At 42.4% G+C, this 284,379-nt stretch overlaps 2 protein-coding genes across 6 annotated transcripts; one reads left to right on the plus strand and one right to left on the minus strand.

Annotated features, from left to right (window-relative positions):
- Nucleotides 1-9,682: 9,682 nt before the first annotated feature.
- Nucleotides 9,683-28,659, minus strand: SYS1 (SYS1 golgi trafficking protein). Its single transcript, XM_069234252.1, has 2 exons — nt 28,522-28,659; nt 9,683-11,205 (listed from the first exon to the last, which is right to left on the minus strand). The coding sequence occupies exon 2, from the start codon at nt 11,147-11,149 to the stop codon at nt 10,679-10,681; it is 471 nt and encodes a 156-aa protein (XP_069090353.1). The 5' UTR covers nt 11,150-11,205; nt 28,522-28,659; the 3' UTR covers nt 9,683-10,678.
- Nucleotides 28,660-28,970: 311 nt separating this feature from the next.
- Nucleotides 28,971-235,095, plus strand: AFTPH (aftiphilin). 5 transcript variants are annotated; one of them, XM_069234247.1, is made up of 11 exons: nt 29,086-29,269; nt 49,640-49,741; nt 73,178-75,081; nt 108,952-109,115; nt 122,032-122,158; nt 149,988-150,044; nt 153,642-153,758; nt 183,322-183,382; nt 184,856-184,939; nt 191,054-191,177; nt 233,974-235,095. In XM_069234247.1, exons 3-11 carry the CDS (start codon nt 73,210-73,212, stop codon nt 234,116-234,118), a joined length of 2,751 nt encoding a protein of 916 aa, XP_069090348.1. In that variant the 5' UTR covers nt 29,086-29,269; nt 49,640-49,741; nt 73,178-73,209; the 3' UTR covers nt 234,119-235,095. The 5 variants fall into 5 exon arrangements, with proteins under 5 accessions (XP_069090351.1, XP_069090352.1, XP_069090348.1 ...); XM_069234250.1 differs by lacking the exon at nt 184,856-184,939 and having other exon boundaries at nt 28,971-29,269; XM_069234248.1 differs by lacking the exon at nt 49,640-49,741 and having other exon boundaries at nt 29,133-29,269.
- The last annotated feature ends 49,284 nt before the right edge of the window (nt 235,096-284,379 follow it).

Here is a 284,379-nt window from a genome sequence, read left to right on the forward strand (position 1 = left end):
ACAGGGCTCCTGGAGTGTGTGGCACAATCAGTGCTGGAGGCCCACTAGTCACATTTAGTTTACAGGCCCTGGGTATATGGTATACCACTCTACAATGGACTTGCAGATAAATTAAATAAGCCAATTGTGGATACACCAACCTTATCATGTTTTTAGGGGAGAAGCACATGCATTTTAGCACTGATTAGCAGAAGTAAAGTGCTCACAGTCCTAAGACCAACAAAAAGATGCACCAACAAAACAGGAGGTAAAGGCAAAATATCTGGGGTAAGGCCACCCTAAGGATGCCAGGTCTAACTGATTCTCATGGACAGCTGACTATTAAAGAGAGTCTAGTGAAGCAATTTGGCTCCTGGGACCAGTAACGCCATACTGTTTAGGACCAGTGGCTTGATTTTCAGCAAATAGCCAAGCATGTTCCCACTGTTAGGAAAATGCAATCTTGCCAGATAGTGCTTGCAGCACTGTGAAGTCCGAAAGTAGATCCCTCAAGCAGTAAGGAAGCCAAGAGACTCCATTACAGTGAAGAAACAACTAGGGCAATGGTTCTTAACCTGTGGTCCAGGGACCCCTGTGAGTGACTGCTTAGAAAATTAAATAATATTTACAGATTAGTATAGTGTATATAAATAAAGAAGCAAAATGTGCAACTGAATATTTTAAAACTTGCTGTAAATGAAGGCTAAAAACGAAGTTAGTATCTTCAGATTGATTCATGGGCGCAGTGTAAGTGTATCAAACAAAATATAGTATACAGTATGGACAACGAGTGGCCTCAATGGAATTTAGAAAAGCTCCAACAGTCCCATTAAGGTTAAAATTTAGATTTTCTTTTTTACTTTTTGTAAATGACATTAAATATTTCATAATTTGTATTTTGTTTGATGAATGTTTGTTTCAGTATTTTTAAGTATTGTTTTGTGGTTCAATTTATTGCAAATGCTTAGGAGTCTCCTGCTTCCAGTAATTACAATGCAGGGATTGGGGGGGGATGGGGTGGGGGGCAGTCCAATAATGGTCAAATGGGGGTCCCTGGGTTGCAGGGATGATTACGTGGGGAGGGAGAGGGGTCCGCATAATTAAAAAAAAGAACCAGTGAAGTAGGGGATCTATTGACCAGAAAATTCATGTTGAAATCGAGGTAGGAACGAACATTTCTCTGTTTAAAGTGGCTATGCAGATTTTGAGTTCAAGCGTCTTCCAAAGGAGGCTCACGGGACTCGTTGGTGGCACCTGCTTTCCTTTATAACATGAGGCATAAACTAAATAGTTTGGCTTCCTGTAAAACTTTGAAAAGATTCCCGACGTTTAAAAGAGAACAGCAATGAATGTAACATGCATGGTACCTCGTTATCGTATGCATTTGTAGTACCAATCAGGGGTAAAAGTTCCAGAATCCATTTGGTGTTTAGATTTAAAGCTGACATAGGCGAGGCTGTCCCATTAAACAATGTAAAAAGGGTGTGTACAGGCACGTGCAGCTGTCCTATGCAGATTACATTCCAGAACACATCTTGCACTTTTACTACGTCTATACAACAACACATGCCAGCCCACAGTATATTAGGCATAACTAAATGAAGAATTAAATCAAACTGTTTCGTCATTCTTCGTGTCTCAGCAGGCTTTGACCATCTGAAGGAAATGCATTTATCGTTCTGAACACAAACGGCACATATGTTACTGACATGTTGGCCGTCCTTTCACTTTATAGATCTATGGATATAAACTCAATACGATTTTTCCATGAAAAGGAGTTTCTGACCAGAAGAACTGCGCGGACTCGGATAACCACAGTACTCTGTAAAAGAACATGTCTCTTTTTGATCAGAATATATATTTTTTTTTCATGTGCCAGCGGTAGCATCATAAAAGATGCAGCAAACTGGAAACTGTAGAGGGGCTAACGTTACCGCTGTTGGGTCTGTACATAATTGACTTTCCGGTCATTTTCGCTTTGAAAATTACAACAACAAAAAAATCAAATACAAAAAAAGTTTAATGTAGTTACATACTCTTAAAAAACAAACAAAACTGGAAAGTTCGCTTATGGGTGCAAAGCGAAGGAATAATTCCACTCAACATTGCTGAGAAGTGTATTATTCACTAAATTGCACAGGTATCTGACCCACCTGCACATGATTGCACTGTATGGACTTGTGTGACCACCAATTATAAACCAAAGCAAACATGTATACAGTTCCTTCACTGGGGGTGGCAATTTACATAACTTTCAGTAGAGTCTCAAATTTCAAATCCTCAAAGCACTGCTCAGATACACTTCCACTGCACAGTTTTTTAAGACAAGGTCACCAACAGAAATAACCGTCAACAAAAGATAGTAACTAGTTTCATGTTAATATAAACATAAGCATGAAAACGTTCATTACAAACTTCAAGCATAAGCATGAACCTTGAATAGGTGTTCATATAACAGTAACAAAGGCAATCAAGACACCTTCCTTACGGCTGGTCTTTCTGTATACTCTGAACTTTTTTGTCGCTTGACCCGGCTCTTAAGTGAAACTAGGAATTATTGATAGTTGTTTAAAAGCCTTTCATGGCAGTTAAACCTTCATGGTTATGTACTTCAAAGCTTTTTACAATAAAAGAAAGCCCAGGACATGCCTCGTCCCACCCTTCCCAAAACGCTGTTGCAAGGGGGACTTAACCCAATTCTGCACTACTTGATGAAAGCCGTAATTTGTTTTCAGATCAGAAGAGGAACTGTTTGGCTTTGTTTCAATCAATATGGAAAAGGGGCAACAATGCAATGTGGTGTGAGGATATCCATCTGAGTCCTACAGGCTACTAGGCTCTTCTCCTAGATGATCCTCAGCATACCTGTTGATGGTTTGTCCTCGGGGGCCATTACATCTGCGCACTGTTGTTTGGTATCCAGGATGATGGTGCCCGAGCAGATCAGGCATGCATCAGTGGCTGCAGTTCTAACTTTTTCCTCTCATTTCTGCTTTTTCTTTACACAAACTGTACATTTCTGAGAATCCCCATAAATGTACCAGATTTTGTAAAGCTGCTCTCTATAAGATACCCGATTAACACAGCTGACATACCATAAGCTAACTGGCAACAGTGTTGTATACTTTCACTATTTTTAAGCTAATACTATAACAAAAAACAATGTGTAATTTAAAACTATTTTCACTGTGCATGGAAAATTGCCCCTCTTTCCAATATCTGGTGTGTGCTTCTTGAACAGAGTCAAATGTTACGTGTAATGTCATTTTCTATCTCAAAGAAGTGGAAAGAGGTCCTAAAGAACGATTCTTCATACGTCCCTATTAAAATTTTCCACACCCAACAAATAAAGAACAGGGCTAATCGTATCTGAAAACACCATTTAGGGGCAGATATTCCATTTGAAATGAAAGGCCCTCACTCACATCATCGTAGCATGCTTCATCATTGGACATTCCCACACTTGAGTTCCAATGGACTACTACCACCTTAAGTGGGAGAGAGGATTTTTTTTATGATGACTTAGAGATATTAATAATTGGTGGTGAAATTTAGGAGGCAGCAATTGCAGCGCTGGCCTACCCTTTAAGAATATGTGACTACAGGGTGATAACCCCTCCTTGCCCAAGGGTTTAGAACAACTAGCCTAACCGTGTATGAACAACCACTGAAAAAATCCATGCCTTCTGAGCAGCAATGTCTTTAGTTTAAGGACACCTGGCATGTTATTTAGGGTAATCACATGATAAAATAGGCTTTACACACTGAGCTCTTTTAAAACAGCTGAAACATGTAGACCAATTGAAATGGAAGGGTTCGAATAGCCCAAATCCATCATCAATAACAACTTCAGTGTTATCCCCCATTTTAATCGTCACAGTAGCCATAAAGAACTGAATTACTGTACTGCCATTTGTTAAATTTTGTTTTGACCAATGACTTTGTGTTTCACCACTGCGCATATTAGTTGCTCAATGTTCACCAGTAGCACATGGTATGTTTTGTTCAGTTTAGCCGCCTATGGGCTTTGACATGGCATTAGCCATTACTTTCTGTATTCAGTTGAGCCGCCTATGGGCTTTGACATTGCATTAGCCATTACATTCTGTATTCTGCCTATTGGCTTTGACATGCTGTATCCAGTCTAGCCGCCTATTGGCTTTGACATTGCATTCCTATTGGCTTTGACATGATGTATTCAATTTAGCTGCCTATTGACTTTGACATGCTATTAGATATTCTGCCTATGGGCTTTGACATGATATTATATATTGCATTTTGTATTCAGCTTAACTGCCTATTGGCTTTGACATGATATTATACATTACATTTTGTATTCAGCTCCGCTGCCTATTGGCTTTGACATGATATTATACATTGCATTTTATATTCAGCTCAGCTGCCTATTGGCTTTGACATGATATTATACATTGCATTTTGTATTCAGCTCAGCTGCCTATGGGCTTTGACATGACACTAGACATTGCATTTGATATTTAGGTTAGCTGCCCATTGCCTTTAACATGGAGTTAGACATTGCAGTTGAGAATCCAAGCTGTATTTTTCCAAGCTGTGTTTTTGCACCAGAGAACCAAGATGTTTTTCTCACAGTAGACTAGACCTGATAAGAGAGGGTACATGGGTGTTGTTTTTCTTCGCTTGAGCTTGGGAACAGGAGTAGTCTTGGAGACCTGGCCAGTCTCCAAAAGGCTTGCTCAGTTTCCCAGGTCTGAGAGGAGGGGGCACACCGTTGTAACAAATGTAACAGGCTGCAGAGAGTCAGATTCGAATCTGCCGGACCTCGTGCTGGAGCTTGGCGCCAGCTGCCAGCAATCCCGTGTGGGTAGATGAATCTCTTTCTCGCGGCTGACGGGGTCATCAGCTTGCAGACCTTAGAAAGATGAAGCTGTAAATAGTTTCCCACACGGTGAAGTATTTGTTTTGCTTTGCATTCAATATCTTATAAATATAACCTGCTGTGTATATTGCAAACTGATATATTTTGTTTGATTAACGCGGGCTTGAAAGCTACTAATTCGTCATTCATAAATATTGTGGTTGGGGAAGAATTAACAACAATAAAAGTCTTCTTTGACCTCAGAAGTGCATTTCTGTTGTGTTATGTTAGTGCTTAGAAACTAGATAAGAGGAAAGCACTACAATTACTTAGGACTCAACTTTTTTCTCTGGCACAGGGAGACACTTCTCTTCCTAAATAATAACAAAAAAAAACCCTCTCATTCCCACAAAAGGTGGTAGTAGCCCACTTGAACTCACGTGATCAAGTGTGGGAATGCCCAATGATGAAACATTCTATGAATATGTGGGTGGGGGCCTTGTAATTTCCAGTGGTATATCTGTCCCTAATTGGTGTTTATAGATAGGATTAGCCCTGTTCCTCTTCTGCTGAGTGTAAAGAATCATGTAAAGCCACACCAGCAATTAACCAATACTGGCTTTTTTTCTTTTATAAAAGTGACTTGCATTGCAATGTATATGTAGAAAAAAACTTTGGGGGGTGTATTTTGCTGCATTACAAAAATGGACCAGGGCAGGGTAGAAAGTTGTCATGGGATTTTTCCCAAAATGTACAAGTTTTATTTGTATAGCACAAACCTAGCCAAAAGGTAGCAAAGCACTGTAGAAAGTTATAGTTAAGTATATAGTTACAGTGATTGGAGTGGTAGCTATTTTCTGGAAGCAGACGTGTACTATTACTACATTATGATTTAATGTTCATTAAAGAAGTGTTCCCTAAACTGGAGCAGGGTTGGGGAGGTTCTGACGCATACAGGGATGGTGTTATAGATCCTGGATTCATAGACGGAAAAGGTCTTTTGTTGCCTTTACTCTTGTTTTTTACATTTCGTTGTCTGCACTCTGATGTGGAGTTCTGGCTGTGAATGTGACAGCCAACAGAGATGGTGAAACTGTCAGCCAGATATGTTGGAATTCTAATAGAGATGGCTTTGTAAATGATGCAACTAGTTTTGAAGACTGTGTGGGGTTATAATGGGAGCTACTGGAGTTCCATCAGGTTTGGGGTAATGTGATCATATCTCTTTAGGGTGTGGAAAAGATGTCTTAGAAGTGTAACAGGCAATGTAGGATCTGGGGGTAACAGAGGAGGGTGTTTCCACCATTTCAGATGCAAGACTCGGAGGACTTCAACAGTAGTTCAGAAGTTGCTCTCCAAAAGAGACATTTTCACGTTATTTAGTACAGAGAGAGCTGGTTCCAGGTTGTCTTTATTTTCTTGGTGTTCCTAGAAGGTGTGTTGTGCCCAGGATAAATCGAAGTGGCTGGCAATTGTGTGAAAGTTGGGGTTTGAAGCCGTTGAGGTTGGTAAATGAACCAGCTTTGGATGATATCTTGCTTGTTTTACTAGGCAAATGTTACAAATTCTGTCTTGGTGGGATTGAGCTTCAGGTAGTACTGAAGGCGTTTGGAATGATGTTGGCATCAGAGGTGGAATTGGCAGAGTGACAGATGAGTTTGAGCTTTAGGTTATCAATAGAGACATTTTTGAAGAACTGACAGTATGGTGTTCTCTTTTCGGTCAACACAAAAAAAAAAATGATTTGATTGTCAGCCTCGTAGTCAAAGGTTTTTGGCTGATCAGTAGGATTGTAGCCAAAATAATTTACACGACTCAGTAATATGAAGGAAAAAATGTAAGGCTAGAAGTAGTGTTCTCAAATGTGATTTAACCAATACTGTGCATTATTTGATGCTAGTAATTGGATGATAATGGATTCCCCGCAAACTATGATCTACACAATTATTTTTTGTATTTAAAATTAGGTGTGATGAGTTTCTGAAAAATAAATATTATATGCTGTAGAAGAAGACTGTTACATGATTGTAGAAGAAGATTCACAAATCTGTTTTCCACCACCTACGCTACTGCAGCTGGGGAAAAAAAAGTCAAATTTCTCAAATGTGCCAGTTAAGGAGTTTCCATGTGCAAATTTGCATTTAAAAGAGCTGTGCAATATTACGAGACAAAATGTGTGCTTGACAGCAAGCATGAGAGTTTGGCAGGTACATAGGTTGCTATTTCACACAGTCACAGAGGGATCAGAGGAGATATGTGCTAGACAGCCCCAATTCCATACAATAATGTCTGGACCATGACTGCCACAGAGGAATGCAGAGTGTTGACAGGAACCGGTCTCCTATAAGAATAACAGGTCTTACATAATCTACTGTTCATGAAAACCCTGAGCATTGAAGTACAGAATTACATTTCTAATCCTGCCTACAGGTAGTAGTGGAATTCAACGTAGTGACAGGTACAAGTCCACCCGACCTGTACATGTCAATGCACTCTAATGAGTGACAGGGGGGGGGGGGGGGGGGGGAGGAGCGCGAGCCTGCTAACAAAAGCCATCCTTGTACCTCCTCATACATGGCTGATAGAAGTCAATGCATACAAGATAGGCCGCACAACATTCACTGCCCTAACATACATTGAAGACCACCCTGAACGTGAGCCTGCAGCACCTCTGACGGTGGGCTGATTCTTTGCAGCATGAAGGTCACCAGCTGTGCAGCAAAATGCAGCCGTCCATTGCAAGGGGGCACTGTGCGAGTCCCAAATATCATGGTATATCTATTTTACACAGCGACAGACAATACTGTGAAGTTCTCGTTCAGCTGCGCTTTTCAGTGAAAAGCATTTCTGATTTACATATAACGTTTGACCTCATGAACAGCTCTCCACCAAATATGATAGTAGTGTGTATATATATATATATATATAGATAAAGAGGAGTCTGTTACAATCCCTGAAAGCATTTGGCCACATTGACCGATCACAGTCAATGACAGTAAAACAACTATCATCTTAAACTTCTGCTGTAGTTTGGAAGTAACATCATTAACTGATTGCTAACAATTTCAAGAATACAGTCGGCAATTCAGCCTGTGACATAGTTTTGCTATGAGGACAGTCAACTTTACGAAAACCTAGGCAGAAAAACGTACGGACTCCTTTCTAAAAATGAGCAGAAACTCCTAATCTGAACCTTACTGCACACTTCTTGCCATGTGCAGAAACTTTCTTATGAGCTAACTGTTCCTTAGTTTAAACCACCCCCCAGAAAAAAAACACAAGAAAATGAAAACATTAAGCATGAATAAACAAGAAAAGTTCTAAGACTTTTGTCAAGTGCCCACCAGTGCAAGCATCAGCTCTAGAAATCCATGCCCAGTTTTTGTCCCTTCCTTTTGCAAAGCAAATCAACTTCAACTCAAATCCTCTGTAAATCTTTGTTTTGGTGTCACTCTTCTCTGGATCTCTTCTGTTTTTTTCTGGAAAGAGGTGCTTTAAGGGAGGGTAAATGGGCATGGGCCACAGTACGCATAAGATGCAGTTATTAGCTTCGGCAGATGGCTTTTATTTCTTTTAGCTTAGTGTAAAGCGGAACCTTCAACATACCCTTACATCTCTGCTCCATCATTCTTTTGTCTCGGTCTACATCCCTGCTTGATGTGTAATCACACTCGACAGTGTAGAAGGGAAAAGATTCAGATGCTTGGTGCCTGTGCCAGTAAGATCGCACACCAGGAAGAAGTTGTAGTCCAAAACCAGCTTGAAACAAAATGACCAATCAAAAAGTCTGAATGAAATGTGCTCCATGGAATAGGCAAAATATAACTGCTGATAGTACATTTCAAAAACAGTACTCTGAAAGAATTAAAACATCAAGTAATGCCACAACTAGTGCGACAGGTCAGAGACATTTAAGTCATTCCTAGATAAGGAGTTTAATTTACATCACTTACTTTGCAGTCAGAAGGGGGTACAATCCCTCTCCTAACTTTTCACATTTGTTTTAAAATAGACGCGTTCATGCACTTTACAACTCAATACAGGTTTCATGTGAATAATAGCACATTAAGGTAAAAAGGCCCTGTCCTGACATTTCCCGGCACACACACCCAAGGGTATAGACCCCCCTCAACAGTTTTAAAAAAAAAAAGAGTTTGGAAAAAATATGAATACACTTTCCAAGCATATTTTCAACTGCCCTGGGAATACCAACCAAAACATATTACATTAACATGGAAGGAAAGGACAGAGTTACTGAGTCACTTGCATAAGCAAAAATAAAGTGCCAGTATGACAGTGCAGCACACAATGGTTGTCAAACTGTTTTACCAGCAGATGTATTTTAGACCCAAGCTATTGAAGACAAAATGGGAGCTTTTAGTTTTAAATTCCGGGGTACAGGTTTTAAGTTATCTGGTATTTTACCTCATTGAGGACAAAAAAACAAATCGAAAAAGTGAGCTTACTACCTTCAACGAATTTTCTTCCGAAAAAAAAAAAACACTTGTGCCCATTTTGCTGCCACGCGTTATATGCGTGAGTAGGGAGTCTTCAGCAACGTTTTGGAAATGCATTCCTTTCAACAGAAATACTATTTGTTCTCATTGTGATACACCTGAAGAATGTTTTAGCTGGTTACAAAGTGACCAGGGCACTGCTCCGTCCTAAACAACAATCTATAAACCGTTCACAGATCTAGGTTGGAGAAAGATAGAAACATTCGGGTCAGAGCTCCAACGCTACATAACACATTTATGGGAAAACTGCAATCACCGTAGTTTTAATTAGTGGCAGAAGCAGTTTGAAGCAATGTCCCCACAAAAAAATGTGTGATATATCATTAAATTGCCAACTTTAGTACTTCAATTCATTACCTAATTCAGCTTCAAGTTTATTTTATGCATGGCGTGTATTTTTCATCGTTACAGGGCGCCACCAAAACATGCTTTGTCTACACACCTACTTTAACGGTATTATTTCCAAAGCATGCACATTTATTGAAATGTCCCAGGTGGATAATTTCTTTCAAATAAAATAAAATGAGAACTACATTTCCGAGAACAGTCAATTTTAAGAAAGTTGCATCTTTTGAAGGACAGCGCTGCCAATTACAACAGGAAATGTAAAGCCCACAACTTCTCAGTAAAAGCCCATCAACACAATTTCTATAACTTACATTTGTCTCTTTACCATACAACAACATGTAGGTACCGCCCAGCTGTTATTACAAACACAGAAAAATGCATCATTTATTGTTGCTTTTATAAAGAATTCACAGAGCAATGCACTTGGGCGAAGAGTGTCAATATTTGTGGGCAGATTAACAGCTCGTTTCCGATGGCCAATCCCTTCAATGTTCTGCATAAACAAAGAGAGAAGAAAATGCGACTGGAATAAAATAAACGATGCCCTTAACAGGATTACTTTGGTGTGGTCCAATACCAAGTCTATTCTTCACTCTGGTTGAAGTCAGTGTACAAAATCATCTGCCAAAAAACACACCATTTTCCACTGCTTCAAGATTCTCTACACAGACAGGTATACAACTCAATGGTTTAGCCTACATATGACATGATACCACTTTTGTATTCCAAAGGGTAATACATGCACAACAATGAAAAGCAATTTCACCAAATTGAGCACATTTTTCAGAGTGGCCTGCTTAGCAGAGATAGGATCTCCTTTGTTGCACATGGTTAGAAAGCAAATTGAAGGTGGCTCCTTTGCCAGGTATAAAAATTAACTGAATTCGGTAAGAGTTATTTTTTTAAAATGTCACAGAGAAGACTCCAGTTCAAACACAAGGTTTGAGGTATTGTAAGGAGAATGCTGTAGTGCTGGTAGTTGCGCGTTCAGTCAAGTCTATACATTTGATTTGGGTGCCGAACTCAGAGGAATCTCATTAAGTTCTGTCCGCATGCAGAGATATTCCCCAATCACTGCCATAAGAGCAATACAGACGATATTGACGAGCCACCATGTTAACGTAGCAGGAAAGTGAGCGTTATAAATGCAGCATCCAAACAGGTGAAAAATGTGCATGGTTACTGTAAAGTCTAAACACTGCTTTCCCCGCCGTATAAAGTACAATAGGCCAATGGCACAAGTTAATGCATTGAGGATAAAAGCCATGATAGACAGCCTCCCAGACAGTGAGGAGAAGCCCAAAATGTCATAGCTAAACATCTGGTCCAGGGAGGGACTGTTCTGTACGAGGCTGTCCACCAATGCGATCCAGAGCCCAAGAGAGCTGTAGTATACCGCCTGCATGAGGATGATCTGGGATATGATGAGGACAGGATCCCAAATATAACTCCTGAACTGTCCCACCATGGTCACTGCAGTTCCGGAGGATGCTGGACTCGGAAGGAACTATCTGTGTGTCCTTGCTTCACAGAAAGAAGAAAAATACATTTAAAGTAAGTAAACAGAATGAACTGTATCACTGTACGTGTGCTCAACATATTTGAAAAGAACCCCAACCCGTTTGCCAACCCGAACCAACTGTGCATGTCAAAATGCTATACGTTATAATTGCATTTTCGAAATCTTAGTGACACTGAGAAAAATAAGTGTGTGGTTCAAACTACACAATGCATCCCACAAAAAAGTTAACATTCCATGATATTTGTTCTGCTTGGTTTTAATATGAACAGAACAACTGAACATCATTATCAACATGTGGGGCTGGCTGCTAGCAAATTGAGCAAACCTTTTAACTCATCGCGTGGGGTTGAACACACATAAGACAATTGTAGCTCCCTGTACTGCTTACCTTTCCTAACACACACACACACACATATATATATATATATATATATATATATATATATATATATATATATATATATATAGAGAGAGAGAGAGAGAGAGAGAGAGATATATAATAAGCACATACACACCAAACTTTTTATGGAAATAATATCTTGCAAAACAAAACAAGCATTTGCAATGCAATAAGGTCTCTCATTTTCTTGAGTTAGAACCTTTAGCATTGTGAATTAATAACTGTACTTATTGCCACGTAAATTGGTCCACCCTGCCTCATAATTTCATCTTCTCCTGCCATATAATACCAGTGGTCCAGCATTTAACTAAAGCACTTCCATTTACCTTCTACCTCTATCTTAAAACATATACAATTATCATATAAACCCTTATCAGAAATAAACTTTTGACATTAGAGTGTAATGCTAAAAAAAACATAACAAAAATATAATTTGGGAAAGATTGGAGGGTGAAAGGAAAAAGGGAGACTGGAGTAAAGATGGAGAGGACAAGTGGTGTAGTAACAGTGTGACGGGCCCTGGAGTAAGAAAGGAAAATGGTTGACTGCAATTTTGGCAGGAAAATACAGCAGTAATTAGAGTTGAGTGAGGTCCATAGGTTTTTGGGACCCAGTGCCACTGCACCTGTTGCTCCATTGATAACTAGGCCTCAGGAGAGAAAGCGAATGGGGTAGAATTATAGAAATGAAAGGAATACAACAGACAAAAGGAAGAAAGAGAAGGGGTCGTACGGAAATAAAAGAAAGAAGGGAAAGAAATAATGAGAAAATAAAACACAACTAAGAAGAAATAGAGCAAACGTGAGAGAAAAGCAAAAAAGGAAGGAAGCTAGTGAACAAAAGATAAAGAGTAATAATAATGAAAAGAAAGAGAAAAGTGCACACTAGAGAAAAAAAAGATGGTAATAGAAACAAGCAGCAAAAAAACCATGGCATGTATGTACTGACACTTCCCACAGACACAGAATGGGAAAACCGCTTTGACACTTTGTGCCCTGACAAGTAACTTGTAGCTTTCACATACAGACGGGAAAAAGAGGGATTTATAGTAAAACATGAATTGACAGATAAAGATAAGAAAAACACCTGAGATAGGAAGTAAGAAAGATCTTTAAAAAAAAAAAAAAAGGAAAAAAAAGTGAAAGGTCACTTTGTGAGTCAAAGGAAAGAGCAAACACAAAAAAAAGAAACAATTAAGGCAAGAGAAAACAAAAATTGTGAAAGAATGAACACCCGATGAAGAAAAAAAAAAAAAAAAGAGGAACAAAACAAGGAAAGAAATAACCAAGTTTTTGCGAGTTTGAAAGAAGAGGTAGCAAGAGGGAAATAAAAAAAGGGAGAGGAGTAGAAATAAACAGTTGAACGAAAGAACAAAACTGTTAATGTGTGGATTTTAAGAGCTGGAGAAAGAAAAGAGGACAGAAAACATTCAGACAGTAAACAGAGTTAAGGAAAGAACAGATTTAGATAGGCGAAACAGACCCTCCCAAATAAAGATGGCAGCTAAGAATAGATTTAATTGTCTCCCCCACGTCCTCAAACAGAAGTCAGAGTGTGGAACAGCAGGGGGCACTGCATAACAGCAGGAGGTGCAGTAGCAGAGTTGTATGTGAACCCCAATACAGCAATATTGGGGTGCTTCAGATCAGGATTGGGGGAATAGACAGAGCCTTGTCCCAGCCAAGTGCTGGAATAAGAGAAAGGCAGCGGGTGAGGAATGAGAAACGGAGCGCTATGTTATTCCTGGTATTGGAATAAGAGGCGCTGCAGGTTAGGGTTGAGGTGCACCAACAGAGTTGTATGTGGTTGCAGTACTGGAATAGTAACAGGCACACAAGGTCAGAAGTGAGATATGTTTATAGAGCCATGTGTGGAACCTAGTTTTGAAGCTAGTGTTGCTGAGTGTTATTCCTGGAGGTTCCCTGGGGAGCTGCGAGTGGGGACCAGTGTGGGAGTGGCACTGCCTCTGAACCACAGAAGCAGGAGTCCTGAAGGGCGTGTGGGTGAGACTATGGCCCTCATTACAACCTTGGCGGGCGGCCAAGGTTGAACTGCCAAGCGGCTGCAATCCCTCCAGCTGCATTACAACATCCCCGCTGGGATAGTGGGCCGAGATGTCGGCCGTAACATTGCAGCCCGCTCTGATGGAGCCGGCGGTGTTGCGGCCGTGCGTCGGGTGCAGCTGCACCCGTCGCACTTTTCACTGTCTGCTGTGCAGACAGTGAAAAGCAGGGTGGGGCTGTGCCTGGGGGCCCCGCAACTCCCTTTCCCGCCAGCCTTTCCATGGCGGTCTCTACGGCCATGGACAGGCTGGCGGGAAGGGGTGTCATAATCCCCAGGGCAGCGCTGCCCCTGGTGGATTAAAACCGCCGGGACAACAATGGCAGGAAACCGCCTGTCCGGCGGTGTCAAAATATTGCGATTTGCACCGCCAGCCTGTTGGCGGTATGAACGCCAAAACAGACCTAAGGGCCTGAGAAGAAATGTGGACTGAATGTTAGAATTTTCCATCACAGAAATGAATGGAAATGTGTGATTTCAGGCAAAGTTTGGGGTTTGCAGGGCACTGTAGGAAAATAAATCCTAATGGAATTGATGAAAGTCACTCCATGCTGGATTTACAGGTGTCTAGTTTTCCAAAATGCACAGATTTGCTATGAGCTACAGCCCAAAATCCACAGTTAGATACATTGCAAAAAAATTGGTACATTTTGAGTGGAAAAATGTGATGTGTACACATTGTGTTTTGGGGCTTTTCTTGTCGTGGGCACTTGGCGTACCCACACAATTGAGGTACCATTTTTATCAGAAGACTTAGAGAAATCCAGGGTGGAAGAAGGGTTGTGGCTCCCTGTAGATTGCAGGGATTTCCATCACAGAAATGTGAGGAGAATGTGTTTTTTTTTTGGGGTCAAAGTTTTAGGTTTGCAAGTGATTCTGGGTATTAAAACTTGGTGAGCGCCACACAAGTCATCCGATCCTGGGTTCCCCGATTCCCTTAAGTGTCTAGTTTTCAGACATGTACGGACTTGCTGGGTTTCCCTAGGTGCCAGCTGAGCTAGGGCCTAAAATCCACTGCTACGCACTTTGAAGAAAAAAAAAAAAGGGTCAGTTTTGAGTGGAAAAATGGGATGTGTCCATGTTGCATTCTCGGCCGTTTCCTGTCCCGGGCACTTCGCCTACCCACAAGAGTGAGGTACTATTTTTATCAGAAGACTTAGCGGAATGCTGGGTGGAAGGAAGTTTGTGCCTCCCTGCAGGTTCCAAACCTTCCCATCACAGAATATTAATACCAACTGTATTTCTCTGCATTTGCACCTTTCAAATGTAAGACAGTGTGTAAGAAATAAGTCAGTTGAGAAATGCCCTAATTGACATGCTAGTATGGGTACAAACAAATTCAGAGACATGCAAATATCCCCCTGCTTCTAAACTCCATATACTGTGCCCATTTCGGAAATACATAGGTTTACTTGATACACATTTCTCTCTATTTATATTTTACCATATGAATTGCTCTATACACAGTAGACAAAGAAGAACCATTGCAAGATGCAGCTCAGTTATTGGCACTTGGTACCTAGAGTTCTTGGAAAAACCACAAATCCGATATATCCCCACAGCAAGAAGGGTCTAGCAGATGTAACGGTATACTGCTTTTGTAAATCAGCCACAGCGATGAAGATACAAATGAAAACGTTGTCACCAGTCTCCTTTTTATCCTACTAAATTTTCTATTTTTTTTTTTTTTTCACTGTTTAGTCTTTTGGGAAAACCCTCGAAGAATCTACACAAATGACTCCTTACCGAAACCAGAATTTTGCCTAGTTTTCAGAAATGTATATCCTTCCGGGATCCACAATGGGTTCCCACCACAAACTGAAACAAGGTTGAAAGCACAAAAAATAGCAACAAGCATAGGCAAAGCCAACAGGTTTCGCCTGTGCAATACTAATTGGTTTGATCAATCGGTGCAGTTTCAGGCTCTAAGACCAATGAAGAAAAGACGACTGGCTGCTGGAAGTGTCTTAAAAGCAGTCCTTTGCAATGACCAGTCTTGAACAATCACATGGAGGAAGACGACCGCAATTGCTGTTTTCTTTAAACTTATCATTTATGAATTTGGAGTGGGGGAGGGATGATACATGGAAACCTGAGTGTATTTGGTAATTTAGGCACTTTTGCCTTTCAAACCTTACCTTTTTTAGGGTTGATTACGCAAGTGCTCTGGCCTGTTGTAATCTCTCTGTGGGGTTTTAACCACGCCCACTCTTGCTATTTATTCTTTGTTGTACTTGTATTAAATGCTTCATTATTATTGGTGAATTTTGTGAAATGTCCTTCCTTTGTGAGCTTAGTTCCCTCCCAGGCGATTTCACTAAGTGAACATTTTTGTTGGCCATCACACTACAGCGTGAGTTAAAATAGTAACAACGGGGGAAAGGAAGCAAGGGAGGGGGATGAGGGTGGGGTCCAAGCAATGATGGTTGGGTGCAAGTAATGACCCGTCAGGGGATGGCGGGTGCAAGCAAAGATCGGGCTTGGTGTGGATTTAAGCAACGCTGGGAAATGAGGGAAGAATGGTCTATAAAAACATGGACGTGTATGGAGTGCTACAGATTAAATGATTAAAAAAAGTACTTTCAGAAAAGAGGTGACCAGAGGAAGGACACTGACCAGGACAGGAAACTGTACTTGGTCCATGTGCCACACAGAACGGTGAACAAAGGAAGAGAAGAGAAAGCAGGGGACGCTCACCACCCACAAGCAAGAATATTAGAGTGAACTTCAAAGGCAACCAACGTTAAGTAGTGGGTGGTCTCAAAGTCCTTTTCAAGTTTTTTTTTTTTTAAATTTACAAGAGATTTCACAAGCACAGCGCAAGCTCTGTGCAGGCGAAACCTAAAAAAAAACCAAAAAAAAAAAACCCACTATTTCCCAGTAAAATATCAAAACTGTGGGGGAAAAAAGTGGTTTTCTGAATCACGCCTGCCTGTTCCCGATACTTGGGAAGATGGTGGTTTTAGCACTGCTAAACATTTGACATTTGCAGAAGAAAAAAAAAAATATATAAAAAAAAAAAAACATGCACACATTTTCTTCTGCAGCACTCCTCACTCCCCCATTCCCCCCCCCCAATATGCTATATTTTGCATTATTTCTTAGTACTCTCCAGTTTCCAGGGGAATCCACAAACCCAGGGTAGCAGTAGAATCCCAAGGATGTTGTATAAAAAAAATAAAAAAAAGGATGATGCAGATTTGGGATGAATAGTGAATACAATTTTATGGACGCCTAAGCATCAACTACTACAAAATAGCCAAAAAAGGGCTCAACCTTACCTGGGGGAGGCAGAGTAGGAGGTGAGGCCCAAAACACCAGAACCATAACCAAGACCTTGCAATAGATTTGGTGAAGCACAATGTTTACATATCTATGGAACAATGACAGCCGTTTCAGAAAAGAATGTTCTTTTTGATGCACCCCAGACAAGTTTCAGAGCAGGCCAAAGCACAGTCTTGTGCCATCAGTGCTGGATGATTCATGAAAACTGGATGACGGCAGTAGTGTCGGAGTTATAATTTCAATAGATCTTTAATGGGCCTTTGATACTGATCACTCAATTTTTACTGGCAGGCTGGACAGGGCAGGTTTTTGTGGATTTGTCTTAAATTTGGCAAGGATGTTTCCGGGGCGTAGATCCCAGACTACCAGTGTGCCTCCTTTTGCAGCTCATCCCAAATGCTCAGCTGCAGCGTCCTGCAGGTATCAATATAATCTCCTTTATTGCTACACATTCTGGAGGTCCTGGTGCAAGCCCTCCGATCAGCCATGGCTAAATTACAGGCCTCGAAAAATCTACCCGCTCACTCCCTATGGTGAGCGTATTTTATTAGGTCGAGCAATTTTAGGACCTACACGCCCCTTCTGGCAAGTTCACAAAGAACAAGTGCTTGGTTCAGTCAGAAAGTGAAGGAGCAGTAAAGATGCCTTTAAACCTTCTTATCTTGTTACATTTGCTCTGTGCTCAGAGACAGAGGTCAAAAGTCAGTTTGTCTTTTTTCCTTCAGGCTGCACAGTTCCAGGATTGGGTAAAGTGAACTATCTGCCCTGCTGTAAAAGTTGTGGGAAAAAAAAGGCTGTAGGGTGTCAGGTCTTTCCTAACACACAATATCTAAATAACTAAGTCAAGTGTACAAACATTTGAAAATATATCAGTAGTTGCGTTGGCCTATTTTTGTATTTCTGTGCAATGAAAAAATCAGAACACTTTGCTTGATGATGTGCAAATGATAAATATGTTTTCTGAAACCCAATGTTCACAGATTGTTAATACACTATATTGTTTTATCAGTAAAGCTGCAAGTTAGTGGGAAGGTTTATGGACATTTATTGGAAATTTACTGTTTGTAAATGACAGTGTGCTACCACATCATGCTTCAATAATATATATTTTTTAAGTGAGTGTTTAAACAAACTGAGACAAAATCCTGTCCTGATGGCAATGCTATAAGTAAACAAAGAGACAAGTCATGAACCATGTGTACTTTATATGATATGTGGCTAGATTCTTATTGTACATGGAATAAACATTTAGCCTATTTAATCAAACAACAGGTTTTTTTTGTACAGCAGAAATGCTAAACTGACATATTTAAAGGTGCCCTAATATATGTGATAATAATGAAGAAAAAGGTGACTCTGTAAAATACAATATTTGCCTAGGACCAAACAATTTGAGAAATGTTTACGGGTCAAGTACAGTTAAGTTGAGTTGATTATTCAAGTTACTCGATCAGCAGGTCTAGTAACATTTTAATGATTTTTCGAGGCCTGATAAACAAGAAAGAAAGGAACATGACTAATAATAATAGTAAGAACTATAATGCATACACAAATTAAATGTTGGATGTGTTATGATAAACTGCTAAGCATTTAAGAAGAATAAATGAGTCAAACATATGATCACTGAACTAAGTGGACACACCGTGCTAGTGATATTGGTGGCTTGAAAAAGTAATGACACTTATAAAGAAAAACTGCAACAGACTATATACAGCTTAATGTGTAGCACGGTCGTAGAGGATAAAGTTCATAGAAATGCTCCTCTATAAAGAAGTTACGAAAAATGTCAGAACTGACATTTTCGACTAAGTGGAAAAACATTTCGTCATTGGACCAAAAACAATTTTGCTTACCGCAGGCAGTAATAATCAATGTCAAGTTTGGCTAGGCCATGGATATGCAGAACCTACAAGCAGTAATGAATCTGCAGTTGAGTTTTAGGAGCTGAAAATGGTGAAGATCAGTTCCACCTACTTGGGGCCTACAAGCAAAAAATAATTTATTCAGGAACCAGGAGGACCCATGAGAAGTAGAGCTACTAGTAGAATTGATATAAGACACACGAGGTGTGCTCACTTCGGAAAGTGAGGAGACGGACGCCTGTGAGCCCTCAAACATGTTTATGTGGAAGAGTGGGGTAAGAGATGCAGGCCACTAAGACAAGCATTGGCAAAGCCAATAGGTCTTGCCTATCCGGGAATTATTGACTTTTGCCAATGTATTTAAGTTATGTTGTAAAACACGTCTTGAAGAGACAGTGCATGCACTGTCTATGCAAGACCGAAAAAGGGTGAAAAAAGATAAGATGAAGGACAAGCTAAAAAATACTATATTTTAATATGCAGTCCACAAGAACCAATCCCAGTACAAATATAAAATTTCAGGCGATGAGACCACCTAAAGTAATAAAGATGGAGCCTCCTCCACATCCTTGGAGAGGCCTCAGGACTGAAGAAATAGAGGACAAATACATAGACTGACAGGTAAGCAATTTAGAAAAATAAAAATGGAATATACTTTCAGGACAAACACTGCTTTCTTGTGTGCTCTCCTATGAAAAACACAGCAGGCCCTGGCACCACACAAGGGGTCTCCAACCTTTTCTGTAATAAGAGCTTCTTATATCTAATGAATATCATGCTGAGCTACTAATATTAGTGTGGCAATAGTGACCATGTCCGATCAATCAATCAATACGGATTTGTATGATGCTGCTTATCACCCCCGATTACATAAGTGGCCATCACCATTCAAAATTACTAACAGTGTTCACCTCACTCCATCATACACTGTTTCCAGCAGTTACGTTAAAATGGATTTAGCAAACTGGAATGCCTCAAAAAGATTACTAAATGACAGGTATAGCTGCAATGCCCTTGGCATTAAGGTAATATTAGTAATAAGTCTCAACAAAGCATTGTGACTTATGACTCAAATATCTGCTTTAAATATATTTTGGAAATCCAACCATTTTTCTCCAAAGATCGGCATATGAGTTCTGAAAAGACACAGTCCCGTCTGGAACAGATGATTTACATCTCTGGGTTACATACAGTAATTCAACCAAGCAAAAACTTCAAATTTATTATGCTGACATTCTCACATGAGAGCAACTTGCAGGTAGCTGGAGAGCTACCAGTCGCTCATGAACTACTTGTTGGAGAATCTTGCACTACACTCGGCCTGGAGCATCCCTTTTCAGTCGAAAACAAATCACATGCCAAAGCACAACAGCATCAAAAGGCCTATCCATACGGCCATGGCCCGTCAGCAGGACATGATGACCAGGAGCCTCGGAAGAAAGTTATGAACCTGTCTCCAGGCTATGTTAAAGAATGATAAAAAGAAGGACAGATTCACAGATTCACTGCCGTCTTACCAAAGCCACAGGAGATGACCACAAGCCTTGGGAGAACAATAAAGATCTTGGGTGGTTGCAGGAAAAGTAAACACATGGCAGAGTTCAGATGGCACATGAGTACACTCAAGCTTTGTCCCGGGAAAACAAGAACCAGGGACGAGTGGAAGGGCGAAGAAGAAACAGGTACAAGGTCCAGGGGCTAAGAGAGGTAACAAAATGCAGCGCAGCTTGACAATGTGTTCTGGTTGTAACCCGTAAAGTAAGCCATAACAGTTTTACTGTGGGTTTTCTTCTTAATGGCTATTTCTAAGTAGAGGTCAGTTTGTAAAAAATAACCAATAAGCTATCAGTGACTCTGGCTCTCTGCACTCCACTCACTTGCTGCCATTGCCATTCGGATCCGGCTCTTAGAGTGCATTTTGTTTCATTTCCAGCGCTATTCTCCTCATGCAATGTAATTACATCATTAGTAAATTATATTGTGCAGGTTATATTTTGCGTTCATATCAACGACACCTTGAAATTCCAATAAACTGGGACCACAAAAACTTTATTGTCATTTCAAATATGATGCATTTGTACTTTTGCTCACTGAAAATGTACTGGTTGCAGGAAAGGTGGTCCCATAGCCTGCATTTAAACACCGTGAAAGCCAGAGTGGCATCACAGCATGCAGCACTTCAAAAACTATCGATGAATCGTCAAAGTCCAACCTGGAGGCTGCTCCTCACAGTGATCAGAGCAAAGTTCCTTCCCTCCCTGACATACGGCTTAGAAAGTTATCCCAGCAAGTTTAATGATTTCTTGAACATCGCTCAGGGTAAAGTTTTCCGACTTCTCTTCAGCCTACCACATAGCTCCTCACCAGCACAAATCAGACAGGAACTCGGGTTACAAGACCAAGCCCTGGTACAGAATGGAGCTATCCTCAAATATGCCTCTCTATTAAGACCATTGCCCCCAAGCACACTAAAAGCACTAATTAGGGAGGAATCAGGCCTTATCTCACATGGGGACTCAAATTCATGGTCCGACAAAATTGCCTTAGCAATTGAGCAACTTCAGGGAGAAAATATGTGGCAAAAGTCCGTACCACATAAAACATTTAAAAAGCTAATAAATAAACAAATCAAACAGCTATCGTGGAGTAATGACAAAGACAAATTCAGGTCTCAGTCCCACTCATGGATGACTATAAACACGTACAAGACACAGACCGCACAGGCATACCTGGGATAAACTCTAAACAACTTCCTAAAAGAAAGGTGCTGCACGCCAGGTTGGGTCTTCTCCCCTTACTGGACATAGTCCCAAAATGGAGCAATCCCTCACAAAACGGGAAATGCAGGCTATGTGCATATCATCAGGAAGACTTTCTACACCTTCTATGCATATGCCCTACACTGACACCATGGCGCAAACTGTTCCTCAAAAACACGTTCAATGCTAATACCATTCGGTCAGGCAGACTAGCATCTTATTTTGTCTCAAAGGATTGACACCTCAGCACAACATATGTAGCAAAATTTATATTAAAAGCAGAACTCCTTTTAAAGCATGTGTTAAACTCTGGAAACTGAGGGAGATATTCAACTCAAGATAAAATAACCTCCTACTCTCTCGCTCAGGCTATTTGCAGAACATTACAGACAGCACGGAATGCGTGAGACAGGTAATCATCACCCATGATGAAACTGCCATCCTTTTAAGTGGACTTCCAACACCTTGGCTAGGGTCCACTGTTCTTATTCTGTGTGAGCTAGAAATACCTTTGGTTGCTTCCGGCCTACCAAGTTTACCGGTTATGTAAATTGCTGCCTGCAGCGATTGTTAATTATTATCCATGTGCCCCAGGACCAGAGTGCATCCAGAATATATGAGGCAGGTGAAAACGAAGAAAGAAGCAAGAGAGGGTTTCCCTATCACGCAAAACGGGATTAAATCCCAAGGCCACTGAGCAATTGATTTGTCCTTCCTGTCAAGATGTATGTCCAATAGAAGCCTGGTGTATGCATGCAGTGTAGAGCATCAAGCTGTGCCATTGTCCCTTAAAATAAAGTACAAAAAGGTATTGACAGTGTTTGTTCTTACTGTGTTTAGTTCAAACCTTACGTTCCAATGACATTCAGTTAAGCCACACTACGATTTCTTCTACTACTTTTTTTTAACCTTAGGTAGAATGCGTTTATGTATTGCAAAGATAGGTATTCACCTTGCAGCACAAGAAAAGTAACATTTGTAGTCATTATATTGTCAGAGGTCATATTACCACCTATGCAATTGCAGTGGGTTCACTGAGGTGCACTATTGGAACTTTATGGCAAAACCTGAAACTATACTTATCTCAGAACCCAGCTATCCCTCTAGTCACTTGCTGATTGCATCTTTGCCTTTAACTACAGGGAGTGCAGAATTATTAGGCAAATGAGTATTTTGACCACATCATCCTCTTTATGCATGTTGTCTTACTCCAAGCTGTATAGGCTCGAAAGCCTATTACCAATTAAGCATATTAGGTGATGTGCATCTCTGTAATGAGAAGGGGTGTGGTCTAATGACATCAACACCCTATATCAGGTGTGCATAATTATTAGGCAACTTCCTTTCCTTTGGCAAAATGGGTCAAAAGAAGGACTTGACAGGCTCAGAAAAGTCAAAAATAGTGAGATATCTTGCAGAGGGATGCAGCACTCTTAAAATTGCAAAGCTTCTGAAGCGTGATCATCGAACAATCAAGCGTTTCATTCAAAATAGTCAACAGGGTCGCAAGAAGCGTGTGGAAAAACCAAGGCGCAAAATAACTGCCCATGAACTGAGAAAAGTCAAGCGTGCAGCTGCCACGATGCCACTTGCCACCAGTTTGGCCATATTTCAGAGCTGCAACATCACTGGAGTGCCCAAAAGCACAAGGTGTGCAATACTCAGAGACATGGCCAAGGTAAGAAAGGCTGAAAGACGACCACCACTGAACAAGACACACAAGCTGAAACGTCAAGACTGGGCCAAGAAATATCTCAAGACTGATTTTTCTAAGGTTTTATGGACTGATGAAATGAGAGTGAGTCTTGATGGGCCAGATGGATGGGCCCGTGGCTGGATTGGTAAAGGGCAGAGAGCTCCAGTCCGACTCAGACGCCAGCAAGGTGGAGGTGGAGTACTGGTTTGGGCTGGTATCATCAAAGATGAGCTTGGGGGCCTTTTCGGGTTGAGGATGGAGTCAAGCTCAACTCCCAGTCCTACTGCCAGTTCCTGGAAGACACCTTCTTCAAGCAGTGGTACAGGAAGAAGTCTGCATCCTTCAAGAAAAACATGATTTTCATGCAGGACAATGCTCCATCACACGCGTCCAAGTACTCCACAGCGTGGCTGGCAAGAAAGGGTATAAAAGAAGGAAATCTAATGACATGGCCTCCTTGTTCACCTGATCTGAACCCCATTGAGAACCTGTGGTCCATCATCAAATGTGAGATTTACAAGGAGGGAAAACAGTACACCTCTCTGAACAGTGTCTGGGAGGCTGTGGTTGCTGCTGCACGCAATGTTGATGGTGAACAGATCAAAACACTGACAGAATCCATGGATGGCAGGCTTTTAAGTGTCCTTGCAAAGAAAGGTGGCTATATTGGTCACTGATTTGTTTTTGTTTTGTTTTTGAATGTCAGAAATGTATATTTGTGAATGTTGAGATGTTATATTGGTTTCACTGGTAATAATAAATAATTGAAATGCGTATATATTTTTTTTTGTTAATTTGCCTAATAATTATGCACAGTAATAGTCACCTGCACACACAGATATCCCCCTAACATAGCTAAAACTAAAAACAAACTAAAAACTACTTCCAAAAATATTCAGCTTTGATATTAATGAGTTTTTTGGGTTCATTGAGAACATGGTTGTTGTTCAATAATAAAATTAATCCTCAAAAATACAACTTGCCTAATAATTCTGCACTCCCTGTATATACAGCATGTGTTTTCTTTCAGCTGGGCTTGTATTATGCTGCTCATCCCACACTCTCCCCTAATCCCCACCTGCCTAATTCAGTCTGGCTTGGACTAACAGGTGTAGAAAAGGGAATATGCACTCACGTTTTCCTTTTCATCCTTAGGATATATCAAAGAGAACTTTGCTTGATTGATAGAAATGTGTTGCCATGTCACTTCAATTTAAAAGTTTTGGATTTCAATGGAGAGACAGAAAACCAAGACAATAGATGATCTGCACAAATCAAATATTGTTTTAATGCTAATAACAGTTTTGCATTTTGCAGTGCATTTCAAATAATTTGAACTCAGCCTCCTTCCAGACGAGATACCTGCTGCTGTCCAATGTGAATCATGCGTAACCCACCCTGAGCAACTCATTGCATTGTGGTGTCTGTAATTCTGTACTTAAAACATGAAAACCCAGCTACACAAGCCACAGAATGTAAAGAAAAATAACAGAACTGAGGAGCTCATTCATCCAAAGACCACATTGAGGGAGCTAGTTTATTACCTGAGGATTACTACATATGCATGCAGTCATAAACTACACCATGCAAAACAATGCTGCTCCAACCATCCTTAAGAAAAATTACCTTGGTTCAGTTCATTTCCCTGAAGTTATATGGGTGGTTGGGGAGGAAGGGCATGAAACTGCATCCTATGTTTATGTTTATTATGTAGGAAGTTTATTATGGCATTGCCGACACAGTCCACACCACAACACCATCAATCAATCAGTCAATCACGTAATTTATAAAGCGCGTGACTCACCCGTCAGGGTCTCAAGGTGCCGGAGGGGGGGGGGGGGGGGGGGGGGGAAGGAGCAGGGGAGCTACTGGTTGAATAGCCATGTTTTGAGGCGTTTCCTAAAAGTCAGGAAGTCCTGGGTCTGGTGTAGGTGGAGCAGTAGGGAGTTCCAGGTCTTGGCGGCGAGGTGAGAGAAGGATCTTCCTCTGGCGGTGGTGCAGCGAATCCGGGGGACAGAGGCGGAGCTGGCGGGAGTGTGGAAGGTGAGTCTGTCATTGAGGTAGGCCGGACCTGTGTTGTGGAGGGCTTTGTGTGCGTGGGTGAGTAGTTTGAAGGTAATCCTCTTCAAAACAGGTAGCCAGTGTAGGTCTCTGAGGTGGGCAGAGATGTGGTCGCGGCGTGGGACGTCGAGGACGAGTCGGGCGGAGGCGTTTTGGATACGTTGCATTTTCGTTTGTAGTTTGGCCGTGGTTCTGACATAGAGTGCGTTGCCGTAGTCGTCGGCTGCTGACCAGGGCGTGGGTGACTGTCTTTCTGGTTTCGACGTGAATCCACTTGAAAATCTTGCGGAGCATGCGAAGGGTGCTGTAGCAGGAAGAGGAGAATGTGTTGACCTGCTGAGTCATGCTGAGTGCTGAGTTTAAGATGATTCCCAGGTTTCGTACTTGGGTGGTGGGTGTGGGTGCGGCTCCTAGGGAGGTAGGCCACCAGGAGTCGTTCCAAGCAGAGGGGTTGCTGTCGAAGATGAGGATCTCTGTTTTGTCTGTGTTTAACTTGAGGCGGCTTGATTCCATCTAGTTGGTGATGGCGTGAAGTCCGTTGTGGAGGATGTTTCTTGCGGTTGTAGGGTTCGTGAGGGAGAAGATCAGCTGGGTGTCATCTGCGTAGGATACTGTGTCAATGTGGTGGGATTGTGCGATGTTGGCGAGAGGAGCTATGTAAACACTGAAAAGTGTTGGGCTGAGGGAGGATCCCTGGGGGACGCCACAGATGGTTTTGGAGGATTCGGACAGGTAAGGCGGGAGGCGGACTTTCTGGGTTCTGCCGGAGAGGAATGAAGAGATCCAGTCGAGGGCCTTGCTGCGGATCCCGACGTTGTGGAGGAGTGTTCGAAGGGTGTGGTGACAAACGGTGTTGAAGGCTGCAGAGAGCTCCAGGAGGATGAGCGCTGCGGTTTCACCTTCGTCGAGCATGGTCCTGATGTCATCTGTAGCAGCAATGAGTGCGGTCTCAGTGTTGTGGTTCTTGCGAAATCCGGATTGGGAGGTATTGAGCGCTTTGCTGTCTTCCAGGAAGCAGGATAGTTGGCTGTTCACGATTTTCTCAATGACCTTTGCTAGGAAGGGGAGGAGGGAGATGGGCCAGTAGTTACTGGGGTCATCTGGGCCCGCCTTGGGTTTCTTCAACACGGCATTGACATTGGCATGTTTCCAGCTCTCCGGGAAGGTGGCTGTCTCAAAGGAGCTGTTGATGATGGTGCAGAGGTGGGGGGCGATGATGTTGCTGGCTTTGTTGAAGATCTGGTGTGGGCATGGGTCCGAGGGGGAGCCAGAGTGGATGGAGGCCATGGTGTTGATGGTGTCTTCATTGTTATTTGCTTCATTGCTTCGCGTCAACAATCAACTATTGCATGAAACCCCTGCTGGATCCTCCTATTCCTTGCTCCACAGGAAATTGCAGTGCCATCAATCTCTTCTTCAGTGAAAAAATACAGAACAGCACATCAATACTGAGTATATTTTATCTCCTACGTCCTCCCATTCTTGCAGACCCTGCAATGGTCAGTCGTCAAGGACTTATATCTCCTTGATCACCCATCATCAAAGCTCTCTCTGGGGATGCTCTCTTACCCCTAATTAGCATAATGCCTTCCTCACTCAAAGCATCTTCCCCGACGCTCTCAACACTGACCAGATCCTCCCATTCCTAAAGAAACCTACATTTGACCCAGACGACCTCGCCAGCTACTGGATCGTCACTCACCTCCCATTCACCTGCAAGATCATTGAAAACTCACTCTATGTTTAACTCCAAGATCACATCAAGGCTAACCATCTCCTGCACAACTACTAGTTTGGCTTCAGACCACACTGTAGCATGGAAACTGCCACCTTACATGTCGTAAACTATGCCCCCCTTGACCACAGATTAAGATGACCCCTAGCTCCTGATATTGCAGGACCTCTCAGCTGCTTCAACAAAGTCAAGCATCCCACTGCATATGCACCTTCGAGACACAAATGGGACGCTTCTAGAAAGCCTTTTGATTCAGAAATCCAAGGTCTCAAGTATGGCTTGTACATCACACACACCTAGGTGCCCAGCACCCAGATGAAACTCACCCCAACCAAGGCAGTGTCCTGTTATTTGCAAGAACGAAAACACAGTACAAACCTGCTCAATGATATGAACATTGACAGCTTCACACCCCCAACGCTCACTGAATGCAAAATCACTTGGGTTCACCTTGAACACCAATCTTACCCTCAAGGAACACACTGCCAAAAACAAAGGCAGTCTGGCACCAGCTCTCTCTACTACACAGTCAAACTGTTTCTTTCAGAATGACACTTCGACACATGACACTTAGCTGCACCCTACACGCAGAAGGACAACTCAACCAGTGTCTGAAGAAATATGATCACATTATCCCAGATCTTGGCGGAACTTCACTTACTCCTCTTGCCAGCATGCACCACCTTCAAAAGCATCTGCATCATTTACAAAACCATTACGACCAGCACAGCTGCATATCTTGCAGATAAGCTCACGATCTCTTGCGATTGTCGCCAAAGCCGCGGTCAGGCCACCATCACAATGCAGACTAAGAAGTGTAAAAATGAAGACAAGCCTTTATCATCTATGCACCTCGGATCTGAAATAACATCCACGTATCCATCATGACCGTTTTAATGCTGCTTCAATTTAGTAAATGCTTTATACTCATTACATCATAATGACAACCAGCCATGTCGCAGCTTCCTCTCCTGTTGCTTGTTGATTTTGAACGTGCCAAAGTGCATGTACAGTGCTGGACTGGTTTGGCTACAGAAATACCAAATACATATATACAACCCCAGCCGCGCCAACTCGACTTACTTAGTAAAGAGGTGCTCACTTTAACTGCAGTTGCCGTGGCAGCACCACTCTGATCTCAACAACCTTTACTCTCAACACTCAGACTGTGGCATAATAGACGATTGCTCTGAGCAAGCAGGTTCGCCCTTAGGCACTACTAAAAACGGACCTGCAGAATTCTACGACTCTGTTAATAGCCGTCCATTCCCGTTGTTTCCCCTTCACCCCAACCACTGCAATAGCTAGGCACCCGCTTGCTTTCCTTCTGGCCCGGGCCGCGGCGTCATTTGTTGCAACCCTTAACACAGAATATCCTCTCTATGCTGGGGCATTGTATCCGTGAGTGCTCTCTCCCTTCCTAGTTGTCTGTCCTCTCCGGAAGCTGCGCAACACTTACCGGGTTCAGACCTGGGTCCTCGCGGGCTGCAGGCTCTGTCGCACTCACGCCAAACTCCCCATTTTCGGGCGGACAAACTCCTCTCCGTACCGGTGCGTACAGCTCAGTGAAAATTATTCCAGTAAAGCCACAGTCAACGTCCACTTGCCGCAGGATATGACGCACATGACATAACAACACACACGTACACTACACCATGTTAGCCTGGAAGTGACGCTTCTCCAAGCTCCAATCAAACGTAAGACGGATTCTGAAACCAAAGCCTCTTGGGAAACAGTGGAAAAGTGTCACAAGCTACAGCTTCACAGCACCACGTTACGATCAGGCGTTAACTCGCTTTGTGGTTTAAAAAGCGTGAGACAAAGTTCGATTGCGCATGCCCACGACAGTTCGTAAGACATATTGGGTTCAGGCAATGGCCACTGGCAAGATAGGACCATATCCTGCCTGACTTTGATGTGGCTGTCTTATGGACCAGACCGTATGCGCCGTTTGGTGTGAAGTGTTGACTTTCTACGCAGTACCGGAAGTGACGCTATACAGGTGACAGCTGCCGCGGCGCACGATGGGAGAGGCGGGTTAGGGTTACTGGAGGAGCAACTGGAAGGTGCCGGGAGCGATGACTCTGTCTTCACGCGACTTTAGGCTCAGCCGGTGATCAGGACTGTGCCCGGATAAAGCGCTAGACCCCAAACAGAAGGGCCCGCCATGCGCGCCCGGAGCAGCGGTGGAGACTTGCTCGGTTCAGGTAAGAGCTGGTGGAAGGAGCGATCTAGTGTCCACCACAAAAAGAGGCTGAAGACACCCCGGAAGTGTGATTCCTCGTCATATGGCAACTACTTCTGAATGGGTACTGTCCGTGGTAGAACATCTGGTTTGTATTTCCCTTCTTGCCACTGTTATGGCAGTTTGCAGCTCCCCTTCCTCCACTGGCCACAGAAGGGCTCGTGTTCCCCTCTGTGTCTCATCAGGTTGCTGATTCGAAGCTCCCACGGCTTCTAGGTAACGCCCTGACAAGTTTGTTTGTTGGTGTCGATGGGCGAGTTACAGCCAGTGACACACATTTACTCTTATATTCACCCCACCTATCCTGGCTGGCTAAGCCGGAAGTCGCCCGACAGTTTGCGATCTTGAGTAGAAACAGTAATGCTGTCGAGTACAAAACTCACTGCATTTCCCACAGGCCTGTCTGGTGGTGAAAGGTGTCACTGGTCACAGAGATGCATGTGATCCCGGTTTCTTGGCTCTCTAAAACACACTTACACAAATATGTCAAATGTCAACAAGGTCGTTCTTTCTGTTGCTCACAATGTTTGCCATGTTATTTTTTGGCTTACTGACAAAAACAGCAGAGTGCCATAGTAATACCTGAGTTTAATCGTGGCTTCTGTAGGAACCCTCATGATTGAAATTTGGACACTGTACCACAAGGACATAGGCTTCAAGTGACAAAACTGTTAGCGTGATATTGATGAGCCCCGAGGTAACATAGGCAAACACATTCATTTATTAAAACATAAAATAAAAAGTTATTTTGGTTCCTATTCTCAACGTTCACTTTACAAACGATGTTTACTTCCAATGGGGATAAGGCAGCACGAGCTCCCTCTGATAACGTACCTATGAAAGCCATGGGAAATATATTAGGATTTGTGATGCCTATAGCAAGGTTACCATATGGGATTAGACATTGTGATCAAGTTTTGTTTAGATAAATGTAAACGTCTTCTAAGCTATAGTTGAGAAATTTAAACTCAGTTTTAACTCCTTTTTATTAGACAGTGGGACCTCATAAACACATATATAGTAGATAACAAAACTAATAACGTATGTCATTGTGCATGACGCCTTTCGTAAGCAAGTGCTGTACCATTCAGAAAACATACATGTCAATTATAAAATGAAAATGTGAATAACATTCAGTAATCTCAGTTGAACATTTTGTAATTTTTTACTGATCCGTAAACTCCACCCCACCAAGTTTCAGAGTGCTGCAGAGTAGGTGTGAAATATGACATAAATGTTGACTGTGGGAGCATAACAAAAATATATCAGCATTGTACCCGATTGGTTATAATAGGTGAAGAGGTAAGTACAACTGCATTAGATACTTACGGTGACTGAGAGAGAGGTCATCTTCTTAGAAAAGAAGCACATTGCTATTATAAAGCAATAAACAAAAATACAAGTAAAATTGGAATAGGCAGAATATAACCTTAAAGACGAATGAAAAATGTAGTAACAAAATGGGGGAACAAATGACATGGATGTAAAGCGACAAGGATGTTAAAATGGGCAACACAATTGGACAAAGACTCAGCCATAAAAGAGAAAAATATAAAAGTTATACTTATTGCCAAGTGCAAATGCAAGGAGACGAAATTAGGTATAATTGATTAGGGGAGCATCCATAGAAACACCAATTTGGTCTTAGAGAAAGGGAACAAACAGCATGTGAGGAATAGATTGGACTGCGAGAGCAGGCAATCAAAAACACCCATAAGGCAAAAAACTGTAGAAAGTAATAGCATTACTAGACACATATTTACAGTACATGTAATAATCATGAATGTTATGCCGGGATCGGGTATGGGTTTTGTTTTAAGGACCAGCTGATGTGTTTGTTAGTCTTTCGGTTTGGTGGAAAGGAGGTGTATTTGGTTTTGAAGATTGTTTGGATAGAATGATTTCTTTGAAATTAGGTATCCTTTGTGAAAAGGAGGTTAAGAGTGGAATTTATTTTAGAGTAAGTGGTGATTGTACTTGATTACAATGTTTGTGAGAAATGTGATTTATAAGAATGGCAGAATCTAGTGATCCAAAAGAGTCGCCATTATAGGCTACAAAAATGTTCTTATGACTTTGATGACAGAATAGAGAAAAAAAATGGAGGCAGTGTTTCAGGCCAGGAGGATAATGGAGGAGGAGAAATGTTATTTTGCTGGTGAAGAATAACAGGGTAGTAGGAAAGGTGGAAAAGTGAACCGGTAAAGAAAACCTATTGATTCAGATCTGACACAAACAAACAGAAAGAAATCTGCGGAGGCAGATACTAGAGTTTGTGCAGATACAAAACATGGCAGGGTCGAGGACATGCATGGGAACCAACAGAAGGGCCCAGAAAAATGTAGGAAAAATGTTAAAAGTGCTAAAAAACATTTGGTAGTTCATTGTAATGACTCTTCTCGCAGCGCAGAAGTGGAATTAAGCTGTTATTCTGAATTTAATTCAGATAATGAGGACAGGGATTTGGTCCAGAGATCAAAACAGTTAAAGAGCACACGAAGCGGAGAAATGAGGGTTCTGACAGACCCTTTGGGGGATTTGAGTGTGATCCCATGTTGTGAAAACATCCACTTTCACTAGAATGGTCCCCAGCAGCACTTGTTGCTGAATACGTACAAACATGGCTGAGGAAACACATTTCTAAGGATGTAGGGTTACTTCTGAGATCCGAGTGTCCAAGGCGAAATTTGGCTTATAAGGTAGTTATGACGCCTGATTTTGATGCAAGGATTCTTTCATTTATTGGCAACAGGGGATAAGATCCCAGGAAGGGATTGGATAAAAGCCTGAGAATTTGTCAGGATAGGCTGTTAGTTCTCACGGGTCCAATGACTAAAATTTGTGATATGGCTGAAGAGGCTTATGTGAGTAACTATAATTTGGATGTAGAGGAATTTAGAGACTGGATTCAGAGGGCAGTTTGCCTTCTAGGAAATGCAAATACAGGCATTTCAGTTGAGCACAGGTACATATATATAAATATTTTTTTTTAAGATTGACCCAAAATTGGTGGAATTGGCCAATAATGAAGCAGGTCAAGCTGCTAATGGGTTGTTTTTGGTGATGAATGTATTGAAGAGATGTCAAAGTATGTGGGGACATTTCATTCTCTACAAGTCTCAACATCAGATTAAAAAAGTATTTGAGAGGCTTGTTTTTGGTTGGGCTGGGCGAACAAGACGTTGGCTCCCCAGCCGTGTTCTGGACACCGCATCACAAGAGCCTTGTTTTCACGAGGTTTTAGACCCAATCAATACCAGACCTCATATCAAGCGGGGGAGGGAGGGTTACCATCAGAAATAAATACCCAGAGTGAGAGGAAATCGTGGAGACCACTGCTCCCGGGATCAGGTAAGAATAGACCCTATTGTTATCCCCATTAAAATTTGGGCGGCAGACTTGCTCAGTTTTTCAACAACTGGACTCTGTGAACAGGGGGTCCTTGGGTGCTAGAAACAGTACAGGGTTATCACATAGGTTTTGTAAAAAAGAAAAACAGTACCTCTGTATCTCCCAGAAATGATAGTGTTCAGCTTGGAACTAGCAGAATTGGTAAGCAGAAAGGATCAGGATTTGGTGACAAAAGGAGCAGTTGTAGAAGTCAGAAGATTTAAAAGGGTTTGTAAGCATTATATATCTGGTTGATAGAAAGGATATAGGTATAAGACCCATGATAAACCTAAGAAACCTGAACGATTGGGTGGGGTACCACCATTTCAAGATGTAAAATATGCAGTTTTTGAGGGATGTATTGCAGAAAAGGGACTGGTTGGCCCGATTGGATTTGAAAGATGCCTATTTGACAATACCAGTTTAGGAGCTCCTTCAGATATTTTTGCAGTTTAGGTGGGGTGGAAGAATGTGGACATTTGTTTTTTCTGCCATTAGATCTGTATTCTGCCCTTTGGTATTTCATAAAGGTGCTTTGGCTGTTCTAAGAGAACGTGATGTGCATCTTATAGCTGGACGACATACTGTTTATGGATCAGTAGAGATCAAATATAGTGAAATATACAGAAGTTGTGTCTTGTTCTGAGTCAGTAGACAATTTTTAGCATTAATGATAAATACAGTAGAAGGGCAATTGAAATTGACGAAGGAACGTTGAAAAAGATACAGAAGGAAATAAGGAAGGTGTTGTGTTTAGAAAGAATTTCTTTGAGAATGTTGGCGATAGTGGTAGGTCTGTTATCTTCAGCGACTCAAGCTATTTTTCAGGGGCCTCGGAATTATTAAGCACTTCAGAGATTGAAAGTGAAACATTTGAGAGATGGGTTGAAATATTCAGAATAGATTGTGCTTTTGGAGGAAACCAAGGAGGAACTTAGTTGGTACTTAAATAATATTGCGGCCTGGAATAAAAAAGATATTTTTAGAGATAAACCAGAGATAATTATAGAATCAGATGCAAGTTTAGCAGGTTGAGGAGCTTGTTGCGGTGCAGTTTCATCAGAAGGAATATGGTCGTAAGGAGACAGCAGTTTACACATAACCTGTTTGGAACTATTGGAGTAAGGAGTTTTAAAAACATGTCGCTCTGCCCCCAACCATGCCCCATGCTTTGCCAAAGGCTCTGTGCAGCTTTGAGTTTGCCGCCGGTGAGGGGTTGGGTGCTGAGCACGGCCATAGGCCATGTGTGGAGGAAGATGACCCTCCTTAAATCCACAACGGCTGTGTGCGGCAGGGAGTTGCGGAATGTAATAAGATCTTACTTTGCATTAAAAACCATAGAAATTTAAGTGAGTTTATAGTTAGGCATGGTAATATCTCACTTTACATTGCAAAACTAGAACTTGTGCCCTCACGTGCTCTGCTTAGACCTCATAGGTTGTATCACTCATGATATATTCAGTGACATCATTGATGACCTCACAACATATCAAATGAGATTATTGATGGCAACACTGGGTATGGTGGGGTCGCAAGTTCTAGTTAGCTCAGTATACTATAACAGCTGTATTTCAGTAGTGTTTTTGAGTTTGATGGTTCATGTTTTAACTGACATTTTCACCTAACTATAGCGTCACTTTAACCTCTGTATTTTCTGTGAAAAAAAAATAACAAAAAAAAAATATATATATATATATATGTGTGTGTATTGGAAGGAAAATAAAGGTTAAAGTGATGTTATAGTTTCGTATGGTAATAAAGTCTGAGCTCATGCTAAAATTGTTTTTTTTTAATTATTTCAACTTCTTGGGTGAAAGTGGGTGAGGTCCCTCTGCTGATGGTCAGGCCCCTTATACCATTAAAACAAATTCTGGGCACTGGCACGGAGTCCTGTAATGGTGGCCTCAACATTTTCTTTTTGAGTTGCAGCCAGTCAATCAGATCGCTCTGTTTCCGCTGGACCAGGACCAGTCCTGCAGCACCGAAATGGTTGTAGGGGGGTAAAAAAGCAAGCTTCATCTCCCTGTAAGAAGGCTCTGTTTTTTAATTTTTGGTATCACAGGACTCCAGCAGGGTCAACCATCCAGATAAATCTAACTTTGTAACCTCTTCAAACCCAAACTCTTCTTTAAACGATAATTTCACCAAAATGAACGAAGTTACACCAGATCACAAAAGCCATGCTTTTTCTGCAAAGTTCTAACTTTCTGTCAATGTTCAGCCAATTTTTTCTGTGTCGAAATGCAAACTTTTAATGGAAATTAACATTGAAAATCAGCGTTTTGGGACTTCCTGTATTTCTTTGCCTGCTTGACTTATTGGTGCAAAACCTTCCTTGAAGGCACCGAGGTTGATGAAAGTTTTGTGCAGATTGATTAAACCACGCCAAAGTTGCTAGCAAAACCAAACAGAGCTCTTACTATGGAATATTTGACCTAACTATAAAAACACAGTTGCAACTACTACTGTGTAATAGAAAAAAATGTATAAACTATGTGTGTGTTTACTCCATAAAAAGACTGAAGATAGGGGAAAGTTCATGTTGACAGTGTCACAAAAACTAAAGAGGTGAAAATACAAAATGATGGTACTACATGACCTCCCATCTTCACCATCAAGTGTGAGAGACGAATAATGAGATGTAAGCGAGTTAAAATGAGTATGTTGGTAAGTGCAAGAGTTAGCATGATTCCCTCAGTAGAGAGATTTCAAACACAATTGTTTACTGATGTCTGTTTTTTTTTTAATTCAAAGCATCTCCCATTGAGGACGCACTTCGTATTGTTTTTATGGTCATTAGGTATTTACTCCACATAAGATATTCCTTCCATGCTGTGGTGTGGTTATTGTAGCGAAGGGCAAATCGAGCACAGCTTCCTGAATCTCTCCTCGCTACCTCATGGAGACTGTCCAAGTGAACCTGGATCTCAACAAGAGGACCCACGGGGACTGAGAATGTGTCTGCGGGATGGGCAGACTGTTCCAGCCTGAATTGTTTTGAGAGTGATGGGCAGTAAATGTGATTTATACCTGCCGATTTCTTGAAAATAAGATCGCTGTAATCTAACCAGTATTGCGCAACAGGGAAAGCGGGATATGCACTACATAAAAAAAAAAAATCTTTGAGTTCCTTGCGTTTGGGTGCATTATTGAGGTTTTTTCTAAGTTGATAACTTTGTTCTGTATGCCAGGAGGTTTTTGAAGCCGTATGAGAAGTGGCATGTAGGCTGTGGACGTGCCTGCAACCTAATCCGTGTTTGGATACTTTCTGTAACTTATTTATGGTACTGTCTGTTTATACCCTTTTTAGCGACTGTGTATTAATGTGTCTGAGGGATGGATATATATGTTTACTGGGTAGATTTATGTACGAAGGCGGGAAAGAGATAACAGTCTACTGAAGGACATTGGTTCCTCTCCTCTTCCTCTGGGACCTGGGCTCTAGACTATGGGTGTGTGAGGACACCATGTTGACAGCTTCAGTTTGTTACAATGCTTGAATATATATTCTCATGCGTGCCTAAAGCTAGCGTGTCTTACTACAGGACACACACTTCTTGTAATTTGAAATTGTACTTTTTTAATTGTAATGGAAATATTCTCCTTTTTTACTAAAACTTCGAATTCTTAAAATGTTCATTTTTTTTTGTGGTGTGCATTTCGTTAGGATTGCATGTATTGCATGTATCCGAAGCTTGGTTTGTACACATTTAAAAAGGTGGGTTGTGTGCACTACGCAGCATATTAAAATATAGCAGGCAAAAATGCATAAATCCCATTTTTTTCTGCCTAAAAGTTGTAATTTTCTTGTATTCTTACAAATCATTGTTTTATTTTTTTAATTTATCCGAGTGGGGAAATTGGAATCTCTCTAGTCAGTCCCTGTCTGAACGTTGGGACACATTTATGGTGCTTTTGTACAAATTGTTAATCTTTAAACTCTTTAGGGTATTATTGTATGGTCTAGTCCATTCCAGGCAGATTCATGGTAAAGCTTGAATGAAGGGAAATAAGAATTCATGCCAAATTTCTACCTTACTATTTATAGGAAGATACAGTCTCTAATTGGTTAAAACACAGATGGCTTACAACTTCTACCTAGATAAGGCTACTCTTTGTTTCTGGTGATATCTGCAAGTATGTGGTCAATGTGTTATTTCTATGGCATATTGTCATTGAGCTCTTCTGGGGCCGTGCTCCTTGCTTCCTAGCTACTCCTGATATTACCAAGTTGTTCTCAAGGACAGCAAGTGTGTTTCCCACCACTCCATACTATACTAGATCCACAAAGGTGTGGGTAGATACAGCATTTGACTTGTTCAATCTTAATTTGTTTTTTACTGAACGAGCACCCATGGAACCATTAAAGTTCTGCCTGGCTCCATTCCAAAAGACAGTCATGATTGAAAAATAATTGATGTAGTGCATTTTGTTCTAATCTGTCCTGTAGCCTGCCCAGCTAACCAGCAGCAATACGTAATTTGCTTAAATAATTGTATATGAGTGGTATGAAGAGCTGTGCTCCGTTCTTTTGTGCCCCGGTGATTTTAGTTGTTTACAAGGTGTGGTCAGTTTGCCTTCCTCATACAGGGTAGTCGTGGGATTTATTTTAGCAAGAGTTATGTAAATAATTTCTGAATCGGTGATTTCCTTACTGTCTAAGGAGATGCTCTTCAGAAAATGGTCTGCAGAAGAAAGGATAACGTTTCAAGTCTATGCTGTCACTTTGTTTTGCTTAGTCGTTTACAAACATTAGTCTGGCGTTCATAGAAAAAAAAAACACGGTTTCGCCTGCCTAGAAGGCAATTCATGTAATAACGAGCAGATGGCCTTGCTTTCAGAAGAAATGCACACCTCGACCATTAGATTTCAATCGCCTAATGCCTAACTCTTTTTCTTTCATTATTTACAGATAGGCGTGGCTGCTGAGGCTGTACCAGGCAGGGTTAGTTAGTTCTTGGGAGTAAAGAGCGTTAGCGGCCTCAAATAGCCGTGCTGTGTGTGATGCATTATATCTTGTTAAAAATATGTCTACAAGTCGCTTCTACATTTGTAGCAGTCAGAAATACAAAATGCCATCGGCACTCGTCTTCTCATTAATTCACATTCACTTCAGATCTCATAATATGTTGTCGTTTGCTTGGCTGTTATGCTCTTAAGCACTATTGTAGTGAATCCATTTTATCAAGTACACCAGTCACATTGTGTCCTTTTTCTTTAAAAGCAAGTTGACCTTTATCAAGAGTTTTCGTTCAGCTATAATTCAATCTTATTAATTTTTATGAGCGAGCAAAATTGTAGCAGATGTTGCCAGTTGTTTGTGCTTAGTGAATGCATGAATTTGAGTGTACTTACATTGATGACATACTATATTTAGTTTTTTAAGCTATGTACTCTGAAGCTATCTATAGAAAGCATGAAGCTCTACAGTTTAGGATATTGAAACTGCTGCTCATCTTCATTGATCACCTGCCTCTTGCCACAGTTGTTTCTGCCCAGACTCCTGCACCAGTATCAACGAGCAGAGTTATTTGATGTTTGATGCTGACTTAATGGAAAGTATATTTCTATGCTGAAAGCAGATTCAAGATCTAAGCGCTACATGTGCTGCTTATTGGGGAGCGAGGCCAAAGTGGGAGGACTTGTCTTACTATTGTGGTAAAATGCATATTTCTCTGTGACTGAAGAGAGACGTTGGCTCCTTGAGAAGCGCTGGGTGTTGTGAGCTTTCAGATATTTGGAGGTCACTCAAAGTCTGCGCTTTGCCTGCTGGCATGTCCAAAAGGTTTGAATTGTGAACATGCCTTGGTAGGATATTCCTCATCATGCTTCACAGAATCTGCAGTGTCCAAGCAGGTAGAGAGGTGAAGTATAAACAAGGAATACATAGGTGACTTGCACTCGGAAATTCTGTTGACCACTAGAGCTTTTTACCATTAAAGACACTATTTGTCAGGCTCATCGTTGGCTCTATAATGTATTTGTTTTATGCAATGTGGAGAATGCACAGCTGGTCTGGACAGGTTCTTGGGTCAAAACTGTAGTTAGGGTCATGTGGTTACCTATGTCCATCTTGTGCCTCTATTAGAGAAATCCTGTCCTTCACATATTGAGGGGGCAGGCTAAGTAATGTCATGAAGTAAGCATAAGACTCCTTAAAAAGATTCCGCACCAGGATGTTCATGAAAACTCACTGCTGGCTTAGTCCCTTATGTGTGGACTTAAGCATTCCAACGTTTGGGGCTAATAACCCCTCACTCTTGTTTGAGTGATTATGTTGACATTTTCTGAGTTTCTACTGTGGACTGAGACGTTGTGGGGTTTAATTGTTAGCCACTAGTTTGTGAATTCATTGGAGCTTCTACTTTTTTCTACAGTGCCCTGTCAATGTGTTGCAGTTATGCAGCCAAGCAAGCACAGGGCTCTGAAATAAATGCACCATTTGCAGCATCCTGATATTGATGTTATGACCAGTGCATAATTTATTTAAAAAAAAAAAAAAGTGCCAGGGCCCAAATATTTCTCAAGCAGCCACTACAGCATGAACCTCCCACTGCCCCTACCAGTGCTGCACAATACTAGTACAAACACTACCTACTAACCATCACATGATAAACATGTTACAATGTAAACTATTACTGATCACCTAAAGAGCTAAGAATGGCATGGGACGCATTGGTTTTATATCCTGTGGTAAGCTGTTCTAAATGAGTGCCGAGGTTAAGGATTAAGGACCAGTGCCCAGGTTAAGGATTACGGGTCACTACCGAGCACCGACAAACACCATCGCAAATTAATCAGTGAATATGACTGGCATGATTTAGTGCCCACAAGAGCTCTCAGGCAAAGGTCTTTTTGACTTTGTGGTTTACTTTTGTGTGTGCGCGCGTGTTTTCTTCTCTTTCGCGTTCTCTACATGGCAGTATGCAGGCCGACTCAGTCTTACCCTGTCTTCTTTTTTACAAAATTATGTTGCACCTGTCCAGGTGGCATAGGTTAAAAGCTTGTAGGAGATTGAATAAGGAAGAAATAAAGTTAAGGTGCACTGTGTGGTTGTGTACAATACCTTAAAGGTGTCTTCAACTATACCTATGATAAAACACATTTTTACAGAGATTTAGGCTCTTGGTGACAGATGTTTTTTATGGCATTGCTAATGAGACCGACTGCTGGATGTTGGACTTTGCCCACAGGGTTTGATGCTGAGCACCTTGAGATTGTGCTTTTGTTTGGGACGGTAGGTACAATACTTTGGTGAAAGTTTTGGACTACGAACTGTGGAAATAAGGAGCCCATGGTTACGCAGTGTCAGTGTTGACAAAGACCTTCCAATCTCGTAGTTGGGAGCATATTTGTCACTGATAAGCAATAATACCCTTTCAGCTTGATTACTGAAAGAATCTATAACGAGTAACTTAATATTTCATGATGAGTATTTTATCACAAGTATCTTCGATGGTTTATATATACACAGGTGGTGATCATTTTAATAAAAACATACTATTTTATTATAGATTTGCCGTAGTTCTTAATAAATAGGCCCTGTTTCCTGCCTGACTAAATATTACATCTTGATACCTTTTGTACTCCCTTGTTTTACCTTCAGTGCCACTGTTCTACAATGGCCTTGTAGGACTTAATAAAGACTCGAATAAATCATTGTATGTCACTAACATCGTTTATTTAGAAAGTGAGCTTTGATTCTAATAAAGGCAGGACTAATTCCTACCAATATATTCTACAATTATTCTGATTACTTTTTTAAGTCTGGGCTAGACAGAGCATTCGTTTGTCAGTGGGCTTGGAGGCCGCCCTTTACCTACCATTGAATGATGTCAAAGCCATTCTCAGTTGATTGCTTCCTGCTGGCCAGCTCTGCAGTGGCTATTTCCCTCTTCTTGCATGTGTCCCTTTCCTGGAGCATGGCCCAAGTAGGTGGCTTTACACTGCTTCTGCTTTTGAAAGCAGTTTTTTATTTTTGTTGAGCCACTCTAAAGAGTGCATCTTTTGTAGCTGGCTCTCTTGTCAGCTCCTTCCCTCCTGTTGTCTGTGTTTGCTTGTTCCCCCTCCCTCCCATTCCTGTGCTCCCACACAGAACAATAAATGTGCCTGGGGGGCCAGGTGCCTTTGTCCCGTCCTCAGAATTGTGTTTTTGTTGCAGCTTTTATATAGCCCAAACTCAACCCCAGGTGTTGGTGCGCTTTACACAAACAAAAATTCATTTTTCCTAGGCACAGGAAAATTGCCAGATTTGCCCAGAATCACATGATGTTGAGCTGGTGCCGAGACTCGAACTTTGTTACCCAGTTAGCTGTCAAACCACTGCCTTTATTTTATTTTTTATTGTTGCTTATTGCGCTCTTCCAGAAGCAGAGAACAATTTAACTGGCAGTACTTTTAACCATAACAACATTGGAAAGAAGGTCAGAACTTTGCCATGCTTTCAGGAGCACCAGTCAAAGATGTGGAATTGGCAGGGGCATTGCTGACGTTATTTATTTTTGCACTGGGAAGCGTGCATTTGAATCCATCCGCTTCTGCCCCATCACATCTCCTTCTTCTTCCACCTGCCCCGTCCCTGTCCACTCCACGCTATTCCCTTGCATTCCACACAGTGCCACTCAACATAATTCAACCCCACTGCATGCCACATAATTACATACCACACAGTTCTGTGCCACACAATTACATCCACAAATCCACACTACATAATTCCACTCCACACAACACATTTCAACATCTCACAATTCCACACCACACAATTGAACTTCACATCATTCCACTCCACGTCAAGTAATTACAATCTTAACAAATTTCACTTCACAGATTTCCACTCTGCTCAATGACACATAATTCCACTTCACATAATACCTCTCCATGCAACATATTTCCACCCCACTCCAATCCACATAATTCCACTGCATGCCACATAATTACACTCCACATATGTCACCTCAGCTCTCAAACACAGAACTCCACACCAGGCCACACATTTACACTCCACACAATTCCACTTGCTCCTTGACACATATTTACACTACGCATATGTGGTGTTGAAATATGTTCACTCTACTACATAACCCAGTATTCCACTACCCTCCATACCACATAATTCAACTCCACACAATGCCACATAATTCCTATGCATATAATTCTACTCCACAAAATTCAACTCTGCTCCGTGCCACACAATTCCACTCAACATAATTCCACTCAGTGCCACACAATTCAGTGCCATGCACAGGTGGCGACAGCGGGCCTTTCACAACGCTTAGCTCTCCTGGCCCCTCGCTGCTGGGCATTGCACCGCTCCTGTTGAAGACCCAGACAGCGACCTCATGCTAAATTTGAGACATTGAGGGGGCGGCCGCGATGACACTCCCACACCAGTGACAGGAGCAGCACACGCCTCCCGAGTTGAGGGTAAGTGGATGCAGGGCCTGCTCAGGGCTATGACCGACAAGACCTGCTGCCCCAGGGTGAACTGCCACAGCAGGCAGCTGACACACTCCCTGATCCACCTGAGCATGACGCTCAGCCCACAGGTACTGCAGCAATTACACAAATCAGCTGGCCCCCTCAGTGGGAAGCAGCTGGAGCCAGGTGGCTTCCCCTAGGACCAGACTCGCGTTGGAGGACCCCACTGCTCCCCCTGACTTCCACTCGACCTCGCCCATCCGCATTACAGTCCTTGTGTTGGAATCTAGGGCCCCATTTCAAACCGAGCAGGTCCCCCACCACACAGAGACCCAGCCGCACGGAGGTGGGTGAGGGGCTTCTCCCTTCGGCCCGGGAAGCCTGACAGTGACCATATAGCTCTACTTGAGGTGGTGCTGGGCGAACAAACCAGCCCTGTATGGCATAACTCCTAACTGGCTGTGGTTCCCCCTCTCCCCAATTGGGATGAACTGAAAATCTGACCGTAAGAGTACCAATTCAAGGATGCGGGGCCCGGGCCACAGGGTGCACAACTCACCAGCGGCATTGGTGCATAGCAGGGAGGCGCTAGGCTGTTTACTCTCAAGACGCTGCCAAAATCTCCATGAACTCACAATGCGCTGTCCCCCTGCTAGCACCGACCTTTGAGGGGCTAATCGCGGTGGTATAGCCCTCCCGTCAGCACTGAACTCTGTGGGGATAAACGCAGTACAAGCGCCACAGCTGGAAAACAGCATGGTTCCAACTTGGAAGACCAAGACTGAGCACCACGATGGCAGGGGCGAAAAACAAGAAAGACCGCACACTTAAAGACATGCTATTGAGGCCGGCTAAGAACCAGGCTGGGGGCTGGTACTCTTGCTCCAGGGCTAGGGGATGAAGGAGCAGATGGCCCCGTTACCCTCTCCTTTTTGGAAGCGCTCTTCACATCTCTCAAAGAAGATCTCAAGAATGTCAAAAGAGATCTCTCCCAAGATATGAAAGCAATGCGTAAGGACCTTTCTGAAATGGGGGATAGAGTGTCGACTTTGAAAGACAGAGAGACAACCAGGGATGAAGAAACCGAACAACTCCAATAAGAAGTCCTCAGTCTTCAGGAGCAACACATTGAACTGCAGGCCTGTACAGAGGATCTGGAGAACAGATCCAGACCCAACAATATCAGAATAAGGGGACTCTGATCAGATCGGAGGATAGGGACATGGAGTCTTACGTACAGGCCCTCTTTGCCCAGATCCTGGAGTCCTCTGGTGATAAGCAGAGTCAGATAGACATAGTGCATGGAGTTGGTCTTGCTCCTCCCCTCCCTCCCCCCCTTCAGTCTGGGTCTGCGAGGCCCGCCGACATTCTGGTCTGCGTCCACGACTTCCTCTTAAAGGAGCAAATATTGCGCAAGGTAAGAAATCAACACTCACTGAAGTTTGTAGGTCACTCCTTGACTTTATACCAGGATCTGTCTGCCCTCACCCTGCAGAAACGCAGAGACTTTCAGCCAGTGACTTCCTTCCTTCCGGAAACTAGGCGTCTCATACTCCTGGGGGCACCCTTTCCAAGTCATTTTTTACTTGGGAAGAGACACTTTGTCAATTGTGCTCACTAAAGGCAGCATGTACTCCGTTGGAACTATACCCGGAGCTTGCTGAGCCGGCATTCTTGAACTCACAGACCCGAAGATCCAAGGCGGAAACAGGATGGCTGAGGCAGAAAACCACACCTGGCTACATGTGCCTGGACCCAAACACTATATAGCCCAGGACAGGGCTCGAAAAATTTACTTGACCACTCGCTATGGCCAGTTTTATTTTATGATGTCTAGCTATTTTTAGATCCTACTCGCCCCTTCTGGCGAGTGGGCAAAGAGCAGGTGTTCTGTTTAGTCGTAAACTGAATTAGCAATTAAGATGCCATTAACTCTTATTCTTGTCACATTTGCTATGTGTCCAGAGACAAGGTCAAAAGTCGGTTTGTCTTCTTGCTGTGCATATAATTTTCCTTGTGACTGCAGAGTTCCAGGATTTTGTAAGGTGAACTGTTTGACCTTTGTGAAATAAAAGGTTTTTGGTATCTGTTTTTTCCTAACACACAATCTTTATATTACCAAGTCAACTTTAGAAACATTTAAAAATATATTTCAGTAGCTGTGAAACGCCATTTTTGTACTTCTGTGTTATGACAAAAATATTTTAATGGGATAAAAAAAAGTCAGAACACTGTACTTAGTGTTGTGTAAATGATAAATGTTTTCTGAAACCCAATTTTCACAGATTATTGTTAATAGACTATATAGTTTATCAATAAAGCTGCAAGTTCGTGAGTAGGTTTTTGGACATTTCTTGGAACTTTACTGTCTGTAAATGACAGTGTGCTACCACATCATGCTTTAGTAATATATTTATTAAAAGTGAGTGTTTAAACATAAACTGAGAAAAACTCCTGCCCTGATGGCAAAGCTATTAGTAAACTAAGAGGCAAGTAATGCATGGATACTGTGTACCCTATATGTGAGCTAGATTTCTTATACATGGAGCAAATGTTTAGTGTATTTAATCAAACGAGAGGATTTTTTTTACAGCAGAAATGCTGAACTCACATATTTGAAGGTGCACTTGTATGTGAGAATGAAGAAAAAAGGCGACTGTAAAATACAATATTTGCCTAGTATCACACAATTTGAGACCTGTTTCTGGGTCAAGTATATTACATTTAGGTCGAGTAGATTATTCAAGGTACTCGACCTAAAGGGCTAGTAACGTTTTTATGATTTCTCGAGGCCTGCAGGAGCGGAAAGCAATCTTGGAAACTTTGTAGAGAGACTCAGACAACTAACCATAACCGAAACATCCCTAGATCCCTAGACACAGCAAGACACAGCATTGTTTGAGGGGTGGGGGTGAGTGACTGGACCTCAGTATAATCATCCGGATGATGTTAGTCCGGACCAGCCTTCTAGAGTCTTCTCTGGATCACCTGTCACTCCTTTTTGAGTGATGGATTTACCAGGGATAGTTGTTTGGTTTGTTGTTGTTCTGTTTCTAGGGGGTTATTTTTATTCTTGGGAGTACTCTATTAGGGCCGGCTGTCCTCAGCGATGTAACTCAGTCCTTTGTAGCATAGCAGCACTTTATGATCCACCACACACACCATAACCCCCACAAGTGGTACTGTCCCCTATCTTAACACTACCTCATGTCATCCACAAAGGATAGCTTACATGGCCTATCTATGACCGTGAAAGGGCTGAACAATTCTGTTGAGAGGTGGGCTGTGCTCTCATTCCTAATGAGATCCAGGGCCAACATATGTCTCTGGTGACACACATTCGATGCCCGGGGACTGGCACCACATGCTCTTTAAATTCTGTCAGCAATTCCATTCCTTGACTCCAAGTAAAAATGCAGAGGTGCCTATCTTAGTAGCTCGCTCCTTTCAAGGGTAGATCGGGCATAAATTAGTGTAAATAAAAGGGTCACCTACTGACATACCGAAGAGATTAGGGAAGATCATCACATAGCTGAACAGTTTCACAACTTCTATGCAGATCTGTATTTGGCCCAGTCTCTTCCACCAGTGCAGTCCGGTGGGTACCCACAGGACTTCAACCTTACCAAACTCACAGCAGAACAAATTCATGGCTTTGATGCACCCATTTGCATGGATGGAGTTATAGCATCCGTTTCAAGACAGAAGGCCCACAAGTCACCAGGCCCGGATGGGCACCTGGCTTCTTTTTACAAGACTTTTTGCATGATCCTAGCTCCAATACTCCCTAGACTCTTTAATTCCTTTACCGGCCCCGGCAGGCCCCCCCCCCCCACCCATGATGGAAGCTTCAATCAGAGTCATCGCTAAACCAGGGAAAGATAGGCACCTTTGTGGGTCATACCGCCTTATCTCTCTTTTAAGCAACAATGCTAAACTCTTTATGAGTATCCTAGTGGCCCACCTTAACCCATTGATGCCAGGGCTCATTTGCCCCACCCAGGCTGGTTTTATACCAGCCAAGCAATGCATTGACAATACCAAACGGCTGCTCCATATCATTGACAAGGCCTCCCGATCGACGAGGCAAACTTGCTTCTCTCTGCTGACACCAAAAAAAGGGTTTGACCGGGTACACTGACCCTACCTAGAACTGGTACTGACCTGCTTCAGCTTTGGAGAGCGTTTCCGCTCCTGACTCCTAAGCAATTGTGGCCAACCCAGGGTGACAGTCCACATCAATGACAAAACATCAGCCCCGTTTACCCATCTGTAGGGGGAACTATACAAGGCTGTCCTCTCTCACCCATATTGTTTGCATTGTATATAGAGCCTTTTGCGCAACCGGTTTATGACAACTCCGGCATCACAGGGGCTAGCTTCGGTGAGGAGGAACATTTAATTATCTTATATGCGGACGATGTCTTTGTAGCTCTTGATAATCCACTATTAGCCTTGCTGGCGTTCCTTGAAGAAATAGAGAGATTCGGGGCAGCATCTGACTTTTCTGTGAATGTTGGTAAGTCACATGCCCTCAACCTTATGGTGCCGCCAGTCACGCAGCTGCACCTGACCAAGAGCTTTCCAATTCAGTAAGCAAGAGTCTATTGCAAACTTTGGCATTCAATTAACCACCGCGGCAAGGACCACTGCAGTCCTTAACTACACAAGAGTACTCCAACAGGTCGCTAAGGACATGGCCATGTGGCGACTGTATCAGGTTTCCTGGTTGGGCAGAATTGCTGCTGTCAAGATGACGATACTCCTGAAGATACTCTATCTGTTTCAGATGCTCCTAATTGAACCTACATCAGGGATCCTGAAGTCGCTGCAGTCTGCCATCCATTTCTTCATATGGGCCTGAACACGCCCTTGAATGAGCAGGGATAGGAACTAGTGCTCTGCTCCCCGCAGAGGGAGGATTGGGAATCCCTCATCTGCAGAGCTACTTCCAAGTGGCTAAACTCCGCTACCTGATAGAGTGATCCCAACATGAATCAGGAAAACCCTGGCTCTTTATGGATCGGGTCATAGTGGGCGCCCATTTATGGAAAATCCAGTTTCTTAAATGATCACAGCGCGCATGTGGATTATACTCCTCCCGATCACAAGAGCGACATTGAAGGTGTGGGACTCACTGTTCGTAAGCCGCTGACGTCCTTCCCGTCACCCTTGAATCTACTTCTGGGGGACTCCGACTTTACCCCAGGCCTCACCTAGGACACATTCTGCCATTGGCAGAGGGCTGAATGTCGCTTTATCTGGCTTCTTTTGAATGAAGATGGCCCTATGCTGTTTTATCAACTGAAGCTCATATACAGGTTCCCAAAGACGGAAAAACTCTGTTATCTCCAAGTTAGACATTGGCGCTTCCACCGCCCCTCTAGGGAAAGAGGAAGCCATCCTCTGACGGTGTTCGAGAAATGGCCTGTGACTAAAACTGACGACTGCCACTCGATATCTGAACTCTACCATTTCCTATTACCGACCCTCCCCGGGGCAAGGCCCCTTGCCTACTGCATTGGGTGCGTGAGCTGTGCAGACCATTCTCCTTGGAAGAATGGGGTGAGATTTACTTCAGAGCTAAACATGCAACCACTAACACTGCAGTATTGAAACAACCACGAAACTCGTCGCTTACTGGTACCTGACACCACCTAGACTCCTTAGAGGCAACCCAGCCCGTTGTGGTGGTGACACTGTAACCAGAAAGGGACGCTGCTCCACTTACTATGGGACTGCCCCAAAGTAACCTTGTTTTGGACGGCAGTCCTAAATGACATAGATGATTGCTTAAATACGACCCTCCCTTGATTTCCAGTGCGGACACTCTTGGGCCTCCCTAATCAGCTTACTTTCCCACTCAAATCCCACAAAGGCCAGCATAGGACTCTCACTAGGAGCTGCTCATCAGGCAATCCCCAGGCACTGGGGCACAGATAAGCTTCCAACACATCAAGTATATCTTTATAATTTGTGGCATTACTAGGAATGGAGAAACTCACCTTAGTACTAACAGCGTGAAGTGATGCTTACAGGGAATCGTGGGAGCCGTTTATAGCCTTACTCTCCAAAGAATTTCGGGAACTAACCTGCCCTAAATACTTGCACACACTGCCTCATAGAGCCACCATCTTCCCCTTAAACAGCTGCACTACTTTATATGATAGACACCTCGTACGGGTTGAGTACATAATTAGACCAATGCCAGAGTGCTCCTGAAGGGGGAGAGGGGTGGGAGATGGACGATTTGGGGATCATGTAATTGGTTGACGTTTCGGATGTACAGACTCAGCTTCTCAAATTCCCCACTGGCCGTTGGTTGTAGGTGGGTGTATGTGTTAACCGAAACCTTAATAAACAGAGTTGGACCATAAAAACAATGCACAAACTGTTATGTTCATTTTTCTATATAGTACTTGGCCACTCTAATATGCCTTCAAAGCGCTGAAGGGGCACAATTAAATATAATATTAGAATTTCCCTTTTATGGCTTTGAGCTACGTAAGGACTGTTGGACAAAGTGATGCGCAAAATGGTATGTTTTACACTGTGTTAAGGACTGCTTGTATAACTCATTTCATGTCGACGAGTGAGTACATAGGAGCAGGGACCCCCCTGGCAGAGAATTTAACTGAGAGCCGTATGGTGCTGAAGAAAGAGTCGGCGGTGGGCTTGAGTTTAGAATGGGTAAATGACATGTGGAAATGCCTCATTTTGGGTAATAGAAACTGAATATTTCCTTCAGAAAAAGCAAGTTGTTCCTCACTTATTGTTGGTTATTTGTGTGATGCGTCAGCCGCCATATGTTTGTGCTTAAGTTCATTCTAGGTAGGATGTAATTGACAGACACCAGGGCTATCGTTTTACACTCCCATTGGCACACAACAGTGTAATGAAAAATGCATTGCGATGGGCAAGCTCTCTCCTTTCGTTTACTTCAGTGTCATGCTGCTTCATGCAGATACCAGTTGCATTTCTACTCAATGCCTTAACTTCTATCTTTTAGTTTAAAAGAACATTTTGTGAATTTGCAAGTCTCTGCCTAAAGATCAAACTGATACCCCTGCTAATTTTTTTCTGAAACGTTGCTGTGTAGCATCTCATCGCAACATGGGAGCAAGACTCCTCCTCTGAGTGGGTGAAGAGATCTAGGAAGTAGATTCCTTTTCCGGATGACAAACCAGAATTTTTACTGTCCAATTACAATGGTCCCGTGTTCTTGTTTTGTATGAGGGATCAAGTCCACTGTCTAGCCTGTTTCAGCAAACAGTTCAGGATTTAGTCTGCAGTTCATTTCTTCATTTTTAAGCATTTTGACTTTTGTTCCCATTCAAAGAGTTTTTGCATTGTCTCTGAGACATCATCTAAGTTTGGTTTTCTCCATCGGATGTTTTAAACATATTTAAAATGACTCCATTCATTAGAAGCTACATTGATTTTCCTGTCGCTGGACATACCGATTTTTGTTTTAATTTTTTTTTTTTTAAGTGTGACGACCAGTTGAATTTGTTTTCATCCATAGGCTCTTCCAGTGCTGCTTCCTGAAATATGCAGGGAGAAGAATATCGGCTGCTGTTCGGAAGCTGTGCATTTGCAATGGCTTGCCGTCGGTACTATACATCAGGTAAGGACATACATATGTTTTGAACTGTCCTGGGGGAGACTTTGTAACCCAGCCCGGAGGTTTAATTAAGCATACCTTTTAGATTTATTTGGACCTTCCAGCCCTGCCCTTGGTAACTTTAATTCACGAAGCTGCGGATTTCTTAAAACCTCGATAAAAGATGTTAACATTTGAGAATGAGGTTTGTGCTGGGCAGTGGGGCAAATGAATTAATACGGAAAGGGCGATGCACTGAGCATGGACAGTGAGCAATTACTTCACCCTGTAGAGATATCTATACAATTATAATTAAATAAATGGTCAAACCTTTTAATGCTGTGCCCCCTCCTTGTGTAGTTATGCTCAGTTATCCTTTTAAAAATGCAATCAACTGATTGCCAATACCCTAGTGTCAGTGCGGACCCCTTAAAATGTAGTATCCACAATATGATCCTTTTTCAGAAATTTGAAGGTTTTTGGAGTTATTTGGATGCCACCCCTCCTGCCTCTTTCCTCCAGGTAGGTACAAAAATCCTACAGGCCAGTCTGATCTTCTGCTGTGACACCAGGACATTGCTCATCTTTCTCCATCAACTCTGGAGGTCAGCCAGTTTTGTTGGGCTTGCCGACTCGTATTTACGTCAGTGGACCCAAACCCCTGTAGGATAAAATGTTAAAAAAAGGTATATATAAATGTTGACTGTTTAAGACCACCTCTGAGCCCTGAATCTGATCTGCTGTGTCAGTGTCGATTTTTCTTATGCACCAAAAATACAAAATTAAACCGTGATCTTTGATGCAAAACAGGACAGTGAGAGAGAGGTGGCCTTTGATGTAAAACAGGACAGAGATAGAGAGAGACAGCCATACATCAGATGGGTGGATTTCAAAATGTGAAACCAGATAATCTTGAAATCATACTGGCTTCCTTGCTAGTCCAATTGTGTGATGTTAGGCAAACATTTTATTTCACTGAGCCTCTTTTTTTCTTTATTATCACTTACTTATGAGAGACTTTTTAAATACTCGAGTTCAGGATATGCGCTTTACAAACCCCTGTAATGTTTGATTTGATACACTATTACATTGCTCCGTCTATAATAAGAATCTAGGCCATGCTTGGGGTTTACTTTAGTACTGAAATGCCACTGAGTTCCCTAGTGGCATTGTCATTTGATGGGGGGGCGAGCTATTAATGTTTAAAAACTACCACTTTTAATGTCTGCCTGTTCAGTGATATAATCTGATGTACTAAGATGATGAAGAAATGCACTTTTTTTAATTCTGGAGCGACTCTACTATATTTTTACATTAGGTATTTTTAATAATATGCCGGACTAAGGAGTTCATAGCTTGGCTCATGCATGGATTCTCCGAGCCAAGCCAGACCCTTAGCTCTGCTCTGGCTCTGCTCACCCTATTGATTTGCTAGCCTATCCACTTCTATTGCATCCTGAGCTTAGTACACGGGGCAGTGAATCACTTAATAAAATGCTTTGTAAAAGGTGAAGCCTGGAAACATGGAACCATAGCTGCATGCACTAATTTGACAACAGTACCTTCAAGTCTTCTCGTGGCAGAAATGAGTGCATGCAGCAAAAATGCATTTAAAATAAGTGATTCCAGGGCTGGGACTCCAGGCTGTCATCTTGTACGTGACCATAGTCATGAGTTCCATGGGAGAAGGCAGGGTGGGACAGGCAGGGGTGGAGCGTTATGGTGGATGTTTGGTATGTGATACACCTCAAATGCATTCTTGGCATTGCACCTGGGACTCCGGACCCTGAGTTGGGTCTGCTATGTCTGTGTTGGATTTTCTCGTCCTCATTTCTCTAAGAGCTTTTAACTTGCTCATTTTTTTTTTAGCTGAAACCTAAATGTATATTGTGACAGATTTACTAAAAAAAAATAGGAACTCTGAACTCATAGAATTGTTTCTTGAAAGGGTGTAAGTTTACTACTTTTTGGAATTCACAAACGTTGACAGTAGTAGGCTTGGAAAGCTGTGCCAATCTCGGCACAGTCACTCTGGGTAGAATTTCAGCCCATCATATTCCTCCCACTGTGCCGCTGTGGACAGGGGCCAACCTAATTCAAATAATTGCTGACCCTGTTCCTCATGGAAACAGTTAATTCCTAAACGTGGTCATATTACCCTCCACCCTGCAGCCCTTTCTGCTTTTGTGCGTGTAGGTGGGTTTGGATTTTACTACCAATCTCCCTAGACTAAGGGGACAGAAATACCACTAGACACAAAGGATTCAGATATCAAATTAAGATTCTGATTCCTGTCTGTACTGGAATTAGGCCAGCCCCTCCTCCAACACCTCAACCAGTTATTCTCCCACACTAGGGGGGAGCAGGTAGATGGGTTTACTCCAATATCTACCCACCCTAGGTGGGCAGAAAAGCCCACCAGACACAAGCAATAACATTACAAGACAATAGGTTATGGATCAGGCCCATCCTGCATCACACTCCACCACCCCACCATTGCATGGGTTAGTCTTTCGCACTGTTTGAAGATAGATTAGTGGAAATGACCATCAAACATTAAAACCACGCCTAAGAAAAATTATTTCTTCTCAGTTTCTATGGGGAATCAATGCATTGCTTGTGCCTGGGAGTCAGCTGCCACCCAGGGAATACTGAAAAAATCAGAGACAAAGGGCACTTTAAGGTGGGGGGGCTTGTGCGAATCCCAGCACATTTTCTTATGCCAAGAGCCTTGCAAACTTCAAACTGTGGTTTAAAGTAATAGAATTTGATTACATTTATATGCCACAACACTCCAAAAACTTCAGCCAGTGGAAAAAGATTTACCTCCTAGCATCCCTTAATTAAACCTAATAAAAAGGATACCCTGCATGTGTTGGGTGGGCCTATGGCATGAAACAGGACTTGTCCAAAACGATGACCAAAATAACACATTATCGATTTCACATGATAAGTTTTGGCCCATTCATCTGCAATGTGATAGGTTTAGTGCGGGAACGCAAGATAGTACGTCTTTTACGGTTAGCTGGGGGTTCTGGAGCTTTCTATCTCATACAAATGAGGGATATTGTTTTTCTCCCATTCTCTGAAGTTTCAGGGCCTGGGTGAAAGAAATGAGGGTAGGATCCATGCAAGCCACCCCACCCATGACTATTCCTCTGTGTCTAATTTCCAGAATTGTCTAGGGTTGATGTGTTTTCTTGCGTGCCACAGAAATGTGTAGAATTGATATGCTTTCCTTTGTGCGGGCTAACTGTGGGCCTAAATGTGGCAGCTGGCCATAATTCAGAGCTACTTTTGAGGGCATTCCAAGGTCTTTTTTATTTTATTTTTATTTATATTTTATTTTTTTAGCCTTTTCTGCGTTGGTCTTTTGGCTCACCCACATATGTGTGATACCGTATTTTTATCAGAAGTAGTGATCAGAAGTAGTGTGGGAGTGCTCCATGGTTGGCCTTTATGTTTCCTAAATTTTCTGTCACAGAAGTTCGATGAAATGCTATTATTTTTGCTAAAGTTTGACATTTGTAGGGCCGGTTTTTCTGGATGACGTCTGAAACTGAACATTTATGAAATCATAAAAAGGGGAATGTGGAGTAGTGTGGCATCCATTGGCCTGAGGGTGTTGTCTTACCAATCCTATCATTCAAACATCAAATCTAAGCTTAAAAAAATGGCGGTGAGGGGAGTGGATGCTGTATTTGAGCCAGGGCTCATCTGGCATCCAGAGAAACTCAAAATTGTCTTAAAATACGTTTCCCTCACGCTTCTGGCATGGAAAGTTCTGGAATCTGAGGGGAGCCACAAACTTCATTCCACCCAGCATTCACCCTGGGTGGCAGATCGGCCTATTTTTGGCAAGCCCATCTGCTCCCAAGGGGGGGGGCAGAAAGACCCCCAGAGACCAGGGAAGATTATTTTTTTCAAAATAAGAGGGTGGGGGTATGGCCATACCCCCACCCCAAATAAATGGGGCCAAAGCTTTTCTGCCCACCAGTGGACAGATGGGGCAATTACCCCCGATCCACACCCGGGATGGGGGTGCGGGAGAAAGTCTACTAGATGCCAGGAAATTAAAAACAAATAGTGTGTTGGTGACTACCAACCAGTATGGGCCTGGTTGTGCCCCCCCCACCGAACTAAAGAGGGTAACAGTCTTTCAGCTCTCCCCCCACACACTAAAACATCTTATCCCACGGCAAGCAAGAGGACAGTTGATTATTTTGGGTTTTTGTTTTACATTTGAGCCATGAGAGCTTGGCTAACTCTCAAAGTCGTCCCACCACTTGGAATGGAAAGGGCTGCACTTTTTGGACTTTGGGACGCTGCCATGTAGAAAAATCCACAAGACCTAGACATATCTGAAAACGAAACATCTGGGTGAGTCCAGGGTGGTGTGCTTCATGTGCACCCAGCACCATTTCCTTACCCACAATGCCCTGCAAACCTCTAACTTTGCTGTAAAGCACACATTTGCTCCATATTTTTGTGATGGAACCTTCCGGAATCTGTAGGAATCCACCAAATTCCTACCACCCAGCATTGTCTCATCTGTACTGATAAAAATTTTGCCTCACTTGTCAGCCTAAAAATGTTTTTTTTCAAACTGCCCTTTTGGACCCGCTTTGGTGACCCCTCAATTTTGACATGTTTCTGGCTTTTCCCTGTCACAGGCACTTGGCCCACCTACACAAGTGAGGTATAATTTTTACCCGGAGACTGAGGGGAACGTTGGGTGGTAGGAAATTTGTCCTGGTGCGGTGATCCCACAAAGAAATGTGGGGAAAAAAGGGATTTGTTCTCTAAATTTGAGGTTTGCTGAGGATTCTGGGTAACACAATTTTGGGGGATCCACACAAGTCACACCTCCCTGGATTCCCTCGGGTGTCTAGTTTTCAGAAATGTTCTGGGTTTGGTAGGTTTCCCTACATGCCTGCTGAGCCCAGGACCAAAAACACAGGCCCCGCAAAAACAGGTAGTATAGTATTTAATAATTTTGATGTGTCCACATAGTGTTTTGGGGCATTTCCTTTTGCGGGCACTAGGCCTACCCACACAAGTGAGGTAGCATTTTTATCGGGAGGCTTGGGGGAACGCTGGGTGGAAGGACATTTGTGGCTCCACCCTGATTCCAGAACTTTCTGTCACCAAAATGTGAGGGAAAAGATTTTTTTTTCTTCTTTTTTTTAGCCAAATTTTGAAGTTAGCAAAGGATTCTAGTTAACAGAACCTGGTGAGATCCCCACCAGTCACCCCATCTTGGATTCCCCTAGGTGTCTAGTTTTCAAAAATGCGCAGGTTTGGTAGGTTTCCCTAGGTGCCGACTGAGCTAGAGGCCAACATCCACAGCTAGGCACTTTGCAGAAAACAGGTCCGTTTTCCTTGGGCAAATGTGATGTGTCCACGTTGTGTTTTGTGGCATTTCCTGTCACGTGCTAGGCCTACCCACACAAGTGAGGTACCATTTTTATCAGGAGACTTGGGGGAACGCTGGGTGGAAGGAAATTAGTGGCTTCTCTCAGATTCCAGGACTTTCTGTCATCGGAATGTGTGGAAAAAGTGGTTTTGTTTTTTTTGGGGGCCGAATTTTGAGGTTTGCAAAGGATTCTGGGTAACATAACCTGGCAAGAGCCCCACAAGTCACCCCATCTTGGATTCCCCTAGTTGTCTAGTTTTCAAAACTGTGCAGGTTTGGTAGGTTTCCCTAGGTGCCGGCTGAGCTAGAGGCCAAAATCTACAGCTAGGCACTTTGCATAATACACATCAGATTTCAGTGTAAAAATGTGATGTGTCCATGTTGCGTTTCCTGTCGCGAGCATTAAGCCTACCCACGCAAGTGAGGTACCATTTTTATCGGGAGACTTGGGGAACACAGAATAGCAAAACAAGTGTTATTGCCCCTTGTCTTTCTCTACATTTTTTCCTTCCATATGCAAGACAGTGTGTAAAAAAGATGTCTATTTGAGAAATGCCCTGTAATTCACATGCTAGTATGGGCTCCCCGGAATTCAGAGATGTGCAAATAACCACTGCACCTTATGTTGTGCCCATTTTGGAAATACAAAGGTTTTCTTGATAGCTATTTTTCACTGTTTATAGTTTAGCAAATGAATTGCTGTATACCCGGTATAGAATGAAAACCCATTGCAAGGTGCAGTTCCTTTATTGGCACTGGGTTCCTAGGGTTCTTGATGAACCTACAAGCCCTATATATCCCCTCAACCTGAAGAGTCTAGCAGACATAACGGTATATTGCTTTCCAAAATTTGACATTGCAGGAAAAAGTTACAGAGTAAAATGTGGAGAAACATTGCTGTTTTTTTTCACCTCAATTTCAAAAATCTTTTATTTCAGCTGTTATTTTCCGTAGGAAAAGCTTGTAGGATCTACACAAATTACCTGAATGCTGAATTCAAAATTTTGTTTATTTTTCACAAATGTTTAGCTTTCTGGGATCCAGCATTGGTTTTGCATCCATTTCTGTCACTAACTGGAAGGAGGCTGAAAGCGCAAAAAATATTAATAATGGGGTATGTCCCAGTAAAATGCCAGAATGGTGTTGAAAGATGTGGTTTTCTGATTCAAGTCTGCCTGTTCCTCAAAGCTGGGAATATGGTGATTTTAGCACTGCAAACCCTTTGTTGATGCCATTTTCAGGGGAAAAACACAAGCCTTCTTCTGCAGCCCTTTTTCCCCATTTTTTTGAAAAAAACTAAAAGTGTGCTATATTTTGGCTCATCTCTTGGTCTCCTCCTTCATGGGAACCCACAAACTCTGGGTACCATTAGAATCCCTAGGAGGCTGGGGGAAGAAAGCCCCAAATTTGGGGTGGATAGATTATGTGAACAAAATGTTATGAGGGCTTAAGCACGAACTGCTCCAAATCACCAAAAAAAGGCTCAGCATAGGAGGGGAAAAGGCCTGGAAGCGAAGGGGTTAATAGTATGTTCACAGAACTGTATCGAATTTGTATTGTATGTTTATAGCTATGTTTATTTTACAGTGATAAAAATTTGCATCAGACAAAACTGGAAGTTAAAAAATACGATAACAAATATTGCTTTAAACAAAAATACTTGTATGTTGCAATGGGGTTTTTAGTGGTTTCACATGCTGAAAAGACAGTAGCAAACATATGGGTTGAAAGTAAAATTACATTTTGTTCTGAAAATTGGAAAGTTTCACAATATTTGCAGCAAAATTAAAGGAAATATGCTGCGGAGTATTTTGCATGGAATAATTCCTTCCCTGCTTTACTTTCTTGCTTTTCTACAGCACATTCCTAAAGCATTCGCTCGCCTTACCCACCAACACAGTCCATTATTTATAAGCAGTGAACAGACCCGGATGCTGCGGAGGTAATTCAATCGCTCATACAGCATGGAAAATTAAGGTGTGTTCGTTTATTTTCCATGTAGTTGAGTGATTGAATTACTGCAGCTGGCTTTTGAACTCCCCATGGTCAGAACAGCGACCCTTAGGGAGTGTTAACATTCTCAGTACACATCTGACCAACAACGTTTTAAATTATTTTTTGTCTTTCAAATTGCGCATAATTGTCATAAAAACTACCACATACATTTATTTGAGTGCACTATAAAATACATGACCCTTCCCCCAGCGACTAGAAGTTGAAAATGCATGCCTGCCCATGAATAGGTTGAAAAGTAACTTTAGCAAGGGAACACATGCTCAGTTTTCTTCATGCATACATGTTATAATTGCTGATTAACTCCCGAATAATTCTTACCTTACACCTGCTGCAGAGTTACCCAATTGCCATGGTGTCTTGTTGACAAACATATTGTGCGTGCTTAACAGCTTGTCTTAACTGTAACGTGTTGTTACCTTGGACTTGTAATAGCACATTTCCTGTTCTCTATAATAGTCTTGATTCTGAGAATACCAAGTGCCCTTCTCAGAAAAGTTAGGACTTTCTAAAGTTATCTAGCACATCATGCGGCCATTTTCCAGCTAAAATACCAGACCTATCTGTAGTTTCTTAACTTACGATATAAAATGGAAAGGGTCCTTCTTTTCTTGTTCGTTGCCCCCCCCCGCCTCTAAAAAATGTCATAATTTCACAAGCAGTATATACTGAGTCAATCAAACATTGCAGCATTCTTCATACTTGAAGTGCCCATGAATTTGCGAGACCGCATCTGCTGAAATACGTAATGTGTTAAAGCTCCCCCTCACCTGCAAATAGAATTAGGTGTGAACATATAGACATTTAGATGGGTAACTGAGTGACGTCAAATAGACGAGATCAAAACTCGAGTTGCCTGAGATGTTATTCAGAACCCCGAGGTGAAAAACCTCTCTGTAATTCACTTTTTACCTATCTAATTTTATGTTACGTATAATACCCCAAAACCATCTGCCTCTGCCTTTACTGCACAGGGACAGTGGCTGATGGGAGAGCTATACATAGCATGCGCTCTCCTCCATGACGCAAATGTGAAAAATAAATATCTTACCCGATATCCTTAACCAAAACCCACTACTTTCACTGCCTTCCTTCCCTCTCCTGCAGCTATGCTTTCAGTCAAAGCAGACAAGCAGAGCTGAACTGACAGGCTCTCACAATGCCTTTATGACATAACAAGGTTTTTAAAAATATTTTTTTATTGAGAATTTCTGTATGACAACAAAGCAGTTTCCTTACATTCATATCATTATATTAAGGCACATATCACCTACAACAGAATGCAACTCGTCGTCCCGTTATGAAGACTAGAGTTCAGGCCCTTTTGTTGTCATATCTTCTACTGTTGCATTCTCAGTTAATGTACTGTAATAAACCCTCACCGACTGAAAATATTTGGTATCGCGCAATTGCACTAATCCCACAATACTGCTTCCAATTTACACTCACACCTCGTCTACAGACTCCTCTCCCAAGAGCGATTCTTTGTCTCCTCGTCTCGTGCTCCATGACTGTTGCAGCATCTTCCCTCCTTGCACCGTCTGCTGGTGGTTTTGTCTGAAGGCTGCCCCAGGGTATTCATGCCCTGTCCTCAGCCCTTCAGTCATGTCTGTTTCCCTCCCCTCCAGTAAATGTTGTTAATACCTTCATCCATAAGTCCACTATCAGCTTCTGGCATATTCTGCTCATCTCCTCAGCGCTGAGCCCAGCGCCATCCACTAGCATCCAACTCTCTACTGTTCTTTTCCACCTGTGGTGGTCTGCCCATTGTTCTCCAATGCAGCCATTTGTCTCTGCGGGCCCCTGCAACCACTAGATCTAAAAATCTATTCCCCACTTTCTTCTCTGGCTTGCGGGGCTATAAGCCGAGCAGGCATTTTTCCAGTTTCAATAAGTCTTACCTAGCAAGTGCACATTCCATATCTTGGGCCACTTTGGTTCAGAGGATAAAATCAGTGTCTGTGAGCATGCAGCGTGGGCATTGCATAGTGTCAATTTGCATCACGACATTGAGCCTGTGTGGGGTGAGATACATTACATGGAGTTAATTTAATTGGGTAAACTTAAGTCTGGAGTTCCAAGACACATTGCAAACCTGTTCCTATGATGTGTTCCCATTCCTTACCCCATAATTCCTGCCAAGTGAGCCTTCCAACCTAGACATGAGCACATGAGGTCAATAAAAGTTATTATCAAAAAAGTCTAATAGATCCAGGTGAACAGTTGGTGCCCTCCACTAAAGATAAGGAGAGTCTGAAGTAGGTCATGCGTTCATAGCCCCACAGAATGTGATCCCTATACTTGGGTGAGCACTCTGTAGTGCTATGTATGTCAGGAACTGTGTCCTAGGCAAACAATCCTCCTCCCTTATCTCCTCTAGTGTGCAAAGATGTCCTTCATAGGAGTCCCCCACTGTCTCTGTCCTGCTTTACTCTCGCAGCCTTGCGTCTATTAAGTAGCCCTGTCTAGTAGTTGGCAGCCCCATGAAGGGAAGTGTCGGTGTGTATAGTTGATGATGTTTTGTGTTAGTGACTGCTGACCTCCATCACAAAGCGCCACCGCCAGGAGGGCAGGTGTCCTAACCAAAGTCACCTTCACCCCATCATAGTGCCGTAATGGCCCCTTTTTGGGACGGCAGTCCAACACCTCCTATCACTTCCACCGGAGTTCCACCAACCACTGTAGTTGCTCCAATAAGAAATGCATCTGGAACTCCTAGGACCCTTTGAGTCATCGGTCACCTTAGTATGTCCAAGGAGGTCTGGTGCTTACCGCTGTCCCACATCAGCTCCCTACACCAAGCCTGCAGAACCCATATTGGTAGATTTGTGAAATAATAAAGAACTCCGGGCTACATCACTACCCTTGATGGTGTGATTTTCACCATTATGAGGAGTTTCAGTGACCACCAGAAGTACACACTACCCTTCAGGGCTGTCAGTGCTTCCCCCAGCTTTCCCTCACTTTTGTCTGACTTAGTGTGATATACTTTAATTCCCAGATATTGCAGCACTCTGGGCTCCCACCTGATGCTGGTTTGTGTCACTACTTGTGGAGTGTCTTGCATGTCAGTACTCACTGAAAAGACACAGGTTTTGCTGCCGTTAGTGTAGAGTCCCACCATTCATCCCAGGTCCTCCAGCATCTTAATGTTCTATGGTATCCCACCCTCACAGGAGCACATCATCAGCATACAGCAACACCACATGCTCCCTGTCTCCCAGGTGAATTTCTCTCCCCACTCCTACCATCCAACCTTGCAGGCCCACGGCTCAATCCCCAACTCAATGAGCATTCGTGACAGTGAGAAGCTCAGCTGTGTGCTGCAGTGCTCTCCAAATGCGTCAGATTTGCACTGCCCCACACGGACCCTTATTGTGGCCCCCTTGTATAATAGTGAACCATTTGTTCCACCACTGCCCTAGGTTTGTACGTTCCATAACAGCTCTGAAGTAGTCCCAGGGGGTGGTGTCAAAAACGTTCTTTATATCGACCAAAGGACCATGGTCGCACCACGGAGGTGCTAATGAATTTCATCCTTTCGTCCATCACCCTAAACATTAATCTTATGTTTTTGTGAGGAGTTACATTGAGGAATGAAACCACATTGGTCTTTATGAATCAGTGTTGGTTAGTGTGGTTTTAACAGATTTGCCAGTTAGTTACTAAGGATCTTATAGTACAAATTGAGCCTGGCCAGGGGTCTGTATGCTGACACCCCCAAAGCATTCCCTCAGGGTTTCGGGATGGAGATTATTAGGGCTTTCTTGGTGGAATCTGCCAGCACCTCTGTCTCCATGGCCTTCCTGTACTTCTCAACCAAATGTGATGCCAGACTGTTTTGGTATGCCTGGTAGAATTTCACAGGCAGCCTATCTATCCCCGGCATTTTGCCTTTCGCTAATTCTAAGATGGCTTCCTTGATTTCAGCCTCCATAATGGGCACTTCTGACTCTGGTTGTCCAGCCATAGCAGTAGGGCTTGTTCCAGGAAAATTTCTGTCTCTTCTGCCGGATGTTCGCTGTACTGTTCTCAATAATATTGTACAGATACTTAAAGTATGTCATTTTGTGACCGCATCAATTCACCTGCGGAGTTCCTGACATGGGTAATAGGGCTTTTATCCCCAGACTGTACCTACCATGCCAAGAGACAGCCAACTGTCCCTCCCTCAACATGGTTAGTGTCAGACATTCTCAGGACTTCAGAGCTCTTCATTACCCCTGTCTTGTGGTGTGGTTTGCTTTCACTGCCATCCACCTGGGGCTCATCGAGGGATGCATGGGAGGCGCTCTTTCTAACTCCCGATAGTGCCCGTCGGCTTCTGTAGCTTGGAATCAGGAGTTTTTTTGGATTCCAATTGTCTGGCCCATATAAAAATCCAGCCCCACCAGTTTAAATGCCTCCAATCCAGTGTGTGCTTGCCGTGCCCTCATTAACTTGAAAGTATTCTGCAATGGCATATCCCAGCGGGGTGCAGAATGTCTGTTTGTTCAGATGTGAAGGCCAAAACCTCCTTATAGGGATATCGGTCCTGCAACTTCCCCACTAGAAGCGGGTTGTGGTCTGTGAGCATACAGCAGAGGTATTCTGTCCGGACTATGTGTGCAGAGGCCCTCTGTACAGAGTAATTTGTCTAGGTAGATGTGCAAATCATGCACCGGGGAGTAGAATTAGTATTCCTGGTTGAGTTTCTAGTTCTCCAAGCGTCCATCAGCCCCCACCTCCCCATCTGCCCATCCAGCCTCTCGCTTCCTTAATCATAGGAGCACCTGCTAATCAGGGAAGTGATCTATCAGTGCCTACATCCACTGCACAGTTGTAGTCTCCAGCTAAAATCATATGGGTTTTACGTAGCTCGATCACAATAGTTTTTTTGGTTGTCAATTTTCTGCACACTTGCGCTAGGTTTTACATAGCGCAATCATTTTTTTTCTTTCAATTTATGTGGCAAGAAAAGTCCGGTTAAGAGTTAACAGCGCTAATAGCTCTAACTCGAGCAAATGCGAGACCCGTTGCGTAGCAAATGCTTGATGATTTTGTAAAACATTTTTTTACCCTGCATTCTATTTTGCTTATCCAGTGCCATAGGCAGTTGAATGGTCTGTGTATATTTTCCATCTTATTTTTCTGAAGGGGTTCTCCACCCTCTGCCCCTGCATATGTCAAAACCGGGGAATAACAGAAGCAAATGCATGTGCGCAAATGCATGTGCGCCCACTTCACAGAACGCCTCAACAACAACGCCCACGACTGCAAAGAACTCTTCGGCATCTCCAACCCTAACGCCAACGTCAACGACGTCCCTCCCTCCCAGAAACTCTGCGACGATCTCTCCACCTTCTTCCACCAGAAAATCGCAGCCATCCACGACAGCTTCAACACCGCACCTCCGCCAGACCCCACCCCCGACGACTCCTCCCACGCCTGCCACCTCACCACCTGGACCCAAGTAGACGACACCGAAACCCTAACAACCATGAATTCCATCCACTCAGGCTCTCCCACGGACCCGTGCCCACATCACGTATTCAACAAAGCCGACGCCACCATCGCCCCCAAACTCCGCAAGATCATCAACCTCTCCTTCAACACCGCCACCTTCCCGGACAGCTGGAAGCACGCAGAAATCCAACCCCTCCTCAAGAAACCCAAGGCTGACCCCAACGATCTCAAAAACTTCTGACCGATCTCTCTCCTCCCTTTTCCAGCGAAAGTCATCGAGAAGATCGTCAACGCACAGCTCGCCCACTTCCTAGAAGACAACTCCATCCTAGACCCCTCACAATCTGGATTCAGACGAAACCACAGCACTGAGACCGCACTCCTCGCTGCCACAGATGACATCAGACAACAAATGGACAACGGCGAAACCTCAGCCCTCATCCTCCTCGACCTATCTGCCGCTTTCGACATAGTCTGCCACCGCACCCTGCTAACCCGTCTCCACGAAGCCGGCATCCAAGACAAAGCCCTCAACTGGATCTCATCCTTCCTCTCCGACAGAACCCAGAGAGTCCAACTCTCACCCTTCCGCTCCAAAGCCACCAACCTCTTCTGCGGCGTCCCCCAAGGCTCCTCTCTTAGCCCAACGTTGTTCAACGTCTACATGGCCCCCCTCGCACAACTGGCCCGTCAACACAACCTTAGCATCATCTCCTACGCCGACGACACCCAGCTCGTCCTCTCCCTGACCAAAGATCCGCTCACCGTCAAAACCAACCTCCACGAGGGACTAAAATCCATCGACGAGTGGATGAGCAACAGCCGCCTGAAGCTCAACTCCGACAAGACGGAAGTCCTCATCCTCGGACGCTCCCCCTCGGCCTGGAACGACTCCTGGTGGCCCACCGCCCTCGGACCCCCACCCACCCCAGCCAGCCACGTACGAAACCTCGGCTTCGTCCTCGTCTCTGCTCTCACCATGTCCAAACAGATCAACGCCGTCTCCTCTGCTTGTTTCAACACCCTCCGCATGCTCCACAGGATCTTCAAGTGGATTCCAACAGGAACCAGGAAGACGGTGACTCAAGCCCTCGTCAGTAGCAGACTTGACTACGGCAACGCACTCTACACAGGCATCCCAACGAAAGACATCAAACGACTCCAACGCATCCAGAACGCATCCGCCCGCCTGATCCTCGACATACCCCGCCGATGTCACATCTCCCCCCACCTGAAGGACCTCCACTGGCTCCCTGTGGAAAAAAGGATCACCTTCAAACTCCTCACCCACGCACACAAGGCACTACACAACACCGGACCCACCTACCTGAACACCAGACTCAACTTCTACGTCCCCACACGTCAACTCCGCTCTGCCAACCTCGCCCTCACCTTCGTCTCCCGAATCCAGCGCAAGACCTCTGGCGGCAGATCCTTCTCCTTCCTCGCCGCCAAGACCTGGAACTCTCTCCCCACCTCTCTACGCCAGACCCAGGACCTCCTCACCTTCAGGAGACTCCTCAAGACATGGCTCTTCGAACGCTAGCAGCATCTCCCCCTTCCCCAGCGCCTCGAAACCCTGTCGGGTATATAGCGCGCTTGATAAATTCACTGATTGATTGATTGAAAGGCCATGGGCAAGCGTGGTTTTTGAATCCCTTTAAGGCTCAGATACTCTCCTACACTTTAAGCACAGAGTGGACCGGGTCTGCAAGGACAGAGGTATCCATTATGACCTGATTAAAACCCTGCTGTAAACTAATCTGGGGTTGAAACTTCGACAGATGCTGAGTTTTGGGCTGCTTTTCTAAAATAAAAGTAATGTAGCTAGGCAGCTAAGTTCAATGAAAGCTTGGTACCAATAACTTTGATAACAAGGGTTGTTTTATGTTTTCACTGGCCACTTAATCACAACTCCCATTCAATGCGCGCTTCTCACTGTGTTCTGGAGCACCTTTTAAATTGATTTGAAATTCTTCATGTAAATATCCGGTCTTTGCATATGTATGTGCAACTGAGAGTTTTTTCTTGTTTGAGCATCTTATTGAAAATAAATTTGAGAATCCCAAGATTAATGTTTAAGGTTATATTGAATAACTCTGAATCAAACGTTGTCTTCTCTGTGTGATGCGCATAGGTTCTTAGGAACGTACCTTTACATATACACATGAATAAAATACAGCATTACCTGTGGCTGTTGGTAATAGAAGATCATCATGTCTGAGGGCACTGTCATGTTCCAACATCTATGTTGATTTCTGGATTAATGAACTGGTATCTGTTCGTGTTATTCCTCCCCGTGCAGTTGTTGTTAAGTCTGGCTTTATTTAATCCCCGTGTGCCCCCATGACTGGCCAATTTCTGCTAATTTTCATTTTCATTCCATTCCCTGCTGTAGAAATCTGATACAGCCCATCGCCCAACGACTGCTAGTTGAACCCCATATTATATCTTGATGTATTGCATGGCTCACCTATCAGACTGTGCATAATGGAACTCCATCATATCTGGCAACCTAGGTAAGCAGTTCCTAAGGTTAGTAGAGCAGGTAGCAGTTGCAGATGAAGGTCGGGGTCTGTAAAACCTCCAACTACTCCGTTTTAGGAGCTGTAACTGCCTCAAGTCCTCTTCTCCTTTCGTGCAAATCATGGTTGTGGTCTCTTTTCGACCTCAAATGTAAAAATTTAGTCTTTTGATTTTTTTGTTTTATTATTGTCATGTATTATGTCAAAGTTTTTTTTTTTTAATCTAACTTTTGAAATGTCTTTTGTAAAGCGCTCTGATTCAATTTGTCATTTTTTCTGTTATGTGAAAAAAAAAGAGTAATAGTTGTATACAAGTAAAATTGTCCAAAACATGCTAGGAGATAGGCTTCTTCTTCTAAAAACAACATAGCCTTCTTGCTGTGGGCTCTTTTTGTGAAAATGGAAGTAACCTGTAATTTCAGTATGGATTCCTCACGCTATGCTTTACTTGTTGTTGTGTTCTGTTTCTCACTTCCTGTTCCTTCTTCATGGCTGAATCCTGTGTCCCCCTACAAATGTAGCATCAAAATGGTTCAGTGATTGTGGCGGTTGGTTTCCTCTTCCTGGTTATCTTCTTATTTCCTGTTTTTCCATGCCCTTACAACATTGGTTTTCTTAAGGAAATTTCTTCAGCTACATCATTGGTATCCTGCTCGTCAGACCCCCTCTTCATCTACGTGTAAATTCCAGGCTCCTCCACTGTTCTGCACTGTGCCTGCATTCCTTGATGTTTTTTATGTTGCTTGGCTTTTTCCTCCAGCTAGTTGGCCTTTAGTAGTTTTCATATAAACATCTTTCAAGCAGCTCCATGCGTACAGGAAGGAGTTGCCCTTTGTGCAGCCTCAAGAGAAAAATGCATGGCTGTTGCATCCAGCACTTGACATCTTTTCTCTTCTTACATCATTTCCTCACAACCAGTGATTAGTGTGTACCATTGGTTGCAGATGGGGCCTACCAGCACTACTTCACATCATCAAACCTTGACCCAGAAAAGAGAGACAAATGCAGAGAAGGAGGGATAGAAGGGTCCTCGCAGAAAAACGATACCAAAGTGAGAAAGCCAAGGTGAAAAAGTACCTGCAAGAGTGAGCTAAAGGTGTAGATTGTAAGTTGTTGTAGATTTGAGACATGGGGTATAATGAAGTCTAGACAACCTTAGTATTTGGTCTTGCTGATGTGCAGCAGTGCGAGTGGAGTGGTCCTGACAAAAACTTTGAGCCTCAGCACTTGCTTTTCAAATTAAGCACTGGGCACTGCCCTTTCAGTCTGCTAAGACAGATGTTTGACAGGATGCTCTCAAGAGGTGAGAATGCCCGTGATGCTGCTTTGCTGTCTGCTTTACTTTGTTGTAGGTTGTCTCTGTTCTTAAAAATGCATCTTGATGAGGAATTGATTTTGAGAAGAAAATGTGTGGGCATCGTTGGGCTTTATTTCAGGGAATTCTTCTGTTCTTAAACAAAGATTAAACAGTAAATTAGTTTGGACAGGGGGCTTTTGGGAAATGCCCCTTCCCTAGTCCTTTGCTACCCTTCCCCTCGACACCTCCCACTGGTCCATCAAGGACACGGTTTAGTCATTGGTTTAGTCATTGTTACTTTAGCTGCCATTAGAGCATTGGTTTTGAGGATACCTCACTAACAAATGCTCCTCTGTGTTGACAACTCCGCAGATGTGCCTCAGCAGTTTGAGATTACCCAGCGCAAGACGACTGTTTTATTAATGTACTTCAAAGAGCAACAGTTATTTCACCATAATAACACTGAGCTCATAGGGTCTTTTCTGAGAAAACCCTTTTGACTTTGAGCCCCACCCGTTCTTGAAACCTGAGTTCTTCTAAAGCAGAGTTCTCCATCCTTTCCTGTAACTAGAGCTACAAATGTTCAGTGAAAAGCATCGCAAGCTACTAATATTAGTATTGTAATCATGACCATATAAGACAAGCTTACGTTAGTGGCCACCCGGTGCAAAATTGTTAGCAGTGATCACGTCAGTGCATCAGACAGAGCTGCCAGCAGTAATGTAAAAAAATCCTTTATCAGTTTGGAATGTTCTTACATATTTAATACATAACAGCCGTAGCAGCTGTGCCACTGTCATCAAGGTGATAATATGAGTAATAGGCCTCCCTGACATGACATAATTTATCACTCAAATATCAGCTTTTAATATTTTTTCCAAATTCAGCCGTTTATCTCCAAACACCAGCTTATGTGTACTGAAAATACAAACATTCTCATCTCAAATCCACCTTTTTAAGGTGTTGATGTACATATATTATTTTTAACAAGAAAAGTCTTCTAATTTAGTTGCCTGCGCTGCACATAGGAGAGGTACTTGCAGGTACCTGGAGAGCTCCCAGTACCTCATGATCTACTCATTGGAGAAGCCTGATCTAAAGAAAGGATCGTATCCATTGTCTAGTTTACTTCAGATGATTGCTATTCTGTAATGGAGAGAACTTTAGAGTGGAAAGAAGCTTTATTGCGCAGCTCCTATGGCATGGAACATAAATATACTATGCTTTTTAACCCCTTTGCTGCCAGGCTTTCCCCCCCCCTCAGATGCCAAGCCCTTTTTTGGCTGGTTGGGGCCGTTTGCGCTTAGGCCCTCATAACGTTTTGTCCACATACGCTACCCACGCCAAATTTGCGTCCTTTTTATCAACATCCTAGGGATTCTAGAGGTACCCAGACTTTGTGGGTTCCCCTGAAGGAGACAAAGAAATTAGCCAAAATACAGCAAAACTTTCGTTTTTAAAAAAAAAAGAAATTAAAAAAGGGCTGCAGAAGAAGGCTTGTGTTTTTTCCCCTGAAAATGGCATCAACAAAGGGTTTGTGGTGATAAAATCACCATCTTCCCAGCTTTCAGGAACAGGCAGACTTGAATCAGAAAAACCTATTTTTCAACACAATTTTCCCATTTTACTGGGACATACCCCATTTTTACTATTTTTTTGTGCTTTCAGTCTCATTTCAGTTAGTGACAGAAATGGGTGTGAAACCAATGCTAGATCCCAGAAAGCTAAACATTTCTGAAAAGTAGCCAAAATTCCGAATTCAGCAAACGGCAATTTGTAGATCCTACAAGGGTTTCCTACAGAAAATAACAGCTGAAATAAAAAATATTGAAATTGGGGTGAGAAAAACAGCAATTTTTCTCTACGTTTTACTCTGTAACTTTTCCCTGCGATGTCAGATTTTTGAAAGCAATATACCGTTACGTCTGCTGGACTTTTCTGGTTGTGGGGATATATAGGGCTTGTAGGTTCATCAAGAACCCTAGGTACCCAGAGCCAATAAATGAGCAGGACCTTGCCATGGGTTTTCATTCTATTCCTGGTACACTGCAATTCATTTGCTGAGATATAAAGAGTTAAAAATAGGTATCCAGAAAACCTTTGTATTTCTAAAATGGGCACAAGATAAGGTGTTGAGAAGCAGTTGTTATTTGCACATCTCTGAATTCTGGGGTGCCCATACTAGGTTGTGAATTACAGGGCATTTCTCAAATAGACGTCTTTTTTTACTACCTTACATTTGGAAGATAAAAATGTAGAGAAGACAAGGGCAATAACACTGGTTTTGCTATTCTGTGTTCCTCCAAGTCTCCCGATAACAATGGTACCTCACTTGCGTGGGTAGGCCTAATACTCGTGACAGGAAACGCAACATGGACACATCACATTTTTACATTGAAATCTGACGTGTTTTTTGCAAAGTGCCTAGCTGTAGATTTTGTCCTCTAGCTCAGTCGGCACGTAGGGAAACCTACCAAACCTGCACATTTTTTTAAAACTAGACACCTAGGTGAATCCAAGATGGGGTGACTTGTAGGGCTCTCACCACGTTCTGTTACCCAGAATCCTTTGCAAACCTCAAAATTTGGCCCAAAAAACACTTTTTCTTCACATTTTGGTGACAGAAAGTTTTAGAATCTGAGAGGAGCCACAAATTTGCTTCCACCCAGTGTCCCCACAAGTCTTCCGATGAAAATGGTACCTCACTTGTGTGGGCAGGCCTAGCGCTCGTGACAGGAAATGCCCCAAAACCCAATGTGGACACATCACATTTTCCCAAAGAAAACAGACCTGTTTTTTGTAAAGTGCCTAGCTGTTGATTTTGGCCTCTAGCTCAGCCGGCACCCATGGAAACCTACCAACCCTGCGTATTTTTGAAAACTAGACACCTGGGGAATCCAAGATGGGGTGACTTGTGGGGCTCTCACCAGGTTCTGTTACCCAGAATCCTTTGCAAACCTTAAAATGTGGCCCAAAAAAACACTTTTTCCTCAAATTTCGGTGAGAGAAAGTTCTGGAACCTAAGAGGAGTCACAAATTTCCTTTTTTCCAGCGTTCCCCCAAGTCTCCTGATTAAAAATGGTACCTCACTTGTGTGCGTGGGCCTAGTGCTTGCAACAGAAAATTCCCCAAAACACTATCTGGACACATCAAAATTATCAAATACAAAACTACCCGTTTTTGCGGGGGGTGGGGGGTGGTGTACCTGCGTTTTTGGTCCTGGGCTCAGCAGCCATCTAGGGAATCCCACCAAACCGAGAAATCTCTGAAAACTAAACACCAGAAGGAGTCAAGGGAGGTGTCTCGCGTGGGTCTGCCAATGTTTTCTTACCCAGAATCCTCAGCAAACCTCAAATTTAGCTAAAAATCACATTTCCCCCACATTTCTGTGTGGGATCACTGCACCAGGACAAATTTGCTACCACCCAACGTTCCCCTCAGTCTCACAGTAAAAATGATACCTCACTTGTGTAGGTGGGCCAAGTACCTGTGACAGGGAAGAGCCAAAAACATGTTGAAATTGCGGGGGAACCAAAGCGGGTCCAAAAGGGCAGTTTGAAAAAAAACATTTTTAGGCTCACAAGTGCCGCAGAATTGTTATTGGTATAGATGAGACAATACTGGGTTGTAGGAATTTTGTGGATTCCTGCAGATTCCGGAAGGTTCCATCACAAAAATTTGGGAAAAATGTGTGATTTCCAGAAAAGTTGAAGGTTTGCAGGGCATTGTGGATAAGAAAATGGTGTGGGGTACATGTGAGGCACACCACCCTGGACTCCCCAGATGTTTAGTTTTCAGATGTGTCTAGGTCTTGTGGATTTTTCTACATGGCAGCTTCCCAAAGTCCAAAAAGTGCAGCCCTCCCCATTCCAAGTGGGACGATTTTGAGAGTTAGCTAGGCTCTCATGGCCCAGATGTAAAACCAAAACCCCAAATAATCAAATGTCCTCTTGCTTGCCGTGGGATAAGATGTTTTAGTGTGCGGGGGGAGAGGTGAATGACTGTTACCCCCTTCAGTTGGGGTGGGGGGCATAACCAGGCCCATACTGGTTGGCAGCCACCACCCCACTATGTTTCTTTTTTTTTTAATTCCCTGTCATCTAGTAGACTTTCTGACCCCCCCCCGGGGTGTGGATCGCAGGTAATTGCCCCATCTGCCCACTGGCAGAACAGCTTTGGCCCCATTTATTTCGGGTGGGGGTATGGCCATACCCCCACCCTCTTATTTTGAAAAAAAATCTTCTCTGGTGGGCTTTCTGTAGATGGCACACGTGTTTCGTCCTGTGAGAGAGTTGCTACCAAAGACTTCATCAGGGCTGTAAAGATTCAAGTTATGACCAATATTAAAGTCAATATTTACAATATTGTTCCTTCACAAAGGATATCCCATAATCCAAACCACGTGACTTCTGTGCCAAACCCTAATTTTATATGTTTTAGTTTGTGAGAAATTAGAAAAAAACAAAATTTAAAGATATTTTTAAAAATTCACAATTTAAAATTTAAAATTGTAAGAAACAAACGGTGAGCAGTCTAGAATTATGATGAGACTTGGAGCCACTGATATATATGCTGCTCTAGAGATGATAACCAAAATTCCTATAACTGTTATTTAGTCATTGTATTGAGAGATTGAGTAATAATCTCATGTGATGGCCTAGAGCATTATGTAAGTCATGACACCCGCGTGTATGGGCCAAATGAAAATCAGAAAAGTTGGAAATATCCCAGTTAGTCTGAAAAGCAGCCGTGTGATATTAGAAATATAATACGAAGGGAGATGTCGATACCCTAAAGTGAATTATAATATCCCTGTAAATACCTAAGATAACATCCTACATACCTTTCATATCAAATAACCAAGTAGAGCGATTTCATAAATGTTTAAATCCCTCTCCTGAGAGTCCAACATTAATTCCATCTAGGAATAAAAATATATATAAGGTGATGCAACTCAATCTCGACACTACTACTACTAATCAACAAAACACCACGTACATAAATTGTGCTAGTGAACCTAAAGGATAATACTGTGCAATAGTTTTAAACACGTACCCCAAAGAGTCAGTCCAAGTGTTCATGCATGTGCCCTTATCGGTATGTGGACACATACTTATCTGGAATAAGAATAAACCGTAGAAGCGGTTCGTTAAGTACTATCCACGAAACACGTGTTGGCTGTTGTTGTAATGGACATTATACTTCAAGAATAAAATAACAACTCTGCCCTTTATCCTGGTCGGATGTATAGTTGATTATTGCGAATAAGACACCAGGACGAAAAATCATGAACGCTGAACTTTCAACTCACGAGTGCCTTGACATCTGTTTGTGGTTACTGTCTTTCTAGTAGAAACTTGGGAGGTGTGGGGGGATCCTCCTGTCAAGAGCACCGTGTGTAATTTATTCGATATACTTCTACTTGGTGAATTACTGTGAGCGCTAATTCCTATGATTATCCTCCTTTTTGTCGTTTTTTTCTTATTTATTTAGCATCCTCTAAATAACAACCATCAGGGGAGCTGCCGATAAACAGTTTTCTACTAGCAGCTGAAAGGAAATGGATGTAGGCTATTCCAACTTCTGCACTAATGGGAGGAACTGACTTTGTGCATTATATTCTAACAAAATACTGGCTGCCATTTGTGACCAGTATTTTTGTGACCAGTGAGGATTTTAAATAATTGACCTATGTACTAATAGATCAGTTATTAAAAATCCTAATTGTAATGTGTCGGAATCCAACTAACCTCTTGCATATTAATGAGGTAGGTTTCAAATTCTGACTCGCTATGATTTGTTGCCATCACAGAGATGGTGGCCTGTTGTGGTCAGTAAACCACCATACCTGTGATTGTTTTTAAATAAAGCAATCCTTTTTTTCCAGGGGAGCTTGGTTTCCTTAAAGGAAAACGGGATGTGTTTAAGAAAATCAAAAAGTTTCACAATTGTTTTTAGGGAGTTCTCCTAAAAATGTTTTTTTAGCATTCACAAAGGGGAAGGGTTTCTGTGGTTCCCCTTCCTGTTTGCGAATGGGTTACTGCTACTATTGTGTAGTCTGTAAATTAATTTTTTGTGTCCAGATTTCTGTTGCAGGATATTACTACATACCATAAACCATAGGTATTTGGACGGAATATCCTCACAACACCCCTTCAAAATAGTGATTTGATATGGTTTCCTAAACCCTTTTAACAATTCAGAAAACCTTTTCTGAATGGTTAATTGGCCTTAGTATATTTGAAGATGGGTTTTAGGGTTTGCAAACCCTCTCATTTAACAAATCAGAGGGATTGCGGATGCTAAAACTCTTTGTGCCACTGACCCATAGCCTTTTGCACTCTGTGCGACTCCTTGCATCTGATGCTGCCCATGCTCCTATTCTGATGAAGGTTCGCATAGGATGAGATGGTAAGTAGAGTAAACAAATTTGAAGACCTGAGCTTAAAAGTTAAAGCTATTTCAGCAGGGAAGGGCTCAAAGTCCTACATGGGACTTGTGTATTCTGGATAGTCACTGTAATGTGTAAGTACATTCTAACCTTTCACTGATGTGCTAATTATTAAAAGTACAATGTAGTTTGCTTATGTGTACTTGAACTAGAACGCTTTTTAAGTAATCTTATTAGTGTCACCTAAGTCTGTTTAAAAAGGCATGTGTGTAGTATAAACAAAATAGTTTGGATAATCCTATTTAAATTCTCTATGTAATTGTTGGCAATTGTACCCTTTTAAGCCTCACTGTAATGTGTTTATTTTTTGTAGGCATAAACTAATGTGTGGTAACAAGTATCAGGATGGAACCAGATATTATTCGAATGTACTCATCTTCCCCTCCCCCACTGGATAATGGAGCTGAAGACGAGGACGAAGATGAATTTGGGGAATTTGGTGGATTTTCTGAAGTGGAAGGCTCGTGTGTTGGATTTGCTGATTTTGATGCAGCAGATTATTCTAATTCAAAGGAGGATTTTATTCCCCCTAACCATTTCATGCCCATTCAGGATTACTCAGATGTTAATAACTTTTCTTCCACCCAAGTCAATGAAGACTGCTTTGCAAAGTTGTCTGGTTCTCCTATGGGACAGTCTAATGTATTAGAAACTGATACTTGCAATGAAGCTATCCAGTCAAGAACTTCAAATTCCCCATGTCGGGGAAAAACAAGTCCTGAATATGTTAGAAAAAAAGTGCAAGAAAAAGAACAATTTGTTAAACAAGAGCGTATCTCCCCAGAAGTTATTAGACCACAGGTGAGCCAGGAAATAAGTAACTGTAATGGTAATAAACTACCTTGTCCAGAGTTTCTTACAAATGGTTTTGCAGTTGTAGATTCTGTGAATCCTCAGGGAACAGAGGCTCTGGACATGGACAGTAACACAAAGGGATTAAATACTATTAGCTCTCATAGTACAGAGCTGAATTTGGACTCAATAGCTCAACCGTCTAAGGTGTCTGGTGATTTTACCACTTTTTCAAGTAAAAACACTGAAGAAACAGAACAGCAAGCACATTTGGAGTTGGGTGATACAGTATTGCCAAAGAGTCAAGATAACTGTGTCATAAACAGAGTGAATGAAGGAAGCCGTGGAAAAATTGTGTTGAATTCCAGCACTTCTAAAGATCAGCCTGAGCTGGAAGCTGCCCAGTTTTTCTTTTCTGATGCAAATGCAGCATGTCTAAAAGTGGAGCATCAGGAGGAACTGAAACCTGCACCCTTGCAGTATGAGACTGTTGTCAGCTCTAGTACACTGCCTTCAAGATTAGAATCGGACACCGATCAATGCTTAGAAGATATTGGAAACTCTGAACAGGGTGATGCAGGACACAAAGTAAGTGAAGCTATGAATGTAGATGTTTCTAGGACTTGTAGTTCTAGAGAAATGGTAAATTATTCTAATGAAATAATCCACGAAGAACATAGACTTGAAAAGAATGAAGCCAGAGGCAGTGTTTGTACAAAAAAAGACAATTTAGATGACGTTGGTGTTTTGACGAACAATGACCACAGCAATGAGCTTGCAACTTTACCAGTCAGCAACAAAAATGATTTTCACCAAGTCACTGCAACTCCCCCTTCTCTCATTTGTGATATTCCAGAGCATAATGGATTTATATTTTTGGAAAGCACTCCAGAACAGTTTCCACAATTTACTAAAACTGTTCAGGAATTTGGGGAGTTTGGTAATGTTAGCAGTACTTCGAAGCCTGCTTTTACAGCCTTTGATCTCTCTAAAGAAACAAAGGTTGATGCATTGTCAGACCTAGATGAAACACAAGGCAAGCTTTATGATTTTCCAGCTAGGCCCTCTGCAGAGGTGGATAAAGATGATCTGGAATTTGGGGATTATGATTCTGTGCCAAAAAAACAAGAAGGGAAAGATGCCGGTCAAGATTTTGATGATTTTGCAGATTTTAGCTCAGCCACCTGTAACCAACCTGAAGAGTGGAATGCTTTTGAAGATGAAGAAAAAGAGAGCACTTGGAAAGCTTTTGGCGATGAGCAGGCCGTGGATTCTTTTATTAATGAGGAGGAGCCACATCAGCCCCATAGGACGGAGGTGACTATTGAGAGCGAGTCTGGCCAAGCTAATAAGGGCACAGTTTTGTCCAGTTCCCATAAAACAGAACCTACTGGGCACGGTCAAGAAGCAGCAGCTGCATTTCAGGTGATGTTTGTTTTTTTGTAAGTTATAACATTTCTTCCAAACTTGTTGAGTTGCATAGTTATTGCTGAATACACCTACCTGGGTGATGTGCAGTTTTCTTCCTGGGTCAGTATAAATTTTAACCTTACACAGGTTTTCAAGTCACCTATTACTGCATATGTTGTTAATTAGTTGTACTTTTTATTTGTGAGTATATTCTAACAGTAGCATAAAAATGTAGTCTTATTCAGCATGAACTATATCCTTGTTTCACAAATGTTTTATAATGGAAAAGCCTCAGTAGCTTGCTAAACCTTTTTTCCTGACCTGCATTATTAGTTTGTGGCACATTACTGAGTGGGATAACTCTTCATAGTGTTTTAAGACTCCTCAAACTTGTGGAAGCTTGTTTAAGAGCTCAGCCTACAAGGCATTTTAAGATCATTGTGCTGACCCCCTAGGTAACTAGCTAGAACACATACTTAAGTGTTAGCCAGACTGTTGTCTGCTTAGTATGAAAGGGAATGGGATACATAACTTAGACATATCAATCTAACCTCCATCAACGGTCAGGGCTTCCCATTTACCAGAACCAGCCTTGCCCTCCTCCACCCTCTCCGAAGAACCAACCACTTGCATTAGACAGTCCATCACATAAGCACAATGAGCTATTGTCAGCTGTCTCGCTCTAATGCAAAATGTCTCCATGCTGTGTCTATGTAGGTGGTGAGAGAAGCTGCCCATGCTACCATTGGGCTGCTTGGATAATTCTGAGCTATGCTAATAAGCGCTAATGGGACCTAAACAGCACGTCCTAAAAGCATGGCTGCTATATTTTTAATGGTGTGCTCTAACAGTATTATAATTAAATGTTCAATTTAAGTTTGAAGTCACCTTATCGGACCCCATTAAACCTTCTGTTACTTCTTGTAGTTTGCTGGTAGATAAGAAATGCTGCAGTTTCTTATTTATTACTGAGAGTTAAATATTGGTTATCAAAAGGACTTGGTCAGAAACCCCTATGTGTTGAAATAGGCCTGGTGAATTTGTGTAATTTCCTTTGCAGAAATTAAGCAGCATGCTCAAAAGATTACGCTCAGTTCTAGCTTCAACATTTTGCACTACTTTTTAATTTGATATGCGTCCTCATCTAGAACACGTTTCGTACTAAAAAGTAGTGCAGCATTGATTGACCCTGGCAGCTTCTTACGGCAAGTTTGTTTGCAGTTTTTCCTTGCTCCAGCAATAGAATTTGTATCCAAACGTCTCACTCACACAGCGTGGCATATTTGCATAATCTCATTCATTTCACGTAACAGAAAATGCTGGGAATTAGACTAGGTTACACCAACGTAAATGTAATTACCCAGCCTATCTGTTACATCCTGGATCTCATAAGGCTATATTCACAAGCTTATAACTCTTATTTCAGTTTCCTCTGCTGCCAGAGATGCGGGCAAGGATTTTCAATGTGATGTTACCAGGTGTGACACAGAGTACTGAGGAATCAGAACCTCTACCTGTCAGACCAGATAATGCCTCCCTTTGCCATTAAGGTACTAAGGGAGAGGGACTCAAGGTTAGGTACTAGAGGAGAAACAGCACCAAGGTAGTGAATCTGATGTCTGGATTTGATTGTATTGTCTAATTTGCATATGCACTGTGAATGGAAGAGTATCTACACGTATAATAATGGGTGTTATACTTTTAGTTAGACAGTGCAGACTCTTATAAACAAAGCTATTGTACTATAAATGGGACTTACCCAGCACTTCTCAGCTTGATCAGCCAGTCCTGGCAGTTATTGCATCATCTGTTTCACATCTAAAAAGCAACACCAGCAATTATAGTGTACTATCTTTGAAGGCTTCTTTACCTGAGCTGCTCAGCTTGGACAAAAGCAACACATTTCTATTTTTCCATAACAATATTGCCATTTTTACCTCCCTGTCTCAGTGTGTGGTCATGCCAGCTTCTCCATTGCCCTACATGTCTACAACTGCCTCTGTGCTGTGTCAGTTTTGTATGTGAAATATGCTCAGACCTGTGCTTAACATGCTCCCTGTCTGAGAGAATACAGCACAGTTATTTTAAGAGTTGTGCATTTGTGTGTGTATGTGAGGTTTAAGCTTGCTCTCATGATACCTGGACTGTGCCTGTTTGTTTAAATGAAAGTTACATGGTTGCTCTCTGTGCCTGTGCTTTACTTGTTCCTGTGAGTAAGGAAGCTTACATATTTGCTGGATGTGCTGTGTATTTGTTCTTGGTTCAAGGGAAGCTAATGAAAACTTTCGTAGCTAGAGTAGTGGAAAGTTTCAATTCTATTAAGGCTAATGAGGCAAGTATTAGGCTTAACCTTCTCCACTTTATTCTCAACAGCAGCTTTTACATTTATGCAAAAATCAACTAAACTACATTTCCCATGAGTCTTATGGGCAAAAAAGAAGAAACAGATCCTCCAATCAGAATGCTGTGTGGTCATATAACAACCCCTGAAGACTGTCTAGCCTCTTCTGTCTTCGTGGGAACAGCTGCTGTCACCAAGATCACTCCTATTTGTTGGAATCTGTGCCTGAAGAAACAAATCATAATGTAAACCATCTGTGTTTCAGTAGTTAAGATTCAACATCATTCTACAATACAAAGTATTATTTCCTAATTAATCATATACCATAACAACAACTTTCATATGTACAGTTACATACATGAAGTAATGCAACACAACGTAATTATCTGATTTCACCAAGTGGGTACAATAACTTTGTTAACAGAAAGAGTGGGCTAATCCTCACCTCCATGTCCTTAATAGAATTTAAACTTTCTGATATGCTAGCCAGGAAATCTTCATTCTATGTCGGGACCCAAAGCGAGGATTGTTAGTTTGAAGCTTATCCACCACCAGAGTTGCCAGATTTATGATTGGTTTGAAATGAATCCTTTTAAAATTTGAATCAGAAGACCAGTCTGCTGCATTGAGAATGCCTTCTAATCTAGCACCCAGAGAAGATGCCTTGAAGGCCATGGCTCCCCTCACCGAATGAGCTCCGAATCGAGAAATATCAGTGCCAGCCTGTTGCATGGCCTCCCTGGCGATGGTAGGGGAAGATACCGCTTTGTTTGGTTTTGTTAGAGCAATCAATAACTGTCTTTCTTCTGGAGGGCAAAGCTCCTCTGTCATGGCCTCATACGCTTTGACTGCCTTAACTACACACAACTTTGGTACATCTGACAATGTTGGATTTGAAAGAACTTTAGAATTAGTCATAGTACGATGCAAACAGTGAAAAGTAACCCCTTACGGGGTAAATACCCTACCTGTTAAACCCAGAGCTCTCACATCCAAAACTCTTCGACAGGAAACGAGACGCAACACGGTAGCTAGTTTAAATGTCATTTGTTTCCTCAATATATATTTATTGGAGGGCTATGGTCTGAACAGGTTTTGTCAAACACTAACCTGTACACCACCTGATGGTTTTTCCCAGGAAGGTGTCCGCTGACACCAAAATCTGATTTGCCACACTATTTCCAGAATGTTCGGGTCAAGTCCAAAAGGGTTTTTGACCTTGTCCCGAACCCCACCCCCTGAGATGGTTGACATATCGAACCGCTCCCACAGTGTCCATATTGAGGAGGACACAACACAGAGCCTTGCCCTTGGCCCAACATTTTACAACGAAGGAACCTACCATTAGTTCTAAGCAGTTTATGTGAAATGCCTGTTCTGCAGAGGACCGTTTTCCTCCTGTAGAATATTCCTGCAACGTGCTCCCCAACCCAAATTGATCTATCACTATATGGAGTTGGTAGCCAAAAATTGCCCAGCCATTGCAGACTTCCATGTGTGAAATCCACCATTGAAGTTCCTCTCTTGCTTCTGCGGAGAGAGGCATGTACTTGGAGTAGGTAAGACCCCGTTGAAGGTGGGAAATCTTCAGATGTTGTAACTCCCGATAGTGGAGGGGACCAGGAAAATGGCTTGTATGGAGGATTAGAGAAGCCCAACGATTCGTGCTAGATGATGCAAGGAGATTTGTGGTTTGGACACGGCTCTCCTCAACTCGTGATGTATCTTTGTCATTTTGTGTGAAGGAAGACTGAGGTTAGCTTTTACAGAGTCTATTATGAACCCCAGCAATTTCAGGGACTGGCAGGGGAGAAGGGAGGATTTCATCTTGTTGACCACAAATACAAGGGATTCCAGCAGGGAGATAGTGCACTGCAGGTGTTGGGTCAAGCGAAGCGACATTGGATCACCAATGAGAGGTAATCCTTGAGTCCTTAAGTGTTCGACCGCCGGTTTCAGCATTTTGGTGAAATGCCATGGGGCAGAAGATAGGGTATAAGGAAGGGACGTCAGTTTGAATATCCGAGACCTCCACTGGAACTGTAAAAACCACCTGTGAGAGGGAAAGATGTGAATCGTTAGATAGGCGTTCTTCATATCCAGGGGGACCCATCCATTCGGTTACCTGTGAAAGATTCCTGAGAAGGTGAATTCCCTCTATCTTGAAGTGGCAGACAAACAAGCCACTTGTTGAATTCCCTTAGAATAATCTCCCATTGAGATCTTGCACGTTGCTTAACACTTAAGTGGGAGAAAGAATTTGATCCTGCATGTAATACTAGTATTTCACTGATCACATGTAATTGCAGTAATGTTAATGTAAGTGGTGCCACTCTGCAAAGCCTTTTCCTACTAGTGTGAGTGTTGGCTGTCGTAGCTTCAAGTCCCCCAGCTAAGATTTAGTCCTTTATTACAGTGGACATACAAAGACTAGTACCTTTTGGAGGGGACTCATTCAGCTACAAGAGTGTGGCTGAGCAAACTGAAGCTAATTTCCCTTTCAACATGATTCACATAGTTGATGCCGTCCAGAAAGTAGTCTATGCTTGCCAACCACATCCTGCTAGTTAATCAGACCTTAGACAAATTGAAGTCTAGCTCTTTTAAGGTTATAACTGATCATCAAACCCATCTTTTCTTGCAGCCATTAGTTTTTTGACGAATTCCTCAAGGATTCGCTCTCTTCTTGTACGGCCCTTAAATCACACATGGACCAATAGGGAGTAGAGACTAAGGCATAACCGAATTACCTGCTCCTGGCCTTATTTCTGAAATTGGCTAAGCCCTGTAATACACCAAAAAACATGTAATCAGTAAATGGCTGCCAAAGAGCACAGCAGTGATGTAGGCACCTGTCTTAGATGCTTTCTGTGGTATGAAGACCCAGTTGATGCCAGCCATTATATTTTTCATTTTAGTTTACCCATTTCTGAGTGAGTTCCAACTACAGCAGCTTAATTACTTAGTAGCGAACACACCTGAAATGTAGGGCTATTTGATATCTACAGCCCAGGCTCAAGCTCTTGTGCCTCTTCTTGCTTGTTACCAAGTACTCCTCTAGCACAAGTCCTTCTGGATTTATTTCACAATTGTTCTCATCAGGGTTGGTGGACCATTCATTGAGAGAGTCAGGGTGATCTCTTATCTGCTGTACAGGTGAGAGGAGGAACTGTTTGTGAAGAGGGGTCTTCGTAGTTGACTTCACATATACTGACTAATTGCTGACAATTTTCTTTTCTAATTGATACTTCTAACTGCGCATTCATCATCTTAGAATATCTGTGCTGGTTCTGTATCTCCCCAGACAGGTTTGTGTGGAGTCACATATAAGTGCCACCCATGCACACTGACATCAATTTCTTGCTTATCTCTTTCCCCGCCTTCATATCTGGGACATGAATAATTGTTGGTACTGTTGTACAGATTTCTAACTTGGGACCTTTTTAGATGTTAAAAAGAGGCCGTTCCTCAGAAAAGGCAGGTGGCAGGGCAGTGAGAACTCTGTGGTTTGAGTGTCCCCCCAGAAAGAGTGTTACCGAAGCTTAGTAACTTGTTATTAGGGCTCCCGGTATTATGGTATTTATGTTTTTTAACATTTCCATCTCTAGTTATCCATATTTATTGTTTGGCCAACTTATTGGTATTTATCCATATTTTCTTTGTGTTGTGAGAATAAATGGCGTCATAAAATTACCTATTTGCAATTCCTATTCACATGTACATTGCATTTCCTAAAAGCTAATTGGGCATTTAGGCAAATGCAATCACCATCAACTCCAAGTTGATGGCAACCATGTGCAATTGAAAAGAAGCACCCAAAGATTCTTCTTTTTTAAAGTGCAATAGAGCACACACATCTAGGGCATATGTGTGTTCTGCAAGAGCACCACTATTTTTGGAGTGCATCACGGGCTTTGTGCCCATAGTCATCCATGGTTTAGCATTTCCTACTAGGAAATCATTATTTTGGAAATGCTAAAGTGGCCCATTGGAACAAATGCCATGGGATTTCCTGATTATGGTTTCCTAATAGCGATTCTTACACTGTATGAATCGCTATTAGGAAATCAATAACTTCGTACATATCTTTTTGCATTTCCTAAATAGTGATTTCTATGAAGTTGCTATTTAGGAAATGCAAAATTACATTTTGATACATCTTACAGATTGTTCTGAATTTTATAAAATAGTTTGATTGCCGTTTATGAAAGTTGTCAATACCTAGTAAAGATAATTTTGGTTGAGATTGCTGAGGATCAATACAAATGTTTTTCCCTTTGACTTATTGTTAAAATCTAAACTTCCACTATGCGGATGCTTAATTATAAACACAAGAACAACAGATATAACTTCGATCGCAAACAATAGCCAATTATACTCCAACCACAATATTTAGAATCTCATAAATATTTAGTACAATATTTGGTAAAATACACATCAAATAATAGTGACATTTGTTAACCGTTTGTGGTGCTAATGTGCGCCAGACAGCTCCCGGCGCTACAAGCACATGGCACTGGAAATCCCTCAGGTGCGGGCACCAGATCTATTTCACTACTATATTTTCAGCTTTGGTTGCTAGGGAAGAGCTTTCCCAGCAACCAAGGTTGAAAATATCCCCTCCTTGTAATGACAGTTGACGCGCCATGCACGCCAACGTCATTACAGGGGAAATTAAAGTAAAATGATCTAGCATGGCAATGCCCCCACCCCCTCCTAAAAAACAGGCCCTGTTTAATGAGGGTTGGGGGCTGCCCACCATGGGCATGACCATGCCCTCATCCCACATAAATGAGGACCAAAGTCTTACTGCCCTCCAGTAATTACCCACAATCTGCCCCCCGAAAGCCCACTAGGCACCAAGTATTATTATTATTTACACCTAAGTCTAGGTGTCGGGGCTGGCCAGAATGTGCGTGGTTGTGATCCTTCCCCCCCCCCCCCCCCCCCCCAAAAAAAATAGGCACAGACTTTCTACCTCCCCAGGGGCAAAACGCCCACTAGATACAAGGGATTTAAAAAAAAATGTTTGTTAAAGAGGGGTGAGGGCTGCTCATGTAACCACCCCACATAGATGGGGAGGATTGAAAGCCCACTAGATGCCAGGGAATATATATATATATTTTTAACAAAGAGTGGTGGGGGCTGCCCACCATGGGCATGGCCATGCCTTTACCTCCAAAGTAATGGGGACACAGTCTTTCTGCCCCACTGGGGGGGCCAGATGGAGGTAATTACCCCAGATCAGGCCCCCAGGGGGGCAGACAGCCCACTAGTCACCAGGGAATTAAAAATAGAGGGCGGGGTGCTGCCTATCACCATGGGTATGGCTTTGACCACGCTTAACTGAAGAGGGCTACAGTCTTTCTAACCCTCCCCCCCCCCACAAAGCATCTCATCCCAGTGCCAAGCAAGAGGACATTTGACTCTTTTTGGTTTTGATTTTACATTTGGACCAAGGGAGCGTGGCCATCTCTCAATATTGTCCTTCTTGCAATGGTGAGTGGCTCCACTTTTTGGAGTTGGGTACGCTGCCACCTGGAAAAACCTACCAGACCCAGACACTTCTGAAAACTAAACGTCTGGGGGAGTCCAAGGTGTTGTGCTTCACATGCAGCCCACACCTTGTTCTTATCCATAAAGCCCTGCAAACCTCCAACTTTGACTGAAATCATGCATTTTCCCTACATTTCTATGATGGAAACTTACGGAATCCACAGCAATCCACAAAATTCCTACCACCCAGCATTACACTATCTGTACTGATAAAAGCTCTGGCCCACTTGTGTTGGCTGCACCTAGTGCCAGCGACAGGAACAGATTCAACCGTGGTCAGTGGGAGTCTCCACACAAAGACTCTCTTTGTCCTTGGTTTGATCCGTTACTGACCCTTCGTCTGCCATTACTCCACACCAGTTCTTTCAGGAGAGTGTTTAATGATGTGAAAAAGTGGGTCGGGATCAACACTGGTAAATTTACAAAATAATAAAGTAGGCACGGCAGCATGACCAATTTGCGGTGCGCCAGTCGGCCCACCACTGACAGTGGTAGTGTAATCCAAAAGTTAATTTGTGTCCTAAGTGATGTAATTGCTTTGTGAAGATTCCCCTCTATTAGGTCTATAGACTCTCTTTTCCAGATCTGAATTTCCAGGTATCGGAAAGGGACAGATGCGATCTGTATAGTCGCATCCCAAATAGTAAAGATGGTTCGCAATTTCAGAAAAAGTCTGTGTCACTGCGGACAGGTTCATACAAATATCTCTGGAGTACAGTATCATGTCATCTGCGTATAATTATATGGCACGAGTCATGGGACCTACAGGTAACCCCCCCCCCCATCCTGCGTGTCCTGTCTGAGCCGCTGCGCTAATGGCTACAATGCTACTGTAATTGTAATAGGGACAAAGTACAGCCTTGCCTAGTGCCACAGAGAACTGGGTAGGGGTCTGAGATGTGTGCGCCAGACTTTGCCTTCGCTTTATGAGTGGTATACAGCAGTTTCACTAAACATATAGAAGTAGGAGGGATCCCAAAGGGTTGAGGGCAACAAACATATAGTCCCATCCCAGTGTGTCAAAAGCTTGGTGAAGGTCCAAGGAGAGACACCCAGCCCATGGATAGTGACCGCGAGCGGTGTCAATGATGTGGTGTAATCTGTTTATTAAGGGAAGTGTTGCAATTTGGAACAAAGCTGCATTGGTCTGTATGTATAATTTTATGGAGCAAGGGAAGGACCCTACGTGCAAGGGTCTCACTCAGGGTATTGTACTTTGTACTAAGTAACGATGATGGCATAAAAGAGGACATGTCTGATGGGGATTTACCGGTTTTCAGTATGGAGGTCACTAAAGCCTGTCTAGTAGTAGGGGGCAGCATGCTCTCTTCTAAGGAGGTCTTGTATAACTTTTCCAGTTGAGGAATTAAGCAACCAGCAAGGGTGGCATAAAGTTTCACAGGAATTCCATCTTTTCCCAGGGATTTATCATGAGCGGGATCGCTTACTGCCTCTTGAATTTCACCATTGATCAACGGGCCCCCAGAGCCTCTGCATCAGTGGCTAGTATCCAAGGTAGTGTCAGTCATGGTGGCGTGGGTCATCTGGGGATGATGATTGTAAGAATAGAAGTGCATGGGGTGGTCTCTTTAATCATCTAAGCATAAACCGTACCAAATTTATCTGCTTTGGAATGTTATTTCCACACATAGGCTCCGTAGTCTATGAACCTTGGCTTTTCGAGGTGTTCTGCACAGTTGATTCTGTCTGCCTAAAGCTGAGAGGTACACAACGGCTCCTCTGCAACTGCTTTTTCTAAAGGGCCCAACCTAGTCAACTCGATCAAACCCACGGAGGACCGCCTGCCAGGTTCCCACTGTCGAGCCTATGGATGTCTCCCCATATCACCACCCTGAAGGCTTCCTCCGCGTTAACGGAGAGGAGGCCGTATTGGAAATTTTGGTAAACTAAGTATCTATTGTGGCTGCTAGAGTATCATAAAATACTCTATCTTCCAGGAGACGTGTTTGTAGGAGCCATGTGGGCGCAAGGGTCACTACATGGTCCTGTGACAATGTCACTTCCAGGGGAATATGATCGGATAGGGTTTTCCCCAGATACATTGCGTGTGTAATGTGGGATTGTAGTGAGGTGGTGCATGGTATTCAATCAAGTCGTGCACATGCCTGCATTGGGGTTATGCCAGACATCAGATAGCGTCTATCCCTGCATCCAGTGCTGCAGTTCCTTGGCTTGTCAGATCGATCCTGTGCCCAGCAAAGGGGGATGTGAGCTGATCAGGTCTATGTCAAGCACAGCATTAAAGTCCCCACCCAAGATCCAAGGATATTGCATCCAGTTCGCCAGGACCATTTACAGGGGTGCTAAAAATGCGTCCTGCTCCAAATTCGGGACAGAAATGCTCCACTGGCAACTCATCTAGGGTACACTGGAGGATGGTATGTCTTCCATGCACATCAGGTTCCGTGTCATGAAGCATAAAGGGGACCCCAGGGCAAATCCATATCGCCATTCCTCGTGCAAAAGCTGAGTAAGTATGTGAAAGGTTTGAACCCTCCATTTCTTGCACAATTCGAGGGCTTTAGGAGCGGTAAGATGAGTTTCTTTTAGGCATATATGTGAATCCCGGTGATGGAGATGAGCAAGTATCCCTTGTCGTTTATGTATGGATCCCATACCCCAGACATTCCAGGTGATTATGTTATAGTGGTGTATGACAGACATTTGACAGTTATAGTGGTGTATGACATACATTTGCACTCAACGTTTGGAAGCATATGAGAACATAAATGTACAAATAGGTAGGAACATAAGAAACATATAGCATTCGGGCTGATGTCACATAAACATAACCATTATTAACCCCAAATACAAAATCCCTTGATTGAAACTTGTTTGACCAAACCTGTGAAAGAAACTGTGTAAACAACGTAACAATTTGTGCGATCGCCCATGTGGGGGTTAAGCATGAAGTCTGCTAACATTTTGAGAACAGGTTACGTGGGCTCTTTAGGAGTTGCTATCCGACCAGGGCCGAGACCCGATATCCAGATACCACTGATTATATCACAATAAATGGGGGATGGGGTGGAATGGTATAGAGTTCACAGCATGTGACTACCAATGTTATTAATCAGTACTGTTATATTGCTGTAAAGAGACTGTAATTGATGCGTGTATTTGTCTCTCTTCATTGAGAGCATCTCTTCAGTTTCCTCTGTGAGTATCATCTAAGCAAGTCACCATGGTTATCGATCTCCTGAGGAGATAAAACGTCCCACCCACTTTCCGCAGACAACCACCATGGTGACAGTACTTACACAGTCCTCATCCCAGTAGTTTGTTTGCTGTCTGCGGAGTATGCTGCTCTCCAAGTCAGAATTTGACATGTCGCTCGATGTGGAACTGGCACTGGAAGGTGGCTGGGTGTCTCTGATGGAGGCTGCCAAGAACTCGGCTTTCTGACTTTCCGGGACCTGTTTTGGTGATGGAGCCATGTTCCTCTTCGCTCGCTGGTCTGACCATCTCCGTCTCCTCCGTGGCAGACGCTGTCACTTGGGTGGAATGGATTGCAGGTGGTCATATCTAACATTCCTCCAGTCCCACGCTGATTCTGGAGAATTGAAGAAATTACTCCTCTTTTTGTGGATTGCTATAAGTTTAGCCGGAAACATCAAGGCATAGGAGAGGCCCACTGTACTTAATTGTCTTTTCATTGCCTGGAAGGAGGCCCTTTAGTGCTGAACAGAGATTGTGTAGTCTAGAAACACCAAAATTCGGAAATTGTCCATCAGGATAGGTGCCATTGCTCATGCACTGCAGAGCAGAACTTAGCGATCCCTGTAATTCAGGATACATGCCGCCACTGGTTGCGGTGCACCCCCAGAGGCGGTTTCTTAGCTGGGACTCAATGCGCTCTTTCAAACATGAACAGATCTGAGTGACCGATCAGTGCCACTGTAATTTGTGAACAGTCTTCCACATATTGTGTGGCATTTGGGCCCTCAGTTCCCTCCAGTAGTCTGAAAATCCTAACATTGTTCTGGTGTGTTCATCCCTCAGCATCCTTCTTACGCTCCTCCAATATGTTAACTTGTCGTTGGAGCTATGTGATGGCAGTAGTTTGTTCTGTTTGCCAGGGCGTGAGGGCTGCAAGGGTTGCCTTGTTGTCTTTAATTCTGTCCACCAAATTTTTATGATTGTGTCTGAGGAGGCTGAATTCAATGGTGATTGTTCCCAGGCACTGTTCTGGGACCATTCTGGCTTCGCATAGCTCTTTCAGGATAATGTCCAGTTTGTCCTATGGGGAACCAACAGTTGTGGGGGTATGCAATCTCCAACGCCAGTATGGAGGAGCTTTCTGAGGGGGCTGACTGGGATCAGTCTCGAGTAGTAGTGACTGTACTACTTTTGCGACCCATATCAATGGAGAATCAGTGGTCTTAAATACAATGCTGTGGAGTGTTTTATGTGATCCTGACTGGTAAATTCAGTTTGGTCTAGTTAGTTCCTTTAGAGATGTAGGCACGGGTCAGTGTCTGAACAGGGAGGGGAGCGGCCTGAGAGCACAGCAGTCCTGCAGAGGAGATGCCACAGGATGAATCTACAAAGGTGCTCTCAGACAAGACCCACTTTTTCATTTCCAGCTGCTCAATGTGCCCATCTACGCAGGTAGGAAGAAACCAATTGGATACTCCATCCACTGCAAAATTGTGTCACAGAGGGCATTTCCCATAAGCAAAGAAGGAGGTCCTTGTGCAGGGCGTTTCCCCAGTTCGTGCCATAAAGTTAATTATTGATCAGGAGAGGCAATGGAGCTGAGCTTTACAGACCTTTCAAGTGACCGCAGCACAGGTATTCCTTCCCCCACCACCCCGTCCATTCTGCATCTCTAATCTCGGGGAAGGCACCAACAAATTGTACAGTCTCAACAAGATAATTCCCCATGGATATTGGTCTTTGCGAAGGAGTGGTCCTGCAGACCACAGGAGACTGTCCTTCCAAACCTTGTGCTCACATGGCCATGATATCCAACACAGAGGCGTAGTTCGAGCTCTGTGATGTCATGCATTCTCCAGGGTCTCCACCCGTGTCCGAAAGGAACCCCGGCGCTGCTCCATTAAAACGCAACGAGGCCCAGCAGAGCTGCCCATGTCATGTAGGAAACCTCAAGTGTGTCTTTCGACCATTGCTTGTTGAATTAACCACATAGCCTCCACATTACAATTGCTTCCCAAGCTTGATGGGCCTTTTGTCCTCCCAGCTGCTGCTCTACCTCTTCTCCCCCACCTCCTCGGCCGCCTCATCCCACCTTGTCAGTGGAAGCCTCAAGTGTATCTCCCAACTGTCAATCATTTAATTCACTGCCTCCGTATTCCACATTTCTCCCAGGCATGATGTGCCCTTCATCCTTCCTGCTGCAGCTCTATGTCGTCTTCTCCGCCTCCTCGGCCGCCTAATTCCACCTTAGGAGTTTAGGTGAGATGTCGCATGCTGTTCCTTCCAGCTGTGTACAGGTCGTGCAGGACTCTATGTTGCTTGTCGCCGCCGGCCGCCTTAAATAGTGTCATAATTCTTCGGTAGTGGTTAGGTCTGTGCTTAATGTAGGCCCATTTCAAAGCCGCGGCAACCATTTTCTTCCGCCAACTGCTCCATGATGGACACACCACCACTGACCCTCACGGGGCTCCCCAACAGCAAGTTTAGAGTCTGGCACGGGCATTAGTGACTGGGACCGGCACGAGGATGCTGCAGTCACGCAGGGCCTCAGTGCCACCGCCAGGCTGGTGTTCTTATGTCCGGACGGTGTGCAGGCAGGGCCAGCGGAATAGCGTCCCCTCAGAGGGTATTCAGGGGATTATTAATATCAGTATCCCCCTCTCCATAGATATGTCATCACGTGGGGCACATCACTACTGATCGCTTTCTCCCCTCAAGGGCAGATAAATGTGGATAATCGGTCCCCTAGGCTTGTAGATTATGCAGCTGCCATCTTCAGTGGTTGGCCACGCCCCTTGTTTGAGATTCAAGTTACAGCTGTTGTTATTGTGTGGATAATAAAACATCCACATAAAGAAAGTTTAGATTTTGAATAAGTCCAGGGGTAAAAATGTTTTTATTGGTTTGGCTGGACCATAATCCCTGTGCCTTTATAAAAGGGGCTACTCTCTAAATTGTTGATGAGATTGCTGGTCACCACTTCTTTTCTAGCTGCTACTGCCTATACTGACTGACTAAATGCAGTAAACTGCTTTCCTTAGTTAATCTTTGGATTTTTTTTAACTTATCTATTTTGCTTTGCTTGCTGGTTTAATAAGGTTTGTCTCTTTAATTATTTCTCATATTGGTTATCTAAGCACTTCTTTCTGTGCAGCGTCAGGCATCTTTTATCTGTAATACCTCTAGTAATAATCTAAACCTGTGGTGATAACTTACTTTTTGCTTCCAATTGACATTTTCTTCAGCACATTGCATTAGTGCAATATTTCCGCCCTTTAGGTTGAGCTGCCTCTTTCCAGGAGCTGTTGTAGTATGCTGCCCGCAAGATGGTTACCCAGTTCAGTTTTCTTCTCTGGGCCAGCACAGTTGTGGACCACCTGCTGTGGCACTCCAGAAAATCACTTTTAAGCTGCTTGCTTAATTCACATTAGCTCCCATCTTATCTGCTGGTAAATACTACTCCAGAATCTTGTTTGGAGTAAATGGAGTGGAATCTGCCAGAGACACATTTCAAGTCAGTATACCTCTTATTTTAAAAGGATCAACCCTGGGTGCCTAGCTTGTCTAGTCCTCATTTTTTATTTACAGTCTGGTACCAGTGGTCCAGAGATTGGAGTTAAGGAATGGTGAATCTCCAAAATGAGGCATCATAAAGTTTCAGTGAATTTCTGATGATGTGTTTGCACATGGTAGCTGGGGAGCGTGGATGAAGAAAGTGAGTCCTGTTTCGAGCGTGTGCGTTTTATCCGATGGTTGTCACTGTTTTGTGGACTTTTGAGGCTTGCAAGTGAAGTACCAAGTAGGTTTGTGACATTGTTAAATGGCCTTAAAGAGAGCCAAAAGTCTGTCGTTGGTGTTCCTGTGCAGCAATGCGGTTCAGCCATTCAGCTCTGGACATGCTTGCACCATAAGTCCAGAGGTGGTGTGCATCTGTAGCACATTGCTGATTCCAAGGCAGTGTGTAGTATTGCAAGGGTTGGAGAGAGAAAATGTTAAATTGGGTTGACCAGTTTGTAGCACCAACTGTTTTCATGAGGAAATGTTGTGGATATCCCACACATGATGTGCACATCACTTACTTCTTCTCTAGAAAAACTATTGACCAGGGGTGTACGTCATTCTGAAAGTTATCACCATCAGGTAAACGCTTGAATGCTTCTATCCATCTTTTGCTTCTTTTTCATGTTCCCAAATCCCAAACTTGACTTGAATTAGCAGGTGTCAACATTTGTGCAATTCCTAAATGTGCTAAGTGTAAGGTATATGTGTTTTGATTTGGATGCCATCAGGACATATTTTGAAGCATACTTTGATTTTATAAAGAATCTATAAGGCAACATTTTTGACAGTGTTTATTTCTAGCAATGACTATACTATGGTTTACAGTTTCCGGTGTATGAGACTTTTTTTATTTCTTCGTTTTAATATTCTCATTGCTAGTTTTCTTTTATTCTTCAGTGATTTGTAATAATATCCCTAAATACAGCAGGCACCCATAAGTCTATAAAGGTAGCTTCATCTATTTTAATTACCTGCTCAGTGAGCCATGCATCTGTGTTTGTTATTGAGAATGTTGAAGATTGTTAGAAGAAAACATGTTCCCATTGATTATTTTCCTTAAACTTACCTGTGGTTTTAAATTCCCTTTCCGATTACCAAATCCTACTGTGTGTATCATATTTCCAATTAAAATCACAGAAGTGTTCCTTTGGAGTAAACAGAACTTGTTCCAATATCCACAGAGACTAAACCTATTGTCCCCTTGAAACACACTATTGTAAAAACCCTCAGTTCAGTCTTTGTTTGTGGTCGGCTATTTGGAAGGTTAGCTGTTTCCACAAGGTACCCATGGGATTTGTGTGGCTTCTTTAATATGGAGAGATCAACAGTGTACAGTATTCAGTATTATTGGACGTGAATTAACCATACTTAAAAAGAAATATTTTTAAACTCAAAGAAATTGCATTATTTTGTTTCAACATTTGCTTTGGGCCATTTTTATAAAATATTGCTTTTAATCAGTTTGGCAAAACTGCAACACACAAATGAAGCACAAAGAAATACACCATTCCAGTATTCACATAATAGTCAGTTACTTGGCCAAACACAAGCTGAGGCAGACCATCCAGTAGGTTTACTCTGGTCAACATGTAAGTGCACATGCATATCCCCAAAACAATGTTTGTTAATCTACAGATCTCAGTACACCTGTTTTACTTTTCAGTTTAACAGTTCGAATCAATATCAGTTTGGGCCTGAAATGTTTAGGTTGGTCGAGTATCTGGTGTGTTGATGATGAGCTAAAGCATTTCAGCTCAATCAATTAGGTTATCTGCTAACTTCTCGTCCGTACATGTGCTTTTCACATGGATCCCTTCTGCTAGCACCCATTCCAGTAAATCTTTTTTTCCAGGCTGCATAAATGCTGTTCTGCTTTATGCCTGCACTGTCCTGAGAGATTTTTTTAAAAGTTCATTTTGTTTGTTTTTGGTACACTCAACAAGCATTTTTTCATAGTTTTATCTATTACATTGCCCACAGCAGTATTAAGTGTAATTAAGATAATGTCCCAAAACTCTGATATAGTAGGACTTGACCAAACCATATGATTAAAATCCCTCTGTTCTTCACATTTACCAGATCTAGCATCAGTTCAGTACCAGGGTATATTTTTGCTAATTTCAAGGGTCTACTGTAGGTTCTTCGCACATAATGAAATTGTAATTGAGAAACAATAATTTCACCACCTCTAGACTCCATTTGTTATTTGCTCTTAAGTGGTTTCCACCGACATTTGCGGCACAGGTTCCTCCATTTCCTTTCTGTCTAACATCAAAGCCTTATAGAGATAGGTAATAAGCTTTTTCCTCACTGCAGCACTGTTTGAGGTATTTGCATAGATTCTAAAACATCTGGAAAAGTTGTCCATGGGTCCCTTGCTAATTTGGCATTCGTTGAATTCCTTCAAGTTGCCGGACTCTGGCCCATCCCTCTTTTCTACAGTGAAGAGATTGCTTAAAAATCCCCAGGGATGGGGTTTGGGGGTGTCCTCTCTATTGCCCCTTTCACTAACAAGTCCGATACCTCCATGTCCACTAGAGCAGCAGGAGCAGGAGAAAAAAGACCAGGGGAATTGGTGTTCTTTCTTGGTAAGGGGAGCCGTACAACTCTGTATGGGACCTTCTCACAATTTGAAGGACCCAGGCATCAGATGTGAGGGCCTGTCACTTGTAGAAAAAAATTCCACAAGACGCTGCTGAGGAAGGGACTGGACTCTCATCTGCGTTGTTTCCTTGGGTGAAACTGCTGCTTTTTCCTCCTCTTGCACCGCGGTGGCAGCAGTACCCCCAAGTGGGATAAAAGTTTCCAAACTTGGAGGCGACCCGGTACCTCCCCTTCCTGTTGTCTTGTCCTCTGTGAAGGCTGGGTTGGGAGCATGGCCAGCCGAATGCCCCCTACCTCGGTCAGCCCCAGTGAAAACCGGAGGCATAAAGATGCCCTCTATGGAAACCTGCGCCTTATCCAGGGAGTTGAAGATCTGAACAAATTTGCCCTGTTCCCGTATAAATGGGTACCCAAATAACCCCACTTGAGCAATGGGACCTGCCTCCGACGGGGCTAGGTATCCCAACTTAGGGTCGATGATTATGAGGAGTGAACAGTGCCTCTGTAGAGATGGCGCAATCCTCGCTCCCCAGGAGGATGATGGCTGTTGGGCCCAACCTGAGGGGACATGAGGAGAATGAGGCTCCCTGATGCTTTGTCATCTTCTGCCATGTCCAGGATACACATTAGGGGACTTGTTAGGTCTAAAAGCTTGTCCTGACAAGCATGGCCGGACTGATCTATCCCCTTCTTGGGGTCTTGTATGTATTTACCCAGGAAGGTGGCCATGCGCTCATCAATGTCTGGCGTGAGCACTACCTTGTCCCCTAGGTTTGGACTGTGGACATTCCATTCACAGGCTGTTGCGGATCTCCTTTCCAGAGGCTTACGAAGCTACTCCGCGATATGTGCCACAATCTTGTTCGTGGGTACTCATTCCAAGGAACGGGGATGCAGGAGGCTCTCTGGTTCTAGCATATCCGATGTGTCTTGGATGGCAGTGGTCACCTGCTCTTCTTGTGCATGGCGTGGTGAGGGGCACCAAGGGCAGGAGTCTGACTTCTGGTCTCCCTCTGAGCCCAAGGGTGAGAGAGGGGGCCTGAGAAGGTGAGGGGTGGGTCAGGGATGCAAGGGCATTCCACGGTGGCAACCCTGAAGGACCAAATGTTGGGGAGTCCTGGGGCGGAGACTGTTCTCGGGTGATAAAGGCCCTCTGCAGTTTGTCATATGCATCTGAATTGATGCTAGACACAGGACCTGTCTTTTTTAAAGAGAGGTGGGTGTGGACAGAGCTTCCTGGAGGTAAGAGGGGCGTAGGCGCTAGATTGACTTCCCTCCCGAGGAGGGGTTTGAAGCAGCGCTCTACATACTGCAAAAGAGACTTCTCCAGGGGGGCTACCACCAGTGCCACTGCCTTCGAGATGGAGGCAACCATATTTTTGCAAAAGAGATCATTGATGGGGAGGTGGGTAGTAGTATGCGGAGGTAAGCCTCCTCAGTGTCACTTACAGTAGTCAGCTTACTGTCAGGCACCAAGGGTGTTCCCAGCCTGGGGGCTGGGAGGAGGGGACCAGGGGGGGGTCACAGGTCAGGAGACAGAAGCGACTACGCTGGGGACCCAGCCGATTCTATGCGGGTATGTAGAGGGGGTAACCCCCCAACAAGTATTGCAGCCCAAGGGGCTAATCACCGGGCCAGACCCTGCAGGACACCACTCGCCCACTTACTACTCAGGACCAGACTCACCTAGGGCGGTGTCCTTGATCACCTCTAGTCCAAAAGCATTACGCGCTGACTAATACGGACCCTCTGGGGTGCATAGAGGCTCCAGGCACGAGGGGGCTCACTGTACTTGCATAACTTAGCTGGCCGCACTGATAGAATGAATTTGAAATAGTGCGCCGGCCCGGGTGAATGAGACATACAGAGCATAGTCTGAGTGCGGCTCCCCCAGGTGACCAGAGGCCAACCCCCCAGGCACTGTAGCGTATCAAGGAAAATTGACAGCGGCTGTGGAGGAGCGTCAAGTGTTCCCGTGGCCGCGCACTGAAACTACATAAGCCATTAAACAAATAACATTAGGCGATTTAAGCATACAGTCAAAATACAGCAAAAAAACATAAGATGACATCAATTAAAGAGGCCAGGTGGCAGGAGGCACTTACCTTTGCTGTTGAACAGCACAGAAAGAGGAGGCAGCAACAGCATCATAGGGTTATGGAGGGATCCCGGCGGCATCTAATTGGACGTTAATTGGTTAAACTGTGGGTTTTTCCTTCCTAGGTTGATGGGAAATGACGTCTGTTAAATGTTAAGATAATGACTGCTTTTTAAATAAAAGAAGAAAGGCAAGCGTAACCCTCGCCACTGGCCCTGCCATAGTCATGTTTCCCACCATTAATGTGTCTTGTAGATATGTGCTCTCCAGCAATATCTTTTCCCAGTTATTTTGTTAGTCAAACCAGTGAGTGCATTGTTGCAGCTACACCACTACATATAGTACAATATATATATATGGATGATGCAACCCACCCTGCTTCTCAGGTAACTTCAGTGTCTCTACTTCTGCCTCCTGCCCATACCACTGTGCGCATGAGTACCTACAACTCTTTGAATACACTCATGAGTACCTACAGCTCTTTGAATACACTCATGAGTACCTACAACTCTTTGGATACACTCCTTGGGATTGGGCACATTGTGTTTACCTACATATCTAGATAGAAATGCCATTTTAATCCGAGCTATCCGCCCCATTATAGACATTGGGAGTTCTGCTAAAAAAGTTCATGGAATTTTGGAGGCCCATTTTATAATTCTGTTTGTGAGCCGGGTTTTGGACACCCATGTTCCAAGGTATCTAAAGCTGGTTAGTCCCATTGTATACAGTGTGTCGGTGTCCGTCTGAGTTCTATACCTTGCAGGGAGCCCAGAGGAGACTATGTTGACTTTTCCCACTTTCTATGTAGTTCTGATACCACCTTGAACCGGTATAATGTCACTAAAATAGGAATTTTCCCTTGTGGATTTTGAACATGTACATGGCATCCGTGTACAGACACACCAAATATGTATGGCACCTCAATGTTATACCCCAGTGTGTCTTCTGCTGTCTCAAGTGAAGTCCCAATAGCTTCTTTCTCTAAGCAAGAGCAATGGTGATGGTGCACAACCCTGTCTTGTCCCGATCTCCAAAATCCACTTAGATGTTACCAGGCCAACACTGCCAGCACCAGGGATCTATCAGCCTTTTCATTAGTGAACAGTGTGTGGTTACATTTTCATATGTTGTGCGTCGTGTTTCTACCTGGTACAATCTCTGGCTGACCTGGATGTAATAGTTCAGGTACAAATTGGTACCAGTCAATTAGCCAGTGTTTTGCTCAGTATTTTGGCATCAGTGTTTAGCATAGTTCAGCAGCCTATATGAGGTTATACACTCAGGGTCTCAGCCTGGTTTCAGTATCATTACCACTATTGCCTCTCACATTTTCTCGGGCTAAGAACCACAGCCGTACGCTTCTTGATATACCTCCAAGCATTTATTAACAACATACCAAACATTACTTGGTATATTTTACTGAGTAGCCACCTCCTCACCCCTGGCTGTTTTACTTTTCTTCATGTCACTTAGCACTTTTTGCACCTCCCTTTTATCTGTTGGAACATCTAGCCACTCTTTCTGTTCCTCACATATTGTTGGGATCATTATCCCTTCAAGATAAGTTGTTATTCGAGCGCTCTGTGGATTCAGGGTTTGTCTGGACATTGACTCTGACTGTTATGGAAGGGCATCTAGTATATTGTTCTAATCCGTTACGGCCACATCAGGCTGCACATGTAGTTTTATTATATGTGTGTGCTGCTGTTCTCTGTTTAGGAGCCAAGCTAGTAGTTTCCCCAAAAGTGTTCCCCCTGATATGCACGCAGGTATGTTTTATGTTTTTCTATTATTGTTCAGGTATCCTCTATTGGTCTTTTATGCTCTACTATCTGTTCGTTTATGAGGCTCTTATTTTCTGTTTGTCGAGTTTATGCAGTGCCTTATTCTTATCTCAGAATGGGTAAAATAGTTGTGCTTATGACACATGTACCCACCATACATGCTCTTCTGAGGGAGACTTTGATTGCCTCCCACTCCTAGTTACGTTAAAAACATCCATTTAAAAAAGTGTGTATATGGTTGGCGAAAACATCATCTGTAGCACGTGTGTTCATAGTCTCCAGATTGGTAGTCTGGTTCTTGGTCACGCCAATTCAGTTTCACAGCACCTTGTGTCTTCTCTGGGGAGTTAAATAGTCTATTCTTGTGTATGTTATGTATATTGGACACATACGAGTAAGTTCTAGCCCTGCCATGCTTAAATCTCCAAACATCTATAAGCTCCTACTCCTGTATTATATCTAATAATGTTTGCCCATGTTTGGCTTTTAGTGGTGATCTATATGGCAGTCTATATAGGTGTCCATCCTGCATGAAGTTGAAATGTCCGCCACATATTGGAACACTCAACAAGTTATAAGTGAGACTCGCGGGATTTCCCAGGAAGAAGTCTAAATAATTTATGTTGGGGAACAACACCTGTAACCCATCAAGTCTTTCCCGTACCATCACATATCGTCCCACCAGGTCCTCTATTGTCTCTTTTTCCTGCTTTGGACTATTTAACTAAGTTATATCATTATTTTGATACTAAAATGTATTTGTCCTTTTATTAAATGTGCTACTGCTGCTTCCTTTCAGTATCTTTTTTGAACAATTTCCCCAGTACTGGTTTTGTATTTTAATGAATGTCAATTACCAACCCCAGACTTATAACAGAGGAAGAGTGGGATAATTAACGGTTGTTATTACCCTCCAGTTGGGGTAGTAAGCCTATTAGCATATCCCCAAAACACATTGAGAATTGGGAGCGCTCCAGTTCCATGAACAGCCTCTCACTTGAAAGTTTGAATAGTTCTGTGGCAAAAACAGTTTTATCCCACTGCAATGCTCCTTCAATCTCTTCTAATGGAGCTACCTTCCCAAAGACGCCTGTCTGGGCCCAGTCAGCCAGAGAAAAGAAAAAAGAGGTTTCTTTACACTGTTCCACTTTTTGTTTGATGATTGGCTTCCTTCACACCAAAAGCAATTGGAAGAGCCTGGACAGCCAGCTGTCTGTTTGACAGTGGATAAAAAGTAGAGGGGATGCTGTAGGAAGATGAGGGATTTTTGTCACCCAGACAGACATTAATGTCAGAGGCTGCTTATTCTCCTATTATTCTCATAATTTGGTATTTTTTGCTTCTTTATGGTTTGTACAGCTAGGTTTGAGTCTATTTTCCTTTGTTCTGGGTAAATACAGCTCATTAATAAACCCTCTGTTCACCACAAAGTTTCTTACTTTGAGTGGAACACAGTAGTTTGATGAATTCATAGTTCATATCTCTATTTTGAGGTAAAAAAGCTCAGATTTTAAACATTTCTAATTGCCAGGTGTTATAGCTCCGTGAGTGTGGGAGGTTATTCTAAAGAGTAGGACCAAAAGGGCCTTTATTTCTTCCCATTTCAAATGGAAATGAGAATCTTGGAAGAGGGTTTGTTTGGTTGAGTGTAGCATTTGTGTAATAACGCAAAATGTGAATGCCTGTTTCCGGAAAATTGCCAAGCAGACAACCTTAAATTGGACAGTGCATAATTGAACAGTAGAGATGAGACACCTAGTCACATCTTTGAATTTCTCTGAGAAGACTGAGTTTTGAAGCAGTTGAATCTCGTTTAATAAATACGTGGGCATGTCTATGTTAAGGTTGTTTCCAAGATCAAGTTAAGAGTGTTTTGTTGACATCAACTTGTAGTCATTCAAAGGCTGTAAAAATAATATTTTCTTCATAATGTGAGGATGAATCAAGAACATTACTGTGGTATTCTTTTGCCGCATTGGGTCAATGGTGTTGTGCAACGTTCAGAACATGGTCTCAGTCCCTGTGATTCAGGTGGCATGTGATGATGGTATGCGGAGGGGCCCCAAAGGGGGTATGTACGAGTGCGTTATGGACCTGTTCCACAGAAAAGAAACCAAATAGGCCTTTCAGGAAAACCCTTTGGAAAACTAATCCGTGAGGGACACTTAAATACTGAGGCATTTTGCCTGTTCTGGTATGCCCACCATGCTCATTTGTTAGCCCAGAGAGTGACCTTCATCACCTCCCCTCACCCCCTGGGTTTCAAGGAAGGTCCAACACATCTTCCATGTACTGTTTTGAGAAATGCATGCATTGTACCTTGGCCACCAGCATAAACCTCTGTTTAGATATTTGCTACTTATTTCTGCCTAACGAGTTAATGTCAGTAGCTGCCATCTCTATTTTGGCCTCCAGTGCAATGCATGCTTTTTGTACAGCTTTAATGATACCTGAAATGATTATGGCCATTGTGGTGAGCCATTGCATGAAGTAGGATATATTTAGCAATGGCAAAAGGTTCAGGGATGAATATGGAGGATGGGCTTAGCCTGCTAACTGAAGGGATCACATAAATGCCATTGGTTGAGCATGGATTAACACCTGCGACATCCCCTCCTCAAGAATTTTGTACATAATGTACCAAGGGCAGCATACACCAAAATATTTCAGCTCCAGAGGTTGCCTGTTCAGGGCCAGTGGGATAAACGTGTCCACATGGCTTGGGTGCAAAGCAGCGTGGCTCAGTCAGGCAGCTCCCTGTCCTGCTGTGTCTTAGTATTGCCCAGTCCTGGTACATAATCTTCATGCACATCATGTTGGTCGATCACTGCTGTACACCCACTGCCAGGGTTGTGGATAAGCCAGCACAAACATTGGCAAAGTTTTCATTCACACCAAACCCACTAACACCTTCAGGGGAACACAGAGGGCCTTCCTGCTGACTTTAAAGCGTGCTTCCAGCTGAAGCCCTGAACATATGGGTTGTCAAAGACTCAGATCACATTGGAGTAGAGTTCATTGCGATATAGTTGAGTGTCATGGGGTGGCATAGAGTGGAGTAGAGTATCGTGGAGTGGCGTAGAGGGTGTTCTATAGAGTAGACTGTCATAGAGTGGAGTCATGTAGGAGAGTGGAATGGCAAGATGAAGTAAAGTGTTTTAGAGTGGAGTGGCATCCTTTGGAGTACTGGAGTGGAGTAGAGTGGAGTAGTGTGTTGTAGAATAGAATGGCATGTAGTGGCTTTAAGGATTTGTGTAGAGAGTCATAGAGTGGAGTAGAATGTTGTGGAGTAGAGTGTCATTGAGTGGAGTAGAATTTAATGGAGTAAAGCTTCAGAGTAGAATATCGTGGTGGGCCCTAGAGTGGAGTAGAATGGCCTAGAGTGAAGTGAGGTAAAGTACAGTGGTGCAGAGTAAACTGGCATAGAGTGCCTTGGCAGTGACGTAGAGTAGAGTGCAATAATCTATGCTACTGCATTCTACTCTGCACAGAGTAGAGTGAAGTGGCGAGGAGTGGAGTGGTTCAGGGTAGAGTGCAGAGGTGTAGAGTACAGTGGCATTGAGTAGAGTGGTGTAGAGTACAGTGGCTTGCAGTGGTGCAGAATAGATTAGAGTAGCGTGGAGTGATGCAGAGTGTAGAAGTGTGAAGTGCAGTAGAGTGGCATAGACTTGATGGTGTAGAGTAGAGTGCATTGGGTCACAATAGAGTGGTGCAGATTAGAGTGGCGTAGAGTACAGTGGTGCAGAGTAGAATAGAGTGACGTAGAGTGCAGTGACTCAGAGCGCAGTGGTGTAGAGTGCCATAGCCTGCATTGGCTTAGTGATGTGGTACTTAGTAGAGACAAGTTAAGATCAGTGGCAGAGAGTGCAGCCTTGCAGAGTAGATCAGATTGGCTCATAGTAGAGTGGTGCAGAGTAGAATCAAGAGACTTAGAGTGCATTGACTTAGTGCAATGGTGTAAAGTGGCGTAGCGTGCAGCAGTGTGGAGTCCAGTGGCGCAGAGTTGAGTGACGCCGAGTTTAGTGGCGGAGAGTGCCGTCTTACAGAGTAGAGAATCAGAGTGCAGTGGCACAGAGTAGAGGTACGCACCATGCAGTGGTGTAGTGTGGGTTGGTGTAGAGTGTTGGAGTAGAGTATAGTAGCATAGAATGCAGTGGTGCAGTGTAGTTGGTGTAGAGTAAAGTGGTTTAGAGTAAAGTGGTATAGAGGGCAGTGGCATAGAGTAGGGAGTGCATAAAGTGGCGCAGTGTACAATACAGTGGAGCAGAGTGAAATAGTGGCACAAAGTAGATTGCTTTAGAGTAGGGCAAAGTGGTGTAGAGTGGAGTGGTGCAGGGTAGAGTGCAGTGGCATAGAGTAGTGGTGTAGAGTGCAATGGTGTAGAGTAGCTTGTTTCAGAGTAGTGAAGTGGCTTAGAGTGCAGTGCCATAGAGTAGAGGCTTAGAGTGCTTTGGCAAAGAGTGCAGTGGTGCATAGTAGAGTGCACTGGCATAGAGTAGAGGGAAATAGAGTAGAGCAGCGCAGAGTGAAGTGGCGTAGAAGTGCAGTGTCATATAATGCTATGGTTCACAGTAGATGAGAGTGACATAGTGCTTTGACGTAGAGTACAGGAGAGTTGTAGAGTAAAGTGCAGTGGCATGGCGTGCAGTGGTGCTGAGTACAGTGGTGTAGAATGCAGTGGCATAGAGTGGTGCAGAGTACAGTGGTGTAGAGTGAAATGGTGTAGAGTGCAGTGGCATAGAGTATAGTGGCATACAGTGCAGAGGTGCAAACTAGGTTGGTGTAGAATGTAATGGTTTTGCGTAAAGTGGTGTAGAGTGCATTAGCATAGAGTGCAGTGCCGTAGAGTGCAGCAGCATAGAATAGAGTGATGTAAAGTAGTGCAGTGTAGATTGCAGTGTCATAGAGTGCAGAGGTGTAGAGCAGATTAGAGTGGGTGTGAGTAGATTGGCATAGAGTGCAGTGATGAACATTGAATTAGAGTGCAGTGGTGTAGAGTGGAGCTATGTAGAATACTGGCCTACAGTACATTGGAATGTAGTGTAGTAGCGTGACTTAGAGTTGAATGGTGCAGAGTAGAGTGCAGTGGCACCTAGCAGAGTGGTGCAGAGTGGAGTGGCACAGAGTAGATTAGTGCAAAATAGAGAGTGGCATAGAGTGTTGCAGCTTTTAGGATTACAGCATGTAGGGGTGCAGAGTGTAGGGGCAGAGAGTGAGTGTTGCAGAGTAGACTGGTAGAGTGTGGTGGTGTATAGTAGAGGGGTGTACAGTGCATTGGCATGGAGTGTAGTTGTGCAGAGTAGAATGGCATAGAGAGCAGTGGCCTGTGGTACAGGGGTGCAGAGCAGAATAGAGAGGCATAGAGTGCAGTGATGTAGAGTACGATGGCATAGAGTACGGTGGCATAAAGTGTTGCAGAGTAGATTGGCATAGAGTGCAGTGATATTGAGTAAAGTGGTGAAGAGTGCATTGGCGTACAATGCAGAGTAGACTGCAGTGGCACAGAGTAGAGTGAAGTGGCACATAGATTGTTTCAGAGTGGAATGGTACACGGCAGAGTACTGTGGCATAGCGTGCACGGGAGATTAGAGTGTCAGAGAGTGGATTGGCAAAGAGCACACTGGCCTAGAGTGCAGTGGCAAAGAGTGGAATGGCACAGAGTGCAGCGGCGCATAGTAGAGTATTGTGGGGTAGAGTGCATTAACATAGGATAGATTGGTGTGGAGTAGTGCAGAGTAGAGTGTAGTGGCAGAGTGTGGGGTGGTGCATAGTAGAGTGGAGAGGGGGTAAAGAGGAGTATGCATTGATGAGAGTATACAGCACACAAACAATATTGTGTGGAATTTATGTAAACTATGTGACAATTAAGACGGACAGGCCAACATTAGCCATAATAAATGTTTAGTCATGTTTAGCACCGCTCAAAGTTAATTTAAGTTTTTCTCCTGGTGCCAGTTGTCATATTTCCCACAGCATAAGCCTTGGCTAGTGTCGTAATTGGGAGCCTCTAAACATTTGTACAGAACAAGCACAAAAAAAGATCAATTGGTAAGCAATAAAGAAAAAAAGCAACACAAGGTGCCCTAAGCCTCTGATTGCTCATAGACATCGCCCATCACTAAAATAGGAAGCAGGCGCAGTTCAGAGTTTCAAAACGCATCTCTTCATGACTTGCACTCTGGTGGCTGAGCCCCATTTAACGTTTGACTTTGAGAAACAAGACGTTCTCTCTAGGTGAAGCAAAAGTAGAATATCACCTGGAAAAATCACATAACTTTTTCCACAGCATTTCAGATGCTTTGAGCAAACACGCCAATTGTGTGAGGAGAACAGAGTCTGTAGTGCTGTACTGCAGGCCTGTGTAAATAAGCATGCCATGTCTGCATGCAGTGTGGTGTCCGAGTAACCTCCATGAATAAAGTAATCAGCATTCCTCTTTCCTGTAAATGCTTTAAACTTTGAAGTCAGCGTAAGCAAAGAATACACCAAACTCCCTGGAAAATACAGCATGATACCTCTGTATTTTAATGCCCAGCAAATGTGACAACAGCGAGATAAGAAATAAGGTTTAAAGGCCTGTTTACAGAAAACAAGTTCCTAGAAGGATTCAGTAAACACTATGTTGGCAAAGGGAGGGAGAAACTGAACCTGGAGAGACCAAAGTAAATCAGGCCAGCAAATGGAAACCAAGAAAATGTGAGTTACAAACCACAAAGCCAATAGCAGTGGGTGGAATGCATTTGTTGGTCAGCTTTCTGAAAGTCCTCAAGATGTCTTTAGCAAACCAAGAAGCTGCGCTGTCTGGTAGGCTGCGACTTAAAAGGAGCCTTCCGGGGCTCGAAAAATCATAAAAATGTTACTAGACCTTAAATAATCTACTCGACCTAACTATAATGTACTTGACCCGTAAACGGGTCTCAAATTGTGTGATCCTAGGCAAATAGTTTAAAGCGTCGCCTTTTTCTTAATTCTTGCATATGATTGCACCTTCAAATATGTGACCTCAGCATTTCTGCAGGACAAAAAAACCTTTTTTTTTTATTAAGTAGACTAAAGTTTGCTGCATGCATCACAAGAATCTAGCCCACACACCCATGAGGTCTAGCCCACATAACCTAGGACTTATTTTAATTTACTAACAAAATTGCCATCAGGGCAGGAGTGTTTCTCAGTTTGTTTAAACACTCAATATTAATAAATATGTTACTAAACCGTGATGTGGTAACATATTGTCATCTACACAAAGTAACTTTCCAAGAAATGTCCAAGAGCCTCTCCACTAACTTACAGCTTTACTGATAGATCTATATAGTGTACTAGCAATCTGTGAAAATTGGTTTTCAGAACACATATCCATTTGCACATCAACATGTAAAGTATTCTGATTTGTTTTCATCCTATTAAAATATTTTTTCATCACGCAGAAATTTAAAAAAGGGCTTTCACAACTACTGAAATATATTTTGAAAGGTTTGCACAGTTGACTTAGTCATTTATATGTTGTGTGTTAGGAAAAACCTGACACCCTATATTCTTTTATTTCACATTCTAAGCAGCAGGTCACACAGTTCATCTTACAAAGTCCCGGTAGTACTCTGCAGTTGGAAGGAAAATTAATTGTAAGAAAAACTGACTTTTGACCTCTGTCTGTGAACACAAGGCAAATGTGACAAGAACAAGATTAAAATCTTTTATTGCCCCTCCACTTTTCAACTAAACAGAACACCTGTTCAGTGTCAAGTAAGTATTAAAAATAGCTCTAGCTCGACCTGATCAAATAAGACTGGCCAGTGTGAGTGGTTGAGTGGATTTTTCCAGCCCTCCTGCTTGCCAGGGTGGGGCTACCTCAAGCAAATATAAATGTTGTTAATCTATGAATGTAAAGGCTTCTTGAACACATATAGGTGTTAATTGATAGTTATCACTTTAAACTGCTTGAAGTGAAAGATTTCTTCTTTTTGAGAGGTATTGTTAGGTTGTTCCGAGCTGAGCTGTGAAGTGTGCACTAGATGTTAACCTGGCGTATTACTAAAAACGACACTTTGAAAGCACTTTTTATCTTTGACCTAAACTTATTTGACTTGCACATTCACGGAGCGCTCCTGGAGGGTCAGGGACCTCTTAGCACTAAAAATATACAAGTCACTATTCCCTGCTAACCAAACAAGATTCAATTCTGTGTGCTTCTAGTTGCCCACACATACAGCTGCAGTGATTACATTATTCAACAGGGGGTTCCATATAAAGTAGTGTATTTCCCACTAACTTTTATTTATTTTTCATTTAAGGTGTGATTTATTTTATATAAATTACCTGATGGTGAAAGATCAGCAAAATAGTCATGGAATATTTTGTTCTTTTTAGCCAAACCTATTATTCCACCTCCACGCTCACTGACCCTGTCCCAGTTCCATTCAGGATCACAGTATCCATACTTTCTTTTAATGTACTTCGACCGCTGCGTTAACTAGCTATGTAAAGTTTGAGAAAGCCAGTGATGTCAGCGTATCGTTTCTCGTAGCTCCTCACCTACACCGTGAACCTTTTTTTATATATATATATATATATATATATATATATATATATATATATATATTGTGCAAATTAACCTGTCATCTGTATTTACTTAACACAGTTTACTATTCATCAAAATTTTACTAAGCCACTGTCCTCTGGTGCTAAAGGAGATTGAGAAAAAGAAAGTTATCTAGTTAGTTGCTTAAATACACTGTGTGACTAGGAAACCTGGGTTCAAATCCTGGCTCACCTATATGACTAAATTGTGCCATCTAAGTCAAATTAACTTGCTCCATTCAAGACCACTTTAAAGTAATTCAGTTCAAGATGACTACTATAAAAAATAAATCTCACTTGTACGTGCTTTAATGGTCTGTAATGAACCACCAGCCATAAAAATATTATTGGACACCAGACAATGGGTTCACTTTGTTCAGGCATGGCTTTTTCAGAAGGGAGGGTTAATAAATGTTTTAAAGTTCATGTTTAGAAACTTTCACTACAAATAAATATCACTACAATGTTGTGATCTAATATGCTAAATTGAAATACTTCCATGTGTTAAAGAAACACTTTCTACATTTTAAAGTCTTTATCATGTTCTTATATTTTATTTGTTATGTAATTTGCATCCCAAATATTCTGAGAATTCTATATGTTCTTTGGCACTAATGGATGAGCCAGACCATTGGTTTGGGGTTGGCCCAAATGCAGAACAATCTCAAAACATGGTCAGAGTGCATAATAGCTTAGGGCTCAACTTTCCAAGGGACTCAGGGCCTGCCCTCTAGAACAACAACCGATGGACCATTATACCGGCAGAGTTTGCCCGGGTTAGTGGGTGCTGCTTATTCTACCACTCAGCAGTGCTTCTTCTGTTTCTGGCCGCCATGCTGAGACTACTCTCTATGTATGCAGTCTGCAATCCTTTCTGAAACTCATGGAGGGCCCATCTGATTTTATGAATTGCCCTGTCTAGTTCTTCTCTCCCTTTTTGTCCAGTTCTTAGCAATGACCATTTGAATCGGTTGCTGTGGATCTCCAGTCCGATCTTGATTTCATCCTGCTCTTTAATTCTCTGCATGGTGATCGGGCTCTCATTTCTGAGATAAATGTAGAGTCCCTGACGCACACTCTAATGTATCAGTTGGGTGGTCTTGTGCTATGATAGTAAAGACAAGTTGACTGTACCTCACATCCTAACATTAGGTGTGAGACCATCACCCACACCATCTGCTCTACCTCATTAATTTAAGTTTGATGTCTAATGGAGGGTGAGGTGAGCAAAATGTGAAAAAAGTCACCTAGGTTGATGTTTACAAAATTGTTTGCCCTAGGTATTGAAATACATAATGAAAATATTGCTGTTGCTTTCTTTTCAAGAAATATTGGGTAGGGATGATGCCCTTGACACCATGCTAAAGGGCATCAATTTACTGTCGAACAATGACATAACGCACCATCTGAGTGTAGCATTTTTAAAGACAATCTCATGTAGCACAGTGCATAAAAGTAGTAAATAAGTGCAATATAAAAAATAGTAAATAAATGCATTGATAGAGTAGTATGGTATGGCCACACCTCTGATGTGTCCGTAAAATTGACCCTTTGTCCTGAATTTGTGTCCTGAATTTTGACCCTTTGTCCTGAATTATTTACAGTCCTGTCCTGAATTTGCCTCCATGACAGGTGGTCAACCTAGTCTCATCGGATGACTAGAAATTAGGAGATGGCATGGGGTGCTTCCTCAGGTATGAAAGCTGTTCTACTTGTCAGATGGATTACCCATCACTCTGTATCTAGTTTGGTATCCTGTGAGTGGGAAGGATTGCCATAGAGTTAGCTTTGAGAATTATGTGGTGCTGGGGAAGAAGGTAGACTTGTGCTGAGATGTAGAACACTTTTCAAGGCATATATGAGATCTCACTTTGAGGCTGTATTTCTTTCTTGAAGGATATACATTTGTGGTTTGCTTTGTGAGGTTATCCAGTTTCACTGGTATTCCTGAATTCCCTTTTTGTAGAGATCCGTTCTCTGTGCGTGGATGCTGGTTGTCTTTGTGTGGTTATGCATTTGTGGTCCACTTTGTTCGAATTGATATCCATTCCTCTTGAGTACATACCTGTTCCTCATTTGCTTTTATGCTGGCACCATTAGAGTTAAAGAAGTTCCTGTTGATATTTAATAGGTCACCGTTTTGCCTTTTTGCCAGTGTTGTCCTCTGGCTGACAGTGTTTGCAAAGAGCTAGATTTAAAGTGAGGGTTTGATCAGGCATATTTGAATACAGTTTAATGCTGTGGCTCTCAATTCAACGATTGGGGCTGACCCTGCTTATCTGGGGGTTAGGTAGAAATTGTAGGTCGTATTTTTTCTGCATAAGACATAAGATCCCTGTGAAGTACAGTTGTTAATTTGGATCATAAAATTGGGTTAATGTGTAGCTTGGGGGCAGGAGCAGCCTCGTTACCTCTAATTATGGTTGTGCACTTCTCCTGGAGGCCAAGACAAATGTACATTTCTGGGGGCATAAGAAACTGTGTTCTGGTGAGCACTTCTGTCTTGTAAAGTATTCATGAAATTTTCTTGCCGCCTTTGCTCATCTTTTGGAAGTTGAGAGGTTGGCTTCTGTTAAGTGAGATAGAAATACTGACTCGTTTATGGCTTGGGCACATGGGAGGCTTTTTGACCTTTGCCTTAGAAAGTTGCTGCTTTTTGAAGACTGGGATTTTGTTCTTCCCAGACTAGCACTTCCTGCTCACATTCTCTAATAAGAGTACATCTTTTCGTTTTTGTCTTAGTGGGTCCATTTGCCGTTTTTGGTTGATTTTGTTTGAATTTGAGTGGTTCACTTTGGAAATAATTGATACTTTCAAGCTTCCTTTTCTGGTCTTACACTAGAGGTAGCTGGGGAATGGGGAGGATGAGATATTTGGGATTGTGTTTAACATGCAGCCCAGTTTTTTCGGGGAGTGTTTTAGGTATTTGTTGAGGTGGTGATATTGAGAGTGGAGGTGACTGCCTAATATTGCTGCGGCCTCCTAACTAACCAGATTGACTAAATAGGTGAAGCACGGTCTTGGATAACATAGGGGATTGTAAGGTGTAGTTGACGTCTTTCAGGTTTTGATCATTTATTTTGCTCCTCAATGTGCTGAGTGAGAAGGACTTACAAAGGCTTTCTGCCATGCTTGATTTTCTGACATTTAGTCATTGCCTTTTCCTTGCTTCGGCGTGGCCAATGGTGAGAATTTCTGGGTGTAGAATCTGTTTCAAATGTTGAGACTTATTGTAGTGGATCAACAGCAAGGATTAATTGTAAATACTCCAAGTGATTCAGTTATGGTTGACGTTTGCAATATCTTGGTAATGGGTGATGATGGGACAGCCTTCCGTTCTCCAACTATTTTGATATCTACATGTCCTTTGCATGGTTATCTTTATTTTAAACTGTGACACATATAGGGATAGTAAGTGATTGAGTCTGTGATCTGTTGAATGCAAAACATTTTTTCTTCTTTTTTTAACTTTGTGACCTGGTCTGCATACAATCTAGCTGGGACTCCTATATCAGATATAGGTAGTTAGGTTACTATATAGAGTCTATTGGATTGTAAATCACACTTGTGGAAAGTCAAATTAATTACTGGAGCTCACTGCATATCTATACGTGACATGCAGATCCCAAGTGTGAAACCCTGCACTGCTTCTCAGACTTTTTCCATCCTTTAAAAGTTAATACATTGTATACCATTAAGTCGTTTAATAGCTGTACCTGCTACAGTGTTTCAAAATGGCAAACTAGTATTAAAAACAAGTTTATTTGAGTTATTTTCTAGTACACAGTAGCAATGCTGTCCATTGCAGTGTGCAGTCGTCAGTAGTAGAACCAAGAGCATATTGTGTGTGGCTGTATTTTGACAATGGGTCTCTTCTGCATGGCAGAACTGGCTAAAATCTGATGTATTTTCTCATAAAATTTCAGTAGTAACGTGTTAGTAAAGACACTCAGTTTGGTCTCATCATTGGTTACCCAGTTCCTCAAAATCTTTTCATCGCTAGTCCAGTGCAAACCTCTATGCTCATCACAACAAATGTATAACTAGTTGAAGACATTGCTAAACTTATGCACACTTTAACTATTTGTTCAACGTGATTACATTTCTTCTCTTGTGTTTCAAGGGGGAATTGAAGATTTTTTTAAAATCTGATTAATTTTGAGGATTTTTTTTGTCTGTCATAGGCTGCCTTAATTGGTCGCTTGGAGCGAATATTCCACATCTGTTTTCCTTCCATCCCTGTCCTAGAAGAACAGGAAACAGTCGCCACACTAGAGGTTTTTTTGGAAGCTAAAGAAAAACAAGCAAAGCAGCAAGAAAAATCAGGAGGCGGCACTGTAGAGAACAGGTAAGTAAGGTGTCCAATTAGGAAACTAGTTGAACTATACATTGTCTGTTCTAGCTACATTGTCAGGATGCATCTTGTTCTTTTAAAGTAACTGTCAATGTTTTCTACTTTTTTTCAATCATAGAAGTCCTGAATATTTGGAAACACAGCCACACATTGTTACTGGCCCCAGACATGCTTCTGCCCCTTTTCTGCTACACCTGGTTAGAGTATTTACAACTTTTCCCCCGCATTTAAATGAAATCCGCCAAAGCAGTGGGGTTGAATTCCATATAACATTTTAAAAGTTCAAGTTTAGAAACTGCCTTTAAAAAGTTTTCCAAACATGTGACTTTGACTCTTTCTAGGGTATTCAAACCCAATATCTAAATGTTCTATTTAATTGCACTGAATATGTTAGAGATTGACTGTTTAAGTTAATGACGTCTGGCATGTTTGACAGAGAGTTGGCGGGCACTAGAGTTCCTGGTTGTGTTTCCAATCAGGAACTATATTTAGTTTTCACAGGATTCTTCTCTCTACCATTCATAAGCAATAGAATGTCTGTACACGATAAAGGATCCTCTGAACATTGTTTAGACTTTTTGTAGTTGAAAAATAAAGAAAGCATGTTGTGGCAGTATTTTCATATATTTTAAATAAAATGCTGCCATTAAGCCAGATGACTAATACAGTGCATTTAACTAAAATACAACGGATTTTACCATTGTTAAACGGAAAATCACTAGTGAATGAGAGCCTCTATCTTACTCAGTAAACAGAGTCAAAAGCTGGTAATGCTCATTCTAGAATTACTGAAACTGGACCTTCCTGTCATTCAAATAGATTGCTTGGTTGGTAAGCATTCAGTTTGTAAGATAGGTACCTTTAGTCCGTTTTTGTGTCAACTTCTCTCTTCCTGTTGACCAGTTACCATGCTGGCAATATTTGAAGAATGGCCTTCTTGTGGCAGGGCCACCTGGAAGGATGAGCATGATGTTTGCCTCTTCTGCCTTCCAGGTTCACAATCTATGAGGAAATGTTTGACTGGAGATGCCTTACAGGAGGCTTCAGGGCAAGTATGGAGTTCCACACCTTAGGGGGAGGAAGGGCAAGCAGGGTTTGCACCTTGAGTATCCACAATCTTTAGGGGGGTGGTGAAGCAAACAAACATGTAGTCAGCCATAGATGTGAACTTACCCAAACCCTCTCATCTATATTCCTTTTCCTGGTGTACATCGAGACATTTGATGTTGATAAACTAAACATTGAGGGTTTAAATTCAAGGCTGTCGGATGCTAACAACTTGACTCCAAGGTCTCTGCACACTTGAGATCTTTCTTAATGTTAAGACCCACAGTATCCCATGGGTGTTCTTCTTTAGCACTTTTGGCTTTGAGGGTTCATACCTTTGAAACCCAAGCTGCCGTTCTTGGAAGAGTATTAGGACAATCCTGTCTGCTGCAGACGCAAGAGAAACTTTGACTGACAAGCATCCATCATTACAAGCAGCAGCAGAACAACCCATAGATGCCATGGCATCCACAAGGTCTGTCCACCGCAGAAGAAGTACAACCTTTGGTGATACGCCTGCTTATGTGCTGGCATTGCCAAATCCTCCTCCACTATCAACAGACAAAAGAGACGGATCCAGTCATTGGCTCAAAAGGCATTGAAGTACCATTTTGAAAGATCCTCCCAGGAGAAAGAAAATGAAGGAACTCCTCACTTGGCATCACAAAAGGTAATGAGAATTTCATAGAAACATGAGAGAAAGAATTGCACTATAGGACAACTTTGGAAGCTCCATGACCTTAAACATTCTAAGACTGAAACCTGCACTGGATGACATTTCTTCTTCCAGAGACGTTACACCCGTACCGTCAGTGCCACTGTTGATGACTACACAGACTCAGTTTTTTGTCAAACTGGTGAAAAGAGTAATGAGGAAAAAGTAAGAATAGGATTCCTTCTTCGTCTGACACACGCCAGCAGCACAATAGAGAATATTGCTATAAAGCACAAGTCTCAGTTTCTGCTTTTCCAGGATTAAAAGAATGCAGAGTTGGACTCCATCACGAACAACATTTGCCAAAGTGCAGCAACTTCAGATGAAACTGTTCCTCAGCTCTCTTTGGAACGTACACCAAATAACTGGTAAATTGCTTGGAGAAACCTGTTGATTTCTTTCCAACAAAAATATAATAGTCTTCAAGTAAACAGTGAAGATGGGGTGTTTATCTGTAATAAGTCCATCTGTGTTGCAAAAGATTAGGTGGACTAGAGTTCTACTTTGAAATTTTACTAAAACGATACTTCTGGCTAAAATTATTAAGACTCCTGAACCACAACATGGCCCTTCCTTTCTCCAGCTTTTGAATCTTCAGATCACAGACAGATGATGACATTCAATACATAAAAAAGAGACTGATGTGTTCAAGTTGGTCAGGTTTGTGAAAAAGAAAAAACAATCCAATTTAATGGCTATGCCAAGACCAATAAAAGCTCTGCATCCCTTACTGAAAAATGCATTAAAGCAATGTTAGGAGTCCCTTTTCTGTAACGGCAAGAAACAACAAAAGGGCATTGCCAGCTGCATCATTTGGTGGCCAAAGGTATGTTTTGTACCCCTGAAAAAAATCTCCCTCATCCTGCCACTTGTGATGAGCTGACTGCTTAGGGGGTGCGGATGAGGAGCAATACCTCTATCCAGTTCCCCTTGTTGCAGAAGATAACAAGAGATAGTTAGGTATGTGACATTGTAAACAATTGATACAAACACAGTGTAGTATTACCTCTAACGACTTGAAGATCTATTATCATGGACCAGTGATGCACAAGATTCAATACCATTTCTTAAAAAACCTATTAGAGGAGCTGCTTCGATAATATTGGAAGGAATTCTGCATTAGATTCCTGTAAATGAACCTGAGAACTTGAAAAGAAATTATGGTACTGCCTTATCTGGCCAAATCACCCCTTTTGTTCTCTTCTACTAAAGTCTACTTATCTCCCTTTATTTATTCCATTTAGGTCTTGATTACGGAATACCTTGTAAAATAACAGCACTTTTGCAAACCACGTTTCGCACAGGTGTCGGAATTGTAAGTTTACTGGATTTTAGGAGCATTCAGATTTTTCACCCTATAAATTTCAACAGGCCAAGCCTGCCAAAATTTTCCAGTTGAAAAAGGTCCAATAAACACAAGGACATGCTGATGTTGGTGCTGTAAGCACCTAAATGCGCCTGTGAAGCCTTATTTTTCAGGACAAAACTTGTAATTGACGTTATTTATCGTATCAGATAAATAATGATCCTCAAAATATCATTATGTTCGATGGCATCTGTCGCTGTAGATACACATGGTATGCATGAGCTCGCCATCTGGTGTTGGGTCGGAGTGTTACAAGTTGTTTTTCTTCGAAGAAGTGTTTTCGAGTCACGGGACCGAGTGACTCCTCCTTCTGTGCTCATTGCGCATGGGCGTCGACTCCATCTTCGATTGTTTTCTTTCCGCCATCGGGTTCGGACGTGTTCCTGTCGCTCCGAGTTTCGGAACGGAAAGATAGCTGAAAACGGAAGATTTTCGACGGTATCGTTGCGATCCGGTTCGAGATAGACACATACGACGACGCGTTGAACATCGAAGCGCTTCGGTGCCCTTTGGGGTAGATTTCGGCACCCCGTCGGGGCCTAGTCGGCCCGACCGCGTGGAGAACAACGCCGATGGAACGGACCCCGTTTCGATTCTGCCCCGAATGCCACAACAAATATCCTTATACGGACCTACACTCGGTCTGTAACCTGTGCCTGTCACCCGAGCACAGCGAAGAATCCTGTGAGGCCTGTCGGGCGTTCCGGTCCCGAAAAACTCTGCGCGACCGTCGAGCGAGAAGACTGCAGATGGCGTCCACGCCAAAAGAGCGTCGACAGTTCGAGACAGAAGAGGAACAGGAGGAATCCTTTTCCATCCAGGATTCAGACTCCGACGAGCTAGACTCTACAAAAACTGTGAGTAAGACGTCGAGATCAGACCTTAAAAAAGGAAAGAAGGCCCAGGGGACGCCACTGCCAACCGGCCATGGCTCCACCCAAATTCTCGGTGACCAACAATCGGCACCGAAAAAGGCCCATTCAGTGTCGAGATCGTCCGACTCCGGTCGAGACACCGGCACGCAGCCTCCTCGGGACCGAGAGAGTGCTAAACAGAAGCATCGACACCGAGAGTTCGGTGTCGACACGGATCGACGCCGAGACAGTGGCGCCGAAGACCATAGAGGCCAAGAATTTTCGGCACAGAAAAAGAGGAAGGTTACCTCGGAGCCGAAAAAACAATCAACAGGGTTTTCGGAGCCGAAAAAAGCGACATCAGACCCTGTTTCTGGCTCCTATACTGAAGAGCATTCTATGTCTTCTCAAATGAAGAAACATAGATTTGAACAAGAACTGCAATCCACTGACGTGGATCACACGCAAAAGCGTATCTTTATTCAGCAGGGGACTGGGAAGATCAGTACCCTTCCACCTGTCAAACGAAAGAGAACGCTTCAGTTTACTTCTCAGCAACAAACAGCACAAAAGGTAACACCTCCTCCCTCACCTCCACCTGTAACTCCGGCTTCGCCAACTTACACCCCGTCACATTCGCCAGCTCACACCGCCATGAGCCACGATGACCAAGATCAGGATGCGTGGGACTTGTACGACGCACCAGTGTCTGATAACAGCCCAGACACATACCCAACTAGGCCATCACCACCGGAAGACAGCACAGCCTACTCACAAGTGGTGGCTAGAGCAGCACTATTCCATAATGTGGAACTCCACTCGGAACAAGTAGAGGATGATTTTTTATTTAACACCCTCTCTTCAACCCACAGCTCCTACCAAAGCCTGCCGATGCTCCCAGGCATGCTACGCCATGCAAAGGACATTTTCAAGGAGCCAGTTAAAAGTAGGGCAGTGACACCTAGGGTGGACAAAAAGTATAAGGCGCCTCCTACGGACCCTGTATTCATCACCTCTCAGCTGCCACCAGATTCTGTGGTGGTAGGGGCTGCCAGAAAACGGGCAAATTCACACACTTCTGGGGATGCACCTCCCCCAGATAAAGAAAGCAGGAAGTTCGATGCAGCCGGGAAGAGGGTTGCTGTCCAAGCAGCAAACCAGTGGCGCATCGCAAATTCACAAGCGCTGCTAGCGCGATACGACAGAGCCCACTGGGATGAGATGCAGCATCTCATTGAACATCTCCCAAAAGATCTGCAAAAAAGAGCAAAACAGGTTGTTGAGGAGGGTCAAAACATTTCCAACAATCAAATACGCTCCTCCATGGATGCAGCAGACACAGCCGCGAGGACCATTAATACGTCGGTTACCATCCGTAGGCACGCATGGCTCAGAACGTCTGGATTCAAGCCAGAAATTCAGCAGGCAGTGCTTAACATGCCAGTCAACGAAAAACTTCTGTTCGGTCCGGAGGTCGACACAGCCATAGAAAAGCTCAAGAAGGACTCAGACACTGCCAAGGCCATGGGCGCACTCTACTCCCCGCAGAGCAGAGGATCTTATAACACCTTCCGCAAAACACCTTTTAGAGGAGGGTTTCGGGGTCAGGCCACACAAGCTAGCACCTCGCAGTCCGCACCGCCCACCTACCAGGGACAGTACAGGGGAGGTTTTCGGGGCCAGTATAGAGGGGGGCAATTCCCTAGGAATAGAGGAAGATTTCAAAGCCCCAAAACCACTACCAACAAGCAGTGACTCACACGTCACTCACCCCTCCCACACAACACCAGTGGGGGGGAGGATACGTCAATATTACGAAGCATGGGACAAAATAACTACAGACACATGGGTCCTAGCAATTATCCAACATGGTTATTGCATAGAATTCCTGCAATTCCCCCCAGACATACCACCAAAATCACAAAATTTATCAAAATACCATTCACAGCTTCTAGAGATAGAAGTTCAAGCACTACTGCAAAAAAATGCAATAGAATTAGTACCAAGCACACAAATAAACACAGGAGTTTATTCACTGTACTTCTTGATACCAAAAAAGGACGAAACACTGAGACCAATTCTAGACCTCAGAGTAGTAAACACATTCATCAAATCAGACCACTTTCACATGGTCACACTACAAGAAGTGTTACCATTGCTCAAAAAACACAACTACATGACAACCCTAGACCTCAAGGACGCATATTTCCATATACCAATACATCAATCACACAGGAAATATCTAAGGTTTGTATTCAAAGGAATACATTACCAATTCAAAGTATTGCCTTTTGGTTTAACAACCGCTCCAAGAGTATTCACAAAATGCCTAGCAGTAGTCGCTGCACACATCAGAAGGCAGCAAATACATGTGTTCCCGTATCTAGACGACTGGCTAATCAAAACCAGTTCGCTCACACAATGCTCAAACCACACAAATCAAGTCATACAAACCCTCTACAAACTAGGGTTCACCGTCAACTTTGCAAAATCAAACATTCTGCCAAGCAAAGTACAGCAATATCTAGGAGCCATAATAGACACGACAAAAGGAGTAGCAACGCCAACCCCACAAAGGATCCACAATTTCAACAGAGTCATTCAACACATGTCTCCAAACCAAACAATACAAGCAAGAACAATACTACAGCTCCTAGGCATGATGTCCTCATGCATAGCCATTGTCCCAAACGCAAGACTGCACATGAGGCCCTTACAACAGTGCCTAGCCTCACAGTGGTCTCAAGCACAGGGTCACCTTCTAGATCTGGTGTTGCTAGACCGCCAAACTTACTTCTCGCTTCTATGGTGGAACAGTATAAATTTAAACATAGGGCGGCCTTTCCAAGACCCAGTGCCACAGTACGTAATAACAACAGATGCTTCCATGACAGGGTGGGGAGCACATCTCAATCAACACAACATAAGAGGACAATGGAACATACATCAAACAAAACTGCATATAAATCATCTAGAATTATTAGCAGTTTTTCAAGCACTAAAAGCTTTCCAACCAATCATAACCCACAAATACATCCTTGTCAAAACAGACAACATGACAACGATGTATTATCTCAACAAACAAGGAGGAACACATTCAACGCAGTTAAGCTTGTTAGCTCAAAAAATATGGAAGTGGGCAATCCACCATCAAATTGGTCTAATAGCACAGTTTATTCCGGGGATCCAGAATCAGCTGGCAGACAGTCTCTCTCGAGATCACCAGCAAGTCCACGAATGGGAAATCCACCCACAGATTCTGAACACCTACTTCACACTCTGGGGAACACCACAAATAGACTTATTTGCAACAAAAGAGAACGCAAAATGCCAAAACTTCGCGTCCAGATACCCACACAAGCAATCCCAAGGCAATGCCCTATGGATGAACTGGTCAGGAATATTTGCTTACGCTTTTCCTCCTCTCCCTCTCCTTCCTTACCTAGTAAACAAATTGAGTCAAAACAAACTCAAACTCATTTTAATAGCACCAACGTGGGCAAGACAACCCTGGTACACAACACTGCTAGATCTGTCTGTAGTACCACACATCAAACTACCCAACAAACCAGATCTGTTAACGCAACACAACCAACAGATCAGACACCCAGACCCAGCATCGCTGAATCTAGCAATCTGGCTCCTGAAATCCTAGAATTCGGACACTTACAACTTAGCCAAGAGTGTATGGAAGTCATAAAGCAGGCCAGAAGGCCATCCACTAGACACTGCTACGCAAGTAAGTGGAAAAGATTTGTTTGGTACTGCCATCATAATCGGATACAACCACTAGATGCAACTCCAAAACATATAGTAAATTACTTGCTCCATTTACAAAAAGCAAAGCTAGCCTTCTCTTCTATTAAAATACACCTTGCAGCAATATCTGCATACCTGCAAACTACCTATTCAACTTCCTTGTATAGGATACCAGTTATCAAAGCATTTATAGAAGGGCTTAAAAGAATTATACCACCAAGAACACCACCTGTTCCTTCATGGAACCTAAACGTGGTTCTAACAAGACTCATGGGCCCACCTTTCGAACCCATGCACTCTTGCGGAATACAATTCCTAACCTGGAAAGTTGCCTTTCTCATCGCCATTACATCTCTAAGAAGAGTAAGTGAAATTCAAGCGTTCACAACACAAGAGCCTTTTATACAAATACATAAAAATAAGGTCGTCCTACGACCTAATCCAAAATTTTTACCAAAAGTTATTTCACCATTCCATCTAAATCAAACGGTAGAACTACCAGTATTTTTCCCACAGCCAGATTCTGTGGCTGAAAGAGCACTACATACATTAGATGTCAAAAGAGCATTAATGTACTACATTGACAGAACAAAGAACATCAGAAAAACTAAACAGCTATTTATTGCATTCCAAAAACCTCATGCAGGTAACCCAATATCAAAACAAGGTATAGCCAGATGGATAGTTAAATGCATCCAAATCTGCTACCTTAAAGCAAAAAGACAACTGCCCATTACTCCCAGGGCACATTCAACAAGGAAAAAAGGTGCTTCAATGGCCTTTTTAGGAAACATCCCAATGCAGGAAATATGTAAGGCAGCCACTTGGTCTACGCCTCACACATTCACCAAACACTACTGTATAGATGTGCTATCCGCACAACAAGCTACAGTAGGTCAAGCTGTATTAAGAACTCTATTTCAGACAACTTCTACTCCTACAGGCTAAACCACCGCTTATGGGGAACTAACTGCTTACTAGTCTATGCATACCATGTGTATCTACAGCGACAGATGCCATCGAACTGAAAATGTCACTTACCCAGTGTACATCTGTTCGTGGCATCAGTCGCTGAGATTCACATGGACCCACCCACCTCCCCGGAAGCCTGTAGCAGTTCAGAAGTTACCTTCAATTTTGTACATTTGTATATATATTACTTAATCCTTTAATAGGTACATACTTACATTTTTCATTGCGCGGGCACTATTACTATAGTACAACTCCTACCTCACCCTCTGCGGGGAAAACAATCGAAGATGGAGTCAACGCCCATGCGCAATGAGCACAGAAGGAGGAGTCACTCGGTCCCGTGACTCGAAAACACTTCTTCGAAGAAAAACAACTTGTAACACTCCGACCCAACACCAGATGGCGAGCTCATGCATACCATGTGAATCTCAGCGACTGATGCCACGAACAGATGTACACTGGGTAAGTGACATTTTCATTATTGGGTTTGATGAATAATGGTGCAGACACCCAGGACTCGTAATTGATGCCAACATGTCAGTCAGAGGTATTATTTTTAACTGCCCTGTGAACGTTTTTACTAACAGTCAGAAAGCCTTAGTCTTTTTTTCAGCTTTTAAAGATGTCATATAAAAAGGAATGGCCCTTAAATTTGTATAGCCCAAATTTCTGATATGTCTTAGGTTGGTTTGTAGAGGGCGCTTACCACCCGAGGGGTATCCAGGCACTGGGTAGGTGAGTAAGCCTATCGGTCTCATAGTTGAATAACCTTATCTTCAGTTTCTTGCAGAATTCGAGAAGGGATGGGGAGGTCCTGATGTGGCATGGAAGGTTGTTCCCTGTATTTTGGGACAATGTAGAAAAAGGGGAGTCCTACTAACTTGCTGCTGCGGAGATGGAGTGATGCTGATAGTAGTTTCCGGGTGGGTTGGTGGAAGTTGAGGCGGTGGTTGAGGTAGGCAGGTCTGACTTTGTGGCGGGCTTTGTATGCATGGGTGAGCAGTTTGAATTGGCATCTCTTCTGGGTTGGTAGCCAGTGTAACTTTGAGGCAGGCGTGATGCGAATGTTGTGGGGTGTGTTGAGGATGAGTCTGGTGGCAGTGTTCTGGGTGGTCTGGTGTTGTTGTGCGAGTTGATTTGTGATGCTGGCATAGAGTGCGCTGCTGGTTACAAGGACCTGAGTGACTGTTCGTCTGGTGTCGGTGGAGGGGCCAATGGAATATCTTGCTGCGCATACGAAGGATGAAGAAGCAGGAGGGGGCGACAGTGTTCACTTGTAAGCCCATCATTAGTCTGTTGATGATGCCTAGATTTTTGACATGGTCGGTGGGATGGGGCTGGGTCCCAGGTCTGTTGGCTCCCAGGTGGAGTCCCATGGAAAGCTCTGGTGGATCAGGACTTCTGTTTTATCTGTTCTGAGCTTTAGGCAGTTCTGTTTCATTCAGTTTGCTACGTTAGACGTGCAGGTGTTGAAGTTGGTCCAGGTGGTGTGTTTGTTTGTGAGGGAGAGATGAGCTGGGTGTCGTCTGTGTAGTATACAGTGTTGATTGTGGGTGATCTTATGTTCTGTAGACGTTGAAGACATATGGCTCAGCGATGATCCTTGGGGAAATCCTCAAATGAGGTTCAGAGGTGTAGGACCGGGACCCTGATTCGCTGTGTCGTGTTGGAGATGAAGGAGGCCAGCCAACGGAGGTCGAGGCTATTGATTCCGTAGTTGTTCAATCTTGTGATGAGTGTGCTATGGGAGACCGTGTTGAAGGCTGCTGAGAGATCAAGTAGTAGAAGTGCTGCAATTTCCCCTTTGCCCATGTTGGTCCAGATGTCATCAGTTGCTGCAATAAGAGCGGTTTCCATGCTATGAATACTACAGAATCTAAACTACGAGAGGTTGGAGAGTTGCTTTTTGATAGCTCTTTCCACCACTTTGGATGGGAAGAGCAGATTGAGATGGGTCTGTAGTGGCTATGCTCTTTTGGGTCCTGCTGTGGGCTTTTTTCAGGAGAGCTGTGTTTTCTACATGTTTCCAGTTGTCCAGGAAGGTTCCACGTTGGAGGGCGGTGTTGATGGTGGTGATGATGATGGTGTTGATGATTATGGTGGTGGCGAGGGAGCTGATCAGAGTTCCTCATTGGTTGAAGATATGGTGGGAGCAGGAGTTAGTGGGGATACTTGAATGGATTGTTCTCATAATTTCGGTGTTGTCTTCTGGGGTAAGTTTTCCAGGTTGTGATCTGGTGGTCCTATTTGGCAGTGGTGGGAAGCTGGTTAATGAGTTCTTGTGTCTTGAGTTGGGGGTCGAAATTGCTGTAGATGTTGAAGATTATGTTGTGGAAGAAATTGAAAAGGTTGTTGCAGAGGTCTTGTGAAGGGGTGATAGTGGCGGCTGTGGGGTTGGAGAACTCTTTGACGATGTTAAAGAGCTCTTTGCAGTTGTTGGAGCTGTCTTCCAGCCTGAGACCTAGGGCTGTTTTTGTTGCGTCGTTGAGTTGGCAGTAGTATTTTGTGGACACAGATTTGTAAGTGTTTCTAGCAGTGGTATCCCGACTGCTTCTCCATTTTCTCTCCAGCTGTTTGCATAGTCATTTGGAGTTTCTGAGGTCTTCGGTGTACCAGCTGGCTCAGGAGTTGGTTCTTGAGTGTCTGACGTTCTTCAGGGGAGCTACAGTGGGCTTTAGGTGTGCCACGCAAAAGTCTTGAAAAGTGTCCTTCCTGGTATCCATTACGTCTTCCAGAGGGTTTCAAGTTCTCTTCCCAGGTGAACCTTAAAGTGGTTTCATAACACGAAGTTATAGTTTCAATCTCACCTTTGTTCCCTTTCTGACTAATCTCCAGTTTTCACCTAAATCATTTTTTGGGGCAGAAATGGCCCTTCATGCACCAGATTTTAAAAGGGTGGATCTGGAAAAGGCAAGCAATTTGCAACAAACCAGACTACTGTTTGTCAGTTAAAGTGCTTTTACCACAGGCATAGTTTCCACATAGCAGACTATTGCTAGGTGTACAGAATCCTGTATCATAGCATACTATCAAAAAACGAACAGCCTTTGCCTGGTAAACTTAAAGCCCATTCTAGTAGAGGCAAACCAGCCCTATGTCCCTATTCAAGGCATTTGTCGGAAAGTTTCTTGTAGATTAGATCCTATATTTGCTGTGCACTATTCTGTTTCTTATGACTCTGGGGCTGGTACATTGATGTTTTGTTTCTTTCAGAACTTAGCTTCCTTACTGATTGTGCAGGACATAATAGGAAGGCCCTGCCTCAGGAATTAGTAAGATGCTACATCCATTTTTCAATCTGGTTACTGCCTTTTTAGAGGCTCACATTCCTTTTTGTTTCACAGTTGACAAAACCGTGGCGTTTCTAGTTAAGTTTACGCTAGATGATTTGGCTTATTGGCTATTTTTAAAACACAAAAAATGTAGAAAAAGGTTGCCTTTTAGAGGTGCGTTTCATTTATTTTAATGAATTTCGAATTAAAAATATATTGTACAAAAGTACTTGAGGGATTCCCTTCATGTATAGAGATATTTGATGTTTATGGATTTAGATAGAATACCCCTGCCGAAAAAGAAGCATAACATGTAAGGAACAATTCCTACTACTTTTACATAAAACCCAAATGTCTTTTAAAGTGTCATGTCTGTCACTTCCCCACTGGCTAGAAAGACAGAGCAGTAGATTAGAGATTACATTGAGCACTATACATGATTTTCAATATAAAGCACGCTTTAAATGTGCAGTCACTCATTTTACAACGTGTTTGATCTCATACCTTCGAAACATTGATTGCCCAACTTGTAGATTTTGGCCATACCTTTTATTTTAAAAAGTATTCTTTGATAAACAGTTTTTTCTTCCGCTAAACATACATATATATCTTCAAAGGTGTATCATCTCTGAAAAGTAATTCCTGCCTTGGTGAGTTTAACTAGCATCATTATTATGACCCACGTTTACTTTAGATTTCTATATTAATTAGGAAGTTCATAAATACTCTTAGATAGTATTGCCCTCAGTTACAATAACTATATTTGGGATACACCAACAATTTTGAATCTCCATAGTACCCATTGTTTAGGCACTGTCTAATTAGAATGCATACTATGCTAGTCATGTCAAAGTTTTACACTGTCATTGAGTGTGTGGAGTCATATGCTATTTGGTGATTATTTCATTTGTGATGGCATATACAGGAAACTGCTGAACATGTGGATGGAGCTGCAAAATATCCATGACGGCTATGGGTTGAGGTACCAGTGGGGTGGCTCCCATAGCAACAAAATGCTTTTGTGCTCCCTTGGAATCGACACCAGGAATATTGTAAGTGTACTAAATAAACACCATAGCTAACACTTCACCCCCATTTGCAGTTTCCTGGCTGATCTCTTTTGAAAAAACACTGAAAGTCCACTGAAACCGAACATTCGGTTTGAAACCCTTTTGCTCTCTTTAGGATACAGAGTTTCTATTATCTTTCAGGAAAAGGGCATTGTTTTGTATAAGTAGAATTATGAAAATAAGCCTTCGAGCTGTTAATCTGGTGATGTTCATTAAGTTCATGCACAACGAATCTGCAACCATGTGTATCAACCTGAAAGCACTTTATTGAAGATACAAGTTCACTGTCAAAAGAAATATGGAAGTATTTTAACATTACTTTTCTACAGTCATTGTCTATGTTTTTTGTAGAGTCTGAATAAAATGTTTATAGGCAATGAATGATCAGTTGGATTAAAGAAGCTTTCTTAAACTCTCCTGTTTAAAAAGTAAAGAGGAATCCTGTCTGGAAATGCAGATGCCTCTTCAAAGAGGCATGTAATGCTAAAAGCTGTCCTAGCAGTGCAGAGTGTAGTCCTCTGACAGTTCACCATAGTTTTATTTTCATTTGTGGATTTTGGATTTACGATCCCATTTACTGTGCTTTTGATCTTCCATATATTTTTGTGTATTAAGTGTTTTTGATAAACCAATTATTATCTTCACTTGATTAATTCTCTGCATTAATAGCAGAGATGCATATTTTAAGATAATTTTCTGCCTACCCTCATTTTTCTAGCATCATCTGAAGGTCTTTTTAGGTCTGGCTTGACAGTGCAGCAGTTGCTCGACTTTTGATAATCAGTAGAAAAGGAAGAAGCACTACTGAGAAGTGGGGCTTTGGCTCCACCCATGCATTGGTTTGCTTAAGTCCAGCATTTGAGTGGGCAGATGGTGTGTGCTTCTACCAAAAAGAGTGCTCGGATTGCATTTTTCATCTTGGGTGAAGCTTAGACTCAAAACAGAAAGATTGAATTAGTTATGGTGCCAGTCCATTGATCAAGACTAGAGGCCTCATCTGTTTATTATGCCAGAAAGTAGGCATATTTATTCTGAAATGTATATTTTATAGCCAGTTGGCATTTAAGCATGGATTATTAATACACTGTGTTAAAGCCCATAGACCTACATCGTGTTAGTTAGAATCTTACACATTTCTGTAGCAGTAAAGGAATTTGATGTTGGCAGATAAGTCTTTCTGCCATCTGGTGGGTAAACCAAACATTTTGAGTCGTATGAATGACCTTGTCCTAGGCGCAATCTACAACCACCATATCTCTGCGATGGGAAGAATCTGACTGAAGTAGTGGTGTATTAATGCTTTTTTCGTTCTTTCTGTCACCATTCTATAATTGTAGTAATTAGTTCCTTTGTGAAAACCTTGAGCAGTCTACATCAGTGACCCCTTGCTGAATTGAAAATGTTTTGCAGTCTCCAGAAATAGGTAGCTTTCTGGATTCACTAGTACAGGGTCAAACCTCCTTCCTACACACCAGGTAGAAACTGCAAAAATAGGAAATTTGGACTGCCACTTAAAACATTACAAGAACTTGGGTCAAAAGATGATTTTTCAGCTGCCTGTTTTTTAAAGCTATGAAGAGAGCAATCATAGCTTAGGAAACCTTTTGATGATGCAATTTCGAAAAAAATTAAAAGCACACACTTCCTTGCACATCGTTTTTCTCCTATTTTGTAAAAACAATAAATATTTCAACTGTTTTCTTGGGCCCACCAGGGTAAATCACAAACCCTGTGTGCCACCACCTCCAAATCTGATCCCTTTCCCACTTGCTGAGGGTTGTACACCTTAACAACCCTCAGCATGTGGGAGATAGGATCAGATTTGACCTCAATATAATTAGTAGAAAACTTTTATGAAAGCTCAATGTTGAACTGCCTTTAATGTCAAAAATAGCTCAGCATTTGTGGGAAGACCCTCAGCACTTAAGGGATATAATCTCTTCCCAGTTAATACAGGCAAAACTCATAATAAAGAAACCATCTTCATTTATTTGAAACACTGTACTTCTCTAAACTACAACTGAATGGGACCTTGCTTGATACTTCTTTTTGGACTGCACATATGTTTTGCAGATATTGCATTTCTTCAACCCTCTGTGGTGTGCCCAAGGCTCTCTAGATGCTTACATTTCACTGGGATAATGAGGAAAACATTTAGTTACGCACAAGCCACATTGTTGCTTAATATATATGCATGAAGGTGAAGTCAGGAATTGCTGCAGGTTTTCTTAACAAAAGAAACAACACTTCAGTATAGGTAATTCTAAAAGAGGTGGTATTATAGCTTCCTTGAACAAAGCATACAAGAGCACTCCTTCAAAGCTGTATAAAATTGGTAAGCATGCATTTCTGACATTATAGCTATCTTCATTGAGCTCAAATGGGTACATCATCTGTCAAGTAGTGTGACAATATATTTGTCCTTAATTGTTCTTGAAGTAAAAATAATCCTTGTAACAACAACAAGATGACCATTCTTATTCTTTGTTTTTAGGCCATTCTCCTATTTGAGAACTTTTTGATATATTTGCTCTCAGTCAGCAGCTATTTTAGATTGTGCTACTGACAGGATGTTTTGGTTAGCCTGACATAGGTATGTAAAGTTTATTCTTAGCCAATGTTTTCCTTTCCCGGAATCCTGATGATAGGAATTCTGAAGCTCCCATCCAGCATATGAGGTACATTGTTTACACCACCCTCACCTTCAGGGAACACATTACCAAAAAACACAGACAACTTGGTACTGTTGGCTACTCTTGCCAGCCCGCACCATCTTCAAAAAAAGCTGCATCATTTAGAAAGCCATCAGTTCTGCTTATCTTGCAGACAAACTCACCACCTGGTGGTTCTTGGCACACTAGTATCCAGGACACCATCAGATTGCAGACATACAGTCTAAAAAATGAAAATAAAAGATAACAGGCTTTTACCATCTAAGCACCCAGGATCTGGAACAGCATCCCCATATCTATAAAGATATCCCAGATACTGCCCCAGTTTAGGAAAGAGTTGAAGAAGAAACATCTCTTTAAAGGATACTACATCACACATTGAAAGAAGTGTTTCAGGGATTTCACAGTAGCTTGGAATTTTTCACTGTTAAGATTTTATACTGCATGAGTGTAAATTTTGAATGTATTCTTCTCAGTTTGTCACTCAATCAGTGAAATTTCTTTGTCAAAGGAGATGTTCTTCTCAAACGACAGATAGTCCCAGTATACGACTCTTATTGTGTCCCACTTACTTTTCCTACCTTCACTTTGTCCTCTGTTCCTTCCCTGTAATCCTTACAATAATGCCTATTTATTTTTAATATAATTCAAGTGCATTGCATTTCTAAAAACTAACCATTACTCTATCCCTGAATTGACAATGTCCACCACCAAACCTTTCTACAGACACTCAGAAGAGCTTAACATATGTGCAGAAATACAATAAACTAGATCTCTTCCTAGTTCAAGGATAGACAAGGTTTTGATTCCAGCAATATTCCATGGTTATGCCTTTTATGGAAAGGTGTTACTTGATCTCCTCTGTACTTCAAGGGTCCTTTCTCGCAGAGGGCTTGATAATTTAATAACAATACATTTTTCGAAATATTCAGGCTTTGGGAAATAAACAGTCCTCTTGGATACAGGTTCGTTGGGCTCACTACAGACTGTAGCACGTATAAATTAAAAAAAAGAAACAAAAGTCTTTCCTAATCCTCAGAAAAGGACAGAATTTCAGGAATGAATTTGTTCTGATATGCAAAACCAGACAGGCACCTCGAATGGGGGTTACCAACAGTATCATATAGAGCACTACATATATGTCAAGAACTGCACAAGGAGCAGTCTAGTTTCTTACACCCTGATGCCTAACCTTAGTCCAACAGGCTTCAGGATAAGGTACGGATATTTTAGTCCTTTTCTTCAGCTGTGGAGTAGAATCATTCTCTCTGAGGCAAATATAAATGCTTACTGCAGTGTAAACAGTGCAGTCATTGCAAGAAAATTTTCAATGCAATAGGTCTCACATTTGCTTGAGTTAGAGCTAGTGGCATTGTAAATGCATAACTGAACTTTTCTTGCCATGTAAATTGGTCAACCCTGCTGTATAATTTGGCCCTCTCTGCCACATAATTCCAGTGGACCTGCATATAACTAAAGGGCTAACAGGCCTACTGGAATATTATTTCAAACAAGGCCCTTGAAACACAAACTACTCCCAGCTGTAAAACAAAAGTTCCATCCATGAGAGATCTTAAAAAGACACTGAATGATGGGAGGGGTTATTATTTTGGGATCCCCACTAACCTGGTGTGGGGACCCAGAGATAAGTAGTTATAAAGAGGACCTCGTGTTGAACGTTTTGAAGATGGTCCCATTGTCCTAGGACCACCACAGGCTGAGGTATGAACAAAAATATTTTGTAAATGGAATGTTCGCAAAGAACTATGGGGCAAGTTTCCCCGAATGCAGTGAATATTGTAGTATTGACTCTCCTACTGTGGTGGGAGAGCCGCTTTGATGATTTGTGTTTTTAGGTAAAGTATTTTTCAATTACAAGGGATTTTTTAAAGCCATGGAGTGCAAAGGGGAGAGACAAAAACAAAATTAAAATGACTCCAATTAGGTAGCAATATGACGAGCTCTCTGATGCCACTGGTCAAGTTTGCGCAGACCACGCTGTATGAAACTTCAAAGCACCATGGCTGCCATGGAGTGCAAAGGGGAGAGACAAAAGTAAAAAATAGTTTGCCCATGCTTAAGTATATCAGCAATCGTGCAATAATCCATGTAAAAGGGTCAGTCTACAAGGCGTAACAAAAGAGTCTCAAGGTGGGACAAGCGTAAAGCATTTACCAATGATATCAAGGGATTTTTTAAAGGAAAGCCCAGGAACAAATGAAAGTGATGGGGGTGAGATGGGCTTGGTTAAAGGCCACAGAATATATTACAACATATCAAAAAGCAGAGCTTGGGCGTTGCTATTCTCAACCTAACCAAGGACTTAGGTCCAATGAAGGTTATATCTCTGTGAGTCTATATAAAAAACCTACTGATAGAAACACCTTACTTCACTTCTCAAGCAATCACCGTCAGTCTCTTAAGGAGAATTTACCCTATGGCCAATTTCTTCGGATTCGTCGAAATTGTACCACTGAAGAAGACTATTTTCAAAACGCAGAATCTTTGACATCTAGATTGTTGAATAGGGGTTATCCTAAGAAAATTGTCAAAGGGGCCTGCAAGCGCGCATGGTATACTCCTCGTGAACATTTGTTAGTCCCTAAACCAAAAAACAAGGACTGTCCTTTGACATGTGTACTGACATATAATCCCCAAGCGAATCGTATTAGAGCTATTATTGAAAGAAATTGGAAGTTACTTCTCCCCGTAGGGTTAGAAAAACCCTTGTTTTCATTCAAAAGAGGTCGTAACATCTATGACTCTTTAGTACATGCCCCTTTTAGTTCCAATATAAAGAAAAGTTCAGATCTGAGAAGCATGTTAGCTCTTCCTCCAGTCATTGGGCATTTCCAATGTAAGAACTGTTTGGCTTGTCAATATACAGAGAAGAGTAGTCAGCTAGAGTTGAATGGCAAAATACATTACGTTCCTTTTCAAATTGTAACACACGTCATGTGATATATTGTATCACATGCCCCTGCTCGCTCTCCTATATTGGACAGACGATAGAACCTGTGAAAACACGCATTCTCCAACACATGTCTAGGATTAGATGTGCTGTTCGGGGGCCCCATTGGTTGACCATTACATTGAAAAAAAACACCGACCCGACGACATCAGGTGGTCCATTTTGTATGTAGTTGATAAAACAAAAACAGGCAGTACGTTAGCTTCCATTCTGGTCAGAATGGAAGCTCGCTTGATAGAAAAATTTGGGACGGCCAAGAGGGGTCTAAATGATTTGTCTGAAATGTGGGCCCTTATTAAGATCTAATGGGGGTCTATTATCTGTTTTATGTGTATTGTTCATTTTTCTCATGCTCTGTTGGCTGGAACTAGTCTTAGATCTTTTTTTTATTCTTTTTGATCAATTTTATGTTGTGCTCCTATTGTTGTTTTCAAGTACCATATATGCAATGATTGTGAGCCTCTTTAAAATCACCCTACATGTGATTTGAGTAGATAGTAATGGGCCATGTATTACTAATAATATGTTAAAAGGTTATTGGTTCGATTTTTTTTATTGTTTGTGGATTGATCATAAATCTTATAATTATTAGTATATGTTTGCTGATGCATTGCTTTTGTGTAATTCACCTGCAATAATTAGCAGCCTTGCTAGCCATTCATATGTTATTTTAGTAGACGCGTTATTGTCTTACATTGGGGTAACAATATTTAAGAGGTTGTGTTTACTGAAAGCCCTCCATGTGCTTTTGTGTAACGAATGTTATGCAAGAGTGGCGATTTATATTTTGATTCATTATTTTCTTTTTGTTAAAGTCAGACAAAAGCCTTTTGTGATATTTCAAAATGGCCCCCATATTATTGCTTTATTTGTAGAGACACGTTTAGTCACCTTTTCAATGTCTAGTACAAGTGAGCGTAGTGAAAGTGGCTTCCCGATGTCGGGTTTGTTTATTTAAACGCGCTCTTCGTTAGCGCGGCTTCTTGGAAAGCCTTGCTGTGAATTTAGATGTCGGATTTGCTCCTTTCAAGGTAGGCGCCCCTATAACTTTGAGCCTTGTGATTTTTATCGAGAGTCTACCCGACTTCTAGATTAATCTCTAAGCTTTTTGTTTTTGTTTTTAGTCCAGCTACGTTATGGCACTATTTATTCAATGATATTGAAGCTTTTGCATTTAATTGCCCCAAGGTTAGTCCCTTTGGCTACGATCACTATTTAGCTTATTTCTTACACATCGCAGTGCAAGCATTAATTTCTAAAAGGTGTTTTTAACGACAGGGTCATTATTAGTATTTCTATTTTTTATTTGCAGTACTCCACTTTGAATTATTTTTTCTAACAACAGTTTTATAACTAATATGATGGGCATTAGAGTGGGTTCAGTATTATTTTCTACTTTTATTCTATTAAATTATCTTCTAATTGCACATTTGTGGTTGATCATGGTGAAAATGTGTGTGTCTTTTACACCTGGCGGTACACACTGTTGTAATGAGTCATAATTTTGTAGGTAACTTGTTATGTTGTACATACAGGCACTGTTGCCATTGTCCTGAGGAAGCCGGATTTGTTAAGGCCGAAACGCGTCGACTAATTCCTGAGGACTGACTGTTGGAATTTTGGAATCATTGGATTTAAGAATTGTTGGACTTTATCGGACACTTATCCCAGTGACTGTTTTCTCTCATTGTTGGAAGATACTTTCCTCGCACAACTGTCACTACCCCTCAATGTGACTGCCTGCCACTGGATGGCTAAGCAGCCTACTTTTTATGTATTACGGTGCCCTAAGGAATTGTTGGTTTATTTGTTTTTTTTTATGTGTAGTATTTGTATATATTCTGTATATAAGTAGACCACTTGTGTTTTTGTTATATTTTGTTCATTAGTTCTTGAATAGGTTCTTTGGTGACATTAGGATTGTATTGATTCAATTGTAATAAAGAAATAACGCTTCAGTGAAAAATTGAGGTTTTCACTTAGATAGTTGATTTTATATTTATCCCTGCTGGCTACCTTGTTTTTAGTATTAGCTTGCTGATACGGCAATGAGTTTTTCTAAACCACTTGTCCAAAGACACTAAAAAATACAGAAAAAAGTATTACTTCAAATGCCACGTACAGGCAAAAGTGTTCCAATGCAGCCAGTAAAGTTGTTGCGCTGTGTCATCTGGGGAGAGCAGAACTGCGCAACATCTTCCAAGACATGGCACAGTCCCAAATCAGGAAGCCTTGTGCTGTAGTTCAAGGATGTCTGCGTTATAGTCAGGATAGTTTTGCACATGAAGGGGCCCCCATGCATCACAACTACTACTTTGAGGCTTCTTCCTCTTTGTATATGTACCGCAAAAGGAAGCTCTGTAGACCATGTGTTCTGTTTCAGACTGAAAGGGACCACAGTGAAAGGAATGCAAAGAATGCATCACTGTTAGTCTGAGTAGTGAATTTATTAAGGCACTTCCCAAGTTTCATACAGGAAAGAATAATTTGAGCTTTTATTTCAAATGCAGTAACACACGTGCAATTCTAAAAAATAATCACAGCAGTAGAATAATAATGGTCGCAGAAACAAAGAGAATGCAATACTTCAACAATGGGTTATATATATACATATATATATATATGTTTGATGGCATGTGTTGCTGCAGCTACACATGCTATGCATAGCTCTTCCGACATCTATTGTTGGGTTGAGTGTTGCAAGTTGTTTTTCTTCGAAGAAGTCTTTTTCAGAGTCATGGGATTGAGTGACTCCTCCTCTCGGTTCCATTGCGCATGGGCAGCGACTCCATTGTTAGATTGTTTTCTTTCTGCCGTCGGGTTCGGACGTGCTTCCTTTCGCTCTGAGATTTCGATTTGGAAAACCACAGAAACCGCGTTTCCCATCTAGCATCGAATCGGTCGGACCTTCATTTTTTCCGCCCTTCGGTGCGCGTGTGCCTGACTCAGGCCTGTTCTGGCCTACCGCGTGGAAAGCCTGATGGATCGGACTCCATTCCAATTCTGCCCTCAGTGCCATGCGAAGTACCCATATACAGCACTTGGTTTGTAATTTGTGTCTTTCTCCAGACCATCGGGAGGAAGATTGTGAGGCCTGTCCAATCATTTTGATCAAAGAAGACCCTCCGAGATCGCAGAGCCCGAAGATTCGAAATGGCATCAAAAAGCAGCGAACATCTTGATGTCATAGAAGAAGAACAGGCGCAGACAGCAGTCTCCATCCGAGACACAGACTCCGAACAGGATTCAGAAGATGACAGACCACCACAGCTGGCCAGCATGGGAGTACGTCTGCCCCTACACCCCTGCACAAAAAACATTTAAAGGCCTTGGGTACACCACCACTGGATGGCCATGGTTCGGCCCGAAAAAATACTTTTGGCGACCGTCCTTTGGGGTCGGCGCCGAAAAAGGCCACTCCTCCGTCTACTTCGGAGTCAAGTAAATCGGGTAAAGGCACCATTTCGGACTCCAGTAAAAGAGCCCATTCTTCGGAGTCGAAAATACGGCAATCTGCTTCGGAGCCAAGACCTTCGACTACATTTTCAGGACCGAAAAAACGACACACTTTGGAGCCGAAAAAGTCCTCATATGCAGTGGAACAAGGACTATCAAAAAAATTGAGAGACTCTCATAAGCCTTCTGAGGAAGAGCCTGAAATTGAACCAATTTTACAGGTTATGGGTGGGAGACAATCCAGAATACATATCCATAAGGATACAGGAAGAATTATCACTGCACCTCCTTTAAAGACAAAAAGAAAGCTGGCTTTTCAAGAGGAATTGGACTAAGTACAGCCACCAGCAAAGGTGCAAAAACAAAAGGAGAAGCCACTACCTCTCCATACTTCTTCTCAATCTCCACAATTATCTTTCTCACCTCACAACAGCCCACCACCACTGCCTTCTCCAACACATTTTTTATATTCATAAGGAGGTATGGCAGACCCAGGGGATCTCTATGACCCTGATCCCATCCCAGATAATGACCCAGATATTTACCCATCAAAACATTCTCTTCCAGAAGATACCACTGCATACACCGAAGTAATATCCAGGGCAGCAGCATACCATGGGGTAACTATGCATTCTGAGACATAAGAAGAAGATTTCTTATTTAATACACTGTCTTCTACACAGTCAAGGTACCGGTGTCTTCCAGTGTTACCAGGCATGGTTAAACACGCAGAGCAAATTTTTAGCGAGCCTGTAAAAGCTAGGATTATCACACTTAGAATTGATAAAAAGTATAAGCCTGCACCTTTGGACCCAGATTACATTACTCACCAGGTCCCTCCTGACTCAGTGGTAGTCAGTGGAGCAAGAAAGGGGGCAAATAGCCAGTCTTCAGGAGATGCACCATCTCCTGATAAGGAGAGTAGAAAATTTGACGTAGCAGGGAAGAGTTGCTACACAAGCAGCAAATCAGTGGAGAATTGCTAATTCTCAGGCACTCTTAGCCAGGTATGATAGGGCCCATTGGGATGAAATGCAGGATATTATACAGCACCTCCCAAAAGAGCACCGGAAAAGGGCACAACAAGTTGTAGAAGAGGGGCAAGCGATTAGCAATAATCAGATAAGATCCACCCTTGATGCTGCTGATACAGCTGCAAGGAGTATAAACACTGCCATCACAATCAGAAGACATGCATGGCTGCCCTCCTCTGGTTTTAAACCACAAATTCAACAGGCAGTACTTAATATGCCTTTTGATAAAAAGTACCTCTTTGGCCCAAAAGTCGACACCACTATTGAAAAGCTGAGGAAGGACTTGGATACTGCAAAAGCAATGGGCGCTTTATACACCACCCCATATAGAAGTTCCTTTCGCAGACCACAGTTTCAAGGAGGTTTTAAGCCACAATCCTCAGAGGCTTCCATCTCCCAAACAAAGCAATCACAACAAACCCAGTATCAACGAGGTGGGTTTAGAGGATCCTATAGAGGTCAATACTTCAAAAATAGAGGTAAATTCCAAACCTCTAAATACACAACATCACAGCCTAAACAGAGACTTCCTTCCCTCCCTTCCACTCCACACGTCTCATGTGGGGGGAAGACTTCAGCTGGGTATTATCAATTATCCAAAATGGCTATTGCCTAGAACTAATATCCACCCCTCCACACATTCCACCACAATATCACAAGTTGTCCCCCGAACATACAGTTCTGCTACAACAAGAAATACAATCTCTACTGTTAAGGCAAGCAATAGAATTAGTTCCACAGTCTCAACAAGGAACAGGAGTATACTCACTATACTTCCTAATTCCCAAAAAAGATGGCACCCTCAGGCCCATATTAGACCTCAGGCCCCTCAATCTATACATCTTGTCAAGGAATTTTCACGTGGTAACTCTGCAAGATGTTATTCCACTACTACAAAAACAAGATTTTATTACTGCTCTAGATTACAAAGATGCGTATTTCCACATACCCCTCCACCCAGCTCACAGAAAATACCTCAGGTTTGTCATAGCAGGAAAACACTACCAGTTCAAGGTGTTGTCATTTAGCATAACAACAGCTCCAAGAGTCTTCACAAAGTGTCTAGCAGTAATAGCAGCTTACTTAAGAAGACAACACATCCATGTCTTTCCATATCTAGACGATTGGCTAATAAAATTAAGCAATCTTACACAATGCCAAAAACACACTTGTTATGCGATAGATACTCTGCCACACTAGGGTTCTCCCTAAACTACCAAAAGTCACACCTTCAACCAGCACAAGTACAACCGTACCTAGGTGTTATCCTAAATACTCAACTAGCTCTAGCGCATCCAAATATACAAAGGATACAAGCTTTCCAAAATGTAATACCACTCATACAGCTAAATCAACAATACATTGTAAGATTTATCATGAAGATTCTAGGAATGATGGCATCTTGCATAGCAATAGTCCCACAGGCAAGATTAAACATGAGGCCCTTACAATAGTGCCTTGCACAACAATGGTCACAAGCGCACGGTCAACTAAAAGGTCTAGTGTTGATGGACCGCCAAACACATATGTCCCTTCAATGGTGGAATCTCAGCAATTTAATGAAGGGGTGGTCGTTTCAAGACCCTGTGCCTCAGACCATAATTGCAACAGATGCATCAATGATCGGTTGGGGAGCTCACCTAAACAATCAGACCATTCAAGGGCAATGGGATGTCAAACAGAAACAGCTACACATAAACCACTTAGAATTATTAGCTGTGTTCCTTGCCTAAAAGCATTTCAACCTCTTCTCATACAGAAGAATGTTCTCATAAAAATAGACAACATGACAACCATGTATTATCTCAATAAACAGGGAGGGACACATTCATCTCAGCTGTCCTTTCTAGCCCAAACAATTTGGAAATGGGCAATTTACAATAAAATTCATTTAATAGCACAATACATTCCAGGGATAGACAATCAGTTAGCAGATCTCCTCAGCAGAAATCACCAACAGACACACAAATGGGAGATTCACTTCCAAGTACTTCAAAGGTACTTTCAAAAGTGGGGAATACCAGGCATAGATCTGTTAGCAACAATCGAAAACGCAAAATGCCAAAACTTTGCATCCAGACACCCACATCCCCTATCCAGGGGCAATGCTCTATGGATCAATTGGTCAGGGATATTTGCTTACGCTTTTCCCCCTCTCCCACTCCTCCATTTCTAGTCAACAAATTATGTCAAACGTCACTCAACGTGATACTCGTAGCACCAACATGGGCACGCCAGCCTTGGTACACAACACTGCTAGACCTGTCTGTAGTTCCTCACTCAACTCCCAAACAGACCAGATTTGTTAACACAAAACAAAGGTCAAATCAGGCATCTAAACCCCAATGCTATCAATCTGGGTCCTGAAGTCATAGAATTTGGTTATTTAAATCTTCCATCAGAATGTATGGAAGTAATTAAACAAGCACGAAAACTTACTACTAGACAGTGCAATGCAAACAAGTGGAAAAGATTTGTCTACTATTGCCAGTCTAAGAGAATAGATCCACTTACAGCATCTATACAAGCTATTATATGCTATTTACTTCATTTGCAGAAATCAAATTTGGTTTTCTTATCCATCAAGATAACCTTACTGCAATATCTGCATACCTACAGACTATTCAACATACTTCTCTATTTAGAGTTCCTGTTATCAAAGCCTTTATGGAAGGATTAAAACGCATTATTCCACCCAGAACACCACCTGTTCCATCATGGAATTAAAATATTGTACTTACCAGACTCATGAGACCACCTTTTGAACCCATGCACTCTTGCCAAATTCAATTTTTAACATGGAAGGTCACCTTCCTTGTAGCTATTACTTCTTTAAGAAGAGTTAGTGAAATACAAGCATTCACTATTGAAGAACCTTTTTTCCAAGTGCACAAACATAAGGTTGTACTAAGAACAAACCCAAAATTTCTACCAAAAGTAGTATCACCATTTCACATCAATGAAACAGTGGAATTGCCAGTCTTCTTTCCACAGCCAGATTCTGTGGTATAAATAGCTCTTCATACCCTCGATCTCAAAAGAGCTCTTATGAACTACATAGACAGATCTAAAGCTTTTAGGAAAACAAAACAACTTTTTGTTGCTTTCCAACAACCACATACAGGAAATCCTATATCAAAGCAAGGTTTAGTAAGATGGATTGTTAGATGTATACAAACATGTTAAATCAAAGCAAAGAGACCACTTTTGATCACTGCTAAGGCACATTCTACAAGAAAGAAAGGTGGATCAATGGCTTTTTTAGTAAGCATACCAATGGTTGATATACGTAAAGCTGCTACATGGTCAACTCCTCATACATTTACAAAACACTACTGTGTTGATGTGTTCTCACAGCAACAAGCCACTGTAGGCCAAGCTGTCTTAAAAACGTTATTTCAAACAACTTAAACTCCTACAGGCTAGCCACCGCTTTTTGGGAGGACTAACTGCTTTGTAGTCTATGCATAGCATGTGTATCTGCAGCAACACATGCCATCAAACGGAAAATGTCACTTACCCAGTGTACATTTGTTTGTGGCATGTAGTGCTGCAGATTCACATGCACTCTCTCTCCTCCCCGGAAGCCTGGAGTCGTTTAAGTTTTTAATATTTGTACATATGTATATACATTTACATTTGCATGGACATCTCTTTGTATTTCTATACTCGATCACTCCTTCCTTCACCCTCTGCTGGAAAATAATCTTAACAATGGAGTCGATGCCCATGAGACCACCTTTTGAACCCATGCACTCTTGCCAAATTCAATTTTTAACATGGAAGGTCACCTTCCTTGTAGCTATTACTTCTTTAAGAAGAGTTAGTGAAATACAAGCATTCACTATTGAAGAACCTTTTTTCCAAGTGCACAAACATAAGGTTGTACTAAGAACAAATCCAAAATTTCTACCAAAAGTAGTATCACCATTTCACATCAATGAAACAGTGGAATTGCCAGTCTTCTTTCCACAGCCAGATTCTGTGGTATAAATAGCTCTTCATACCCTCGATCTCAAAAGAGCTCTTATGAACTACATAGACAGATCTAAAGCTTTTAGGAAAACAAAACAACTTTTTGTTGCTTTCCAACAACCACATACAGGAAATCCTATATCAAAGCAAGGTTTAGTAAGATGGATTGTTAGATGTATACAAACATGTTAAATCAAAGCAAAGAGACCACTTTTGATCACTGCTAAGGCACATTCTACAAGAAAGAAAGGTGGATCAATGGCTTTTTTAGTAAGCATACCAATGGTTGATATATGTAAAGCTGCTACATGGTCAACTCCTCATACATTTACAAAACACTACTGTGTTGATGTGTTCTCACAGCAACAAGCCACTGTAGGCCAAGCTGTCTTAAAAACGTTATTTCAAACAACTTCAACTCCTACAGGCTAGCCACCGCTTTTTGGGAGGACTAACTGCTTTGTAGTCTATGCATAGCATGTGTATCTGCAGCAACACATGCCATCAAACGGAAAATGTCACTTACCCAGTGTACATTTGTTTGTGGCATGTAGTGCTGCAGATTCACATGCACTCTCTCTCCTCCCCGGAAGCCTGGAGTCGTTTAAGTTTTTAATATTTGTACATATGTATATACATTTACATTTGCATGGACATCTCTTTGTATTTCTATACTCGATCACTCCTTCCTTCACCCTCTGCAGGAAAATAATCTTAACAATGGAGTCGATGCCCATGCGCAATGGAACCGAGTGGAGGAGTCACTCGATCCTCTGACTCCGAAAAGACTTATTTGAAGAAAAGCAACTTGTAACACTCCTAGCCCAACACTAGATGTCAGAAGAGCTATGCATAGCATGTGAATCTGCAGCACTACATGCCACAAACAGATGTACACTGGGTAAGGGACATTTTCCGTATATATATATATATATATATATATATATATATAGACTACTTATTTATGCATGCACAACGCAAAGTTAAAAATAAGATTTAAAAATGTATCATCATGGGGCTCGACACCAACATCATCCCTTTGTCTGCGAACTTCAGGTCGTGGAACCCTGTTAAGCTTCCCCCACCTTACATACTTTAAACAGACTTATGAGGAAGGTTCTAGAAACCCCTCTCCTATCGAGTAAGTTGTTCAGACGCAGGCCGTACCATGTCAGTGTTGAAAGAAGACGCTATAGACTGGCGAGATCTCATGGTGCACTTCCAAGACTGAGCTGTACCTTGCTTGACCATAAACATTCTCAGCCTGGTACATCCTTATCTCCCTTACCCCTCCATGTTATGTTCCCATCCTTGGTGAGAAAGAGCGAAAACACGTTCACAAGCTGTGTGCAGAAAAATTCCTGCACCTCTAATGTGGCGGCATTTGAAGGTGGACGAAGGACAAAATGGAGTCAGTGGTCAAGATGGAGCCGGTGGTTAAATACAGATAGCATTACGCTATGGTATCTTGCTGCACCGTTTGCCTAAGTGGCAGGCTTGGTTCTCCTGTTTTGGTGGTACGTATTTACAATACATGGCATTACCACACATGGCTTTACCACACATGGCTTTACCACTCAATAAAATAGAATCTGTTGAAGTTTACAATGCATTGCATTACATTGGACCCCTATACATCCATTTTTGCGGTATTATTAATAAATATATATATATATATATATATATATATATATATATATATATATATATATATATATATATATATATATATATGTTCGGTGGCATGTGTAGCTGCAGATACACATGCTGTGCATTATCCTGCCATCTAGTGTTGGGCTCGGAGTGTTACAAGTTGTTTTTGTTCGAAGAAGTCTTTTCGAGTCACGGGACCGAGTGACTCCTCCCTTTCGGCTCCATTGCGCATGGGCGCCGACTCCATCTTAGATTGTTTTCTTTCCGCCATCGGGTTCGGACGTGTTCCTCTTCGCTCCGTATTTCGAATCTGGAAAGTTAGCAAAAGTATCGAAAATTCGACGGTATTGTTATTGCTCGGTACTGGGTTAGTGTTAGTGAATCGGCACCGACATCAAGACCGCTTCGGCGGCCCTTCGGGGCTTCCACTTTTCACCGAGGCCTGGTCAGCCCGACCACACCCGTTGTCCCAGACTAATGGACCGGACCCTCTTCCGTTTCTAAGTGTCACGCAAAGTATCCTTATACAGACCAGCACCGGGTCTGTAATCTGTGTTTATCACCCGAACACAGAGAGGATACTTGCGAAGCTTGTCGAGCGTTCCGATCGAAAAAGACCTTGAGGGATCGACGCGCAAGAAGACTACAAATGGCGTTGAAACCGAAAGAACAGCTCGACGTCAGAGGGGAGGAAAGCATCTCCATCCAAGAGACGGACTCGGATGAATCCGAAGGTGAACCAGCCTCGACGGTGCAACGAACCGTGAGTAAACCTGCCCCGTCCAAAACTCAGGGTCACACCAAAACATTTAAGGCCATGGGGACGCCACCGCCAGCAGGCCATGGGAACGCCACCGCCAGCAGGCCATGGCTCAACCCACCGAAAGGAAGGTGACCAAACATCGGCACCGAAAAAGGCCAAAGAATTGCCGAAGACTTCCGACTCCGGTCGAGAATCCGGCACTGAACGGTTTCGACACCGAGAGTCCGAATAGATCAAACCACGGAAAATCTCCTCAGAAACAAAAAAAGACTGTAACAACAGAAACCTCGCTACAGAAAAAAGCGGCCTCGGAGCCGAAAAGAAGCTCTTTTACAGAAGAGCAAGGACTTTCCAGCCAGCTCAAGGAAAGACATCGATTTGAGCAAGAATTATGTATGGAAGAACCTGACCATACACAACGGAGGTTACACATTCAAAAAGAGACTGGCAAGATACAAACTTTACCTCCACTCAAATCAAAAAGGAAACTTGCATTTCAGGAGACAGAAATGCAACCTAAGGCAAAAGTGGTTAGAGACAAATCTCCACAACCGATGTTCTCACCACAACCGTCCCCACCTCACTCACCACAATTGTCACCAGTGGGAACGCCTATAATGCAGTCACCCACACATACGGGGATGACACAGGACGATGCTGATGCATGGGACTTATATGATCCACCAGTATCGGATAACAGTCCAGAATGTTATCCAACAAAGCCGTCACCACCAGAATACAGTACTGCATATACGCAGGTACTATCCAAGGCAGCTATGTTCCACAACGTAGCAATGCACACACAGCCAGTGGAGGATGACTTCCTTTTTAACACTCTGGCATCCACCCACGCTTCCTATCAGAGTCTGCCGATGCTCCCGGGCATGCTCAAGCATGCGCAACAGGTCTTCCAGGAGCCTGTTAAAGGAAGAGCTATCATGCCTAGAGTTGAGAAGAAGTACAAACCTCCCCCAACAGATCCTGTGTTCATAACACAGCAACTTACACCGGACTCAGTAGTTGTAGGGGCGGCAAGGAAAAGGGCAAACTCTCAATCGTCAGGAGACGCTCCACCACCTGGCAAAGAGAGTAGAAAATTCAGTGCAGCGGGCAAGCAAGTGGCAGCACAAGCAGCCAATCAATGGCGAATAGCAAATTCACAAGCCCTACTTGCACGCTACGACAGGGCACACTGGGACGAGATGCAAGACATCATACAGCACTTGCCCAAAGAACACCAAAAACGTGCCCAGCAAGTAGTGGAAGAGGGACAGGCCATATCTAATAACCAGATAAGGTCCGCAATAGGCTCGGCAGACACGCCAGCACGGACTGTCAACACAGCTGTGACCATTCGCAGACATGCATGGCTGAGAAATTCTGGATTCAAGCCTGAGATCCAACAAGCGGTGTTAAATATGCCGTTTAATCAACAACAGTTGTTTGGACCGAAAGTCGATACAGCCATTGAAAAAATTTAAAAAGACACGGACACGGCCAAAGCCATGGGCGCGCTCTATTCCCCACAAGTCAGAGGCACCTTTAGAAAACCACAATTCAGAGAAGGATTTCGGCAACAAACATCTGAGCCTTCCACCTCTCAAACCAGACCCACCTATCAGGCACAGTACCAAAGGGGAGGGTTTCGTGGTTCCTATAGAGGACAATTCCCAAGAGGAAGGGGAAAATTCCAAACAACCAAACCAAGCCAGACCAAGCAGTGACTTCAATGTCACAACACCCCAGCACTTGTCACCAGTGGGGGGGAGGCTAACCACATACTACCAAAACTGGACACATATTACCACAGACGTATGGGTCCTATCAATTATCCGACATGGCTATTGTATAGAATTCACAAGATTCCCACCAGATGTGCCACCCAAAACGCACAGACTTTCCCAACAACACTTAGACCTATTACAAATAGAGGTCCAAGCACTACTACAAAAACAAGCAATCATCAAAAAAGAACAGGCGTCTACTCACTATATTTCCTGATTCCAAAATAGGACAAAACGTTAAGACCTATCTTAGATCTCAGACCACTGAATCTCTTCATCAAATCAGACCACTTCCACATGGTAACACTTCAAGACGTAGTTCCCTTATTAAAAAAGGAGGAATACATGACAACATTGGATCTCAAGGATGCGTATTTCCACATACCCATCCATCCTTCTCACAGAAAATACTTAAGGTTTGTAATGCACGGCATACACTATCAATTCAAAGTGCTACCGTTCGGAATAACAACAGCCCCAAGGGTATTCACAAAATGCCTAGCAGTAGTAGCCGCTCACATAAGGAGACAGCACATGCACGTATTTCCATATTTAGACGACTGGCTAATAAAAACCAACACTCAACAACAGTGTCTTCTTCACACGCAATACGTCATAGAAACTCTACAGAAACTGGGGTTCTCTATAAATTACCAGAAATCACATCTGCTACCATCCCAAATACAACAATACTTGGGAGCAACACACAAAGGGCAATTCTCACTCCAAGTCCACAAAGAGTCCAATTGTTCCAAAATGTAAGATCAAGCATACAAGCGAAACAACACTACACGGTAAGGTTTGTAATGAAACTACTAGGCATGATGTCCTCATGCATAGCCATTGTCCCAAATGCAAGATTACACATGCGGCCCTTACAACATTGCCTAGCAAAACAATGGACACAAGCACAGGGTCAGCTTCAAGATCTAGTGTTGATAGACCACCAAACACACTCCTCGCTTTAATGGTGGAACACTATAAATTTAAACAAAGGGCGGCCATTCCAAGACCCAGTGCCTCAAGCTGTTATCACAACAGATGCTTCCATGGTGCGGTGGGGAGCACACCTCAACAATCACAGCATACAGGGTCAATGGGACAATCAACAGAAACAACTTCACATAAATCACTTGGAACTGCTAGCGGTTTTTCTTGCATTAAAAGCGTTTCAACCACTAGAAGCCCACAAACACATTCTTGTCAAGACAGACAACAATGTACTATCTCAACAAACAAGGGGGGACACACTCGTCACAACTGTGTCTCTTAGCACAAAAGATTTGGCATTGGGCAATTCACAACCACATTTGCCTAATAGCACAATACATACCAGGCATTCAGAATCAGTTAGCTGACAATCTCAGTCGAGATCACCAGCAAACTCACGAATGGGAAATACATCCCCAGATCCTAAAAAATCACTTCCACCGCTGGGGAACACCAAAACATAGACCTATTCGCAACAAAAGAAAACGCAAAATGCCAAAACTTCGCGTCCATGTACCCACACCCTCAGTCCAAGGGCAATGCACTATGGATCAGTTGGTCAGGGATGTTTGCGTACGCTTTTCCCCCTCTCCCACTCATTCCTTATCTGGTCAACAAACTAAGTCAAAACAAACTCAAACTAATACTCATAGCACCAACCTGGGCTCGCCAACTGTGGTACACAACACTGTTGGACTTAACAGTAGTACCCCAAATCAAACTACCAAACAGACCAGATCTGTTAACACAACACAAACAACAGATCAGACACCCGAATCCAGCATCGCTCAATCTAGCAATCTGGCTCCTGAAGTCTTAGAATTCGGGCATTTAAATCTTACAAAAGAGTGTATAGAGGTCATTAAACAAGCGAGAAAACCTAAATCAAGACATTGCTACGCAAACAAGTGGAAAAGATTTGTTTGCTACTGCCACACTAATCAAATTCAACCACTATAGCCCTCCACAAAGGACATTGTAAGCTATTTATTACACTTACAAAAGTCTAATCTAGCATTCTCTTCCATTAAAATCCACCTCACTGCAATATCTGCCTATCTGCAGATTACACATACAACATCACTTTTTAGAATCCCAGTCATTAAAGCATTTATGGAGGGACTAAAAAGAATCATACTCCCAAGGGTACCACCAGTACCTTTGTGGAACCTTAATATTGTATTAACACGACTCATGGGCCCACCATTCGAACCCATGCATTCTTGTCAAATGCAATATCTGACTTGGAAAGTAGCCTTTCTAATAGCTATCACATCCCTTAGAAGAGTAAGTGAAATACAAGCATTTACTATTCAAGAACCCTTTATACAAATACATAAACATAAAGCGGTTCTCCGTACCAATCCAAAATTCTTACCAAAGGTCATATCACCATTCCATCTAAATCAAACTGTGGAACTCCCAGTTTTCTTTCCGCAACCAGACTCAGTAGCTGAAAGGGCCTTGTATACATTAGACATAAAAAGAGCACTAATGTATTACATTGACAGAACGAAACAATTTCGTAAAACAAAACAAGTGTTTGTAGCTTTCCAAAAACCTCATGCAGGTAATCCTATATCCAAACAAGGCATTGCCAGATGGATAGTTAAATGTATTCAAACTTGCTATATTAAAGCAAACAGAGAATTACCTATTACACCAAGAGCACATTCCACTAGAAAGAAAGGCGCCACAATGGCTTTTCTTGGAAATATACCTATGACAGAAATTTGTAAGGCAGCCACCTGGTCTACGCTTCATACATTTACCTAGCATTACTGTGTTGATGTGTTAGCAACACAACAAGCCACAGTAGCACAGGCTGTATTAAGAACATTATTTCAGACAACTTCAACTCTTACAGGCTAAACCACCGCTTTTTGGGGAGATTACTGCTTGATAGTCTATGCACAGCATGTGTATCTGCTGCTACACATGCCACTGAACGGAAAATGTCACTTACCCAGTGTACTTCTGTTCGTGGCATGAGACACTGCAGATTCACATACGCCCTCCCACCTCCCCGGTAGCCGTTTTTAGTTGCATGAAAATTGTAAGTATGTAAATAAATATTATTTTAATAGACATTAGGTACATACATTACTACTCCATTGCATGGGCACCTCTAGTATACTCACAACTCCTACCTCACCCTCTGCGGGGAAAGCAATCTAAGATGGAGTCGACGCCCATGCGCAATGGAGCCGAAAGGGAGGAGTCACTCGGTCCTGTGACTCGAAAAGACTTCTTCGAACAAAAACAACTTGTAACACTCCAAGCCCAACACTAGATGGCAGGATAATGCACAGCATGTGAATCTGCAGCGTCTCATGCCACGAACAGATGTACACTGGGTAAGTGACATTTTCCATATATATATATACACACACACACACACACACACACACACACACACACAAATACAAGTATATAAATGTGTGTGTATATTTATTTTACACAGTGACAGTCGCCACAGTGTAGTTACACTGAGGTCCAAATTTCCATAGAAAATTGATTTTTATTTTTTCTAATAACTTTGGAGTCATTTGACAAATCTTCACCAAACCTTTAAAAAATAAAATAAAGGTTCTTGCACCTCAGCTCCCTCCTGGAATGTTTCGGTGTAGTCTGTCCAATGGGAGCTGTGAGAAAGGGGTATCCCAAAATGGGTTTTCCCATGCAAGTTCACAGAGGATATTTAGACAGTGCTACAGCCACAGTGCCTAAACGTAATTACACTACATTTGGCAGAAAGCTAGATGTTTACCCAGATAGTGTGCTTTTTGTGAATTAGTGTAAATCTATTCAGTGCTTTTTAAGAAATTAAGGGTTAAAATGTACAGCTATCCCGAGACGCGGCGGTACTGTGGGACCAGCAAATCAAAAGATAAACTCTGATTGGCTGCCCCATATCAGCAAATGTGTTTGGAAGCCATTTTGGATTTTGGGACTCAGGAGGGAGCATAGAACTCTGTTCTAAACCGTGTGTCAGTCGGCAGGTGATAAGAATAGCTTTGCCTCTCTTGTCCACAGTGAAATGAAGATCTTCAGTAATTGATAATTAAAGCAGTTCCAGGATCTGTGTAATGGACTTTTATGGGCCCCAAATTCTTTACAGGGCAGGAACGCAGCATGCTTGAATGTCTGAAGGCTGGTGAGGAGTATCTGAGAGACCTTTCGGATGTTCTAAGGTAGAGTAAGATATCCTTTAGCAGGCTGAGGCTCCCTTTTTCACTGCTGGGAATGTCAAAATGAAGGGTGGGGGGTCTTTGAGGGAAATCTGGTGGGATGAAATGAAGAGTTGGGGTTGTCTGTGACAAAATATGAATGGGGGTGGGGTCTGAAGGCTGACTTAGCCTTAATGTCTTTGAGGGTATTTTGACAATGACTGGTTCAAAGAATTTGAGACTGGACCAGATGTTTTTGAGCATTGCTTGGGGGTGTTTATAGGCAAAAACAATATTTCTACTTTCTGACTTAAGGTCTGTGGGGGTCTATTGGTATTTCTGGGGACAAGGAAAGGGTCTCTAAAAATCATCTGTGGGTATTCAAGTATCTGTTTGAAGTGTCGGATAGAAAGCTGTGGACCACAAAGTGTAGGATGATACACTAATAGGGGTCATTTGTGGCTCATAAAGCTCTTTAAAGAGACAGCTGTGGTTGTCTGAAGGTGAGTTGAGGATCGCAACTAACTAGCAGGGGGTGTCTGAAGGCCAGGTGTGTGTGTCTTAGAGACATGTTGAGGGTTTTGAGATCCTGTCAGAGGTGTTTACAGGCTGAGTACCTCCAAGGTCCAGTATGAAGATTGTTGGGACCAGATGAAGAAGACTGAGGGTCTGTAAAAGCATGCTGGTGTTCTCCGACGGCATGCTAAAGACTTCGGAATTCATGCCAAGACTGTGATGCAGGCCATGAGTAATGATTTTTGACAATGCAGTGTTGTCTGATGGTTTGCTGAGTGTCTCTTAGGGTCAAAAGTGGATGCTTAAAGGGAAGCTGGGAATGTATAAATACAGGCAGAGGTTTGTAAGGGTCCAGACAATACTAAGGAACTACTGGGGGTGTGAAAAGGCTGACCAACAGTCTGTGAGTAGTGTCTAAAGTCCAGTTTGAAGTATCTGAAGGCAGGCTGTAGGTCTCTGGTAAGGAACATCTTGCAGAAGGTAGGACTGTACTCACAGGCTAATTGTTAATGTGAGTTTTTATTTTCTGACTTGAATATTATGACCCAAATAATTTTCGGTTGCAGAAATGTAAAATTGAATCCACGGAAAGTCAGCAAGTGGGACACTTGTGTGCATCTATATTTGTATTTTTTTAATCTGCAAAACTTTAGGATTGATTTTACCTTTTTATTGATGGTCTGCATAACTAGTCTTTTGCCAACAACATAAATCTGCGATTGCATTCAATGGTTGTTTTATACTTAAGTTGCACACATCCATCTATTTAAGTCCTCACTTTTTTAGACAGTTTCTCGAATTTTGCCTTAATTGAACCAAAAACATAGAAGTTTCAACTTATCTTTTTGTCATGCCTTTGGCAAGATTATTGCAGTATTCGTTGAAAAAAGTGAGCTCTGGAATAGTAAATGGAAAACGTTATAGCTATGTTAAATCTTCCAGCTCTGCAGTACATGTAGATTATCACTCCACCCTCTCAGTTTTTTTGGCTTGATGGTTTGTTTTTGCGTTTTAGACCGTTGTTTGCAATTCGGTGTTTTTATTTGAACTGATAAATCTGTTTTTCAGCAATGTCACAGATCACATCAGCTGTCCTAATCTCATTATTTAACTTGATTGTTCTAAAGAAGGTGGTAGCCTGTGCTGTTATTGTCTAACTGAGCTGAGAAGCTGAGTGGACACACTGAGATTTAAAGCTGAGACCATTCCAATGCATTCTGCCAGAACCCGTTTGGTGCCACTAGGCAAGCAGGTGCTACAAGACCTCAACTGTAGTGGTTTGAGGCTTTTTCCTAGTGATTACCTGAGATCCATTCTACTATTGCAGTGCAGAGTGGACCAAGTACACCACTACTGCACTTGACTCTCAGGGCAGTGATGGTGAACAGTCCATGTGCTGCTCAGAGAAGTACTGCGGAGGGGATAGAGACTACGAGCTTAAACAATAATACCGTAAGAGAAGTTCCACTCTAGTAATTTCTTTAAAGAGAAGCACTTTAATCACATCATAGTAATATGGTACATAAAGAAAGAGTAGCACTACTGGATGCCCACTCCAGGATATATGGGCTTCATTACACCAAAACCAGAAAGTCTTCAAATTAAGGTGTGGGCTCACTATGGCTGAAGTGAAACAGCCTTCCTGCAACCTGTGACCAGTAGGTCAGTCCGTAACCTTTGGCTAGTCAGCTTTTGTATGCAGGTTGCAATTATCTTTCGAAGTCCCACCAAAAGATCTGTTTATTAAATTCACAGGCAGTGTCTTTTAGGCATCAGTGGTACCTGATTGTGGCACGCAATTGGATTTGCCAAGCATGGATGTGCAGCTGTTATCTGCAAGGGTTGAGCAGTTGTGTCTGCGGTCACTGAGGTTCATTTTGGGTAGCCCCACTTCCTTCTTGGCACATTAGCTAGTGAAGAATGCAGAGAAGGGTCACGGGACATGCAGCTCCAGCACTCATAGTGGGATACCTATTACCTCCGGTGTGGTGTGAGGTTCTCTGGCTTGGCGAAGGCATAGTAAGTACAAGTTCTCAGCTTTCCTCTGTGGCTGTTGCATCAGCAGGTGCTAAGGTGACTCGTCAAGATGAATTTGGTCTTCACTCGGGTAGGAGAGGCTACTGTGGACATGCTCCCTTGGCAAACTTCTTTTTCTGTGACAGTCCTTACCTGGACATGGCAGACAGATTCTACATATTCTAACAGGTTTGGCAGTACCCGGCACTCTCTTTCTCACCTCATAACAGGCAGGCAAGCAAACTCCCAGGTCTTTGGCAAACCCCCAGCATCTCCAACTAGAGATTTCAGCTTTCAGGCGATGTCCCCTCGTCTCTCGGAGACTATCAGCATCACCACACTTAGATAACAAAAGCTCTTTGAGTACTCTGCAGAACACATCTGTCTTTGGTCGGTGAAGTATCCGGGAACTGGGATCAAGTAGGATGGTTTGGGGCCCACTTTCATGCATAGTTCCCACACAGTCGATGTGGATCTACTTGGAGTGGTTCCTTTTCATAATCTCCTCTTCTTTCTGCTGTGCAGTCATTTCTTTGGGTAGTGACAACTGTCAAAGCAGATTGTGATGATGCTAGCTCCAAACAAGAGTACCCATAACACAAGCTCCCCATAACACAAGCTCACTGTCATCAGCCTTCCTGCTTGGGCCACTCAAGGGGATCAAAAGGCCCCTGTTCTGCCTAAAAGCGTCTCTACCTTTAATAACCGAACCTGCTGACACCCCATTCTCCTGCCATCACACAAATAACAATGCTCAGGATGGATTAAACCGCGATCCCCTGCTAAATAGATCACTCAGTATTTTTGAGGGTGGCTCTGTCTCCTTCCTCTCACTCATCAGTGTCTATGGCTACAACCTACAGCTCGGGAATGCAGGCTGTATTCTTTCTCTGTCTGGAAGGGTGCATCAAAAACACCATCTTGCACTATCAAAACTAGGGGAAATAAAAATTGGATCCAACTGGCTATAGCATACATACAATCCCAGCCAACAAGGAGCCCAGCTAGAAGGCACAGTCCGAGCAACACGCACTTTATTTATACACAGGGTAGACAACGCATGTTCTATGCATGTCACATTAGCAGAACTTTACAGAAGCAGTCCAATATACACTGTGCTTTGTTTTGAAGCATGGAGAAAGGCCAGTCCAAGTACTAAGAATGCAGAAATGGTACTCTGTCATCACAGCTCTCTGGACACTTTCCAGGACACAGGCTGCAGTCCTGTGTTGATTAAGGGGTACGCATTTGACGAATCCCACGTAACCTCAGAGCCGCTCTCGAGGTCTCAGGGTCAGTATTGGGCTTAGGCCTGCCTGTGCATGCAGGATTTGATGTTTTCTGAACCAAAACTGCCAGCATACCAGATTCACTTGCAGTTCAGTAACTTGGGGGCAAGGGTTCATTTCTATTTATCATGCAGGGAATAGTCTTTTTCTCAGCACATGCATGTCAGCTTTGGAAGCTTGAAGGACTTAAATCGATAATGTGTTATGAAGTACTTTATACCCCGACCTGCATTGGCAAGAAATGCAAGGGTGGTTTTAATTTTTTTTTAAGGCAAATAGTTTACTCCTTGCCAGACTTTTATTCTTTTAGACTGCAGTTTCTAAATCCATAGCATGGTTTACCCCCAACAAAAGTGTTTGGACCCCGTTCACATAATTGTTTTGTAATTATCTTCCCCATTTGTTATGAAATGGGACACTAAGCCTTTCATTTGTATTCTAGTCAAATGTTGTTTGTTACATATCATTAATCTAGTACTTTATGTCTTATTTTTGCTTATTTCCCTTTGCTTTCCTGGAAAAGCTATATATTTAATGAAAAAGTAGCAACACCCTAGCGGGCTTCTTCCTGTTGTAGTTCGCACCCAAGTGAAGCAGGTCACATGGCTTGACGTGGACCATCCAGTTTCCCAAGCTATATGAACATAGCAAACTAAACAGTGTGCTTACCTGACTCACCCTTACCCTGACTTGACCCTGACGGTTGAAAATAGATGAGCTGATTCATTGTCTTGAAATTTTGCTCTTGGCATATTTTTCTCCGTAGAGCTATTTCGTCCAGTGGTGCACTGGAACATTTGATTTAACCCTTTAATTGCTGAGGCTTATCCCACGCTCATTCCACACCCAGGTCATGAGCCTTTTTATTTTTAAATGTAGGGCACTTAAACCTTCATAACTTTATTTACACAAAAGGCATATATGCCAAATTTGCGTCCTTTTTCACACATATTGTGGATTCCAAAGGTACTAGTGTTTGTGGATTTCTCCATTAGGAATAAAGAATATAGCACAACAGATAGCATTCTTTTTAAATGGTACGAAAGTGCTGTGCAAGAAAGTGTATGTCTCGTCCTCTGCATTAAGGTGGTTAAGGAACATTTTTCAAGTTTCATTGCTTTTTAACACCTAACATTTACGAATAAAACCGCATATTTAAAATATTCTTAAAGTTCAAGTGTAAGTGTTATGAGAGTCTGTATTGTGCAAGAGAATAAGTTCTCCTTATGTTAAGTATTGCTTAAGCCAGGCTGTAAACAGAAATTTGTCTCTTGTACTCGCAGAAATATGTGAAATTTATTGTGACTGAAAGGGTGACTTTTGTGTAATTTTAGGAAGATGTGGACTTAACTTGGTTGTATTTATACTTTGTCTCGAAAGGTTTAAATGAATATGAAATAAGGGTTTTGAATGATAAATTGTAATATACGTTTATAAAACACATCATCATACAATTTGAGAGAAAACCTGCATAAACCATGATATTACTTCAAATTTGTATTTTTTTATGTTTTTTTTACAGCTGTTCACAGGCAATAAAAAGCAGCCAGTTATAGTGCCCATGTATGCATCCGGACTGGTAAGCGTTGCCCTAAGTGTAATTGTTTGCAGAAATATTAGGTCAATCTGCATGTTTCCTAAGCTAAGCATGGCAGGGACAGAAAGTGTTTACAAAGAGAAACATCTATGTGTTTTACTCCCACAGGTGCTCAGTGCTTCTAAACTAGAACAAATTCCTTCCTGGAAAGCTTTCACAGTTGGGTCCTTAATCCATAGCTTTCTAGATACCTCACACATTTGATGGTGAAGTTATAAATTATGTAGAGCAGTGGTTTCCAACCTGTGGTCCGGGGACCCCCTGGGGTCCGCGAGAGCCTAGAAAATTAAAAAATATTAACAAATATTGACAAATTAGGTCCCCAGCTTCCAGTAATGACTCAGGCGGGGGTCCCCCGATTCCCATGATGATTCAGTGGAGGTCCCCGGGTTCCATTAATGTTAAAGTGGGGGTCCACAGAAATCAAAAGGTTGGGAACCACTGATGTAGAGGAATCCTGTGGTCATACAGCTGTCACAGTCCCTCCTACTGGAAAGGTGGTTCTGTCAGTTAAACAACTTCCACTAATTCCACCTGTGACCTGAAGGTCGAACTGTTAAATCTCATTAAGGTCAACTTGATCTTCCATCGTTATGAGGTCGGTAAATGAAATAGTATTACATTGGGTGCTACTAACTAGAGGTATGTACAGCTCTTCAAGAAGACAATACTGAGATATTTGTCAGCTCTAGATAAAATATAGTTAATGTCATACTCAGGGGTTCAGGATTTCTAGCCTCTCTATTCATTTCCTTCAGCCAAATATCATCCACAAAGATTCTGAATTTGTGGTTCTCCAACAAGAGGAAGCCACCAACTTTGTTATTTTGCTCCCACATCTTACCCGATTCTACTTATTTAAATTATCTTCCCCATAAACCTCACCATTAAAGATAGCAGGTCAGCAGAGTTCTAGATGACAAGACAACCTGTAAAATGTGCCTTTCTTACTCTCTGCCCAATCCCAGATGTCACTATTATAAGTACTATTTTATGTGCCATGGAGTAGATATTCATTCTGTTTAAGTCTGTTCAGTTAAAAGACTGAGAGCTTGGTGGAGCGGGATTGTGTCCGTAAATTGGCATGACAATCCATGGGCTAGATTGAGGAATTTGCCATACTACATTGTAATCACTTTTACATCTCTTTATAAGGTAGCTAGGAAAAAAATTGATACTATATGACAGCAGTGGCATACCTATAAAGTTACATTTGAAAACCTCACCCATATTTCAGTTTTATAATATCTGTGATATAGACTTAGCGCACTTTCCAGGAAAATCAAACTATCAGGAAATCACCGTGCACTTCTTTCACAAATGGTAGATAGGCAGTGCTGGAGAAGATTTCACATAGCATTACAATGTGTTGCTTGGCCAGGACAGGGACTAATGCTGTGAAACACTCTGCAGCCTTTCAGTTTAATGAATAGATTTTCAATATGCATAAATAAGAGAACACTCTGATGAGTTACATAATATGCAAAAATCCCCAAAGCATTGCACGCGATCAAAACATTCCCCCTGCAGGGCACTGCATGGAGATCACCTCTAACTCTCACTATAACACCCATGCCTGTCTGCTTTGCATGAGACCTAATGAGGCATTTAATCTGAACTTATATTGTGCCAGGCTAATTTTGAGAGTTTCAGGAGCACTGTTTATGATTTGGCAGTGCACTATCTGCTTTAGCCCTAGGCAGTGCAGATGGTTTCATATTTTCAAAGTCAGTTTGCGTGCACCAACCTCTCAAATGTCATCAGACTTAAATCTGTCAAACTTGTACTTTCCTGGGTACATTCTGGAATGAATGTCATTAATTAAATAGTATCTTGAGTCTGTTATAGCACTCCTGAAGACTGGAGATCCTACCTATCATTTCAGTGAGGTTCTCCGTCACATGATCTTCATTACTAGCCATAAACCTTTCAGTATTCCCACCCACGTTTGGGATACTGGAGCTCTTTATACAAATATATCTCTTTGTATTTTTTTATTTGAAAACGTTCTACAACCTCTCTGCAGGTGATATGTACTTGACTTCACTTGCTTTTATTTCATTTTTATAAATGACCAATCCAGATTCAAAATAATACGTTTGTAAATAGATTTGGCAGAGTTAACTGAAATTGGATCCAGTTAGGCAACAGCTCTTCATCATCATAATAGTATTTATAATATTATACCTTTACGTCAATCATCACCCATTGTTCTGGCAGATGTTTTTGTTCATTTTGATACAGCCTAAGAATCCTTTTTTCCTTTTTTGCCCCACTTCACCACCCAAAAATGAGATCCAGAATTGTACCATATTTGTTGTATTGCTCCATTAGAGATTGATGCTTTTGACTCAATTTTGCTAGCACTATATTTTGTCTCCTGATCGGTGAGAAAACTTGTTAAGGCTCCCCAAAAACATTCTAAATGATTGTTATTGTTAAGGAAATCTGGGAATTATCTTTCCTGTAAGTCGCAATGGTATGGGTCACCTTAATAAGAGCTAATTAGAGACCTGACTTAGCCATGCAAAGGAAATAATGCCCTACTCCTCCTCATTGCAATGTGGTTAAGTTCATGCTCTTCTGGATACCGCACATACAAAATCTCTGGCGTTAAAACGAATAGAAAGTCCTTTTTGAGGAACTTGAACCACTTTCGGAATTGTGCCAACTTGTCCAGGTTTAGATTGCCACATGACATGTGTTCAGGTGCCATGTTGCCAAGCTCAGAGATTGTAACTAGAATGGAGTATATGACCTTCGAGCCTGGAGAGACTTTGTTTTCATTTCAACTTCTTGTGAAGTCTTTTGGATGTGTGAAGGTGATCCATGTACCAGTCCTAACAGTGTTCAGTGAAAAAGAATAAAGAAATGTATCTGACCAACTGTTGAAAAAATCATTGCCCCTGGTTTCTGGTAGCATAGGTGAAATTGGCCAGTTTTATTGTCCGAGGTGGTAAAGCTGTCTTTTTGAGGAAAAACCTGGTCACAAATGACTTTGTGTAGGACCTTGATATTTAAGATCAAATCTTATGCCTCTTACAATATTATTTTGGGTACATATGTTTAAACATTTTGTACACATTTATGGTGTGCTGATTTGTTCTCAAGGTTCTTCTCAGTGGAATTACCTGTCTGAATCGGAAGTGACTGTGATGTTATAGGGGAAAAGGTTTTAGATGTAGCTAAACACTCCCAGGCTCCAATGTATATTTAGATTATTTCCGGTCCATGTGCACAACCTGTTAGCAATACACAGCAGTCAGGAGCGGAAGTGAACATGTGTCCTGTCTTCTGTAGAACTATTTGAATATTTTGCAAAGGCTTTGTAAAGAGCTATGGCATTTTAGAAAAGTGCAGCTATTGCTTTTATTGGTAAATTGTAAAACTGATATATCCTACAGGGTTTCATTGCTATTCACCATACATCTACTTATTTATACTACCTATTTACATACAACTTATTATTCTGGTTGCTTTCTCTGCTACTGTAAAAAGGTGATATGCATTGGACCACCTGGAAACAGTGTATTTCTGTTGTCTTCCATCTGAAGTCTTTATGTTAATTTTTATTTTTAGGGTATGTTGGAACCTACAAAAGAACCTTTAAAACCAGTGTCTGCTGCAGAAAAGATCACCTCAATAGGTCATACTCCCCCTGTGTCACCGGAGATAGCTCCCTCTGATCAGTTGCAGGTAACAATCGATTTTGCACAATTTATCTTTCATGACAGAGGTTCAACTTTTACATAAAATTGTTGAGCTAACAGATTTAAGGTTCTCTTACATGGACTCCGCTACATTTTAATTCTGTCAACCATCTTGAGGCCTTTATCATTTTAGCATTGTGGCGTTTACTGATCTGTAGCCCTTTCGCTGTATTGCAAGTCTATGAGAGGCTTGCATTGTAAAAGTTGTTTTTATTGTATTATTTCATTGCTTAGAATACTTTTTTTTATTCTAAATGTTCACTATTTGTTTGTTTGACTTTCAACAAATGTAACTTAATTTCTCCTATTACTTTCTTCCCTAGTAGGGTTGTTTACCTTCAATCAGATTCTGCCGTTTTGTCAGATGTATACATACAAGTATATATTTACTCATGTGCATATTTACTCCGACACCTAAGTGTAAGTCCACCCCTTTTTCCTGGTCACCATTTCTGGGTGTAGGCTTACACCTAGTTTGTAAACTTGCATGACACCTTCCCCTCATGTCCAGGGGTAGAACCTCCTATAACACAATTTACTATTAATACACCTGGGTGTATATTTCCACCACTGTTCTCTAGAATTAATAAAATACTAAGGCATATTAACTCATCAAACTGGGTGCATGTTAAAATAAGAAATAATAATTATATATAATTTTTAATACCAAATAAATATATAAATAAATATTTAAAACTGTCATAATAATTTATTTCATTTAACACTAGTATTAGGTGTTATTTTATTACCGCCATTGTTTTCTATGGGAGTGTGTAGAGGTACCTGGGAGCGTCCATGTTTGGTTCTTGACTTTCTACAAGGCTGGTCTGGAGTACATTTGAGCCTGTTTGTCACATTATGGCTGTGCTTACTTTAGTAGCATAGTTTGTGAAGAGCAGTGGTCTTACTCTTTTGTGACTGTGTGTATTAGCATGTCCCTTATAGCCACCTTCTTAAATGTCCCTAAACCCACCCCATTTCATAGTACAAATTTCCCATTTCTAAGCCACTTCCTCTCGTCCCTCCCTCATTTACTACAAAAGTATATACCTGCTTGTGCGGCGATTTTTCCACTGACAAGGTAGCAAAAGCAGTGGCCTCAGTCCATACATATGTGAATAGTATTTTATAGTATGAGAGTAGTATGAGTGTAGTTCTACTTTGGGTACTCCAAATGCAATTTGTGAATCCGGCCCAAGGTGCTCATTTTTCCTCACATTTAAATGTCTGCGCACTGAAACGCAATACTGCTATTTAACAAACTGTTAATGTATTGTCAGCCTTCCTTCAGGGTTCTACCTTTTCTGCAAAGGTTTTCATACATCTTAGTAGAGGAATAAGGCTCTCCTACATGTTGTTGAAAAACTGGATTTAACCTCAATTTGGGTTGATCACACTTTGTCAAGGGATGATTACCACCAAATACCTAGTAATCCGCTTTTCACTGCCACGGTGATTGCATGGAAACCTTTGCATCTCAGGTAGGGACTGCAACTTCAGGAACTCCCACAACCCATATGGGTGAACAGACCAGGCCGAAACATGTAGTTAGTCATGCTGAACATATGAAACACTCCTTTCAGAAAATATGCTAGCTTCAGTTTTTATGAATAGCTGGACTCCCATAGTGGGCCGGACCCGGAGCGCACAGCGATAAGATTCAAATGTTTCCAATCTCATCCTTAAAAGGTTGACTCAAAAACAACACAATTTCTTTGTCAAGACTTTTTTTCTTGTGACCAACAAAAATCTTTGGCAATTAGTTTAACAAAACAGGATTCAGTTCCAGTCAATTCATATATGAATGTTACTGCACATTTGCAAGGTTCATCGTGGTTAATACTTTGTCATCATAAAACTCTGCATGACAAAGAAAACGTACTACGGCGGCACGCCAAAGCGATGCAGCGCTGAAAGTGGATGCATACAATAGTATGTATTCACAATAATGGACACCACAACACAGGAGTTTGATGCACCGGCAAAAAAGTAGCCTGTTAAAACGTAATGAAAACCAGACTGCACCAGTGAGTAAAAAGAGGAGCCAAAACAAAATCATCTAGCTATCAACAGAACCAACAACACATATACACTCAGTACTAAACAAGGGGGCATCATTAGTTGCCACTTATGACTTTAACCTGTTTGAAAGTGAGATTGCTCTGTAGAGATTCATGAGGACATTACATCTATGACATTTTTTTGACAATGTGTCACTGATTCTTCCAAGAATTCAAGCCAAAAAGTTCATTTATTGCTCCCTCCTCACATAAAACACTAGATATGGTTGAGGCTTTGGTAAAGAAGAATATACAGCATCTTAACTTCTGTTCAGCAAAATCAAAGAACATGACTTGTAAAGATCAGTCTATTATGCGATCGTGATCACACAACAAAGACCTGATTTTACAAACAGCGGACAAGGGTGGAGCTTTGGTGGTTATGGACTGAACATTTTCATACTACTCTAAGGTAGCTCATGAGTCAGATGACACCACATACATCTTACTTGATCTATACTCCCACCACAGCAATAGCCGGGACCTTGTCCAAAATTCTGGAAAAAGCTTTGTCAATGGAATAGATCAGTAAAATCATCAAGTGTTACTTTACCGTGGAGTTTCCCCGCAGACCACTCTTGTTCATGCTACTGACTCTTTCCCTCCCGCCCTCCTTCGGGCCTATAGTTTGAGTTTGTGGTTCCCATCATGAACCTTTGGGGAAGTATCTGGATATGTTTCTTCAACCATTAAACTAACATTGGAGATCTTATATCCAGGATACCATGGATTTTCTTAGACAAATGCAAAACATTCTGTTCAGACTCAGCCACTTGGTGGCTATGTACAATAGATGTAACAGCTTTGTACGCATCAGTTCCACATCAGGAAGGGCTAGAGGCAGTAGAGTGGGCACTATTGCATCCGACTTGTCTACGAGCCAACAAGATTTCTCTGTTGGAGCGTCTACATTTTTGTTTGTACCACAGTTATTTTGTATGGGTTGACCATTTCTATTTACAGTAGAATGTCACTTCGATGGGCTTTTCAGGAGCCCTTGCTTATCCTAACATTTTCATGGACAAATTTGAAAAGGAATTCATTTTTTCTGAACCATCTTGAATTCAGAACATAGCTGGCTACTTTAGATATATGGATATCATCTTTGTGATTTGGCACAACATGAGAATGGAATTGGAAGGCAACATCAAGATCTTAAACCAGTGGAATCCCTGGATCCAGTTCAGATATCACATCAGTGATCGAACCTTCACACATTTGGATGGCTGGTTGGAATTATTGCCATCTGGCTTGAACATTAAAGTATGTAGAAAACCAACAGACAGGAGCAGCTCACTACTAATTCAAAGTTTCCATCTACCCTCACTTAAATGGCATCTGCCTTATTCCCAGTTCCTCCAAATCAAAAGGATTGCCTCTGATCCAGCGGTTTGTGCCAAAATCTTGTTTGAGTATAGATCATCATTCATGGACAGGGAGGTATTTCAAGTATTTGTTGGATTTCACAGTGGAGCAAGTCAAAGCGTTGGATCACATTAAATTATTGCATAAGACTACACTCCCCAAACCTAGAGGGTCAATTGCAACATATTGCAGTCCGAGCCGGATTTTAAAGGATTGTTTCGACACAAGCCACTATTTGCACATACTTGCACAAATAAAACTTGAAAGAGATTTTAACGACAATAAGATCATCAACTGTCACAAATTGTGTAGGACCAAAAAAATGTCAGCATTGTGTCCATTGTAACAATGTGATAACAGGCGATACTATGATCCACCCATCTACCGGACATTCTGTCAAATTAAGACGTTCTGCAGACTGTAATACACAAATTGTGATTTATATTATCAAATGCCTATGTGGTTCCCAGTACATTGACAAATCAGAAAGAAAGATCAAAGTTTGTTTTACAGAACATAAGAGTATGATATGCAACAAGAATCAAAATTCTAGTTTGGCAGTGCACTGGATGGCATTAAAACACAATGTAGAACAATTACGGTTTTAAATTCTGGAGGTAATCAGACCCAGCCCTGAAATTAGTACATCTGAATTGTTGTCCCAGAGAGAAACTTAGTGGATCAAACGATTTGACACATTAACACCTAAGGGCCTTAATGATGAATTGAAGTTAGCTGGCGTCTTGTAAATAGCAGCAGCTAGATGGTTGTCACTCACTTCTAATTGCATTCGACATATGTTCAATGTATTCATGTTTGAAATCAACAAATGCAGTGCTCATTCTTTGTATCTTGCATTTTTGGCATAATTTGTTTAATTTACGTCATACGTATACGCTTTAGCAGTTTTCTTTGACCTATGTATGGTTGTTATCCGCCATGGTTCGTGTTTATCATTTGGTGATATGAACTGTTTAATGACTCGCAGTTCCACATAACTGCTGTTATGTTATAGACTCTATGTGGGTCTGACTCGCTGTAATCCTTTCTGATGTTTTGTATTTGTGAACTGTAATTGTAGTTTCAAGGACAGTTCATTTTTTGTCACACAACAATTTATTTGTACATATTTTCTTATATATGTTTATGTATGTTTTCATTTGCATGAATTAGTATTCTACCTTAAACTTTTTGTTGCTACTGCTCCGTTTCCCTGTGAGAACAATGCCATTTTCATTGTACTATGTTTTCCAGCACGTTGCTCACTGTGCACTAATCACACATTACCTTATGGGTTTAAAAGCGTGCAGAGGGCGGGGTCTAATTACGGCATCAACCGCTGGGACATGGTTGATAAAGGCGAGCAGTCACAATTGTTAGGGAGGAGTGTTGCAGTAAGGTGCTAAGGTAGATGTTGAAGTTTACTGTGCAGAGCACTCTTTGAAGCATCAGTTTGACACTTTTGGTGTTTGTTTTTCTATTTACTGTTTACAGTTGCGTATTTTGAACTCAAGGTAACAACAGCATGCCATCCTCTTTTTTTAGTTTTTTGTCCACTCACTGGTGCAGTTGGGTTTTCATTACGTTTCAGCAGTCTACTTTTTTTTGCAGATGCATCAGTTCCTGTGTTGTGGTGTCTGTTATTATGGGTGCATATTTTTGTATAAACTCACTTTCAGCGGTTCATCATTTTGGCGTGCCGCCGTAGTGAGTACGTTTTCTTTGCCGTGTAGAACTTTGACACTGCATGCTGAGACTTATAGGCACAGTGAGATCTATCTTAGACTACATGTGGCGACTGATTTTCACAACTGGTACCTTTTTAAGGGGAACACATCGTTTTAACTGTTTCTTTCATTTTAACTGTTTCTCTTTTGCTGCGTGGGTGTTCTTAGACACAGGTGCAAAGTTGGTTTGCACGCAGTATGTTACAATATGCTTCTGTCTTGAGCAGATTGGTCAGTTCACATTGATTATTCTATCGTTGACCGTTTATTCACATTGGCCATCTCTTTGGTTGAGTGGGCATTGGAATGCTACTTAGAGATTTTTGCAAGTTTGCAAGGGCATCTCCATGGGGCACGTGGTATATTAAAATTTCCTGAGGAAGAGCACTGGTCCACACTGGTGTTTTTCTCCATTTATATTGTGTATTGAATTGTTAACATCCCTCCTTGTTTCCCGTTTAAATTCAGTTTCCCCTGAAGAATGGACATATGGTCCCGAAATGCATTGGGTTTTGTACACCGTCTACAGTCTGTATGATGACAAAGTATTACCCACAATGAACTTCGTAATGTGCAGAAACGTTGTATACGCATTGACCAGAACAGAATCCTGTTTTGCTAAACAAATCACCAAAGACTTTCGTTGGACACAAGAGTAGAAGTCTTGACAGAGAAATTGTGTTGTTTTTCAGTCATAATTTTAAGGATATGATTGGGAACACTTTGATCATATTGTTGTGCGCTCTGGGTCTGACCCACTACAGTGGTCCAGATATTCAACCATACTTTCATATGCCAAGAGCAGAGCACGTTCCAGTGCAGCACACTGTAATAGTTGGAATAATTATTAAACTGCAAAACAAAGTATCAGTTTTTGTTTAAAATTACTCATATTTTTAGTACATTATACTACCTGCTTTAGATGTTAATCATGTCCAGAGTAACTCAACAATAAAAGAGATATCTTTCGAGTATACCCTGAGCCATTTATAAGATCTAGATTCCCTGTTCAGATCCAGTGAAAGGAATTTATCATGAACTCCTAACAAGTGGTTGAGTCCATCTGAGTGGTATCAACCTACTCAGATGGGGATAAGGCACCCATGATGAAGCATGCCAAAAATGAAAGTGGGTGAGGTGTCTTACCCATTATCTTTCATACAGTTTAAATATGTGGAGGCAAATTAAGGGTAACTCCTGCCAGGAACCCACATACCTTTGATGTGGCAATCTAGTTGGATAGGGAGCATGTGTGTTGAGTGTTACCCTTTCTATCACCTTGTTTGATAAGCCTGTTAATGTCCAGTGGGCTCGGCCGTGTGCTCTCTCAGTGAGCGCTATTATATTATTATTTTGTGAACTGAACACAGAATGTATGTTTTGTAAATAGCCAATAAATACAAGCTATAACATTTCACATTAAAACAGGAAGAACATGAAAATAAAATTGAGATCAGAGAAATACAACAATTTAGAAGAACAATAAATTGCTTTTCAAAAACACATTATAAAACCCAGTTTTTAATTGCATTAAAAAGGGGAATAATCACCATGTTTTCTCAATTTAGGTTGATGGTTGCTGCATTTCCTGAAAACCCTCAGTAGAGGGGGTTTGCTTTTTTAACCTTTTGTTGATTCACACCAGGTGTCAGCAGCAATAATAAAGCTATCAGAGTAGGGTACTCAGCAGGGCATTTTTATAGATGAGGCAGGCCAATTAAAATGGATCGGGTCACACTTAGGTTAAGAGTGAGATGTGTGAGGATCCAGAATAAAAGGTACTTGGTCTGCAGTAGCCATTCAAATCAATTTATTCAAGTAATTGAATATGCTTGAGACATCATAAATGTGAAACTCCCCCCGCCCCACCCCCATCCGAATGACTTTCTTAAGCTAACATTTGTGACCCTTAAGGATAGCCTGTCATAGTAGTCAGTCCTACCTATTTCCTGTTAGCTCAACAATTGGATAGTTATCCCTAAATATTTCCTGTCAATTCAAATTATAACTACAGTAAACTCCGCTCACTGTTTCAGTTAACATAAGTATTGCATGTTTGAATTGTTCAGTTGTCGAGTAACACACAGTTTCCGTTCTCCTATGTCAGCAAGTACAACAGTTTTGATCATATTCAGTCCATATTTACTAGTAAACGATTACTACCTATGAGGAGGTACATTACTAATTAAGTGAACATTTATTACACATTTATTTATTTGACTTTTTTTCATGTTGCACAGTTTTACCTAGACGTTGTCTGTGTGCTGCACAGACAAATAACTTTTGGGATTGGTATTTTACATTGAAACACTGAGAACAATTGGCAAAGAAACTGAAACCCTTAGATAAACTTGAATCATAATGGTATTAGTACAGCTGCACTGGAAGATACTGAAGAGGCTGAACACAGAAGGTAGCTGATGATGGCAAATTCTGGAGGTTGAACATATGAAAGGGATGAGCAGAGGTAAGTAGTAGAAAAGCAGAGTGGGGGGCAGGTGCAATAAGGGTATATGCTAAAAATCTGAATGTTTCTGATATCCTTAAGAAAACACAGTGATTTCAGTAGACATGTTTGTGAATTATTTCACTTGAGCAAAGTGTTCCCAGTTAAAACAAAAAAAAAACGTCAGAACACAGCTAGATCACACAGAAGTTCATTAAAAGACTTGTATATTGAGGACACACTGTACATAGAAAATGTGGGTAACTGTAAATAGGGTTTTCAAAAAATGAATTTACTCCAGTATTGGATCTTTCTTAGATTCACATGCTTGAATCATTCCCCGTCATCAAACCATCGGAAAGCAGTGCAATAATAGGGATAGACTAGAAAGGCCCTAGCCCCTTCAGTTTAGTAACATATCCTAGTCGTTTTTAAAAAAGAGACTAAACTTAAGTTCCAACCAATCAGGTTGCACCACTCTTTGGAAAACTCCTGTGAGTAGCTCCAGTCTCTCAGATTTTCTTCTGCACATCATGTGAGGGAGTCTCCACTGAGCTCTGCTCAGATCTACTTGTTCCAGAGGATTTTCAGCTATATATATATATATATATATATATATATATATATATATATATATATAGTTACAGGGACGTTCTAGTTAGGAAATAGAATTTTTTTTAAAAATAGAACTCCATTTAAAAAACCAAAGGTTACAGGGACATTCTAGTTAGGAAATAGAATTAAAAAAAAATAATTGAACTCCACTTAAAAAAACAAAGGTTACAGGGACGTTATAGTTGGGCTCACATTTTAAACGTACAAAACCATAGAAATTCACCTGTTATAGTTAGTTATCTCAATTAACTATAACGTGTGCCCTAAAGTAACTATAACCCGCTCCCCCGCCATGCACAGTTACATTGATATTATTAGTGATGTTATCAAATATGTCATGATTGCCGTAATTTGTGGGGTAATTGGCAGTGCATGAGTTACAGTTAGCTTAATGCATGAGTTGTAGTTACTTGAGATAACTCTAGCTATAACAGGTGAGTTTCTTTAGTTTTGTACATTTAAAATGTGAGCCTAACATCACTGTAACTTTTGTTTTTTAAGTGAATTTCTGTGTTTTATTTTTTTTAAATTCAGTTTCCTGACTATACCGTCACTGTAACCTTTGTGTTTTATCAGTGAATTTTTTTATTTTTATTTTTTACATAGCGGATGGGGGTTGGCCACAGGGCCTGCAACCATCCCCCCCTAACCACCCATCTGCGCACAGTGAAAGGCCTGTCTCTCTGGGTGTGAGAATAGGTGTGGGAGGGTGTATCTGAGTGTGAGTGTGGCTGTGAGTGTGCCTCGGTGTGTGTGTGTGTGTGTGTGTGAGTGGGTTTGTCACTGTCTTAGTGGGTCTGTGAGTGGGTGCGTCTGTGTGTGGGTGTGTGTGTTTGTGTGAGTGAGTCTGTGAGGGTTTCAATGGGACTGTGTGAGTGTCTGGGTGGGTCTGGGAGTGGATTTGCGAGGGTCTGAATGGATCTGTGAGTAGGTGCACAAGGGTCTTGGTGTGTAAGATTTGAGTGGATTTGTGAGTGGGAGAAAGAGATTGAAAGAGAAATTGAAAGGAAGAGAGGGTGAGGGAGCTAGAGGGATTTATTTAGGATTTGCTGAATGATATACTTAGAGTAGAGATATTTCTGTACAAATTGAAAAGAAAAGTGTATTCATCAATAACAAAGAGTGAGATCACTTTTCAGTATGAACCGTAAACATTTGAAGTTTAAGAAGGAAAACGACCACCGACACACCTGAAGTAGATCCCTTAACTTTCAGTGTGAGGGTCTGTGGCCTTAACCTTTAGGCCTTAGGTCACACCTTACTGTGATGCTTCCAGACGTACCTGTGACAATTAAACCAGACATGATTGGAAAGAAAGGTGAATGTTCCATCACTACAAAGGTTCAACATTCAAAACACTAGTAAATAAACAAACACACTGCCAAGTGATACTAGGATTTGAACCTTCAGCCTATTGAGTGACAGCACAAGACCTTGAGCATTAGGCCAGAAGTGACTCTGTTGTGCTCTGCATCCAAATGTAGCTATAATGTTCGTACCAAACATCTTGGCAGTCTGACTCGTTGAAGTCATTGTATGGAGAGACCAGTGCAATGACAATCTCTCTCTTTTCCATCCCTTTATTTCTTATACTAACTTCACCTCAGGGAGGTGGCAGTACCAAGGGCAACAGGGGGAGGGGTGTGTGAGGGGGGTCTGCGCGGCACCCCTCCCCAGTATCTCATTAAAGGACTAGCCCTGGGGAGGTGGCGGTCCCCCGGGGGGGCATTGAGGGGACTTGGCCTACCTGGGGCTTTACTGAACCAAGCGCGGAAGACTGCACTTGTTGTTTTTTTTTCTGTTGGATCTGCCACGACTCCCATTGAATATTTGTTTTAAAAAGGACCCCAGCACCAGAGCTTAAGGGATCAGGGTGTCCCTACCCTGGCCACCCCACTTTTTTAAATTAAATCTTTTCAGCAGAGTCTCAACATGGCTGCCAAGACTTCTTGTTTGAAGTGTTGGCAGCCAATCAGATCTCAGCACGAGATCGGGATGCTTCGCAGAGCCTTCGCATCCCTGTATATACAAATTTTGATTTCCTTTAGTTTCTCAAAAACTACAGATTTACACCATATAACAAAAAGGTTGCTTTTGGCCCAAGAGCTACCGTTCTGTCATATTTGGTTTAAGTTCATCCAGTGGTTCAGGCACTATTCTTGTTCAAAAGATCTATGGAAAAATGCAAGGGGAAAACGTGTATTGGGACGCCCACCCTTTTTCTCGGCCCTCGAATGACTGATCACTCCGAAACTTTCCAGACAGACGCTGAAGAGAGCATTGTAATTAGAAAATGTTGTGACGATTCATCATACGGTGGCAAAAAAAAAACTAGGTCCTAACTAGAACTACCTAGTGGCGACTTTCACTAGGTAATATATATGTGTGCGTCTGTGTGTATGTGTATATATATATATATATATATATATATATATATATATATATATATATATATATATATATATATATATACATATATCTTCTGCTACCAGCTGCTCCAGAACTTGAATTTTGAAATGTCAAAAAAGCAAAGAAAGGCATTTCCCGATCCTGTGGGATTTGTGGCAAGAAGAGGTTTTCGTCTGATGACCCTCAAGATTGTATGTACTGCCTATATCCATCCCACAAGGACTGCAAGTTATGTCATGTCTTTTCCTGAAAAACCTAGAAGGATCGTGAAGGGAGACTACTTTTATGGCTCCAGAAAGTTAAAACTAGAAATAAGCCTGTTTCAGATGAAGGTGACAGTGAGAATTCTTTATCTTCCTCAGGGAAGTCTAAGAAAAGAGAGAGAGACTTGAAATTCTCATTCCTCTGAGGAGCTTTAAAAAATCCTCCAAAGAGACCCATCATAGGTCTCACAGAGAGCACAGTCCATCTATGTCAGCACAAGAGAAGGTTTCTTCAAAACAACTAAAAGAGCAGAAAAAACAACTTTCTCTTTATAAAGGCCTCAAAAATCAAAGTCTGAGCCTTCTGCTCTTCCACCTCAATTTTGCCACAAATAAAAAAAATAAAAAATAAAAGTCATCAGCACAGTCCATGAAGAGATAGTTGACAAGTGTACCACCGTCTACAACAAGATCATCGTCGATGCCATCGATGATAAAGGCAACCACTGCGGCCTCTACGATGTCGACAACGGTGACCACACTGTCTTCGGCCACGTCCTCCTCGACCACCTCGTTGACGGCTCAAGCTCCAATACAGTCAACACTGAAGATTATTTCTACCTCGTTGATCCCATCAATGACACAGTCAGCCCCTATGACATTGTCACTGAAACCTCCGCTGACGGCCTCATCGATGAGTGATAAATCTAAAGAAAAACTACAAAAATAAGAGAAATCCAAATATCTCAGGCCAGAGCATACAACACCCAGTAAACTGCCTAGCCACCTCTTGGATGGGGATGATTCTGACGACAAAGGTCCCTTTGGCAGGGGCGTAGCTTCAGAGGGGTGTTACACCCCCTACTAAATATATTTTCTGAGAAATGTTTAGTACATGTACTTTTAGTCAGGTATTGTAGGATGTCAGTTGGATTTCAGCAGGAATTTTTGCTTACATGCAGACAAAAATGCACATGCGCTCTCTCCCTCTGTGTTTTGAAAGTCCTAAAAAAATACTGATTATTTTACTTAATATTGTGTTTTCTCTCCTATTACTCCTACCAGTCTACATTCCTCTCCCTTTCCACTGCCCCGTAGGCCCCTCTCATGCACCCTGTTTATCGTATAAAGCATTAAATAATTATATGTCAGCCTGATTGTCAGAAAATCAGAAGCTTTCACCCCTCAGTCTTACTAAGCTATGCCTTTGCCCTTTAGCATTGTGCACAGTCCATCAGAGCTGCATGTCAAATACCAACAGGATGATAACAATGACAAACATTATGACCACGGTTATCACCCTTCTCAAGAATAATTTCTCCAGCAGTATTAGGAAGTAATGGTTTGTCTCTCTATATGGCTAGCATCTGACCTACAATTTAGGATTGCAGACTACCAAAGGTGTTTCCCAACAACTGGGCAGGGTCCCCCACCTTCAAAGTCTCTGCCTTTGAAGACATCAACCCCTCAAAACACCACATTACCCCATCTATGAAGCATACTCTGCAGACCATTCCCCTACAGGATTCCTCATCTGCAGATGATGAAAGAGAGGAGGATGAGCTATGTGAAGCTCATAATGAGTGGGATGACTACCTTCTGCCAACACCATCATCCCCAACGCCGTCTCGTGCAGATTCACCTCCCGAGGATATAGGGGGTTTCCATAATCTTCTAGAGAGAGCAGCTATGAAATTCAGACTGCACATGCCTAAAAGAACAGACTGTTTTTTATGATTTCAAGGAACCCTTCTGTAAGAGGATTAGGGCTGTACCCATTGTCAACTACATCTGGGATGAGGGCATCAAGACCATGAAAAATCCAGCCACGGTAGCTGCTGTGTTACCATGCCTGGATAAAAAATACAAAGCCTCAGAAGTTCTCTCAGTGGGCATCCCAAACTTGATTCCGTGATCACACAGGCAGCCCAGTGTCTCTCCAAAAACCCTTCAGCACCTATATCACCACCTCACGAGGGTAGGTGCCTTGATAGCATCAGAAACACAATCCACAGTATCAGTGCTTACAGTGCAGGCAGCAAACTCTTTGGCTCTTTCGGATCACCAGATGTGGTTGGATATCGCTCCATACATTGACAAACTTCCCAAGTAAGTAAGGACTGAAGCCAAAAAGATGTTGCAGGGAGAGAGCACGCTTCATCCGAGAGCATTGATTACTCCATGAACATTACCAAAAGAGGTTTCCGGCAACTGTCAGGAGGTGCAGTTCTAAGGAGACAGGGCTGCCAGGCAGTGCCACCTCCTTTAGACCGCAGGTTCAAAACAAGATCATGGACCTTCGATACGATGGCAATCTACTTGCGCAAACATGTTGATAAAGCCCTCAAGGCAATCAAAAGAGACACTGACACTGCCAAATCACTGGCAAACCTGCAGAACAGGAAAATGCCTTGTTGAGGCCCACGGGGAAGAGGTCAGCCCTCCCTTAGAGGAGGCTACCAACAATACCAAGCGTATCCAACAACTTCTCAGCAATTTTGGCCCCAGTATTAGCAAAGGCAGCTACCACAGGCAGTTTATAATAGGCCCCTTCCAAAAGGAAAATTGGCGACGGCAAGGAAGTAACACAGACCACCAGCAATTACAAATTACAGGAATCGGCTACCCCCAAAACCCCCACCCTGCCTATGTTTCCTACATCTTGCCTCGAAGCAAGGTTATCCAAACATCTTCAACACTGACAGAAAATCACAACCGACAAATGGGTGTTAGATCTTTTGCAATTCGGACATACATTAGAATTCATCCAAAAACCACCACCGACCCTGCCTCAAAACTCCACACACAACTCAGCAGGTTAGAAGTCAAGACCATGCTCAGAAAAGGAGCCATAGAACGAGTACCTCCTGCACTGAAAGTTAGAGGGTTCTATTCCCTTTTTGTCTTGGTCTGAAAGATATCATATCATTGGAGTGGTAACCAGTCCTGGACTTAAGAAGCCTGAGCACCTATCTCAGGAAACAAATGCTCCTTATGGCTACACTGCAGGATATACTGCAACTTCTAAACTAAGGAGACTAAATGACAACCCTCGATCTCCAGGATGCATGTTTTCATGAACCATCCACTCAAGACACAGGAAATTTCCCAGATTCACAGTAGCCGTCAGCCATTATCAGTTCAGAGTGGTTCCTTTTGACCTAAATTCCACTCCTTGCATTTTCACGAAGTGCTTAGCACCACTAGCGGCTTTTCTGAGACAAAAGAAACATTGTGTTTCCTTATCTCGATGACTGGTTAGTCAAAGCACCCTCCCGCCATACCACACAAAGATCAACCACTGCCTGCATGCACATATTCAACAAGTTGGGCCTCACACTAAATTCACTAAAGTCAGTTCTTCAACCATCACAAAGGGTAACAGTTTTGGGAGCTACACTAGATACAACGCTCAACAAAGCGTATCCCACACCAGAAAGATAAATCAAAGCGCTAACCCTAGCACAATTGGTACAAAGAAAAAAGTTACTTTCTGTTCGCCTCTAAAAGTCCCTGTTAGGGATAATGTTATCTTGCATTCCTCACATTGCCATTCTGCCATCTGTGCATGCATCTGTTGCAGGAGGAATTGGGCAGCAGGGGGTACAAACTACAGGATCTTACAATGACCTCATCCAAGTCACTCTGGGCATGATCAATGCCTTATTCTGGTGGATATGGCAAGCACACCTTTCAGTCGGTCTGTCCTTTGTACGTTTGGCTTGTCCTTTGGTCATCACCACAAACCATTCCGTAGAGGGTTGGGGAGCTCATCGGCAGGATCTACAAGTCAGCGGCAAATAGGAACCTTCTGAGCTACTTCTCCACATCAGTCTGCTCGAGCTCAAGACAGTACGTTTAGCCTTGCAAGCTTTTCTTCCCAGAATAAGACATTCTGCAGTGCTCATTCGCATAGACAATCCTACCACCCTGCACTATGCCAAAAAGTAGGGTGGCACAAGATCTCACCTGCTACCTCAAAAAGCACAAAATATCTGGGAATGATCAATCTGTCACAAAGTGCATCTAAGAGTGGAAAATGTCCAGGGGAAGCAGAACACCATAGCAGACACTCTCAGCAGAATGAGAACCGCTTGCAATGAGTGAGTAATTGATCAGAAGATTCTGGAGAACATATTTCACCAGTGGGGCAAGCCGAATCTAGACCTCTTCTCAAACAGAAACAGAAAGGCCGGTTCAGCAGTAGCTGGCATCCACAACTGGGATCGAGGGGGAATGCGTTTTCAATTGCATGGTCCGGAATCTTTGCCTTAGCTTTCCTCCTATTCCTCTCCTCCCAAAAGTTCTCATGAAGATGAAAGCTTAAACCATGCAGGATCATTCCTATAGCTCTTATATAAGCAAGCCAACATTGGTTCAAGGACTTACCCCTCCTCTCAGAGAGACATCACATCCAACTGAAGTCCCTATTGTCTCTACTGACAATGAGCCAGGGCAAAGTGCTGCACCTTGATCCCAAGTCCTTGCACTTGTCAGTCTGGCTCCTGAAATCAGTCAATTTGCACATATAAGCATTCCACGAGAATTCAGGGACATCTGAGCCTGAGCTTGTGCAGACAGTACAAATAATACCACCTCAGAGGGAAGCAATTTTGCACCTGGTGCCAACGCTCTAGTGTACATCCACTTTCATCTACACTGGAAGAAATCCTGTCTTATCTCCTGCATCTGGCAAGATTTGGCTTTGCTCATGCATCCATTAATGTACATTTGACAGCCTTTTCCTGCTTTAGAAGATCAGCCGCATTACACTATTATGATCTAGCAGTCTCCTCAAACAATTCATCAAAGGATTATTTAGGGTCTTCCACCTCTTTAGCAACTAAGCACTGTACATTTGCAACTAATGGCCCTTTTGAACCCATCCACAAAGCGAATATTACATTTCTCTCTTCTCTTGGCTTTAACATCAGCGAGACGAGTCAGTGAGATAACGCCTTTCACCATTTAAGAGCCTTTCCTGCAATTCAAGAACAATAGGGTGGTTCTTTGAACAAACCTCAAATTTATTCCAAAAGTTCCATCAGACTTTCACCTTAATGAACCACTGATTCTGAAAACTTTTTTCCAAGACTCTACGACACTAACCCAAAGAGCATTATACTCTTTGGATTTGAAAAGGTACCTAAAGTTCTACCTAGCAAACCATTTTCACAAATCTAACTAATAATACTCTGAGGAAAGGCTATCCTTTATCAATGCAGAGCATAGCTAGATGGATATCCACCGCCATTCAATTCTGTCACTGGAAAGCTGCCACACTATTGCAAGCATTGGTGCGTGCTCATTCTACAAGAACTATGTCTACTTCAACAGCATTATTTATTGGTGTGCTGCTCCAAGAAATATGCAAGTCAGTGGCCTGAAAGAACAGACACACTTTTACATAGCACTACTGTTTGGAAGCTGCAGTTCACAGAGATGCAGTATCTTTACCAGTGGAGGAGAGCCATTGCACTAGGGCATTCCCACCATCTCTTACCCGTTATGCACATTTTACATTGTTTCTATATGCATTGCTGTGAATGTATAATATATGTTTCTATATCTACATGAATATATATTGGATGTCATGCTAAAATATGCTATTCAACTGCTATTTAATCTGATTCAAGCGTGTGAATCTGTGAAAGAACCAATACTCGAGTAAAGAAAAAAGTTACTTGCCTGTAACCGTAGTTCTTCAGTGTTGGAATCTTTCATAGATTCACATACAATCCACCCTCCTCCCCTTGGAAGCTCATCTTCCCTCTCATTGGGTGTTTATCTACACTCATGCCCTAAAAATCTGAGAGACTAGAGTTTCTCACTGGAGTGTTCCAGAGGTGGTGCAACCTAATTGGTTGGAACTTAAGTGTAGTCTTTTTTTTTTTTTTTTTTTAAAGACTAGGATATATAGGATATGTAACTAAATTGAAGGGCCCAGGGCCTGTCCAGTCTATCTCTATAATTGCACTGCTTTTCTAAGGTTTGACAATGGGAATGATTCAAATACATGAATCTATGAAAGATTCCAGTACTACAGCTACAGGTAAGTAACTTATTTTCTTTCTCATCAGATAACAGCCTGCCTCATCAGAGAGCCCAAAAGGTTATGTCTTGCCATCTTGAGCTAGTTAGTTGGATTGGTTGCCTGTATGTAGTGACATTCCACAGTACTAATTGCATTGTACTTTTCCTTTCCATAATGCCTAAATTCTTACCTTCATAAGCTATTTTGATCACTGTATTTGGATCCTCAGTAACCTTTACTATTACTCCTTTTTGTTAATTGTGTTTTATCATTGTGTACACTCATAGTATTTAGTGTTTGCAGATTATCTAAAATGCCTTATTGAAAGACCGCAATACAATGTCAAATTGCCAAAGTGGGAGCAGAAAGTGGATTATGGTTTCAGTCCACTACTTTTTTTGAAAGAACATTTGATGTCCCAGTCTGTGGGATTGTCCAGTAATTCGAGTATTTTCCTTTCATCACTGTGATCTCACAAGCTCTAATCACAGTCTGCCTCTGGATAATATGAACTGAAATTCATCCATCTAGTCTGTGAATGCCACCTGTTTCTATCTTGCTTACTACCTTCCATTCATTCATTCATTCATTTCTTCCACTATCCATTTTATTCCTTGACAGCCTGAAGTGCCGGCCTGCAACTGAATCAAGTTGCCTAGTTAGTTACCAATATAGAAATTAATAATTAAAGATCAAATTACCTTTGGGGAAAAATGAGAAGTGGGCAGTTGCTTGCGATTACTCAGCAATGCAAAAATGTTTTAAAAGAGGCCTAAGTTGCTATTTGCAGTTATGAAAAGCTACGTCATCACCTTAAGCTTAAAATAAGAAAAACGACGCCACTGGTTTGTGATCTAGTACCTTGTCAAGCCCTAAGGAAGGGAGACATGTCTTACTTGAAGGTGTAATGGTATATGAAGTAATCTATACCAGGAAATATATTGGTGGGTGACAATTTCCAGTTATAATTGAAATAACATGTCTGTTCTCTGGAAAAGCAATACCAAAAGGACATTGTGGGACCATAACGTTTATTAGTGAATTGGGAGAACTCTAGTGGAGATGCTACTTCATTGCTTGCTGTCTGCTGTGAAAAGGATGCATAGGTAACAAGAACTTAGATTGTATTTAAATCCAGCATACATTTTAAAGTTCCATTTGGACTAGCTTATTGGCACCTTCTGAAAGGTTTTATTGAAATAAATATAGATGCTTTATCCACCTCATTTTTAGCCTGACGTTGTGTGTGGCCAATCTAAAAAATTATTTTTGTTCTTTGTACAGAAATTTCTGTTTTAGGTTTAGCTGATTTTTATTTATTGGTCAACCATTTCTGGATCATCCATCATTTGCTGTGAGAGATTTCACTAGTGCAGTGCATAAACACAGTAGTAAGATTAGCACATAGTACACTGAATTTATGTTTATGTATTCTGGTCTTTATTTGATATGGGGGGGGTCATATCTTCATATTTTGATGAGCAGGGGCAGGTCATCAAATATACAGTGCTGGAACTGTTGCAGTTAGTTTGGGATCACTGCTCCCAAGGTATACTTTGACCCAGGTCTAAGACTTTGGAGGAATACTTGCCATTTTAAAAACTACGTGAATGATATGCTTCAGCCTATAGATGATATAAAGTATGGCCTTGTTGTTTAGGTCGAGCGCACAAGCACTTTGACCTGTTATAAGTATTGTGGACTTTTAACTACGCCCACCTCACGCCCATCACTTTAACTCGTTCATGGGCTTGCCTTTCAAAATTCACTTGATGTCTTTGGTAATTGCTTTACGTTTGTCCCGCCCTGAGGCTGTTTTTGGCACTCCTTGCAGACTACCCCCACTTACATGGATTATTGCACGATTGCCGATATACTTCTGCGTGGGAGAACTATTTATTTTGTCTCTCCCATTCGTGCTGCATGGCAGCCTTGGCGCTCGCAACACTAACTAACAGGCACAACAGCGTGAACTCGATCTCAGCAGTATTGGAGTGCTAGTCATATTATTCACAGTTACCTAATCAGAGTCATTTCTTGTGGCTCGCCCCTTACAGCACTTCAAATTGGTGAGTACTTTCCTAAAACAGAAATCCTCAAAGTGAAAGAGGCTCTCCCAGCACAGCACGAAAACGGATACTATGATATTCACTGCTCTTGGGAAACTTGTCCCATAATGCTTTGTAAGCATTATTTTTCAAACATTTTTGCTCATAACTCAGCCTGTGGTGGTCCCAGGACAATGGGGTCAACACCAAAACATTTACAACAACATGCTCTTTTTGTCTACATCATCTTTGGGTCCCCACAGTAGGTTAGTGGGTACCCCAAAATAATAACCCCTCCCACCATTCAATGTCTGTTTAACCTTTCTCATGGCTGTAACTTTTGCTTTACAGCTGAGAGTAGGTTGTGTTATAAGGGCTTGCTTTCTAATATTTTTGTTATAAGTCTGTTAGCCCTGAATATGTGTAATGTACTATGCCCTCCTGGGGCTAAATATAGGGTAGCTTTGCATTAATTTCTGCCATTTGTTTGGTGGTTATGCCCTCTAGGGAATAACTCTACAGTTACATGATCATGTTTCTTACAAATGCTATTTTCATTGAGGGGTCTTCTAGGGGCTGTTCTAAGCACTACAGTCATATCAATATATTTAAATATTTGTGGCATGGAAACTTGTCCCATAATGCTTTGCAGGGCATTGCTTTTACAAAACGTTTTTGCTTATAACTCTGCCTGTGATGGTCCCAGGACAATGGGGCCAGCTCCAAAACATTCACATCAATGTGCACTTTCTGTCTACATTATATGGGTCCCCAAACCAAGTTAATGTGGACCCCAAAATAATAACCTCTCCCACCATTCAGTGTCTGTTTAACCTTTCTCATGGCTGGAACTTTTGTTTTTTTCTGTTTTACAGATGAGAGTAGGTTGTGTTTTAAGGGGCTTCTTTGTAATATCATTGCTATAGACCTGTTAGCCCTGACTGTGTAATGTATTATGCCCTCTAAGGGGTAAATATATGGTTGCACTGCATTACTTTCGGCCATTTATTGTATGGTTATGCCCCTCTAGAGGCTATCTATACAGTTACATGACCATGTTTCTTGCAAATGCTATTTTAATTGTGGGGTCCTCTAGGGGCTGTTCTGAACATTGCAGCCAACTCACTAATATTGGTGGTACGAAAACTCACCCCATGATGCTTTGCAGTGCATTACATTTACAAAATATTTTTGCTCATAACTCAGCCTGTGTAGGTCCTAGGAAAATGGGGACCACCTTCAAAATGCTCTTTCTGTCTACATCATCTATGTGTCCCCACACTAGGTAAGTGGGGACCCCAAAATAATAAACCTGCCCACCATTCAGTGTCTTTTAAGCTTTCTCACAACTACAACTTTTGTTTTACAGCTGGGAGAAATTGTGTTTTGAAGGCCTTGTTTGTAATATCATTGCAGTAGACCTGCTAGCTCTAAAAATGCCCTTTTGGTGATAAGTATATGGCTACACTGCATTACATTGTCCTTTATTTTTTCGTGGGGTTATCCTCTGTTAGGGCTAACAATATGGTTACATGACTGTTTCTTACAAATTATATTTCTGTTATGGCGCCCTTTAGGGGCTGTTTTGAGCATTACAGTCTAATGCCGAAAGTTTATTTCTGATAAAAAGAGATTATTAGAACATAAACTATCATCAGATAAACCTTTATCACAATTATGACCATAACTCAGGCCAACTTAACACTCTTACACTATGACTGTTTGAACACTGTTGATATGTGTGGGTGACCCTTCTAATTTGTTTCTCTCGTTACTCCTCTATGGCTGGCTTGTGTCTTTTTTGGGAGCATTGTGTTAGCCAGCTAGCAACACTGATGGTGGTGTAATGAAAGTAGAATTCTATTGGAATTATCATGGCAGATTTAAATTAGGTTGCTAAATGGCAACATTGTAATTTTTCGCTACAGATAAGGAAGAAGATGAATGGAAGTGCTTCAGCTATATGCAGTGGCACTGGAATTATATGACAGGAAAAAACGAAATTATGAGGCAGGGCTGACCAGTTTATGTGGCAAGAAAAGTCCAGTTATGAATTTACAATGCTAATAGCTCTAACTCAAGCAAACGCGAGACCTATTGCATTGCAGATGCTTGTCTTCTTCTATGTCGCGAATGTGCCTTCTGATTACTGGTGCCGCTTTTGAATGCAAGAATGTCAATTTCTCATCTTTGGAAATCAGTATCCTCCAATGTTTAAATATGCATTGTTTTGTTTTATTTTGTTAGGGTGGGGAAAGTGGGCATGCACGCCATTTTTAAGACACATTTTATTACCTTTTCCCAGAATGATCTGGCCATGGTGACCAAAAGGATACCAACAACATGGTGCAAAATGAAAACAATATCATAAAATCGACACATACAAATACCCACCCCGTCCCCATGACTGGCCTGTGAAGTTTGAGTCCTAAAGAGCGTAGGGCTGTGTGTTGCATCAGGGGCAGGACATTCCATATGTTCTAATCTCATTATACAAACCAGATGTAGAGGTTTGGATGGGCCCAAAGGAGATACCTCTGTATCCTGCCCATCTTTGCCAAATTCTGGGGTGTTTCATTTGTTGATAGACATCAACACTTATATTTGGTCTTGTCTGTGACTCTCCTAGACTGTACTTTGTCTACAGTGTGATAGTGGTCTTTTCACCTTAGACCAGCATTACCAGTGATTGCATTATCATCTCCTAATGCCTGCATATTAGACCATTTTAGAAATTGAATTCTTATTATTAATAGAGAGTTAGGCTCCATCCGCTTGACATTTGTAGAGTCTGCATCACATTATGGGGCCAACAGTGTTATTAGATTAAACAATTAGCACTGTGCCTGGGGGTTGCTTTTACCCATAACTTCTGATCCACAACCATTCTTCACTCTGTCCCCTAGACTCTGTACACGGTAAGACATGTTTAACCTAATATAAACCTTGTACAAACACATTTGTGCCTTTACTGCACACACTTGATGATGATCAGCTCACCATTATCACACCCATTCTCACACCTTCACCAATACCTTGCCAGTCCAAACCCAGTATCCTGCTTCCCTAAACACAACACTCAGCTCTTCCTGAACAATAGTCTGCTTCCCTTCACAACTGCCTGGCCTACACTTGCCACCACCCTACTCACCCTCAGCAGTACCATTCTTTCTCTCATCAGTACCCTGGCTTACAGCACTGTAAGATCTAACCAGTATCCTGTACATCCTCCTCAATATCTTGTTGCCTTTGCCAACATCTTGACACCCTTACTAGTGACCTTTTGTCCTCACCAACACCCTGCTTATATTCCCACCAACTCCCTTCTCACCCTAAGCAGTACCCTCCCCAGCCTCACCAGTATCCTTCAGCCCCTCACAAAAAACAATAACAGTTATGTAGTCAATATTATTTTAGATGAATGTTTTAACACATCACCTTACATATTATTATAATCGTCTCTATAATTACCTCTGGCATTTAACCTACAGATAGCTACAAACATTGTGCATAGGCTTGGTTTAAACTATATGGGAAGTGGGCAAACAACTAATATTACAAAATATCGTTTGATGTCATGTGTAGCTGTAGGTACACATGCTTTTGCATAAGTCCGCCAACTGGCGTTGGGCTTGGAGTGTTACAAGTTGTTTTTCTTCTAAGAAGGTTTTCGAGTCATGAGATTGAGTGGCTCCTCCTCTCTGTGATACTGTGCATGGGTATTGAGTCCTTTGTTTAGATTTTTTCTTTCCGCTGTCGGGTTTGGACGTGTTCCCTCTCGCTCCAGTGGATTTTGGTTCGGGCCTTCTGAACGTATTCTATTTTTCTATAATACTGTTGGTATTGTCTCCATCACGTTTTCTATCAGTAGTCGATTAAACCGGTGGGGTCGAATGTTCCAACCTTACAACGGGGCTAGCCCTTTTACGGCCTAATTCAATGTCGGGCTGTTGGAACGAAGTCCATTTCGATTCTGTCCTCAGTGTCATGCCAACTTCCCATACACCGACCAGCATTTGGTGTGTAACCTCTGTTTATCTCCCAACTATCAAGAGGAGACTTACGATACCTGCAGATAATTTAGATCTAAGAAGACTCTCTGGGACTGAAGAGCTCTTCATCTGGAAATTGCGTCCAAGTCCACAGAAAATACACCAGATATTCTTGGTGAGGAACACACACAGGAGTAAAAAGTATGGTGCTTTCCGTCAGAGACTTGGATTTTGAACATGACTCCGATGCGGACAGCCACTCCATATCTCCGTTGCAGTACGTGGGTACACCTGCACCGTCACACCACCCGAAGACATAAAAAAAAGTCTCCAGCACTGGTTCTCGGACCTCCACTGCCAATCCAAAAAACAAGTTCGGATGACCACCTTTGGGCTCTGCATTGAGAATAAAGACCAAAGTGCATTTGGCACCAACAAAACAGACTGTTTCAGCTGTCTCGGTACCAAGCCAAAAAGTAGAGACATCAATTTTGGATCCAAAGAAACATTTATCCATTTCGGAGCGGACACTTTCGGTTCGAGAAAAACACTCAGTGACTAAACCTTCGGGGCCTAAAGCTACAAGTAGTAAACCTACTACTTTCACACAAGAATCCTTGGACATGCAACCAATTTTAGAGGTCATGGGCACCAGACAGCGCGAATTACAAATTCAAAAGGGCTCAGGAAGAATAATTTCTTGTCCCCGAGTGACTATTAAAATGAAATTAACTTTTCAGGGGGCCTTAGATGCTGGACCTCCACCAAAAAAGATCTCAAAGGACAAAGAGAGAGAGAAAAGGCTTAACAGCAAAAACAGCCTTCACCACCACATTCTCCTCCTCCTCTTCTTCTTCCTTCCACACCACCACCATCACCCACATATGAGATGCAATTCTCACCACAGACATCCTCAACATTACCACACAGGGATGATCTTAGTGATATTCAGCAAAATACTGATCCATGGGATCTACATGACCTTACTCTTACCTCAAATGATCCAGACTTGTACCCTGCTAGACCTTCTCCACCAGAAGACACTACAGCATACAATCAGGTCATAGCAAGAGCAGCTACATACCATAATGTGCAGATGCACACAGACCCATTAAAAGGAGGATTTCCTTTCTAATACATTAACGTCCACACAAAAGGAATATCAATGCCTCCCAATGCTACCTTTGATGCGTAGGCACTCATCCGATATTTTTAAGGAACCAGTGAAGGCCAGAATTATCACTCCTAGAGAAGATTAAAAAATATAAACTGGCTCTCTTATACCCAGTTTTCATAAGAGGACTCAGTTACCACCGGATTCAATAGTGGTTAGTGCAGCAAGGAAGAGGGCTAACAGCCTTTCAACAGGGGATTCTCCTTCTCCAGATAAGGAAAGCAAAGAGCTAGATGCTGCAGGAAAAAGGGTAGCCTCACTAACGGCAAACCATTGGAGAAGAGCTAACTCTCAAGCTCTTTTAGCTAGATACAACAGTACTCACGGGACGAGATGGAAGAATTGATGTAATACTTTCCACCAGAGCATCAGAAGTGGGGGCAGCAACTGGTTACAGAGGAACAGGCAATTTCCCATAACGCTATTAAATGCACTACAGTTGCGGCTGACACCGCAGCTAGAGACATAAACACCAGTGTAGTCATCAGAAGACCTGCTTGGTTAAAATGTTCATGTTTCAAACCTGAGATACAACAGGCTGACTTAAGCATGCCCTTTGAAAAGGAACATCTGTTTGGCCAGGAAGTGGACACATCTATAGAAAAGCTGAAGAAAGATTCTGAGATGGGTGCATTACACACTACACCTGCTAGAGGGAGCTTTTGTAGGCCGCAATTTAGAGGTGGCTTCAAACCAGCAGCCACAGAAACAACATTCAATTCCCAGCAAAAACAGACCTCACAATTTTATACGAAAGGTTCATTCCAAGATTCCTACAGAGCATCCAATAATAGAGAAAGAGGCAAACCATCCACTTCCAGAGGTTTCTCTACTACAACTAAACAGTGACTCACTCACCATCCCCGCAGCCCACACATCTCCTGTTGGAGGAAGACTGGTAGATTTCTGTCCACAATGGCAAGACATGAGTACAGACCAAGGGGTTCTGTCAATTATCCAACATGGTTATTGTCTGGATCTATTACTGTTCCACCAAATATTCCCCTTCGTTCACACAGACTTACTCAGGACCATCTCAGTCTACTGAATGAGGAGATACAATCACTACTACTCAAAGGAGCCATACAGTAAGGATCTATATCGCAGAAGAGATCAGGAGTACATTCACTATACTTCTGAATACCCAAAAAGACGTCACATTATTGCCAATTCTAGATCTCAGTCCCCTCAATCTGTACATTCTTTTTGAACTCTTTCATATGGTCACTCTACAAGATGTCATGCCCTTATTACAAAAAGGATGCATATTTCCACGTTCCCATACATTTAGCACATCGCAAATACCTAAGAATTGTCATTGCGGGAAAACACTACCAATTCAAAGTACTACCATTCAGAGTAACAACAGCACCAAGCGTGTTTACCAAATGTTTAGCGGTAGTTGCATCATTCCTCAGAAGACAACACATACATGTCTTCCCATATCTAGACGACTGGCTAGTAAAGGCCGTACAAGCCAAGTCTGTCAATAACACACTCCGTATATAATAGATCTCCTACACAGTTTGGGATTCACAATCAATTACCTCAAATAACCCTACAACCATTACAAATACAGCCCTATTTCGGAGCAATTCTAAACACTCAGACAGGATTAGCATACCCAAACCCCGTAAGGATTCAGGACCTTCAAAACGTAATATCTCAACTACAACACAACCACACTCATACAGTCAAGTTAGTAATGAAGATATTAGGAATGATGGCTTCATGTATAGCCATAGTCCAAATGCAAGACTCCACATGCGACCACTGCGGCAGTGCCTCTCACAACAGTGGTCTCTGTCAAAGGGTCAACTTCAGGATCTAGTGTTGTTGGACCATCAGACTTACTGCTCTCTCCAATGATGGAATCACACCAGTCTATCAAAAGGTTGGCCCTTTCAGGACCCTGCGCCTCAGACCACCACCACCATCACAACAGATGCATCACAGACAGCTTATCTTAACAATCTCACTATGCAAGGGGAATGGAACTCCAAACAACAGACTTACTACGTAAATTACTTGGAATTACTAGTAGTATTCCTAGCACTCAAAGCTTTTCATACACAAATTGCACACAAAGTAGTGTTAATATGCACAGACAATATGACAACAATGTATTGTCTGCAAAACGGGGGGGGAGGGCACACTCATCCCAATTATCCCTTTTAGCCCTGTCAATTCGGAGATGGGCGATTCGCAATCACATTCAAATAGTGGCAGAGTATCTCCCAGGGATGGACAGTCCACTAGCGGACCTGTTAGCAGGATGCAGCAGCGAGTCCACAAATGGAAAAAGCACCCGCAAGGTATTCAGAAAGATTTTCAAATGTGGGGAGTCCAGACATAGACCTATTTGCCACAAAATAAAACTCAAAATACCAAAGCTTCACATCCAGGTACCCACAACCACAATCCAAGGGCAATGCTCTGTGGATGAACTACTCAGGGATATATTCTTATGCTTTTCCGCCTCTCCCACTCATTCCATTTCTGGTAAAGAAGATGAGACAAACCTCACTCACCTCGATTCTCATAGCTTCCACATGGGCACGTCAACATTGGTACACAACACTGCTGGATCGATCTGTGGTACCTCATCACAAGCTCCCAAACAAACCAGATTTGTTGACCCAAAACACAGGTCAAATCAGACACCCAAATCCCAGCACACTCAATATAGCAATATGGCTCCTGAAGTCCTAGAGTCTTATTACCTACAACTTCCATCTGAATGTATGGATATTCTAAAGGAGGCACACAGACCCACAGCTAGCTCGACAATGTTATGCTGCTAAATGGAAACGTGTTGTGTACTATTGTCAAACCAAAAATATTGATCTACTTAAGCTTTTAGTACAAGATACTGTATCCTATTTGTTACACTTAGAGAAAGCGAATCTGTTTTATCCCTCTATTAAGCTTTATCTAGCAGCTATAGCAGCTTATCTTCAAAACAGACAACATATTTCCCTATTTAGAATTCCAGGTATAAAAGCTTTTATGGAGGGACTTAAAAGAGTAATCCCACCTAGAGTTCCTCCAGCTCCTGCATGAAATTTAAACATTATACTCGCAAGACGTTCGGGCCCACCTTTTGAACCCATGCATTCCTGTACCCTACAATTCTTATCATGGAAGGTTACTTTTTTAGTAGCAATAACTTCGTTAAGAAGAGTTAGTTAAATTCAAGCTTTCACTTTAGAGTAACCATTCTTTCAGATTAATAAAGACAAATTAGTTCTTAGGACAAATCCAAAATTCCTACCAAAGGTAATTTCACCTTTTCATATTAATCATTCAGTGGATTTGCTAGTCTTCTTTCTACGTACAGATTCAGTTGCTGAAAGAGCCCTACACACACTTCATGTTAAAAGAGCTCTCGTACTATATAGACAGAACAAAAGATTTTAGAAAGTCAAAACAACTTTTTGTAGCATTTTCAGAACCTCACAACGATAATCCTATCTCAAAAATGGATTAGCCAGATTCCTAGTGAAATGTATTCAGACTTGTTATCTTAAAGGTACAAAACAGTTACCAGTAGCTCCCAAAGCTCATTCCACTACGAAAGAAGGAGCTTCAATGGCATTCTTAGTCAACATACCAATGGCAGACATATGTAAAGCTGCTACATGGTCTATACCACACACATTTACTAAACACTACTGTGTAGATGTGTTAGCTCGCCAACAAGTGAATGTTGGACAGGCAGCACTTAGGATATTATTTCAATCTACTCCAACTCCTACAGGCTGACCACTGCTTATTTGAAGGAGACTGCTTTACAGTCTATGCAAAGCATGTGTATCTACAGCTACACATGCCGTAAAATTGAAAATGTTACCTACCCAGTAGACATCTGTTCATGGCATGTAGTGCTGCAAATTCACATGCGCCCTCCCTCCCCCCGGGAGCCTGAAGCTGTTGCAGTACCATATATTGTAAATACGTCTATACATTGCATTGACATCTCATTTCTTATATCTATTTAGACATATACACACTCTTCACTTCACCCGCCTGCTGGCAAACAATCTAACAAAGGACTCAATGCACATGCTCAGTGTCACCGAGAGGAGGAGTCACTCAATCTTGTGACTCGAAAACCTTCTTCGAAGAAAAACAACTTGTACCACTCCGAGCCCAACACTAGATGGCGGGCTTATGCAAAGTATGTGAATCTACTGCACCACATGCCACGACCAGATGTCTACTTGGTAAGTAACATTTTCCTTTTCAGTATTGTTTTCTCAGGCAAAAAACTTAAAAGCAACAAAATAATTTAAAAATCTAATTAATATTGAATTCAAGCATATAAGTTTATAGACAATAGACTTACGTGGTTATTGAATAGTTAATATGGCAAAACATGGATGTTCTTTGTATATCCAGCCGTGCTTTATCTGCCATCCATTATTTCTTGCCCCCGTAGTTCCCAAATTAATTCTGCACTCACTCAACCATGTTCTGCCATACAAAAGTGATAAAGGGAGCAATGGAAGAATCAAACAGCAATGCACATCCATAAACACTGTGATCTGAGCATGGCAATGCAGCTGCTTTAATCGGTACTAAAGTATGTGAAAAGTAAGGCACAGCAGCAAAAACCCACTCTAGTTCATGGCTCCGGGTCTCCAGATGTGCAGCTAATTTCCAACCTTGCAGCATATTACAGTGGTCGAAACTAACACCTTGGGTATTTTTCGATGAAGTAGATGATTTTGCTGATGGAAAAATAGAATTTTAGCTTTGTGTAGTATGGCTGTATACTTCATCTCATTGGTAGGTCTTTCACTGATTAGAAAGTGGTACTAATAACTGCCTTTTTACTTTTTTAAAGAAATGTTATGGAGTTTCTGGTCGAATTCATGGTGGAGTACAGTGGGTGCAGTTTCTTGATTCAGAGCAGCAATGTCTGTTTTGTCTTGAAAGATAGCCTTTACCTATTTTTGATTATCTTTGCAACGAATATGCCTGTTTGTAACTGTCAGTTTGAGAGTCTCCTGAAATGAGATTGAATAGCCCAATGTCTTAGCTTTATTTGTGAAATAAGAGAGCTCCTTGCAGGGATTTCAAATATTCAAATTGGTACAGAATGTATTGTTGTCATTGTTTAGATAAACAGTCCTAAAAGGCTGTTGTGAGGCTACTGCACACTTCCTTCTTTGTACAACAGTTGTAAATGTAAAGGCGTTGAACAGGGAATGTGGGTCATCCTGATCATGGAAGCGTACAAAAGGTGACAAACAAAGTATTTCAGCTAATTCCATCTTCAATTGATTCCACATTGGGAAAATAAGATTGTGGAACTACGAGTAACAATGTTCTCAGAATTAAAAGAATTCAGGTAAGTAGTTTCTAGTTTACAGTTTCTGCGCTGTTCTGTAAAGACTTGAATTGCAGACCGTGGCACATTTTATAAGTTAAAATTGTACCTCAAAAAGGATATCTCTTTTCTCTCTTCTAGGAATCACTTCCACCTGTCCAGTTTGACTGGAGTACCAGTGGCCTTACTAACCCTTTAGATGGTATGTCTCTTCATTAAGCCTTTAGCTCCAGAACTAAGAAAACGTTCAAGTTCAGACAAACTTCTCTCTTGTGACTTTCATTTTTTATACTTACTTTCTGCCTACTTTGCTTTTCTCATGTATTTGCAAAGTGTGTTAATGTGAGTGCAGCTGCTATCTTGAAATAGTATCATGGAAATATTACATTAAATGAATGTTCAGACTGTTAATATATCAGAACATTGTTGTCTGGTGATAGCTGTAAAAAACAAATGTTTTGAGATTTGAAGGAGGAGCTTTGTAATTTTGACATTGGATCTGCTGGAGCAGCTAAGGCTGTGTATTTCGCTTCATGGTTTCTGTGTTTGTTCACAAGGCAAAACAGCTAAAGTCAAAATTATCCAAAATATTAATGCCGTCAAAGCAGTTGCGAACTCAAGATTGTCAGATGTATGTTTTAACACATTACCTTACATATTAATATAGGCCTCCCTATTATTGCCCCTGGCATTTTAACTTATGCATAACCGCAAACATGTTGCATATGGCTGGTTTAAACAATATGGGAAGTGGGCAAATGAGTATTATTATAAAATATAGTTTTAGCATTGTTGTCTGAGACACAAAAAAAATGAAAAGCAACGACATAATTTACAACTCTAATTAGTATTGGATGTAAGGACGTTTGCAGACAGTAGGCTCTGCTGTGGTTATTGAATAGTTAATAATGGCATAAGCTGTTTCTTTAAAAACATTTAAAATCTAGACCGACATCACTGCATGTCATGGGTTAACTTCCAATACTATTTTTCATTTTTCATTTACATAATAACTAAGCACTTCATACTGTGATAAAGGGAAGCAAAGCCTGTATAGAACTATATTTTCTTATGTCTGGTGACTTCCTTGCTTTTTGTTTTATAAGTATCCTCCCTAATTGTATTCTCCTCCTAATTCCCATTTGCATATTAAAGGGAACAGTCCTTCGTGACATTTCGCGTTGTGAGCACAGGGAAGCATAGCCCATTATGTGAAAGATCATAACCAGAGTGGTTATTAGAAATTAATTTTAGTGCTGAAACAGTCAAATACTTTCCATGGATTCTAATAGACTGTCTCGTGTGAGTCACTCAAAACGAAATCATTGTGCTTTCCTGTACACATTATTGTTTCCCTTTAATAGTGCAAGGGGTGTTTTTCTTTTCTTTTTCTGGTACTTCATTTTCAATAATACATGTTCCTAAGTAAAATCAGTATTTGTTAAATTACTGACTTGTACATGAGAATATGTATAGTTATTAAATTAGCACCTTTTGGGGGGTTGAAAACTTGTACTACGAACATTATGGTGGTGTTGTTTTTTCTTTTTTAATTGTCTTGTGTACTTATGGTAACTTGCATGTCTAAATGTATCTTGCCCCATTTTACATGTATGTCCCTCCCTTGGTTTACCTTCTGTATGGCTGCCTACCAACATGGTCACTGAATTTCAAGCTAGTGGAGGTTCCACTCTCCTGAACCTTGATTTCTTTGGGCCCGTGGATGACAGTAGCTCTAGCAGCACCACCACAATCCCAGGTCAGCAGAGTGTTCGAACCACAACTGCACTTCTCTAGCAACTTTCGGAAAAGGTTGATTGCATCATGTGACTTTCCTATAAACAAGTAATTTCCTTTTATTTAATTATCTTGTATCCTTGTTGACTTCCCTAATACAGAGGGAAATGAAATGGTTTGAATAGGTTGGGCTACTGTTAACATAGAACAGCTAAGAACTCGAGTTGTAGAACTGAAATGCCAGATTGGTCCCTTTTAAGTGACTGATGATAATATCAAAGTTTAATATTTTATAATAACCCACAAAGGTTATTACAATCGTTTTCTTAGTTGAATGAAAAGTGGGTTTTATTTTTAATAAAAATCAGTTGTTCGTTGAAAAAGCTACACCATTAATTAAACAGGTATTAGTGATTTCACTCTCTGTTCATTTTTGGGAATACCAGAAACTGATAAAGCATTGCCCTCAGTCACCGAATTGCAGTAACGTTTGAGACATGTACACACTTCTTTCTGCATCCCAGCCCCTCTTCCTTCACAGTATTGGCCATTATTTCTGTATTGAAACAGGCAGGAGCATATCATATAAAGATTTGTTGTGAAGGTTCAAATGCATGCACAACCATATGCCTGGCTCCCATACATGTCGAAGTGGTTTCTCTCCGCTCACGTGAATCTAAAACAAAATGGCTCTGTGAGCCTGGAATTTAGTTCAGTTTGCTCAGTGCCTTTTTGGAAACCAAATATTCTTTCATTTTAACAGAATTCTTCGCTATGTTTCTGCACTTCCTCTTGCACAGCATGCCGCCTATAGCACGTGGGCTTGTATAGTATAAATAAATAGAAGGTGAAGTCCCACTCAAGAGGTTCTTGAATTTGTAAAGGTAAAAAAATTATTTCATTGTTGTACAGGCGTTGTAGTTCCAAATATTCAAAGAGTCACTTATTTATAAAACAAAATGCAGAATCCAAGGTCCAAAAGCGATGACAAGAGAAAAAGAGAGGATCAGCCAACACGTGTTTCGCCCCTTCTGGCTATATATAAGCCGGGGCTTTCTCAAGGCTGAAAATAAATAGAAAAATAAAATTTTCAAATAGAGTTGATCATATAAAAGGGTAAGATACCATCAAAAGCACCATCAAAAAAGTGAGCAAAGGGAAAGTCCCGTGCAAAAATAAATTCGGATGTGATAATCCAAAATGAGAAGATTTTATTTAGACCTATTGCATGATTAGAAATTAATAGGTGATTAGGAAAGGACTCAAAGCTTTGGAAGTCCATAAGAATCAGGAAAGCAAACAGTGATATGTCATTCGTGCTCCCAAAGGTTGTGATGTTAGAAAAAATGGTGATGTTAAGGAAAAAGATTTTTGAAAGAGAGAAAATCCGCGATTGCATCCAGTGTACCCTAAACCAGAGAAATCAGAAAATGTCCCTAAATAAGCCAGTGCTTGAAAGTGAGAAATAGTAATAAGAGAATACTGAAATATTATCAAACATATACCACGAGAAGTAAGGCAAACATATATGGGATGAAAACTGAAATAGTCATTTTCTGTAGAGAAACAATAATCTATCAGTTGAGGCATTTTAAACTTTTCAAAACTATGATAGAGGATATTGGAAAGTTTATAACAATCGTATCAGCTATGGTACAGATAATTAATAAGTTAAGAAATACATACAAGTTATATTTAGGCGTATTAAACAAAACAGGTGACATTCACGGAATTTAATAGAGAAACCACCTTCTGAAAAGTAAGCTCTATTACGAAATTCGATGAGAGCCAATCTTAGAAACTAAGTCAAATAAGGGAAGATTCCGCGTATTAATAAATCATTATACAGGTAGTGGGAGTACTCCTATCTTTACCTTATTTAGAGTGCACGGAATCAAAACGCCGTACAAATATGACCAAAAACAAAGAAAACGGGACGGGCGTGTATGCGTCTAGGTCGCGTTCAAATACCTGTGGCTGAATAAGCGAAATAAAGATAAAGAACGGACTCGCAGTCTACAGGGCGGAGAGCGCCATCTTGGTGAGCAACGAGGAAAGCAGCTGCCATCTTTAAGTGGCTGAGTTAAGTCATCGGGCGAGTAGCACCGTCTTTTGGGAACCATGTACTACCAAATTTATATAGTGAAATAATGCTCAGTGAAAATCATAATAAGTAAAAACCAGGTAAGTTATATCGGCTTCTATATAGTGTTTTCAGGGCCCAGGACAAAATCTGTTTTAAGTGAACTGACTCGTTTGCTGTGGTTCAGCAAAGAAGCATAGTGGTACACTCTTGTCCTTGATTGCTGAGCCATTGCTCTGTTGCTAAGGAGCTTGGTTGTAGCCATTTAAAGCTCGTCCAGGCCCGTTAAGTGTATCTAGTTGTGGGAATAAATCTCTTGCAAATGCAGAGTCTTTGCGTTTTGACAGATTCCAGTCTGGTGTTCATGCACACTAGATCATGTACTATCCGTTGTTTCCTGCCTGACAAAATTAGGAATCTGAGTAGCCTCTTGCAGATCCTGTTTAAGAGGGATGGGTCCTATTGAATTTCAGGAAGATGATGTTTTTCTCTTATAAGAAGCTAAGGTCCGATATCATTTTAAGGGGTCCCTCCCAGGTACTGTTACTTCGAGGACCCAAATCAGGTTTGCTTTTGTGTCTTTTAACTCTTCTGGCCTATGAGCTTTTTGAAACAATGAATGACTGAAGTAATTATGTAGTGCTCAACAACTGCCAACTCTCATCTTTATGCTTTTCATATAACCAAGTGGTATTTCCTCATCCTGTCTGCCTTCAACATCATCTCAGAGTAATTTTTTCTAACGTTTTTTGTAACATCATTTAGTTCTTTGTGAGACTAAAGTAAACTGGCTGTAAAAATTGCCCATACTCTCTAATCTCTTCTCTTGAATTTGATATATCAGGTTGTTTTTAAATAAGAAACCCTAATCTTTTGAGGTTAGTGACTTCAACTGGATCAGTTTATGAATCCTAGATATTTTGAGCCTGTACTTCAGTCGGGAAGCTTTACGCACCGTGGTCGTCCAGTTTAAACTGAAGGACTGACTACTATTGGTTGTCAATAAAGAGCAGCACAGTGGCGGCAAACAGGTGGGCTGGAAAACCCCCATTTGTTGATGCAGTCACTTTAGAGATTAAGTGAGCTGCAGTTATTTTCCTAGGAAGAAAGGTCTCTGAGGATACATTGTTCAAAGTACTTGCCCCTCTGTTTTCTGAAAATTGTTGATGAAAAAGTTTTTGCTTCTTTTTTTATGAATCGTCATTTGGATACTAAAATAACCTGTTGCAACTCTGGCTGTTGCAAGAGTTCTTGGAACTATCATGGTCCCTACTCAAATCCATGTCATTCTCATGCAGTAAGTGGCTTTCTGGCGATATACTCCAGTGGACCTTATCTTCAAAGTAGCCACCTGGACCTTATACTTTCAGTAAGCACTGTATGCAAGATATCACCGTAAAAACACAGATTTATAGTTGTAGGGCCATTGTGCGAGAAAATATGTTATCACTTTCCGGTTTGCTATCTTTCTCATTTCAGCTTTTAAATTCTTTGCCGTGTTCTCATTAAAGTGGAGGATGGGTCTGGAATGTCGTAATAAGTACACATATCTTAACACAGTGATTCTTGTGACGATACGAAAACGTTATCCAACCAGCCGACTCTCAATTCCCACGCAGGGCTGTTTGATAATCTGTAACATTGGCATGGAAGGAGAGAAAGGGAAACAGATAGTGGAAGCTGGTGAGAGTGGGGTCCAAATAAGTCCTGTACTATAAGCTGTACAAAGGTTCCGCCTGTATACTTAGGTGGTTCCATTAGTCTGGAGGAGAAGGGGGTGTAGGCCTAACAGTAAAAGAACCAGTTCGGTGAGTAAATCGTACTTTTTAATAGTAGTTTACTTATTAACTTTCACTCTGTACTTTAATTATTAAGTTTTGATGAAAATATGTTATTAGTTGAAAGTAAAACACTAAAAGTCTACCCATTTGGCTAGATAATATCTGCAAACTCTAGAAAAACAGTGTATATGTAACTACTGTTTTTCTGAATTGGAAAATTAGGCACATTCACATTTCTCAGTTATAGTTCAGTTTCCATGTGCTTCAAATACTTGCCATCTTTTGAAACCCTTAATGTAACTTTTACCAAAACACTGTTAATCGCAGAATACATAACAGATAAATATGACCCCGTGTTTTCAGCAGCTGTGCAACAACAGCTTTTCAAAGACATGTCCGAGGCTAATATTACCTCAGCTGCACTCATCCGAGTTGATTCTACTTTATTCAGGTTTCATTTCAGAAAGTCGCGAAGCAGTAGAGCAGGTAGATCATTATTAGAGATGTAAGCAAAGTTTGATGTGTTCTTAAGCCTAGTATTAGTGTAGGGTGCATTACAGGGTTAAATCAGTTTCTGCTAAAAATATTGACAATGCATACAGGGCATGATTGATAATTTACTTTACTGTGTTAATTGAGTTCATTAACAGACCTATATTTTTAGGGGTTTGTGAATAAATATTTATATGTTCCAGTATACCAGTAAGTACCAGGTTTAGAAAGGCCACGTTGCTTTCTTTTAGAGTTCGTTTCCATCTCTTGAAGTGTTTCTGGCTTGTTTGTGGGAAAGTCATGTGGTTGTTGAAGTTTGCCGTGTTCATGGATGTTCTCAAACTTTAGCTGGTTTGAAGCTTGCTTCACAGTCTTGGGTGTCTATCCTCGCTTTTTCTCTATTAAGGTGCTGTTTGAATAGGCTATATAATTTTCTCTTACTATTGAAATCTACTGCTGTGTGTGATAAATAGTAATACATTTACTTGTAATAGAAGCAGGGTTATCCAAATTTATTGTACACGTCTTATGAATCGAAATTGACCCAAAATCATTTACACCCCAGCCCCATTAAATGTTCCAAAACAAGTCTTTGTCTTTACCTAATTAATCAGGGCCCATAAGGACTTGTACATAGGGATGTGGGTAAGTGGTTAGGTGGCGTCGTACCTGACGACTGAGGTAAAGCACCACTAATAAAATACTGTTTTTGAGGAGAGCAGTAGCATCTTTAAAATTGTAGTGCACTTTATTGAAGCACTGTATAATTCAAGACACTGTCTTTTTTCATCTGTGTCCTTTTAATATGAGTACAACATTGATAAAATAAATATAAATTGAAACATAATTTAAAATGCATGTATATCTTAATGGCAAATCTAATGATTTTATCAAATATGCTTTTTAGTCTCTTCGCTTTTGGAGGCGGGTATTTTCTGAGCCTTTTGCTGTTGCTTGTTGCTTACTTCTGTAAACATCGGTGATATTGTTTTACCCTTAAATGTGTTCTCGGGGGATGAATCGGTCTTCGCAGGATGTCATACCCAGTATTCTAAGACTAACACATAGGGGAATTGCTGACCAGCCATTCAACTTTTTTTCCCCCATGACGTTCGTGCTTGTTTTTTATCCATTTATGTTGGCACTATGTTTGCTTAATTTGTAAGAAGGTCATAAATTATACATTGAAATTACATGTCAGTGTTTTAACACATACAGGTGGCTCCATGTAGCCTATCCTGCAGAACGTTACTACAATAATTTTTAAACTGACATTCCTGTATGTATTGTAAACTTTAAAAATATTTCCATTTCATCAATTAATCAAGCATTTTAATTTCATAGTGTGTTATTGGATTTTATATTTTCACTGTGATCTGGGCCTTATTAATATACCATTTACTCTATTGACGTATATCATCACACCATAAATTGTAGCTAGTAGGCCCTCATCATGTATAAAGAGGTTGCAAGCACTGGTCTTCCTATATTTGTACAAGGCATGAACAAACATTGGATACATTATCTGGAACAGGAGTGCACAGATCCCCTGGCAGTCGAATTGTTATTCACTGTTTACTGTTGTGGTAACCTGACTCCACAAAGTAGTACTTTGAAATGTTATAATCACCTTTGAGACCCCCAGTTTTATATTGAACCCCCATTTGAAATGAACCAGATGTTTACAAAAGAAAGCCTTTAGCATTTGAGTGGCTTGTAATGTTTCTGATGTTAACAAGATTGCATCCTGCCATCACTGACTTTCATTTTATACTATAAGGTGTGGATCCCGAGTTGTATGAGTTGACCACTTCAAAGATGGAAAGCTCCAACACAAGCAGCAAAGTGACTGATGCGTTTGCAAAACTCATGTCCACAGTAGAGAAGACCAGCACATCTACAAGGTAACTCATCACAACTAGATTTTACAACTAAAGAGTGTGTACTTGGGCTTTATTACCACAAAGAAGTAATTTTTGTTATGGCCAGTCCAGTTGTCTGAAGAGTAGCACTATTGATTATAGTGGCCCTCTTTTATGACTCATACTGATGTGTTTTTCGCAGACCTAGAACACTGTTATTAGAATGTAAAAGAAAACTATCAAGCTTCATTGGGATCATGTATTGCCTTGCATTTTTTTTTAACTTATCCAAATTTCCTCCTCCCTCCTCCTTTTCCCTTTGTTCAGACGATTGCTTTTTGGCTCGACTGTGAAACCTGCTTTCTCTTCTCCACAAATGCCCATCACATGCACAACTGAACAGCAGAGCCTTGTCCCATTGCTGCTTTTTCTAAAACAAACACAACATTCTCAGTTGTTTGAACTTTTGGGCTATTCACAGTTTGTGCCTTTGTTGGCTTTAGTCCTAACTCCCTGATGTAGAATGGGGAAAGCTAGTGCAGCAATTATTATGGGAATATTAAACACACTTAATAGTTAGACTTCTCAAGCAATTGAATTTTAAAATGAAGAAAGGTAATTTATACTTTTATGATCCCAATAGCATTCACTAATACTATCAGGCCATACTGGGAAAGTGGCTGTCTTAAGAGATCACTGTGAAGTGAGATCAGCTTGTGAAACTTTCCTAGAGACTGGCTTGAACCATTAGTTCCCCACCTCCATTTCACTAGCAGCTCTTTGGTGCATGAAATACAACCATTTATAGTTTCTTTCTCTCCTCCACTCAATCTAGCTGCCTCACCTCAATAAATCTTTCATTGTATGACTATTATAGCAGCATTGTGGGTGATCTCAAGGACCTTACTGGTCCTTAAAGGCCCTTACTCTAGTTACAGGACTGAGCTTCATGCGGGGTCCAGTAATGATGGAAAGGGCCCTTTAAAACTGGTATTGACAGAGCTGAACTGGTTATAACACTGTTGAAACAGTCCACTAATTGGCAGTGGAATATTGTAAATTAAACAGGAAGTAATAGAAAGCCAAACGTTGACATTCTGGAGAGGTAGGTCTGTTGCAGCAATTATTGGTCTTCCACCACAGTGGTTATTGGCCGCTTGCTTCTCCATTGTCTTCAGGAAAACCATTAGTCAACCTTCCAGTGTTCTAATTAGGTTTAGACTTTCTCTGTGAATCAGAATTCTGTGCGCAACAAGTGCGATTAACACAAATCGTACATCTCTGCAATCAAGACCACTTGCATTTTAGACGAGTGTTATATATGTGAATTTAGTGGTGCCAAGATGCTCTTTGGGCATGCAAGCACACTGACTGACTCTTGTCAATCTATTCTAGACATGGAGCCTTTTTTATAAAGAGCACGCTATTTTCACAGCAAAGTCATATTTTATTGCTTCTAAGATATATTATATTATACTTAGCTCAGTGCATTGCAGCTAAATATCTTTGAGGCCATCATAACTGTTGACGACCATTGTTAACTGTTGGAGAAATACATTCACTAGTTGTGGTTTCCAAACAGAATAAAAACCTGAATGAGAAGACGTGTGTATGTATATGCATATTGTATAGCACACACCTTTCCAAAAGGCAGCTGAGCGCAGTACTGAGTCAGTGGTCAGCATACAGTCAACATGTGATAGGAGAGGTAGCTGGAATCTGGGAGCAGAAGTGTACTATTACTGCTTTGTTATATAGTGTTCTTTGAAGAGGTGTTTCTTCAACTCTTTCCTAATTCAGAGCAGCGTTGGGGTGGTCCTGATGATATGGGGCTGTTGGTCCAGATTCTGGGTCCTTAGATGGAAGGGGTTAAGTTATTGCTTCCCTTTTTTTGTATGGCTGTGGGTGTGCAGAGAGCCACCAGAGATGGTAAATTTGTCTGCCAAGATAAGCAGGGGTGCTGGTCGTGATGGCTTTGTAAATGATACAGCTGGTTTTGAAGATGGTGCGGACAGACAAGGGGACCCACTAGAGTTGCAGTGGTACATAGCAGTTGTTACTCTTGATCTCTGTGGTATTTAGTTACAGTGGTTTCCCTTTACATGTATACTGCGTAGATGAGAAATTTCAAATTTTATTGCCCCTCTTGAACTTCGTCTGCTTGGTTGATAAACCTTTACCCTTGACACCTTTCCTTTAAACATGTTATAGACTGGCAGAAATGTTTTAACTCCCATAGATAAAGACACAGCTTTCTCTTGACCAATAATATACCTCTGTAGTGAACTTTTCAGTATCTGACTTCTGGAAAGATTGACATTTATTTGAAAATGTACTTCGTAAGCCAAACAAAAAATGCTTCTTACTACCTAGTATTGTAAATATTCTGCTAAAGTCCTGAAAGTGCATGGCAGAAGGGTACAACAGTCTGTATTTCATTTAGTTACTGTGGCGCACCTGTTGAATCTTGGACCATAGTTTAAAAAAAAAATAATCTTTGTGATTAATACCTAAACGAGATTCTTCACCTTATAAATACCTTGATTACTGGCTGTTGAAAGTGGAAGTGATACAGTCAGTCGTAGACCACCTCCAGACATCTGTGAACCTCCTCCATTGCTTGGGTTCTCGATCAGGGTGCTGAAGTCCCACTGAACTCCTTTGCAGAGGCTCCCATTCAACTGAGCCATCCTGGATATTATGCAGTTTCAAGTCTTCCCCCGAGGATCAGCAAGTGCAGGGCATTCGCACTATGGTCCTGATGTTTCAATCTTTGTTTGAGTCTTAGTTAGATTGGCTCTGAGACGTCTTAGTCTGTTGCATCATGCTTCTCATCTATACCTGATGGGACATGCGGGCTCTGCAGTGGGAACTGAAGTCTTAGTGGGCTCATCCCCAAGGGAACCTGTCAGATTCAGGAGATCATGCTTGTTTACAGAGCATGCAGGAGGTGCCGGACAGGTCAGTGTGTGGGGTGCTTTTTTGACTGATTGCGGGTTTTGTTTTTTGGTCAGCTGGGCCATATTTTAGGGTTGATTTCATACATTGCAACAAGCTCAAATCCATGCAGCCTTCCATACCTTACAAAGGAACGTCTTTATAAGTTCAAAACTGCTACACTTTGCAAAAATGGGCCACATTTTAGGCTTTTTAATTCACTAAGGGCGGCACTTTTATTTTGGTGCCTTGCTTATTTTCTGTCCCGTTTCGACCCTGGTCAGATTCCTTCCATGTTTAGGAGGATGCTGATACAGAGCCGATGGTGCTCATGGACACATCGCTGTTAGGTTGGGGAGGCCATCTGGGAGTGGTGTAGATCATAGGACTCTGGTCACTGGCGGAAAACTCCTTCTCTTGAAGTTGAAGGCCCTCCTACCAGCCATCAAAGGGAGGCTACTCCAGGTCCTTACAGACCATACCACTGCTATGGCAGAGAAGGAGTTTTCCGCCAGTGACCAGAGTCCTATGATCTACACCCAGGGGCAAGGCATCTGCCAACAATGCGCAGAACCCTGGCCTGATCTGTTGGCCTCCGCTAAGAACACTCAATGTCAACACTTTGCCACACTGGAGATTCTAAAAAGCCACTGTCTCTTAAAGCCTCATTCTCTCTGGAATGAAATTTTGACCTCTTGTATTCCTTCCTCTGCCTATCCTGCGCAGAGTTCTGAAGAAGATAAAAAAATAATGGGGCCCAAGCCATCCTTGTGGCTCTAGAATGGTCCAGGAGCAGGGATGTGGAATTCCTATCGCCCGACGCCCAGGACATCTTGTTTGGGGTCAAGGGCAACAAGTTTTTATGTTTACTTTGTCCTTGGGACAAGTAGGCCCAACCCCCTGCAGCACAAACCCTTTGGCTGCCTGTTTACAGAGAGTGGAACTCTCTGCAGTTGAGGTAATGTGTTTCCAAAAGATAATGCTGTTCGAACTTGTATTTATAGTTCATTATTTGAAAGCCTTCATTATTAGGGTGAGTGCTGTAAATAAATGTTTTAAGGTCACACTTCACTACTGACGTTGGTTCCAGTACAAAAAAAAAAATAACTATACACATGTTTGAAAAGTTTAGGCTATGAGGCTAAATATAATGCTCCCAGAATGCTCTCTGATTAGATGCAAATGAAGTGTCATTTAGTAAAATGTGTTGATGCATGCTAGTATTTCCCAAAAATATTTCTAATGGAAAATCAGTGTAACCATTTTCAACACGATTATGGGAAGCATGAAAATAAACAAACACTGACAAAGCCAACTAATCTGACATATTCTATAAGTCTTTTAGTTTCATCAATGCGTGTCTTGTTTTGACATGGCTTTTGTAACACTTTATTGCTGTGGGAGCTACCAGGCCCTCAACATTGTAACAAACACTGGCAAAACCCCCCCAAAAAGTTTTTGAACTCTAAAAGCACACGTTGCCACCAGCGGCATAACAAAGGCCCTGCAGCCGCCCTCCAGGGGGCCCCTTCAGCACAGCACCTGCCCTGAGTGAGTCTGGAGAGGGGGCTCCTCCATGTTCTTTGCAAAGGGGCACCCTCCAGTTTCGATACGTCACTGATTGCCACTGTAGTTCCTGACACTGAACAAAACTACTTTGTGTGGCAATATGCTCCTTGTGGAAGAGCAGAATGTGATCACTCACAGTAAAGTCAGCCGAAAGAGAGAGAAATAGAAGTTTAATAAAAACAAAATGTTTTTGTTAACACCAGACCTAATTAGGGACCAGGACCCACATGTAGGTAGCTTTTTGCATGTCGCAAACAGCGACTTTCGCTGTTTGCGACGTGCAAAAAGCACATTGCGATGCACAAACCCAGTTTTGCGATTCGGTAACCTGGTTACCGAATCGCAAAACAGGTTTGCGACTCGCAATTAGTAAGGGGTGTTCCCTTCCTAATTGCGACTCGCATTGCAATGTAGGATTGTTTTGTGACCGCGAACGCGGGCGCAAACCAATCGCAGTTTGCACCCATTTCAAATGGGTGTTAACACTTTCGCAAAAGGGAAGGGATCCCCATGGGACCCATTCCCCATTGTGAATGTCACTGTAAAAAAAAATTCAGAGCAGGCAGTGGTCTGACCACTGCCTGCTCTGAAAAATAGAAACGAAAACGTTTCATTTTTCGTTTTTGTTATGCATCTCGTTTTCCTTTAAGGAAAACGTGCTGCATTTTAAAAAAAAAAACATGTTTTATTGAAAAGCAGTCACAGACATGGTGGTCTGCTGTCTCCAGCAGGCCACCATCCCTGTGAGGGCCGCCATTCGCGAGGGGGTCGCAAATTGCGACCCACCTCATGATTATTCATGAGGTGGGCATTTGCGAAGCCCTTGCGAATCACAGATGGTGTCAGGGACACCATCCTACATTCGGATTTGCGACTCGCAATTTGCAGGTCGCAAATCTGAACCTACCTACATGTGGCCCCAAATTCTTAAAGAAAGTCACAAAAGTGCACCCATGGTATATATCGTACCCCTATAAAATATTTGTGAACTGTATTTTAGCATGGGTAAATACGATGTGTAGATTTGCTCATGTAAAAATCTATTGAGCATTTGCAAGTTCATTTTCCCTCGAGCCACTTTCTTCCCAACCCTGGAAGAAGTTCTAATTCTGCCATTGTCAGGAGTAAATGTCCAACCTTTCTTATTATGGGAAAATATTAGAGAGAAGCTGGTAAAAATCTTTAAAACATGCAGGTTAGTAGGTTTGCAGACTCAAAGGCATTCCAGCCCTGGAACTATTGCTTACTGCTTCCTCCAGCCCCAGTATGCAGATCTGCAGAAAGGTGGCAAAATAAGGAAATTGCTACAGTAGGGATTGAAACTGCAAGTATTCAAGCCATACTATGGTAGTAGCCCTGGCATAATCAGAGAGGCTATTATCAGAGCACTTACATAATGAGATTGCTGCCATAATTTGTCGTCACACTACATGGCACCAAAGGGACAAGTAGATCTTTTTACAGGACAAGTAGATTTGAGAAGCAACCTGTCCCCTGGACAAGTAGATATTTTAATAAATTCCACACCCCTGAGGAGAGTGTGGTGCTGAGATCTTCTGATAGAGACACCTAGCTGCAGATTTCTCACCTTTCGAGTCCCCCCAGGGTGGAACTGGATCCCAAAACTCTTCAGCAGTATTTCTGCATGTCGGAAGATGGCTGTAAGAAAATGGGTGTACTATAGGCTAGTGTAGGGGCCTTATTGTGTAATACACCCCACTTATCTCCTTGATATTACATAACATTCAGCTCAACCCTTTGGTAGCTATGGCACAGAGCAGCAAGGCTTATTAAATGAACAATGTGTAAAACACTTAACAGCACCAAACAACAGAATAAAAAGGTCATCAAGCAAGAAAGAGACGACAACAATTTATAGAAATAGAGCATATGGTATGGATGTTTACAGTCCTTGATTACCATAATCCACTGTAGGATTCAGGAGATATACATTTTTAAAGCATTTAAAAGCGTTGACATCAACCGCAAAGAAGCAGTGGCAAGTCAAAACTTTGAAAACTTTTGAATAGTTTGCAAAAGTTTGTAACACTGAGTTTGTTGAACCCGCCCCTGGGTTGGGTGACCAAATCCGACGCAATGGAGGTCTAGGCACCTTGAAAGCAATCTGTGGACTGTTACCTGGCCACAAGAGCATTGTCAGAGCGGGTTCCAGACTTTACAGTTCAACCACCATTGAGTTCTATGTAGTGGTCCTGATGCTGAGGGATGAAGACTTAAAGATGCTCAACGGATGCTCCAAATGCTGGGCGGTCCACATGGGTGAAGTCTGGTCGAGTCCTCGGTCCACAGGTAAGTAAGGAAGACTCCAGCCACAGATCTCGGGGTCACATAAAGTCCTCTATGCAGGGGTCAAAGGGTTGCTGATGCAGATCTTTTGTTCGTGCAACATAGCAGTCACCATGCCAACCCTTGGTGGGGGCTAGTGGCCCCTGGGGTGTACGAATCCAGTTGCAGCCATCACTCACAGGTCCAGCAGACTGAGGTCCAACTTCTGGCTATTTCCAAATTGTCCGTTGAAGTGCTCGTTTGTCTGGTAGTAGCAAAACAGCTGCAGTGGCTACCAGAGAGGCGGTTTGGGCTCTTCCAGCTTTAATGTCCCCCATGCCAGTCTGGGGGACCAGCCAGCTGACCCTCGGAGTCTCTGCTTCAGATTGGGGCTGGGAATCAACTTTTCCTCTGGTCAGGCACGAAGAACAGAGTCCAAACTCCACCAGTCCAAAGTCCAGCCTCTTCTTGTGCACTTCCAAAGAGTGCAAATTGATCTTCTTCTTGTCTGTGATCCAAATCCAGCGAGTACTGAAGTCTCTGGTGCCAGGGGTGCCCATTATATTTCAGCAGAGTGCTCCAAGGGGACAACATGGTCACTAGCTAATAGTCTAGTAGATCCCCTCCTATCCCGTGATACAGTTCCAGTTATTTGTGGCACCTGGCTATCCCAGAGTACATCTTACATGCCACAAACATGGTTGAAGTCTTCCTCAAGTGTAAGGACCTTGGAAGCCCACTTCCACGGGTGTGGCCACCATGGGCTGCACGCCCAAGAAAAACTAGGTCTGAAACCCGTTTTCCCTTCTTTGGCCCTGGCTCTACACTGTCTATAGGAAACAGAAGGCTTCCTGCACTGGAGTGTTGTCGCAGCAGCCCTTCAAGAGCAGTGTCACCTTTGATGCCTGCCTTTTGGGCTAACAACCTTTGCAGCCCATCATGTGGGAAGGAATAACACCTACAGTGCGGCAAAAGCCCTCCAGCGTCTGACATCAGTTCCTTTCTTTCTGTTCCACCAAACGTGGACCCAGAGCTCCCATTGTTGTATCTTTGAGACTTGTACCACCAGTGTTTCCAGTGTGCAAGTGGTGTCAATCCCCAAAACTTCAGGCTTCAACCCCTGTAGGGACTTTTGCAAACAAATGTCTGTGACGGATCGCCACCAGGTATGCATATTATTCCTTGGGTCTGGCCACAACTCCAAGGCCATCAGGGAATGTGAGGCAAAACTCTGTTGCCAAGCTTGAGTAGAATCCGCGTTGAGGCAGCTTCAGGTTGCAGTCCGCCTCCAAGCTTTGTTTCCAATATCGTTCAGGGTGTCTGTGGAGGCATTCGAGAGGCTGGTCTTCATTGTGTTTCAAGCCTTTAGGTAAATCTAAAAATAAGCATAGGAATTTGAAGCTGGATTCCTCTCCCTGGTGCCATTCGCCTGAGCAGGCATTGGGGTGACACTACTCTTCTCAGTCTCGCTCCTGAAGTCGTCAGACTTTGGAGGCAGCCCTGCAACTTGTGCCGGACAGTCTGTGTTTCCTTTGCCGAATACCAATCTGCATCATATCGAAGAATTATGCACAACCATGCTCTGACCCTTTGAGGATCTGCTCTCACTCCCTCTGGCGCGCCTTTGGGCCCCAAATAGCCATGATGCCCTCCATCTGAGATACTGCTTGCGGGTTCACTTCTAGTGCAGGTTCGACCCTCTGAGTCTGTTTTGCCTTTGGCTCCAGTTCGGCCCGCTTCTGGCCCTGAGACCTGTGCCAGCTCTGAGTTCTTCAAATCCCATAGCCACATCTTTCAGCATTCCAGCATCCCCCACAATGACTGACAGAGGACCATCTCTCAGGTTTGCTGCAGGAAGTGCAAGCCCTTTTGGCCACAGGGTGCCAGCGTTGTTGTTATTCCCACTACTGTCTGGTGCCCAAGAAGGATGGAGGTCTTCAGCCCATTCTTGATCTACCCTCTCTCAATGCCTTCTTCCAGAAAAAGAGATTCAGGATGCTCACACTAGTCCAGGTCTTGTCTGCCCTCATCCCTGGAGAATGGATGGTGGTGTTGGACCTGCAAGATGCCCATTTCCATAGTCCTGTCCTGCCGGCTGATCAGCGCTTCCTGCAGTTCATGGTAGCAGTGGAGCATTTCCAGTTCGCTGTGCTCCTCTTTGGTCTCACTAGCACCCCTTGAGTATTCACAAAAGTGATGGTGGTGGTGGCAGCTCTTCGTCGGAGATCTGGGTTGCCAATCTTACCCTAGCTCGATGACTGGCTGTTGAAGGCAAGATCGTCCCAGGCAGTCGTCATCCACTTCCAGACGAGGGCCAACCTCCTGGCCATTTTTGGATTCACTGACAACATGCCAAAGGACATTGCAAAAGATCTGCAGTGCTGGCTACTGGACCGTGATTGAGTCAGCAGCAGTCCTCCTCTACCTTCTCCTCACCCCTCCCAGAGCCTGACAGCGGTGACTGATTCATCACTTCTGGTTTGGGGCAGTCATTTGGGAGAGGTGGAGATCAGAGTCTCTTGTGGAGTCCCACTTTCACATCAACGTTCTGGAGCTGAAGGCCATCAGTTTGGCGCTGAAAACCTTCCTGCTGTTCATCAAGAGGAGGGAAGTACAGGTGCTGACCGACAACACCTCCGCCATATGGTACTGCAACAAACCGTGTGTGTGGGGGGTTGTGGTCCCTGTGACAGGAAGCCTTTTAAATGGAAAGAACCTTGTCTTGATGTACTCACCACTGCAGGGAATACACAGTGTCAGCAATTCTGCACTTTGGAATTTGCAAGGCGTTGCTTGTGGAACTCAGGACTCCTATATGCCTTTCCGTCTGTGTCACTCCTCCCCCCAGCAGCAGCAGCTGAATACCTTTGACCTTCCTCCAAATGTGGTTGTTGTCATCCTGGCAGCCAGGTGTCCCTCTTCAAAAGCAGTATGTGCCTGTCACTGGAAAAAAATTGGGATTTGGTGCAGCACTCGCCAGATTGATCACCTCCTGGCCGAACAGTCTGACGTTTTGTTCTGTTATGTTATTTGTTCTGTCTCTTGGCTGGCTAGGCCTTGCTTTGAGCACGGTTGAGGGTTATCTTTCCACCCTCTTAGCCTTCTGTTAGTTGCCAGATCAGCTCTTTGTTTAAATCACCATGTGTCATGTGTTTTTGAGAATGGCTGCAACATATGCTTCTCTCATCTCGTTTTGTCATGACCCAGTGGGATCTTGACTTATCTGATGTGCACTCCCTTCGAGTTGCTTCACAGTTACTGCTCTTTACTGCCATCACCTCAGCACAACAGATGAGTGAGCTTCAAGCTTTATATGTCCCTATACCTTACTTTACCACATTCACAGACTATTTGGACACAAACATCACTCCTGTCAACTGTTATTATGTCATTCCAACTCGTTCAGACCATCACCCTTCTGGTGTTCTATGTTCCACCTTTCTCCTCTGTGGAGGGAGAGACTCCATCTCTTGGACCCCAAGAGAGCGCTGAGCTTTTACATTAATTGTACCAAAGAAAACCAGGTGGATGATCACCCTCTTGATTTTGTTCTATGGAGCAAAAAAAAAGGCCAGGCAGTGCTGAAGATAACCATCTCCCTCTGGGTCATGCTCTGCATAAACAGCTGCTATGCAGTGGCTAAAAGGCAGTCTGCAGAAGGATGGCATGCTCATTCTACCAAGGTCAAAGCTGACACCATGGGGTTGGCATTTGCCAAGAGGCTATGTGGATGTCCCTTCTCCCGTTCACAAAGCATTATTACCTGTAAGGTCCAGTTCTCTGGGAGGGGAGCTTTGCCCACATTCAGCAGGACTTCCTGGTTTGAGCTCATTCACAGACCCACTTTGCGAATAGCTATTGCTTTGGTATCTATTTAGAAGATGAAGAGTCTGTAACTAGAATTATCTATCAGAAGAACAAGTTACTTACCTTTGGTAAAGCTCTTTTTGCTAGAGATTGTATATAGCAGCAGATTCCTCCCATCCTTCCCATCTGTGATTGTCTATCTGTTAATAAGATCTCAAGTCTGTAAATCGGCACACACTACCAGTTTGCTTTTGGAGCTCTGCATCTGGGTGCACAGGCAGTTTTGAAAGGAACTGACATCAATGGTGAGGAGTAGAGCCTATATAGACTCCACACATCATTTCAAGAGCAGATCGGTGTCAATGCAGAGTTGCAAGGCTCTACTTTCTGGAGCAGAGGCACTGCTGGAAAGGTTCTGGATACAGTTTAATGCCGGGGGAGTATTTAAAATGCGAGGAATATGCGGCTAGATAGTCTTTACCCGAAAGAACGTTACCAAAGGTAAGCAACTTGTTCTCACAGGCATAAGCATCAGTCCTCCGATAAGGCCGCAGTTTCAGGAAGCTCACCTGTCACGTCACAGCAGTAGGGCAGAGTCCTGCAGTAGCTAGGCATGGGCAATACAAACACCCATGCATGGATATTGAGGGGCAACTGTTGACTGATTTTAATCTTCTCCTGAAGTAGTGGATGTCATCCTACTGGCCAGACGTCTACTTATGAAAACTGTTTACTCTGGAAACTGGATCGGTTGGATAGGCCTGGTGTACATCTCGCCAAACAGATCCATTACAGGGCAAAGCTACCAAAGGTTTAGTTTTTTGTGCTGTATTTAACCCAGCAAGGACTTTCCATGGGCACTGTTAAGGTTATTTGTCAGGTCTATTGGCTTTTTTTGCATTTACCACCAACTATCTTGATTTAAATCACCTGTTGTTATGTGTTTTTCCTGTTTCCACCAAAGCTGTTTGTGATACCATAGTGGGACCTAGCTTTGTGATTCAATTGGATTTAAAACACTGGTGTCTTCAGTATATTTAAAGAAGTCTTTGTGAGTTCTGCAGAACAACATTTTCATTTTTTTTAAAGTGCCTTGAGCATTTCAAACAAACGTTTTTATTTAAAGGTTCACTTCTGTGAACTCCATGGGGATGGCACATATAACCCTGGAAATTATGCTTTTTGTATTTGTATAGTTTATGCAGCAAAACTAGACATGTAGTATGGCCTATTTGGTGTATTCTCTCAGAAAAAACATACAGTAAGTCAGTAAGTTATGATAAAAAGCAAAATCCAAAAGCACATACTTTGCACAAAGTAATTATTTTGGCAAAGCACCTGTATCTGAATATGTAGGACTTTTTTTATTTTTATTTATTTTTTATGTACCTCGGCACTCGCCACGGTAACTCCGCATCAGGGGTAGTAAGAGATATGTAAATACAACTACAATCTCTGATGTCACACCACTGCTCACTGCCTGTTGGTGGGATCTGGGATCCTGTGGCAGGTGCTGGGCAGTCCAGACATTGCTGGGCGTTGGACTGCATGCATGTGCCTTCTGTTTGATGTCATTGAGCTGCCATTGGAGGGAATATCTCACTTTTCTTATGTGTTCCCCATTTGAGCCGATGTACTAATATCCTATGCATTTTACTCTCAAAACAGTCTTTCTCATAACAATAACTTCAGCTTGACATGTGAGTGATCTACAAGCTGTCTCCCCATCACTGTACACCAATGTTTTCCTGGACAAACTGGTGTTGTGGATTAGCACGTCATTCCTGTCAAAGGTTGTGATGCCTTTTCATGTCAGACAGTCTATCACCCTTTGCCCATTCTTTTCTCCACCTCATCCTTCGAGAGAGAGAAGAGGTATCTGATAGAGACTTCTTGTTGCAGATTCATTACCTTTGAATTCTCCCCAGGTGTCAGACTGGATCCAGAACTAGGAATGTCCTAGGATCAGCCACAGAGTCCAAAGTTGCCATCCCACACCCCTGTCCTTGGAATGATCAGGTAAGTCCAGACAAGACCGACCGTCTTGCTAGGCAGAGTGGTTTCATCAACAGTGGCCCTGAGGGGCCATGCTTGGCTAAGGACATTTGGCTTTTCAGGAGCTGTCTAAGCATCTTTGATGAACATGCCCTTTGATTGCTCCCACCTCTTTGGAGACAAGTTCTTGAGCGTTTCAAGGATTCCTGGGCTATGGCCAGGTCCTAGGGCCTCGCGGCAGCCCCACATCCCACCAGTCTGCCTTTCGCCCCTTTTTTGACTATGGAAGGGGTCTCCAACAGCGCCCATTCCTGGTCAGCTACCGTGCCACGCATGTTGCCCAGCCTCTAAGTGGCTGGGGACGCAGGACCCTCCGAACTCATGGGTCAGGTGGCCAGCGGTCTGGTCAGTCCACTGTCCTCCACCCCCATCTCCGCAGCATTCTATAAGGCCTTCCTGGCCTGACTCACCCATACCATGGTCCAGTTGGCGGCAGGATTCGCCATCACCTGCCCGCTGGTAATCCATTACGTCAGACAGGTGGGTTTTGCAGATAGTCCGAAGGGGCTACTCGCTCCCCTTCAAAACTACTCCTCCGTCCATGCCACCATACTCCGTTCGGATGATGGAGGATCATTTGTGCCTTTTTGAGGAAGTTACGGCTCTCTTGGCCAAGAGAGCCATAGAGAGGTTTTCTCTGCCAGAATTAGACTGTGGTTGCTATTCATACTACTTTCTGGTTTCCAAAAAGGAGAAGGGTCTTCGCCCTGTCGTAGACCTTTGGTCCCTCAATCTTCTTCTACCTGCCCTTGGCCCAGGAGACTGGATGGTAGGGTTGGACTTGCAGGATGCTTATTTTCATAGCCCTGTCCTGCCTGTCTACAGACGTAACCTGCAATTCAATGTAGGCCACAAGCACTTTCAGTTCATTGCTCTACCCTCTAGCCTTATCAACGCCCTTCGGGTGTTCACCATGGTGAAAGTGGTGGTTGCAGCTCATCAGTGGAGATCAGGGGTTTCAGCCTCCCCTATCTCGACGACTGGCTGTTGAAGGCGGGCTCACCCCATGCTGTTGTCCCCAAACTCCAGGCTACGGCGGACCTCCTGCATTTCGTTGGGTGCACTATAAACATTTCAGAAGTCACACCTGACTCCCTCTCAGACACTCCTTTTCATCTGAGCTTTTCTGAACACAGTGCAGTTTCTGGCCTATCCTCCCGAGTGGCGAGTCCATGATATTCAGGCTATGCTACTGATGTTTCAGCCTCTGTCCTAGATTTTGGTGAGAATGACTGAGGCTGCTGGGCCTCGTGGCCTCCTGCATTCTGCTGGTGAGACACGTCTGATGGCATATGCAGGCTCTGCAGTGGGACCTGAAGTTCCAGAGGGCGCAGCATCTAGAATCTCTCCGACAAGGTCCAGATCTCAGAGGGAACTGTGAAAGATCTACAGTAGTGGTTAACAAAACGCAGTTGGGTCAGAGGAAGATCCCTCTCCCTTCCCAAACCAATTCTGATAGCAGGGACAAATTCATCACTCCTTGGATAGGGCAGCAACCTGGGGAGAGGTGAAGATCAGAGGCATCTGGTCTGTGGCGGAAACGGCCTCCACATCAACCTGTTGGAGCACTGTGCGATCCGGCTGGTATTAAAATCCGTTTCCCCCCTCTATCAAGGGAAAGATTTGGAGGTTTTTATGGACAATACCACTGCCATGTGATACTGCAACAAGCGAGGCACTGTGGGGTCGTGGATCCTTTGTCAAGAGGCTGTGTGCCTCTGGATATGGCTGGAGCAGCAGAGGCATACTACTGGTGGTTTAGCATCTGGCAAGCTGTCTGAATGCCAGAGCGGACAAACTCATCCCACAGTGCCTTGCGGATCACAAATGGCATGTACATCCGGAGGTGGTGCAAAGGCAGTGGAGAGAGCCTTGGTTAGATATGTTCACCTCCACAGAGAAAATGCAATGTGAGCAGTATTGGGCATTGGAGTTTCCAAGGCAGCAATCACTCAGAGAAGCTTTTCATCTCAAGTGGGGTTCATGCCCTCCTATATGCTTTTATATCCACACCAGTCCTACCCAGAGTTCTCAAGAAGATCAGGAACATCCAGGCCCAAGTAATTCTTGTGACTCCTGACTGGGCACAGAGAGTCTGGTATCCTGAGCTGCTGAGCATGTCCATTGGGCCTCCGATCAGACTCCTTTCAAAGCAGTATGGGAGGGTTCTGCACCCGAACCTGTCCACACTCCGCCTTCTTGCGTGGAGATTAAGTGGCATCAGTTGACAGCTTTTGACCTTCCTCCCGAAGTCTGTAACGTCATCTTGGCAGCCAGGCATCCCTCCACCAGAAAGGTGAATGCCTGTCGTCGGAAGAAATTTGTGGGCACGGTTCACAGACAAATCTATTGACCCCTTTCTGCCTCTTTCTCTGAGGTCCTTTTGTTTATTCTTTCTCTTGCCAGCAGGGCTCTGCTCCGAGCAGTCTTAAGGGATGTTTGTCTGCTATTTCTGCTTTTTTTTATGGTTACCTCATCATCCTTCTTCAAGTCTCCTATTGTACATAGATTCCTCAAAGGTCTTAAACATCTTTTTCCTCCACACCCATTCATTATGCCCCAAAATGATCTGAATTAGTTTTTGACCTTTCTGATGTGCGTTCCTTTCAAGCTGATTCACAATTGTCCACTCAGGCTTCTTACTTTGAAAACTACCTTCCTTGTGGTGATCACATCTGCCCACAGGGTGAGTGAGCTACAGGCATTACCAACTAAGCCGCCCTACCTTTATATCTATCTTGACAAATTGGTGCTTCGCACTAGTGGCTCTCTTCTCCCAAAAGTGATCACTCCCTTTCATGTAGGCCAATCCATTACTGTGCCTACTGTTTACACACCTCCACATCCTTCTAAGAAAGAGGAGAGACTCCACTGCCTGGACCCAAAAAGAGCATTGGTGTTCTACCTTGATCATACCAAAGAGTTTCAGATGGATGACCAACTCTTTTTAGGGTATGTGGATGCAAAGTAAGGTCGGGCAGAGCAGATGCGAATCATCTCTAGATGGGTCGTACTCTGCATCAAAATCTGCTATGCACTGGCCAAAAAGCAACCCCTTAAGGGTTTGCATACTCATTCTACCCAAGCTAAAGCTGCAACCACTGTGTTAGCACATAACGTTCCAGTCCTTGACATCTGTCTGGCAGCAACTTGGGCATCTCTTTACACATTTACTAAACACTACTGCCTGGACAGTCAGGTCCTTAGAGACCATTTTGCCCGTTCGAATCTTCAGGAATTTCTAGTCTGAACTTTGTTTGCAGATACCCCTTCAGGGATGGTATTGCTTGGATACCTATTCAAAGATAAGGAATATGCAGCTAGAAGTCTCTATCAGATAAATTACTTACCTTTGGTAACCCCTTATCTGGTAGAGACTTTATCTAGCTGCAGATTCCTTACTGACCCACCATTCCTCCCTGCTATGCAAACTGATTTCAAGGGGCAGGAACTCCTCTTTCAGGGCCTTAGTTTGGACTCAGCAGTAGTCAGTGCTCATCCTGACTCTGCGCTTCTGACATGGAAAGTTGTAAAAAGAAACTGACACCAGCACATCAGTGTGGCGCCTATCTGGGACCCGCGATGATGTCATATCCGGCATGTACGACAACGGACATGGATGCCATCTAAAGGCGCACAGGGTTACTGCTCACGAAAATCTTCCAAATGCACTCTGACACCTGGGAGAATTCAAAGCTAGCGACTCAGCAGCTAGATATAGTCTCCTATCAGATAAGGCGTTACCAAAAGTGAGTTGTCCTTAACCACTTGGACTCCAGTAGGGCCTTGTACCCTTACATCAGTCATACAAAGGAGCATCTGATGGATGATCAGCTCTTTTTGGGGCAAAAAAGTGACAAGATGGTGCTGAAAAGGACCACATAGTGATAGACAGCTCTCTGTTTTGAGATCTGCTACACATTGGCCAAGAAAAAGCCCCTGTAAGGTGTGAGGGCTCATTCCACCAGAGCAAAGGCTGCTACTACTGTGTTGACATGCAGAGTACCTGTTTTAGACATGTCAGACCACAAAATGAATATCAGTTAATATGCTCACCTCCAGAAGGGATTGGGCACCTTGGTGAGGTTTCGTAGCGAACAATAGTCGCTTTTCCAAATAAAGAGCCAGCAAGGGTCTGATATAAATACATTCAGAACATCGCCTTCCGATACTGAGTATTAAGACTTTGATCTCAAGTGCAGCATGCGCGCTTTACAACGCACGACCACAAACTCCAGTTCTGCAATATCGAGTCAGTCAACTCCAGTTCCAAAGCTGAAGCGCAGTGGTGGTCAGCGGGCGCCAACTACGGCCACTAAAACTCCCCGCAGCACCCAACAAAGAATGAATGTGAAAGTGAAGGCACTTTTGTTAGTTGAAAAAGCAGGGGTTTTAGTACTCAAATTTACAGAGGAGACCTCAGGTTTTGAGAGTGGTTGAAAGATATGAGCACTTCAACTATCAGGTTCGGAAGGCTCAGATAGTATTATTGAACTGGCAACTGCTGCAATTCCGAGCCCTGCTGGCCCTAAGCAATATCCATTATTCACAAAGCAACCAGCCCAACCCTGGATGTAGATAGAGACTCAGGCAACGCCCCGGGATGCAGAGATCAGTGGCCGGTGTGTTTGTCTGAAGTAATCGATCTTAGACCCCGGAAGCAGCTGAAGGCACACCCTTGGCACAGAAGATGCAGGCTTTAAAAGATACCAGAAAGCACAGCAGGACTTGAGTGGGAGCGACAGCGAGGAGAGGTCTGCGCAATCAATGAAAAGCATACTTTGCATTATTCTCGCTGAGATCAGACTAGAAAATCACACAAGCAGACGTAATAGCGACTCTCCATGTAGACTGACAAAGATTGAGGAAACCATCGGATTCCAAAAAGACTACAGGAGGTCGAAAGCCGAATTTTGAATCTGGAGGTCATAGTTTTGACTGCAGCAGGAAGTCAACCAGCCTAGAAAATAAGTAAAAGATTACTGGAGTGCAAATTTGTATGACTTGGAAAATTATAATAGGCGCTAAACCTCCGGATAGTAGGAGTTGCAGTGGGAAGTGAAGGCTGACAAGTACGGGAGTGGGTGGAAGCCCTTCTGAAGAAGGCAATGCCGGAATTAGTCAGGATTTGACTATTACAAGAGCACATAGGGTTCCAGCTCGATACATTTCGCCAACTACAAAGTAAAGGAATGCATCTTGTCTAAGGCCATTGCAAAAGGCACTTTGTCAACTCCGGAAGTGCCCCAGTTTAGACATTTCTCTGGTATGTCAGCAGTCAGGGCACGGAAACGTAGAGACTTCGTTACAGTGACTGATGTATTTAAAGCTAAGGGCTCTCAAGCAACTACTGTACAGCAGGCTAAGCTTAAAGTTCTAGCAAAGGGACAGTTTTTTCCATTTTGTGACATCGGTGATGCTCAGGCACTTCTCCAGAAACTGCCCAGCTAGGTAGCTTAATGAGATTCTGCTTTACCACAAAAAAAACTCGAAGTATGCCAAAGTGCTGAAAAGCGTTCCGATAGCATTCTGTTTAGTGTTTTTTTAGACATTTTCGCTCCTACTTCGCAATCCGACTGGAGATAGGAAGCAGTTGCTCTGCACTCCGAGGGAGGCAGTGTCGAGGGCTCTCCAGGGTTAGGGCTTTGAGGTTCTGAGTGCAGTTGGGTGCAATAGAATGGCACCCAAGGTGCTTTGGGGTGCAAGGGAGGAAGTATGGACAGTTTTTCTCTTGGGACGGACATGGGACGTCGGTAAGGGGTTCTGGGGATACAGGGTCACTGCAGGGTGAAAAAACAGGAGAGTTCTCGCTCAGTCTTTAGAGGTCGGAAATATTCAAACAAAGCGGGAAATGGTAGAATCAGAAATGCAGCCAGCACAGAAGGAAGGTCAGGCAGGTCCAGGTGGAATATATGATTGAGCTACGATGCACTGCAAGTCCTTTTTATTCTGAGTGGTAGATCATTAATTAGAGTGCTGTATTATGGGCGGTATTGCTGTTTATACATCTTGGGAGGTCTATTGCCGGATGCACTTTTGAACTGTTATGTTAAAGAGCGTGCACTTCCAAGTAAGGGTTGTGCAAAAAATAACTTTATTCATTAGACACACTTTATCAGCTGGAATTTAAAAATTAATTCAAATTAACGCTGTCAACAATCTACAGTGGGAGAGGCTGTTTTAGGAATATAACATGCAGATACATAAGGATTTTATAAGAATAGTTATGTTAAATGTTAACAGCCTTAATAATAAAAGCAAAGCCCGTGCAATAGATGTGTGGGTCAGAGGACATTCACCTGACGTGCTTTTACAGGAGTCTCACTTCAGGGATAAAAGAGACGATACATATAAAATGTTCAAGCAGTGGGCAGGGTATCGGTGCATGTCAGTTGCAACGACTGCCTGTAGGGGGGTGGCAGTCAATTAGTACTTCCCTTTTCAAGTTACCTTCTCCCAGGCAGATGCAGAAGGTAGGTGGTTGCTTGTTAGAGGACTTCTTAATAAAACCAGACTTACGATAGCCACCATAAATGCGCCAATTTTAGATGAACCAGCACCTTTGACTGAGTTATGCCAGGAATTACTTAAAATTCCAGTTTTTTTTTAGTCTCGGGGCCGGTGATTTTAGTTTTCTTCAGAACCCGGAGCTGGATTAATCTTCGGGCATGTGTAAGCAGAATAAGCCACGTAAGGTCAGCTCTTTGGCACAGTGCGTCACAGCTCTTGACCTGGTAGAACTGTGGCGAGATAAACATACATACTAACTGGAATATTCATGCTTTTTGGCTAAATATGATTCCGCAGCTAGAATGGCCTATTTCCTCTTCTCGTGATCTGAAACTAAAAAGCTATGTGCGCATTCAGAGTTGTTTCTCAGATCATGCTTTGGTAAAAATTTAATTGTCAGGCATCAAGATAGAAAGGCCTGGTGGAAGGGGGTTCTTTAACAAAGGTGAAGAATGGTGCGAGGATGTACTAAACAAAATAATAAATTACTTTAAGGTAAAGACAAATTTGGCCTGAGTTGAGAGTATTTGGGAGGCATTCAGAGCAACTATCCGTGGCCATGTCACCTCTGAAGAGATTCTACAGTAGAAAAGCGCAGCAGCAGAGCTAGAGCTACGCTACGCTAGAGCTCATTCTGCGTCTTGCAAGTATAAAAGCTCTAAAAAATAAAACTACTGCTAATAAGCAGGCGCTTGGGCAGGCAAGAATGCATGTGCAAAGTATTATTATACACAAGGATATATTGGTATTTCCGCATAGCTTCAGAAGGCATATTAGGAAAGCGAATATGCAGGCAGATTTTTGGCATGGGAGACGCGAGAACGCTTAACGCAAAATAGGATCACATTAGTCAGAAACACAAACTATTATAACCAAACCTGCAGAAATACAGGATACTTTTCTTAAACACTATACAGCAATATATATAATAGGGAGCAGCAGGTTGATGTTGTACAGCTTAAGCATTTCCTTAGCAACCTTACTATCCCTAAGCTGCAAGTAAGTCAAGCCGCAGGCATTGGTTGCCAAATTCTCGCTTGAGGAAATTTAAGTGGTTGAGAAATCACTGGCCAGTGTTAAGGCATCCAGAGAAGATGGTAAACCGGCTGAATTGTATAAACAATTTGCACAGGCACTAAACCCCGAACTTTTAAAACTATCCAATCATATTTTAGAACAGGGGGGTGTCCCAACATCTTTCCGTGCTGCAGTTGTAGTTGGCTTTCTGAAATATTAATTCTTATAGGCCCGTTAGCCTACTAAACGTCGGTTACAAAATTGTTTCCGAATTATTAGCCAATCAGATGCACAGTGTTATGGGCTCTATTGTTCACTCTGATCAGTGTGAATGAGTGCCAGGCAGGCAGCTGAGGTTAGGTTATGCTCAGGTTATGTTTTTAGACGCTGAAATGTTTGTTTTTTTGTTTTTGTTTTGGGAAAGCCTTATTATGATCCTTAGAAAGTTTGGCTTCCCCACTAGCTTCATTCAGACAATATTTCATCTATATGAAGGAGCTACAGCAGAAATAATCATTAATTCTAGTAATATCAGCACATGTAAGGTGAGCAGGGGTTTGCCGCAGGGCTGTCCCCTGGTGCCTATACTTTTTGCTTTATTCATCGAGCCTTCAGCTATAGCCATCAGAATTAATGCGAATTTAGCTCTGCCGTTAAGCGGGATGTCTAGTAATAACTTCTATGCCAACAATATAGTTTTGTTCTTAGAACCAGAGATAGGAATGCAAAAAAAGGTCTTTCAGATTTTTCAAGAGTATCAGGAGTTAGGCGGCTATAAGATAGATAAGTCAAAATTGGAGATTTTATTATGCAGTAACACTCTAGACACCTTACTTACTAAATTTAATTCTTTAGTTAACTGAAGGCGCAAGCGGTATTTAGGGATATATGTTTCAGAAACTTTTAATGACCTATACACACTGAATTATGTCCCTTCAGTTAGTAAAATTAAGACGCTGTTTGCTAAATGGACTAATTTGCCTCTTTCAATTCTGGGCCATGCTGTTTTGATTCGTATGTCAGTCTTGCCTGTATGCAATTTTTTTGTTTGCTACTCTACCTTGGGCCCTGCAGATGAAATTTTTCAAAGAGGTGGAGGGAATGTTTTCAGCCTTTTTATGGGCCAGTAAAATGCCTAGACTGTCACTAGATACATTATGTAGACCTGTAAAAGAAGGGGAACTAGGGCTCCCTGATCTGAGATAATATTATTTTGCTAATTTTGCACAAAACCCATATAGACTTCTTAACCCCTCAGGTGTGAATTCAACTAATAACTTTTTCCTTGATTTGAATTTTCAAGAAAATAAGATCTTCGCTTTTCTACGACTTACGAAAGCCCCCCAAAAAGTTAGATATAAGACCTTACAGTGGTTGATAAAACGTAAAGCACAAATGTTTAAAAATTATAATATACCAGTTATTAATGGAGCTACTTATCTGGCTGACATATTTATCGCAGATCAACGCCTCCTAGAAAGAAATACTGTTTCTAGATGATGGAGTACTGGCTACCATACAATTATACATTTTATGCAATCAAAGTTGAAAAGCCTGAAAGGAGTTGAACTTAGTACTAGATATTCTAGAGATATAGTGAAATTGTCCTTTATCCAGGGCCGACATTTTTTAGGTACAGTGGATCCAATTAAGATTGTATCAAGTTTAGAATTAGCAGTGGAGTTGATAGTCTAGAATTTGTAGATCTATTAGCCACTGGGTTGCTATTCTCGAACAAAAAAAGGCTAATGCACTATATGTGAAGGTTCGGGATAGATGGCAGGCTAAAGATTTTCAGCTTACGGTTACTGCCTGGAATAAGATCAACGAGTTTAATGTTACTTTGCTGAAGGGTGTAAACTTAACACGTATGTAACTCTATGCTAAATGGTTATTGTATAAAACTCAATTCTCCAATTCCTGACACTTGTTTTCGGTGCTCAATGGAGGGGGGCTGGCTGCTGGACTAGCATCATATGGGGCTGTTCCAAAGTAAGGCAATTTTGGACAGAGATTTAAAATTATTGTTCTCACGCATTGGTTTTGCAACAGTCGATATATGTGCAGACAGCAGTTCTGGGTTATTCATCTGAAATTAATACCGGCTCCCTGCAAAATAAAGTCTGTATATTATTTCATTAATAGCCAGATCAATAGTTCTGACATTTTAGCAATGGTGGTCCAACTTGGGCAGAATTAAGGAGCTTGAAAGGAAATAGACGTTAAGATCAAGGTCCTATGCTAGGTTTCTGAAGTTATGGGAGGTTTTCAGATAATGCAAATAATGATAATGTGAATGTTTTTTTTTTTTTTTTTTTAAGAATTGGGGCAGACAGGAGATGTGCAACATTAAATAGGCTTACATTTTTCTTTTGTTTCTTTTATTTTTGCAGATGCTAATGTGTACCAATATTTCTGATTGTGATTTATTGATATTTATTTATTCTTGTTTAATGTTTTTGATTACTGAACTCTCTCAATAATAATTAAATTAGCCAGTTATGGCTAACTATTCAAACCACAAGTTACACATACATCTGTCATGAATTGGTCAGATATCACTCATGACTTCATTGATGACCTTGCAAATGTCATTGATCAGAAAGATCACTGACTCACATTTGGCATCATCCATAACATCATTGCTGTAAAAACTTGTGACATCAATAAATGTAGATGTAAGAAATTAAATAAGACCATTGCAAGCGATTGTTCTAAAATTGTACCTTGAGACCATATATAGTACAACCCCATCTGCCAGTAATGGTATATGTACCAAATAGGTGATTTACACAGACATTTTAGTCTGCAATCACGGAATACTTTTTTGTGCTAGCTTTTCTCTACATTTACAATTCCTTGTGCATATTTTCTGTTAAATTAAAGCATTTCTCAACACTTTGTGTTGATTCCAAGAGTGTGTATGCCAGTCGGCCGTATGATTAATCCATAATCAGTCTTATATCCTTGCTGTACATCCCTCAGGTCACACTAGACATGACTTGGCAGTTTATAATCTCCTCCTGCATAGTGCAGTCAGTAAATGCTTTCTACTATGGGTCAAAAAGGGATATTTTGACAGGTTGCACTTCAGGGTTTACCTACATCAGTCAGCCTACACAGTTTAGTTTTTAATAATTTCTTGTGATCTCCTATCCTGCGAATTATGTGTATCATACATCAATCTCAGATAGTGATTGTTCTTACTTTGATCTCATTGGTGAGCTCAAGTGGTTAGATCATTGATATCACAAAGTTTCACCCATGTCAAGGCAAATGAAGAGATGCAAGATAGGTTTCAATATATTTATTGAAGCATTTGCATTCGGTTATAAAAAAAAAACGTGGACTGTGATAATTAGGTATATGTAGCATAATACAGTAATTATGGTTACCAGTAAAGTGAAGAAAATGAGCGATCCCACTATCCTGGCATGATTCCAAAACCTAATGACTCCTACCTACTTCCTGAGAGCATAGTGGTGTTAGCTCCTCTGCCTATCCTGGTCTATGGGAAGACCCCCAAACTCATAACAGAAAGACAGGCAAGGGTCTGGCAGGGGTGTCTGCTGGTAATCCCCCCGGTTGGCTGCAGAGTCAGTGCCAGAATCAGCAAAACTGTGAATGGAGTGGTCTAGGTTTCTGGACGGCCATGACTGGAATGCCATCTACCCTCCTTAGACCTACATGGTGTTTATATAACAAATAGAACAGTGTTCTGCAGACAGGCCTGACGTGTTCTTATGTATGTGTTGGAGGGTTGGTGCCTATAAAACTTAGCTACTAAGGGGAACCCACAACAATCATTTTGTCATCATAACAGCAATGAGCATTTCAGTCCGTGTTATGATTTGCATGTAACTTTCAGTGTTTTTTAGGTTTTAATTCCGAACCTTAACTCTATTTACCTGTGTTTTTACATGAATTTCTGAGCTCCTTATTTAACCTTGTTTTTTTCAGTGAATTTCAATTTTGTTATAATCATTCATCACATCCAAGTGTTGGACTCGGGGCCTGGTGCCTAACTCCCTACAGCCATCCAGGTCCTTAGGCCTTTGCCCATGCACAGCAAAGTTTAGCTGTAGGCCCTGCACCCAGTGCACTATGAGCAGAGAACCCGCACTGCTCACAGCCTTTGGGGCTGACCAAATGAAGGCTGGGATTTTGTTTTCCAAATCCTTTCAGACATCTGGGTCCTTTCTGGACCTCTTGAAATGTCCACAAACCAAGAACTAGGTCTGAAAATCAAATCCAGGATGCCATGTTATGGGTTCCCAGACCACGAGCCAAGGTTTGTAAACTTCTGGCCTTACATGACCAAGAAGCCTTCCTGTTTTTGGGGCGTGTCCAACATGGCGACCGGGTCGGACGCATAAGCCACAGCTCCGATCCCGGCCCTAAACAAATATCCTTACCTAGGCGCCTGCACACACCGGAGAGGCAGGCGCGCCGATGCTCCGTGGAGGTGGAACACCGGAGCTGCGCGAGGTGTCCTGCCGGGAGCCGCTGGGAGCGGGGAGAAGCCCTGATCGCTCGAGGAGCAGACAAGCCGCGCAGTAAATGACGCGGCCTGCATCGAGTCGGCGTCGGGCCGAGAGGCTCCTGCGCCGCATAAACGGAGCCGGCTTGAGCCATCGGCGCGCGCCCCGGGCCGAGATTGTTATTGGCGGCGCGGGTGGGAAGCAGCGCCGCCGCTTCAGCTTCGTGGCCCTGTCCCGTTGAGGTCGCGCCCGCTGGGGGTGTGTCCGGAGCCCCGACGCGGCGCGCGGATGCCCTCCCGGCTCCCCACTCCCTGCCGCAATGCGTGGAACCTGAGGCGGCCGTCGTGGGGGCCACTGAGTGTCGAGATGTACTTCCGTGGCTCGACTGGGGGTTTCAGTGTATAATGATGCGCTGGGACGCATCGTGCCCTTCTCGTCCGCGTGCAACCAGTGGGGATATAAAGCAGCATCCAAACAACTGCAAATAGGAGCACATTCAACGCGCTTCACCAGCGACATAAAGCGAGTCGCAGCGCATATAAAGGACATGGACTTCCCCCTCAGTGAACACACAGGCATGCAGTAAAGTAAATTCTTGCTGATATCAGCCCTCCCAAAGCAATTAAAAAATAAACGCCCGCAAAATTGAAGCTTGCAGATTACCAACTCTAGCCAATCACCACACTACACAAAGGAGGAGTGTGGTGGAAGAAGGGAAGAGGAAGAAGGAAGGAAGGGAAAAGAGAAAGTAACATAAACACCCCGTGTAATATACATTACACAATCAATAGGCTGCCCCAACATACATTTCTACTCAGTACTGTCTGCCCCAAAGGCTTAAACATAGGCACAGTACCCAGGGAAACCAAGTAACGAATTTATAAAGTCTGAGTACCTACTATAATAATTAAACCAATCGATTACTGCACCCGAGGACCAGAACACTCTAAAGCTCTCTTGCACCATGGTAAACAAGGCGCTCACATAAAAACGGCAAACTGTTGCAGCACCAATCAATCAACACAGCATAAAACCCAGCTACCAGCAACAATATCATACAACAGCCAACCAATGGGCAAACCAAAGACTTTACGTGGACCCCCAGGAGACATGGATTCAGGCGCTTCGCCCCCGCCCGCAGGGGCTTCCGACACATTTCAGGCTCTACAAAAAATGGACACAACTCTACAAACACATACAATACAATTTGAAAAAGTACTGCAAGCCATACTAGACACTAAAACCACCTTGGAAGCAAAAATAGGCTCAGTAATTGAGGATGTTAACCTGCTACGCACAGATCAACAAGCGCTGGCTGAAAAGGTTGCAGGACTGGAAAAAGACACGTCACACCTTACACCATCTATACTCGAACTCCAGTCGCGGATGGGAGCCGTAACAGCGGAGGTGGAAGCACTAAAACGCAGAGCCGAAGACGCAGAAGGCAGGTCTCGCCGCAACAACATCCGCTTCGTGGGTTTTCCTGAGCGGGCCGAGGGCCCCAGCGCAGAATTGTTCATCGAACAATGGCTAATTGAAGCGGTCTTAAAGAGCAATGTCCCAAAGTTTTTCTCCATAGAACGCGCCCACAGGGTCCCCGGTAGGCCCTTGCCACCAGGTGCTCAACCTCGCCCCCTAATAGCAAGACTCCTTAACTATCGGCACAGAGACCTCATATTACAGCTATTCCATAAGTCAGGCCCAATACGCTTCGAAAGTGCCGAAATCCCGGCCTACCCAGACTTCACTGTGGAGGTACAGAAGAAGCGTAACTCATTCCATCGAGTCAAAGAACGACTAAGAGACCATAACATAAAATATTCCCTGTTGTTCCCTGCTAAACTCTGAATACAAGATAACACCCGTACTCTCTTTTTTACTACTCCGGAAGACGCATGGACGTGGCTCCAAGCAAAAGGCCTTGCTGACCCGACATCCGCAAGTAACCCCACAGACAAAAGTCCTCCACCAATGGATAAACGGAGACCCAGCAGAAAACAAGACACCAAACCTACCCCTGAGCAGTCTCGTGAAGAACGTTCACTACTATTACAGACCACATCGTGTTTTGTTTCGCCATCACCAACATCCATGTCTGCGCAATCGGAAGCAGACCCTGACCCAGAAGTAAACTCTGACTCTGCGGACTCGGCCCGTGGCCCCAACCTCACTCCACGGACAGCGGACGATATCTGTTAGCTTCCTCCTCCCACCCCCCTTTTCCTCAAATGCCGCTGTGGCACGCCACCGTGTCACCATCTTTCCCAGCTATACCATCTTGTTGACTGAGGCTCCCGGACAGTAGCTACACCACCAAGTGTAAAATGGGCTGGGATCAACGCTGTCTTGTACCCATCAATCTGAAGCACCCCCGCTCTATATGGACCGTTACATCAGGTTGGCAAGTTCCGCACCAACCCTGTGCTCGTCACACTTACAGTTAAAGTTAACTATAGTAAATGTTATTGTTAAAACTAAATGGGACGTTTCCCGGTTATATGAGTTGATCAATGTCAATACCAAGACGGTCCAGTACAATGTAAACTTAAAGAACATGCTAGGTAATCCTAAGGCAAAATGGCTGAGCACAATAGGCACAAAGTACATCATCAACATATGGGAAGTTAGGCTCGCGAAATCACTATGCGCTCGCGTAAAACCACATATACACCATGGCTTCTCAAAATCAACAACATATCCCACATTATAAAATACTCACATGGAATATAAGAGGCATGGCATCCATTAGTAAACGACAACGGATCTATGCATCTCTCAGAAGACACCAAATACATATTGCCATGCTCCAAGAAACACACCTGGATGCACCCTCGCTCGCAAGCATAAAAACAAAATGGAGGGGACAATTATATGGCACCACCTTTTCAACATATGCACGAGGAGTGGCAATCTGGATAGCCCTCGGGGTCCCACATATTATGTCCTGCGTTCAAAGTGACCCAAATGGACGGTACGTGATCTTAGAAGGAACATTAGACGGTAACCCTATAGCACTGATAGCACTATACACTCCCAATGTAAATCAACGGGAATTCCTCTGGTCACTTAACAACAGTAGACTCGGAGACCCCGCAGCAGATGCAGTATGGGGAGGCGACTTTAATTGCGCCCTAGACACCCAAAAAGATCGCTCCATCCCCTCCACTAGCCAGTGCCCCAACTAAACGTGCGTCACTCGACCTGACAGAATGGGCCTCTAACAATGGGTTAAGCGAAATTTGGAGAACTGGCCACCCTACATTGCGCGAATACTCTTTCTATTCACCAGTACACAAACTTTACACCAGAATAGATATGTTTTTCGCATCATCCAACATAATCTCAAAGATAAGCACATCTGGCTATCTAGCCCGCACCATATCAGACCACAACCCAAACTATGCAACCTTGCTATGGGGCTACACAAACACCCGCATCCCAACATGGCGCCTACAACCAGACGCCCTAACTGATCCTCCCTTTAATTCTGAAATAACCAATTGGCTATCAGACTTTTTCTCCCTAAACAAAAATTCAACACTAACATGCGCCACGGAATGGGACGCCCATAAAGTCGTATTCAGGGGACAATGCTTGGCAGCCTCCATGGGGGTAAAAAAAACGTTTACTAGGGAACTACTAACGCTGGAAGCCAAAATACATAGAGCAGAGATTGAAGCCTCAACAAGCGACACCCCATCAGCAACACTAAATCCACTGAAGGCGAAATATAGAGAAGCCGATGATAGACTTGGTAGGCATGACTATAGACACTTTAAAATGAGCAGCACGCAGAAGGAGACAGATCAGGAAGATTGTTAGCATGGCTGGTACGTCAACCGTCGCAATCCCTGCCAATAGGTGCGATTAGGTTACAATCAGGTGATATGGTTAATACTCAGGTAGACATAAACAGAGCCTTCTACATGTACTACAGCTCTTTATATCAACCCACTACCCCTCCAAGAGACCAACAATTGACTGAGCTACTAGCACAGATTCCCCAAAATCCAAACATCACCAGCAACGCAGATATACTTGACGGTCCCATCACCATTGAGGAACTTCGCTTGGCTCTTTCTCAAATGGCATGCGGCAAAACCCCTGGTTCAGATGGTCTGCCAGTAGAATACTATAACTCACAAACCACTCACCTTCTACAACCTCTGCTTGAGGTGTTTAACGAAGCACGCAATAGAAAACAGCTACCAGACTCCATGCGCAAAGCACTAATAGTAGTCCTGCCAAAACCAGGCCGCGACCCACTAGACATCAGATCCTACAAACCACTCTCCCTTCTGAACTCTGACTGCAAACTGTTAGGGAAGATCCTGGCAAACAGATTGCTTCCTCACCTACCGCACCTCATACACTCAGACCAATCAGGATTTATCCCAGGTAGGAATACCTTCTTAAACATAAGACGGTTAATTCGCATCATGCACAATACCACAGAACCAGAAACTGTGGCTGTGTCTTTAGATATAGAAAAAGCATTTGATACGCTCGGTTGGGATTATCTCTTCCGCACTCTTAAAGCGTTTGGTTTCCAAAGCGGTTTCATCAGCTGGATTGCAACATTATACTCCAAACCAATAGCCTGTGTCAAAACCGGTCAAGTAATATCGGAAGCATTCCCCATCGGTAGAGGCACTAGACAAGGATGCCCGCTCTCTCCGTTATTATTTGCAATAGCCATGGAACCACTGCAATTAAGCTTCTCAGCTACGCTCAAATATGGGGCATCCAGGAATTTAAAACATATCACATCATATCCCTATACGCAGATGATGCCCTGATATACTTACGCAATTATTCTACCTCTCTATCTGGGGTTATGCAAATATTGGATACTTTTGCCCTTGCCTCTGGCCTACGTGTCAATTGTACTAAATCATGTATTTTCCCTCTCACTCGTATACCCACCGAACAGCAAAAGACACTCCCTAGTCACCAGCTACCATGGGCTTACCAGACCTTCAAATACTTGGGCGTTCAGATATACCACTCTTTGTCAGACCTAAGAGAAGGCAACCTAGACAGATTACTCCGCTCCACCCGTGGCTCCCTGTCATTTTGGAGCTCGCTACCCTTATCACCTATGGGCAGGACGGCCATAGCCAAGATGCTAGTACTACCGAGATTCCTGTATTACTTTACTGCGCTCCCGATATCCTTGCCACACTCGTTTTTTCGCAACATACACTCACTATTAACTGATTTACTCTGGGGCAAGGACACGCGCAGAGTAGCACTAGCCATCACGCAATACCCACAAGAAGAAGGCGGGCTTGGCATGCCGAATCTAGAATTATATTACGTAGCAGCCCAACTGCAATGGGTCACAATGTGGCTCAACGAACCGACCATTCCGGAGTGTATAGCAATAGCTGCTCACACAGCACCACAAGCGATACTGACCTCTTTGCTGGCAGGACCCCCCCTACCCAGCAAATCATTCACCTCTATGGAACACGGCCAGGCACTGTTGGCAGAGATATGTACAAGGCAGAGCAGTGTCCCCCCCTTGCTCCCCCTTGCTGCCACTGTCGCGGGTACCGGGCATACAAGCTCTCTCCTCCTATCACGATATACGCGTGACTAATACCTTGAACCTGGGAGACCTTTACTCAAGCTCCAAAGCAAGTACGTTTGCAGAATTGGTGGCGGCTGATATAATGCAACCTGGGGCTTTCTTGACATACAGCGCCATCGCTAATATTTTACACAACCTATGGGGACGTAGCCCCAACAAACCTAATGAATCCCTTCTACTCACTTCAGTACTTTCAATGGGTAACGCAAAGGGTATCATCACCAAATTATATAAAATACTCATAGCAAGCAACTGCACTGCCTTAACTCAGGTTAAACACTGATGGGATTCAGTCCTTAATACACCAACCACCCAGGAATCCTGGGAAGCAGCCCTCACCTCAATTAAGTCCGTATCTCGTAATATTAGGCTAAGATATACGCAATTTAATTACATACATCAATTATATCTTTCTCCGGCTCGTATCCATAAAATATACCCAAATTCTAAACCAATATGTCCAAGGTGCGCCAACCCTGCAGCTAACTTCTACCACATGGTTTGGGAATGTCACTCAATAAATACTGGTTGGTGTCACATTATTGAAACCACGGCAGACATAGTGGATCACGCGTTAACACCCACTCCGGAATCCTGCCTGCTTGGTATACGACACCGGGCTAAGGGAGATAAACACACCCACAAGTTTGTAGACCTGGCATTTGTGATATCAAGCGCCTGATCGCCACACACTGGAAGGCCCCAAATGCCCCTCCTCACTCCACCTGGCTGAGAGACTTGCATAGTTGCGCAATAGCAGAGGCTCAAACACTAAGACAACTGCAACTTAAGGGACAGATACAGGAAGGCGCTGCAAGCTGGGATCTTTTCGTAGTAAAAATAGAATCTAGAGATGACAAGTACCCTCCCTGAGACGCCCAAAGTAAAGAACATCCGTTAGTGGATCCTCTGTCTGATATTCAGCAAGCACAACACCCGTCCCCTCATTCCTCTCCCTTCCTCTCGCTTTGTACTGACAGGCTGGCAGGATATCATCACACTCAACCAAAGCATAAAAGAAATTATTAAACAGAGCCGCACTCAAAGGCGAACTGAAACGCCATGCTCGCGCACCACTAGTCTTCTGGCCCTGATCCGATATTACTAACTAACCACGCCATGCAAACGCAAAAGATAGTTACCTCTCGTGCCTATACAGCCTAATGCAAACATCATTACTCCCGATACCGATATGTAGACCTATGCATATTGATTGACATGACTAGTATTGAAAGTTACACAATGTTAAGTTGTATGCCAGTACGCTAAAATGTACCTGTATTATACACAAACCACTAATATGCATGGATATACAGGGAGTGCAGAATTATTAGGCAAATGAGTATTTTGACCACATCATCCTCTTTATGCATGTTGTCTTACTCCAAGCTGTATAGGCTCGAAAGCCTACTACCAATTAAGCATATTAGGTGATGTGCATCTCTGTAATGAGAAGGGGTGTGGTCTAATGACATCAACACCCTATATCAGGTGTGCATAATTATTAGGCAACTTCCTTTCCTTTGGCAAAATGGGTCAAAAGAAGGACTTGACAGGCTCCGAAAAGTCAAAAATAGTGAGATATCTTGCAGAGGGATGCAGCACTCTTAAAATTGCAAAGCTTCTGAAGCGTGATCATCGAACAATCAAGCGTTTCATTCAAAATAGTCAACAGGGTCGCAAGAAGCGTGTGGAAAAACCAAGGCGCAAAATAACTGCCCATGAACTGAGAAAAGTCAAGCGTGCAGCTGCCACGATGCCACTTGCCACCAGTTTGGCCATATTTCAGAGCTGCAACATCACTGGAGTGCCCAAAAGCACAAGGTGTGCAATACTCAGAGACATGGCCAAGGTAAGAAAGGCTGAAAGACGACCACCACTGAACAAGACACACAAGCTGAAACGTCAAGACTGGGCCAATAAATATCTCAAGACTGATTTTTCTAAGGTTTTATGGACTGATGAAATGAGAGTGAGTCTTGATGGGCCAGATGGATGGGCCCGTGGCTGGATTGGTAAAGGGCAGAGAGCTCCAGTCCGACTCAGACGCCAGCAAGGTGGAGGTGGAGTACTGGTTTGGGCTGGTATCATCAAAGATGAGCTTGTGGGGCCTTTTCGGGTTGAGGATGGAGTCAAGCTCAACTCCCAGTCCTACTGACAGTTCCTGGAAGACACCTTCTTCAAGCAGTGGTACAGGAAGAAGTCTGCATCCTTCAAGAAAAACATGATTTGCATGCAGGGCAATGCTCCATCACACGCGTCCAAGTACTCCACAGCGTGGCTGGCAAGAAAGGGTATAAAAGAAGGAAATCTAATGACATGGCCTCCTTGTTCACCTGATCTGAACCCCATTGAGAACCTGTGGTCCATCATGAAATGTGAGATTTACAAGGAGGGAAAACAGTACACCTCTCTGAACAGTGTCTGGGAGGCTGTGGTTGCTGCTGCACGCAATGTTGATGGTGAACAGATCAAAACACTGACAGAATCCATGGATGGCAGGCTTTTGAGTGTCCTTGCAAAGAAAGGTGGCTATATTGGTCACTGATTTGTTTTTGTTTTGTTTTTGAATGTCAGAAATGTATATTTGTGAATGTTGAGATGTTATATTGGTTTCACTGGTAATAATAAATAATTGAAATGGGTATATCTTTTTTTTTTGTTAAGTTGCCTTATAATTATGCACAGTAATAGTCACCTGCACACACAGATATCCCCCTAACATAGCTAAAACTAAAAACAAACTAAAAACTACTTCCAAAAATATTCAGCTTTGATATTAATGAGTTTTTTGGGTTCATTGAGAACATGGTTGTTGTTCAATAATAAAATTAATCCTCAAAAATACAACTTGCCTAATAATTCTGCACTCCCTGTATATGAGTAGTAAAGTTGTGTATTCTCTCGCTAAGTTAAGCGGAATGTACTGCAGCTCTTGTATTATGTTTTGAATAACGTTGAGTAAATAGATTTAAAAAAAAAAAAAAGAAAGCCTTCCTGTTTGTCCATGAATTCATCAGCAAAATATATTATTCTATTTACTTATATATATTAAGATCCATGGGTGTAGGAGTCCTTCTAGCCCCCACTTCCCCTTCCTTCAGTGTAGTTTTACTTTCTTGTCAAGTTTGGTCTAATTCCTTTTGACACTTCTTTTTATAGTGGTCAACAAAGGTTCCTATGAGAGTTAAAATTAGAAATGTCTCTCCTCCCACCACAAATTCAATTTTCTCACCACCCCCAAACACCACCTGCCTTGACGGATCCTCGTGGTACTTGTGGTACCGAACCCAAATCGAATTAACTTTTTTTGGAGAAGTCTCTAGCAGGTTTGTCGATTAATTGACTTTTCAAAGAAAACTCGGACCTCACCAGAACTACACACTGGCTTCTGCCAGTGTGTAATATATATTGCGGAAAGGGAATTTGGTGCTTTATTTGTTTATGCAGAGAAATACAAGGCTGGGACTGTATCGTTATATTCTACCACAACATAGTTCCTTTTCACTCTTTCCACAGCAGAATAAAGATTTTAGGTACTGGTCTGGAGTTCTTGTTGCAGCATCAGCCTTAATCTGCAGACAGGTGTCCTTGCAGTGGCGACGCAGAGAAGTGTCCCTGTGAAATGCTGGTCGCAGATCTTATTATTAGCTTGTTGCAAGTGTCATTGTGTCTCATTTTCGAGCTTCCTTTGGAGTACATGACGTTTGCAGACCATATAAAAACATTTTTTAGAGAGGTACTTTGGTCCAGAGCTTGCCTGTTTCTAATATTGTTTACTATTTTTGTTCACAGTACTCTACCCCTCCGATAGAAGTGTTGAATATTACATTACTTCTGTGTTTTATATAGAGTAAAGAATTATACTCTTTTTGGTATGGACCCTGTATATTCTTTATATTTTAAAATAAATTGAGTTTTACTGCTACCTGGTTCTTTTCCAGTACAAATGTTTTTCGTTCCATTTCTTGATAAACACAGAAATGTATAAAATGGTGCTAGTAGAAAGCATATATAAGCTTACATGGTTAATAGAAATTTCGTGTTCCCCTAACTGTCCGAAGGTCCACAAACGTTTTATTTAGTGAACCACTATTGGGATTGTAAAAGAAAATAATAAATTCCCATTTTTGTTCTTATATATGTTTTCATCAGTAAGACAATAGACTTCTTGGGGACACAAACTTAGGAATGCATTTTTAAATATATGTTAGGTCACTTCCTTCTAGGTGGCGTAGACCCTCTAATAGTACCCATGACCTGGAACTCTCCTTCATTTAAAATGACAGGGTTTTGAAAACGTATGCCTTTGGTATATTGCCACAATCTGTGTGTTGCATTCTTTCTGTAATATGAGGCCTTGTAGCGTTTTCAACATGTATGTTGTTTATCTTCACTTTTTGTGTACTGCATTCTGAGTACTCTGTCAAGGTTGGTGGACCCTGTAAAGAATACATAGAAAATGCACATACTTGGTGAGGAGAAGAGATGCAAATATCATGACATTGATTTTCCTAAGGCATGGCTCATTTAGTAATTTTTGAAAGTGTGGATCTCTGGGATATCCATTAATGTAGCTTTTCTGCAGCATGTTTTCTGAAAGTGGGGATCTACATCTCCACGTTTCCCTAAAAGAACACATTTTCTCTTTTAGGCTCTAAGAGAAAGTGTTTCTTCCAAGGAGTTGTTAGAAAAATAATTTGTCTCTATGAAGTCAAGAATTGTTTTTATTCCCTTGCCTTTAAATAGTTGTTTATAGTCAGGACCACTTCCTTTTCTATGTTGCTTAAGGATTTGCCAGACCATAATTGAGGTTACTCCGTACCTTCTCTGTGGATTTCAGAACATGATGGTGTGGAAGAGGTGAGGTAATTTCTACTTCCATTCTGATTAACTCTGGTGAGCAACAGCAACATCTTAGCAACACCTACATCAGGAGCTGTGTTGCTCCTTTCTTCCTCTTCTTTCAGAAGAGTGGAATGTGAAGCAACGTTTTTTTCCTTTGAATTACAGTCAGTCTGTGAAAGCGGAATGCTGTGCTATTTGGGCCCAGGACCAGGTAGCACTTTGGGAAACTTACTGGCCCCAGGCATTTCTGAAACACTGGTCCTGCAAACATCATAACTGTACAGAAAATAATCCAAATTCCTCTCACTGTCCATGGATGATGACTACCTGAATCAGGTCAAGGGTCAGTAAGGTACTGGGTACCAGCCTACAACTACCCACATCTCCAGTGTCCTGTGCGATAGGCCAACTCACATGTTGGGGTACCATTTTTGTGGGGAGGTGTGGGAAGGCAGTTTAATAGAATATTTGTTATTATCTATTGTATTTGCCTTCATTTAGGCTTTTAACTATAATTAACTGCACACAAAATAACATTTTGCAAAAGTCCTCAAAACATATTATGGTTAACCTCAAAAGCAGACTGGTTTAAAAATTCTTAAACTCAGATTTATGGGCACATTTAAAAAAGGATAGTTTTCCTTTCTACCCATTTTTAATTCATTAGATTTTACCTTCATACTCACTTTCATTAATTAGATTTTTGAGAGTCTGATGGAATTGTATACTTTTTGTAAATCGGCCTTCAGTGTAAAAACTTGTTGATAAGACATTGTCCCCTTTTTATTTTTTCTTACTTTCACTGTTTTTTATTTCGGTGATTAGTTCCATTCGGAAACCCATTGGCAATCTACACAAATGGCCCTCTGCATTCTCTCCACTTTTCGAAAATACACAGCATTCTGGATTCCTTCATGGGTTTTCGTACCCATTGACCACTACCTAGAAAATTGCAAAAATATTTGTAGAAAAAAATTGAAACATTTTGTTGATAACTTGCACATCTTATTTTCCCATTTTTCAAAGGAAGAAAATGTTACATTATGTCTATTCTCTTAAGTGGAGTCCACTGACTGGTGAAGGGAGATGACATGCACTATAATACGATTTCATGATTGCCATTTCTGTGCTTCGGGCTGATTCGAACATCGTATCAGACTCAAGTTATTTTGATCAGCCTCTCTCAAGTTGGTTTCAAATAAGAAAAGCTGTATCTATCTCACAGATGCCTTTAAAAAAGAAAGGTTTGATCTTAGTCTAGTGTAGCTTTCAAGGCAGCCAAAAGTCACAGCCCTAGCATGCAACAGTAACAGTTGCTCTTTCATATTGTTTTAATAATCTGGTGAGGTAGGTCAGGGAAGAGGAGGATGGTTGGTCTTTATGAATTTAATGTAGGTCCCCTTTATATGGAACTGGTGTAAAAGGTAAACAGCTTTTTATCTCTCAAGTAATTTTCATGAACACTCATAGCATTATAACATAGGAGTAGGCAATTCCTTTTCCCGGAGGTAGGAAAGCCACAATGAACAGTAGCATATAAACATCATTAAAATAGAGTGAACAAGTGCCAGTTAGATTTGCAGATAATAAGCTTTCCAACTCAAGTATCCGGTTTATTGAGATGATGCTGCAAAAATGGATGATTCCTTATGAACAAAGACGCGTTTTATATGAACAGAGACACATTTCGAGTGTCCACCAATTTTCCCTCCGAGGAATGTCCTCATAATAATGCCCAAGAGACTTGGGGGGTCATTCCGACCCTGGCGGTCCAAGACCGCCAGGGCCGGGGACCACGGAAGCACCGCCAACAGGCTGGCGGTGCTTCCCAGCCCATTCTGACCGTGGCGGTAAAGCCGCGGTCAGAAAAGGGAATCCGGCGGTTTCCCGCCGGATTTCCCCTGCATGGGCTGAATCTCCATGGCAGCGCCGCCATGGAGATTCCGACCCCCTTCCCGCCACCCTGTTTCTGGCGGTTTTTACCGCCAGGAACAGGATGGCGGGAACGGGTGTCGTGGGGCCCCTGGGGGCCCCATAAAGATTTTCACTGTCTGCATTGCAGACAGTGAAAATCGCGACGGGTGCAACTGCACCCGTCGCACCCCTGCAACTCCGCCAGCTCCATTCGGAGCCGGCTTCATTGTTGCAGGGCCTTTCCCGCTGGGCTGGCGGGCGCTCCTTTGGCGGGCGCCCGCCGGCCCAGCGGGAAAGCCAGAATGACCGCCGTGGTCTTTTGACCGCAGAGCGGTCTTTCGGCGGCCTGATTTTGGCGGGCGGCGACCGCCGCCTGCCAAAGTCAGAATGAGGGCCTTGGTTTTCTACACTTAGCTATAAAGATGTTTGATGTGCCCATGGAAACATTTTAGTTTGTTAGTTCTAAAAGGTGACTAAGAAAATATTGGAGCAGCAATGCATTTCCTTGTACTTTTTGAACCCATTAAATTTTTTTTTGTGTTTATAGGAATTTTTCAATGCACGTCATTGATGTATTTTAGAAGATTCCCCAGCGGAGGCCTTAATCAAAGGTCTGTCCAAAGCATTGGCCTTTAGTTTGCTAACAAACAATTAACCAAATACCTAACTACGTTAACTGAGGATCATTCATTTAATTCAGACATTAAAGACGTATTAATACAAATGTGGAAAGGGTAGTATTGTCCTCATCACTGTGAAAGCTTGGAATGCTATGTCAAATATGTGGTTGTTGAAGAGTGCAGAGAAGGACATTCAGTCTAAGCATAATAAAACCTACATCAAGAAAGCAGATTACATCAAAAAAGCAGCATTCACTCTTATACAAACAAAGCAGCATGTTTGGGATGGTTTTAAACAAAGTAAAAAACACCTTGCATGCAAACAAAAAATACCCAAGAGAAAGATGGCAAAAAATCATACCTTGTATTTAGAGACATCAGTGAATTATTTTCAAATTTCTATGGTATCTTCTACAAATAACCAAACTATTATAATCATATGCAAAGTTTTATGATGGCATAATGTTACCTCAGCTGAATGCATTAGATGAAGAATGCCTAGATGGAGTGATAACTGCATCTGACACCACCAGTTCTATGAACTCATTTAGGTGGCAAAGTTGCTTGATCTACAAATTCTACAAACTTTACAGATGAGAACTAGCGCACTTACTGATCTCTTTTTAGTAATTGTTTAAGGGAAGTGGGTACGTTTTCTACATTCTTGCAAGCTCCATTGTTAGAGTAATTGTTAATCAAAAATGAACTACCAAAATTGCACAGATTATTGACATTCTCTGATCAACTTAGATGCTAACGTTTTAACACAAATTTGAGCTAATACTAACAATGTGATATCCAGTCTTGCTGACAATAACCAGGTGAGGTTTTTTAAAGGTAGGCCAGGCTGCATAATGTGAGACAAATATGAGATACAAAAATAATAATTACTACTCTGAAGCATCTGTCTTGTGTCGAGAAGCTAATAGCAGGTGTTAATTATAAAGTGGTACTTATTTAATCATCCTTGACAGATCAAAAAATTAGTGGACTCACAGGATTCAAACCTGTTGATCTTTAGATTACACACACATCTTTATAATAGAAGCATTAGTCTACTGAACTATCTTATTTAAAACAAACTCTCACACCATCTTCAAGTACATACAGAAAGCTTTTAAACATTTTAGTCTAAACTCACCTATTTGATACATTAAATAATGTGCACTTTGGAAGCCCTGTTATCAACAGATTCAAAAACCAGCTTCAGTGCCAGTGGTTTACTCTCTAAAGACAATACTCAATACAAAGGAACCAAACATAGCTGTCTACTCTCTACCTTACTGTTTAACATAGAGACTTCAAAGAAAACATTATTTCAGGTGTAAATATTGGTCAGAAGGAATATTGGATTTCAGAAACTGACGGTGAGGCCTTCTGTGACCATTTAAGTGTGCATCCTCCTACATCATGTAAGAATGCCCCCATCCCTTTCCTTTCTATTAAAGGCTTTCCAATATAAAGGGTACTGTTGTCACTCAGGAAAATGGAATTCATTTAATTAATCACTTAGGTGATTGTGTTGTTTTGAGGTTGAATACCCATTATGGGGATCTCATGGCATCTGTTGTGATGTCTGTTAATAAGCGATTAGCTTTATCCCCTTCATTGTGTGACTCAATGAGTAGCTTAAATCTCTCATGAGTTATTAAGACCAGTTTAATAAGTTCTGCAGTTGAGTAATTTATTATAATTAATTAATTATTAATTATTATCCAAATCATAATTGGAGTAAGAGTGATTTCTCCAAACGCACATCTTGTATACAGTACAGTTATTGGGGTGGACTGTAATGTAATCCCCAATCAGCAAGTAAGATCCCAGGAAAATGAAGTTTTATCATTCACAGACCTAAAAACCATTATGTAGCATTTTACAAAATGCAAGGGAGAGGAATTCGGTCCAAACATAGTAATTCTTTCTCTGCTGCAAGCACTAGTTTTAAGAGCAGCTATGCAAGTATTTAGCTATAAATGTGTAAGCGTCTGATACATGCCACTACTCATGCTTTCTTAAAAACTAACGTCTGAGAAACTAAACAATACATTTTCAGAAGGAGAGTGTTCAAGCTCCTTATGAAACATACAAACATAAGCATTATTACAGAAATATTCCTTAATCATGGTCTCATGATAGCATAAAAGATTGTTTTACAAAGCTGGAAATCACCCCAATCTATAAGAGATGGAGAAAGATGTGAGCAAACTTAGGAGTCGTTTTGAATAACCAGTCATTATGGGATGACTTTCTAGAAGTAAGCGATTGCTAAGATGCTTAATTAATTTTGATGTTGGTCTACAGAAAGCCCACCAGGGAAGATTTTATTTCCAAAATAAGAGGGTGGGGGTATGGCCATACCCCCACCCCAAATAAATGGGGCCAAAGTTGTTCTGCCCACCAGTGGGCAGATGGGGCAATTACCCCTGATCCACACCCAGGGGGGCAGAAAGTCTACTAGATGCCAGGGAATTAAAAAAATAGTGGGGTGGTGGCTACCAACCAGTATGGACCTGGTTATGCCCCCACCCCAACTGAAGGGGGTAACAGTCTTTCAGCTCTCCCCCGCACACTAAAACATCTTATCACACGGCAAGCAAGAGGACAATTGATTATTTTGGGTTTTGGTTTCACATTTGGACCATGAGAGCTTGACTAACTCTCAAAATCATCCCACTTGGAATGGTGAGGGCTGCACTTTTTGGACTTTGGGACGCTGCCATGTAGAAAAATCCACAAGACCAAGACACATCTGAAAACTAAACATCTGGGTAATTCTAGGGGGGTGTGTTGCACTTTGCTGGAAATCACACATTGTTCCCCCATTTTTGTGATGGAACCTTCCGGAATCTGCAGGAATCCACAAAATTACTACCACCCAGCATTGTCTCATCTATACCAATAAAAATTCTGCTGCACTTGTCAGCCTAAAAATGATTTTTACTAACTGCCCTTTTGAACTCGCTTTGGTTCCCCCTCAATTCCGACATGTTTTTGGCTCTTCCCTCTCACAAGCACTTGGCCCACCTACACCAATGAGGTATCATTTTTACCGGGAGACTGATGGGAACATTGGGTGGTATGAAATTTGTCCCGGTGCGGTGATCCCATACAGAAATGTAGAAAAAATTTGATTTTTTTAAGCTAAATTTGAGGTTTGCTGACGATTCTGGGTAAGAAAACATTGGGGGATCCACGTAACTCACACCTCCCTGGACTCCCTCGGGTGTCTAGTTTTCAGAAATGTCTGGGTTTGGTAGGTTTCCCTAGATGGCTGCTGAGCCCAGGACCAAAAACGCAGATGCCCTCCCTCCCTGCAAAAACAGATAGTTGTGTATTTGATCATTTTGATGTGTCCAGATAGTGTTTTGGGGCATTTCCTTTTGTGGGCAGCAGGCCTACCCACACAAGTGAGGTACTATTTTTATCAGCAGACTTGGGGGAAAGCTGGGTGGAAGGAAATTTGTGGCTTCCAGAACTTTCTGTCACAGACATGAGAGGAAAAAGTGCTTTTTTGGCCTCATTTTGAGGTCTGCAAAGGATTCTGGGTAACATAACCTGGTCAGAGTCCCACAAGTCACCCCATCTTGGATTCCCCTAGGTGTCTTGTTTTAAAAATGCGCAGGTTTGGTAGGTTTCCCTAGGTGCCGGCTGAGCAAGAGGCCAAAATCTACAGCTAGGCACTTTGCAAAGAACATGTCAGATTTCAATGTAAAAATGTGATGTGTCCATTTTGTGTTTTCTGTCGTGAGCATTAGGTCTACCCACGCAAGTGAGGTGCCATTTTTATCGGGAGACTTGGGGGAACACAGAATAGCAAAACAAGTGTTATTGCCCCTTGTCTTTCTCTACATTTTTTCCTTCCAAATGTAAGACAGTGTGTAAAAAAGACTTCTATTTAAGAAATGCCCTGTAATTCACATGCTAGTATGGGCTCCCCGGAATTCATAGATGTGCAAATAACCACTGCTTCTCAACACCTTATCTTGTGCCTATTTTGGAAATACAAAGGTTTTCTTGATACCTATTTTTCACTTTTTATATTTCAGCAAATTAATTGCTGTATACCCGGTATAAAATGAAAACCCATTGCAAGGTGCAGCTCATTTATTGGCTCTGGCTCCCTAGGGTTCTTAATGAACCTACAAGCCCTATATATCTCTGCAACCAAAAGTGCCCAGCAGACGTAACGGTATATTGCTTTAAAAAATCTGAGGTCGCAGGAAAAAGTTCAAGTAAAACGTGGAGAAAAATGGCTGTTTTTTTCACCTCAATTTCAATATTCTTTTATTTTAGCTGTTCTTTTCTATAGGAAACACTTGTAGGATCTACACAAAATAGCCAAAAAAAAGGCTCTGCATAGGAGAGGAAAAGGCCTGGCAGTGAAGGGATTAACAGTGATCAGTATTGACAACATCAGTGCTCTTTACTTAGTGTAGTAGGTGACACCTGCATTTCACATAAAAAAAACTTATCATGAATGCTGTATTCCAGGTACATTAGTAAGCACGTTCCAAAGATACTCTGTTTGGACAAGGACTTTTCTTTCTTAACTTTGCATTCAAAATGAATCACATTTTGTTTGTGCATTTTCCGTGGTACGTTTTACTAACTTTCCTTGGGGAAGAGATTCTATTTTTTTCCATTTAGTGTAGGACACTCCCTGATGACTTTTCAGCTTTTAACACTGCATTCTATTGTCAGATCATATGATCCAAAAGATGTATGCAGTAATCAACACTTTTTTTTATGTGATTTATTACATCAGGAATTAGCGTGCTTCTGGGTGAAATTAAAACATGAAGAAAACATTGTTGGTCTTTATTAAGTCATACAAAGTTAACCTCGGTTTAAAGTTGGAGTTCCAAACTTCCCGAAGACCCCATCAATTAATTTGTTTCTCTTTTCGTTTGAATAAGAGTATATTGCCTTTTCTGTAACATGCCATCATGTATTGACCTAATTGCCTCTATGCATCGATGTTTATGAAGAGACTAGTGCAGCGTTGATGACAGGTGTTTTTTTCACATTATAACTGTTGCTTCAGGTGAATATGGAAAGCTAATGTTCTAAAGAAAAAATAAACTATTTTCTTTGCTTAACTTTGCTCCTCTTTTCCCTCAACCCTTTGTTCCATTTTCTAACCCTCTGACATGGGTAATATGATTGATGCACTTTTTATTGTGTCCAATCCTTGACAGGAAACCTAGAAAGGAAGAGCGCCTTAGTGAAGAGGCTGCAAAGGTGATTGCCAGCCTCCCTGATTTATCATTCATGCATGCTAAGGTGTTGATGTTCCCAGCCACATTAACACCTGCAACAAGCTGTCAAGAAAAGGTAGACTGATGCGGATTTGACATTTTGTGTTGACATCTTTCGATCTGCAGGTTAATAAAAAAGCAATCTTGCAAAAAAAATGTTCAAATGATTTGTTGGTAAGCAGCACTCAAAGGTATACATAGTGATGTATATTTATTTCCTACTGAAATCTTACATTTATATTAGAAAACAAAAATGTAAATAATTGGTAATATGAATTCAATTTTGAAATGGTTTCCTTTCCTCTTATGCTGGGGTGCATAGGTTTGTATTTGTGAAATACACTGGTGGTGTCCTTCATAAGCAATTCAGAAACTTACCAAACCCTAACTGATTGAAAAATCTTCACTGCCTGTGGGGTCATCTATGTAGGTTGGGTTTCACTTTTCACCTTTATATGGATTTGCTTGTTTTTCTTTTCTAGTAGTTTTGAAATTATTCTGTTACATTCAAATGACATTTTTTTGTTTATGTCCTTTTTACGGGCAGCTCAGTTACTAACTAAAATCTATATTGAGCCACATCTTTAACACCGTAGGTGTATGGCCTGTTCTCATAGCCTTGTTGAAGGTGACTGATTCATGGCCTGCGCCTGCTTCATGTATGTTACATAATAGATTTCGGGCAAACATGTGATTTGGGGCTCATTAATATGTTTACTTTAATCAACTTAATTTAAGAAAGGAGGACCAAAATGAGATGAATGTATATTATATAACCTACTGGTTTGATTTATTTTTGTTCTGTTGTACCACTATATGTCTGTTTTGTTTCTTTATTGAGGATTTTGCACATTGTAAAGCGATATAATCATAGATTGCTATGGTTTAGGCTGTATATACAGTAAAACTATGGGATGTAAACGTTCCAGGAAATTCCTATGGAAAAAAGAATGAAGTGTAGAAGAACCTCTAACAAGGTTAATGTGCATGCCCAAGGTCTTTTGAGATTTAAGTGTGTAAATTTTCTTTTAGCTTACACAGAAATAAAATCATTTAAATTAAGTTGTACAAGTGTGAATTCTTTTACTGCAGTTTAAAAAAAAATGATTTTCCATTTTCCTTCCCTGATTGTAATCATAAGGCTGCTGAAAATGATGGACACCGTTACTTATCCAGGTCTGATACTTTCACAGACAAAATTACAGTATTAATGTGAATATTGTTATTTCTGGGTAGCTCATAATGGGTAGCAATTAAATGATGAAATTTAGACCCTACATGGGTGGTGGCATGTCTGGTTCTGTACCAGGAAACAAGCAATGGACAAGACAATAGGTCTTGCCTTTGGGGCCTATTGGCTTAGCGTATGGTTTTAGCACAGGCTTGCCACCTAACCAGTTTTTTACCGGCACAACCAGTAGTTTAATGGGCCAGGTGGTACAAAAATGAGGAAAATCACCTAAAGGCTGTATTTGTCCCCTTATCTGAACATACTTAAAACAGTAATTATAAGAAAGCACTTTAAAATGTGTTCTAGAACTGCCTTAATGATCCCTGACTGATAAAGTAAACAAAGAAAGCCTTGTTAAAAATTAAAACAGACCATTTTATTTAAAGCTCTGTGTATTATGTCTTTTTTTGCAGAAAAAAGGTGTTTTGGATTGGTAACTACAAAGAAAAGAAAACGCACACACGCTTTTTTTGTGGGTGGGGTAACGGGCAGAAGCAACTCAGGTTGTGCTGAGGAATGGGGAAGCAACAAGGAGGATGAAGGACAGGACAGAAACAATACAGGAGTGTGAGGGGACAGAAACAACACAGAGTGCAAAGTTGGGGGTATCGAACGGTCCAATGACAACAGCGTGGAGGTGGCGGAGAGAAAGCAGACGAGAGACATAAAGGAACACTGCAGATATGGTGGGAGAAAAGCACACTAGAGAGACAGCGACAAAACATATGCACTCTTGTAGAGTGCTTAAACAAAAAGAAAAAAGTAGTGCCTGAAAAAGTGAGCAGTGGAAGGACACAGTAATGGGGTGAGAAAAGACCACACAGCTGATAAATAAGAAACAATACATGAGAATGACAATGAATGCATCCAGTGGTATGCAACAGGCAGGCTCTGAGCGCAAGTTAACAGTATGTCTCGCACCTGACAGTGCTTGCACTGTCTTGTAGGCGAGACCTAGAAAGGGAAGTGGATGGTGAATAAGAACACTGGCCAGGGTTGCTCTCCTGACATGGAATCATCTTCAGCTCACTGCATTAGACTAGAGCATCCTCAGTCGATAACAAGGACAGCATTTGTGAAGATGAGTGGGTGTTGTGTTTTGTTTGATTGTCCATGCCTGTGTGGTACCATCAGAAAAATATGTTTCTTCACGTTTCTCTAACTATCCAGCAAGGAGTTTCACGTCACTGACATACATTCTACCCAGCCGCAGTTCTGGAGCTCTCTTCATTTCATAAAGACTTGATGTTGAGCTGTACTAGATCCCCAAGTATGGAAAGGAGTCATGCTTTAGAATCTTAGGTAAATGCTGAAATTATATGCAAATGTGTAAACTTAAAAAAATGGCACACGTGATTTGAATCCAACTGCCCCGAATCAGTGGATAGAGAACTGGAAAATTGGTCAGTTGGGCTACCAAGGTAGAGAGCAGGGTTGTGCATGTCAACTTATGAGATAAGCTGTTGGATATTCTCAGTGAATGAAACCTTTTAACAGTCACAGTGTGCAGTTTAAATTGCATGACTTTCAGAATTTTACAGTGGGGCCGCTGGTAAGAACATGGGTATCTTTTGCAAAGGATGTATTCGGTAGGAAGCCTTTTAAACTTCATGGGTTGGGTATTCCAAAGCTCTATCTCTCATAACCTCATGCCTTGTGCATCCTTGTATATATTTGATAGACATAGATAGATACAGAAGGCATGAGAGATCAAATGAGAAAGGTGGTGCCATAGAGCCTCTAATATTAATGACAAAGGTAAAAAGGAAACTCATAAAGGGAAAAATAAATAAACGTTCCTGCCTCAAAAATAATATTATGAGAACATCCTATTTATAATGGGAAAAAATAAAGACTGATATTTCGGATAGTAGAGAAGACATTGCGAGGACTTAAGCCAGACTAAGGACGATATTGTTAAATTACAAGAACCCAGGCTGTGATGAACAAACATTAGAAGCACATAGCCTCAGAAGGTAAGATTTGATGGGTATAATGAGTTTATCACAAGCCAGAACAACGATAAATGGCAAGATGACGGCTATACTATACCTCTATGATAATGGGGATATGTTGAATAATCTTAGTGGAATCCTAGAAACATTTGTTCGAAGACACTCTATAGTAGAGTGCTGATAAAGCACATTGAAACAGCCTTAACCATTTTCCAGCCCAGAGCTTAGCTCTTTTTTAAATGGTTGGGGCACTTCGAGCTCAGGGTTTGATATATTTTTCACAAAAGATATCCATGCAAAATGTGTCTCCTTTTTTCCACATCGTGGTGGTTCTGACGGTACCCAGGGTTTGTGCATTCCCCTTGAAGGAACCGCTAAAATAGCCAAAATATAGCAACATTTTGTTTTTTGTTGGAAAAATGAGAAAAGTGGTGTGGAAGAATGGGTGTGTCTGTTTTTTTAAACAAAATGGTACCCACAAGAGGCTTGATGTGCCAAGATCACCATATTCCCAGATTTCAAGAAGATACCTTTTTACCACAGTTCTTAGATTTTTCTATATAGCATTCAATTTTTTCTAATTGTTGCAGCTACTGGGTACTTGGAATGTATGGTGGCAACAGGTGCTAAACCCATAGGTGAACACGAAAAGCAATGCATTTCTGGAAACTAGATTGCTTATAATTTTCCCGAAGAAACGAATTGTTGAAATAAAGAAATGGAAATAAGTAGAAAGCAATTAGTGACCCCCATGGGCGACGTGCAAAGGTAACATACCATTACGTCCATCAGACTCTTCTGGTCACAGACATACATAGTGTTTAATGACTGTCCAAAAACATGCAATACCCAGAACCAACAAATGAGCTGCCGCTTTAGTGATTTTTCAGCTTGTACGGACTATGCAGCAGTTCATATGGAATGAGCTAACAATTTAAAAATGGGTATGAAGGAATCCTATTTCTTTTTTAAATGTGCACAAGATAGTAAATTTAGGAGTTGTGGGTATTTTTACACATCTAAATTTGGGGTTATACATACGGTCATGTGATCCAAAAGACAGTTATCAGAATGTGATCTTTCTGCTAGATGCTTCTAACCACAGATTAATCACCTTTAGAATATCCCCAGATACCAGACTGGATCCGTAAGATTTGCACAGCATTGGTCCCAAAGCCTCAGTAGGAGGCACTGTGTTGCATCCACGTGGACTTTGTTCTGCCCCACAACTATCAGTGGAACTGCATATTAGCGCCACCCCCTGTGTGTCTGTCAGTTCCTTTATTTGCAGCAGATCCAAAGCTTGCATCCAATTTTTTCTTGTCTGTTGAGTATTTTTTTCTTACAAAATTTGATTATTTCTTTTCCAGTGTGAGAGGGAACTGTGTCCCTTCCTAAAACTATAGAGTTTAAGCCTTGTTAATACTCTGCAAAGCAAATGTCTGTGACATAGACCTTTGATATGTGATCTGGTGTTTAGGTTGGGAGCATGACTTCCAAGTATTCAGAGGAGCGAGTCATTATAAATCCAAAGGCAATCCAGGAACGCAAACCAGTACACCGCCCAACCCCGAAAGATGTCTCAGAAGTCGTGGGTCCATACTCGTTCTCTCTCTTGGGGCTCTTCCCATAACAGGTCCTCATCGTAGTCCAAAAGTTCCGGTAAGTCAAAGCGGAAGCACAAGAATGCCAACCAGGATTCGTCTGCGCTGCTACTTTCAACACAAGGAGTAACAACCAGTCACTGTTTATGGGGGTCAGCTCCTCTTTATTACTCATTTAGCCAAAAGAGCTTGCACTCCTTGAAGCAAGATGGACAACTGCTCCTCTGATGTAGGTGAAATATGTAGTGGGTCTAAAAGGAATGTCAGGGCATAGCCTTGTTGAAGGATCTACGTTTCGGATATTATATTTTGCTACACTTGGGGGGAAATGTCTGATCCTGCATCCCACTGGGTAGTTGTGTGCCACACAGGGCAAACTAAAGCATCTTGGAGGGGAGGAGGTCTTTGTAGTTCCCTGCCCCTGGTGGCCTGGGTGCTGTCTGCTTTTATCCTCGACCACGGCCTTGAAAGGACTGAGGTGCCTGTTGCAGAGTTGGGGGGCTTCTCCATTGGCCGTATGTCAACTCTCTGAAGTAGCCTCAAATGAGGTAAAATTGTTGAGGCATCACACTAGTGCTGATTTCCCTGCCCTAATCAGTTGGCAGTGTCTAGTCCTGAAAGGATGATGTGTTTGGCAGCATTCTGATCGCCCTGAATGGTTTGAGCCAGATTGGCCTGAGATTCCTGTGAGAATTCTCCAAAAGATCTCACTAACCATATCCTTTAAGGAATGGGAACATCTTAGCAGCAAACAGCTGGCAGTGACTGACCAAAAAACATAGGTTTCCCTGACGTTTCTATAGGGTTTTACCCGGTCTGTAGGAGTCATGGGAAATAAATTGGAGTTTAGGGAAGCCTAAACCACCAAACTTTCTGGTGTAGGGAGCTGTGTCAAGAAGTCTGGGTCACCTAACAACCCGCTAGTTCATAAGCAGGCAGGAACAAGCTTTAGCCAGGTGCCCATTAGGTTGTCATTGATAGTTTCACTAAATAGTAACAGAGGCTAAGGGGAGGGCTGTTTGGGTTGCAAACCTCAGTCAAGATGTTACGGCTTCTTTAGCTGGCATCTGTATGTCCAACACGTCTGCTGCCCGTCTCTTCAGAACAGCAAAGGAGGCACTTTCTTGGGTTGGTGGCCCTGGAGAAGAAGAAAACCCAGTGTCTGGGTAAGTGGAAGTTTTCTGCAAGTCCATGTACAGGTTCTCATCCTCATCATCATAGTGTTCTAGGAAATAAATCTGATCAGAATTGAAACCGAAAGGTTGTTGGAGCATCGGGGTGCGGCTCTGAGGGAAAGGCATGATTCTGTCTGAGTCAGATTGTACAGGGGACATTGGCGAAGGCTCTCACTATCCTAATGAGACTACTGGATTTTGAGCGGCAAGATCCTTCACAGTGTGGGGGACTAAGTCTGATAAACGGTGAAGGACCCTTGTCACGCTAAATCCGGGTTTTGCTCTGGCTAACTAGCAGTGCCTTATCTCTCCCAAAGGGAAGAGACAATTGGGCAGCCGAGCGCATGACATCTTAGCACTTCCCAGGGAAGTCGTGGTCACTCAGGTTACAACCGGTTCTCTCATACGCAGTACGGTCTCACATAGAATGACAAAGGCAATTTAAGTTTTAAAGATTGGTTTAATAAAACAACTGCATTTTAGATAGCAAAGTGTGAGCTGCAATAACTAGAACTACACAACACAGTAGGATTAAAATAGTAATGATGAGAGTGAAGCACAAGAATAAGGCTATCATAGTGCCACTAGATTATATTCTCTCTAAGTTATATTCTGAGCACAGCATGTGCTGCCTTTCAGGTTCCCCCGGGAGGACATCAACCCTCATACCTGAGCAAAGGCCTGTAATCTGCATCAGCATCTGCAACCGGGCAGTCAGCATCTAGTTGTAGGTTCCTGGCCGGAATCTCCCTCTGACCTGTACTAGGACTAAGAAGTGTTTTTATAACTAACACGCAGATGTTCTAAGAAAATGTCCCTACGTAAGGATGTGTATTTTCTATGAATACTGGAGACTAAACTTCTACCACGTTTACCGGCAATGTACCAGACTGTAGCCTTGACTAAAACACAGGGCGATCAAGAATGCATTACTTGAGAACACAGTGCTGAACTAAGCTAAACAGTGTGATAGAAGGAAATAAAAACAAGACCGTAAAACTGGTTATTGTAAAATAACAGTGCGAGGCTGAATAAAATGTATCTAGGGCAAATTGCACAGCAGCCTAGTATGTTAAACTAACGTGCATGGAGTTATATTAAAAATGGCTACACTACAACATGTGCATCAGTACGGTTTGGGAAAAAAAACCTCAATAAGGGCAGAGATGGATTTGACTCGGAGTGGGATAGGACTTTAGGAACAGAGTCCTTCTTTGGTGCCAGTGCTGTTGATATCAACGTAATAGGGAGCAGCATCGATTTTGGTGTTGGATCCTAAATCTGCTCAAATGTCAGAACTGAATCTGAGGCAGGGCCAGAAGGCACAGATGGCTCTAAGGGTGGACTGATCAGCAGTAACCTGACTGGAGGCCTCCACGGACCTCTGGGGCCCAAAGTCATGCCAGAGGGAGCTGGCAGAGTGCCAAAGCTTGTCAACATGCCCTCTCTAAAGGCCTCAACCTGTTCAAAAGTGATGGTGGTGTTCGCTGCATCCCTTAGGAGGTTGGGGGAATCCTAGTTTCCCCTGCCTCAATGGCTAGCTCGCCACAATGTCATAGACTGCCTCCAGTGAATCTCCTGACATTGTTAAAGTTTTTGATAAATGTTCCAAAGTCATATCTGACTTTTCTGCAGAGACTTCCTTTTATTGGAGCCATTCTGGAGACTGCAGGTTTGGACCTTCCCTTCAAAACAACGAGTCCAGGACATTTGGGCTGTGATCTCAATGTTTAAGCCTTCGTCCTGATTTGTGTTGAAAGTAGCTCTGAGGCTTCCGGTCATTTAGGCATCCTGCAACCTGCTTGCCTGCTATCCCAGATAACATATGCAGGCTCTTCAGTCGATTTGAAGTCTCAGTGAGCCTAGTACAAGAGGAAACTCTCTGATTCCATCTAGGTTTTGGAGTAGACTACAAACTACCTGCAGTGGTGGCTGCTGAACTGCAATTGGACCAGCAGCAGACCCCCTCCCTCCTCTATGCCCCACTTAGAGCTGATGGTGATGGATGCATTGCTGCTGGGTTGGAGGGTGGGGGGAGTTATCTAGAAGATATGGAGATTAGAGGAGTCAGAGACCTGACTTCATATCAACCTGTTGAAGTTACTGGCTATTCACCTGGCACTGAAAGCCTTCCTACCATTCATCAAGTGGAGGCTGGTCCAGAGTCTCACTAGGGATGGATGGATCTTACAGAGGTTCACTCCACGGAGTTACATGAAAACTCTGTGAGATTCCGTGGAGGTCCGCGATTGGGCAGAAACCAGAACATCACACTGCTGCTAGCGGTGTGAGCTCGTTCCGTGCAAAAAAAATCTGTGCAAACTGCACCAAGTGGTGCACTAGAGGGTGCTGCTGCTAGAGTTGATTTTGCTGCTGTTCAAGTAGATTTTCTTCTCAAGCAGCAGCTTTCGTACTGCGAACAGTCACAGCCATTCGCAGTGAGAAACTGTTGCCGGGTGCCTTCTTAGCACCCGAAAATCACACCAGGGGATGCCAATACTCGCTCACCAATTTACCATTGGTGCAAGAAAAAAACTCCACCACACAGTGTTTGGTGGAATTTGGCCAGAACTCTGTGTTACAGGAATTGGCCAAAGGTCCACTGGCAGAGCGGAATTTATTGCCATCTCTAGTTCTCACGGGCAACACCACCACCCCCATGTAGTACTGCAACAAGCGGGGCTGGGTGGGGTCTAGAGTCCTGTGCCGTGAGTCTATTTTCCTTTGGAGTTGGCTGGAGCAAAGGGGCATTTCCCTGGTTGTGAACCACCTGGAAAGATCTTGGAACATCAGAGCTGATGAATGCAGCAGTCGGAGCTTGACAGATCACAGGTGGCAATTACATCCTGCGGTAGCACAGGGAATCTTCCAGCAATGGGGAGAGTCCTGGCTATATCTTTTAACCATTGTTGAAAATACCCAATATCAAACTTTTTACATGCTGGAGTTTCCAAGAAGTCTCCTGTGCATCTTTCTGCCGCTGCCTCAATTGCCCAGAGGGCTGAAGCAGATCAGGACCTAGCAGGTCCAAGTCACCGGAGTGGCACAGGATTGACAAAGCAGAGTGAAGTAACCATACCTTTTGGGCATGAACATCTGTCTTCCAATCGGGCTAGTGCTTCAGAAGGATCTCCTATCAAAAGAGTAGGGCAGGATCCTGCTTTTGAACTTGTGGAATCCATACCTTCATGCATGGAGATTGAGCTGTGGCAGTTAACTGTGTTTGACCTTCCGCCCACAGTTGTAAATGGCATATTTGCTGACAGGTGTTGCTCTCAAAGTCTGTTTATGACAGGTGTAATAAAGAGTAATGGCACACATGCGATAACACAACTCTAAGTAGATCAAAAAACACTAACATCAGTCAGAGTATTATATATACTACATCTATCTGAAAAGACACCAGAAGTTTATCATTATATAAATTTATTACTCTGATATAAAATTCTGAAATACCCAAAATCATATACACTGTATACAGCCATGAATGGCAATCAATTACAAAGCCTATATATAGTCATTAGTACACAAATTAATACAAGAAAAAAAGAAATCTATATATGCATTTCAATGTCAACTTCATTGTTTATATTCACAATCACATAATTAATCTAATTAACATAACTGCCTAAACCAAAGAAAGCTCCCTATTTGTTGGTCCGTCGTCAACACGTGTTTCATCCGGGGGAGTACCCCTAGGATTTCCTCAGGACTTCCTTGTGAGATACAGATCCATCCAATTTTTCCTAAAACAATATTACCATACACCACAAATCAATTACTGATTCTCCTATTCATGCATACCCTAATTATACACTTCAAAAAATTAAAAAATTTAAAAAATTAAAAAAATGTATTAAAACAATCATGTGAGTTGGTGAGAACCATGCAAATCTCCACCAAAAATAGGTGATGTTTCAATTTCTATCTAAAGTGAACACATCATTTCATATATGTTTCGCCCTATCATGCTCTGAACCGTGTAGTGATACATACAAGTGCAGCCTCACTATAATACACATTAAGATCCTATTTAGTGCCCAAAAAATGAATAATATAAGTTACAAATAAATAAAATTAATTTATGATAGAATCAAAAATAAGTATGAATATAAATAAGTGTCGTGCTCTTCATTTACTCAGAAGGACCCAATTATGTTGCATTATAACCCCCACAAAAAGAGGTGTGCCCCCCAATTTATTTAGATGTTACCTTATTAGCTCGATTATACTCAAATTTCTTTTAATGATCCAGAGTGCCTCTTGATTCTCGAAGTAGTGTCTAGTATTTTGTAAATACGATAAAAGTAAAATATTTCAATTATTCAACAATTTATAACGTGTTTATGATGTTCATATCATCTCCAAGTAAGCTTACTAGTTCATATTGTGAACTTAAATTAATTCTAGAACCTCTCTCCACTTATTATTAGCGAATGCACCTATTTTGAAAATTAGCACCAATTAGATACTATCCTAAAAATTCAGAGTTTCTATTTACCTATTGCAGTATCCAAATATCGGCGAGTATGCTTCCGATTAGTTAAACCGAGTTGCTATCGTGCGTCCATTTTAAATGCCTCGGACGCTACCGCAAAATAGAAAACGGACTATCGCGAACCTAATCGGCTTTGCTATAAACATAAATGATGCGCTTATATCTTGCAATCTTTCGATGAGTTAAACCGAGTTACTAACGTTCATCCATTTTAAATTCATCTCCAAGTAAGTTTACCAGTTTATATTGTGAACTTAAATTAATTCTAGAACCTCTCTCCACTTATTATTAGCGAATGCACCTATTTTGAAAATTAGCACCATTTAGATACTATCCTAAAAATTCAGAGTTTCTATTTACCTGTTGCAATATCCAAATATCGGCGAGTACGCTTCCGATAAGTTAAACCGAGTTGCTATCGTGCGTCCATTTTAAATGCCTCGGACGCTACAGCAAAATAGAAAAATAGAAAACGGACTATCGCGAACCTAATCAGCTTTGCTATAAACATAAATGATGCACTTACATCTTGCGATCTTTCAATTCGTTAAACCGAGATACTAAAGCGCGTCCATTTTAAATACCTCGGACGCTACAGCAAAATAGAAAACGGACTATCGCGAACCTAACCGGCTTTACTAAAAAACATAAATGATGCACTTACATCTTGCAATCTCTCTTTTCTTATTGGCAATAAAAGGATACTAAATATCAAGAACGAACTGCATTACCTACAAATGAGTCCAAGAAGAAAAGCAACCACATTAGTCTAATCATTATATTATATTAGGAGCCAATTGTATTCTATATACGCTCTATATATTTACAGTTGCCTGTCACTCCTTCCACTATATATAATTGAAATTACTTACTTACTTTTACAAATGATTGCCTTATAAAGTATAATAAAAATAAAAATAATATAAATGAAAATAAAAATAAAATTTCAACTTGTGAGGAGATATGAAACCACATAAACTATTTTGTGACAATCTTCTCTTAAATTAATCCTCCAATAAACACTAAATATGTTGAGTATACCACAATTATTTCAAAACATAATATTATATATATCCTTAATTCTGATTTGTTCAGTATGGATTTGTTTACCGGGACTTTATTTGTTAGTTCTCCCCAAGAAAATATTCAATCTCATGATCTGTATTTAATCCTTGTTCGACCACTCCTAACTTCATGATCCACAGCGATTCCCTTCTTCTCAAAGCTAATTCTCTATTGCCTCCCCGTGGGTTCTTTTCACAATGTTCAAAACCAAAAAACTTAAAGTCTTTGTGTGCCCCTTGTGCCTTGCATATCATCATATGCAAGGCTATCGGGTAACGTTCATCTAGTTGTTTTATTGCCCTCCAGTGTTCCGAAATTCTCGTCTTAAGTGGGCGTATCGTACTACCCACATATATCTTCTCACATTTACAAACAAGCATATAAACTACGAATTTTGTGTTGCAATCTATATGTGATTTTATATATATTTTACTTCCTCTTCTATCAAGAAACTCCTTCTTAGAATGCCATGCCCATTTACACATTGCACATGAGCCGCATTTAAAAAAAACACGATTATGTGCACTAAGCCAATTTGCCTTAGTTTCTTCTGATATGTAACTTGGACTTAAAATACTATGGAGGGTATTTCCCCTTCTAAACGACACCTCCTTCAAGAGCTTAGACAGTGGATGTTCAGTGAAACAAGCGACTACTGGTGGGAACCGTAAAAGTAAGGAAGGCCTAAAGGATAAATTTATCAGGTTGGAGAGGATGAAGAAGAATGAAATGTCTAGGTGGTGGGATGCAACCACACTAAGACAATATAGAAAATTGGATAGAATTCCCAGGGGATTGAGGTCACACATCTTCCCCACTTATGAAGATTTAGATGCGGATTTGTTGGTAAGATGGGAAGAAGAACTCAGATCTAACTCAATGAAGTTGATGGATATTTTAATAGAAAATGATGAGAGAAAAGTAGTTAAATTACAAGCAGATATAGAAAAATTGGAAAAAGAAATTAATCAGTTAAACTTAAAGGAGGCGACAGATAAAAATTATGTTATCTTAAATGATGTGATAATGAGATATCAAGAAGACATTAAGCAAAGAAAAGCTAGGAAATTGAAGAGGGACGAACTAGATTATCTTAATGGTAGAGTGTTTACGTTTTCACGTAAATATGACCACTTGGTAAAGAGTGCAGCTTCCACAGCGGAACCTAATAATTTGATAGACTCAGCATCTACTTCTAGAAGTAGCTTAGTGACAGACAGTAGTGATATTGAGACTAGAGATGTACATTTGGGACAGGACTCGCAAGCAGTAGGTTTTTTACAAGAATTGAAAAGAATAAAGCAAGGCAATTGGGAGATAAATCAGAAAAGAAATTGGGTAGGAGGACACGGAGAGGAAAAAGAGGTAACCAAGGGCGACACATATGTGGGTATGAAAACAAGGTCACGGGACAAAAAGACATAGACAGTAATGTTGAATCAGAGAATAATGTGGTCAATTTGTCAGATAAGCAACTTTCCTTGGATATGTTATCACTTTTGAATAAAGGACTTGGTTTTTGTCCAGCGGTCAAGGGCAATGTATGTCAATCTAAAATTGATTTATTCAAATTTATAAGGAAATTGAAACTTAAGAGATATTTTGAATCACGTGCGATTGATATAGAAAAGCCTCCAATTGGAATAGGAACATTGAGTAAATTGTCGATTCAGGATGTTTATGACACTGTAACATTAATGACAATCACAGACTATGAGGGAGATCCAATATCCACGTCTTCAATCTTACAAGATCTAAGTGTCTCTCCGGACAAACATATTGCGAGTGGTTTAAAACGAAGATCAACTTGGGTACCCAAATCAACTATGGACAGTAATATAGAAACATTTTTTAAATTAGTTTGGAATGATTTGGATAAAGAAGAAACGAAGAAGGTACAATGGAGAAGATCAAATTTGAGACAAGAGGAATACAAGGCACTAAAGACTTTGAAATCAGATGTGGACTTAACTATCAAAAAAGCGGACAAGGGAGGGAACATAGTGGTAATGAACCGTACAGATTATGAGTTGGAAATGAGTACACAATTAAATGATATTGCATGTTATGAGAAACTTTCGTATAATCCAATGTCAGCTCTGACAGGGAAAATCAATAGAATGTTAAGGAACTGGAGAGATAAAAATTTACTGAATGAAGAAGAATTTTTGTATCTACAAGTATTTCGTCCCAAATACCCGTGTCTGTACACATTACCGAAAATTCATAAACAATCCAAATTTCCACCAGGGAGACCAATAGTTTCGGGTATAGGAGGGCCTACTGAGAGGCTGTCAGAATTTGTCGATGTTTTTTTTTTACAACCGTTTGTTAATAATTTACCTTCACACATAAATGACACGAAACATGTACTGAGTTTATTGTCAGATATCCAATGGGAACCAGGGATGTTTTTGGTAACGCTAGATGTGACAGCTCTCTACACTAGTATTCAGCATAATTGGGGCTTGAAAGCATTAGAATACATTTTAAACAAGAGATCGGCGAGCTTATTAGAACATACACACATGTTGCTGGATATGATTGATCTTATACTCAATAACAACTATTTTTTGGTCAAACAAAGTTGGTTTAGACAAAAACAGGGTGTAGCGATGGGCTCGAAATTCTCACCATCGTATGCTAATTTGTTTATGGGATGGTTCGAGGAAAATTGGGTTTGGGGCTCAAGAGCGGCGAATTGGCACTCATATATCCTCTATTGGGGGCGATATATTGATGATTGTCTTATGATATGGACAGGGGATGCAGTAGCGTTGGAAACCTTTTGTGATTACCTTAATGAAAATGATGTGAATATTAAATTTACATATAAGTACAGTGAGTTCAAAATAGAATTTTTAGATGTAGAATTGTTTGTGGAGAACAATAGGATAGAAAGTAGACTTTTTCGGAAAAGCACTTCCTGCAACACTATATTGCATGCGTCAAGCTCACACCCACCACACCAAATAGAGGCTATACCGCTGGGTGAGATGATCAGAGCGAGAAGGATTTGTAGTAGGGATTGTGATTTTTATGATACCATTGTTGATATGGAGCATAGATTTAAAGTGAGAGGTTACTCGGATAACAATTTAATTAAATCTCGAAATAAGGCTCTTAAAACCTCCCGTTCACAGACACTATCACTAACAACTCGAAAGAATGAGGAGGTCAAGAGGAATAGTGCTCGGAGATTGAGGATTGTTTTAGATTACACGGAAGTTTCTCAGAAACTTTTGAAAATAATGAAAAAACATTGGCCAATACTGACTCAAGATGAAGTGCTTAAGAAATATATAGGTATGAGACCAGAGGTGTCGTTTAGAAGGGGAAATACCCTCCATAGTATTTTAAGTCCAAGTTACATATCAGAAGAAACTAAGGCAAATTGGCTTAGTGCACATAATCGTGGTTTTTTTAAATGCGGCTCATGTGCAATGTGTAAATGGGCATGGCATTCTAAGAAGGAGTTTCTTGATAGAAGAGGAAGTAAAATATATATAAAATCACATATAGATTGCAACACAAAATTCGTAGTTTATATGCTTGTTTGTAAATGTGAGAAGATATATGTGGGTAGTACGATACGCCCACTTAAGACGAGAATTTCGGAACACTGGAGGGCAATAAAACAACTAGATGAACGTTACCCGATAGCCTTGCATATGATGATATGCAAGGCACAAGGGGCACACAAAGACTTTAAGTTTTTTGGTTTTGAACATTGTGAAAAGAACCCACGGGGAGGCAATAGAGAATTAGCTTTGAGAAGAAGGGAATCGCTGTGGATCATGAAGTTAGGAGCGGTCGAACAAGGATTAAATACAGATCATGAGATTGAATATTTTCTTGGGGAGAACTAACAAATAAAGTCCCGGTAAACAAATCCATACTGAACAAATCAGAATTAAGGATATATATAATATTATGTTTTGAAATAATTGTGGTATACTCAACATATTTAGTGTTTATTGGAGGATTAATTTAAGAGAAGATTGTCACAAAATAGTTTATGTGGTTTCATATCTCCTCACAAGTTGAAATTTTATTTTTATTTTCATTTATATTATTTTTATTTTTATTATACTTTATAAGGCAATCATTTGTAAAAGTAAGTAAGTAATTTCAATTATATATAGTGGAAGGAGTGACAGGCAACTGTAAGTATATAGAGCGTATATAGAATACAATTGGCTCCTAATATAATATAATGATTAGACTAATGTGGTTGCTTTTCTTCTTGGACTCATTTGTAGGTAATGCAGTTCGTTCTTGATATTTAGTATCCTTTTATTGCCAATAAGAAAAGAGAGATTGCAAGATGTAAGTGCATCATTTATGTTTTTTAGTAAAGCCGGTTAGGTTCGCGATAGTCCGTTTTCTATTTTGCTGTAGCGTCCGAGGTATTTAAAATGGACGCGCTTTAGTATCTCGGTTTAACGAATTGAAAGATCGCAAGATGTAAGTGCATCATTTATGTTTATAGCAAAGCTGATTAGGTTCGCGATAGTCCGTTTTCTATTTTTCTATTTTGCTGTAGCGTCCGAGGCATTTAAAATGGACGCACGATAGCAACTCGGTTTAACTTATCGGAAGCGTACTCGCCGATATTTGGATATTGCAACAGGTAAATAGAAACTCTGAATTTTTAGGATAGTATCTAAATGGTGCTAATTTTCAAAATAGGTGCATTCGCTAATAATAAGTGGAGAGAGGTTCTAGAATTAATTTAAGTTCACAATATAAACTGGTAAACTTACTTGGAGATGAATTTAAAATGGATGAACGTTAGTAACTCGGTTTAACTCATCGAAAGATTGTAAGATATAAGCGCATCATTTATGTTTATAGCAAAGCCGATTAGGTTCGCGATAGTCCGTTTTCTATTTTGCGGTAGCGTCCGAGGCATTTAAAATGGACGCACGATAGCAACTCGGTTTAACTAATCGGAAGCATACTCGCCGATATTTGGATACTGCAATAGGTAAATAGAAACTCTGAATTTTTAGGATAATATCTAATTGGTGCTAATTTTCAAAATAGGTGCATTCGCTAATAATAAGTGGAGAGAGGTTCTAGAATTAATTTAAGTTCACAATATGAACTAGTAAGCTTACTTGGAGATGATATGAACATCATAAACACGTTATAAATTGTTGAATAATTGAAATATTTTACTTTTATCGTATTTACAAAATACTAGACTCTACTTCGAGAATCAAGAGGCACTCTGGATCATTAAAAGAAATTTGAGTATAATCGAGCTAATAAGGTAACATCTAAATAAATTGGGGGGCACACCTCTTTTTGTGGGGGTTATAATGCAACATAATTGGGTCCTTCTGAGTAAATGAAGAGCACGACACTTATTTATATTCATACTTATTTTTGATTCTATCATAAATTAATTTTATTTATTTGTAACTTATATTATTCATTTTTTGGGCACTAAATAGGATCTTAATGTGTATTATAGTGAGGCTGCACTTGTTGTATGTATCACTACACGGTTCAGAGCATGATAGGGCGAAACATATATGAAATGATGTGTTCACTTTAGATAGAAATTGAAACATCACCTATTTTTGGTGGAGATTTGCATGGTTCTCACCAACTCAAATGATTGTTTTAATAAAAAATTTTAATTTTTTAAATTTTTTAATTTTTTGAAGTGTATAATTAGGGTATGCATGAATAGGAGAATCAGTAATTGATTTGTGGTGTATGGTAATATTGTTTTAGGAAAAATTGGATGGATCTGTATCTCACAAGGAAGTCCTGAGGAAATCCTAGGGGTACTCCCCCGGATGAAACACGTGTTGACGACGGACCAACAAATAGGGAGCTTTCTTTGGTTTAGGCAGTTATGTTAATTAGATTAATTATGTGATTGTGAATATAAACAATGAAGTTGACATTGAAATGCATATATAGATTTATTTTTTTCTTGTATTAATTTGTGTACTAATGACTATATATAGGCTTTGTAATTGATTGCCATTCATGGCTGTATACAGTGTATATGATTTTGGGTATTTCAGAATTTTATATCAGAGTAATAAATTTATATAATGATAAACTTCTGGTGTCTTTTCAGATAGATGTAGTATATATAATACTCTGACTGATGTTAGTGTTTTTTGATCTACTTAGAGTTGTGTTATCGCATGTGTGCCATTACTCTTTATTACATTGTAGATATCCCTTCGGGATATCGTGAAGGTAACATTTGGAGGGTGGTTACCTGAGTCTCTGTGCACCGTGTCAATTGAGTTATGTTAAGTTATAATTGTTAGAAGTAGGAGCGCCAATCACTCACCACTTCACCCTCTTTGTTGGATTATATCTTTTTATGACAGGCCCTGGGACATGTTTGCAGTCTGGTGTGGCATCAGCATTCCAGAACCTTCCCAGGCAAGACTGTCAGATGCCTTTTTATTTTATCTTTGGGCCATCAAGGACTTGTAGTAGGCACCATTAAATATGATTTGTCTGCTTTTTTACATTTGCCAGACCAGCCATTCATGTTCAAATTCTGTTGTGATGAGGTTTCTAAAGGTTTTGACTTGTATGTTTCCTCTCAGACCCCTTTTTGATGTCACAGTGAGACCTAAATTTAGTCCTTATTCACGTGCTCTCCTTTTGAACCGATGCACAGCTGTCCACTATGTTTGCTGACTCTGAAGACTGTGTTGCTAGTCACAGTCATTTCAGTTTACCACATCCATGATCATCAAGCTCTCTTGGTGCAGCTGCCTTACAACACCTTGTTTCCTTATACAGTGATGTTGGTGGCCAAGGTGTCCTTTTTGCTAAAGGTTATGGCTTCTTTTCACTTTGGGCAGTTCATCACTCTCTCAATGTTATTGGCTCCACCTTACCATTGAAAGAAGAGCAGACTCTATTGGTTGAACCTCAGAAGAGCATTGAACTTCTACATCCGTTACACCAATTAGACAATCCGTTTTTTGTGGTGTTCTCTGCAAAGAAAAGCAGGGCAGTGCAGAAAAGAACTGATGAGGTGGATAGTCCTCTGCATTAAGATCTCCTACGCATTGGCTAAGAAGCAGCCACTGGAAGGACTGAGGGCCTAGTCCTCAAAGGCTACTACTACTACAGTGTTGGGACGCAGAGTGCCTGCTCTTGACATCTGTTGGGTCACAACATGGGCATCAGTGCACACATTCACAAAGCACTACTGCTTTAGACAGCCAAGTCCAATTGAAGGAGCATTTTGACTGTTCGATCTTGCAGGAATTTTGTATCTGAGCAATTCCACAGTTCCAGTACCTGGCGATGTAATGCACTGGTATCAATGCTAAAGGTGGGGAGTCTGCAGTTTGAGGCATCCATCAGAAGAATAAGTTATTTACCTTTGGGGATGCTACTTCTATTGAATAATCTATCTAATAGATTCCTCAATACCTTACTACCCTTCATGTCTGTGAAATGGTCTCTCTTCCCATCTTAAGTCCCAAAGTAGAGATCAGTACAATGGTACCTCTGATACTTTTTTGGCTCTACTTCAGAGGGCGCAGGTAGAGTCAAGAAAGAAACTGATGTCAACATGCAGGGGTGGCACTTATATGTGGCTCCATCGTCACTTCTGGGACAGAACGAAGTTGACTCAGCCACACAGCGCTACCTACGGGCACATGGGAGCAATGCAATTTAAAGCTTCCATGTCCAGCCTGGCACCTGGAGACATTGTAAGGGGGAGGAATCTGCCCTTGGATAGACTATCTGCCAGAAAGAATGTCACAGGATGTAAGTAACTTGTTCTTTTTGCACACTGTATTACACTTGGAAGTCAATAATGGAAAGAAATGTAATTCATAATAACAAATGATATACTATTTTGTGTTCCCACACATTTCCTGAAGAAAAACGCTATCCCGCTTGTGTGTTTGCCCTAGCACCTAAGACACAACATACTTCAAAACGCAACGTGGAGACATTACCTTGTCAAGAGAATGACCTGATTGGGGTTAGCTGCTGTATTTGGACCTGGGCTTGGCTGCCACCGAGGGAAGCCGACCAAAACCAGGCATTTTTAGGGTCAAACGTGCAAAGCGCTCTGTCCCTGTTGTTATCTATCTATGGGCTTATAACCATGCCCATCAGTTTGGTTGGTTCGTGGGATTGCCTTTTAAAATTTGCTTTGCTTGATTAGTGGAAGGCATGCATATGTCATGCCTTTTCCGGTGTTTAGTCCTCCTCGAGCGCACCAGCCAGCTACTGAAAACATATGAGACTCCAAGTTTTCTGTATAGTTTCTGGACTGCTTTTTCTCTTTGTTTTGCAGGCAGCGTGATCTTGCTGGGCAGTAGTTGCGCACTTTGCATGACATCGATCCTTTTACGTAGATAATTGCACTTTTGCCTATATGTTTCACTGCGAGCAGACTTCTGTTTCCTTTTGTGCGTTTGCTTTGCGCTCATGGCAGCTGTCGGCTCACTTATGTGAAACTGTTTTACTTTTACTTTTCAGTTTGTGGCAAGAAAAGTCTGGTTAGTTTACAACGCTAATGGCTCTAACTCTAGCAAACGCGAGACGCATTGCAAATGCTTGTTTAAAATAAGACACCTCCGGGACAAAAGTGTGGTGTGCTTCGCATGGATCTGTGACTTTCTTACCCACAATGCCTTGCAATCATCACACTTTGTTATGTCGCACATTTTCCTCCTATATCTGTGAGGGACATTTTGAGAATGTGTGCAGAGCCACATCATTTAAACACCCAGTGTTCCCACCCTTTGCCGAATAAAAGCTCTACCCCAGTTGTGCGGCTCAGCCTAGCACCTGCAGCACACAAGGCTCCAAAATGCAGCAACATTTCCTTTCAAAGCAATGACTTTATTTGGCAGCTGACCCAGGTATTTGGGCCTGGACTCGGCTGTCACCCAGGGAAGCCTACAAAACTGAAAAAACTTTGGAAAGTAGACTCCCTGTGGCAGTCCTGGCTGGTGTGCCTTGTGAGAATCTCATGACATTTTCTTACCTGCAATGCCCTATAAACCTCTAATTACATAAAATCAATTTTTTTCTCCTGGAATCTGCACGGTTCCTCAAGATTCCTACCACCCAGCTTCCCCATACTTCTGATAAAAATGCTACCCTCACTTCTGTGGCAGGGCCTACTCTCCATGACAGGAACAGATCAAAACAGGGACAATGTATGTCCTTGCACTTTCCTCCAGATAGCAACCACACATACTGCTAGTCAACAGACAGTAATTTCTTCAACCAGCACTACACACATACTGCCAGCCACTGTTTGGGGTTAGTACTTTGTCTGGAATTTAACGTTATGTTATCCATCAGCCTTATAGCTTCCCCAGATCCCTATTGTGAGGATTTGGGTGTACTGTTTGATATGGCTGGGTAGCGTTATCGTGCAGTACACTCGCAAATACCACCTTGGTCCAGTCAGGTACATTAGCTTAACCTTCATCTCAACCCTGAGTAGCTGTGGCTGCCAGCAGTAAGGCTTAGCAAAGAAATGTCTTAAGCATTTAACAGCACCAAACAATGAAATAAGAATGTCAAACGACACAAAAGAAACAATACATCAATTTTAAAATATAGCTTATTTTTATGATTTTTTAGGGACCTTAATCATCAAAACCCACTGGAGGGTTCAGACGATACATATTTTAGAAGCAATAAATAACTTTTAAATCTACCGCAAACAAGCACTTGCCAACAAAAAGTTTGCAAACTTTTGAAAAGTTTAAACAGTTGGTTCAACAACTCAGGCCTGAGTTGGACGAACAAGTCTGTTAAGACAGAAAAGTCTATGAGGCCAGGAAGGATACTTTGGACAATTATTTGACCACCAGCGCGTTTTTAATGCAAGATCCAAACTTTACAGGATGACTGCCTTAGACGACAATGGTGTGGTCCTGATGCTAAGGGATGCAGGCTTAAAGATGCTCAAGAATGCTTCTGATGTTGTGCCACCCACGGATGTGAAGTCCAGTCAAGTCCCTGGTCCGCAGATGAGTAGGGGCGACTGTCCTCAGATCTAGGGTACCACAACGTCCTCTTTTGCTGGGTTCCAAGGGCTGCTGATGCAGACCTTGCGCTTTTGCAACACAGCGCCCATGGCGCTAATCTTTGGTGGTGGCTGGTGTCCGCTGTAGGTGACAAATGATCGCAACTAATACTCGCCAGTCCAGCAGACATGGGTGCACCTTTTGGCTATATTTGAATTGTCCTTTTGGGTGTCAGGTGCCCAGTAGCAGCAAAACTTCTGCTGTGGCTACTAGAGGTGTGTCTTGGGGTCTTTCAGCTTTGATGTCCCCAGTGCCATTCTGAGGGGCCTTCCAACTGACCCTTGGAGTCTCTGCTTCGGACTAGGGCTGGAAATCAGCTATTACTCAAGCCAGGCATGCGGAACAGGGTCCAAACTCTGCTAGTCCAAAGTGCAGTAGGTGCAGTCGCTCCGGCGTTGCAGCGTCTCTTTGTGCACTTCCAACAGATGCAAAGCCGTGGTCTTTTTCATCTTCCTTCCAAGTCCAGCAAGTACTGAAGGTCAGCGTGCCAAGCCTGCTATATTTATCCCAGGAAAGTGCCCTGAGGGAACAATGCAGTCATTAGCCAATGGGCTACTGGATCCCCTCCTACCTAGTGACAAAGTTCGTGTGATGTGTGGCATCTGACTATCCTAGAATGCCACATTTTTGCCCCCTTCAGGATAGCACTACCCTTCCTCAGGCGTGGAAAGCATCAGGTTGCCCTTAATGCCACAATTAATTTGATACCTCACATGACCCGGTTAGGTAGTCCCAGTCAAAAGTTAGTCTAGTGGAGATGTCAAGCGGTAACCCTACATTAGCTAATGGGCTACCAACTTTACCCACAGCAAAACAACAATCTGGAAGAGTTGCTGCTAAGACATATCGTAAAACATATGTCTTATTTAGCAAAATACTGCTCATTGCCATAGGACTCAAAAGGCCTTGCTTAGGAGATACTAACATATAATGCCAGCGGATAAGGTGGCATTGCCATAGGTTTAAATGGTAAAGTCAAACTGACAGTGCAGTGCCCTTTAAGTCTGCAGTGGCAGGCTGGGAGCCATTTTGTACGTCATCAGGCAAAGGGTGGCACAAACTGTGCTGCAGCCCTGAGTGGAGACAATGTATCAGGAGTCCTGGATCCCATATACTAGGGACTTATAAGTGAGCGAGATTTTGCCAATTGGGTTAGCCGATTCGACATGCAATTTGAATGGGGTTAAAACACTAGCACAGGTCATATTAGCAGGCCTCACTGCAATCTCGGAGTCGAAAAAACAGCAGCATGAGTCCAAATATTTGGGGGTGAACATGCAAAAAAGTGCATTTCCTTACAACTATAAAAACAAACCTAGTCTGACTTTGAATACCTATTCATGTCTGTCTCACCTGGAGTCTGATACCTCAAGAGTGCCAGGTGCACCTTTATTAGCACCTCCCTATGGCAGCCTGCTTAAAAAGACTTGTTTTTTATGTGCTTTCAGCACACTCACTACATCAGATCTAACTCCAAGTGTGTGGAACTAAGTTGGGGTGTATGAGGATGCACTTGTGGCACATTCCTTGGACAGTGTCAACAAATCTGCCTTTGAAAACGGGAGTAAACATGCTGAAACTCAACTAAAGAGCACTTCTAGAAAGGCTGAGGCCTTGAGGTTTGGCAGACGGAGTACTGAGTGAAAGTATGGTGTTGGTGTATGTCTTGGCCACCATTATGTGCAGTGCATTGCCTTTGAGAACAGCCGCTGTGTTTTAACAGAGGATTGAGTCAAAAGCAAGACCAATGTGTGCCTCTTTACTGGAGTCAGTAAAGACATGGTGGCTCAAATCTAATTTAGGAATAAAAGACTTGGATTGCAGTTCTTCTTTTCAAATTGTATGAAAGAATTAAAAAAGCTACACAGCCACTCGTGTAATGTGCCATTGATGGTCCACGAACAGCCACTTGGGGCAGATAATCTGTGTGCTGCACTTCAGTCAGAGAACTTCACTTTTGTGTGGAACAAAGTGAAACAAGTTGGAAGATAGAGGCCAGCCTGAAATGGGCACTAGGGGCAGTAATACCTACTATGCTGCCTGTTTTCTTGCCAAGCACAAACTCTTGATCTGTGATTTCGGCAATTCTTTTGCTCTGTCGTAGGAATGTGGTTGGTAAAGTGCAAAACCTTCAGCCTTGCAACATCCTCCATAACAGAAACTACTGCTTGTACTGTAGTAAGGCTTTCATTAACACTCAACTAAATAAAGTCAAGGAAGGACATCAGTTTTCCCATGTGGTTTGTGGATGCAGAACTTTCAGTTTGTATGTCAAAAGCTGAATTAGGTTGGTAACCTACTTCTTATTCCAAGTGCAGGTTTCACTGCTCACATTATATTGTTAAAGAACCTAGTCTTTATCCATGCCACCCAGATACTTGGTGTAATCAAGTCTAAAGGTGGGGTTGTGGACCTCTGCCAACAGACCCCAGACTGTGATTAGATGAGTGCTGTCATGGTGGAGTGGAGTGAGCACACATACTTCCCACCCGCCTGAGAATTTGACAGCAAGCAGTTCAGTGCAACGCATTGCTTTGCTCTATCCTTGGAGCTTCTTACAAACAAGCTAGTGAGAAAATCCTTTGTGGTGCTTTCAGTTGATGCCACCTTGGCATTTTTGTACAGTTCCCTAACCAGCTGAACTCCTGTATAAAAGTTACCTTCATAAAGGTTACAACCTTTATGAAGGAAAGATTGGGTAAGATCCCATGCATTCTTCTCACTAAGGCCTAACGTGGAAGGCAACGGCAACTATTGGGGAGTCCTTCCCTGTATATACTCTTAGGCTGTATACCTAATCAGTTGAGCTCCCGTACACCTTGATGCTGTAAGAAGTTGTTTTGCTTGGTATGTACTGCCTGAACAGTCACCCTTTGTAGAAGATCAAGGACATTGAGTGCTATGATCTTTTTAAGAGTATAAATCTCTGGAAACCTGGTAGACAAATGATCCATGACAGGCTGATTTTTGAATAACCTGTCATGGTCTTGGTGGTCGTGTGTAGTGCAGAAGCATTATTATTGAAATGCAGCATACATTGCAAAATCAAAAAAACTGTCTCTTCGTGCCTGGTGCAAAGCTGGGTCTTACCCAAACTGCACAAGCAGACCAGTAGGACTGTATGCTGGTTTGCGCACTATTCACATTTTGACTGTTAGGCCCAGACACTTTTTCAATTCCCTAATTGAAGTGGGAGTCCACAGGTTGCTCTGGAATGAGGGCCCAGAGTGCTCCATGCTCCCTCAGAAACTATAAGGCTCACAAAATTGTTTGGTGCACAATTTCTTCAAGGACGTCTTCATCCACTTAAAGATGGCAGTAGACAATTGGCTAAAATTTTAAGTATTGACCTTATATCCAACATCCTCAATGAAAGGGGGGAAATATGTAGCTAAACTAAATTAGAAGTCTGCCAGGTTAGCACTCTGCCTGCCCTTAGCGCAATACCTATCTGCAATCTTCCTTAGTTTGCCCTGTCACTGGCTCTCTGCTGCACAGATTGTGCTAGCAAAGGGACATTACAGCTGCCGTGGGTATATTCATCAGAATCACTGGAAGATGAGTCATCATCACAAGGGCATCTAACTGATGAATCACTTATAGATTCTGGTACATGGCTCTCTCCCTCAGAGGCTGTCTCAGTATCAGACCCTGCCTTAAAGCTGTCCTACATTGAATTAAAGCCTTGGAAAGAATCATCCAACAAGACACAAGCTCTGTTTTCTGTCTAAAACGTTCTGGCCTAGTTATATGCAGAGGTACATGTAGAAAAGAATGCTGTGTGTGTGTATGTAATGTACTGAAAGAATGCACTGCATTGCTGTGAGAGTGAGAATGTAGTAAAGTGTTATCACAACAATAGTCTCAAAAGGGATGAAGCTAAAGAGAGAAAAAAGAATGAAAAAAATGATTTCAAGCTGCAACATACCCCATAAGGCAAAAGCACATATTACAATAGTAGTTTATGGAGAAACTTCTTTGTGAGATAACCTGCTCCTTGTGAAAGCAGAATACAAGTGACTGAAGTTAGCCTTGTGCACCCCGTGGTCCCCTGCTTCCACCAATCACTTCATAAGCAATGTGTCAGATCACTTCAGCAATTGATCAGTTAGTGTGTGATTCACATTTTACTTCCATTATTCCTCCTGTATACATCTTTTTTTTCTTTCTTTAAATAAGTTTGTTCTGCCATAAGCAAGGAAAAGAGAAACGGCACTTAATGCAACATAATACTTGCAAATAGGTGTTAAAAAAAAAAATAAGCAGAAATCTACAGTGAACTCCACAAGAACAAACCTGATGCACAGAGCCCCAGAGGACAGCGGCAAATGAAACATTCCTTATCATCAGCAGTCTCCCTATGGTTTGTTAACATCAATCATGGTATGACCAATCTCTTTATTGTGGTCCCACAGACCATAAAACCGAATCCAGCTACCCCATGTCTTGTGAAACTTACAGGGACATCCCTTGCTACGGTAAGTGACTTTTTTGGCTGCCATCTATATGTACATTTTCCTCCTCCAATCATGAATGAATTGTACCTCCACAGCCCCCTTAGTCTAGCCATGTCTCTCTTGGCTACTACCAGTCCTAAGGTACTAAAAGAAGTTTAAATGTTGGGACATCAGCATCATAGGGAATCCCCAAAGAGACCAACTTTGGTTCTTGTGGAATAGTAACCTCCAATATGGCATTTAGTTCCTGAATAATCCCAGTAAGCACGACTGAGGGGGCATTCCCATAGCGTATGTATGAACCACCCATTTGCCTCTGACACAGTGTAGAGCACATGTTTAGCATGGAGCCTGTATCTATCATAATAAACTCTTTGAAATATTTTTAAACGTTATTACCCACAGACGAGATTTAATAGTCACCTCCCTGCGGTGCATCAGTGCCAATTCCCAATTAGTGTCTTCCAGTTCCCCCTACTGTCCGTGTCCACCTACATCTGAGCGAACCCAGATTATCCAGCATATTATTATTTATTGTCCTGTGTGTGAGATATGGCTTTCTTTTATGGTTCTTCCATCAGGGGGTGCCTCTCCAACACACATATCCTAGAAGCTCCATCCCACCTAATCCCTCTGCCCAAGTAGCATGCCACAGCTCTGTGTATTTCCAGTACTCCCTAGGAAGGGAGGCAAAGGGCATAATGTTCGGAGCCTCTAGTCTGCCCTGTATAGTGGATAAACCAATTGTGTCTCAGGATTCAGATCCCTGGAGTTTGGCCAATTCTCCCAACCATTCACACTTCCAGAATGGTATCTCCCAGGTAATTTTGCACTCCTAACCAATTTTCCTTGTGGCCGTCTGCCACGCCATCAGGGTCACCTGGGTGCGGCAACTGCTGTGTCCCCTTCCCACCATAGAGGTACTGCAGGTATCTGTGCTTCAACAAAGCCCCTTATTGCTCAGATGTGGGTCCCTTGCTTGCTGCGCCACTGTATTCAAGCTAGCCTGGCTGATGAAGGGTGATACCCTGAAACTTGTCCTGGGATGCTTGAATCCTGTTCAGGGAGGACCTGGCTTGGCAGTTCGGACTAGACTGCTCCCACGGGGGGGAGGGTCAAGACTGATTTGCATATGGCTGGGTCCAAACTGGGATGACGTGGCAAGCAAAATAACGATGGATTAAACCCAGATCTGTGACTGGGGGTGAGTGTTTCAACATGCCGTCCATCACTGTATTTTGTGATATTGCCTAGCACTGATTTGTCCCAGTTATGCTCACCATAGCCCTTAACACATCTGGAAAAATTCCGGAATTTTGGTTTACAGTTCAGTAATATATAACAAGATGATATCTGCGTAGAGCGATATCTTTTCCTCTACTTCATCTTCAGCTGTTATACGGAATCACCAGACACCGGATTGTGTTCTAATCATTCATGCAAGGTATCAAACTGTTAGGGAGAACAAAAGGCTCGTCCCCCCTCTCACTCAAGAACTCTGAAGACAACACCCCATTTACCCTAACTATTGCCAACGGATCGCAGTATAACAAAGCCACCCATTTCCTGTACCATGGGCCAAATCTGCACCTCTGAAATGTCAGTTTGAGAAAGGGCCAGTGTATTGCATCAAACACTTTTTCCACAACTAGGAATAAAAAAAAGACATATAAAGCCTGGCGATCTTGTACCATGGCCAGCCAGTTGTGCGTGAACCAAAAGTTATATCAGGTTGACCTCCCTGGTATATAGCCCGATTGATCCCTATGAATCACAGGAATAATAACTTGTAGGAGTCTTGTAGCTAGGATCGTGGCCAGGATCTTCACTTCAGTATTAAGCAGTGACATCGGGTGATAGGAGTCACATTGGTCTTTAGGTTTCCCCTCTTTAGGGATTACTTTAATGAGGGCTCTCTGGAGATTCGGGGGGAGCTCACCTTGCTCACCCACAACCTGGAATAAATTCACTAAATGTGGACCCAATAACCGGCATATCATTTATAGAATTTGGTAGAGATGCCATTTGGGCCTGGCACCTTACCCGGTCTTAATTTTGCAATGGCAGTCTGTACCTCACTGAGTGTCAAATCCCCCTCCAGTGCCTCCTGGGACTCGGCCTCCAGCACCAGGATGGGAATGGCAGCAAGATATGGAGTGACACTGTCTATGTCACGGAGGGGACGGGCCTTGTAGAACGATTCGTAGTAAAGGGTGAGCCCCTCTGCTATCTGTGTTGTACGTGCCAATAGTAATTTTATGGACCCAAGGGGCCTCCAGCTCTTTTTTACTCAATCATGCTAAGAGCTTGCCCGCTGTCTTGTATAGGCAGTGGAGTGTGGCTAACATTTTTTTTTTTACCCCTGCCTGCGCTAGGTCACAATACCCCAGCTGTTTAACTGTGAGATAGCGGAGAATTAGGGGTTCTGTTGTGGACCCTGACATCTCCAGCCGCAGAATCTGGGAATCCAGATCTTCCAGTTCAGCCAGTTCCCTCCCCTTTTTTTGTGCTATCATATTTTGAGCCCAGTCCTGGAATACGGTCCTGTAGGCCTCCCATAGTACCTTTTTAGAGGAGATGGAGCCATCGTTCTCAGCAAAGTAAAGTTCAGTGTGAACCCTAATGCCTCTAGCCACTGCCCGATCCCTCAGGCCCCACACATTCAATTTTCACCCCAGGGACTTCCAACCCCCTGAGCAACCCAGCCCGACCAATAGGGGCGAGTGGTTCAACAGACCACTTGCGATGTATTCTTCTTGTTCAACTACCCCGCCTCCCTTGCAGGAACAAATATGTAATCCCGTCTGGAGTAAACTATAGACACTGGAGAAAGAGGAATATTTCTCCAGTGCCTACTCCACCACAAGTCTTATAAACCTATAGATTCCACAAATCACAAGTCACCAAGGCAGATGCTGTGGATGCCCCCAGATCATCAAGGTTAATGGCCATAACATCATTGAAATCCCTGCCCAGCACATTGAGTGTGGTAGGCAACTCAAGGCGTATGTCTGCGATCTTCACACAGGTTGGTTCCTGCAAGGGGGGGGGGAAACATGCACACTCAGCAGGGTGATCTCAGTTTTCCCCTAATGTCCCTGTACCCCAACAAGTGTGCCATTGGGATCTATACACGTCCAGCTAACCCAGAACAATGGATTCTTTCTAATCAGGATAGCAACCACCCCAGACACTGCAGTATTTCTACATGGGCTAGTGTGATATAGGCCCCTCGTCCCAAAATTCATCAGTCCCCTGTAAATGTGTCTCCTGGAGGAGGATCACATCTGGCTGTAGCCTCTTAGGCGCATCTTTATGAGAGGCTTGTGCTGCCACAGCATCACTTTTTTTATGCTCCGGCGGCTCAAGCCTCTCAACCATATCTATGAAGCCACGCAAAGCCACTTTGTGGTCCCAGCAGTCCAGCCACTGGCGTAAATTGGCAGGAATGCTGGGGGCATGGGGCCAGCTTTGAACTGCAGGAAGGAGATCTCAGGGTCAGACCCTAAAAACTGTCCTTGGGTCCCTGGGCATCAAGCACTAGCCACCAGAGTCAGTTATCGGTCGGGTGGGGCCTCCTGACAGCACCAGTAAAGCAAGGCTCCTCCAGTCACGGCAGGTGGTGCTTCTCATTTGTGGATACTTGCAGACCTTACAGCTCAAGCTGTAAGTCCCCTCAGTCCCAACCCACGAAGCATTGAGGCCAGCAAGTCTCTTTCACCTCCCTGGTGGTCTTGGGAGCAGGTAAGGCCGGCAACAACATAGAGCCAAGACTTGGGCACTGTCCCCTCTACTGAACCCCGGGTCCACCACTGATTTCACCCATCCCCCCAGTCCCAGCCACCAACCAGCTGGGGGTTGGGGGAGAAATGGGGTCCACTCACTCCTATCCCTGATGGTCTCTCACCCAAAGTCTGAAACCGGTGGCCAGGTCTTTCACTCCCAGACAAGGGCACCCAGCCTCACCATGTCTCCCTCAGTGTGGGTGCAGTCTTCTATGCTTTCCGTGTGCATCAAGCGTCAGGTCTCTGACACGGCCGAGTCTCAACTCCCACCTTAGAGCCCACTTCAGCCATTGACCAATTATTGTGTCATTCACATTTTACTTCCGCCCACTGCAACATATAGCACTTTTTAACTGTGCTGCTAGACTGAGCTTGTAAGGCCCGAAGTAACATAAGTTTGAAAACAAAATCCCTTTCTTGGTGGGGCTGACCACACCCGTTCTGGGTCCCAACCAACCCTTGGGAGGAAAAAATCTGTAATTTATATTTGGCCCTGGGGTGAAGGGTGGGTGTTTGACCCATAACTGGGAACCTACCCTACAGGGAAAAAAACAGTTACCTGTTTTCCAGTGGGATCCCTGTACATAGAGCAAGGTGCACCCTTGATCCATGGGCAGGGATCTGTTTAAAAGAGTCATTTCTGGAAAAGGGAGAGACTCCTCTTCCCAGTGCGTTTCCCTCAAACTGTTGTGCTGCCCGATGGGTGCCAGAAAGATCCTGGCACCACAAGTACAGGAAAATTGCTGCTAAGTTTTCCCTTCCCTGAAGTAGGTTATTGCACCACTCTAAATGGCCTGACTGGCCCTCCCGGGGAAGGAAAAATCCATGGCATGGGTACTCACAAACATTTTGCCAGGGGCACAAAGTTTGGTCTGTGGTGTGACCGAGGGCCGCACTGATGCTAGCAGCGTAGCGATCAAAGGGAGGAGGGGGCTCTGGATGGGGAGGGGTTGTGGCGTTATGGTGGGTGTAGGGGGCAGCAAAGCATGTAGATCTAGTGGCTGAATCGCTCAATGTGAAACCAGAAAATGTGGCATTAATCCCAGCTTCGCCACTTTACCTAATTGTGTGATCCTAGGCAATTGTTTTATTTCACGTTCCCTTCATTTTCTTCATTATTGTATGTAAGAGGACCTCACAATGCATGACTTCAGTATGTGCGCTGTGCGAACCCTTCTCCTGTGTTTGATTTAATAAACTATGAAGTTGTTCATGTATAATAGCAAACCAGGCCAATCAGAGAGTGCGGATAAGTGACTTGCCTCTTAATTCACTATTGGCATTGTTATCAAGGTGGGGGTTGAATTTATGTTTGAAATCTATTGTTCTTAAAAAATAAAAACACTTCTCCATGCACTGATATAATCTGATGTAGTAAAATGAAATGGTCCTGTGTGTAAATGAAATACACTTTTTGAATTTTTAAGAACCCTTATCATAGTTGCAGACATTTGCTTCAACATTTCTCAAAAAATGAAAGTGTTCCTGCAGTTAAGCGGTTCAGGACAAATTCCTAGTGTTTAAATAAAGCATTGCCTGTTGAGTCCAGTAAACAGCAGCCTAGTGCTACTGCTGCCCTGGGGGCCGCATGTAAAGGTCAAAAGGGCCGCATGCGGCCCCCAGGCCGTATTTTGAGTAACACTGCTCTATGGGGTAGACCAATGTCGGGGGAGGCAGCAACCACCCCTCATACCACTCCCCAAACCCCCTGCAAAAAAAAAAAAAAAAAAGACAAATCTCTGATGTCTAGTGGGATCCCTGCTCATGGATAGCAGGGCATACACGATCCACAAAAAGGGATCAGTTTAAAAAAGGCAGCATTGGAAGGGGAATGCTCTCTCCATTTCAGTGATGCCTGCATTGGGGCAGTTTGGGCGTGGCACCAATCACAGGGATCTGTAACGTTGGCTCACTGTGCGGCGATGTATGATGAATGAATGATGAATGGAGGAACGGTGGGGCTTATGCTGAAGCAATTCCACATCCAGTCCCCAGAGATACTCTGGACGAGGTCCTCAATGCTGCAGAGCTAGCACAGAGGATGTCAACAGGTCCTCCTCTGCACTGAAGGGGTTAATGACTGGATGTTAACTTTGACAATGAAAGCCAAAGAATCCATCAGGCATGAAATAAAGCACATAGACTGTAAACCAAGGTAAATTACGGTATGTATTCAGAGTAATCTAGTAATATATGACATATTAAAGACAGCCTATAAAAAGAAAAAGCCTATTTAGTTCTCCATTTTTCTTTCTTTTAAAAAAGATGACACAATATTTCTGCGGATGGCAAGGTGTGGATGGCCAAAAAGTGTTGCCGCTCTAAGACCGTTTTAGATTAGTACAACTACTGCATCCAGATATCTGTACTAATCATTTTCAGTGTAAGTTGAAAATGTTCTCCCACAATAGATTGTTGGAGTTCTAGCTTCAAAGATCCAAAAGGATCACTCCGTTTACTCAGAATTGAAGGAGGAAGGCTGGGCAAAAAAAAAAAAAAGCAGATTTGGGTTAGAAATATTTTGAACAGTACATTCCGAGTCCGGTTGAGCTGGTACACAAACATGAAATCGGATTACTCAGTGAAAAGTTATAACCATTGCATGATAGGTAAGAGTTACTTCTTGGGTAGGCGGCTGTAGACAATTACCACAGTAGAGGGGGTTCCATGGAAAAGCACAAAGAAGGGTCAGACACTAGAGGTGTGGCGGTTCTTACTCAAAGGTCTCTAGAAGCCGGCAAACTGTATGCAGTAACAGGTAAATAGGGTAATGAAGTCACAGTTTTCTCTGTATACCAACAAAATACAGATGATCTGAGTCTTTGGAAGTGTTTTTTTTTTTGCTACAATTCATATGTAGGAGTCCCGTATTGTTTGGGAGAGAGATCATTCTTACACATCTTCGCATAGTTTGCATTGTAGGAAGATGAAGGAAAATGATTCAAGATCTTCGAGTGTACAGCAGTAAAGCAGTGCACTAATGAAAGAATTCCCATTCACACCTCCCTCTCATTTAAAAATGAATCATTAGGTGTTACCATAAGCCACAGCTGAATAGATGTTGGTCTTGGGAATCCCAACGGGATCTCCAAAGAAGGATAATTGACCCCCATTTCCCACCGGAGAATAAAACTAAGGAGGAGCTTAACTTGTGTAATTCTCTGTAGTCTGCTTACGTAGAATTGCATGATAAGAGTAATTATGTATGTAGCACTAGTTTCTTAGCGCCAAAATGCCCTCTTGCGTCCAAAGTGGGATAAGAAATAGAGCTAAATGCAACAGAACATAAATACGGAACACGACCAGCTGCTTGCGCATGCTAAATGTGGAACTTGGGGCAGGATTTTCCCTCAACTTGCTCGGAGCATTTCACACTGGTTTCTTAGCACAAAGTGCACCCTTGCATCCAAAATGGACACAAGTATCCATTTCACTCTAAGAAAAGAGTGCAAAATGTAATAGTACATAAACATCAGCACGAGCAGCTGCTCGTTAAATGTGTTCTTGCTGTAAGAATTGTTAGTTCTTTTTTCCCCAGTGTTCATTATTTCTACACTCACTTGGTCACTGTTCTTGTCTTCATTGGAATCCATAAGCCTCAGCCCCATCATTCGTTTTCTCTCAGGCCGTTTATGAGCGTTAGTGCAGAGATCTTCTAGTCTCTCGCTCATAGTCAAAGAGGCCATAAATAGAAATAAAATAATTAATGGTGTCAGAATGCAGTTCTTTTTTTGTTGTTAATTGTGCAATTTTTCATGTTGGGGAGCGGCCCCTTGGCCAAGGGTCGTTCCCATTTGGGGGGCATGTTTGTGTGGGCATTTCTGCCCTCCTTAGGGGCAGATCGGCCTAATTTTTTTAGGCTGATCTACCCCCAAGGGCGGCAGAAACCACTAGATGCCAGGGATTTTCTTTTTTTCATTATTTATGTTGTGTTTTGTGTTGGGGAGCAGCCCCTTGGGCAAGGGTCGCTCCCATTTGGGGGCCATGTTTGTTGTGGCCATTTCTGCCCCCATTGGTGGCAGATCGGCTTATTATTTTTAGGCTGATCTGCCCCCAAGGGGGGCAGAAACCACTAGAATGCCAGGGATTTTTTTTATATGTTTATTTATGTGGGGGGGCGTCTCCTTGGGCAAGGGGCTCCCCCCCAAGGGGGGCATTGAACTATTGACCATTTCTGCCCCCCTTGGGGGCAGATGGGCCTATTTCTTTTAGGCCCATCTGCCCCCAAGGGGGGCAGAAGCCACATAGACACCAGGGATAGTGTGTGTTAGTGGATGGGGGGGTGGCCCCTTGGGCAAGGGTCGCCCCCTTTTGGGGGCACGTTTACCAAGGCCATTTCTGCCCCCCTTGGGGGCAGATGGGCCTATTTATTTTTTAGGCCCATTGTCGCCAAGGGGGCAGAAGCCACGTAGGCACCAGGGATAGTGTGTGTGTGTTTTTTTGTTTTGTTTGGGGGGTGGCCCTTTGGGCAAGGGTCGCTCCCCGTGGGTACACACTACTAAAGGTATTTTCTGCCCTCCTTGGGGGCAGATGGGCCTATTTTTTTAGGCCCATCTGCCCCCAAGGGGCGCTGAAGCCACATAGACACCAGGGATAGTGTGTGTTAGTGGATGGGGGTGGCCCCTTGGGCAAGGATTGCCCCCTTTTGGGGGCACGTTTACCAAGGCCATTTCTGCCCTCCTTGGGGGCAGATGGGCCTATTTATTTTTTAGGCCCATTGTCACCAAGGGGGCAGAAGCCACGTAGGCACCAGGGATAGTGTGTGTGTGTGTTTTTTTGTTTTGTTTGGGGGTGGCCCCTTGGGCAAGGGTCGATCCCCGTGGGTACACACTATTAAAGGTATTCTCTGCTCTCCTTGGGGCAGATAGGCCTATTTTTTAGTAGGCCCATCTGCCCCTATGGCAGAATCCACTTAGGCACCAATTTCTAAATGCTTTATGGTGGGATGTTTGTCAACTGACGAAGTATTTGCATTTGTGATAAAAAAAAAATTCCTCCTTTTTGTTCTAGTTCAAAGCTTTTGCTTTCTTTGCTGTGGCTCCTTGCGGTTTTGGCGGTGGTTGACCTGCAGTTTGCATAGTTGCATGTTTTAGGTAAGTAAAAACAATTTACTCCAAAGGAGTATTGTTGCCATGCATGAGTGACATGTTTGTAGGTGGTGTACTAAATGCAGGTTTGTGTGAAATTGTCCTTAGATTTGTGCACAATGATATTTGTGTTGTCTTATTTCTAATTTGCTTTTCTTTCTTTCTTTTTAGTGGGATATCATTGGTGATTTCTGTGTCTGTGCAGAGTAGTTGCTGGTGATTCAAGCTTTTTCAGGCAAGTGAGTGGTATAGTTTTTGAGTTTAGAACTCCTACTAATAAAGCTACACTTTATTACTTATCTTACACAGTGCTGGTTGTTGGTGGTGCATTTGTCCAGCTAATTTTCGTAGGAAAGATCATGGCTAGCTGGTGGATGACCGCTCAGAAGGTGGTTGGTATGCTTTTTGAGTCATTGTCTGATCATGATTATGAGACGGACTCTGCATCTGAGGCAGAGGAGGAAGTGAGAGATTCTGGCAGTGAAGTTTCTTTTGGAGAGGAATCTTCTGATGATGAAGCCACACTCAGTGCAGATGAAGGGCCTGTTTTAGAGGAGGACACTGATGTGCCATTAGTGCAGCAACCTGGGGCTGAAAGGTTTCCCGTTAGAAGACCTGAACTCTGGGTTGCCCCAAACATGGAGCAGCCAGAGTTGCCTGCCTTTACTGGTCTCCAGGGGTGTAGAGTCAATACAGAGAACTTTTTGCCTGTCAATTTCTTTGAGTTATTTGTGGATGATGTGTTTTTGGAAGAGATTGTTGAGCAGACTAATTTGTATGCGGAGCAGTATTTGAGGGACATCGCTGCTAGACTTAGGCCACACTCTAGAGCTACCCAGTGGATTCCCACAAATTTGGAGTGGATGAAAAGGTTTTTGGGTTTGACTCTTTTGATGGGGTTGATAAGGAAGCCGTCACTGGCTTCTTATTGGTCTACTAGTCCCTTGATGGCAACAGCTATATTTCCTGCAACCATGAGTCGTAATCGGTATTTGCTTCTTCTTAAGATGCTGCATTTTATTGACAATGCATTAGCCTTGCCACGAGATCACCCTGATTCTGACAGTCTTTTTAAGATTAGGCCTGTCCTTGATCATTTTGTAGATCGGTTTTCAGAGGTCTATGTTCCAGGCAAAGAAATAGCTGTGGATGAGTCTTTGGTCCTCTTCAAGGGTCGCTTGGTTTTCAGGCAGTACATTCCTAGCAAGAGGGCACAATATGGAATTAAATTGTATATGCTGTCTGAAAGTAGTACAGGATATGTGTATAATTTCCGTGTCTACACTAGTAGGGATTCCAGTATTGACCCCCCTGGTTGTCCTCCCACTTTTGGAGTTACTGAGAAAATTGTGTGGGAACTTGGTAGACGACTGTTCAACAAAGGTCACCATTTGTATGTAGATAACTTTTACACTGGAGTGCAGTTGTTCAAGGAATTGTTTAGAGTGGACACTGTTGCTTGTGGCACAATTCGTTGTCACCGGAAAGGCTATCCAAGGGAGCTTGTCCGTAAAAAAACTTGAGAGGGGACAGTGCAGTGCCTTGCGGAATGATGAGCTGCTAGCTTTGAAATTTTCAGACAGGAGGGATGTCTACATGCTAAGTACCATCCATGATGAGAGTACTTCCCCCGTGACTGTTTGGGGCCAGGTTGCTGAAGTGCACAAACCTGTGTGCATTTTAGATTATAATAAGCACATGGGAGGTGTAGATAGAGTTGATCAAAGGTTGGAACCTTATACTGCTATTCGTAAGTCTTACGTTTGGTATAAAAAGTTAGCAATTCACCTCTTCCACTTAGCAACTTTTAATGCTTTTATTGTATTTAAGGATAGGTCTCCAGAGTCAAAGATGACATTTGTGAAATTTCACAGTGATAGAGAGCCTTATTGTGGTGGAACAGGCCAGAGTTCCTAGAGAAGCAGTGGTGGAGGATGTGGCTAGATTAAAAGATCGCCACTTTGCTGAGCACATTCCTCCCACACCCAAAAAAGACTTTCCAGCTAAGAAATGTAGAGTGTGTTTTCGAAGAGGTATCCGGAGGGAGACTCTAATGTACTGCCCAGATAGTCCTTCAAAGCCTGGGCTGTGTGTGTGTGTGTGTGTGTGTGTTTTTTTAAAGAATTGCCCCACCCCGAAGAATTACTGGGAACAACCAGGAGTGCAAACTGCCTGTTTTGTATTTTCATGTGTTCAGTTTCATGGTTGGCATTTCTGTCATGTACTTAGTTAGAGCTTTTGTGTTTGTAGTTTTGTAATTATTTGTAATTAGTTAGTGGTTTCTTTGTTTAAAAAAAAAAAGTGATGCCATTGTTTATGGAGTGGCGCTTGGCTGAGGGTGTACCTAGTGTACATATTGACTTGCTGTTGGCTACTGCAACACACCGCCAGCCAAACGCCAGTCCACACACTCCCATCAGCAGGTGTGATTGCTGTATCAGGCATGTGGGCGCATGTAAGTGATGGGCCCTTGAGTGGCGCTGTCTGTCGATGCAAGTGTTGTAATGTGCTGGGCCTGTGGCTGGCAGCGTGAACGGGTGTCATGTATGAAAGGTGTGTGAATGGACTGTAAAGCGGTTGGTGCCTTGCCGTGGCTTTATAGCTCACAAGCTGTGAGTCATTGGTTCTGTTTTTTGGCCTTTCAGTTATTAACAGTGCTTTTCATTTTTGTGAAATCTCTTGTTAATAAAATTTGATCCACTGAACCATCACTCACCCTCGTGCCAAATCCAGCCAGTATGTGTGGTAGAAATGACAAAACCTGCTCCGCTGTAATCAGGTGTCGCAGCACACCTGTGACACGCTAGGTGCCTCGGGTGGGACCCCGATGATGAAGCATGCCACCAACTTAGGTTATGTTAAAAAGACCCCTCACCCACCAACTAAGTGCATTTCTTTTCACAATTTCTGTGTTTGGAAAAATCACATAAGTATGTGGACACACCAAAATGATCTATTGCAAAACTACCTGTGTTGGGGGGTGGGGTGGCACCTATGGTTTTGGTCCTGGGTGCGGCCTTCATCTAGGGAAACCTACCAAACCCAGACATGATTTAAAAATAGACACCCCAAGGAGTCCAAGGAGGTGTGGCTTGCCTGGATCCCCCATCATTTTCTTACCCAGACTCCTCGGCAAACCTCAAAATGTGCATAATAAATCATATTTTCCTCACTTTTCTTTGTAGGATCACCGCTGCTGCACAAATATCCTACCACCCAGCGTTCCCCTCAGTCACCCAAGTAAAATGATACCTCACTTGCATGGGACCCCAAAGCAGAGTCAGCCTAAAAGATGTATAAAAGGAAAATATGTTTTTATCAACTTGCTAAGCGGAGTCAGCCTAAAAGATGTATAAAAGAAAAATATGTGCTTATCAATACGTTTTTGGCCTTTTTCTGTTGCAGGCACCTGGCCCACCCCCACAAGTGAGGTACCATTTTTTATCGGGAGACCTGGGGGAACACTGGGTGGAAGGACATTTGTGGCTCCTCTCAGATTCCAGAACTTTCTGTCACCGAAATGAGAGAAAAAAGTGTTTTTGGGCAAATGTTGAGGTTTGCAAAGGATTTTGGGTAACAGAACCTGGTCAGAACCCCACAAGTCACCCCATCTTGGATTCCCCTAGGTGTCTAGTTTTCAAAACTGCGCAGGTTTGCTAGGTTTCCCTAGGTGCCGGCTGAGCTAGAGGCCAAAATCCACAGCTAGGCACTTTGTAAAAAAAACACCTCTGTTTTCTGTGAAAAAAATGTGATGTGTCCATGTTGAATTTTGGGCCACTTCCTTTCGTGGGCGAAAGGCCTACCCACACAAGTGAGGTACCATTTTTATCGGGAGATGCGGGGGAACGCTGGGTGGAAGGAAATGTGTGGCTCCTCTCAGATTCCAGAACTTTCTGTCACCGAAATGTGAGGAAAAAGTGTTTTTTTGGCCACATTTTGAGGTTTGCAAAGGATTCTGGGTAACAGAACCTGGTCAGAGCCCCACAAGTCACCCCATCTTGGATTCCCCTAGGTGTCTTGTTTCCAAAAAATGCGCTGGTTTGCTAGGTTTTCCCAGGTGCCGGCTGAGCTAGAGGCCAAAATCCACAGGTAGGCACTTTGTAAAAATCACCTCTGTTTTCTTTGAAAAAATGTGAGGTGTCCACATTGTGTTTTGGGCCATTTCCTTTCGTGGGCGCTAGGCCTACCCACACAAGTGAGGTACCATTTTTTATCAGGAGATGTGGGGGAACACAGAATAGCAAAACAAGTGTTATTGCCCCTTGTCTTTCTCTACATTTTTTCCCTTCCAAATGTAAGGCAGTGTGTAAAAAAGACATCTATTTGAGAAATGCCCTGTAATTTACATGCTAGTATGGGCACCCCGGAATTCAGAGATGTGCAAATAACCACTGCTTCTCAACACCTTATCATGTGGCCATTTTGGAAATACAAAGGTTTTCTTGATACCTATTTTTCACTTTTTATATTTCAGCAAATTAATTGCTGTATACCCGGTACTGTATATAATAAAAACCCATTGCAAGGTGCAGCTCATTTATTGGCTCTGGGTACCTAGGGTTCTTGATTAACCTACAAGCCCTATATATCCCTGCAACCAGAAGAGTCCGGCTGACGTAACGGTATATTGCTGTCAAAAATCTGACATCGCAGGAAAAAGTTACAGAGTAAAACGTGGAGAAAAATGGCTGTTTTGTTCACCTCAATTTCAATATTTTTTATTTCAGCTGTTATTTTCTGTAGGAAACACTTGTAGGATCTACACAAATGACCCCGTGCTGAATTCAGAATTGTGTCTACTTTTCAGAAATGTTTAGGTTTCTGGGATCCAGCATTGGTTTCTCACCCATTTTGGTAACTAACTGGAAGGAGGCTGAAAGCACAAAAAAAAGTAAAAATAGGGTATGTTTTGGTAAAATGTTCAAATTGTATTGAAAAATTGGGTTTTCCAATTCAAGTCTGCCTGTTCCTGAAAGCTGGAAAGATGGTGATCTTGCCACTGCAAACCCATTGTTGATGCAATTTTCAGGGAAAAAACCACGAGCCCCCTTCTGCAGCCCTTTTTTGTCATTTTATTTTTTTAAACAAAATTTTCACTGTATTTTGCCTAATTTCTTGGTCTCCTTCAGGGGAACCCACAAAGTCTGGGTACCTCTAGAATCCCTATGATGTTGGGAAAAAAGGATGTAATTTTGGCGTGGGTAGCTTATGTGAACAAAAAGTTGTGAGGGCCTAATCGCGAACTACCCCCAAATAGCCAAAAAAGGCTCGGCACAGGAGGGGGAAAAGCCTGGCAGTGAAGAGGTTAAAATCATTTGCACCATTGTTGTTCACCGTGCAGGCACAGCTCATGCACAGAGCAGTTCAGGGTATGCAAACGGGGGTGGGGGGGGGCAGGCATGCATGCCCAGCAGAGCACGCTAGGGCAAGAGGGCAGTCTGTCAGGTCTCCTTTGGCATTTGATGGAGCGGAGGCACGCCTTTCAGGTGCTAACAATTGGGGCACAGGTACCCCACTTTGGGGGAGACACCAACATAAAGTCAGCTGCCAGGGAGGAGAAGGGGACAGATGGGAATCACCCTGGGTCAGCTGCTAGCAATGGTGGGGGCTCCCGTCACCCATGCCGGCATTGGGGTAGCACAGCGGGGAACAGGGCAGTGAGGGTGAAGAACCCAGCACTGGCCGAGCAGGCTTCAGGGGCTTACAAAAGGTTCACGCCGGGGCTGTCCTCTATGGTGACAAGGGCAAAAGGTTTGGTGAGTCTCATCCCATTGACAGTAAAAAAAAAGGTATCTGCGGAAAGGGATTTATAGACATCTTTACTTTACTGGATATCCAATTAGAGGGCTGAGATCTAACAATGTGTAATAATAAAGACAATGATAGGAGCGAAAAAAGATTACAGAAGGAAAGAAACTGATAATTAGATTGATGCATGCAGGATCATGGCATGCATCATTATAAAAAATTCCCGCACAAGTCCTATGGTTATACGAGGCGCTGATACAATTCCCAGGTGAGGAATGGCTGAAGCATGACAAGGGCTTTAAATTAAATATGCAAACACACCCTGACATGGAGTGGGATGAGGAGGACATATCCGGATTCATCTATAGGGTGATGGTGGCCAAGGAAGCCATGGGATGGGCAGGACAAGGGGAGAATTATTTTCAGAGCAGCCCCCTTTTGATGGAGGCAAAATAAGCAGAGCATGCCAGTGGTCAGCTGGGTCAGGCACCTTTTGCATACTACAAGGCAAAGTCATACCCCTTTGTATTAAACAGCAGCAGACAAGAGGAGTGCAACCATATGCTGCAAGTACAATACAGACGAATGCACATGGGGTGCGTCATGCAAGTTCACTCACACATGCACAACCTGTGGGGGTAAACCACCTGGCCTCAGAGAACAGGCGCAACAAACTTCAGAGTGACAAGAAGGAAAAGAGAAAGAAGCACTAGCAGGGGCAGGAATAGTCAGGGGGAACAACCGAGAATAGGGGGATTTTGAGTTAGCCAAGTAACCCATAAAAACACTGGCGCTTAGAAGGCTAGCTAATATTTACAGCATTAGGAAAAAATGCAGCACTGCTGATAAAAGGTTTTGACGAAGGTTTTAAAATCCCATTTGAAGATTCCATCACCACAAGCATAGCAATGAACCTAAAATCTGCCCAGGAACACCCAGAAATAGTCCAGCAAAAGATTAAGAAGGAAAATATCTGGGTAGAATATAGGGACCCCTACCCTCACCATTCCCCATGGGGCTGGTGGTATCACCTCTGGGTATGGTACCTAAAAAATAAATTGGCCAATTCAGACTTATACATCATTTACCTTTTGCAGGGGGAGCATCCGTGAACAATGGGGTCAACCCCGAGGCATGCTCAGTGGGGTACTCAACAGTAAAAGACTCCATAGATTTGGCAAGGGTGACAGACAAAGGGTTCGTCATGGCAAAAGCAGACATTGAATCTGCCTTTCGTATCCTCCGAGTGCACCCAGAGAGCTTCTACCTCCTAGGTTTCCAATAAGAAGGTCAGACTTATTTCGACAGAGTGATGCCAAGGTGTGCTCAGTATCTTGCTTGTATTTTGAGCAGTCCAGCACATTTTTTTTAATTGGCCCTACACAATAGACAACCAGAGGGACGCCAACTGCACTAGCTCAATGACTCTTTGTGGGTCAGGTGGGGACAGGGGAGTGCAAGAGCACAGTGAATGCTTTTTAAGAACTAGCCGCAGAACTAGGTGTTCCTCTAGCAACAGACAAGAGTGTGGGCCCTGCAACAAAGCTTGTGTTCCTTAGGATTGAGTTCGACTCCACAGAGGGCACATTCAAGATACCAGGAGACAAGGCCCGCCCAATGAGGAAAGAGTTAAAGGAGATGTGCAGTAAGGAGAAAGCAACATTCTGGGAGCTGCAAGGGCTAACAGGCAAACTTTGCGGCAAGGATGATACCAGCAGGACAAATGTTCACAAGGTGCCTGACCCAACTGACCGCTGGTTTGCAGGAAAAGCATCATGTTAGGCTGGGGACATGGGTAAAGCGCAACCTATTAATATGGAGAAAAAGGATGAGTGACTGGTAGGCGGATAGCTCTCTTCACAGGCGCAGCAGGCAGCCAGGGCTTTGGAGCAATAATAGGAAGGTCTTGTTGTATGGAGAAATGGCCCAAGAGGTGGGTAGAGTTGGGCATGACCGGAAACATTACCTTCTTGGAGTTGTTTCCCCCTGGGTCCAGCTGTTTCCTGTAGTGGTTGCTCTGATTATCTGGCGAAAGAGGCTGAGGGACATGAAACTCACCCTATGATCTGATAATCAAGGGATGGTGCATGCAATAAACAATGGGACAGCCAGGTGCCCCAATCTACTGGGGCTGATGAGTTACAGGGCGAGGCTGCAATTAGAGGGTAACATCAAGGCTAGGCACATCCCTGGGGTTGAGAACTCTCAGGCAGATGTACTCTCCCATTTCCAGATGAGAAAGTTCAGGAACCTAGCTAGCACCAGAGTCAGAGCAGCGGATGACACTTTTTCTAGGGCTACGTGGGAGCGGACAGAGCAGACTTGTCAAATCTGATCAAACATGTACTCACACTCAGTGCAGCAAGGTCCACTGTCCAAGGTACAATGCAGACACAGTGATGCAGGTGAAAGGGCTTCAGACACTGGGGGACGCAGTAGCCATGGCAGGAGACATCAGACATTTTATTAAATGGATGTACGACCAGACAAAGTCGAAATATGGGCACAAGCGCACATTGCTGCAGCAGTGCGTTTTGCCAAATTAATCTCAGGGAAGGGCCACACTGCTTCTCACTACCTAAGTACAGCAATGAAGGGGTGGCAGTGCCTAAAGGGGAAAAGGCAAGACAAAAGGCTGCCCACAGACTTTCAAAGCCTGACCCTGATCATGGATGTGCTTAAGTTAGTGGTAATGGATGCATTCTAAGTCTCGCTGTTCAAGGTGGCATTCGCCACAACGTTCTGGGCATTCAGGATGTAATAGCTGGTGGCCCCAGCAAAGAAGGAAACCGGGGACAGCATGCCTGCAAGCAGTAGATGTCAAACCATGCTTAATGCAGGTGGAGCTACTACTAAGAAAATCAGACAGACCAGCAAGGCAAGGTGTCCTGCGTAAAACTGCACTGCTTAGCGGATCTCAACTACTGCCCAGTATGCTGCCTTTGTTCTTATGTGGCAGCGCAACCTGCAGGGGAGACCACTGTTCATGTAAAGGAATGGGCACCTACTGAGCCATTCCAATTTACGGCAGTGAAGCGCAAAGCCCTTTGCATGGGTGGGCCTACCATCATCTGTATTTGGGTCCCACTCATTCAGAATAGGGGCAGCAATGCCAGTTGTGCAACACAGTATGCTGAAGGCAGGGATCAAAGCAGTGGGCAGGTGGTGCTCCAACACTTACAATTCTTAGGTGAGGCCCCTCTTCTCACAACCACAAATGGCCCGCAGTGCAGCCAAAGTGACGATTGTTGTTGTTGCCTTGACAGGAGACAGGCCCAAAACCGCTTTGGTGGTCTAACACTCATTCATTCGCCGGATGCAGACGTGGTAGAACCACAGACGCAGTGGCTGGGCAAGTCAGCCAGGGACAACCAACATAAGATGGTGGGGCATCCAGGAATGAGATAAGGGGGGGCAGCTGGCAGCCACACTGTCCAACCTACAGGCATCTGCCACACGGCAGCCGGATATCCTATTAATTCACTTGGGCAGCAACAAGGAGGGAAGGACCTCCTCTACAACATCAGAATAGGTCTGACAGAAGCAGCATGATCCTTTGGTAGCACCACCATCATGTGGTCGACAATCATCCCCAGGCAAAAAATGGAGAGGTGGCCTTGTCCAATGGGGCTGTGGATAATTCTAGGAGGAAACTCAATATTGCAGACATCAAGTTTGCAAGGCAAAAAAAAAAAAAACAACAACACTGCACACTGGGGGGAGCCACCTGGGGACAGCAGCCCCAGAGGCAGCATGGCAGTGAAAAACTAAGAACAAATGTTGGGAAAAGGAGGCACACTGGCAGGCCGGTGTGCCAGAGGAAGGCCACTTACCTGGGGATGCCTTATGGAAAGCTAAATTGGTTAATGGGGGGGGGGGAGGTGGGGGTTGTGGCGGGGGATACATGGAGCATGGCACTTGCACCCCAGATCCACTGGATGGCAGGGCACATGTACAAAAGTAGAAGAAAAGAGTACCTACAGCATCGTGCGACCAGCAGAAGACCACTAGCCCCGGGAAGCAATACTTGGTCCAAGCCTCCAGGTGAGGAGGCGCTGACCAATAAGACGCAAGCAAATACGAGTGATGTGGGAGTCAGACAATGGTAGGTAGAGGTAAGTAATGGGTGGGCACTTAGTCCCTTTTTAAAAAAAAAATCCATTACAAAAGATTTAGCAAGTGCTGTGCAGGTGAAATCTAATAAAAAGGAAGGGATCCTCGCACAGATAAGGCTTCACTCTGGATGAAGTGACAGGGGTGCGCTATCCTATGTCTTTCACTCCAGAACTAACCATAGACAACTTGCTGAGACCCTTAAGGGTGCTTGGTTGCCCGACGTTTGGGTGGGCACTCCGTCTGGCAAAACATAAAACAAACAGGAGGATGGGGCCTCATGCTGCCCTGGCTACTCGAAACAAGCATTTGCAATGCACTAGCGTCTCGCATTTGTCAGAGTTACAGCTGTTCACAGTTGTAAACTCCCAACCGGATTTTTCTTGCAGTAAAAGAAAAAAACAGCGCAATCGTGCTGCTACAGTTCACACGTAATAATACCTATCGGCAAAAGTGCAATTATGAACGTAACCAGCAAAAGTGCAATTAACTGTGGAACTAGGTCGATAGTTTGCGAAGCGCTCGACTTCTGTCCAGTGAGATCGCGCTGCGAAAACAGAGAAAAAGTAGTCCACAACCCAGTGAACCTCGCATGTTTTTTGTACTTGGTCGCTGCGCTCGAGGAGGGCTAACCACCGGAAAAGGCATGACGTATGCGTGCCTTCCACTAAACAAAAGAAGCGGATTCTAACAGGCAAGCCAACTTGCCAATGAAAGACACTGACGTGACGTCGACGGGGCTCCAAGCCCTTTTCTAATACCTAAAGCGTCTCGCTATCGATACGCATGCGACGCAGGCTCGACCCTAAAAATGGTGGAGTGCCTGGAGAAGTTCAAATGAAGATTTAACCGCAGGCAAAAAATTAGATTAAAAAAGTGCCCAACAACATAAATGAGAAAACAGTCAAACAACTACTGCTGAAAACCTCTTCCTGTGATGCGAAAATATATGTCCTAGAACATCATGCCCAGCAAAAGAATGTTAAATGAAAAGCCATAGAAAATTGGTATTGAATAGTGAACTCAAAAGGCTGGAGCATCAACGAGGGAGCAAAGGCTAATGGCTGGTAGCTAATAGCATGATTTCCACCTTTTATTTTTAACAGTAAAATACAGAAAGGAAACACAGATTAAGGTGAAATAGAGCAGAACTGCGTTCAGATGTTTTATCCAAGTTCCAGTCCTTCCTTATAAAGCAATAACTAAAATGCTTCAGACCCAGAAGAAGGACTTCTGCCTCCAGGGGGGTAGTCGTCTTTCAGATCCTTTACATTGGGGCTAGCATTTGAAACAAAACACCAAGGTGGCTATATTTCTTCATGGGAAGAGCGAGTTAGCATTGTGGAGAGGACCATTAATGAGGACTGTTCAGAGGAAGAGGCACTGAAACTGAACAGATCATAAGAGCCATGGAAATAATCTGGGTGGAAAGGATTCATATGAGGTTTATGGGAAGATGAGAAGCAAGTGTTTTTACACAGGAAAAAGGAAAGGTTTATACGAAGTGATAGAGATATTATGGAGGTGATATGGTTTTATTGTGATGGGAGACATGCATCATATTACAAAGTGGGTAAGGACAGGTAGGGTTACGTACTCTGTTAAGTTAATACCGGAGGCTGAAAAGTCTTGTTTCTGGGTGTCATGATTGAAGGTAGAACGCTGGACCAGAGATGTAGGGGAGAAAGGGCACCACGTAAGGGATTGTAATGGAAGGACGGTAGTACCCCGAGGATATGTGGGTTTCCAGGTAAAATTATTTCTGACTTGCTTATAATTCTTTTACTTCATGGTTGGGGAAGGGGAACGTATTGGAGAAGGTTAGCGGCAAGAGGGAGACCAGCATGGAAGTGGTGGCCAGTAACCTGGATTTCATGTTTATTTTTTATTTATTTTTTAACAATGGTTTGGATTACCTCATTCCTTGTGAAAAGCAGTAACGCCCTTTCAGATACTGTTGAGGGGGCATTGGGGCAAGTGGAGACTACATCCATGAGGGATGGCATTGTTTGCCTCAAATGTCTGAGGGTCCATCCTACCTATGGCTCTGCAAGCTGGGGGCCAAATAAAACGCCATCAGCAATTGATGTAGTAGTACCATTGGTGAGAAGTCACAGGCTTTTCAGGGAGGTTTTGTGGGGTGCATCGGGCCCAAAGTTCAACAAACACCCATCAGCACAATAACTGATTATCCAACCCAATGGTCATCTTCTTTAGAAAAGAAATTACTTAAATACACACAAAAATGAGCTACTACACACTACCTTGTATAGGCGCTAATACTTTGGATTGGGCATTTGTACTCAGAATTTAAAGTTACCCTTCTCCTCCCACCTTTCCCATAACTCGGTAACAATAGTGTGGCACGTTTCAAGCACAGGCGCATTGCTAACTCTATGGTGTTTAGAGTTGTGGGCTCAGTTTTATAGTTTCTTCTCTCAATGTCAATATCTCCAATTGAAGTCTTTTAGTATTCTGCAGGTCTTCTTCCGAGAGTGAGGTCAGTTGGGTGGGGTCAGAGGTCACAGGGCAAACTCCTAAATTTCTCATGCAGCAAGGTGGCTCCAATTCCACTCTCCGTAATGGCTTTGCATGCTTTGGGGCACAATGTCACAAGCACAACAACGCAATCATTTTAGGCATATTTTGGCAGTGCCACGGTCCTGCTGCTTCGGAATTACAACAGTCTCATTCGGGAGCACTTCAGGAGAGTTCCACAGCAATGAACATGTTCATGGAAAAAGTGATGCAGTACGCTTGAGCAAACCAAGATAGTACCACAGCAGAAACCACAGCACAAAAGAGAAGTGATGCCCTGGTTTAGACGCAAGCTGGTCGCGCTCTCTCAAGTCGGATGGACCCACAGCTCTGGGGTTAACTGCTTTTTGCTTGCCCTGAAAGACAGCAGGGATGGCTCACTTTTCTTCTCTTTTTCTTGGGGAAGTCAATTATCAGTTGCTTTAGGACAGGGAGACAGCTCTTCTTTCTGGGTCAGATTCCAAGTGATGTCCCTCTAAACCCTAGGAAGCTGGCTGTTAGGCAGACATCAGCTCTGGATGCAGAGCAGGCATCTAGGAACTCTGCAGAGTACTCCCCTTTGTTGGTCAACAAAAACTTGGATCTGGAAAAAAAAAAATAAGGTCAGCAGCGCCCACTTTTGTGCTGATAAAGAAGACTGCAGATGTGTAGTCTGTCTGCACTTTCATAATCCTAACCGGTTTGTGTCTGTTTTCCTTTCAGGGGGTTCTTTCCTGGCTGACATACAGACTCAGCCTTTACCTTGAGTGATGCTCTTCACATCATGGTCATTTCCAGGTTGAAGCACCCACACTAGTGGTGCAAAGCTTTGTGAGCATTCTGTACTTGGTTCTCAACAGCCACCCTCAAAACTGACAAGGAAGCAAGACAAAAAGCTGGTTTAAAAGTTTGAGTTAAAGGACCCTTCACATTCGGAGCAACAGAGACTGTGGTTCCACACTTCTCCCCGCCATTTAAAACATGGGACTGATCAGGAAGACCCATCTGCAGCTCCTTGTAGCAGGGGAGCATGTTGTACACCATGCAGAGGACAACACGGAAACTCATGTTAGTTGTATTATATGGCGTGTTTTGTCATAACGACATGCTTCATATAAGTGCATAAAATTAGATTGCATGACAGAGGATATGTGTGGTATTTATAGAGTGTGAACCCACCACAGAAGCAATGGAATGAAGAGCTCTTGGAGGCCAAGGCCCCAGAGATGATGCTGATGTACTCGCAGAAGATGACATTGCCACTGTTCAACCTTGGTTTTTCGATCAATGTGCCCAAATATCACTGGAACCCTTTCAGCTCCCGTTTTAGGGACATACTATGCAGTACTGTGCTTAAGGATAGTACTGGGTACTACATCCCTAGAAGCATTCCCACCTCCTCAGAGGGTTCGAGTCATCTAAAGTTTGATTCAGTTGTTTCAGGGTTTGGTTCAGATTCCAGTCCTGTTCTTGTAGCTGTTAAATCTGCTGGATTATTGTATCCTTTTAGTCACACAGGCATACTGGCACATGAGGACTCTCTAGGGAAGTCTTCACAGGGAGTGGTCCAAAATGGGGGAGACTTGTCAAATACTATCACAACCTCACAGGACATTACCTGGACCTAACCTGGTGGGACATGTATGAGCATTTAGCATCCGGGATCTCATTTCAGCCCCACTAGCTGTGACCACACTCTAGGGTGGAGTGCTCGTCCAAAAGAACTGGAGATTAAAGACCTCTGGTCACAAAAGGTGTGAATTCTGCACATCAGTCTACTGGAGCAAAGAATGGTTAGCTTAGCGCTTGAGTGATTCCTACCATCCATTCGCAGTCGGTTGTTCCAGATCTTGACAGACAATATGATGAGATTTGGTACATCAACTAGCAGAGGGAGTGGAGTCGCACCTTCTGTCTTGGGAAGCCCTGTGACTCTGGTTTGGGCTCACAAGCATGGTGCTTTCCTCTTCAGTAAGCACTTTCTCCCATAAGCTTGACTCTTCAACTCTTGAGGAAAATTCACCAAGACTGAGCCCAAGCCCTCTTCATCGACCAGGATTGTCCAAGAAGAGTGTGGTACGACACCTTCTGCGCCGCTCCCTGTGCACCCGATTCTGGTGTACCTCTCAGATTGGATCACCTGTCTCAATCAGGGGTCAGAACCTGCACCCCAACACCCGGAGCCCCCACCTTAATGCCTGGAGATTTATAGGGGTCATTTAGCCACATTCCAGTTGCCAGCACAAGTGGTGGATGTCATTCTGTCTGTTCGCAGTCATTCAATAGAGAGGGTGTGATCCAGAAGATGGTACTCATCACTCTGTACCTCTCGCTGTCCAGGGTAACATCTGCCTGTTTACTGTGTGCTTTCATATCTTATGATTGTTGCTCTACATGCATGGATGCTCTCAGAGTTGGACTTCGAGTGTGTTGGTGTTGCACATTATCTGCCCATGTATTTATTTGCTGTCTTTGTGGCTATACTGTACTGAATCCAATGCTTGTGGCTTTGGCAATACTAGTCGTTATTGCCCTCTGTATTTTCAACTGCAAAATTACTTTTCTATGTGTCAAGTTTGACTTTGGACATACCCATTTTTTGTCTATCCATGTTTGAAAGGTTTAAGATACAAATGTCTTCTGGTTCCACTTATACATTAAAAATCAGTTGTAAGTGTTCTATTAAAGCAAAAACAAAACTAAGTGTTACCTTCTTCTGCTTTGAGTTTGTTTTAACAGAGCACCAAAGTTGTGCATTTGGCACTCTTCTGCAATTAATTTAATCTGAGTTCTCTCCGCTATTCAAAAGATAGTTGCTTTTGATTTGGAAAGGGTGATCAGTAATTCTGCAGATCGGCTGTCGCTGAATACTGAAGGAGTCATTGATTTCTTATTGTTAACTTCTCTACTAAGAATATATAAAAGAAAAAGTGTCTGGACCAGTTGAGCAGGAGCTTTTTTTCTTTACAGAATTGCTGAAAAGTGAAAGGATGAAACAAATCTTGCCGGAATAAAGATAATCTCGAGGCACAGTGTGCAATGTGGGA

The sequence above is a fragment of the Pleurodeles waltl genome, chromosome 5, assembly GCF_031143425.1.
Source record: "Pleurodeles waltl isolate 20211129_DDA chromosome 5, aPleWal1.hap1.20221129, whole genome shotgun sequence".
Taxonomy (NCBI): Eukaryota; Metazoa; Chordata; class Amphibia; order Caudata; family Salamandridae; genus Pleurodeles; species Pleurodeles waltl.

Coding starts and splice junctions, on each gene's coding strand:
- SYS1 (XM_069234252.1), bottom strand. CDS start 11,149: ATGGTGGGACAGTTCAGGAGTTATATTTGGGATCCTGTCCTCATCATA.
- AFTPH (XM_069234247.1), top strand. CDS start 73,210: ATGGAACCAGATATTATTCGAATGTACTCATCTTCCCCTCCCCCACTG. Junction 109,116..122,031: donor GGCGGCACTGTAGAGAACAG/GTAAGTAAGGTG, acceptor TGGCATATACAG/GAAACTGCTGAACATGTGGA. Junction 183,383..184,855: donor CCTTACTAACCCTTTAGATG/GTATGTCTCTTC, acceptor CTGAATTTCAAG/CTAGTGGAGGTTCCACTCTC.